At 38.7% G+C, this 247648-nt stretch overlaps 14 protein-coding genes, 2 long non-coding RNA genes and 1 pseudogene across 20 annotated transcripts; 7 read left to right on the plus strand and 10 right to left on the minus strand.

Annotated features, from left to right (window-relative positions):
- Window positions 1-3297: 3297 nt before the first annotated feature.
- LOC148875290 (uncharacterized) lies at window positions 3298-10439 on the minus strand. The gene is made up of 3 exons (XM_088964412.1): window positions 9956-10439; window positions 5349-5372; window positions 3298-4072 (listed from the first exon to the last, which is right to left on the minus strand). Exons 1-3 carry the CDS (start codon window positions 10176-10178, stop codon window positions 3747-3749), a joined length of 573 nt encoding a protein of 190 aa, XP_088820538.1. The 5' UTR covers window positions 10179-10439; the 3' UTR covers window positions 3298-3746.
- A 3287-nt stretch (window positions 10440-13726) lies between these two features.
- Window positions 13727-57539, minus strand: LOC148875291 (uncharacterized). 2 transcript variants are annotated; one of them, XM_088964423.1, is made up of 9 exons: window positions 56877-57539; window positions 55264-55335; window positions 54525-54614; window positions 31426-31468; window positions 25471-25577; window positions 25130-25225; window positions 14868-15058; window positions 14655-14724; window positions 13727-14165 (listed from the first exon to the last, which is right to left on the minus strand). In XM_088964423.1, exons 1-9 carry the CDS (start codon window positions 57057-57059, stop codon window positions 14052-14054), a joined length of 966 nt encoding a protein of 321 aa, XP_088820549.1. In that variant the 5' UTR covers window positions 57060-57539; the 3' UTR covers window positions 13727-14051. The 2 variants fall into 2 exon arrangements, with proteins under 2 accessions (XP_088820549.1, XP_088820550.1); XM_088964424.1 differs by lacking the exon at window positions 54525-54614 and having other exon boundaries at window positions 56877-57303.
- LOC148875292 (uncharacterized) lies at window positions 53505-54465 on the minus strand. The gene is made up of 2 exons (XR_016104966.1): window positions 54330-54465; window positions 53505-54248 (listed from the first exon to the last, which is right to left on the minus strand). It is a non-coding gene; the product is annotated as an uncharacterized LOC148875292 (long non-coding RNA).
- Window positions 57540-62557: 5018 nt separating the features above from the next.
- On the minus strand, window positions 62558-87083 carry EMB2729 (Alpha amylase family protein). 2 transcript variants are annotated; one of them, XR_016104967.1, is made up of 22 exons: window positions 86647-87083; window positions 86491-86562; window positions 86184-86248; window positions 85346-86023; window positions 84633-84805; window positions 84455-84544; window positions 82976-83051; window positions 82561-82668; window positions 81655-81745; window positions 80035-80136; window positions 77926-78028; window positions 71481-71618; window positions 71142-71213; window positions 70873-70977; window positions 67390-67467; window positions 67198-67308; window positions 67038-67118; window positions 64288-64392; window positions 63949-64034; window positions 63779-63833; window positions 62980-63279; window positions 62558-62877 (listed from the first exon to the last, which is right to left on the minus strand). XR_016104967.1 is itself a non-coding variant. In XM_088964425.1 (21 exons), the coding sequence occupies exons 1-21, from the start codon at window positions 86913-86915 to the stop codon at window positions 63247-63249; spliced, it is 2691 nt and encodes an 896-aa protein (XP_088820551.1). In that variant the 5' UTR covers window positions 86916-87075; the 3' UTR covers window positions 62558-63246. The 2 variants fall into 2 exon arrangements, 1 of the variants encoding a protein (XP_088820551.1); XM_088964425.1 differs by having other exon boundaries at window positions 62558-63279; window positions 86647-87075.
- A 181-nt stretch (window positions 87084-87264) lies between these two features.
- LOC148875294 (uncharacterized) lies at window positions 87265-101498 on the plus strand. The gene is made up of 7 exons (XM_088964426.1): window positions 87265-87525; window positions 87790-87856; window positions 92820-92866; window positions 93760-93847; window positions 100032-100165; window positions 100263-100361; window positions 101128-101498. Exons 1-7 carry the CDS (start codon window positions 87265-87267, stop codon window positions 101206-101208), a joined length of 777 nt encoding a protein of 258 aa, XP_088820552.1. The 3' UTR covers window positions 101209-101498.
- A 2968-nt stretch (window positions 101499-104466) lies between these two features.
- On the plus strand, window positions 104467-105189 carry LOC148875295 (protein GRIM REAPER-like). The gene has a single exon (XM_088966695.1). It carries the CDS (start codon window positions 104563-104565, stop codon window positions 105055-105057), a length of 495 nt encoding a protein of 164 aa, XP_088822821.1. The 5' UTR covers window positions 104467-104562; the 3' UTR covers window positions 105058-105189.
- A 30720-nt stretch (window positions 105190-135909) lies between these two features.
- On the plus strand, window positions 135910-136626 carry LOC148875296 (uncharacterized). Its single transcript, XM_088966800.1, has one exon. It carries the CDS (start codon window positions 135948-135950, stop codon window positions 136437-136439), a length of 492 nt encoding a protein of 163 aa, XP_088822926.1. The 5' UTR covers window positions 135910-135947; the 3' UTR covers window positions 136440-136626.
- A 5146-nt stretch (window positions 136627-141772) lies between these two features.
- On the plus strand, window positions 141773-142386 carry LOC148875297 (uncharacterized; annotated as a pseudogene).
- A 1778-nt stretch (window positions 142387-144164) lies between these two features.
- Window positions 144165-144599, minus strand: LOC148875298 (stigma-specific STIG1-like protein 1). The gene has a single exon (XM_088964014.1). It carries the CDS (start codon window positions 144597-144599, stop codon window positions 144165-144167), a length of 435 nt encoding a protein of 144 aa, XP_088820140.1.
- Window positions 144600-159489: 14890 nt separating this feature from the next.
- On the minus strand, window positions 159490-164160 carry LOC148875299 (cellulose synthase-like protein H1). The gene is made up of 9 exons (XM_088966941.1): window positions 163747-164160; window positions 163315-163639; window positions 163101-163229; window positions 162883-162999; window positions 162259-162474; window positions 161990-162104; window positions 161718-161890; window positions 161171-161521; window positions 159490-160373 (listed from the first exon to the last, which is right to left on the minus strand). The coding sequence occupies exons 1-9, from the start codon at window positions 164001-164003 to the stop codon at window positions 159825-159827; spliced, it is 2232 nt and encodes a 743-aa protein (XP_088823067.1). The 5' UTR covers window positions 164004-164160; the 3' UTR covers window positions 159490-159824.
- Window positions 164161-166950: 2790 nt separating this feature from the next.
- On the plus strand, window positions 166951-167803 carry LOC148875300 (uncharacterized). The gene is made up of 4 exons (XR_016104083.1): window positions 166951-167082; window positions 167164-167245; window positions 167334-167428; window positions 167530-167803. It is a non-coding gene; the product is annotated as an uncharacterized LOC148875300 (long non-coding RNA).
- A 22106-nt stretch (window positions 167804-189909) lies between these two features.
- On the minus strand, window positions 189910-191895 carry LOC148875301 (Tetratricopeptide repeat (TPR)-like superfamily protein). Its single transcript, XM_088964430.1, has one exon. It carries the CDS (start codon window positions 191557-191559, stop codon window positions 190132-190134), a length of 1428 nt encoding a protein of 475 aa, XP_088820556.1. The 5' UTR covers window positions 191560-191895; the 3' UTR covers window positions 189910-190131.
- A 1666-nt stretch (window positions 191896-193561) lies between these two features.
- LOC148875302 (wall-associated receptor kinase-like 15) lies at window positions 193562-195208 on the minus strand. The gene is made up of 3 exons (XM_088964431.1): window positions 194161-195208; window positions 193940-193984; window positions 193562-193841 (listed from the first exon to the last, which is right to left on the minus strand). The coding sequence occupies exons 1-3, from the start codon at window positions 195005-195007 to the stop codon at window positions 193717-193719; spliced, it is 1017 nt and encodes a 338-aa protein (XP_088820557.1). The 5' UTR covers window positions 195008-195208; the 3' UTR covers window positions 193562-193716.
- A 5675-nt stretch (window positions 195209-200883) lies between these two features.
- On the plus strand, window positions 200884-206923 carry LOC148875303 (SWAP (Suppressor-of-White-APricot)/surp domain-containing protein). 3 transcript variants are annotated; one of them, XM_088964432.1, is made up of 4 exons: window positions 200884-201432; window positions 203104-203270; window positions 203776-204600; window positions 205214-206923. In XM_088964432.1, exons 1-4 carry the CDS (start codon window positions 201162-201164, stop codon window positions 206780-206782), a joined length of 2832 nt encoding a protein of 943 aa, XP_088820558.1. In that variant the 5' UTR covers window positions 200884-201161; the 3' UTR covers window positions 206783-206923. The 3 variants fall into 3 exon arrangements, with proteins under 3 accessions (XP_088820558.1, XP_088820559.1, XP_088820560.1); XM_088964433.1 differs by lacking the exons at window positions 200884-201432; window positions 203104-203270 and adding an exon at window positions 203382-203698; XM_088964434.1 differs by lacking the exons at window positions 200884-201432; window positions 203104-203270 and adding an exon at window positions 203382-203658.
- Window positions 206418-209296, minus strand: LOC148875304 (Tetratricopeptide repeat (TPR)-like superfamily protein). Its single transcript, XM_088964435.1, has one exon. The coding sequence runs from the start codon at window positions 209153-209155 to the stop codon at window positions 206978-206980; it is 2178 nt and encodes a 725-aa protein (XP_088820561.1). The 5' UTR covers window positions 209156-209296; the 3' UTR covers window positions 206418-206977.
- A 13845-nt stretch (window positions 209297-223141) lies between these two features.
- LOC148875305 (putative WRKY transcription factor 31) lies at window positions 223142-225948 on the plus strand. The gene is made up of 6 exons (XM_088981313.1): window positions 223142-223590; window positions 223731-223829; window positions 223959-224120; window positions 224239-224655; window positions 224780-224893; window positions 225010-225948. Exons 1-6 carry the CDS (start codon window positions 223276-223278, stop codon window positions 225739-225741), a joined length of 1839 nt encoding a protein of 612 aa, XP_088837439.1. The 5' UTR covers window positions 223142-223275; the 3' UTR covers window positions 225742-225948.
- Window positions 225949-231105: 5157 nt separating this feature from the next.
- LOC148875306 (uncharacterized) lies at window positions 231106-234941 on the minus strand. The gene is made up of 4 exons (XM_088964040.1): window positions 234648-234941; window positions 232611-233612; window positions 232138-232358; window positions 231106-231583 (listed from the first exon to the last, which is right to left on the minus strand). Exons 1-4 carry the CDS (start codon window positions 234939-234941, stop codon window positions 231106-231108), a joined length of 1995 nt encoding a protein of 664 aa, XP_088820166.1.
- Between the last annotated feature and the right edge of the window lie 12707 nt (window positions 234942-247648).

Here is a 247648-nt window from a genome sequence, read left to right on the forward strand (position 1 = left end):
TTACTCCAAACCCGGTCTTTGATAAAAAACCGTTGAATTAGTCAACGAATTGTTGACCCTGACGGTTTGACCGTTGAACTGTTCGACCCGTAGAACGGCTTGCGGTTTATTAAGTAAGAGCAAGAATGAAAAGAGAAGATCTCTCAGATCTCATATCTGAGATCTATTGGAGAGAGAGAGAGAGATTTGAGACTGAGAGACATCTCATATCTATTTTCACCACCGCTGCTATAGTTCTCTATCGTCGTCATCGTCGCCTCTACACCCTTCAAGTGACCTCCTCCTCCTCCTCCTCCTCTTCCTTCTTCTTCTTCTTCTTCTTCTTCTTCTCTCTCTCTCTCTCTCTCTCTCTCTCTATCTCTATCTCTCTATTCTCTCTCTCCTAAACTCTCTCAACCATCGGCAGTTTCTCACGTCTCTCATTCTCAAATAGTCAAACCCTTTTTCTCTTCTATTTATATGCATCTTACACTAATATTCCAATCTAATGGGTAAGATGACATATCAACAATTACAATATTTAAACCGTTTGAACCGTTTAACCCGGACGGTCGAACCATTAACCCGAAAACCGGTGTCCAGAATGGTTCCATTTCCGAGTAAATTTTTAAAACCTTGACGTAGAATGCAAAACCTTATATTTTGTATGTATCTGCACTGTACATATTTGCATTTATACTCCTTCCAAACTAAGCCTTCAAGTACAAACAGCGTAGAGATAGGGATAAACTAATTGAATTCAACTATTTTGCCTACTTCAACTATAAAATAAATAATATTAACTACTCAACTAATTTGCTGACAACCCAATTAATCAAGTTCTCATCAAATCTTCTTCTTTGACTTGCAATTATTAATAGATTACTACCAATAGGATTAAACACTGTGAATGAAGAAGGCCCAAGAGATCATTTCATCCCAATATGTATTCTTTAATGAGTCTTATTATTACACAGACACTTACTTTCAATTTTGAACAGGAAACTCTGAGGTCTCTTCCTTCCACACCCTGTTAGCTGTTTGGTAAGTTATTTATCCATATAAATAAAATAATGACTATTTTAGTTATAAAAAATCATTATTAGCATAGATAATTTTGTCTTGTGCAATTGTTGGCAACTTTTCCCTTGAGATAGAAAAATTATTTATTCACCTAAGAGATAAGTATCATTTATTCAGGTAAGTGATATCTAAGGAAAATAAATTTTCTATAAATCCTACATAAATATGAAAAAAGAATATACATATCTTGATCAATGAAAAAAACCGCATGACCAGCTTTACCCCTCTCAAAATAAAAATAAAAAAATAAAAAACGAACATACCCCAAGTTTCACCCATCTCCCTGTCGTTCTAGAGCCTAAAAGCAGCTTCAGGTTTCAAACTTGCCCATTCACCATTCCACGGGTCTCTCCGTTCCTGAGTTGTATTTGCCTGCCTCCTTTCGGTATACTGATATCTATATTCTTATCTGCTTAGCCTCTAAGAAATGCGTGTAGGTGTAGCCGTGTAGGGACGCTTTTGGATATCAGTAGGATGAAGGATTACACTCAAGAATTGAATGCACATCCAGAGAACTTAGCGAAGCTTAAGGGGTATAATTAGGGCTGCAACTTGGGCTGGGTTGGCCCAAACCCAACCCGAAAAAGTCGGGTTGGGTTGGGCCTGGTTGATGATTGGGTTAGGGTTAGGACTGACCCCTCGGGCAACCCAACCCAACCCAAACCTGACCCCCTATAGTACTAGACTATTAATCTACTAGTTTAGTAGATTTGTTTAGATGCACAACCCAACCCAACCCAACTCTACTATATATATACACTGATTTGTTTAGATGCATGATAGTTATATAGCCCCCCTACAAATTATCATGCCTTTCTTTAGTTTAAGTTCTTCACAGGTACTTGACTACTTGTCTTTTCCTTTTGTCTTGTAATTTTTATGTGACCTATCAAATAGATTCAAATTATTTGTTTGATCCTATGAATTGTTATTAGTGATTTTATTTCCATAATTTTATGTTTCATTATTGTTGATTTCATGAATTTATATTTTTGAGAAAAAATCTATCATAAGTCATAACTCATGATAAATAAATACTTATTTTTCTACTAGATTTTAAGGGATGGAAAGGTTGGGTTGGGCCCAACACAAGCCCAACCCAACCCAAAATTGACATCGGGTTGGGTTAGGGTTGAAGGAATTAGTTAGGGTTAGAGTTAGGGTTAGGGTTCAGTAGGTCGGATTGGATTAGGGTTAGGATTGGGGGTTTAGAACATAGGATTAAGCTAAGATTGGCCTCAACCCAACCTAACCCGGCCCGACTTACAGCCCTAGGTATAAGTCTCATTCGCTAAAGAAGAGAAGTACCCCATATGTGATATGTCTCAAGTTATCCACAAGATAAATTGAGCTACATTGGGGTTCTATTCTTTTCCAAGCCCAGGGTTGGTTGCAAAGGACCCAGCAGGCTTGAGGTCTTCTATCTAAGCAAATGAGTCCAAGCTGGACAGACCTACCATGGACCTTAGGTCTGGCGGAGGTCCAATCGACCATTAAAATACTTTGAAACATTATACCGAGATGCTTGATAGTTGATATACCCTTCCACCGTATCATGCGCTTGTAAAATATACTTTGAAACGAATAAAATTATGACACATGATCGCAGCACCAAAAAAAAAAAACAAATGAATGACACATGGCAAAGTTGGTTGGGGTTTCGGAGAGAAGCCTAGAACTAGAATTGTAAATTTGGTGGTGCTGCCGGCGGCCCGGTACGACGGACTACAGATCATGCCAGACCCGGCATGACACGATTGAACAGGTGGTGCCGCCTGTAGTCCGGCCCATATAAAATATATATAATTTTATTATATTATTACATATATAAATAATTAAATACATCAAAATTTATATAAAATAAATTTTTAAGATTTTTTTAAATTTATGTTAAAGTTTTCATTTTTATTTCAAAATTTTTAAAAAACATGACTTAACTCGAACTGCAGCCTAACTTAAGACTCGGCCCATGAACTAGCTCAACCCATGGCACGGTCTAAGCCCACATGGATTTGGGCCATAGGCCATACCAGACACTCCCAAAATATCCCAAGGGAAAGAAACACTGTGCCGGCCCGCACTTTGTAGAGTGCAACCCTTACAAAGAGATGGGTGGACTAAATATAAATAGGGAAGTATTATACATTTATACTCTTTTATAATGAGAAAAAGAGACCATACTCAGCCAACCCCTCCCAAGACCCCAGAGAGCTGGACAAACATTAGATGATGACCTTTTTATAATGGGAAAAGAGTGATTATATTCAGTCTCAATAAAGAAATCTCGTATTTTGTTTTCAATTTAGCCAAGTCGACACCTTTGAATGACAACTACACAGCTTAAAAAAAATAAAATTACTTGTAAGCTTAAACTAGGAAATGCAGTAAAGAATTTAGAAGCCTCAGCTCTTACATATAACTATATAAGCTGCTTTCCAGAAGCCAAGTAACTTTATGCCAACTGGAAATAGCACTAAGACTGAACCAATTTATCAGATATCATTTCATCAAATCAAACACAGTAGAGCCGAACCTCTTCCATGTTAGTCCCCAACAAATCATCACCATTGATGTGCAACAAGAATTTTGTCGTAAGCTATCAATAATAGACTGTGGATGAACAAGTTTGAGAGCATCTTGGTATGTTTCCATTGAAGAGCTTATTCCATTGCCTTGACATCTACTCAAGACTCGGCATGAAATTTTGTACCCTCTTCCTTCCACCCTTTTTGTCTTGCTCTAAGCTCCCACATTGTAGTCAATTTTTTCTGCGCTGCTAATGCTGCTTCAGCCTTTTCCCTTGCCTCTTCACAGGTTTCCATCCCTGAGTTGCACTTATCTGCTTCCTTTTGATACTGAGATGCTATCTTCTTAGCCTCAAGCAATGCCATGTCTGCACGCCGTTGGTTTTCCAAAGCTTCAGCTTCCCGCAGCTTCAATTCCTCTGACAATAGCTCAGCAAAGTTCTTCTCCATGTCTTCACTGACCTCTGGATCATGCTTTGCACAATCTGTGTACAAGTTAATCAATAGAATGATGAACAATGGCTACAGTTTAGTTGACTGCACATCCAAAGAACTTACAAAACCAATATGTCTGGTTATATTATCATTCAGATGACAGGGAAAAACCGCCGCTTGGTGAAATTTCTACTAACAGTATAATTCCCTGTAATGAGAAGTTAGTTCTCCAAGCTTGTAATCGCTGTAACTCTGTAGGAAATAAGTTTCCCATATATGACAGCTAGCCATCTATTCAACAAAGAAAATACTGTCATGGAGATAAATTGTGTGGTTTTGTAAGGGAAAAGATGGATGATGAAGCATGTGAAAATTTCTTTAGGTTTAGGCAAAGTGATTTTGCAACAAGGGGAGAGGATGCTTAAGGATCCATGAGAAGCAGAGGAATGGGTAGATGACACATCTAGACATGCCATTGCTTGGGAAGTAGAGTCACTCTTTAAGTTGAGGAGAGAAGTTGTTAAGGGAGGAGTAGTTGCACATCTTCAAGAGTAAGAGTAAGAGAACACAGAAGCAACCATTCAGATGCTTGAAGTTGAGTTGATTGAAGACCTCAGAACTAATTGTGGTCTGGTCGGTTTGCTTCAGGCATGGGTGGCTCCTTCGAAGAACATAGACACACTAGAGGTTTTCTCACATTCGATTGGTACTGGAAATTCAATCAATGCTGAGGTCTTGGCTTTGCTTCAAGGCTTGAAACTGGCAAGATAACTAGAACACAGAAATATGATTGTCAAAGGAGATTCAGAGTCAGTCATTTACTGGATGATGGATGGAAGTGCAGGGCCCTGGCAATTGAGACACCTAAACATAAAATCTGTATGTCTAGCCAATTCCATTTGTGCAGCTTTTTCCTGGGTTATGTGATCGGCTAACTCTTTAGCAGGCTCACTAGCTGGAAGGAGTATTATAAATTGTTCTAATCTTTTTGTTTTTATTCTTTTTCTTTTTGGATAAGCAACAATAACCTAAGATGTAGTTAATAACATGAAATTCTCCTAATTAAAAAAGCAAATGTATAGTGCTTTGTTTTACTACTCATATTTGTGGCCAAAATGCATATATAATTATGGAATTTCAGAATTAAATATATAATATGAAAGAATAAAAACTAATGAAAAAATACCACCAATATGTCTAATATTACTTGCATTTGCAGTTATACAAACAGCTAACCTGGTTAACTAATAAAAGTAAGCATTGTTTCCTATATCACATTAATCCATTTTACCTCCTTTGGGCCTAGTTTTTAGAAGGAACACAAACCTGTAAATGAGGAGTTGCTCAATCCTGCAGAAAGCACATGAAAAAAAACAAAAAACAAAATAAGAACATTTTGGCAAAGTGAAAAAAATATATATATATAAGGCATAAAAAGGATAAAAAAAAGAGATACATATTCAGAAATGCATTTGGGTTTGGCATAAGTATAAGAGCATAAATCAATAATGGTTACTTATCATCATCTAAGTCTTGTCCCATCTATATAGGGTAGGCTACATGAATCCTAATTTTCCATTCTGTAACAGTTCGGTCAATATGTTACTTATCAAAAGAAAGTGTAAAGGGAAGCACCCCAGGCTCTGCATCAATTTCTATAAGGCCCACCAAACATATGACAAAAATATAATCTACATACTGATCGAAAAAGAAAAAAAAAATACATAGTTTCAAAACATGTTGTCCATGTTTGGAACTATTAGTCCCCAGACATGTCAAAATGGATGTCATTCATTCATGGTATCAGTTTATTTGGTTTGAATGGTTGCTGAAAATTCAGCAAGCAACTTTTTCTAGGATAATCCAACTATATGGAATACATGCACGATTCTATATCATCACCATAATCATCCAAGCCTTATCCCAAGCCCCAACTATATGGTGTGGGCTACATGTATGGTTCTATATAGATGATTTAAATTAGGTGACTATTGGGCCACCTCAACCCTACTGGCCAAACACAAGCTGAAAAACTCAGCCCCTGAATTGGATTTGAGATGGTAAAATCTGATATGTACAAGGACAGATTATGCACACATCTGAAAAATTACAAAGAACAATATTTTTTTTTTGATGAATAACAAATACTTTTATTAAGAGATATTAATATAGAAAAATACATAGGGAGGGGTAAAAACACTTAACCCTCCCAAGAAAACATTTCAGATTACAATGTTGCCCAGAACAAATTTTCTTTTCCCACCCCTTGTTTAGCCAATAAGTCTGCCAAGGAATTGGCACACCTCTTAGTCCACTGAAATTTGACTTCCATATTTTGTATGAGATATCTAATTTTCTTCTTTTCATTCAGAAACTTCCACAAACTCGAATCATCTTTCATTAACCATTTGATAGTCAAATTAGAATCACCTTCCACTATCAGGTTTCTGATATTTAATTCTCGAGCTCTTTTTAACCCTTCCATAACAGACAATATTTCAGCTCTAAGAGAGTCCCCCCAGCCAATAGGACCCGAATACAATGCGATAATTCAACCTTCATCATCCCTGAAAGCTCCCCCTATACCCCACAGACCTAGATTTCCTTTGCTACTTCCATCAAAGTTTAATGTAGTGAACCCTGAAGCTGGTGGGGACCAAACTGGGTGAATTACATTCTTCCTTGGAACTGACCAAGCCACTTCTTTCCACTTCCTGATGATATCTCCTTCTGAATAGTTTTCAAAAATGTTCAAAGTCTTAGCCCACTGAATCACCCTTATGGAAATTAATTCAGTAATTACACCTTTATTTCTTTCTTTCCCAAGAAAGGTCCATTGGTTCCTTTCCTCCCAAACTGTCCAACATACAGTTGCTCTTACACATCTCCATAGAATTTTCCCTCTCTTCTACAAAGAACAACAATATTAGTTTAATGGCATGAGTATTGGTCCAAATCTGAATAGCAATGATGTCTGATCAATCGTTTTATCCTCCCTAGACAATGCAGTTGCTAGTTGGTGCACAACCACAAAAGTAAACATGTTATCAATTGAAAATATTGATGCTACCTCATATACAAGTCCATGTAAGCTTAAATATCCACACTAAAAGAAATGATATAGAACATCTACTATATATTTTTCATTTTACAAACATAAAATAGAAGGCCGGATGAGCTGAGAAAAGGAGCGACAGTCATTATTGTTCAAAGGTAGAGTGCAATCTGGAGCATCAGATAAGATCACCTGTTTATCAAAACTCCATACCATGGTTCAAAGTATTGAAATGATGGATATGCAAACCAGAATTTTCAACCTACAAAACTCCTTTTTTATTTAATTTTTTCAGTTCGATGAGTTTACAAATAAATATATTAAGATGGACGTTAATGTTTGAACCTATTAAAAGGTCTGAAACCTTAGTATTTAGCATTGCAACCCTAAAAAGCAATACATATTGTACGATATGGTACAATATGAATTGATACTTAAAACCTTGTTGATTCTCTTAGGGCCGAGGTCATGGCGGAACTGGAAGGGGTTAAGAAGGCAAAGGAGATGAACATTCAGAAGCTAATTATAGAAGGAGACTTGAAATTGGTGATAGGATGGCTGCAAGAGGAGAATAGTAACCTCTGGAAGCTTGCTAATGAAAAAAGAGCTTTTGAATGGGTAACTCAGGGAATAGAGATTCAGCTTCATTGGGTGAAAAGAACTGCTAATTCCTTTGCAGATACTCTGGCCAAACAAGGAATGGAAGGGAACAATTGTTCTGGGCAGTGTTGTAATTGTTTTTTCTGTCTCTTGGGGAGGGTTAAGAGATTTTCTCTCTTAATGAATGACATAGGGAGATGTTCCCAATGTGCAGCTTCAGTGGCCGGTTGGGAATGTTGGGAGCGTCTGGTTAGTAGCAGATCTGAACTCTTATTTTATGCCTAGCCTCTATCATGACACACTTGCCCAACCATGTGCTCAAATGATCATAGCAATTATCATGCATATGACAGAACAAACACATATTTCGTATGTAATATTATTTTAATTAGTCAGAGATAAATGGAAACAAATTAAACTTTAAAATAACTTTGTCATTCACAAGGTCAACTAGGCTAACTAGCCACTAGTTGATGCTTAGTCCTCCAAGGTGACCGCACCACGAGTATCAAACTACAAGTTCATGACGCAGTCAGCAAGGCCCTTAGCTGACTAGTTGGTCAACTAGTTATTAGTCGATGCTTTGATAACACTAATGAAGACCTACAAATTGGAACCCAATACCTCTCATTTTAGCTTTCTTCTAACCCAGGTGATATTGTTATCCAAGTCTAACCCAATATGGATACAATTTGACATTGTTAAATTAGGCTTTTATAAATATCATTATTAAAAACAAACAAAAGAAGACCTGAAGACTGTATATTATTAATAAAATAAAGTAGAACTATTATTTATAAAAAAAAAAAGTAAAGTAGAAATATTATTAAAAATACAATACTTGCATGGGGCTTGAACCAACAAGCCTTCACCGGAAAAATAAATCCATACTTAAACCAACTTCTCTAAGAAATATGTTAGCTTAACATAATATGTATATATGCACTTATATGGTAGTAATATCTGATAAATCTTGAATGCATCACATTGGGATGGATCCACATTGAAGACAATAAAAAATCTCTGATATTCGGGATCTATATCAGGCTTATCTCAATGGGTTTTCATATGCTAACTTGGGAGCCAATGCCAAATGGCTATTCCTCCCCTCACACACCCTAGATGAAAAAAATTGAATTATATCTTCTGAAATGTTTGAAGTTAAAGCCCTTGAAATCCTCCAAAATTGAAGGGGCTGATCTTTTTTTTTTCAAACATTAGAGAATTACACTCTTCCCATTCACTCCCGTCAGTGGGAAAAAGGTAGAAAATCCCATAATATGTGCCCCCACATACTAGAAACCCTGCACCAGCCAAGAAGAATGCAGCAATTATGCTTTAAAAGTGGTAAATAATCAGGTGGGTCAAATAATCTCTGGTATCATGACTTTCTGGATCATAGATAATAAGTATCATCAAGTATTCCTGTATTGATTTCCCTGCAGATGTTGCCTTCCAATTACTTCTTAAAGTATTTCAACTATTAATTGGCTTTATTTATCACCTTTCCACTTTGTTCCCATGAAATTGAAACAGGGAGAAGCACTTTCTTCAGGAAAGAAAGTGAAAGTATCATTTATCATTAAGATCAGTTAATAGATGTATTTTATACTCGTGAGAAAGGGAGGAAAAATCTCTATGTGCTTTCTATACTTTTGACCTTTCAGTAATCGTAATCAATACTTTACTATCTCAAAAGAAAAAACAATGGAAAAGAAAAGAAAGGAAAAATGTCTAAATGCTTCCAATTACTAAGTTCTAAGTTCTTCAGTATACCCAGTTTTGATTGTTACATAGTGTCTCAGGCTATTAACTTGGATCAACCATTACATTTGTCTCAATAACATAGAACAAATATAGTACATAGTTAGAAAACAACATCCAGAGTCATAAATCTTTCAAACAGGCACGCGGGGGAAACTCATAAGGAAAAAACCACTTATATAAGAAGCACACCGTCTGCGAGAGTAGCTTAGGTCTACATATTTCATAAACAATCTAGGAAATTAAAGTGACTATCAAGACAAATTGGAAACTAGATGCCACCCTTTGGTTAAGACTCTGAAATATAGTGGTGAGGCTTCCCTTATAGGAATTAAAATTTAGTGTCTCCAAATCAAAATTTATTAACACCAAAAAGATTCAATATGAGACTGGGACACACAAGCATATGGTCAATTTAGAATCGAATTGAAGCAATTTAGTAGAGGATCTAAACAGATTTGAAGATTAAACAAATAAGAATACTTATAACAGATCTCGTGGGTGGCTACGTTACCTTCGGGCAAGGAGAGAAGGGACTGAGAAGCGCAATCGCAATCGCAAGGAGGGCAAGAAACGGAAGAAGAAGAAGAAGAGGTGTGGGTAACAGCGGCCAAGCCTTCGGTGAAGTGCCAATACAGTGGCGGACCTACAATGTATCCGGCCAAGCACATAGCCATTACAGTCAAACCCGCCTTAAACACACCGGGGCTACACAGGCGCTGCTGATTCACAGCCATCTCTCTCTCTCTCTCTCTCTCTCTCTCTCTCTCTCTCCTATGGAAAGTGAAGAGGATCTTGACTAGAAAAATCTCTTTCAATAAGAACACACTCCGCACCACCGATCTACGAACTCAAGAAATAAACCACCGACGGCATCGGCAGAGAAGCTCTTCTGCGCTTTTTTCTTTTTTAACGCCATTCGACGACTTCACTGCCGTAACTCTGTGGGCCTCTATGGTCCTCTGCCCTCTCTCTCTGTAACTGTCGAGGAGTAAGTCAGAGTGAAGACCCTCGACGCGCTTGATTGGGTACGTCTGTTTCTAGAGTTAATGCACCATGGAATTTCGTTGCTTTCCGGACTCTGGAGCGTCTTATCGATGGACGTAAGTGGGACACTTGGGTCCACCAACGAACAGGATCAACCTTAGATTAGGTTCACGAGGAATTTGAATCTATACGATCACGATTAGAGGCCATGATCCGATTAAAAGAGAAAGGGGCCCACAGAATAAAGATGCAATACATACAACTATTACGGGGTGCAATAGTAGCAATGGCAGTGAGGTGGAAGCGCGTACCGACAGCGACAATGTGCGTTTTGTCTGGAATGCTAAGGCGACGTTTAAGTAATAAACTCATTCGCCTCACATGCATCTTATACGGTCGATCTGGAATATCATGTGAGATGAACATTGCTTATAAGGAGGTGTTTGAGATCGACGATGATTACTCTCACGAAATTTTTCATGAACCACTTATCTTTTCTATAGAAATCAGAGAAATTGTTTGTTTGGTACCGTTATCGCTATGTCATCCGATTCCTATGATAAGATAAATCACTAATTTTTCAGAAATTACAGAAATCGTTTGTTAGTAGTACCATTATTGCCAAGAATGAATTTGGTGAGATCGGCTTCCCTCATGGCAAATCCGTACTCATACTGTTTCAATAGCCTTTTGCAATGTAACATTGGGAATATCTCCCCATCAAATAAAATACATAAGTTCAGTTTGGACTCCGGTTCTTTGCCCACAAGAATGTTCATGCCTACTCACAATATACTATCCCCCATCAATTGGGAATATCTTTCCCTAAATGATACTATGTTGAGGATGAGATGTTCTCTATGTATGACTGCGATAAGTGTGAATAAGATTCTCATTGACGGAAGATCCAGACTCTTCCATTTGTTTATAATACAAATGCTGAATCGAGGTGTTTATATATTATGATTTGTATTTGCCCTCTCCGAATATTCTTAATGCAAGGCACTAAAAGTTGCTTGAATGGACTTTGCCATTACCAAAGCCAAACTCGAATTTGGTTGGTAGTGATCTTTTTATGGGAACTATCTTCTCTATCCATGTCAATGCTATATCATCCCAAAAAAATCAGAGTTGTCTATGAGTTTGTTCAATTTCATCTTTTCGACTCAATTTTAATCACTGTTTTTATTCTATCATTGAACAAGCTGGTTGAATCGTTCAAACCGTAACCTTGCCAAGATTCCATATTTAGTACAATCAAGATTTGTTAGACGGTAAAAAACCATTGACTTGGTCAAGAACTGTTCGACCCAATCAGTTCAACCATTAACGCATTCGACCCAGCCAATTCAACCATTAACTCGTTCGACCCGATCACCAGGTTGCGGGTTGCACCTTCAATGTATACACTTTTGAAGGCCATAACTTTGCACTCTGATGTCCAATTGGGGTGACTTTTTTTTGGCTAACTTTTGAGATCTATGCGTCCCAAGGGGCCGTAGGGCTTGCCCCACTGTCTGAACCGTTCAGTCTGGCCTATCGAACTAGTTACTCACAACTCAGAGGCAAAAACAATTCAACCTCCGGGTAAGTTTTTAAAACATTATTTTAATAATTGATTTTTGAACACCTCTTTTGGTAGTTGTGTGGTACGTGCATTGTATGTGCAAAATGAGAGATAGAAGGGGTAGTTAAAACGATATACAAGGATAAGAGGGAATTGAATAAAGCTGGGGCAATGTTTCCAAACATATCATTGACCTAAGTGATTGAACCATTCAACCCGGGAACTGATCACCTTTCTGGGTCCTTTCGACAGCTAGTTTGTTATATTGTAAAAAACCGTTGATTTATTGGTCAAGTGAACCAAGGGGGAGCCAGGAAATTTTTATCAAGGAGGGAGAATAAACATGGATGGACAATTGGAGTGGGGGAAAAATATACATGGAGGAGGGTATTATAAGTAGGATTTCTTGGCTATAGAGGGGCCATGCCTCACCTGAAACCCCCTTGGCTCCACCCCTAAAGTGAACTATTAACCCTAATGGTCTAATCATCAAACAATTCAACCTAGATAATGGTTTGCAGGCTGATAATTATTTTTTTATATTTTAAATATTTTATTATGTTTGTGGTGATGTCATGAGTCAACCCGTTTGAATTAGACGATTAAATTAATAACCTAGAACTTGGTAGGTTCTTCGATTCATCAAAGTAGAGACCTGGGATTAATAACCTAGAACTTGGTAGGTTCTTTGACTCGTCAAAGTAGAGACCTGGGATCAAATCCCACTACCACCAGGGAGGGGGATGGGCTACCCCCATTGTGTATCCCCATGAAGCAAGAACCTAGAGGCAAAAACAATTTCTGTTTTCAGGTCACACTCTCCATCTCATGAAAAGAATTTTTTTTAGTGGTTGCAAGAATCGAATCTGTCTATATTAGAGCGAACCAATTAACATACCAACTGAGCCACCCCACTTGGCCATAGAAGAGTGGCAGGAATATGGGATAGTGTAAGTAATTATTTACTCAAATAATTATTATATGGTCATAGATGGGGAATTGTATAAAGTAAATGGGTATCATAGGTATTATAAGATTATAATTATTATATGGTCATAGATGCATGGCAAGAAAAATGGAGTTGGGGTCTTCTGTTCCAACCCTCTACCAATTTAATCTAACACTGCACATCTCACTATGAGACTGGGACCCGCCATGTATGAGATGTGATCAAGACTCAGAAAAATAGGATAACGTTGGTCAATATTTAATAAAATCTATAAGAATAAGATGGGGAATTGTGCAAGTAAAAGGGATATCATAGGTTATAAAAGTTCCCAAAGTTGGGCATGAAACTCTTTTTTTATTTATTTGTTGTAACCAATCAGATGGTTATTTATCAATTGGTAAAACCTATAAGACCAAAAAGACATAGTACCCGAGGATCTTTGACCAATCAAAGCACCCCAAGAATTTTGATGAATACCTTCTGAGTGATCATCTCTTTTATGATAATAATTGATTGGCTGTTAAGTCTTTTCGGTATGGATTCCACTATGATATGGAAAAGATATGATATCCCAAAAACATCTGACCAATCAAGTGGAACCAGGTGTTATTTATCAATACTTTGAACCATTTGCTACCTACTACATTCCAGCTCTGTAAGGTTGTGTGAATTTTCTTTTTACAAGAGGAGCAGCTATTATTGCCATCGAAAATCATAAAAACTATCTGTTTGAGTATCCGACTTCAGATCCATACAACTCGTAACAAGCAAATGGAAAGAGATTGCAAGGAAGGGCTGGTACTGACATTACAGACAGGAACTACCCAATGAATGACAGAGAAATCAATAAAAACAATCTGTTTTGAGTATCTATCTTAAGATCCGTAGAATTTACAACCAGCATATACTGGATTACATGAGATGAGAGCATCAAACTTGTGATTACGGCCCTTATGCCAATTTGAGGAAAAGCATACAACAGATAAATTTATCTATATAAAGAGAGATAAATACCGGGTCTCTTCAGTGGTAATTCTTTGTCTGTATAGATAAAAGAATTCAGTTCTGTTAATGCAGTTGCAATTTGAAAATTGTTGATAACCTTGTCTAATTTCCTAGCATGTGCTCTAGTCCTCCCCCAGCTTGATATGCTGCTGCTCGGTTTCCTCCTGCTACATTATTAATCAGCTGTTGCAGCCACCTTTTAGTAGTTGGATCTTCCTATAAAACATACATAAATCAAAAGAAAGAAATGAAACATAAAAATAATAAGAATAGGCTTGGTATACTCATGCTTTTGGCTTTAGGGTGATGACATTCCAGTCCAGAAAAAAGCACTGGAATAGAAGCTAATGGTTTCTAAATTGCATACGTTAAAAAAAAATTTTCTAGGTTCCTACTTCCTAGTAATAACTAGTATGTTGTGCAAGGCTAGAAATGTTTTATTCTATAAGTCTACTACTAAATTACATGAATAAAATCCTGCTAAATTTCTTACGAGGATGATCTTATCATAACCAGCAATGCAAATTTGCAAAGAAGCACATGGAGAAAAAGGCTCTGTCTAAGCAACACTTTATGGATAACAGTAAGCAACAAGAAGCATATATATGACAATGATAAAAAGTATCTGTGTAAACATGGAACAATGTCGAGAATGCTAAGCAAGACAATAAACAGACAGTCATATGTTTCTCAAGTAACACTTACACGAAGGCAACTACTGAATGTTGCATCTCTTAACATTTCAGGAAGGCAATTTCTTAATGCTTCACAAGCCCTGTATCATGAAAGTTAAAGATTACATCCACATTGTTAGATGCTGCATATAAACGCAAATAAGGTATTAAAAGAAACAAAGGAAAAGGAGAAAAAAGGATAGCACCAATATAACTTGGGCAACAAATGACTCCACCAACAAACCTTGGATTATCGGACAATCTGAGGTAACAACGAATGATATGTTTTAGAAGCCGAGATGAGGGTTGCTCGGCAAGTGAATTAACCATGGTACCCAGCACACGACCTACTGCAAAAAAGCGCTCAGCTGTAGCACAAATGTAACGCAGCCCCACATCATCCAGTAGTATTTTTTGAACGATAAACGTAGCTACCTGTGTAAGCACACAAGTTAACAAAGGCATATGCCTATGTAGAAAGAATGTATATATCTAAACCACTCACTTTCCCACAGACATTGTAATATGAAACACTAGTAACTTAGTAAGTAATGGTAACAGGATAAACTAATATGAGCTTATTTTCTCAAGCTCAATCATCAAATCATCATTCCCCAGGCAGAGCTTTGTACACTTAGCTGCCCACAATGCAAAATATTTAAATAGAGGAACTAACTAATGTATTGATATAAGATGGAAATTACAGAGATTGGAAACAGTATTCCTGAAATGCAAAATGTCACCATGAACCACTGTGATGAGGGCGGATTTGGCCCTCTAATAACCTCATGACACATGGCATCCCGAAACAGCTGGACGACACCCAAATGCCACCTAAGCAATGAATTGGAGTCCCATATCGTAGTTCTATCGCTGACCTGGCAACCTCGACCACAACTTAGGTCGGCTTGCAGCACCTCATCCAGGGACAACCTATAGCACCTCGCCACCAACCGAAGTGACCTCGACCACAACTTAGGTTGGCTTGCAGCACCTCGTCCAAGGACGACCTATAGCACCTCATCACCGACCAAAGTGACCTCGACGCGAGGCGTTACCTCTCTCGAGGGCTTGCTGACCTAATTGAGGACCAGGCGGTGACCTGCGAGATGTGCTCGCTGACAAATTCGACATGCATACCCCGACACTCCTAGGTTTCTCTGAAGTTGGCCCGTGTACTAAATGTTCCGGAGAATGGTCAACGTGCATAGCGGTTACCTCCGAGGATTTCGGACCGGTAAGGCACGACCTCTCGGAAATCTCAGATGCAGTGCGTGAAGCCTATGCCAAACAATGCCTATATAAAGGCATCAACCCCAATGACACAGGGTACGCGCGATTATTTGCTCACTAGCTTACTAGCATACAAACTTTTAGCTCGCACAACCCAGTACTGACTTAAGCATCGAAGCAACCTTGCTGGGTTAACCACCCCGGGTTCTCTAATCCTTTGTCTTGCAGCTTGGTCCAGCACGCTGCACAACTAAGGTCCAGGTCATCTTCCAGCTAGGAGCTTCCAGATCATGCATCATCAATTGGTGCCGTCTGTGGGAAACGCTAAAAGAAGCTAAGTTCTCACCTTCTAAAAAGCTAAGTCCTCATCTTCCAGAAAGCTAAGATATCGCCTTTTAAAAATTTAAGTTTTCACTCTCCAATTTCCATTTTTTATGAACTAAAAAGCATTTTTGAGCAGCACCAACATCCAGAATGAATATCAATTACTAGGGAGCAAGAACATCTGTGATGAACCTTGAGAACTCCTCTGTGACAATTAGATAAATTTAGGCTGAACCCAGCATTCCCAGTGCCCCAGATAAATATACCGCTACTGCATGTGAACGCCTCTCTCTCCGTGGTAGAGCTATCAGCGGTTCCCGCCGGAATTGAAGCATGGAAATTCTATGAGATGAAGCATGAATTTCCAGATTTGAGCATGGGAGAAGCCCAATGTAAATAGCAGCAAAACGACCTCAACTCATCCTCAATAACAATCAGCTAGGATGAGGCCTCACCAGCCCCATTTTACGAGGTCGCCTTTACAAGTCGAGCTCTTCGTTGCTCCCACAGGAGTCAACGGCCAACGGATTGCATGGACGCCCTTGTAGGTCGAGCCTTCCAAGGCTCCCATGCAAGATGACGACCTAAAGTTAGTAGTGCTGCCCTCGTAGGTCGAGCTCCCAGTGGCTTCTTGTAGGAGTGGATGACTGGCATCACTACGAGGCTGATGTAGTGTAGCCGTGGCCTCGAACTGCCGACTCACACCAACAACTTTATGTATCAACAACCCTCACAAGGGGGGGGGGCAGAACATGTACGTTGTGGTCTCGCAAGCACTCACCCAGGAAGATAATCCCATGGGATGACGTAGAAGCAACCATATGAGAAGTTACTACAGAATGACCACCCGCTTAGGTGGAGAGGTCAGGCCGCATGTCGGCTAAATAATATTATGGGGAGTGGACTATGAGTCGCTCCCAGAGCCCAAGGGCCACGATGCCGAACAAATAGTGATCTCGGTGCCAAACATGAATAAGACCCAGTCGCCTCTTCGGCATGGGCAACTTAAGACCCAATCGTCTCTTCGACATGGGCAACATAAGACCCAGTCGCCTCTTCGGCATGGGCGGAATTAAAAAGCAGTTCGCGTTCAGCCCCATCGGTGTGCAGACAGGCCGGGTACATACCATTCCGCCTCAGCCTCATCGGTGTGAAGAAGAAGAAAGAGAAAAAGAAGAGAAGGAAGGAAGACTAATTCAGCACAAGAAAAAGAAACAAAGGAAAGACTAGACCATGACAGACGCAAACTTGGTCGATCTCTTCACAATAGATCTCCACCTCAGTTTCAGGCTCCGCATCGAACTCGCTGGCTACTCTTTTGAGAACCAGCTTGAGGGAGACTGTGTCGAAGTCTACCTAGGTGGAGCAACCTAATAAAGCATTCACACAGAACCCCTTCTTGAGGATGGCATGATGAGCTTTGCTCTTGAGGTACTTAGTCGGATTGCAAAACCCCTTGATGGTTGCATCCCTAATAAGGTAGATATCCTCGGGGTACTGGTTCCCCCTCTCCTTGAGCGAATGAATTTGCTCTTGTGCCCCAAAAATCAAGACTGCGAGGTCTTGCGTAAGGCTACAAACACTTGGACTCTTCCGACCTGAGGAGCAAATTGGATTGATGCCAATGACTACGAACTCATCAAACAGTCATTCCGGGCCAAATGAACAATCTACTCCCTTCGCCGAGCTGCCCTCAACTCGGGAGTGGGGGGCAATTGATGAGGGTGGATTTGGCCCTCTAATAACCTCATGACACATGGCATCCCGAAACTGTTGGACAACGCCCAAATGCCACCTAAGCGATGATTTGGAGTCCCAAATCGTAGTTCGTCTTCGCCCCGGCCTGGCGACCTACCTTTATCGCTGACCTTGTGACCTCGACCACAACTTAGGTCGGCTTGCAGCACCTTGTCCAGGGACGACCTATAGCACCTCGTCACCGGCTGAAGTGACTTCGACGCGAGGCGAGACCTCTCTCGAGAGCTTGCTGACCTAACTAAGGACCAAGTGTTGACCTGCGAGATGTGCTCACCGACAAATTCGACATGCATACCTCGACACTCCCAGGTTTCTCTGAAGTTGGCCCGCATATTGAATGTTCCGGAAGATGGTCAACGTGCATAGCGGTTACCTCCGAGGATTTCAGACCGGTATGGCACGACCTCTCGGGAATCTCGGATGCGGTGCGTGAAGCCTATGCCAAACAATGCCTATATAAAGGCACCAACCCTAATGACACAAGGTACACGCGATTATTTGCTCACTAGCTTACTAGCATACAAACTTTTAGCTCGCACAACCCAGTACTGACTTAAGCATCGGAATGACCTTGTTGGGTTAGCCACCCTGGGTTCTCTAATCCTCTGTCTTGCAGCTTGGTCCATCTCGCTACACGACTAAGGTCCAGGTCATCTTCTAACTAGGAGCTTCCAGTAAGACAAAAGAAACACAACCTCGCCCCAGAACGTTGGAGGGTAGGGAAGCTCCTCGCGGCAGACTTCATCAAGGAAGTCCATTACCCAAGCTGGGTGGCCAACCCAATTCTGGTGAAGAAAGCCAATGGCAAGTGGCGCATGTGCCTCGACTACACCGACCAGAACAGAGCCTGCCCGAAAGACTGCTTCCTGCTGCCCAAGATCGACCGCCTAGTGGACACGACCTCAGGGCATGAGTTGCTGAGTTTTTTAGACGCCTATTCCAGTTACAACCAGATTAGGATGGATCCCACTGACGAAGACAAGACCACTTTCATAATTGAGCTCGGGCTATATTGTTACAAGGTCATGCCCTTTGGATTGAAAAATGCTGGGGCAACATTCCAGTGCCTTGTAAACAAAGTTTTTGAGCCATTGATCGGCAATAAAGTAGAATGTTATGTTGATGACACGGTCGTGAAGACCCAGTCTTCACTCTTTGTTGAAAGATCTAAATGATGCTTTTCAAATTTTAAGAAGATATAACATGAAATTAAATCCGAATAAATGCGTCTTCAGAGTCACTTCGGGTAAATTCCTAGGCTATATAGTCAACTGAAGAGGCATCGAGGCCAACCCAGAAAAAATAAAGGCAATCCTAGATATGAGACCTCCCCAGAAAATAAAAGAAGTCAAGAGGCTGACTTGCCGGATAGCTGCCCTGAGCCGCTTCATGTCTAAATCGGTAGACCGATTCCTACCCTTTTTTAAAGCTATAAAAAAGAACAAAAACTTCGAATGGACCGAAGAGTGCCAGCTCGCTTTTGACGAGCTGAAAAGGTACTTAAGTACCGCTCCGGTTTTAACCCGACCTGAAGAAGGGGACGTGTTAAAACTCTACCTCTCCACAAGCGACGAAGTAGTTAGTTTGGTACTGATCAAAGACCCATCTACTATGTTAGCAAAGTTTTGCAGGATGTAGAGACTAGGTATCCGGAGATCAAAAAATTAGCGTATGCGTTGGTCATAACAGCCCGGAAACTTCACCCATACTTCCAGGCCCACACTATCGTTGTTCTCACCAACAAACCCTTGAAGCAAATTCTGCTTAAGCCCGAGGTATCTGGAAGATTAACGAAGTGGTCCATCGAGGTGAGCGAATATGATATCCAGTATGAGCCACGACCATCAGTCAAAGCCCAGGTCTTGGCGGACTTCGTAGCAGAGTGCACGTTCGACACAGCGACCCCCGAATTGACCGAGCTCGTTCACACGACGGGAGAGTCAACAAGCGGTGCACCAAGCCCAATCAGAGCAATAGCAACCTGGGACGAGGAGCCCTGGATCCTCCACGTTGACGGCTCATCCAACTAGCGGGGAAGTGGTGCAGGACTGGTACTGTATAGCCCAAGCGAGGTGAAGCTGAAGTATGCTCTCCGGTTCGGATTTGAGGCATCGAATGAGGCAGAGTATGAAGCGTTGATCGTTGGGCTGACCTTAGCAAGGGAAATGAAAGCAAGGCACCTCATCGTATGTAGCAATTCACAACTAGTGGTCAACCAAGTCACTGGCGAGTACGGAGCCCGCGACCTAACTATGGCAGCTTACCTGACCAAAGTCAGAGAGATCCTGCATAGCTTAATCTCTTGCTTTATCAAGCAAATTTTGAGGTCCGAGAACGTTGAGGCCGATGCCTTGTCACGTCTAGCAAGCACGAGCAACAACACTATGCGAACTGTGTACATAAAGGACTTACCTCGGCCCAGCATTCTCGAGGGGGGGAGGGGGCAGAAGAGGTCACTCCTGTGTCGCAAGCAGAATCGAGCTGGAACGACCCGTTCGCTAGTTATCTGCTCCACGGGACCCTACCTGTAGAACGCAATGAAACTCGGAGGGTAGAGCGTCAGTTAGCCAAGTACGTCCTCATAGATGGATAGTTGTACAGAAGATCCTTCATGCTCCCTTACCTGCATTGCTTGCGACCCTCAAAAGCTGAGCATGTACTTCGTGACACCCATGAAGGATTGTGTGGTGGATACTTGGAGGATAGAGCCCTTGCACAGAAAATGTTAAGGCAAGGCTATTATTGGCCCACAATGAAGGCAGATGCACTCGAGCTCGTCAAAAAGTGTGGCAAATGTCAAAGGCATGCCAATATCCACCACCAACCTGCTACTGATTTGAAATACCTCACTAGCCCGTGGCCCTTCGTGTAGTGGGGAATCAACATCCTTGGTCCTTTCCCGCCAGCAACAGGGTAGAGGAGGTTCTTGGTTGTAGCAGTAGATTATTTTACGAAGTGGGTAGAAGTCGAACCCTTGGTAACAATCACAGCCCATAACATACAGAATTTCTTCTATAAAAGCATAGTATGCCGCTTCGAACTACCCGGGTGCTGATGTCCGACAATGGGAAGCAATTCAAAGATGTTAAATTTCAAAACTAGTGTGCCAAGATGAGGATTCAGCAAAACTTCACCTCAGTGGCACACCCCCAAGCGAATGGACAAGCAGAAGTAACTAACAGGGCGATACTTCGTGGATTGAAAGCCCTGGATCCTCCACGTTGATGGCTCATCCAACTAGCGGGGAAGTGGTGCAGGACTGATACTATATAGCCCAAGCGAGGTGAAGCTGAAGTATGCTCTCCGGTTCGGATTTGAGGCATCGAACGAGGCAGAGTATGAAGCGTTGATCGTTGGGCTGACCTTAGCAAGGGAAATGAAAGCAAGGCACCTCATCGTATGTAGCGATTCACAACTAGTGGTCAACCAAGTCACTGGCGAGTACGGAGCCCGAGACCTAACTATGGCAGCTTACCTGACCAAAGTCAAAGAGATCCTGCATAGCTTAATCTCTTGCTTTATCAAGCAAATTTTGAGATACGAGAACGCTGAGGCCGATGCCTTGTCACGTCTAGCAAGCACAAGCAACAACACTATGCGAACTGCGTACATAGAGGACTTACCTCGGCTCAGCATTCTCGAGGGGGGGGGCAGAAGAGGTCACTCCCGTGTCGCAAGAAGAACCGAGCTGGATCGACCCGTTTGCTAGTTATTTGCTCCACGGGACCCTACCTGCAAAACGCAATGCAACTCGGAGGGTAGAGCGTCAGTCAACCAAGTATGTCCTCATAGATGGACAGTTGTATAGAAAATCCTTCATGCTCCCTTACCTGCGTTGCTTGCGACCCTCGAAAGCTGAGCACGTACTTCGTGACACCCATGAAGGATTGTGCGGTGGATACTTGGAGGGCAGAGCCCTTGCACAAAAAATGTTAAGGCAAGGCTATTATTGGCCCACAATGAAGGCAGATGCACTCGAGCTTGTCAAAAAGTGTGACAAATGTCAAAGGCATGCCAATATCCACCACCAACCTGCTGCTGATTTGAAATACCTCACCAACCCGTGGCCCTTTGCGTAGTGGGTAATCAACATCCTTGGTCCTTTCCCGCCAGCAACAGGGTAGAGGAGGTTCTTGGTTGTAGCAGTACATTATTTTACGAAGTGGGTAGAAGCCAAACCCCTGGTAACAATCACAGCCCATAACATACAGAATTTCTTCTGGAAAAGCATAGTATGCCGCTTCGGACTACCCTGGGTGTTGATATTCGACAATGGGAAGCAGTTCGAAGATGTTAAATTTCAAAACTGGTGTGCCAAGATGGGGATTCAGCAAAACTTCACCTCAGTGGCACACCCCCAAGCAAACGAACAAGCAGAAGTAACTAATAGGGCGATACTTCGTGGATTGAAAGCTAGCTTAGCTTGAGCAAAGGGATTGTGGGTGGACAAACTGCCCAGTGTCCTTTGGCCCTACTGAACTACTATCAAGACTGCGACAGGTGAGACCCCCTTTAACCTCACGTATGGCATAGAGGCGGTGATCCCAGTAAAGATCGAGGTACCCACATTGCGATTTGAGGCTTATGATAGGAAGCAAACGATGACAAGCTCCATACCAACCTAGACCTGGTAGAGGAGGTGCGAGACCTGACTTACATTCGGACCACAACCTACTAGTAGAGAGTATAACACTCGGGTCAAGAAACGACAGTTCCATGTCGGCGACCTAGTTCTCTAGAAAGTTATGGTACCTGAGCCCGACATAGGTAAGCTCGGACCGAACTGGGAAGGTCCGTACCATGTAAGGTGGGTGTTCAGGAAAGGCACATATGAGCTCGAGACTTTGGAAGGGAAGTAGGTACCTCGAGCATGGAACATTGATAACCTAAGAAGGTACTACTTATGAGCCCATGACTCCAAGGTAAAATTCCTCTAAGTCTATGGAACCACCGAACTGGTCAAAAAAGGCGACGGACTGGAGAGAGGACTCTGAGTCACTCTCAGAAGCCTAAGGGCTACGGTGTCGATCTAACAAAAGACCTTGGCACTACAATAAGTCTTAGTCGCCTCCTCGGCATAGGCAGACAAGTCCTAGTCGCCTCTTCGGCATGGGCATAAAAGTCCTAGTCGTCTCCTCGGCATAGGCGTAGCGATTCCCAATCGCCTCTTCGGCTTGGGCAAGTAGCCCGTGCATAGACAGGTCAAGTGTATACCCTACAGTGTCTATCCACCTCAGCATACAACAACACAAGGTTATTCCTACCTGGAGTCCAGCTCGCTAGCTTGGCACTTTGGGATAACCGACACTTAAAAAAATTTTTTACTTAGAAAGATTTTTGCACAAGATTTTTTGCACATACATAAGACTTTTGAATCATTATGCTTCATTAACAAAAAGTTCCGAGTACATGGCAACTATTACTATAACTGAGCTCGGAGGCCCATACACTACATATGGGGGGGGGGGAGGTTCAAGAAAAGAGACATGTTCAAACATCAGATTTTCCAGAACGTCCTCCAACAGGTAGGTCGATCTCCATGTCGTCTCAACCTGCATCTTTTGGCGGTCTCGCTTCTAGAAGTTCGTCATCACTTTCTCCCTCGGAGGAGTCAGGTTTCTCGTCAGCCTCCTTTGCCATCCCCGGGTCTTTTGATCTATTATTTCATAGCTTGGTCCAGCTCGCCACGCAATTGGTGTTCGGAGCTAGGAGTATCTAGATCACACTCCATCACACTATAGAATCAGGGATTGGGGGTGTTTTCAGGGATGAGAACGGGATCATTTCTGCCATGTTCTTAGGTCCAATTGGAGTGGGGGATTCTCTTAGAGCTGTGATATTGGCAGTTATGGAAGGAATTCAGAAAGCTAAGGAGATGGATTTCAAAAAACTCATAATTGAAGGGGACTTGGAGGTGGTGATAGGGTGGCTGAGGAAAGACAAGTGTGGATTATGGAAATACAGCAATGAGAGGAGAAAATTCAAGTGGCTGGTGAGGGAAATGGAAATCAGGATGAGTTGGGTTAAAAGAACAGCTAACTCTATAGCTGATGGGCTAGCCAAACAGGGGATAGAAAGGGATGTAATGTTTTGGGATAAGTTGTAACTAAATTTCTTCTTTTCCTTTTCTTTCTTTGAGGCCTTAGTTGTTTTTGGAAGATAAGAGTGTTTGTCTTCCTTGCTGTAATTATTCTTGTGATATTTTAATAAAATTGCTGAAATTGTTATTGATCAAAAAAAAAATGTCACCATGAACACCATCTTTGGCTGATGAACAAAATAGATGGCCCAACTGGTTTCCAGATGTAATTACTCCATGTCATTATATTACTTTTTCTCCTGACTAACAAAATAGATAATTTCAAGAACATAAAATATAGTACTGCTGAAAATTTTGAGTAATGTTCTGCCTGTCTGCAACCTGAGAAAAAAAAATCATACTAGTGACTCAAGCTTCCAAATCTTCTAGAGTAATCATAATGGCCCAACCACACCGCCTGTGGGCATTTTATACATTTGAGTCATCTTCTACTTTCAGTGGCTCAAGCCCCTTTTCTTAGAATGTTCATAGGCCTAAAGCAAGATCACAATTTCAACTCCACTCAATTCTGTGGTTCCAACTGCTCCTAGTGCCATTGCTCCCTTAATATCATGAGACACTAATGCCTTCCCATTTTTCTCAACCTTTGAAAGATCTCCCATTTCTTCCATCAAACATTTAAAAACAGAGCCCTTATTACTAATCAAAATAAGTCCATAAATAAAGAAGCAACAGTGAAAAAATAGATCTAGAAGTAGGAATAGCTAATCAAGATACTTGAAAATGTAGATGGGAACAATAATACCTCTAACAAAGTGAACAAAGAACCAGAAATGCAAACCAATAGACTAGCATTTGAATGAAGACTACCTACTGCACCAGTAAGAAAATTGACAGTTGATTCCTATAGAGATGCTAAGGGAAAGTCAAAAAGGAAAGGGATTGAGGTAGTTGATAGAGGAATAATAAAGAAGTGTTCTAATAGCAGGCCCCATATGGCTGGTATAAGGCTTCGTTGAGTTGATTTGAGAATACAATAATGGACAACAAAGTATTTACTGATGCTACATTTGAAGCATATTGTAGTTGAATAAATAACATGAGAAGCAGATGATAGGAACACAGTGGAACAGGTAAAGCAAGTCGCTTACTGTTTTTGAAAGTTCACTCCCCATCTCCATGGTGCGCAGACATAAAGGAATTATCTCAGTTGATAGAAGGAAACTAATAACTTCTGTATCGTCAACCTAAGTATATTTCAAATTTAGATTCATTAATAACTGAATATCTTGTGGGAAGAATTACTGCAAACAGACAGATAAAATTTTAGTTACTAGACATGAAAATTATATCTGTTGGGTATGAGAAAACTAAGTATATGTCACTGCTTGACTGCTTGTGCTTGTCTAGAAGCAATCATTGAGAATGTGATGATCAAAGTAGACAAGAATCAAAGCAAGACTATGTAAAACAAATCTGAAATACAAAATACCTTCACAAGTGCTCCAATAACACCCAAGCTTGTAAGCCTCAAGTATTCAAATGGTCTTGTCTTGCTTGTAGTGTTGAGAAAAGGGTAAAGATACAAAGGAATATGTGCTGCAAAAGAATTAAACTTTCTTTATATTTATAATAACTTTTAAACCAAATTAACTACATCATTCATGCATATTTGTGAATGAAAGCACGGAGCAATCTATAACAATATTTTTTTATAGGCAACATAAATTGCTAAACACAGTAACCCAACCAAAGTCATTTAATTTAAAAGCAGATTGATACTATGAATTGATCACTTCCACCTACTGCACATATCATGAAAAGTTTTTAAAACATCATTGACAAGGAGAAAATGCAATTCCTGTTATGCATTAGAATGCTAATAGGAAAGCATTTCAATAACCATTCAAGCCTCGGGTTAAAAAAGCCAAAAAAAAGGAAAAAAAAAATCCACGTTGCTAATTCAAGAAACAAAGTATTTCTCAAAGAAATTGAAAAGCCACAGCTAATTTAAAAGTTAAAATTGCGCATTAAGCCATAGTTTGAAAGTTATATTGATTTATTTCCCTAATAAAAAGACCCAAAACATTTTTTTTTTGAAAGACCCAAAATATTGATGTCATATATGGAATGTGATATGGCACTGAAAGATGAAATTGGAAATTTCAACCAAAACTAGGCTGGACTATTGGACATGAGATTTAAGGCTAACTAGAATTTAGAGTCTGAGATTTAATTGAATTAGGATTAAATCCAATGAGCTACAATTCAAGAAGGCAAGGAAAGAACTGAAATTTTAATACTGGGGGAATTTGAGGAAATTAATAGTGGGATTTAATGAATTCAAATGTATAAAAAAGTGTTGGCTACATGGATATTTGCTTTCTAACATTTTGAAATAAGGAGCTTAGTTACATAGTTTATAAATTGGGAGAGAAACCATAACGGGTAACTGAAGTTATTAAAACATAACGTGGATGTATCATTCAAAAAAGCATAACCATCTCCAACTAACAAGTCTAGAATAAAAATAAAAGTAAACAACCTGGTGACATAAAGAGTGCAAGACAAGCCTACAACCACACTAGGATTCATTAGGTCCACCAAAATAGGGACTTCAACAATTAGAGTTACTCAGGTACCTAACATACCTGAATTTAGTATACAGTCTGGGTTCACAAACATTGAGCCCAAAATTATCAGGTTTATTGGTTGGCTTGAACTCCAGTAATATGAACATGCAAGTCTTAAATTTTATAGAAGTATATCCACTTTTTTCCTTTTTGTGCTACATGTTTGCAAAAATAATGTTTGAACTTTAGGGTTTCCCTATTAGAAATTGTCAATGTTCATACACTTGATTGTACTAGTTGTTATGGTTCAGCTTGAATACCCATCTATTAAATCAACTATATAACTCCTGCTCAGCAAGTAAAATAAACTATCATGACAATTAAATATATGATTGTAATATTGAAAACTTATAAAATTCGAAAAAGATACCTAGAATACAAAAAAATATATATATATGATGAGATGAGCTGATAGGCCAATTTTCTCCAAGGTTTGACAGAGTCAACTCAGGAACCTTGATGATTTGCAACAACTATTTATTAACCAAGGGTCAAAATTTTGCTACAATATGCCCTGTATTGGGAGTAGCATATCGTATCAGGGGCTGTCTGAAACCTCAAATAAGGGGTGTTTCAGACTTTGACCACTTTCGGGGGGTAGGCATGCTTAAAACCGACCCCGTGATGCAATTTTGAAAAAAAAACTAAAAAAAATGTTATTAAGTAGTGAAACACATGATACTTTAAACCTTGTTATTAACTTGACACTGAATTCCACCTGGTCAATACAGCTATATGTTGATTCATGGATTTCTATAACAATGTCATAGAGTCATGTTTGGCCTCGAAATAAAGAGAAGATGAAGGAACATGAATCCACCTTCCTACCCTCTTTTCTTCTTTTTTTCTTATATGGCCAACAAAGGGAGGCACATGTTTCACCATCCTTCCACCTCAAGAAGGATAAGCATCACAAGGAAGAAGCATTAGCATTTGTTTGCATGATTGAAGCCTAGGCTCCAAGGTAGTTTGGTTGTTATGCCTTGAGATAAATACCTTCTAAAATCATTTTTTTTCTTATTGAGTTCTTTGTTCTTTTCCTTTTACTTTTGATCTTCCAAAATATGGGTCTGATGATTTATCTAACCAACCTACCTTTCTTCAGAAGAACTCACCCTTGAGTTTGTATCAAGGATGAAGTCGAAATTTAAAATATTTTATTTTTTGCGAAAATTTAACCAAGAGAAATTTAAGATATCTTGGACCTCTTGCAGACTCTATAACTATTGTACCTTAATTAGGGGTTTGATTTCTTTCTATTTCTCACACTTCATTTAGATAATCCAATCTGGAAGTCCTCGGAATTTATTGGCTTTCAATACCATTTGATGGGTCTACATTGCTTTTATTGCACATTCACCAACTTTATTTTTCCTAGAATTCTTTGATATCAAAAAGGGATTTCACAAGATCAACAAGATTGATCCACCACTATGTTTCCAATTCGAAGCCTTGTTAATTACCTTTTAATACATCTTTACTTAATCATCAAAAATAGAACCGGATTTAGTTGAAATTCTCTTCTTATTATCTCATGAGAATTCCTCACCATCTCAAATGATTGAACAACCTATGAAAAAGGGTGAAAGGTCTTCTAGTTGAATGCAACATCTTGACCAAAAAACAAAAAATCAAAGTAAAAATTATTCAAGTATCCTTCAGCCAATTAAGAAAGATTTAAACACCCTCAATTACATGAAAATCTCCTTAGAGAGGCGTGAGATGCTGCCTCTCCATACAGAAAACACAAAAACTACATCAAAAAGTGCATGACTGTTACAAAAGACACAAATTATAGTTGCGCCCATAACAATGTTTCCCTGTTTGTCCCTTGTTTTGCCAAGACATCAGCAAATGCATTAGCTGATCTCCCAACCCACTGTACTGTTACAGATATATTCCTTGTCAGCCATTTGAATTTCTTCATCTCATTCTTGTAGTCCCACGTGACATTCTCCGGATTATTTAACCAGTTCACCACTGTCTTTGAGTCCCCTTCAACCAGAAGCTGCTCCACACCCATTTCTTTTCTTTTGCAAGAATTATTCCTTGTATTGCAACTAACAGTTCTGCCCGAATAGAGTTACCAATACCTAATGGACCAGAGTATAGTAAGACAGCTTCTCCAGCCTCATTACTCAGTACACCTCCCAAACCAGAGGGACCTGTGTTGCCCTGGCTACTTCCATTAAAATTCAGCTTCAAAGAACCGTGAGGGGGGGACCCAGCTTGTCATTACCTTTATCTTTGAGGAGGAACAACTTGCTACTGATAACCAATCCCTCCAACAATCAGTAATGGAGAAATGATCAAACAAATCCAAAGTCTTTAACCAATGTATTGCCCTATACAAAATGCAATCCTTCAAGGCTTGGCTGCTTCTCCCCTTTTCCTGGAAGATCCTGGCATTCATTTCTTCCCAAACTGTCCATAACAAGGCTGCTTGTGCACACCTCCACATTTTCCTTCCTCTTTTATGGGGCCAATAGAACATAGAAGGGTTAAAGATTACTTCTGTTGGCATATCCCATCTACACCCAAACAATGATAGAAGCCAAACCCAGAGCTCTACAATAACATTACAAGATAAAAATAAATGATAACAGTCCTCACCACGAGATCTGCAAAGAGTACACCAGTTTGGAGAAATATATAGGAAGGGTCTTCTCTTTTATAGGTTATCCATCGTGCTTACTTTACAATGCCACACTTCCCAGCACAAAGCCATAACCTTGGGGGGAACCAGTCTACACTAGACTTCTTTGGAAGGGAAACATTGTTGAGAGGAGGTTTGGCACATGAAATTAAAAAAGGAACCACAAGAAAAAGACTCATTAGGGTGAATGGCCCAAATCCTCTTATCAAGCTTCAAAGGATCCAACCAAACCTTATTGAGGAGACCAAGAAGAGCAGACAAACAATCAACTTCTTCCTCCCTTAACCCTCTACAGAAAGCAAAGTCCCAAGACAAAGACGACAAATTTAAAATTGAGGGAAGGAATTTTGAAATCACCTCTTTTTTTATACAAAGGAATAGAATACAAGGACGGAAAAAGGTCTTTTAGGGGAAGATCTCTAGCCCAAATGTCCTAAAACCGAATAGAGTTACTAGATCAAGCATCATACCTTATACAATTGAGGAACTGTGGAAGAATTTTGTGAATTGCTTTCCAAGGTGTTGCTAGGTTAGCCCTCCTTGAAGCACTAGCTTCCAATCCACTCTCTGAGCATCCATGAATACTCTTCACCACTTCATGCCACAACCTATCTCGCTTCATAGGCCACCTCCACAACCACTTCCCTAACAAAGCTAAATTCTTCTTAAGCGCATTCTCAAGCCCTAATCCTCCTTCCTCTTTACTTCTACCCACAACCTCCCAATTGATTAAGTGGTCTTTTTTACCTTCTCCTGGTTCCCAAAGAAAATCTCTCATTAATTTTTCCAGTTTCTTCACTTCCCTAGATGGTATCCTAAAGACACAGAGAGGTAGTAAGTAGGTAGGTTCGCAAGGGTAGCTCTTATCAAGGTGATCCTCTCACCCAAAGAGATGTAATTTTTCTTCCACAGCTGATCTCTTTTCAAACTTCTATATAACTGGGGTCCAAAACCTACTGTCCCTAGGGTTTTCCCTTAACGGCAGCCCTAAATAGGACAAAGGCCAAGTAGAAATGGAGCACTGAAGACAATTTCCAATATCCTCAACCTCCTCAATTGATTTTCAAGTAGAAATGGAGGTCTTTTCTAAATTGATTTTCAAATTGAACACTCCTTCAAAGGCTTTAATCAATTCTTTCAAGTTTCCCACCTTCTCACTAAAACCACCACCACAGAAGATCATCAAGTCATCCGCAAACTGCAAATGAGTTACTAGAATTTGGTTTGTGCCTATTCTCCATCCCTTTATCACATCTTTCTTATCATCCCTTGTGATAATTCGACTGAACACATCAACTACCAAGGTAAAGAGAAAAGGTGAAAGTGGATCCCCTTGTCTAATACCCCTACTAGCTGGAGAAAAATCCCTTACCACCCCATTTACTAAGATGGAGTAGTGACAAGAGCTGACACAACCAAACATCCAACCACACCATCTTTCCCCAAACCCACACTTCCTCAAAACCTCTACTAGAAACTGTCAGTCCACCAAATCATAGGCTTTCTCAAGATCGAGCTTACATACAAAGACTCTTTGCTTAGACCTCTTCATCTCTTCCACACATTCGTTGGCAACTAGGATATGATCAATTATTTGCGTCCTTGGATGAATGCCCCTTGGGCCTGACTAATAATGGAGGGAAGGATTTCTTTAATCCTCAAAGACAGCACCATCTTTCTCCTTGGGCCTGATTATTGTAGAATTTTTCAACCAATAATTCATCCAGATATAGATGTGCTTTAATCATCAAATGAAACTTTCATTATACACTGCTGTTGCTATGAATACCAATGCTTGACCTCAGGTTTCTTATGGAACAACTTAAAATTGGTTCCACCAAGGAAGGGATGAGAATGGTAAACTTTCATTATACTCTAATAGTTAAGAAATGCAAGAACTCTTCATGAAATAAATGAAGTTCATTTTTTCATACAACATATCCCAACTACATGGATTGGAAATAGATGCAAATGGGTTAACCTACCAAAGATCCCAGATTGAAAGAGATCAGTGCATTAATCCATGAAAAAGCAAACACAAAATAAACAATGAATAATAAACCTCTAAAACATTGCCATGCAACCTGAAAATGATATTTAAGATGCATCGCATTCACAACAAAAGAATATCTTCCCTTTTATAATTAAGAAAAATTACCATTCAAGAATAGGGTCCTTGTATCTGGATGAGAAGCCACACACTGCAAATAAATAAATATGCATAAATTTCATTGGTAAAATGAACAGGACAGGAAAATAACAACGTCCATAAAACCATTTCAAAGATTCTAAGGAATCAATTCAAACTGAAATTAGGATTAACTTGAAAATTTGCACAAACATCAAATATAAACACAATAGACCTAGTAACCATGCAAAATCCTTGTATACAGGGCTTCAGCACTTTATTTTTTCTGATCGTAAGGTCAGATATGTTGTATGGAGCAGACGTTGGGAAGGTAAGAAACAGCGTGCCTAAAAAATGAGTGTGGAAGAAATGTGAATGCTTAGATGGCTGAGTGGTAAAACTAGAAAGGACAGGGTTAAACCGGAAGTCATATAAATGAACCCAGAAGTAGGTTCAATAGGTGAAAAGCGAGAGAAAGTAGATTGAGATAGTTTGATCATGTGCATAGGAGACCATCTACAACACTTGTTAGGAAAAATGATCTGTTATAAGTTGAAGGGAGTAGAAGAGCTAGGGGAAAATGATCTGGCCAGTTACTGTTACATGTGCAAATCTGAAGAGGAAACTGCTTTCCACCTATTTGTCTCTTGTCAACTAGCAAACTTTATTTGGAGATTTTATTTCTTCCTGTTTGGGGTGTACCCATCTTCCAACCTTCCTCAGCAGCTGAAATCTTCTCAGGTTGGCCAAAATTCAGAGGAAACAAGAGAGCAAAAATTATTTGGAGCTGTATCCCCTTTGCAGTGTGCTGATCTCTGTGGGGGGAGAGGAACAGGAGGCTATTTGAAGGAAAAGAAAGAAACACCGAAGTGCTTGTGGCTTCAGTTGGCAAACTCATAACTAATTGGGTTCTTCCCCTTCAAGAGTTTGAGCATTTTAGCTATTCAGATTTTGCAGAGAATTTTTGAGACATTCTTGAGATTCGAGCTTGTAATGTGCATCAGTTTAGTCTTGTCTGAAGTGTTTTGTTGTTTGCTTGTATTGGGGCTTATGGATGCTAGCTTGTAATGGGGTGTCATCTTAACACCCAAACAGTTTGTACCCATTTTTATTTCAATAATTTTTTTCTTATTTACCTTTCAAAAAGAAAAAGAGCTAGGGGCAAACCAAAAAGGATTTGTGTGGAAGTTATAAGAAATGATGTAAACACCCATAATTTAACAATTGATAATGGCACTGAACAAAAAAGGATGGTGAAACAGGATTCATGTAGCCAATCCCATATAGTTGGGACAAGGCTTAGATGATGATGATGATGAAGGTCCAATTCTGCCCAAAATCAAGGCTTCCTTTTTTTGGTTGGGAAAGAAAGTGGTGAAACTATCTCTCACTTATTAATCTCCTACCCCAAGTGTCCCTACACTTCTAGCATTTTTTTGGTGGAATACACTTCTAGCATTTGGGGACATATTTTTTCCCTCTTTGGCTGCAGGTGGGTATCACCTGGGAACGTGGTTTTGTCATTTGAAGCATCCCTCTTCAACCTCCTAGAAGAAGGGTAAAGATTTTTATGGAAATGAATTAGAGTTGCAACATTGTGGGCTGTTTAGGCCAAAATGCAAAACAAGGTTTAAGGAAGAATACAACACAAAAGAGGCTCTAATCGAAAATAGCATGGTAAGGGTGGTATACATTGGGTGAAGACCTTGACATTTTTTACTCGTAGGGCCTATTCGTTTCCACTTAACTCTTATCTCTTAAGAGGAATCTTACAACTTTAAGAGGAAAATGGGTTTTCGTTTCCTCTTATCTCGTATCTCTTAAAGAGGAAGATTACAACTTTTTGTTTTCCAATGATACCCCCAAAACACAAACAAAAATTCTCATATATGGGGTTGAAATGAACATTTAACAATTTTCAGAACTCAGAATTCAGAACAACATTCTTTGCATTCAGAGCTCAAAGGAAAGAAAAGTTCACCAATACCAATATACCTCTTAATGTAATTATTGCACTTTCAGATGTCAGACATCAGAGCAAACAAACATGCCCTTTGTTACAGAAGAAAAACAGTCCTCTGAAATTAACAGACAAATTAATAACACTCTAAAAGATGATTGAGAACAGCAGAAACAAGAAACAAGAAAAGAGAAGAAGAAGAAGAAGAAGGTGGCGGCTGATAGGGTTCAGAGAGATTTTCGAATGTTATCTCCTCTTACACCCTAATTCCCTTTCATTAATCTTAATTTTTCAGTAATTACAGAGAGGCCCCTTAACTGGGTGAATAAGCTTAAGTAAACATAACATAATTAAGGCCCAACCTGAGGCCCATTATCAGCATAGAACATAAATAAAAGAATATTATTCTCTCTACAGTTACGATCCATTTGTTCAACATTGGTAGTATGGGATGCTAATGTGAGAGATCCCACATCGGCAGTATGGGATGCAGATGTGGGGTATATATGTGCCTGGGTTCCCTCCCTATAACAGGTAGCTTTTAGGGCGAGTTCTCCTAAAGCACATATCACCCTTACACTACAAATGATATTTTGAGAGATTGATCCATGGTAGCAAATTCTATAACAAGGATGCCAATCATCCTCTTTGGACACTTCCAAATGCATCATAATCCAAGAAGATCAGGTATAGCAGGGGTTTTCAAGGATCACAATGGCAGATTTTGGCACTATACTCATGAACAAGTGGTCAAGGAAACAAGGAGTGAATAGAAATAATTTGTTTTGGGCTCAATGTTAGTTGGGTGCAGGAGCGGAGCCAAGTATATTGGTGGGGGGTCCTTGCCCCCCCCCCCCAAACTTTTTGTTAAAACTGTTATTTATATATGGTTATTAAGAGGAGGTTGGATCAAAACATAATAAAGTGGGTCTTTGGACCCCCAAAACTTGAACTAAAATGTAATGGATCACTCTCTAACGCTCCTCCAACTCTCAAAATAAAAATAAATAAAAAAAGATGTTTATTTTCTCTTTAAAAAAACATGCAATAGACCCAAACCTTCTCAGTCCATTTTTCCCCAAACCCTACTTCTTCTACTCCCTATCTCATTTTCTTGTTTAACTTCCCCCTACCCCCAAAAGAAAACTCCTGGCTCCGCCACTGGTTGGGTGGTGGGATTCTTTGTTGTAATGGGTGTTATTCCTAACAACTTCTTGTTGTACTTCTCTCTTTTTAAGATTTAATAAAATTCTTTGAGTTGCTTATCAAAAAAAAAAAGAAAGAAGGAAACTCAGTTAGAACATTACTGTCATCCCCAAACCAACGTCTAAAGCTGGGAAAATTATTGAGCTACAAGGGCATAACATTGGAGGGAGATTTTCAAATTACTGCTAGCTGCCTAACTATAACAACCAGGGATCCTGGCAGTATATACACATTTTGAGGGTGGTGAAACAGCTTGTTCAAGAACTAAGAGCTGAGTTGCAACGGATACAAAGAACACCAAATACTATGGAAGTTATCTTGGAAAGAAAGGGGTTTCCAGGGAGGAGCTGTATTGAGGAGTTACCAGTAGAAATTTTTGAGTTTGGGTCTGTATAAAGGAATGTACCAGACTATAATATAAATCAGGATATCTAAGATCTTTGGGGGTGCTTGGCATATTTCCCCTGTACATACATATTCTTTATTAACAACTAATATGGAAAAGGTCGAATACACAAACATCCATTGTACAACCTTTTTAAGGTCATAATAAGAAGCATCATAACAGAGATTGTTTTAGAATTGTGACCAAAACATGCCTTCTGAGTCTTGTTCTTGTGAGAACTTCAATGTGCTTGGTTATTGATCAAAAAATAGAAAAGAATGTTTCTGTGTTTTTATGGAAGTCATCAGATGTCTTCACGTTTGTTCTACTCCACTTAATGGTATTCTTATATCAGTAAAAAGGAAAGGAAAGGAGACTACCAAACTCTGGAAATTCAACAACATTAGACTAGATTTTCCCCATCACATTAAAGGTATTTTCTCATGAAAGGTGACAGATTTTATTACAAAAAGTATGCAAGAAGTATATATAAAAGAAAAGAAAAAATAAGAAAGAGAAACCAAAGAAGAAAACAGAAGCCCTGATGAATGGGGCACCAGACTTCTATACAACATATGCAATCAGCCTGATGAACAAAAATAACAACCCCAACCATAATTATGAAAAATAATGCACAGAAACAAAAACAGCATGCTACCAGCTAAAGGTGCATCATGGACTGGGTTAGCCCAAACCAACCCCATCCAAAGGTCGATGATGAGGCAAGAAAAAAATGAAAAAAGAAAGAAAAAAAAAGAAAAATAGATGCGTGGATGTATTCTGTTTTGCATGTTTTTCTTGTAGTAGGATCCCAAATTGTTGTTTTGGGTAGCTTTTTTGATAGTTTTGAACCAGGGGTATTTTCGTCATTTATAAGTCAGACTTTTTGTCAAGGGCTGTTGGGTGCATATCTGTTGGGTTTTGGTCTCTTGGGTCTCTTTGTAACAAAAGTTATCTTTTGAGGGCTCATTTGAAGTTAGTTTTGTTCTTAAGGAGTTGCTTGTGAGAGGGAAACATCCTAGGGGCTTGTGTGTAAATATTTTAACTAGCTTGTCCAGCAAGCCAATGGGTCTTATAAAAGAAAAGGGGGCTGTTTCCATAGGGGTCTTTTTTGGTTCTTTCTCTCTTGTTTGAGCTGTTGCTCAGCCCCAGCTAGGGTTTCCAAGCATTGGGAGTGTTGACAGATGTTGTTGTACCTAGGTTTAGTACCACAAGGGTACTGTTGTAATTTTCTCCTTTGTGTTGTACGACTAGACTAGTATAAATAATAACTTATGCACTCGCCTACAGTGTTCTGTAGGAGCTTTCGGTCCTCTCGACTCTCCTCTCCTCTCTCCCTCTCTTCTCTCCTCTCTTCTCTTCTCTTCTCTTGCTCTTGCTCAACATGGTATCAGAGCAAGTCGTCCAGGCCTGAAGGGTGGTGTCAAGCAAACCTGTTGTTCAATGTCGAGCAGATAGTCTCTTCATCTCCCAGAGCTGTATCCACCGAACTGCTAATCAGTTGTATTCAGCGACCCAGAAGTTATAGAGACTTTTCATCTCCCAAAGCCATATCCATCGAACTACTAATCTATTGTATTCAGTTCGACCTAGAAGTTATACAGACTTTTCATCTTCCAGCCCAGAAGTTGTATGCATTGTCTGTTCGACTATAGAGACGCTATCATCTGAGGTTCGTAGAGGGAGTTCTGATTTACAGAGAGGCTATCATCTGAAGTTAAAAGAGGTACTGTTCATATACTGTTCAGCTACCCTACTGATTGACTGTTTATTGATTGACGGTTCAGCCGATTGATGGACTGTTGATGGACTGTATTTCTTTAACAAAGCAGCTGTATTCAACTGAATCTTTTTTGTATTTCTTTACCCCTTTGATGGACTGTTGATGCCCTGAAGCAGATGTTGTATTGATCTCAGTCATTGACTGTTCGGCTACCAGGCCTGCCGATTAGGGGTGTGGTGAATTTCACCCTGTATTTTCCATTCTGTTGGGGGGTCATATGACCTCTGTACAATCGTAGGTCATACAGACCTAGTTATGTACTGCAACTGCAGTGTTGTTTTTTGGATTCCTACAAGACCGTAGGTCATACAGACCTGTTCCAGTACTGCAACAGCAGTGTTCAGTCTTTGCTCCCAATGAAACCGTAGGTCAGAAGGACCTATTTCTGTAATAGCCCTGTACGGCAGTACCCCTTTGGTTGCTGTTTTTTTCTTAAACCCGAAATCATGAGTAGTGAAGATTCAGCCACATCTGGAGTTTCCTCAATGCTGAATGGAATGGGTGGGGGTGACCTATCCTTTCCTATGGCTGCTGTCCCTCTTGATGGTTTAAATTACCTAGAGTGGTCAAGAGGGATCAAGTTATACATCACTGCAAGGGGGAAGATAGGTATATTAATGGGAGAATCAAAGAACCATCCTCTGGGAATGCTGAATATGATAGATGGAATCAGGAGTATGGTTATGTCTTGGCTCTTGGTTTCCATGTGTTTGGACTACTGCTACAGTAATCCGAACCAGCAAGAGGAGGAAGAAGAAGAAGAAAGAAAAGAAGGGACTGTCGAATCTGATAGATAAACCCTATCAGTCGACCCCTTAATAGTTATTAGTCTCTAATCACATTTACAAAGACTAAACTGCCCTTACTTAAGTGTGGGGCAGAGTGTCTTTAATAAGACTGCCACATAAGCAAACAACTTAACAAAGATAAGATGACTAAACTACCCTTATTCGGCTCACTTTAACACCATGCAACCTCAAATAAGGAAGAATTTCATGTGGGCTGAAACTGCAAATGAAATCTGGGAAGAAGCAAAATCTACATATTCAGAATTGCGACACTATGCCAAGATTTATCAACTGCAGGCAGCATCATCTACTTGTAGACAGGGGAGAGATGTTTATCAGTATATTACTCTGACTTGACCTTTGTCTAGAAGGAGTTGGACCATTACCAGAGTGTGGATTGGAAGTGTGATGAGGATGCCAAAATGTACAAGAAACTTGTCTCCCAGCAAAGGGTGTTTGCCTTCTTACATGGTCTGAATCCTATGTATGAATCTATCAGAGTACAGATTCTCAGCTCTAAGGATCTCCCATCAGTTCAGGAAGTCTATGCTCTTGTACAATCTGAAGAGAGCAGAAGAAATCTGATAAACAGCCCTGGTGGGGATGCAGTTGTGTTGGCAGCAAAAGGGGGTGTCTTTACTAGTGTGGGATCTTCTTCCAAGAAAGGAGATCTCCAGAAAAAAACAGAAGATAAGGACAAATTGTGGTGCACTCATTGCCAGAAACCCCGACACACCAAAGATACCTATTGGGATCTTCATGGGAAACCAAAATGGGCTCAAGATCTAACTAAGAAGCAAGGTTCAGACGTGAATAAGAGGTCTAGACAGCAAGGTACGAAGAAACACCACATGGCCAACATGGTTACTCGGGAGAATCAGCCCCCCATTTCTACTGTGACTCAGACACATCTCACTAGATCTGACCTGAGGGAGGATATTATGAATTCCTTCCATGACCATTTAGAGCTCTATGGTAGAGCAATTCGTCAAATGGATGCTCCTCCCTCAACCTCATTTGCATCTACACCAGGTAACCCTACCACAACTTTCCATGTTGTTTCTCATACCCCTGACTCTCCATGGATCATTGATTCTGGAGCGTCAAAACACATGACTGGTACGTCCTCTTACTTTCAAACCTATCACCTTCTTTCTAGAAGAGACAAGGTAAGACTAGCCGATGAATCATACACTTCCATAGCTGGTCAAGGTACCCTCTCTCTTCCTCTTGGTCTTACCCTTTTTAACGTCCTTCATGTTCCAAAATTTCCCATTAATTTGTTCTCTGTTAGTAGTGTTACTAATTCCTTGAATTGCTCAGTGACTTTTTTCCCTTCTCATTGTGTGATTCAAGATCTGGCCTCGGGGAGGACGATTGGTAGGGGACGTATGGTTGATGATCTTTACATGCTAGAGAATAAGGCTGGTCTTCATGTCACAGAGTCTCTAAGTCAGTCCTGTAAGAGTAAAGTCTATATATGGCATTGTCGTCTTGGTCATTTGTCTTTTGAGTCTTTGAAAGTTGTATTCCCAAATCTGTTTAAGTCAATGTCTGTTTCTGATTTTTCTTGTCAAACGTGTCAGTTAAGTAAACATTGTAGAACTCATTTTCTTCAAAAAAATAGTAAATCTGAATCTCCTTTTCACATTGTTCATTCTAATGTATGGGGCCCTGTTACTTTACAATCTGAGAGTGGCTATAAGTATTTCATTACCCTCATTGATAATTATTCTAGATATACTTGGGTATATCCGATGCGAACCAGGGAAGAAGTACCAAAAATCATTCAAGATTTCCAACGGATGGTCTTCACTCAATTTCATACTGAAATTTAAATTTTTCAGTCAGGCAATGCAAAAGAAATTTTTCATAGTGACCTCAAGGAATTCTTTGCTTCGCGTGGTTCGCTTCACTGGAGCTCTTGTGCCTGCACACCACAACAAAATGGTGTGGCCGAATGGAAGAACCGACATCTCCTTGAAGTGTCTCAGGGTTTACTACTTCATATGAACGTCCCCAAACGTTTTTGGCTTGAAGCTGTTCTTTGTTCTACTTACCTTATAAACCGTATGCCCTCTCGTTGGTTAGAGTACAAAGCCCCGCATCAGCTTCTCTTTCCTAAGGCTCCCCTTCTTTCTATTCCTCCTCGTGTATTTGGTTGTCAGTGTTTTGTCCAAAATCTGTCTCCCACCCGTGGGAAATTGGATTCTCGTGCTATCCCTTGCATATTTCTTGGTTACTCCTTCACTCAAAAGGGGTACCGTTGTTTTGATCCTGTTTCTCGGAAATTCTATGTCTCTATGGATGTTTCTTTCTTTGAAGATGAGCCTTTTTTTCCTGTTTCTCCTCAGGGGGAGTGTAGGCATGAGGAGAAACTAGTTCAGCTCCCTTCTCTTCCTGATCCTTTGCCTTTTCGTGTTTTTTCTCGTCGTCGCAAAGGCCAACCAAATTCAAGAGCTGTGGAGAATCCGGAAGCTGTACCTCCAATGCCACCAGACTCCTCGGGGGAGGATCATACTCACTCAGGTAACTTGGCTCCCAATGGTGTTTCTGATTCTATTGAAAATGATTCCTCTGTTGCTAATGACCTTGATCGTCCTATTGCTCACAGGAAAGGTGTTAGATTGTGCACCACTAAACATCCCATTTCCAACCTTGTTTCCTATGAGAACATTTCACCCTCATTCCGTGCTTTCCTTACCTCTATTGACAATGTCCCTATCCCCAAGAATGTGGCAGAAGCTCTTTTAGTTCCTGAATGGACAAATGCCTTGAAGAAGAAATTAATGCCCTTCATAAAAACGGCACATGGGAACTTGTTGATCTTTCTAAAGGAAAGGTTCCAGTTGGATGTAAATGGGTGTTCACTGTCAAGCATAGGGCTGATGGAACAGTGGAGAGGTATAAAGTTCGCTTAGTGGCAAAGGGGTTTACTCAAGTGTATGGAGTTGATTATGCAGAAACTTTTGCCCCTGTTTCCAAGATGAACTCCATTAGAGTTCTTTTCTCTCTTGCTGTTAATCTGGATTGGGATCTACAACAGCTTCACATCAAGAATGCATTCTTGAATGGTGACCTTGAAGAGGAAGTTTACGTGATTCAACCCCCTAGTTTTCTGGCTCAAGGCAATGAACAAAAAGTGTGCAAGTTGAAGAAGTCCTTATACGGGCTGAAACAATCACCAAGAGCTTGGTTCAGCAGATTCCATGCTGCAGTTTAGCAGAAAGGATACAAGCAATGTCAATCAGATCACACACTGTTTGTGAAAAGAGGATAAGGTAAAAGTGCTGCCCTAATTGTATATGTGGATGACATAATTGTTACCGGTGACTGGGAGGATGAAATTCAGAGGTTGAAGTTTTTCTTGCCACACAGTTTGAAGTGAAGGATCTAGGACCTGCCAGATACTTCCTTGGAATTGAAGTTGCCCGATCAAAGAGGGGTATCTTCATTGCTCAAAGGAAATATGTCCTAGATTTACTTCAGGACACTGGGAAGATGGGGGTGAAGCCAATTGACTCTCCCATTGACCCCAACCATAAATTAGGTGACAGCCAAGGTGAACCTCTCAAGGATGTGAAACAGTTTCAGAGGCTTGTAGAGAGATTGTTATACCTTTCTATGACTCGCCCAGACATTGCATATGTTGTTGGTGTCCTCAGTCAATTCATGCATGCTCCTAGGTCCTCTCATCTTGACGCAACAGAGAGAATCCTCTGATATCTAAAGAAGTTTCCTGGTGCTGGCCTGTTATTTCAAAAGCACGGGCATTTAAAAGTTGAAGTTTATACAGATGCAGATTGGGCTGGATCCCAAAGTGACAGAAAGTCTACTAGTGGCTATTGCACCTTTGTAGGAGGGAACCTTGTTACATGGAGGAGTAAAAAGCAAAATGTGGTGGCTAAATCCAGTGTTGAAGCTGAATATCATGCTATGGCCCATGGGGTAGCTGAAGGCATGTGGATAAAGAACTTGTTGAGTGAGTTGGGTTTCCTAGTGGACAAACCTATGACTCTATTATGTGATAACAAAGCAACTATAAGCATTGTTGCCAATCCAGTGCTACATAATAGAACAAAACACATCGAAGTTGACAAGCATTTTATCAGTGAGAAAGTCATCACAGGCGAAGTGTATACTCCCTATGTCAACTCTAAGAACCAACTTGCAGACATCTTTACAAAGGGTCTAAATCATTCCAGACATCATGATCTTTGTGACAAGTTGGGCATGATTGATATCTATGCTCCAACTTGAGGGGGAGTGTTGACAGATGTTGTTGTACCCAGGTTTAGTACCGCAAGGGTACTATTGTAATTTTCTCCTTCTTTATGTTGTACGACTAGACTAGTATAAATAATAACTTATGCACTCGCCTATAGCGTTCTGTAGGGGCTTTCAGTCCTCTCGACTCTCCTCTCCTCTCTCCCTCTCTTCTCTCCTCTCCTCTTCTCTTCTCTTGCTTTTGCTCAACAGGGAGCTTGGGTTTTGAGGAGTCGACCTATTTTGACACCTTCCAATCCCTCCATCACTGCGTGCCCACGCGGGAGGCCAGTTTGCTGCCATTGTTACTGTAACGGAACTGTTCCAGGAGGAGTTTTACTTCAGGTTCAGGTCTGAAATCCCTAAAATCCAACCTATTTTATTGTTTTCAGCTTGGTATTTTTGTGCTTATTACAATATACTTGAGGCACAGCATGTAATTGGCCTTTTTGTTCACATCAAGTGGTATCAGAGCAAGTTCTTTCCTTGGGTTTGCTTCAAAGTTCATCTCCTTCTTGAGTTTTTCTATATTATCATGGCTGCAAGGGGTGAGCGTGGTAGGGGTGGTAGAAGACCACAACATGTTATTGTAGAGGTTTTCCAAGAGGCTATAAGAGAACTGCAAGAACAGATTGAACATCTTGCTCAACTTGTAGCTCAAAATGCTGCTAGGGATGGTGACATAGCAAATGATTTGGGGCTAGGAAGAAGAAGACAAGCTCCTAGAGTTGATGAACAACTCACTGACATTATTAGTGAAGAATCGAGTGAAGACATTGAGCAACCTGAAGGTGATCAGCATGGAAGGAATAACAACTAGCGGTGGGAAGACCGAATAGTGCAAGCTTTACAATCCAATCAAGGACATGGTGTTCAACTTCATATTTCCGAGTTTGATGGTGAGTTGGAACTTGAAGAGCTTCTAGATTGGTTGGACAACATTGAAAATTATTTTGATTGCAAAGAAATGAATGAAGAAAGAAAATTGAAGCTTGTAATAGCAAAGATGCATGAGATAGCCTTAGAATGGTGGAAAAATTACCAAAGGGACAGAGAAAGGAAGGGGAAAAGAAAGGTTAGTTCCTGGGGAAGAATGAAAGAGAAGCTGAAATCCCAATTTTTACCACCAGACTATGAGCAAACTCTATACGAAAGGGTGTAGAATTTAAGGCAACGGAAAAAGAGTGTGAAGAAGTACACAAAAGAGTTTAATAGATTAACTCTTTGGAGTAATATGTCAGAAACTGAACAGCAAAAAGTTAGTAGATATATCAATGGTTTGAGGTTGCCAATAGAAGATCAAGTTAGCCTACATTGCCCGTATAAGGTAAAGGATGCATATCAGCTAGCTCTAAAGGTTGAAGCTCAATTGAGTCAGAGCTCATGGCAGAGGCTAAGTGCTGTCCAAGGTACATCTTCATCAGTAGGTCGAAGTGTTGGGGCTGGTAGGGGTTGTGTAATCAACCAAACACAACCTACAGTCCAAGGGACTTCAAATGCAAAAACAAGTAGTCAAGGGCAGCCTACTATTAAATGTTTTAAGTGAATGGAGTTGGGACATCGTTCAAATGGATGTCCTAAGAGAAGGATTGAAGGGCAAACACACTTGGTTAATGAAGTCACTGATGAACAACAAGATAATATAAGCCAAGTTGAGGATGGGCAAGCGGCTGAAACTACTGAAGCAAATGCTTTAGAGGAAGAAAACTTGGATGGGGGATATTGGGGGTGAAGCTCTAGTGATACGACACTCTATGGTTGTACCTCAAGAACCACTACCAGGGGACTGGTTGAGAAAGAATATCTTTAGAACACGTTGTACAACTGGTGGGAAGTTGTGTAACCTGATTATTGATAGTGGGAGTAGTGAGAATCTTGTTTCTCAAGAGATGGTGGATAAATTACAGCTCAAGACTATTTAACACCCCTGGCCATATCGTATTTTGTGGTTCAACAAAGGAAATGAGGTAAGAGTTTCTTCTAAATGCCAAGTTAAATTTTCTATTGGTAATACATTTGAAGAATCGATATGGTGTGATATCCCAATGGATGCATGCCATTTCTCTTGGGTCGCCCATGGCAATATGACTGTAAGACCATTCATTATGGGGACAAGAACACATACAGCTTTGTGAAAGACAATAAGAAGATAACTCTTAAACCAATGCAACTTGATTCATTTCCAAAGAAGGAAACAAAGCCAATCACTACTCTTTTCACCTCAAATAAATTGGCTCAAGAAGATGGGAATTTGGATGTTCTTTACATGCTGATTACAAAAGAAGTTAGCAAACAAACACCTGTTCCAGAGTTGGTGAAGAAACTACTTCATGAGTATGCTGATGTGATGCCTAAAGAATTACCCGATGGCCTTCCTCCTCTAAGAGATGTACAACATCATTTAGATTTAATGCCAGGATCAGCATTGCCTAACCTACCCCACTATAGAATGAGCCCTAAGGAGCATGAGGAGCTCCAAAGACAAGTAACAGAGTTGTTGAAGGGGCTGATCCGTGAGAGCTTAAGCCCATGTGTTGTACCAGCTTTGCTCACACCAAAGAAAGATGGTAGTTGGCATATGTGTGTTGACAGTCGTGGCATTAACAAGATTACAGTTAAATACAGGTTTCCCATACCCTGCCTTGATGACATGTTAGACACATTGGCTGGCTCACAAGTCTTTTCAAAGATAGATCTGAAGTAGTTGGCGTATGTACATTATGAATTTATTGTAAGCGAATAAAAGTAGATATTTGATTCATGTTCCTGTGGTTGTTTCTATGTAATACCCTTAAATAGGACACTTATGAGACTCGTGTTAGTTTAGAATGTTCACAGTCGTTGGATAAGTCTGGGGAGATTTATCCTGCCAAGATTGACACTGGTGTGCTGCCAAATGTTGGGGTGGCCTGTCTCAGCCTCCAGAGTGAGACCTAAGGCACATGTAGTGTAGGATTAATTGAATCTTTGAATCGGACCAGATTTCCAGTATTGCCCTGGACCTTGGAGATTGATGGGCAAAACTGGAAAGTTACACCTGACCCCTAGACTCGATTATGATACTGCACTAGGTGTCGGATTGGGATGTCTTTGATATGCCAATCAGTGAGATCCTTAGCGGGGGATGTCTTTGATATGCCAATCAGTGAGATCCTTAGCGGGGGTCAAAACCTGGGTATGTTGGGACAGTCTGAGAATTCATCTGAGTGGGTGATCATAGTGACAGGATTAGCCCCTTTGTCGGACAAAGGTAATGATCGGGGATGCACTCTCTCTAATGGAAACCAAGACTGTCGGCAACTGATTTCAATTGTTGAGATATATTTTGCAAAATATATTTTATATAAGATATAAAAGTATATATATTATGGTTTCCAAACGTTTGCAAAAGGTTTTAATTCCCGGGATCCATGTGAGTAGAAAGTGCAGCACTGTTCCTTGCAGCCGAGGGAGAGGTCCTCTCTTGTCGGGCAGTGTTTGATCATTATGGGCTGAGAGGTTAAGTGTAAGACCATTGAGGGTAATACCTTATGGGATAATCTTGCATCTGCCCACAGTCCCTGGGTGTTACAAGGTGGCTTGGCCCAGGGACCACTTAGGGTAAGTGTTGGGCCCATAGAGCCCATGTGATGGGTTTCAGAGGGTGCACTGTCCATAACAGTGTATTCGGTCAGGCCTTGTAACAAAGGCTGGGCTGAACCCATGTGGCTGATGTGTAGATCAATGTTTGGGTCCCATGCCATACAAGGAAGCCCAACTGGGCAGTAGTTTGGAATGCTAAGTGAGCACATAACCTTAATGGCCCTAAAGCCCATTTCGAACTGGGCTGATTTGATCAGTTAAATAAGGGGCGAATTCTGGGATTGGATTAGCAGATAGGATAGGGTCTTAACCCTATCCACTCAGAGAGTCCAGATCTAAATGTGATTCAGATTTGGAAACCTCCTAATGAGATTAAGAGAAGGCTGATCTAATCTACAGATAAGATAAGGGTCTACCCTTATCACTTAAAGGGAATTCTGATCCAAATATGATTTGGATCAGCAACTCCTAATGGGATTAGGAACTGATCCCTTTAAGGTTATAAAAGGAGGAGGGGGCGGCAGCCTTTAGATACACAAGATCACCACCTATCTTCAGAGCTGAAATCACAGAAGAGAGAATTCAGCACATCTGCGAAAATTCTCTCTTGCTGCCTCCTTCCTGCCGCCGCCTCACCTGCCAGTTCGATCTCCAGTTAAGTGGGAGAAATCAAGATTGGATCTTGATATCAGTTCCTTGTGAAGGGACTGATAGGAAGCTGTGCTCACGTACCATTCTGCTAATTCTTGCGAAGGATTAGGTTCTTGGGAAGAACACTGCTGATTCTGCTCCATCCTGCACTGCGCCATCTTCAGTGGGAGCAATCTTTGGATCCTTCCTTGGGCATGAACACCTTCGTTGGGAGATATTATTTCTCCGTATCAGGTATATCCCTCTCCTACTGCTTTTGTTCAGATCTGGTTCGGTTCTTGGTTCAAGATTGATCATTGAAAAATATGATTTTTTAAAATAGGGAATACGATTCCTAGTAGGACGCAGAGAAATTTTTGAAATTCGCCCATTCTATTCTGCAAGATTCGGGTGTCCATACGATGGATATCTCATCCCTTCATGGATACCATCAAATTCGTATCTGAGAGGGGGATGAGTGGAAGACTACATTCAAGACTAAGGAAGGTCTTTATGAAGCTTCTAGCACCTTTGGGTTGCCAAGTGGTGCTAAGGCTCCTAGTACCTTTATGAGGTTCACGAGCCAAGTTTTAAGGCCATTCATGGGGAAGCTTGTGGTAGGTTATTTTGATGGCATACTCATCCACAACAAAGATCATGACAGCCACTTAGAACACTTGAGAGCAATCCTAGAAGTCTTGAGACAAAATCAGCTATATATAAATTTGAAGAAGTGTAATTTTATGACAGGTCGATTGGTGTTTTTGGGGTATGTTGTTTCAGCCAAGGGGATTGAGGTGGATCAAGAAAAAGTTCAAGCTATTCAAGAGTGGCCAACACCAAAGACCTTAACTGAAATTTGTAGTTTCCATGGGTTAGCAACATTTTATCTTCAATTTATAAAGAATTTCAGCACTATTGTGGCACCCATTACTGAATGCTTGAAAGGAGGTGAGTTTACTTGGACTCCGCAACTGAGAAAAGCTTCCAAGAGCTAAAGATGAGGATGACGAAGGCTCCGGTATTGGCTTTATCTGATTTTAACAAGCTCTTTGAAGTTGAATGTGATGTAACCCATGTTGGGATTGGAGCTGTCCTTAGCCAAGAAGGCCATCCAGTTGCTTACTTTAGTGAGAAACTCAATGATGCTAGAAGGAGGTATTCCACTTATGATGTTGAGTTTTATGCCATTGTGCAAGCGTTGAAGTTTTGGAGGCATTATCTTATCCAACGGGAGTTCGTGTTGTATTCAAACCATGAAGCATTGAAACACCTTAACTCCCAACAAAAGATAAAGGGAAGACATGCTAAATGGGTTGACTTTCTACAAGAATATAATTTTGTTTTGAAGCAAAAGGTTGGACAGCAAAACCGGGTAGTTGATACTCTTAGTAGGAGAGTTCACTTGGTGTCAACAATGTCTACTAATGTTGTGGGATTCAGCTCCATCAAAGACCAATGCCAAGATTACCCTTATGTTGGCTGTATTTGTAGAAGCTATGCAGCAGGTGACAAGGATATTCGAGCCAAGTTTGTGTGGAATGATGGTTACTTATTCATAGGCAATAGGTTATGCATTCCATCAGTATCTTTGAGGGTATTACTCATTGCTGATTTGCATTGCAAGGGATATTTTGGTTGCAAGAAGACACTTGAAATGGTCTCCAAAAGGTACTTTTGGCCAAGGCTATGTGTTCTATTATGTTGATAGATGTCACAAGTGCCAAACATCTAAAGGGCAACATCAAAATACAGGTTTGTATCTTCCCTTACCCGTACCAGAATCACTATGGACTGATATTACTATGGATTTTGTGTTGGGGTTGCCAAGAACAGCTAGGGGTAATGACTATTTTTGTTGTGGTTGATCGTTTCTCTAAAATGACCCACTTTATTGGTTGCCAAAAGACTTTTGATGCTTCTCATGTAGCTAACTTGTTTTTCAAAGAAGTTGTTCGGTTGCATGAAAGATCTATCACATCAGATCATGACACAAGATTCCTTAGCCACTTCTGGAGAACTTTATGGAAGTGTATGGTTACTACCTTACAATATAGCAGTACATTTCACCCACAAACAGATGGACAAACTGAAGTGGTTAACCGAAGCCTAGGCAACTTGTTGAGGAGCCTAGTTGGAGGCTACTTAAAGCAATGGGATCTCATCCTACCACAAGCTGAATTTGCCTTCAATAATTCAGTTAATAGATCTACAAGGAAGACTCCTTTTGAGGTTGTGTACGGTTGGTCACCTAAAAGTGTTGTTGATCTAGCTCCTATAATAAGGTTGCGGCAAGTGAGTGATGATGCTGAAGCTTTAGCTAAATCCATTCAAGAGATTCAAGGGAATGTATAGCAGAAGCTGAAAGAAAGCAACCAAAGGTAATTAAGAAGCTAAGGATAAGCATCGCCGGATGAAAGAGTTTCATGAGGGCTATCTAGTCATGGTTTATTTGCAGCCTAAGAGGTTTCCTGTTGGGATCTACCATAAGGTGAAGCAGAAAAAGATTGGTCCATGTCATGTGCTAAGACAGTTTGGTGACGATGCATATGAAATTGAGCTACTAGCTGATTTGTCCATTTCACCCATTTTTAATGTAGCGGACCTCTTTGATTACCATGGGGACCTAGAACTAACAACAAAGGATGGGCAAGGACAAGCACAAAGGACTAGTAGTTCTAATGAGTTTGAACAAGTAGAGGGTGTAGAAGATGTCCAAGTCACCAACACTCGAAATGGGGCCTATTTTAGGCTTTTGGTCAAGTGGAAAGGGAAACCATCAATTGAGAATTCTTGGATTAGTGAAGAGGAGTTTATGAAGCTAGATGGAAACATGTGCAAGGCTACTAAAATTGCTGCTCGCACAAGGTCGAGCTCTTTTTAACCCGACAGGAATGACGAGACAAGAAAAAAAAAAAGAAAAAATGTGTGAATGTATTCTGTTTTGCATGTTTTCTTGTTGTAGGATCCCAAATTGTTGTTTTTGGGTAGCTTTGTTGACAGTTTGGAACAAGGGTTTTTTTGGTCATTTTATAAGTCGAGAGTTTTGGCCAAGGGCAGTTGGGTGCATATCTGTTGGGTTTTGGTCTCTTGGGTCTCTTTGTAACAAAAGTTATCTTTTGAGGGCTCATTTGAAGTTAGTTTTGTTCTTATGGAGTTGCTTGTGAGAGGGAAAACATCCTAGGGGCTTATGTGTACATATTTTAACTAGCTTGTCCAACAAGCTAGTGGGTCTTATAAAAGAGAAGGGGGATGTTTTATAGGGGTCTTTTTTGGTTCTTTCTCTCTTGTTTGAGCTATAGCTCAGCCCCAGGTAGGGTTTTCAAGCATTGGGAGCTTGGGTTTTGAGGAGTCAACCCATTTTGGCACCTTCCAATCCCTCCATCGCTGTGTGTCCACGTGGGAGGCCAGTTTTCTGCCATTGTTACTATAGTGGAACTGTTCCAAGAGGAGTTTTACTTCAGGTCCAGGTCTGAAATCCTTAAAAATCCAACTTATTGGTTGTTTTCAGCTTGGTATTTTTTGTGCTTATTGTTGTATACTTGAGGTGCTGCATGTAATTTGCCTTTCTGTTCACATCAGTCGAGTTGGGTTGAAGGTTGGGTAAAGGTTCAGAAATATGAACCTGACTTCAACATGCATGTAAATATGCATGTTTTCATGCAAACATGCATGTATATATGTATATGTATCAATAATTTTGAGTTTTAAGGAAAAGATTTTTGGTGTAACACAAGTATAGCACTCCTAAAGCATCAACATATATAGTTAACCTTAATTGGCCAATTCTATGTTTAAGTAGTGATAGCATTTTTCTATAACAAAAAGAAGTAAAAAAATTAGTCTAACCTGAACCCAACCCAAGTTTAGGGTTGGGGGTTCAACAACTTGGGTTGGGTCAGGATTGACCTCAATCCGACCTAAACTAAGTGGACTTGCACCCCTACTACCAGCCAAGCTCAAGCAAGCACCGGCACAAAACTATAGCACTAAGGGCCCGTTTAGGAGGGCTGAATCATTGGTTCAGTGTTTTCATTGAGCTGCTTTGGCGGAGCCGCTAAGGGCTGTTTTATCGGACTGAATCTTTGATTAAGCTGCTTTAGAGAAGCCACTAAAAGAAACTTTAGCGGAAAGCCATATTTTGGACTATAACATAGCTATTCTGGATTTTATGGGTTTCTTACCAAACATTGCTTATACACTATCCAAGCGGGGCCCACCTTGTAAAGCTAGAAGCTACTATATCAAAGCCCTTCCAAACAGACACTAAAGGAAGCTTCAATGGAAAGCCTTTTTTTTTGTTGAAAGAAAGCTGATTTGGGCTTTCCAGGTATTTCACCAAACAATGCTTATAGGCTGTCCAGGTGGGCCCACCTTGCAAAGCCAAATGCCACTATGTGAAAGCCCTCCAAAAATGGGCACTAAACCATCAGCTTGCTCAAACTCATCACTTTGAATAAAACGTCTGCAAACAAGGGCCGTGATATTCCTAGCCTAGCCTGCCTGCAAATTTCAAGCCCTGGGCTTAGATTCTGTCTTAGCCCAACCTGGCCCAAGCCTGCATGATATAAGAGATAGAGAGCGATTCACTCAGGTGCCCAACCCAGGTCCTCGTGGGCCAAGGCTTACAAGAAGCCACTTATACCAGGACCACCACCACCCCATGATCATGCCTACTGTATAGAGCATCAAATAATAGAAGTTATAACTACTAAGAAGCACAAGTTACTCTCTTTCCTCTGGCCCTAATGATTGCATGTTTAGTTGTTTACCCCTGGTGATATCTCTTCTGCCTTGTTCTTTTTGCCTTATTTAGATTCCTCATCAACCCCAAATTCCTATTCCCAGGAAATCACCTCCCTAGTCGCCTCATTCAGCAGCATCTTCAACTTCAAATACCAATTCCTCTCTCCTAACTTCACCAATGCTCTGTCTCCTTTTCAGCAGATCCATCCATTGGCCTTATTAGTAAAAAGATTTTATTAAATAGTGATAGAAAGGGTCCTCAATTCAACAGCATTGAAATGAAGAAAAATACAAGAACAGTTTAAAGGTGACCAAATCAAAGAAAAACAGATGTAAAAAGATAACAACAGATCATCAAGTACCAAGATATTCCATGTATGACCTCAGTGCTCCCCATTCTAGGGCATTTATGTGAAGTGATGAGAGATCCATCATATGAATAGCTGAACCTTGCAAGAAGGTTGGGCGAATTTTCAAAAAATTCTCTCTCCCACATGGGAATCACATTCCCTATTTTAGAAAACCGCATTTTCAAAGATCAATCTTGAACCCAAACCAGACCAAATCTGAAACCAAAAGGTAGTGGAGGGATATACCTGATCCAAAGTAACAATAACCTCAATGAAGGTGTTCACGCCCAAGGAAAGATCCAAAGACTACTTCCACCGAAAATGACACGGTGCAGGATGAAGCAGAATCAGCAGGATGGCTCTTCAGCAAGAATCTGATGGAGGGCTAGTGAGCACGACTTCTGATTACCTTTTCTACCAAAAGGTAATATCAAGAACACTTCTTGATCACTCCCACAGGTGGAGATTGAACTGGTATGGCGGCAAGAGTAGGAGAGAATGATACAGTGCAGTCTAACTGTGTTGTTTCTCTCTGAGTTCAGCAGTCAGATTGGTTTTTGTTGTGTACTGAGGGTTTGCCCTGCTCTCCTATTTATATCCTTAAAGAGAAGTTCTCCTAATCCCATTAGGAGTTTCCTAATCCAAATCTTGTATTTGGATCTGGACTTTCTTTAAGAGATAAGGATAATCCCTTATCTTATCTACAGATAAAGATCAGTCCTCCTAATCTAATTAGGAGTCTCCCAATCCAAATCTCTATTTGGATCTGGACTCTCTAAGTGGATAGGGACAATCCCTTATCCTATCTGCTGATCTAAATCCCAAAACCACCCTCCTTTATATAATTTCATTAAGCCAGTTTGAATTGGGATTTAGGCCCATTAAGTCCATTTGCTCACTTACCCTCCAAATTGTTGCCCAGTTGGATATCCTTATATGGCATGGGACCCAAACATTGATCTATACATCAACCACATGGGTTCAGCCCAGCCTCTGTTACAAGGCCTGGCCAAATTCACTGTAGGAGACAGTGAACCCCTAAATCCATCACCATGGGCTCTTAATGGACCCAACATTTCAATAAATGGTCCTTGGGTCAAGCCACCTTATAAAAACCCAAGGAATGTGGGCAGATGCAAGATTAGCCCATCAGGTATTACCCTCAATGGTCTTACACTTAACCTCTCAGCCCATAATGATCAAACATTGCCCGACAAGAGAGGACCTCTCCCTCGGCTACAAGGTACATTATTGCACTCTCTACTCACATGGATCCTGGGAATTTAAATATTTTTGCAAACATTTTGAAACCATAATATATATATGTATATCTCTATATAAATATATTTTGCAAAACAAATTTCAATGGTTAAAATCGACTGTCGATAGTTTTGGTTTCCATCAAAAAGAGTGCATCCCCGATTATTCACTTTGTCTGACAAAGGGGCTGATGTTGTCACTATGATCACCCATTCAGATGAATTCTCGGACTGTCCCAACATACCCAAATTTTGACCCCCTCTAAGGATTTCACTAATTGGCATATCAAAGATAGTCCAATCCAACACCTAGTGAAGTATCATAATCGAGTCTAGGGGTCACGTGTAATATTCTAGTTTTGTCCATCTATCTCCAAGGTCCAGAGCAATACTGGAATTCTGGTCCGGTTCAGGGTTTCAAGAAAACCCACACTACATGCACCTCAGGTCTCACCCTGACAGCTGAGACAAGTCACCCCAACCAACTTGGCGACACATTAGTGTCAGCCTTGGTAGGATAAATCTCCCCAGATCTATCCAATGGCTGTGAAGATTGTAAACTAACACGAGTCTCATATATGTCCAGTTTAAGGGTATTACACAGAAACACACCATGATAACATGAATCAAGTATGTACTTTATTCATTTACATTAAATGTCATAATGTACATCATTCTGATTGGATCTAAGGGCATACACTGTCTAACATTATGTGGGCCCCCATCCTTTCCAAAGGGTCTTCAATGTTGTTGGCTGCTCTGGGAACCCATGTAACAAGCAATTTAAATGAGTCACCAAATTCATTGCTTCCCTTACCATGTACCATAGAGATCATTGCCCCTCTACTCTCAAGGACAACCACCCAGCTACCACCTAATTGTCCCCTTCTGTGATTATATCTGTCCATCCTGCTGAAGATGCCAATTTGGGTCCTTGCAAAAGAGCCATCACCCCAGATCTCAATAAAATGTCTTTACCCGCTAGTCCACAGTAAATCATTATGAGATTTCCAGCTTCATTTCTTACCACCCCTCCAATCCTTGACAGCCCAATTCCCCCTCATTTCCACCCTGATACAAAGCTTGACAGCAAGTTTAACTTTGAAGACCATAATCAGATACAATAATGAGTAAAACTCATCAGCATATTACCATTTCCAAACAAAAAAAAAAGTATTGATTTTGTATTAATTTATTATAGAGAGCAAAATACACCAACCCATGTACAATGAGAGCTTGTAAATCAGGAATACACAAAACAAAGCAAAGTCATCCAACAAAATCCAACTTGCAAAAAAAGATGAGCTGGACACCCTGAAATTTTCTTTGTACACCCAGCCAAGAACAAAACAAACCTATTAGATTACTTCTGACTTCCACCAAGGCAGAAAATTTGTTGTCAAAAATACAATTGTTCCTTTCCTTCCATAGTGTCCAGATGATGGCAGCCAGGAAAGTATTCCATAACAATTTGCCCCTTCTATTCAAACCTTTAATAGTTAATCCTTGCAGCAGCTGAAGTAATGATTCTGGCAAGCAGAAGTCAATCCCAAAGCAGGGCAAAGCCATAATTCATAGCTAACGAGAAAAGCTACAATGCATGAAAAGATAATTTGGTGACTCTGGGGCTTCATTTGCAAGGAGCAAAGAGAATTAGGAAGAGGCATTCCTCTTCTTAGCAGCTGATCTGTACTCTGTAGTTAGGCATCTATTGTGGACTGCAGTCCATACCAGGAAAGCTATTTTAGAAGGCACATGAGGGCACCAGATTCTAGCTCAGAGGAAAGCATTATCCTGTCTGAGGGAGAGAGAGCCATAGAAGGACTGAACTGAGAAATTGCCTGATTCTCCCAAGATCAAACCCTTTCATCTTCCAGCTGGGGGTTAGGATTTATGCCCTGGATAAGGTTTAATAGATCAGCCAACAGGCCAACTTCACAGTCATTGAGATTTCTCCTAAAGGTAGGGCCCCAACTTACCCTGTCATTCACCTGATCAAAGCACTCTTCCACCACAGTTTCCCTGTTTTGGGCTATATCAAAGAGTGAGGAGAATCTTTCTTTTAACGTAAGGATTTCCAGGAATGAAGATTCAATAATGATAAATAAAAATGGAATAGATGATAAATAATTGACAAGAATAACTGGAATACCAAAAGATAAAAAGATAAGAACCTGGAGAAGAGCAAGTGCGTTGCAAACTCGATTTGATGCAACTGGAGTAAGGGTTGGTGGTGACAAAACAGGATATATGGACACTATCTCCTGCACATGTTAACAAGGTCATTTTCAAAGATAAGTTTTCAAGGATTTTCTGGTCCTTAACATGGTCTTGAAGCAGCATAAGAGCTAGAATTCCATGTCATTGCTTTGAAATCAAAGATGACCATTAGAACAGCTAAATGTTTTCTTAATGATAGTAGGTTTAAAATATAAGAAGAATGTTTTCAATCTTATTTTGGGAATTGGGACTGCTAAGCAAATGATAATTGTTAGAGAGGAGGAAACAAAAAAAAAAAAAAGACTTGATGCTTTTCTTTCCTCTCATGATCTCACCAAAGAATATAGAAAAGCTTACTAATCACAAATCAGGGGTAAAGTTGCAAAGCAGTCCAAAGACAAAAATTACCAAATAATGTCACTTTCAGAATTACCAGAGGACCTACTAGAGACAAATTTTGGGCAGAGAAAAATTTACAAAAATACTTCTATTAGATCTCCTTATTTGGTAAGAAACTTGAAAAAATATATTAATAACTTTCAGAAAAATAAAAAATATTCTATTCAAAGTGACTGATAAGTGGCTCCAAAAGATTTTGCTTCAGCTCGACAACTAACAAAACATTGTCCACAATTCCACATAATAGAAACCATCTATATCACAACCAGAATTAGTGAAAGCATAAAGGCCTACCTGTAAGAGTGCAGCTATAGTACCAAAAGAGTTCCACAATAATGGAGCCAAATCTTGAAATATTTCCCTTTTCTAAAAATTGAAAAAGATAATCAGTTACTATCAACAAAGATAACAAGAAAAAGGAGAAAAAATGCATTGATAATTATTCTACATAAATAGTAAAGACTCAAAACACTTATGATGGCACTATAAGCATTAAAAAACAATGATGGAAAAACAGTGCCATAAACTTTAAGATATTAAAAACAAAAGGACAAGCTTTAAACAAGAGATTGTGCAGATTCATAAGCTACAGTAATTTCTTCTTTGTAGCATTTGCCATTTTGTGATTAAGACATATCATGTATCTTATGGCACCATACCACTAGAACTGTTCAACATTAATAAATTCCACATTTTATTTGATTCCTAACTTATACAATGAAGCATTTGCTTCATGCACCTGGTTCAAAATATTTCTAGCATAAAAAATAATAAAAGAAGAAAGAATAAGAATAAGAAGTATTTAATTTTAATGTCTGAACTTTCAATCCCATATACCAATCTGGTCTTTGCTGTTAAAACATGACACATCGTCACATTGCTCTGTATGATAGCACCATATGTATTTTATTCCAAGATAACAAATTTCTTAAAATTGGTCATATGAACATGTACACAAGATGCCTGCCTGATACTCATATAAGGTTGGATCTGATTTATCATAACAAAATAACAGGTTTGTTTCTTATCAAGTACTAAAACCTAATTTGATAATCCTATACAGTTCTATATACCACTTAAAATACAGATCTTAGATTGAAAAAAGCTACCATTGCTCTTTTCATTTTTTCATGCACGCAACATTAATGTTATGAGACTCACTATGGCTTATCAATTACGGCCCCTTCCTCTTAACATTTGTCAGAATATGTCCATACAAAACAATAATTTCACGCATTTCGTCCCATTGAATGAAAAAAATCAACAAGAAAACAATTATTTGCCAACCGTTTTAGCATGAATAATGTCATTGTCTGTCTCAATGACTATAGGCATCCATCATTAAGGTCCCTGTAATAATTAATAGAGAGGACAATCTCTACTACCCAAAAATAAATAAATAAATAAATAAAATTCTCTACAATCTCAATGTCAATATGCATCTGCTAGTTACTTGCCAACTCCACCCCCCCTGGTTCAATTTTTCTCTTGTGATTCAAGGTCTACTGTGATACTAATATAGAGGACAGTCTTTTTGTGATTCAAAAGCCCCCAAGACACAAGCATTGTTCTTATTGAATAGAAACCGTTACATATTTACTGTTTTTTTCTAAACCTTGCAATCAGTTAATTATCAATTTTAGCAATCTAATGCTTTTCTATGGGTATAGAACCCAAAGAAACAGAAAAATCATCCCAACTAATCATTATCCATAAAAAGAAAAAAAAATAAGCATATGCTGAGCCATTCGATCATCATAAAATTCGAAATTAAATCCCATACATGATGATTAAAAAAACTATAAAGCAAAGCAATACAAAAATGAAAACTGCTCCTTTTTCTTCCATAATCAAAACAGAAAAGATCAACGGACGGAAAATCAACAAAACCAATAAAGTTGGCATGCCTTTGAGAGATCAAGGAGTGCATTTTCTCTGAGATCAGGGTTGCTGAGCTCGAGTACCAACTGTTCGGCCGAGACCATTCTACGGTCTTTGCTGGCCTGAACAGCGTTGGCGTTAGCAGAAGAAGCGGTTGGACCACCAAAAGGAGGATTGAGCGAGAGCGATTGAGGCAGATTCGCCATCATCGGACGTGTAACGTGTCTGACACTCGTGTTTCTTCTCAGAGGAGAAGAAAGAAAGAAGAGCTAACGACAGCTCTTTTTATTCTCTTCATTTTTTCATTTTTTATGAAGAGAAATAAAAGACTACGATGTGGATTGTGGAGTTAGTTAAAAAAGGGTGCCGAGAGCTCTCTGTCCTTCGCTTCGCTGCTTCTCCAATCTCCAGCCCAGGTTGATGGATTATTTTCCGAGGCAAGGCGGGGTGGGGAGTAGGGAGTAATTAAGGCTATGTTTGGTTTAAATTTTGCTCCAAAGAGTTGCTATAATGAGTTTTAAGGGGAAAAAAGTTTCTTAATTACACATTTTAACTTCAAAGAAATCACTAATTAGTAATTATCGAAAGAGCTTCATGTTTATACTTTAGACCATCATGTGGATGATCCAATCCATTTATTTCTCTCCTTCCCCTTTTATTCATCTTTCTCTCTTTCTTTCTTTCTGTCTGTTTTGAGGAAAGAAAATCATCAATCTGATATACATCTGTTCATGGGCTGGACCAGGCCGCCAGTCTTTGCCTCTCTATTAACATACACCTAAGCTCGAGCCCAGCCATCGTATAAAGTCTGTAGCCCGGCTTAGAAATGGGCAAGGAGATTAAACAACCTTAAAACCCAACAATATCAAAGAAAATAAATATATTATATTTTTTATTATATAAAACATTGTCAGGTTAGACTCATGTTCAAATCGATTTTTTTTTCTTTGAGAAAGTCCAAGCCTGACCCGTAAAAAATTTGTCCTTGTGTTTTGGGCCTGAACCTGAGCCAGCAGACCTAAAATTATGTTCAAACCCGACAAAAAACCAGGCAGGCCGGTTGAATCATCTGGCCCATGAACAAGTCTATTCCAATGTAATGTGGATTGTGGAAAAGCTACTCTTCTACGGGTTTAATCCCCTTGGACCATATATTCATTAGCAGAAATGGGTGAAAAGTGAAAATTGAAAACCTTTCACTTGGTGAGAATAAGCTATTCTTTTCTGGTTTATGTGAATTGGATGATAGAATAGAAAGCTCTATACTTGACCTGATTGAAGAATCTTTTTCTTAACTTTAAAATTTTAATCAACATTGGCATTTAATTTCCTTGGAAAAAAAAAAGAGGGACAGGGTGAAATGGCCCACTAGAGGCCATGACACATTGAGGTAGTCCTGAATTGAGAGGCATTGGACCCATTGTAGGTTTCATCTTTCATGCCTGTTTGGCCTAGAACTGTGCTCAATGTCAACCATGATTATGACCAAGGGGCCAAACTTAAATGATAATAGAATCCCTCATTGGCTTAAAAAAAGAAATGAAAAAAAAATCCCTCCTTCACCCTATGTATCTTGCAGAGTGGAAAGATTTTTACTGGAATTGTCTCTGAGTTTTAATAATAAATTAAAAGACTAAATTGTAGGGAGTAGCTATCGGAGACATATATATTGTTGTCAGGTGAAAATAATCCATAAATGAATAAATAGAGCTCTGTCATGTTTCTTGGATAGAAAATAATTAAAAAGTTCAGACCAGAAAGAAAACCTATAAACAAAAAAAAACTACAAAACAAAGAAGAATAAGGAAAAGGAAGAAGAGATGAACGGTGAGCTCAAGAACGTCAAGGTATGGATATCATTTTGCAGCCCTATCCGTCATAATAGATTTCTTGATGTTTCCATCATCTTCCCATCCCATGCAAGTAATCAGTTGCAATCAAGGATCAAAGTATTGGTATCGAGTATCGTATGAATAAGGTATAAACACATGAGAAATGCACAATTTAATAGGTTATATGAAGAGAAATATTACAATCAACAGTGTTGGGGCTCTAGAATATTTATACATCATTTAATAACTTTCAATTTATTTCAATTTTTATTAATTTTTGGGAAATTTTATTAATTTAGTATTTTTACAAATAATAACTCTTTTTTAAATAATAAATATGCTTTTCATTTTTAACGTATAACCATGGTTCAAAGTATCGATACACCTTTGTGTATTGGCAAAGATGTATTGGCACTTTGAACGGTAATCCCCCTATTTTTTTTTATATTTTTTAATTTTAGTTTTAAATTATTTAAAAAAGTGGGTTCCCAAAAACAATTGGTGTATTAGGGACCAAAAGATACGATATGATATGCCCAATATTGGGAATACTGTATCAAAATTTTGATCCTTGTGTATAATTATGTGTAAAATAAAATAAATAAATCATTTAAGGTAGATAAAATATATTTACTTTTATAATATTTAGTTTTTATTAATTTTTTAAATTAAATCTTAAATTATTTATTTCAGTTTTTATAATTATGTTTTTTAACTTTTATTAAAGATGAAAAAACAATCCAAAACTATGCATGGATATGCTTTTGTATTAGTGCGTATCGAACCGCAACCACCTATACACTTCCCATTTATGGAAGGAAGATATTCCCAAGGTTTAAAGTATTAATAAGATACTCCCAATATGGAAGCATATTGTGTCAATACACATGATTCATAGGATACATTCCTAGTCATGGTGTATCCCATATTCATGACCATAGATAAAGATACGATATGCCCCGTATCAGGAGTATTGTATTGATACTTTAAATCTTGGTTATTGCAATATGTGCTAAATATGGTGGCCATATCCAATTAAATCAACCATGGTGGTCACATATCAGATTAACGTTGTTTTGATACCATTGTCATTTGTTTTAAGTTGGTAAATACAAATTTTATGAGTATATATTTTTTATACCATTAATGCTTCAAGTTATGAATACAATATTGGGCACCATTGTCTATATTTTTTTATGAAAGTGATTATCTAATGTGATGTGACAAAACAAATTCTCAAAAATTTGTATTGACCAACACAAAATGTTTGCAAATAGAAGTGACAGTGGTACCAAACACAACCTAAATCAGACGTAGTGTGCCTAATCAAATTAAATCAACCGTGGTGGTGTGCCCATATCAAATTAGATCAAATGTGGCGTGGGTGGCATCTTTATCCTTTAGTGGTTGTGGATTTCCAATTCCATGGTTAAGCATCAGATCCCCCACTTTCTAACTTTATAGGTTGTTTTATTTGACCACAAAATCATTAGAATCTTCAACAATAAAAATCATGCTATATTCCTTTTCTACAATTTTATTTGATCCTTATTCATTGCAAATTTTGCATTTTTTTTTGAGAATTATAACATAATAGCTTTTCTATTAATTTTGCAATGGCCCTTACTATTTTAGAAGGAATTTTATCAGTTCTAGGGACACAAGACCACCACTAGTTGCGGTCGAAGGCCCAAGCAACTTACTAGATGGCAGATGTTCAAATGATCAGAACCAACTACCACAGATGGTCACTTATCGAGAATTACTATAGATGGGTGCAATGATTCTACCAAAAAATCAAATCCAGATTTGCTTCCAATGTGGATGGGTGTAAGAGTCTCAATTGGACCGGTTTTGGGTTGGACAATGTCCAAATCAAAATCAATTTGGACCGATTGAACAGAGCAATAAGACATTAAATTGGACCAGCCCAATCTTAATGGTCCAAAGCATTTATTGGATTGGATTGGACCTGGTTCATCCGTAATGGATTTTTATTGGATCGGGTCAGATTGAACTAATATCTGGTCCATAGATAGAATATAAAAATATAGGTGTTAATGGACCAGGTTTGGATTGGAACATATCTAAATTAAAACCAATTTGAACAGATTGGAGGGTCCAGACATTAAATTGAATTGGTCCAAAATGGACCAAAGAATTCATTGGATTGAATTAAACCTGGTCCATTTGTAATGGACTCATATTGGACCAAACCCAATCCAACTGATTCTTGAAGATCATTGAAATCAGAAACACTAAGGGCCGGTTTCATGGAATCATACTGATGAGGGCAGATTTGGCTCTCCAGTAGAATTGTGACACTTGGCACGAGCCAACTAAGTATGGCCTCCAGGCAGCTCGCCATAAGCAGCTTGCCACAGGCAGCTTGCCATGGGCAGCTTGCCATAGTTAGCTTTTCCATAGGCAACTCGCCACAAACAACTCGCCACAGGCAGCTTGCCACAGGCATAGGCAGCTCACCACAGGCAGCTCGCCATAGGCAGCTTGCCATAGGCATCTCGCCATAGGCAACTCGCCATAGGTAACTCGCCACAGGCAACTACCAGGGCTTGCCACAGGCAGCTCGCCATAAGCAGCTCGCCCTAGGTAGCTCGTCACTTTTTAGAGAAGCTCGGTACAGGAGTAGTTTGGCGTATCGCAGGAAGATCTCATGCCTGATGACCTGGCCCAGACACTGACCCGCCGACTGACACGGGCGCCGACCTGACAACCTGGCCCAGACACCGACCCGCCGACTAACGCAGGCGCCGCCTTGACAACTTGGCCTAGGCGCCGACCTGGCAGCCTAACACAAGCGCCAGCCTGACGACCTCGAGGAGTTCACCACCGTACCCTGGTTCTGACGGGATGTGACGAGTCTTACCATTTGGAAGCTTTTCACCCACCTAACCCGCGAGGACTCTGGTATATAAAGACCTCACCCCCAAAGGGGAGGGCATGATGAAAAAAGGGAAGTAACCCCTGCTCTCTAGCTCTCTCGTTTCTCCAATATTATCTTCAAAGCTCTCTACAATCAGAGTGCTAACTTAAGCGTCGAAGAGCCCCGTCGAGAAAATACCCCCGGGACCTCTGTTTCAATTCTCGCAAGTCCCTCAGCTCCCGTCGCCTATAAAGAGGAAGAAAAGATGGAGTTCTCGCAAGTCCCTCAGCTCCCGCCATCCACAAAGAGGAGGAAAAGATGGATTTCTCTCAAGTCCCTCAACTCCCACTGCTTACAAAGGAAAGAATACCACCTCATGCTGAGGGTAATCGGATTGCGCCGCACCAGGGAGCTCCACCATTTTCTAAGTCACCGACCGCCTAGTAGGGAGTTCGCCACCAGGTAGCTCTCCGCCAGGCAGTTCGCCACCGAGCAGCTCACCACCGGGCAGTTCGCCACCAGGCAATTCGCCACCAGGGAGCTCGCCACCAGACAGTTCGCCACCAGGCAGTTCGCCACCAAACAGTTCGCCACCAGGCAGTTCGCCACCAGACAGTTTGCCACCGGGCAGTTCGCCACCAGGCAGTTCTCCACCAAGCAGTTCGCCAGTAGGCAGTTCACCACCAAGTAGCTCATCACTAAGGCACGCCACCACCGGGTCAAATGACAAGATACTTGGCCAAAAAATTTTACATCACAAAACATTGGTACGTAGCCAAAAACGGTTACATCACATACCACAATGCACAATCCATTTACATTGGGCCATTGGCGAACACCCTTTTACTTGGTTTGTCCATACAATGAATCAAGGATAATTTGGTTGTCTACAAAGACGTATGTGATTACTGATTACTGAATATAAAGGGGTTTAAGCACCCCCCGTTTGACCTGCGCTTGTGCCCTATGTTTTGGCAAATTTACCCAGATGTAACAATCCAAAAGTTCTGTTATCACCGAGAAAAGAACACGACGTAGATACGTCTTCATAATTCAGATACAAAACAAATATACTTATTTACTCAGGTAGAACAAGAAAACTGCATATTATCTATGACAAAAAAAAAAAAAAAAAAGAAATCTGAAGACTTCCAATAAGAGGAACCCTGCCATTCTCGAGATGAAAGGAAACCCCATCTCATTTTACGTTGCACAAGCATCTTCCTAGTTGGGGGCCTAGACCCATCATCATTAGCATCATCATCTCTGTCTGTCTGTCTGTCTCTCTCTCTCTCAAACACAGTAATAAACCTGTTGAAGCATTTTATGCCAAAATGCCTCATCAAAATACTGTACCCATCAGCCAGCATCCACAAAAAAGGGTGAAAACTGTGGGGAGAAGCAATTGATTACCAGTGGAACTAGCCATGCATAAAAAGTCTTAGATCATGGTTGAAGGAGTGATGAAGTATAACCAATTTACATTTCACTTGAGAGCTTTTGACTGAAATAATCTCATGGTTTCTCTCTCCAATTTTGACTGAAACATCTCCACTGTATCTGTTTCTTATGCTTTGGAAGGAGAACATCCTACAAAAATGGTAGATGCTCACTGAATGAGCATGAGAGCACTTGTGTTCCCAAAAGATCATTGTGAATCTCAGTTGACTGCAGAATGAATCATATTCGCAAAATCCGAGTTAACTTGTAGACCTGCAATAATGCGATATCAATATTTTTTCACATTGAATTGTTCATATCGGACAAGATTAAATTATTCATGACATGAGATTTTACATAGGCTGAGGTTTTGTTAAAAGATGAAATCATTTTTTTATTTTTCTTTTTATCAAAGAAAGATGAAATATGTTTCCCAAGTTCTATTTTCTTTTTCTTTTTTTTTCTTTGTTTGTTTTTTATTTGATCAGCAATTTTCTTTCTTTGTTTGGTTTTGGTCTCACCCAATCCCTGCATGTGCAGATTGTTAGGTAATGTCTTTCTCCAAACAGCCTAAAACTGCCCAGGTGTGTGAAAGATCATTTTATTTGGAAGATTGTAGAGTAGAACTAGGAGTTCTACAGCATGGGGCCAAAGTACTGTAGTAGGCCAAGGTGTTCAATAGCAGGGACAACGATATAACTAATGTGGTATTCTCCCTAAACACAAAGAGGGGGAAAAGCACAACTGACACAATAATAAAAGAGATATCAACCTGGGCACTTCTGCTAGGCAGTGGCACCTCTAAACAGTTTCTGAGCCCATCTTCTCTGCAATACAACAATGTAAAGTTCAGAAGCAATAGAGATTTAACAAAATCACATGGTACAGAAATAAAGAAAAGGGAATAGGGAAAGGAAAGTTTCAAGAAATACACTGAAATACCTTCTACCAATGGTTCTTTGAAAATATTGATCATCCTTGATGTGTCCTTCTCCACCATACTTGGTTTCATCAGTATTTAGTATAATCTGTACAATGGAAACCAATCAGTAACTGTTGACCCATTGTTCAATTCAGACAAGAATGATTGGTAATGTGTACAGGCTTTTTGATGAAATTCTTTTCTTTTCAATTTGGATAAAGAATAATCCAGTTAATTTTAGGAGAAAAGAAATAAAATTTATAATTGTTTCCAACAAGACAATGTACATCAATTTGTTAAGTAGACCTTATAAGTAGCATATTCAACCCATATAAGATTTTTACAATGTTTCAACTTACTTGATACTCCCCAGCTTCTTCTACACCTACACTGTATCTTTCATAGGAACTACTAGGATGAAAGTTGAATACAAGAAGAAAGGGACCTCTTGTGTAAGAAACCACCTGTGACATGAACAAAGAAGCATACTCAATACATGTTGGTTCCAAGACATGATATACATACAATATTTGTCAGTAGATGCTTATTTATTTATTTATTTTGGGTAGTGGTGGTGGTTTGCTAGTTAAATTGTTAGACAACCCTATTTTACAAGCCAAAAGGCAGAAGTTTGCCTATCAAACCCTTTGTCAGGAATGAATTTGAGCTTAAAAACCCTTCAGTCCAAAAGAAGCCCTTTTCTGTGGGCATTTTAAACTGAAAAGTTTAAACATTGGATAGCCATCTTCAGGGAAACACTAATACAGAGTCAGTTATAGGGTTGAGTGGACTAGAGAATTGAACAAATGGCCAAACAGAGGATCCCATATTCTGGTTTGGACTTTGGGTTGACCACATACCTCCAATATTGCATAAATAGCATAAATCATGTAGAAGTATGCATGTAGTTCTGACATCTTTTCCACACAAATTATATATTACATTTCTATTCTTCAACCAACTTCATCCAAGACAACTTCAAGTGACCTAGGAATCTTTCACATGGTAATACGGTTTCAGGACAAAAGGATCCCACATCTTAACCTTTTCACCTTCTATTCATGGATGAATTCTATCTTGAAAGCCTTAGTCATGTGTACAATTTCAAATCTAAAAGTTGAAACATCAGATAACTAATACAAATAAAGGATAACGTGAATACAATGTGGGATATAGGGGTGATGTAGACTGAATGTAACACATGGTCAATCCAGAGGATCAACTATCTGATGGTCTGTTCAGATTGGTCACATCTTTTCTCTTGTGGCAGAAAATGGGGTAGGTCATGTAGGGAAAAACTCTAGTTGACCTGATTAGAAAACCTTTTTCCTAAAGAACTAATAAAACCACTCAACATAATTCTGTTTCCCACATACACACACATGCATGAAGAAAACGATGTAAGATAAAATCAGTTGACTAAGCAGTTGATGCCAGATAAAAGTTTGTACATGAGAAAAATATCCCAGAGTAAATAAACTAAATTGTGTAACTCATTTATATCATTTGCAAAATTGCTGTCATATCCACACAGGTTTACCGAGGAAAATGATGCTATGCTTCATAGAATACCTTACCAGGCTTGGCAGAATGAGCTGCTACCAATACAGCTTCCAACATGATCTATAACCAAATATCTCAAAAATGTTTTGTACTTGTATGTTGTCATTGATAGGGTCATACTTTTGAGATGGCAATCATGTATGAGATGTGCAGCTATAGATCTTGTTGGAAGCTGTTTTGGTAGCAACTTGTTGGTAGCAGATCCAGACTCTGGCAGAACAGGAAGAAGGTGGAAGATCAAATTCAGGAAGTTAGGAACACAAAAGCTTACTTAAGCATATTGAAAGGCTGTAAAACAGTGGCATTGAATCTAAATGGATGTATCATATTACAAGCTTAAGGTCATTTATTGATGAAGAGCAACAGGTTTTCTGAAGACAGGTATAAATTGGTGTGCCACTGAAAGGAGATAAAGTGTTTCTCTTTTCTCTGCTTATCTATTTTCAGAAATTAAAGGCCAGAATTTTGTAACCTTTTTTTGGCTTGAGATCTGAGATGCCATAGTTCATGCTATGGACTCAAACATTCATTTATTTGTTTTGGTTTATTTTCCCTTTTTTGATTGTGCAATGATTTTATTAAGAGGGAAAAGGAAAAACAAGAAACACCATTAGCTAAGCTTTACCGTTCTCAAGAGAAAAAAAGTCAGAGAGAAAACTAAAATAACATGAACGAGATCGGCTTCAGTTAGTGCAACATCCGTTCCAACAGCCTTTACAGCCTTGCATTGGGAATATCTCTGTACTTATGTGCTTTATTTCATGGGGAGATATTCCCAATGCAAGGCTGCAAGAGGCTGTTCGAACGGTGTGAGCATGGACTTGCACTGACTGAAGCCAAACTCAACACGAAGCACCTGCCTCTAAGACATTCCCTCCCCCTAAAAGATAATGTCATTGACTAGGTCCTTAGCAAAGACATTAGATGAATGATCCAAGAAAATGAGATGCTTGAGGAGGAAGCAATGTGGTCATCTCTCTACTAGATTTTCCTTTTGAAGGGTTGAACATTTATACTATATATGTTCTACAAGAAAGTAGAGACATTGCCAAAAAAAAAAAAAAGAAAAACAAAAACAAAAAGAGCAAGTAGAGGGATTGTAAACAGGGTTGCAACTTGGGCAGGTTTGGACTGAGTTGCATGGGCCTGGCCAAGGACCTGGGTCCAGTGCACTGTAAATTCTTCAAGTTGAGTACTAGACTTGCACCCCTGATTGTATAAGGCTGCTGCCTCTTTGCCTTAAAAGCTAGTGTCCAAGGAGAAAGAAAGAAATAAGTTCAGAGATCACTATGATAACGTTAAAGAGATTAAACACATGTAACTTAAAGAACATTGATGGATGTCTGTTAAGTAGAGCAACTTATAAGAGAAAGCTTCAATTTGACCAATAGATATCGATCATAACAGAGTGGAAGGTGAAACCAGGATTTATGTAGCCTACCCTATATAGCTGGGATAAGACTCTTTTGAATTAAGTTACTAGTTCAACACTAATGCATATTCTTTTGTCTTGCAATTAAATGAACGGATGAACTATTAACCATACCATAGCAGTGTCATTTACATGGTGAACTTTAGGTAGACCTCTTGAAAGTATCTTTTCCTTGTCATCCAACTTCATCATATCCTATGAAGCAATACTACATTTAGAATCATAGGAAGTAGAGAAATGCTAATATAATTAAAACAAGTGATGGAAAAGATACCTTATCGAACTGAAATAGACTGTTATGCAAACCTTTATCCATAAGTAAACCCCATTGGCGGTTGGCAAGGGAAAATGAGAAGTTGTTGCTTGGCATAGGAAACTCAACCCTCTAATACAAGATGAAATAATATATCACAAAATGTTTCTATAGCACAAGTTTCTATAGATATTTAAAGGAAGAAAACCTCACCTTTGGATGCCCGAATTCATTACCCATGAAGTTCAGGTAAGCACGACCACCTATGGTAAATGTAATTAATTTGATCATCTGATTCAAGTCAAAGATTCAAATGTTTAGGAAAGGACTGAAAGAAAAGCTAATATATATTGTTGAAGGCGTTTTTTAATCCAAATAATATTTAATAACTTAATAACCCAAATAAATGGGTTGGGTAGTCTACTAGCCAAATCATCAAAACTATAAAAAAGTATCCCGTATGGGAGTTCCCTCTCTTTTAGTGGGAGGGACAGGTGTCCTTCACCTAGGAGGAGAAAGTAGTTACATAACTACCTCACTCCCTATTTAAGATCCTTAAGGGGAAGCTAGAGAAGGACACACTCTTCGGGGAAAATTATCTCGAGAGATTCTTAAGAAAAGCAAAGATAAAGAGAGAACAAAAGAGAAGTGCTCAAGGGAAGGCAGGGATGGAAAAGAAGTCTCATTGATACAGGTAGGAAAAGGGAAGTCATCTTCGTGAATTGATGTGGACAAAAAAACAAATTACAAGCAACACTTCAAGTATACAACAATAAACACAAGAAACACCAAGCTGAAAACAACAAAACAAGTTGAATTTTTAGGGATTTTAGACCTAAACCTGAAGTAAAACTCCTCCTGGAACAGTTCTGCTATAGTAACAATGGCAGCAAGCTGGCCTCCCGCGCAGACATGCAGTGATGGAGGGATTGGAAGGTGCCAAAATGGTTGACTCCTCAAAACCCAAGCCCCCAATACTTGAAAACCCTATCTGGAGCTGAGCTACAGCTCAAACAAGAGAGGAAGAACCAAAAGATCCCTCCAAAAACAAACCCCTTCTCTTTTAGCAGCCTTGCACATGTCTCCATCTAGCCTCGTAAACTTCTCTTCACTAATCCAAGAGTTCTCAATTGATGGCTTCCCTTTCCACTTGACCAAGAACCTAAAATAGGGCCCATTTCAAATGTTGGTGACTCGAACGCCTTCTACACACTCTACTTGTTCAAAGCCCTGGAGAAGCCAATTAAAATATTTATGCATAAACCCCTAGAATGTTTCCCTCTCACAAGCAACTCCTTAAGAACAAAACTAACTTCAAATGAACCCCCAAAAGATAACTTTTGTTACAAAAATACCCAAGAGGCCAAAACCCAACAGATATGCACCCAACTGCCCCTCTCCAGAATCTGGCTTATAAAATGACGAAAATACCCCTGGTCCCAAACTATTAACAAAGCTACCCAAAAACAACAATTTGGAATCCTACTACAAAAATCATGCAAAACATAATACATTCACATTTTCTTTTTCATTTTTTTTTTTGCCTCGTCATGAATACTTCCTATATATGTCTTTTGCTATATATTTCTCTCTCTCTCTCTCTCTCTCTCTCTCCCTTTCTCTCTTATTTTCACTTTTGAGAAAGGAAATAGTAGGAAATAAACCATCTACAACCAGGTGCCTCTTCTTGGTTGATTATGGTCCCTCTTTCAAGACAAAGTTAGGGATTAAACCATCTATAGTCTAATTCTCAAGGGCTGATTATGGTTGCCTTCAAATGAAAATGAAGAACAGAGGGATAATAACCCTCTACAATCAAATATTCAATTTGATTGACTACGATTCCCTTTTTGTATGCAAAAATCCAAGGATTAAGGCTATCTACAGTCAAAACTTCATCTGATTGACTACAACTTATTGTGAAGAAAGGAGTGAGAAGGAAACTTTCTTTGTATCAAAATGAAAAGAGAGAAATGTATTGTTGTATAGTTTCTCAATTGTATTTTCTTTTTCTTTCTTTTCATTCTTGTACACTTGATGTAAAAGAAACTCAAATGAAAAGTTCTTTTTTAAGTACCCTATTGTTCTTTTCTTTTGTTCTATGCTCCAAGTCAAAATCAAAAGGTGTTCTCTACTTTTTTGTGGAGATATAATTAAAGGGAACAATTTGTATGATTCTCTGAATGGGCCTTACCTAAAATAATAAAAACTCAATCACTTGATTGAGTGAATTATGTATATATATATATATATATATATATAATATATATATATACTTGTAGTTAGAAGAATGTCGCTGCTTGAAATCCAAGAAGTCTTAAATTCTAACACTAATACTATTCAGGTGCTTGTCATCATTTCATCTGAATGTGTTTTCCTTGCAAACATGATTAGGTTATTCCCTTTTTGCATCATGTTTTCATGGGCATAGTTTTCAAGGTGCCAAGGCGAGGCTAGGTGACAGGGGGGCGCCTTGTCGCCTAGTCGTCACCTAGGCAATGGATTTTTTTATGTAGAAAACATAGATCCTAGGGATGTTACCTAGGTACCATAACCATATTTCCTTAATAATAATTCATAATTTTCATAAGAAAAGTATAGGGTTCATGTTAAAGTAGAGAAAATCAACATATTCATGACAATAAAAAGAAGAAGGAAAAGAAAATTAAAAAAATATAAGGGCTGAACCCTTATTTTTGTTATAGGAAAAGAAGAAAAGAAAATGTGTTGATTAGAATTTTAGTTTAATAGTAGTATTATAATTAGTATTTTAGTTTAATAGTGCCTATTTTATAATTATAATGTAAAAAAATAAAGAATAAAAAAGTATTTTAGAATACATAGTACAAAACTGTTTGGTGATTAGGCGAGGTGAGCCTCAAAGGGCGCCTTGTTGCCTAGGCATCGCCTTGACAACTATGTTTATGGGAGGATACTTGTTTAAAGATGTTACAAGTGATGCATTGTAGAGTGGTCAGATTCACATAGTGGACCGATTTATACACAGCAAAGTGTTGAAATTTAAGATTAAGTAAAATTGAAATGGAGAGAGAATAATGGAAGATGAAATATAGCTCGCTAGACTGTATGGTAGTTAATGTATTAGATAGAACACAGCAAACTAATAGAGAAGGAAAGACACAGAATTACCAGAAAGAGATGAGATACCAAGACCGAGCTCGTAGACAATAAAACTCACCAACTAAATTCAGACTAAAAACCTGCTATAAAACAAAACCGGAGTGCACGAAGGCCAAAGCAAACCCATATATTACCCATATGAACACTTAAATATGGAACTGACTCACAAAACAACTCTGAATATTCATTACTAATAGACAGGAAAGGCTCAACACCAATCCTCCTAAAATTAGATAAAAAAGGCTCCAATATATACCAAGAAGGCAGACATCCCATCACTAACCAACATCATGTCAATAAAATGGCCATAACTTTTCAAAATACGTAAGATTCATAAAACATGGTTTTGCTAGACAGGTAATTGAATAGCAACAGAAAAATCAGGTAAAACATATAAACTCATCTTCTGCATCATTTCGTACTTTCCTTAATATATAAAAAACCTTTCTATATATCTTTCAAAAAGAAAAGTGAAAATAATAACAAAGGTACTGGAAAGAAATCCAAAATTGAATTTTTAACATTGTTATAACATAAAGTTTCCATGTTACATACTTTGTACAACGAAGACCCTCTAAGCAATGGATTTTCTAAGTTAGAAGGACACTCCTTAGTTTCACCAAACAAAATTTCTGCAAATGATCGCCCTCCTGATATGGACTGTCATAAAAATTGTTAGGATGAATCATTAGGTGTGACAAATACTGAACTAAAAAAATAGAAAAAAAATGAAAAAGAAAATACAGGAGTTAACTAGTTAATGATTTTAGAAATTCTAATTAGATATTGCATGCATATGGACACGGTTGAGGTCGGATTCTAACCTGATTGTGGTTCTCGGCATATACCAGCATCTTCTCTGGACTTTGTTTATTGCCTATTAGTGTGTTCACAATCTGCATTATAAATATACTTCTATAACTATGGAAATACTAGATGGAAGCTCATATATATGAGTATTCAATGATACAAATAAGAGAAATATCAAATCAAATGCATGCCCAAAGAGGTCATGGAAGCCCCAAGGGCTATTGGACTAAGAAGGTTTAAGAAATGTGATCTCTCAACTATAAATATAATGCACAAAAAACTCAGTATTTATTCAATGATATGAAACCCCATTTAACTGCAGATTATTAACTGTATTAATCAAATGATGGAACCTTATTCATGCTCCATTCATGGTCAGGAACATTCTCGAGGAACCACGACCACATCTCTGATACAGAAAGATTGACATAGTAATCGAATCCCAATCCACCTTGAGAAATTGGTTCACATATTCCAGGATAAAGTGTAGCCTGCATAACATAGCAAACGATACTTCATAAACTGGTAAGGCAAACATATGCTAATATCAGAGTCTGAAATAATAGAACAGTAATGGTAGTTCTTGATGCTAATGCTCTAATAAGAATAAAAACCAGGCACCATGGGGAGACTGATGATAACTACTAGCTGGAACCAACATTGGGTAATAGCCTTTTTTAGCCATGTGACATGTGCAACCATAGATAGATAGATGGAGGTGGGATTGACAAATACATGTTAGGACACAATTAAAATGTCAATGGTTTGAGCAATTTGGTTTTCTGGAATAAAGGAACAGCTCTCAAATTGAGCTAACCAGGTTTGATGCTCAAATTAACTTATGTATATAAAGCTAAACTACACAAGTATATACTACATTCCTGAAATTTGACCATGTTAGACATGATCCCTATCCCATATTAATGTGCAGCACAGATTTCAACATTTTTGTTAGTGTAGGGGTATTTCTGTCTTTATACTTATGTTGAGGTTGCTGATTTGTAATATTATATTAGAACTAGTGTCCCTCACTTAAATAAGAGCACATGTGTCTTTTCCATTATATTAATAATATAAAAACATGTCTGGCCGAATGGAAGAGGAACTTTTTCTCTAATTCGAACCAGACTTTTCTTCTCTCTTTTTCTCCTCTTTTCTCTCTCTCTTTCTTCCCTCTTTCTTCCTCTTTCTTCTTGGCTGTTATCAGACTAACAGAACTCAAAGGCGGGCCAAATTATAACATGGTATCAGAGCTCAACTAAGCAACTCGGATCTGCCCAGATTTCTGTTCTCTGCGCACTCAATCTATGGTTTTCCCTTGATTTCTCTGCCATCGATTGGAGATAAGGGAAAGGGCTGAAAAGGAGTGGTCGCCCTCTTCCCTTGGAGGTTTCTAAGAAGCCCTCCCCTAATCGATGAAGAGAAGAGGGCTGATTCGTGTGGTGCAGTGGGTGTCTTGTGTGGACTGATTTTCTTCTCATGTGGTTTGTCTTTTAAGTGATGAGGTAAGAGATTTCTATGCATATTTTCTGTTATGAATCAAATAGGAATTATGCTTCAGATCGTATGATGGAATTTCAGACTGTAGTGTGCTAGGGTTTATGCTGTTTTTTTTTGTGTGATTCGAAGGAGTGGTGCTCATATAGTGGTGAGATTTCAGGTAGTCGTAGGGTAGGGGTTGTGGTGTAAAGAGTGCAATCTTCAGCAATAACAAGTGCTGAAACCAGTGTGATCAAACAGTGTGCAGTGTGCCAAATTCAGTGATAACAGAATTCAGCAATGGGAGATAACAGTGATAGCAAATCTAATTTGATGATACCTACTGACTACCTAAATGTTCAAATGACCTCCATTAAACTGAATGGAGAGAATTATGTACCTTGGGCTAAATCTGTAGAAGTTTTTCTGAAGGCAAAGAAGAAGGTGAAGCACATAAGGGAGGAGAAACCCTCTACTGATTCTCATGAGTATGAAGACTGGGAACAAGAGGATGCACAGATTATCACGTGGTTATGGAATAGTATGGAACCCAAGATTAGTGTAAATTTTATGTTTCCTGACACTGCCAAAGATGTGTGGGACCATGCTAAGAAGTTGTATTCTGGTCAAGACAATACAACCAGAGTATATCAGCTGTATCAGGAATACTTTAATCTACAACAGGGCAATCAAAGTCTTGAGGAGTACTATGCTAGTATGAGAAACATCCGTAATGAGTTGAATGTTTATCACCCCCTCACTTCTAATGTCAAAATTCAACAACAACAAAGAGAACAACTTGACGTGACTCGATTTTTGGTGGGGCTGAAATCTGAGTATGAACCAGTACGGGCTCAGATACTAGGAGGGTCAGCTCTCCCTTCTTTAGAAGAGGTGCTTGCTCGACTTTGGAGGACTTCTATTGGATCTACTGAGAACTCTAATGTCTCAGATAGATCAACCTTTGCAGTGTCAAGGGGCCGTGGTGTTAGAGGTGGAGCTCAAGGAGCTCAGTCTGGCCGTGGTGGTAGCAGTGGTCTGGTATATGGCCGGAGTGGTGGTGGTGGACCTACATATAACCGTGGTGGTGGTCGTACTGGAGATAGAGATTCAAGGGGAGCCTGTGGTAGAGGACGTGGCTCAGGTTTGAGGAGGTGTACTCATTGTGGTATGGATGGACATACCATTAATTATTGCTATGACTTGCATGGTCCACCCTCAACCTGGGCCAATCATGCCATGACTAGTGACACCAGTTCCAGTTTCAATTAGGAGAATCGTTCAGCTGATCATATGCCTCCAACATCCACAGATGGTTCTGGGAAGGAGATGGTGAGTGTTCCCTGTGATGAGTATGAGAGGTTTGTCCAATCCACATCTTAGCAGAACACGGCTACTTTCGCACACTCAGGTATGGCTTGTTTGGCATCCACACCTAATCCCTGGATTATTGACTCTGGAGCCTCCGATCACATGACTGGAACTCCAGGTGTGTTTTCTTCCCTCTCTCATTGCTCAACATCACAATCTGTTACCCTTGCTAATGGTTCAACATCCTCCATTTGTGGTGTTGGAAATGTTGACCTGGACCCTGTATCCTTATCCTCAGTTTTGTATATCCCTAAATTTCCGTATAACCTTATGTCTATTAGTAAACTGACCAAGTCACTTAATTGTTCCATTACCTTTTACCCTTCTATGTGTGTTTTTTAGGATCTCAAGACAGGGATGAAGATTGGTGGAGGGCATGAAGCTGGTGGATCGTATTATCTTGATGGTGGTGGAAGAACATCAACAACTCTCCAGTCATCTCTCTCTCCTCTCTAGTGGCACTGTCGATTTGGTCATCCTTCGCTGAAAGTTTTGAAATCTTTGGTTCCTTCATTGAGTCAACTTTTTGTTTTAGATTGTGAGTCGTGCCAGTTTGGGAAACACCACCGTGTTCCCTTTATTTCTAGGATTGATAACCGTGTGTTGAGTCATTTTTCTTTGATTCACTCGAATGTTTGGGGTCCTTATAAAGTGATGTCATACAATGGATATAGATATTTTGTCATTTTTGTTGATGATTTTTCAAGGATGGCGTGGCTCTATTTAATGAAGGAAAGAAGTGAATTGTTTACCATCTTCCAGAAATTTTATGCTGAGATTCGCAATCAATTTGGTGTTCACATTAAAATTTTTCGTTCTGATAATGGTCGTGAATATTTATCTTCATCATTTCAAGAATACTTGGACCAACATGGCATTATACATCAGACCTCATGTCCCTACACCCCACAACAAAATGGGGTGGCTGAGAAAAAGAATCGTCATTGGAAACAACGTGATCCCTCATGCATCACATGAATGTTCCCAAACCCTTTTGGAGTGATGCGGTGCTTACTTCTTGCTTCTTGATTAATCGGATGCCCACGTCTATCCTTGATGGTCATTCCCCATTTACTACCTTGTTTCCCACCTTGTCTCCGTTTCCTCTTTCTCAGGTATTTGGGTGTGTCTGCTTCATCCATAATCTGGGCCTCGGAAACGACAAGTTAGATGCACGATCCCTTCAGTGCATCTTCCTTGGCTATTCTCGGACCCAGAAAGGGTATAAGTGTTACCATCCTAGTTCTCGACGTTCCTTTGTGTGTGCTGATGTTACCTTCTTTGAGTCTACTCCATTTTTCTTGGGGTTCGGTGATGCTTCGTTCTTCTCATCACCTCCCCCTCTTCCACTTCCAGTTGCCAATTCTGTTCCCCTTGTTCCAGCCGTGACCAAGTCTTTGCCTCCAATGCCACCATCTGTTGAACGCCCACCTATCCATCAAGTGTATACACATCGCCCATGTGTACCGGTTGCTACTCCTCCGGCTCCATCATCGTCGACAGATCCGATAGTTGTCTCCACACCAGCCCCGAACCCAGTATCTGATCTTGATTTTCCCATTGCCTTGCAGAAAGGTAAACGCACTTGCACCCTTCATCCTATTTCTAATCACGTTTCACTCACTCACCTTTCCGCCTCCCATCGCCAACTTCTCTCTTTGTTATCCTTAGTTGTTGTTCCTAAGGATGTCCAAGAAGCCCTTGCCTCTCTAGGGTGGTGTCGTGCAATGGAAAAAGAGCTCTTAGCTCTACTTCATAATCATACTTGGGACCTCACCGCTCTTCCTCCTAGGAAACAGGCTGTCGGTTGTAAGTGGGTTTATACTGTTAAATATTTGCCTGATGGTAGTGTTGAACACTTGAAAGCTTGGTTGGTTGCAAAAGGGTACTCCCAAACCTATGGTATTGACTATACAGAGACCTCCCCAGTTGCTAAGATAGGGTCAGTTCGTGTTGTGATCTCTCTTGCAGCTATGTATGATTAGCCCCTATATCAGCTTGATATCAAGAATGCCTTTTTTGCATGGTGATTTGCTTGAGGAGGTCTACATGGAGCAACCACCAGGGTTTGTTGCTCAGGGGGAGGATGGTAAGGTCTGCAGACTAAAGAAGGCTATATATGGGTTTAAACAGTCTCCTCGAGCATGGTTTGATAGGTTCAGCAAGGTGGTAAAGAAGTTTGGTATGAAACAGTGCCAAGTTGATCATTCCGTCTTCAGTCACGACTCTCCGACAGGAAAAATACCATTGGTGGTGTATGTAGATAATATTGTTATTACCAGGAATGATAAAATGGGCATTGATAGATTGAAGACTTTTCTACAGGAACATTTTCAAACAAAGGACCTTGGAAAATTGAAATATTTCTTGGGAATAGAAGTAGCAAGGTCTAAGCACGGTATTAATTTGTGTCAGAGGAAATATGTGCTTGATTTGCTGGAGGAAACGAGTTTGTTAGGTGCTAAACCAGCTGAAACACCTATGGAAACAAATACTAAGCTGAGCAGTGATATAGGTGAAGTGTTTGAAGACCCTGGCAGATACCGACGACTTGTAGGTAAACTAAACTACCTAACCATTTCTCAGCCAGATATTTCATTTGCAGTTAGTAAGGTAAGTCAGTTCATGCAGAAACCTCTAGTTCCTCATTGGAATGTGGTTCTAAGAATTGTGAGGTATTTAAAAGGGGCCCCTGGTCGTGGTTTGATATACAAAAGTGGTGGAACACTTGAAATAGAAGGGTATACTGATGCTGACTGGGCTGGTTCTATGTCTGATAGGCAGTCTACCACAGGTTATTGTACTTTTCTGGGGGGTAATCTGGTGATATGGAAAAGTAAGAAGCAGACAGTCGTGGCAAGAAGCAGTGTAGAGGCAGAATATAGAGCTATGACACATACTGCTTGTGAATTAGTGTGGCTAAGGAACCTTCTACAGGAGATAGGATACAACATTAATACTCCAATGAAGCTCTATTGTGACAATCAGGCTGCAATTCATATTTCTTCTAATCTGTTAATACAGGGAACCAGTGGGCAGACTTATTTACAAAAGGGTTGAGTCGAGGAAGAGTGGACTACATATGTAACAAGCTGGGATTATATGATACATACTCACCAGCTTGAGGGGGAGTTAGTATAGGGGTATTTCTGTCTTTATACTAATGTTGAGGTTGCTGATTTGTAATATTATATTAAAACTAGTGTCCCACTTAAATAAGGGCACATGTGTCTTTTCCATTATATTAATAATATAAAAACATGTCTGGCCGAATGGGAGAGGGAATTTTTCCCTAATTCAAACCAGACTTTTCTTCTCTCTTTTTCTCCTCCTTTGTCTCTCTCTTTCTTCCCTCTTTCTTCCTCTTTCTTCTTGGCTATTATCAGACTAACAGAACTCAAAGGCAAGCCGAATTATAACAATTTTTATATGGAGAATCTTTATCTGTTGTATAAATCTTGTCATCATTTTGTGTTTATTTATTTTATTTATAGACTGTTTATAAATAAAATAAGTAGTCTATAAATAAAATATCGGATTGATGCTCAAATAAACTTTTTTTATATAAAGCTAATCTACACAAGGAGACACCATTTCTTGAAATTTGACCATTTCATGTGTGGTACAGATTTCAACCTTTTTATATGGAGAATCTTAATGTCATATAAATCTTGTTATCATTTATTGTTGCTGCTTTTATTGTTTAGACATGATGTTAAATACACACTTATATCTTGAAATTGCAGCTTATATATTGTTGTCTTAAAACAAACCAATTTGTATATGCAAAATACTTTTTGTCTCTTGGGTATGCTGAAGTTTCAGATTTGTTCTGCTATTCTTTTGTCCTTTTGGCTCAGCAAACCCTTCATATCTTTGTCCCAAAGTTGATATCATTAGAAAGGAAGAAAAGACCATTAAGCAAGTAATAAACTTAAAGTTACTTACATCATCTGCAATTGTTATTATGCCAGGATGAAGCTCATGTAGGATTTCATTTGCCAAGATTAGGTATATTAGTGCATCTTTGTCAACATATTGATTACAGTACCTGGATTCAACATTAACAATAAAATAGATAGTTTCTTAATTAGCAGAAAGCATGAGGAAGAAGGAAAATAAATAAATAAACTTCTCTCAAACATACTAACTGTCACGCTCCAAGGAAAAGGAAAAAGGAAAAACGAAAAAGAAAACCCACAGAACTGTTTACATGCATTTACTACTCATTATCATAGTTGTTAAGGTGACACCTAGGATGCCTAGGAGACAAGGTGCCTATGAAGGGTTGCCTCACTTAAATACCTAGATATTTTGTGCACAGTGCTATGAAAATTTATTATATTCTTTATCTTTTGAGATTATAATAATAAAATACATATTATTAAACTAAACTACTCATTTTGTGAATTTATATACTAGTTTATATTTATAATTTTGTAATTTGTTAGGATTCAATCAACGCATGTGTTGGTGTACGCTCTCTTGAACCCTTGGGGACTTCAAAACCTGAACCAATACACAAGGAAGAACTTAAAATTTGGTCTAATCAACACATTCTTCTTCTTTTTCTTCTTGAGAAATGGTAACTTTTCGTTCAAACAAAAAGAAGTTGCGCCTCAGGGGATGTGAAATGTAAACAGAGCTCAATGGCAAAAACACAAAAAGAGTCCAATCAGAACTCAGGTAAACAATCTGTCCTATACAAAGAGATCCTCTCTAAGCCATATTTAGCTAAAGTGTCAGCCTTTTGGTTCAGTTCTCTAGGGATCCATCTGTAGCTACAGCCAAGAAGAGAAGGAAGAAAATTCATTGATTTCAAGAAGGAAATAATCTATCCTCCAAGGACCAGCTGCAGACTTGTTGGCCCATCCAGCAACATTCCTGGGATCCCCCTCAACCAGCAAAGGGAATGCCTACAAGGTTTTGGCAAATCAGAGACTGGCAAGAAGGGACTTAACTTCAGCTTCTGAGGCATCCATTGCAGCAACAGGTCTACCCTCTCTTTTCTTCTTTTCATAGGACAAAAAAGGAGTCAGCCCCTATATTTTCTGCATTTTCTTTTCTTTTCTTCTTTTTATTCTCATGAATATATTGATTTTTCTATGTTTTAATATGAAATTTATACTTTTTTTTTGTTGAAGATTATAGGCACGTACTAGTGAAAGATGGCTGCTGAGAGCTATGGGAATCTAGGGAATTAAGCTGCTATTCTTGTCTTTTTATCTAAGAAAATCCATTTCCTAGGCAACTAGGCAACAAGGTGCCCCCTGTCACCTAGCCTCACCTCAGTACCTTGAAAACTATAATTACTGTGCAAGGACGACTATATAGACATGCATACATAAAGATGCATATATGGTTCCTCCATCGGATATGAAACATAACACTTGGCACTGGAATGCATTTTACCAGTTCACATAATCCCTGCACCCTATCATTTACATCTTTCCACTGGAATGGTGACATTAAAGATTAAAAGATTAATTTTTTTATAGTTTGAGAAATGCTCAAAGAAAGATCTTAGTTTAGCCAGATGGAAGAGGCTTTTGGTATCACTAGTTCACTACAAATAAAGTGTGTAGAAGGAATATGTGCATCCCTTTCTGCTGATATAAAAAATTTGCATCCCTTTTGGCACCCTAACTATGTCACTTCATGTAAGATTACTGGTACTATTTAGATCTCTTCTCTGAATAACTTCATCTATATATGCTTGGCATGTTTGTTGTAATTTATTCTTTTATCTCATAATCAATAAAATTCACGATTAAAAACTTGGTATACATCCATGCTCAAAAATTGAAGAGTTCCAAAATTGACACTCCAAATATTTGGTTCCATTTCATGCTCCCACCCTGTGGTATAATCCAGTCACTGAGGCCAAAGCAGTGATAATTTGTCACTTGTCATGTTAAACTAAATATCAAGTACAAGCTATCAATATTGTCAACATAAACACATTAGCACCTGATGATGATGAAACTCTTGTAATAAGAGAATTGTTGAAACCACATTAAATAGTTGATTGATGAACAAAATAAGTCAGTTACTTACTCCTCCATGTCACCAGTAAAAGAAGCAAAACCATTGTGTGTATACATCATGGATGAGAGTGAATGGAACTGGAAACCATCGATCATATACTCCACAATCCACCTGTTCAAATGACAAATTATAAACAATTCTAAGTGAAATCCCCATCATTGACAACAATGCAAAAAAAATGAAAATAAAAAAAAGGACCAAAGTGGTTGTCAAATAATTTAATGGCCTCTCTAATGAGATTGACAGTTACTCCATTATCCATTAAGGTAGTTAACATTGTGAAGGGAAATACATTTAAATGAAGGAAGCAATGTGCTGACACTTGTAACCATTTGTAAATTACAGATAAGGTTGAACAAATACAATCATGAATTGTATCATAAATTGTAGGGTGATCTCTGATTTCCAAAAATTGTAACTGTGTGCATGATGTCTTTGATATGATTTATCTCTGATACATAGTTCCAATTTAGGGTTGTAAATTTAGGATTTGTAGGTTAGAAAAGAAGAGAAAGAGTAAGAAAAAAAACAAACGAAAGGGATATCATGCTAACCGCTAGATGAGAAAAAAAACAAAGGAAAGGGATATCATGCTAACCGCTAGATGAGCCCTCAAAATTTTATTATTTTGTATCCATAACAACAATAAAGATAAACTGCTCCTTCAAAAACATGTAAAACACTATGTATAATTTAATCAATACCCATGTATTTCCACATCAAAGTCCATAGCAGGAACATGTCTTTTTACTCAGAACACAAGGAAGGTTAACCATCTCAATAGGGCAAATCCAGATTGGATTTGTTGGGCATATGTTCAAGAACCAAATTCCATCAATATTGGTGATCACCATTTTAGGGCCCAATTCTTGTGGTCTTGGATCTGATAGGCACCAGAGTAAATCCTGTCTTACAAGGTCATAAGCTTGATCTGATATTTAACATGTTGGAACTTGTGTTTGAAAGATACTTAATAATGGTGATTAACTGGATCATAAGAAGAACTCATAAAGAGAGTCTCATTCCTCAGTAAAACTGTTCTTGACTATGATACCTAGATAACTGTACATAAGTACTGTGTCATGTCAGATACTTCAATTTTTAGAACAAGATTCTGTCCAAGTTCAACACTATGTCAAGTTATGTTCTTGCCATATTTGGGTAAAATAGATTTTTTGGTTAGCGTACTCCTAAAATATATTGGTTTCTGGAGTCATTACTTTACTAATGAGATGATAGACTCCCTAGTCAATGTTATGTTGAATATGATTACTCATTACTTCTTTTCCTCTTTGGGGACTTGATCTTCCAAGGTAATTCTATTGCATCTTCTCCTTCAATCATTCCATTTGGCATCCCATTATTTTTTCTCTATTCTCTATCAATAATGAGACTGAGAGTTGTACTTGCCCTTCCTTCATAGATGACCTACTGTTTCTTAATTATTATATACTTGTATTAATTAAAAATTATAAGTATTGCTGGCCCCATTTTCTGGGATGAGGCTGATGACAATGATGAATTAGTAAACATATATTCATGTCATAGAGAGGAAAAAAAAAACAAATAGACTGATTTTGCACAAATGAAAGAGTAAAATAAGATGATATATTGATGGTTCATAAGTACCACTTCAGATTTGACAGAAGATAGTGGAGCACATCAAGATCACCATACTTAAACATTCTGGTACCCCAATATTTGTGATGCCCTCGCTTACCTATTCAAGAGAAAAGTTTACACATCACTTGTGAAGGTTTTAGCGAAAGAACAAATGATAACCATGCAGCTTATGAGTCTCTTCTATTGGCATTTACTCTTCCATTAACATCGCTGAGAAATCTACAAGGGTTGCAATAATGGAAGCAAATAGGCAAGGCACTTGATTGGTACAGACAAGAGAAGCATCTCCAAGGTAAGAAAACTATTGGCATATGGTTCTTCATCATACATATTCTTGCAAGAAGTAACTCATAATGTTTTGTTATATTCATGTAAAAATGCCTTAGGAGATTTATACATCTTAGCAAATAACTCAAGACATAATCAAAAGATGGGTTTCAAACTATTCGCCTATAGGCATCTCAATAAAATGGAAAATCTATATTTCTTGAACCAGGTTTTAGAAGTTTTCTCATCAGGTTTCCATGTATACAAGATAAAAGTTCATTAAACAAATAGATATGGAAAGAAGGTTCTATTGCATACAAAAACAAAGAAGCAAACTTCTGACAGGTAAAAGGGAAGTGAAACTAAAGAAACAAGTTCTACTTATACAAGTAGATTGCCAAGGAGTTAAGTTTATATATCCACATCACTTGGAACAATTTTGCATATTAGAACAGTAAGAGAGAAATACTGATTTGTGTATTGGATTGTTACACTAGATACATTAATAGGAAAAAGAAGGTTGTTAGTTTTAGGAACAGCAACTTCCCTGGATGCAATGATTGGAAAAAGGAAAACAATGAAATAATTGCTAGGGAATCCAGTAAACAGTCAAGATGAAATTTGAATTCATGTGTTACCACTTACCAGTATGAAAGTAGCAGTCATTTGATCCATCAAAAAGGGACAAACCAACCATTTCATCTGCTGCTGAGTAAGAGTGGACAATATCTAAGAAGACTAACAATCCGAGCCCTGTAAAGAGAAATTATACATTAAGTGCAACATAGTTAGGCCAATTGCCAAAAACGGGAAAAAGGAGGGAACAATAAAAGAGCCAGCTCAAGAATAGAAACTTTTGTTGCTCATCAGAGCACAAGAAAAAAATTATTTTCCATTTTCTAAAAAAGTTATTCTACATTATGTAAGCATTGGCCCTTTTGACTGAAAACTCAAGAATATAAATTAAGAATTCAATTTGCAGATTGAAAGATGACTATGTGCTTCAATTTAAGTAATGATTTACAAAATGAATGTCATCAGAGAAGTCTATGAAGATGACCATGTGCTTCATCAACCAAACGTTTGAATTCATCGGGAGTGCCAAAACGACTGCTAACAGCAAAGAGATTTGTGACCTGCATTGTATTTGGGGAATGACATTGTATTCATTGGATATTTAAGTAACCAATAAAGCATTTCTTGTAAATGAAGCTAAAAAGGGAATATTTGATGTATGAAAAGAGAATCATCCAGATTGACTTTTCTATTACTCCACAATAAATGAAGCTAAAAACATACAAGTGTTTTTTTATCATAAACAAGTTAGAAAGAATTTTATTATTAGAAATAGTAATAACACATAGTAGAGAGACTCAAGGAGAGTCACTAGTACCCCTTAATGGAAGGTCCCATGTACAAGTCATTTTTATTTACCTCTTCCCTTTCAAGGGTGTCAGCCAGAAAATTTGCTGATCTTCTAATCTACATGAACCAGTTAATCAGTTTTCTAGCAAGAAGCCTAACTTGACAAAATGTTTGAACCACCAAATTACCTCTCCTGATCCATTCATCCATCCAATTACTACTTTACCCTCCACTTCTAGACTTAGCATGTTTACCAATGAGCAAATCTTGGTGTTGAAGTACCGAGAAAAGTTAAACCTAATTTAGTTACCTATATCAATTGGGTCTAGTACATAAAAATGACTCAATTATGGCGGTCCATTATCAGTAGTTCCTAAATTTCTTTGATTGCCACAGAAGTGGCCATCAAAGTTTGATTTCAGAGTTCCTTCTAGTGGTAAATGCCAGTCCACTCAAAGGCAAGGAGGGCACTTTTTGCCAAATTTTGATGATATCATCTCTAGAAAAAATATGATTTTCTTGATTTTACATTTTTTTGAAAGTAAAGTATAATGAGCAGATCTAAAAGGATGAGATGAACCAAAGCCTCCTATATTCTCTTGTTTTTTAAAATTCAAGCATTCCTCTCATCCCAAATGGTCCATAGAGTAGTGGCTCTCATACTTCTTCTGTACATGATCTTTCCCCTCTCGACGTTTGGGAGAAGAACTGTCTTAAATTTTATTCCACCTCCATTGGTTGCTCCCCCCTTGCACCAAAAAGAGTAAAGAATCATTTCTAAATACCAAAAACAAACTTGCAAGAGATTGGTTGCTCCCCTCATCTCCTACTTTGGATGATCTCATAGTCACAGTCACAAGTATTAATAATTTTCAACTAGAAAACTTTCCAGCAAAAAACATGTGTTTTCAATGGAATTAGATCACTATATCTTTTCAATCAGAAATACAACTTGAGGATCAGTAGGAGATGTCACAGCTTTGAAGAAGAGGAATAAAAGAAAAGACCACTAGAATCAATGGACCAAATTCTACCACCTCACCATTAAGGTCAAAGAACTACCAAAAAGACGAATGCTTTCAGCTATCAAAAGCACAAAAAAGAACCATACACACATATTTAATGAGTTTCTGTAGTTTTCAAGTGCAAATAAAAGGAAGAATCTTCAACTCACTCTATAACCAACAGTAAAATAATCTTTATGCTCAATGACTCCAATCAACTGAATTACATTGTATCCAGCTTCCTTTACATGTGGAAGGACCTGGAAGGAGAAAGAGATACAGAAAAGGAGAAAAATGCAATTATATGTTATAACTGAAGCAGAGAAAAACTACAACTGCAGGAGTTACCATTTCAGTAAATTCATTAAAAGAGGAGACTTTTGGTTCTGATCCACTTATTCCAACATGGCATTCATATATTCGAAGAGACTTTGGCACTTCTGGACGTGGATTTTTCCATTTGAATGCACTTTCAGGAGGTGGTTCCCAATGCACTGCAAATGATTGCTTTCCATCTACACCTGCTTATAATCACAAGACTTCAGAACAAGCAAAAGGTATGCAGAAAAGAAGATATGTTTCCAATGTTTTACCAATAAAACCACTAATGAGACCATAAACAAACAACAAAATGGCGCAAATTGTTAGAGGGGATTATTCCAAAAGGACTTAGATACAGCATCTGGATGAAATAAAAGCTGCTTCACATACTTTAGGTACTGACTCAATCTAATTAGCTGACAAGGTGCAGAAGATTCAACCTTGGACTGAAACCAAGATTTCAGTTTCTACCATATTTTCAGAAGAAAATTATTGCACAAATAAGAAACACAACCTTGTGAGGTAGAATTGAGCAATGGTACTGCTAATCATTCCTTGAAAAAAGTTTGCTTTCCATGGCCATTTTACATACAGTTGAACACTATAAAATAACATTCTTCATGGAAGTTGTTCATTTTCCTTCATTTTACATGTAACCTAATCAAGTCCAAAATAAAAAGAGCTTTGATGAGAAAAAAAGAGTAAAGCAATACAGATACTCTGTCAATAAGTAAGCTCACCTGGAAGCACATAAGTTGCCCAAGCAGGAATTCGCTCCAAAGGACCATTTGGAGTGTTGAGATAAACCCTGTATCTACTTCCATGAGGTATCCCTGGACTATACTTCTTTAACCAAGCTTTCCTTCCCTTTCGCATCTCTAACCAGTAAGCTAGAGGAGGCTTTTTGGCACGAAATTTTGCTCGCCATACAGGATCATCCACAACGCTGTAAATATCATATTCTTTTCCATTATCAATCACATCATAAGGAGGTAAGTTCGAAGGTGGATCATCTTTATGTTTTTCTTTCCACTCCTTATATCTTGTTTCAGCATCTGGTATTTCCTCCAGTTCCTCTTCAGTTTGGGGCCCGTTAGGTCCAAATATCTGCTCATATAACTTTGCAGCTACTTCAAAACGTGATTTAACAAACCGGTCCTCTCCGGGTTCCCAATATTCGTCATCCATTTTGTTGAATAGTTCTTCAATGGTAACACCACTGTCACCTTTATCATAGTCATCCACATAGTTATACTGCTGAAAGAAGAATTCATCCGGTTTCTCTCCCTCCCTGAGCTTATCTTCAACAATGATCAACCAATAACCATAATCATCACGGCCAAGGTGACCCTCTCTTGCACTGTTTTCCGTTGGTGACCACCCATTAAAATCACCAACTAATGCACAGTAACGAGCACCTGTGTAAACATGTTACAGGCCCATGAAGTACTACCAAGCATATGTAAAGACAGTTGAAGCAACGCTAGATAAACAAAATTCAACAAAATGGCTATACACTCAATTGGCATTGCGGGACACTGCGAGTCTGGACATATATTTTTAAGAAATAGGCAATACCTGGAGCCCACTCCATGAAATCCACCCGATGTTGTACATTGCGATGCAAACCCAATATCTCGTATCTGGAGAAATCAATTCGAAACCGTTTTCAAAATCAATCAATTACGTAACAAGAACAATTTATTGAGAATTTCAGAAAATACATAGAAACTGATTTTCCGGCCATATCCAACACCATCCGTTCGGGAGAGTTTTCTCGAAATTGCAACAATTCAGCATAAAAGCCAAAAGAACAAGAATACGAGATAGAAACCCAGAAACTGAAAAAGGATGCTGAAAACGATGGAAGGGGGACAAAACCCACCCAGATGCCATCTCCATGAGACTAGCGTAACGAGTTGACAACTGAACTTTAAGGTCCTTCATCGATTTATGCCTGAAAATGTTAGTTAATTGATTAATAAAAACGCAACCTTGAGACACCAAAGGAAAAGACAAGTTGATATGCTGTCGGCAGTGCCTCTCACGCAGGAATTGGGCGAATGCTTTATGAGAAATGCCAAACTTGGTGAGGAAGCCAACTGGGTCCACCCCTTTATCTTCACCGGTGGTATTTTTCTTCTTCGAAGCTCGTCCGGATTTCATCGGCCGCGGTTGCTCTGCTGCAGAACATCTCCATCTGCTGCGGTAAGCGATAGTTGCTCGTCCTCTTTTATGTGATTGATAAGAGAAAGAATGGCTGCTAAAAGGAAGAGATGGCAGGGTGGGCAGCGCAACTGTAGTAGCCATTTTGAAAGCTTCAGAGCTCTACCTGCTGACTGCTGTTGTTGCAGAGTGCAGAGAGCTTGCTCGTTCACTCTCGTTTTGTCTGATGATAAGAGGCGGGTAGTCGTTCTTTCTTTCAAAAGCGAAGAATCCCTACGGAGCTTCGCTTTACATGTGCAACAAAAGAATATCTAGCATGAGCAGGCCCATCAATCCATCATGGACTGATTGAGGCCTTCTGGGTCCCACCGCCGTGTGCATTTCCTGTCCATGAAAAATATAAGAAGGGGAAAATAAGCGAAAGGGGCTTGCCACATAAAATTTCCGGTCGCCGCTCCTCACAGACAGTATTATTTACAAGTGGCTCCCTGAGATGAGCAATCAAGGAGAGAGTGAAGAAGAGAGGCAGCAGATGGCCGCTCCAGCCATGGAGGGTGTGGCAGTGACTGCTCTACGTTCGGTTATGTTCCGAGTCCAACAGGCTGCCGAGAGGTCTGGCCGTAGGTCCGATCAGGTTAGAGTGATTGCCGTCAGCAAGACCAAACCGGTGTCTCTCATTCGCCAGGTCTACGACGCTGGTCACCGCTGCTTCGGTGAAAACTACGTTCAAGAGATCATCGAAAAAGCACCTCAGGTCTTCTTCCTCTACATTTCATCTGTCCTTAGCAGGACCTTCGAGTTTATTTGCAAAGGTTGCTGTTCAAGCAATTTAACCTTGAAATTAAATGGCCTTCCAAAAAAAAACCTTGAAATTAAATGGTTACTATCTGAGTGGTGACTTTACCCCTAAAAGGAACCGGTTATTAATTAATTGACGATTTATTTATTTATTCATTCATTCATTTAACAACACGCTGAAGGAAATCGTTGAACTTGGTAACTGTTCGACTTGGTGCAGCTTCCAGACGATATCGAATGGCATTTTATTGGACACATGCAGAGCAACAAAGTAAAATCGCTTCTTGGTATGTTTCAAATTATCTTTTTTTTTTTTTTTCCTTCTTTTTCTTAATTGATGGGTTTATTTGATTTCTTTGTGTGAATGATCGCCAAGCGCCTTGTCTTGTGTTGTAATCCCGCTGTGCTAGCTGCAAAATCCGATCCTTCAAGTGGCAGATTGATTCAAATACCATGTTTTGCAAATTTCATGTGTCTTTCTTATAAGCTGTTGGATACGTTGCAATCTCATCGTAGTGGATGTTGAATTATTATTATTATATATATATCATTTAATTAAATGAGAATAAAAGGTGTATATGGGAGGATGTAAAACATTGAGGAGTAAGCTATCACTATAAATAAAAGATCCTCCCGCTCCCGTCCTGGCAAGGTCGTCAACTAATACTGACTTTTCCTCTCCCAGAAACCGCCTCAGTGTAGATTGGAAAGGGTTCAGGTTGTGTCTGACCTTGTTGAGGTAATATGTTAATCCCCACGAGTCTGATAGACCAGAGGTAACGATGGCTGCATCATTTTAGCTATCCTTGACCTGGTTAGCGAGGCCATGACTTCTGCTTCAGACGGTATTACCTAAAGAACAGCTGTCAAAATAGAGAGTAATGAGTAATCTGATCCTAGTGGGACCAAAGTTCTAAAGGGCGTATCGGCCTGTGTCGGTACAATTTTTTTTGTTTTATTTATTTTTTTTCAAAACCGGTTCAGAGGGGTCAGTTTAAGGCCTGGCTGCCCTCTGAACCGGTGGCTGACCCGATACAACCCCTGGAGGGGCGTATCGGTAAGCCATTGGCGCAATACATATCGGCCGATACAGGCTGATACATATCGATACTTTGAACCTTAAGTGGGACTGATATTGGAGGATCAGATTAATGGATTGCCTTTGGAGAGGAGTGGAGAACCTACACCAAGTTTCTTTGCATAATATTGATAACTTCCTTGAAAATGAGGATCCAGAGTGGTCTATATTTAGGAATCAGCTTCGAAAGCACTTAAAAAGATGCCATCTTGAATCCAAAAATCCAGTTGTTTCTCTCCTCCCAACCTTTCCACTCTCCAAGGGTAAGATTCCATGTGTAATGGCCAATAAAGTTTCACCCTAGAACCCACTGCAACTGATCTCTACTGATAGAGGTCTTTGATGCTTCCTGGAGTTAACAATTCCAACTCTATCGGATCAAGGAAGAAGTGCCAACTGCCAAATCATACTGGTTTCTCAGCTGTGAACTAAGAGATGTGGAGATGTCTCATTGCTCTGGGGCACATATCCTAACTTATAGCCTTATAGGGAGATGGGAAATGCTGATGGTATATTCTTACTCTTACACAATCAATCACAGGTATCGATTTTCTTTCTAGTGTCCTCCCAGATGAAAGTGCACTCTTAGTGGAACAAAAGTGAGCTAAAGCCTTGGAGAGTTGGAGTATGAAAATCTTGAATATTGGGATTAGATACTAGTGAAGCGAAGGAAGACTTAATTGTAAAGCTACCATATGAGTGTGATGTTCAAATTTCAGAATCAGCTTTGAATGGGTAAGTTAAACCTCCTTAAGGATACCAGGGAAGCAATGCACTTCTTCAATCTCAGTGGTTCTTGAGAAAGTGGACACCAGCTACGGTCCCCCCTTTCCTGGTAGAGCAGATAACTGGAAAATACAAAGGGATGGAAGAGCATAAAGGTTAGCTCTCCAGTGGTCAACCCAAAATCTAATTTTTTAACCATAACTCAAACCAAACCAAATAATCTGAACAAATGTAAGTTTTGAGAATGCCTTCCAAGGGCTAAGCAGAGGAAATTGATGCAAGTTAAGGTTTATGTCCCACCCATCTATCTGAGTCAGCTGTCCAATATTTACTTCAGATACTGGTTATGCATATGCTTGACTGCTCACTTGGAGATTTACATGTTAAAACTGCACTATTTCAAATACATGGTTGAGGCCCAAACCCCCTTCTTTGGTTTTCCAACTTCTTTCAGTTGAATAGATTGTTAGGTTTCTCCCCTCCCTCTCAAAGAGAAAGTTTCTCTGAATTTGCTTTGTGAGCTCCTTCACCTCTGCTAGAAACTGGAACTCTGAAAGGACATGCACTAGGAGATTGGCTGGTGCAGCTGTAACCAATGTAAAACACCGTCCTTTAGAAATGTTGTTTACTTTCCAGGTTGCAAATCTTTTCTCTCACTTATTGATAACCAAATCCCAAAAAGAAAAGTTTCCATCCAATGGCATTTGGCATGCTTAACAACCTATACTGACACTACATGGGAACACCAAAATCTCTGATCTTATAAAACCGCTCACTTGCTATCCTGCCTTTGAATGTGTCAATCAACCTTCCGGTGTATTTTCTGCCTACCTTTAAGCTTCCTGCCAAGGTTGCCAATAAGTTAGAAAAGCTCATGAGAGATTTCCTGTGGGAACCGGGTGACTCTAAAATGGACCTTTAGCGAAGTGAAGTAGTTTCTAGGAAAAAGGAAGCGGGGGGTCTAGGCATTGGCAATATCAGATTAAGAAATGTAGTTTTGTTAGTAAAGTGGTTGTGGAGATTTCCTTTAGAGCAGGACAGTTTGTGGCACTTGGTGGTGAAAAGTATTCATGGGATGACAGCTAATGGATGGAATGCTGGCGTCAACCTTAGGGCTTCTCATTTCTCCCCTTGGAAAACAATTGCTGGAGTCTTGCCTTCCTTTCAGCCTTTCGTCAGATTTGATGTGTGCTCAAGTAATAAAATTCTGTTCTGGAGGACCTTTGGCTTGGGAACACCCCCCTTAAGGATAGATTCCCGGTAATGTATTCTCTTTCCCTAAATAAATTCAAAACCATCTCCTCACTTCATGTGTTTGAGGGGACTTGGGATTTGGGTTTGAGAAGAGGATTGAGGGATTCAGACTTGGCTTCTGCAGATGAGTTATTCACTGTGTTGAATTCAGTTTTCCTAGATCTTTCCTGCCCAGATAGTAGAATTTGGAAAGAGTCCTCTTCAAGGGCTTTCTCTTGTTCATCTTTTTTCAACGCCTTAGTTCAGTCTTCTTTTGTTTCTATCTTTTTTCAACACCTTACTTCAAAGAAAAAGGCCAGACTGGAGCCTTTCCCCACATGTCTGTTACCTTTGCTTAAGAAATGGTGAGGCAGCGACTTATCTTTTGATTTCTTGTCCTTTTGCTTATTATTTGTGGGATTGGTTCTCTTCTTTGTTTGGTTACAGATGGAACCCCCCCGGGTGTGCTAAGCCTTTTTGACTCTAGCTTCTTCCGACAATCAAGGAAAAGGGGCAGGGTAATGTGGAAAATAACAAGAGCAGCAATCCTATGATCAATTTGGGAAGAGAGTAAGGTTCAAAGTATCGATAGGTGTTGGGCTATCGGCCCATATCGGCCGATACGTATCATGCCGATGTCTTACCGATATGCCCTTCCAGGGGTTGTATCGGGTCAGCCACTGGTTCAGAGGGTAGCCAGGCCTTAAATCGACCCCTTTGAACCGGTTTCGAAAAAAATGAATAAAACTAAAAAAATGTATCGATACAGGCCAATACGCTGGTAGGGCATATCGGCCCGTGTCGATATTTAGAACCTTGGAAGAGAGAAACAATAGGATCTTCCTAGGGCAAGAAAAATCCAAGGAAGCACTTGTGGAGGTTGTCACCATCAAGGTTATGCACTGGCTGAACATACATCATCTCTTCAAGGACTTCTCCTCAATTGACTTAATTAGAAATTGGAGTGCTATGGCTGTATCCTTGCCTTCCTCCCCTGTGGTACAAGAATGTTGGGTACTACTGCCTCAGTTCAGGGTGAAGCTAAACTTTGATGGAAGCTCCTTGGGTAATCCAGGTCAGTCGGGAGTTAGGGGTGTGTACAGAAATGAGGAAGGAAAAGTCTTGGCCCTTTCCTCGGGCCTAATTGGGGTGGGAGATTCATTAAGGGCAGAAGTGATGGCCTTACTTCAAGGTTTGAAACTAGTGAAACAATGGGGAATGCAGCAATTAGAAGTGGAAGGAGACTCCAATCTGGTAATAGGGTGGATGCAAGCTGGAAACCTGGGAGTGCGGTCTCTTAGACAACCTCTAATAGAGATTATTAGGTTAGCAAGGGAGATTGGGGTGCATTTTAAATGGGTAAGAAGGTTAGCAAATGGAATGGCTTAAGGTTCAAAGTATCGATATGTATCGGCCGATACGTATCATGCCGATGGCTTACCGATACGCCCTTCCAGGGGTTGTATCGGGTCAGCCACCAGTTCAGAGGGTGACCTTAAACTGACCCCTCTGAACCAGTTTCGAAAAAAAAAAAACACTAAAAGAAAATGTACCGACACAGGCCGATACGTTGGTAGGGCGTATCGGCCCATGTCGATGTTTAGAACCTTGGAATGGCTGACACTTTAGCTAAGCATGGAGTTACTAGGGAGGCTTTGTTTTGGGCCTGTTTGTAAGTTTTTGATTTTCTTTTTCCATCCATTTTGTGGATGGTAAGCCTGTAATATTTTCAATTCTCTAATGAAAGTTACCATTTCCTATAAAAAAAAAAAGTTTCAATCAACCTTTTAGCCTATTTTATTGATGACATTGGACATCATATTCATTCATATTCTGAGAAGAGTAAGAATGAATTGGCTCATATACACACATTTTGCAGGGAGGGGCATGATAATGGTTACATGAATGCATGTCAGAATTCAACATTCTTACTCTGAGATGCTTTCTTGGCTATCCTTTTACCTCTGCACCATTTTTTCCTTAAAATTATTTGGCTATATGTTTCTCATGTGTGTTATGAATCAGAAATGCCCGAGTTGCATCAGAGTGATTCATAAATCATTTATTTATGTTTCCCTTGTTTTGGGATAACTATTTTATGGAGCCTGTTCTGTCTATCTTGTTTTGCCTCATATCGTCCTTGTAATTGAGTGAGGATTATGACGAATATGAAGGCTTCACTTACTATAATTTTTATTGTTATTATTATGCAGCCGGTGTTCCAAATCTTACCATGGTTGAGAGTGTGGATGATGAGAAGGTAAATACCTATTTCAGTATCTTGTATATTTATATTTCTATAAAAGCTATAGTATGTTGGGCTTTTCAGAAAGTCAGCATTAGAGGATTCTTCCAGAGGTACCATGTCACTGCTTGGGTCTGAGGAACATTTAGAATATTTCCCCTTTTATGGACAAGGAAATTAGGTAACTATATTCCATAATTGCTTAATCTGGAAGGGATGGATGATTGAAATTTATGGTCTGTCAATTGGTAAGGGGCCTTTGAGAAGACATTAATTATAATTTAGAATATAAAGGTACTCTGCTATTGAAACAAGATAAGAGTACTAAAAAGCTATGATGATTTTAAAGGGTCAAATATTCTTTTGATTTTTTTTTTTTTTTTTGATAAAATGGCCATCCCATTTTCTCATGTAAAAAATGGGAAAGCTTTTAAAAGAACTTCCATCAAAGCTATTATTATTAGAAGAATTTAGAGAAATCTGGTTTCATGCCCCACAATCTTGACAGAACTTTAAGGTTTGAAAGTGCCAGTGGGGAAAGTCATTTTCTTCAATTTTTCTTTTGATGTATAACAAATATACCACCTTGTAGTTTTATACCTTTATATGGATATGCATGGTTTATTCTCATTAGCCGGGTAAAGAAGTTGATGTTTGAGCATTTTTCCCTTCTTTTTCTGAAATATATTGATGCAATACCTTATCATTTATTAAAACAAAGGTATTTCAAATTTTCAGTGAGCTAGCAACACCATCCTCAACCCAATAGGTGCTGATTTGCAAGTTAAATCACCTTACCACAGAAAGAGTGATAGAATGACCTTGTATATATGCATAGGAGTTTTCTTCATTCATTCACCATCAGGTTCATCACTCACTACCAGATGTTACTCCTCTTTGTTCTGTAGATTGCTAATCATCTTGATCGTGTGGTAGCAAGCATTGGAAGAAAGCCTCTCAAGGTTTTGGTTCAAGTCAATACCAGTGGGGAAGCATGTGAGTTAAAAGGAAAACCTCACCATTGATTCCAGATAGATGTTCACTTAGGCTAAAGAATGATAACTATTGTTGGTCATAATAAAAAGTTGGATAACATTCTTATTTTTATCTATTTTGTTTGTGCTATACAATGATGTTTAGCCCTAATTAAGCAGTTGTTAACATGAAGTCATGAACATATTCAATAATGAGTACTGTCTTTTTATTTTGATAAAATGTTTTGTTGATATGTTCCTTTTTTTATCTTTTTTGCCTTTCACTTGCTTTGGTTCTAACATTCACAAAGTAAGCATGAACTATGTCGTATTTTTTCTCGAAAGAAGGTAAAGTATGATTATATTAATAACTGGTCCTGTGTACAATGAGAAACTGTACAAAAAAGGACCTGATGGCATCTTTGAAACCAGTATGTATTGACATCCATCTCCTAATGGCATCTATGGCTGAATTGATGACCTCGGCTTCAGAAGTGGCTTTCTGATCAAACAATCTTCTGTTTCTTTCTGACCATACAGCCCAGAGTACTGCTGGAGGAACAGAAGCCCAGCAAAGTCTCCCTTTTTTGGAAAGTCCAGAAATCTGCCATTCTTCCAAAAGAGCTTTAACCGATGCTGGTATGCACCAATTCAAATTCAGAGATTTCAAGAAGTGGCTCCATACTGCAGCACTAAACTTAGAGTAAAGGAAACTATGTCCAACAAACTCCACCTCCTCATTGCATAAACACCACCTGAGATCTGGAATGTACATTCCTTTTTTTATCAACATTTCCTTAGACAAGCATCTCCCCAAATCTGCAACCCAAACAAAGAACTTAATTTTTGAAGGAGCTAGATTCCCCCAAATGGCTTGACTAGGAAAAGGAGCTTCACTCCTCCCCACTAGCTTATAATAGAATGATTTAACTGTGAAGACTCCAGTTTTGGTCCCTTTCCAGAATTTTGAATCTTGGTAGTGGAGATTTAGATGCTGGCTTTGTAACAGAGAGAAGATCAGCAACCTTCTGAATTTCCCAGCCACTGAAGCTCCTTCTAAAGGAAGGAGTCCAACACATGCTATTCTCCTGAAGCCTGAATAATCTGTTGCTAAGGCTTCTTTCGTCTGAGGCCACATTGTATAAGTCGAACTTTTGAAGTTTCCTTTTACTGATCCATTTAGTAATATTAAAAACCTTGGAGTGGAGATGCAGACTTCCATTTTGAACCAAAATGCATCCTTTCCAACAAATAGTCCAAGAATGCCCAGTTAACATGATCGTAGGCTTTTTCTAAGTCAATTTTTCAAATCAGACCATTCCTCCCACTTCTTAACCTGGAATTGATTAGTTCATTTGCAATAAGAACTCCATCATGTATTTGTTTATTATGTACAAAAGCACTTTGGTGTGGTGAAATCAGAGAGTCCATCACAGCTGTTAGCCTAGTTGCCAGAACTTTGGCTAAGATTTTGTATACACTACCAATCAAGCTTAATGGCCTAAAGTCCTTCATCTCTTTAGCTCCACTTTTCTTAGGGATTAGAGATGGGAAAGTAGCATTCAGACTGCTCTCTAAAGCAGCCAATTCATGAAACTCCTCCAATACTTTCAACAATTCTGTTTTGATTAGTTCCCAGAATTTCTTGTAGAAAAGGATAGTAAATCCATCTGGTCCAGGGGCCTTTTCCCCTTCCAAACTGTCAATAGCCTCCTTAACTTCTCTTTCCAAAAATGGGTTTTCTAAATCCATGGCCTGCTGAGAATGTCAAACTGTATACCATTCAGCTTAGGTCTTCGGTTGCAAGGTTTACTGAAAATATTTTTGAGAAGGATTCACAAGCTTCAGCAATATCTTTTTCTTGAGACAGTCTTATCTCCCACCTCCAGTTGATTTATGGAATTTAGCCTTCTTCTAGCATTAGCTAGCTTATGAAAGAAAGCTGAATTGCTGTCTCCTGCTTTTAGCCACATAGCCCTTGACCTTTGACTCCATTTAATTTCGTTTTGGTAAGCTAAGGATTCATAATCCTTCTTTGCCCCTGCCATTCTCCTTCTCTTGTCCTCATTCAAAGGTCCGGTTTCCTCCTCTGCGTCCAAATCAGCAATTAATTTCAAACAAAAGTCCTTTTTCTCCTCATCTTTCCATGACTTTTCTTTCTGCCACTGTTTTAGTTTAGTTTTCAGCCACTGTAGTTTTTTGAAAAAGACATGGCTAGCTGTGCCTTCAAAAGATCTTTCAGCCCATCACTGCTGAATATTTGAAACCAGCTCCTCTGAGTCCAGCCAGCAATGTTCAACTCTAAAGGGGGGTGAAACTTTCCTCAAACCACCTGTGTCTAGTAGAAGTGGAATATGGTCAAAGACAAACCTTGGAAGGGCTTCCTGTTTTGAATTGGGGAAGGCATCTTCCCATTCCGTAGAGATCAAGAATCTGTCTAGCCTTACTAATGAAGGCCTTTCTTGATTATTGATTCAGGTGTACCTAGCTCCAGAGAGGGGCAAACTAATTAGCTCCCAATTTTGAATAAAATCCTTAAAATGTCTCATGCCTTTATTTCTCCTTTTACAACCTTTCTTGTCTTCTGGGTCAACTATGGCATTGAAATCCCCCCCGATCACCCAAGGGTCTCCCCAATCTCTTCTAATTGAGTTCAGTTCTTCCCAGAAAGCTTCTTTCAGTCTAGAATCCACCAGCCCATGAACCCCTGTTACCAATAACTGAAAGTTCTTTACTTCCCACAAAAGTTTGACTGAGATGGAAAACAAACCAATCCTCTTGTGCGAGAGTTTAAAGGCACTATTATTCCACATTAAGGCTACTCCACCAGTAGTATTCACCACTGGAAGTTCAACCCAATCAACTGGGTCAAAACCCCAAACACTCCTCACCTCTCTGAAAGTCAATTTCTGTAACTTAGTTTCCTGCAAAAGTAGGATATCATGCTTTCTGTCTTTTATAAAACCCCCAATAACCATCCTTCGTCTGCCTGAGCACAGGCCTCTAACATTCCAAGATAGGATTTTAATTCTCTCCATTTGATATTTTTATAATTTCCTATTATGTGTCGCACTTCCTGCAGATTCATTTAAGCCCCAGGCTAGTCTCAACTATTCTTTTGACTGCCTCCTGTTCTTTTTTCCTTTTTCCAACAAAAATCTGTTTTCAATAGCAACCAGCAGCACTTTCATTTCCTCTTCTAGTCCTTTGAAAGAAACCCCCAGAAATCCCCAAAACTCAGAAACTTAGAAAGAACCCAATTTGAAATTTCATTTTCTTCTGCATACCTTAGGTTTACTGGTTGAGGTTGGATCTGAAAGCAATCCTCAGCCGGTAGGAGCACTGCGAGAGGTTCTGGATCGTGCTGCATTTGTGGTTGAACTAATGGTGGAAAGGCTTCTTTTTCTCCAAAGTCTACCACGGTTGTAGCTACAATCGCCAATCTATTTTGTTCTTCCAGACTCAACATCATGCCCTTTTCCTTCTCTTCTTAACCTCTGACTGCATCTAAGAAAGACTTGGCTTGAACAGGATCTTTCAGAATAATTGAGCTTTCCCTTGCCTTTTCTAGTGGAACCTACTTCTTCACCAGCATCGCCCGAACCTGAGAGGGTGTTCTCAGACATTGTATTGCAGATTCTCTCACTGTCGCATTGATAAGCTGCGTTCCATTTCTTCTGATAGCTTGAGCCTTCTCCATCAAAAACAGTACCTTCAGACTCTGAGGAGGATGAAGCCGAATCATCATTTTGGGCTATCCCTTTTCTTTTGGGCCAGGGTTAAAAGAAGGGGCGGGCTTGTTCTTACTCCTGAAATCGCGGGTTTCAAAGCCCCCCTGCTGTGTAGTTTTTTAGCCGGTCCGCAACTGTGTCTGCTAGCTTATCTACTAAGGCCATGTCGGCAGATTTCAAATTAAAGGGATTTGAAATTTGAAATCGGCCCGGCATTGTCCTTTTTTCTTTGTCAGGCACGCGAAAATCCTGACCATAGGATCTGTTTGATGGTCTACGGCTAGGATTTTGTCTTCCTCCTAACCTCTGGCGAGTTCTGAGATTTGCTGGTTACCAGTAGTGCAGACTGGAATAGTCTCCATGTCTTCCTTCTCCGAGCATTCCATGACTGACTGTACTTCTTCCTCAGCTGATTTCCCTGTTAAAATCTGAGCAATGTTTTAAAACGTGGAGGCATGACGCGAAGCATTCCACTACCTAGTGGTGTGAGGCGTAGTTCAGAACACAAGAGGCATAAGCCTCCCTAAGAGGAGGGGGGTTAGGAGGAGGATGAAGAGGAAGGGGGGATCTCTTTTTTTCTTTATTTTTAATAAAAATCTTTTATATTAAGAAGAATAAAGATGCATAACATTAGTTGAAAGGGGGCGGGGGGTTCGCCCCCCAGCCGAAGGGGCAGGGGGCAAACCACTTTCTTTCCCCTTATCTTTTCTTCCCTTCCCTTTCCTTTCCTTTTTTCTTTTTTTCTTCTCTTTCTTTTTCTTTCCCTTCCCTTTCTTTTCCTTTCCTTTCCTTTCCTTTTTTTTTCTTTTTTCTTTTTTTTTTTTGTCTTTTTATATCAGATGTGCACGAGGCGTACACCTCTAGCATGCCTCATGAAAAAAGCGCAAGAGGCGTACGCCTCAGAGGTGTCAGCGCCTCTGGCATACGCCTCAGGGCGTTTTGGGAGCGCCTCAACTGGAGGTGCGCCTCCAGGCGTACGCCACCCACGCCTTTTAAAATACTGAATCTGAGAGATGAAGTCCATGCCTATTGAGACTGCACCTTTGTAATCCGTTCTGGGCTATCATTTTTTCAGCTTTGATTTCAGGCCAGATCATAACTACATACATCGTCTCACCAACCACTATGTTAACTGTTTGTGGAGGCAGCCCCATCCATCAAACCTTTATTCTCATACATTCGAAAGATTCCCTGAAAACCTTTGAGTCAACCACTACCATAAAACCCCCACACAGATCTCTGATCTTCCGTCCAATTTCGTTATTCCACAAATGTACCGGGAGACCGAAGACTCTAATTCATAAGTGGCCTTGCATATCCTCTTTTTTCTGCCAAACCCCGATGGACTCTTTCCAGGGCTCTAAGTGTAAAAGTGCTCCCTCGAAACACCTTGCACCAGTATTCAAAATTCTTCGAGCTTCTTCCTTAGAGGTCAGAAAGAACAACCATTTTCTCCATCCAGACACCTCACATTGAAACCCTGATTACAATTCCACACTCTTGAAGACCAGGATCGTACTTCCTCTAGATCAAGGTCTTTCCAGTTGAAACTTCCTACCAGGCAAGATTGCAAAATGTCCGATCGTTCCAATGTGCTTTTACTATCCAGATCCAAGAAAAAGGGTCCGAAGCTGGTTTTGATTAGCACTTCCCCCTGGGAAGGCCAAAGCTGTAGCATCGAAGGCCTTCTCAGTCCTTGAAATCCTCTTTCTCACTGAGGGTTTCTTAGCAAACAACAGTGACCCCACTGATTATGCCTTTTTTGGCCAAAGCACAACGAGGCCCGGGGGCCCCGTTGACTCCGTTTAACTGCTGCGATTCCAGTCACATCAGTAAAGTTATCTGTTACTTCTTGCCTCTACCTCTCCTGTTACTTCTTCATGTTACTTCTCACAGTAAGCTCTCTCTGCCAATGGATGTATTTCATGGAATTCCATGAATAATTAGTTTGAAAATGGAAATGGAGTAAACTGTAATACCATATATGACAATGTATTCATCCATTTATTTATCATTGTCCACATCATTGATAGGCCATGGCCAGAAAACCATACAGGTTGTTTAGCAATCTGACTTTCATTTCTTTGTCAGATTGTTAAATACCTATCAATGATGTGTTATAAATGGAGGTTGTCCTGATTTTTTTTAGACAACAAAGTTCTATCTGTGATTTGACCCTAAGGTCGTTCAGTGCCAGCCAACTGATTGGATCAACTTCACTTTTCTGTCTGCCTATGAAGACAGAAATCTTGTTTGCATGTATTTATTAATTGTGAATATGTTTGTGTTTTACTTTTCTATGTAGCTGAACAAGGGAGAGTAACCCTTAGCTTTTCTATTCTGAGGAAACCAGTTTTCTAGTCTTTAATCTTTGGCTCTAAGCACTGAAGGTTATTCTGTTTTTCTCCGTTTACCTTGCTTGCATAAAAAATGCATGAATCAATCAATCAATTGATCAGCAACATTATACTGCAGCAAAATCCGGTGTTGAACCATCAAGTTGTGTAGAACTTGCAAAACATGTTAAGCTTGGTTGCCCAAATCTCGAATTTTCAGGCCTAATGACAATAGGAATGCCAGACTACACATCAACACCAGAAAACTTTAGGGTAATAATTCTGGAATCTGCATTTTACTCAGTTTTAATACATTATTGATATTTTAATTTTGTTAGTCTAATTGCTTGTTTATGTGGCGGTGAGACAGACATTGTCAAACTGCAGGATTGAGGTATGCAAAGCACTTGGAATAGAAGAGGAGCAATGTGAGTTGTCAATGGGAATGTCTGGTGACTTTGAGCAAGCAGTAAGAAATATCAATTTTAATTTTGAAACTTAAATACCAGCTAGTGGTTATAGCTTCTGATTTTCTACCACTTTGTCAAACATAAAGGAAGATATTAATTAAAACATGAATTTGAAAACAGATACTATCCTTACAGATCAGTTGCAATAGGTCTTGCTTTCTCAATATTAACATAATGTGATATTTTTATTACAAAGAGAAAGCACCAAAAGTATGAAATCTGAGATGTATAAAAAGAATATATGGATAAATTGTTAACTAGTCCCTGTCATTCTCTCTCTACCCTTTAGTTTCCCATGGACTGCATGCTTGTATCATGATCTTTTTCCGTAATATTAGTAAAGCTTATCCTATTTGATCAGGGGGAAAAGGATCAGTTGTATAACATACTTTAATAGCTTCCTGAGGATTTTGACCCTCATTGAGTTAGATTGTTTCAATGTAAGCACTTTTGTCAACTATACCTGAATCAACAATTAGATTAATTATTATTGAGCTAGAATAGAGTGAGCACTTGTGCAAACAAAACCATTTGACACGACCATCAAATATGTTTGAGATTGGGGTTTGGTGTTAGCTGGTCTCCACTGAGGGTATATGGAAGGTGGGTCTGGGTGTTATTAGAGTTGAAAATGATCTAGTCTTCTAGTGTGTGTCATGGACATGTGATTTGGTTCAATGCTGATGCCATTTTAACTGTATGGTTTTCTCAATGAATATCAGTCAGGGGCTAAGGATTGGCACTTTTTTTTATCTATTTTTGCAGATTGAAATGGGAAGTACCAATGTGAGAATAGGATCAACCATATTTGGACCACGGGAGTACCCAAAGAAACAGGCAAACTAAGCATGTTAGAAGTCTGATGCTCATCCCCAAAGAGTTACAGCATCTTCTTATCATTTTCTAGTTACTTTTCCTTTTGATAGCTCAAAATAATTTTCTAGTTACTTATGCAGGAAGAGCATAGACCTCCAATATGACACATCAGTCCGTATTCCAGCATGTTTCAATCATATATATTTGTTGATGTCTTCTTTGCTTTTAGTTTTCATTTGCAAGGTTGATATAGGAAATGGCATGTATTTTGTATTCTGATGAAAATCCTTTAATCCCAATATTCCTTATCTTTTTCCAAATGCTATATACTCTATGCATACTTTTGAAAAATTAGGTTCGCTTGTGAGTGATGAAATAGCCCCATACTATTTGGTTTAAGGTTACAACTATTCAATTAGTGAATGGGGGAGACTTTCTTTTCAGAAATCACTGGTGACAACATTACTCAGCTTGAAGAGAATTTGAAATGTGAAGTTTCCAAAGAGCTTTTAGAAAATTGAGACTTTATTCTTTCTTTTTGATTATGACATCTCAGGATTCGATGCATGTATTTAACACCATCCCTTGTTTGGTTCTTTTGTCCAAATAAAAACCATCAGTTTGAAATTTATGAACCACAATACCATAAGAGAAAAAAAAAATTATAAATCAAGCGGTTGTTAGGTAGAGTTCGGTTCATTGCCAAACATGAAGAGATGGTTCAGAAATCAAGACAGCCCTTCACATGGGGGACTATCTGGATTAACCATGTTGTACACTTAAAATTTCCAGTCTTAGTTTTTGTACCAAACATTCATTGGACTAGGGGTGTCAATTGGGCCGTATTTGGTCCAATCCAATCTGGCCCAATGAGTCCATTATAAATGGACCGGGTCTGATTCAATCCAATGAACACTTTGGGCCATTTTGGACGGGTATAATTCAATGTCTGGACCATCCAATCTATTTAAATTGGATTTACTTTAGATTTATACCAATCCAAACCTAGTCAATTGACACCTGTATTACTTTGGATCCATTATAGATGGACCAGTTCAAATCCAATCCAATAGTTACTTTGGATCATTAAGTTTGGACTAGTCCAATTCATTATGCCTCTTTAGTTCATCCAATTGTCCAAATTGATCTTGATTTAGCCATTTAGTGTGTCATCTTGTGCGTTTTAAAAACAAATGAAAACCATCTGGTTTGATAACAAATTAGTTTTCAAAACAGAAAACAGAAAATTGAAAACATATTTTTGGCTGTACGTGTTTTTTTATTGTGTGTTCCAAAAGTGAAACCAAAATTGTGTTTAAAGAGAACACGTTTTCATCTAGTGATCTGATGTTATGTTTTATGAATCATGTAATATTATTACTCCAAATTTTGTTTTTTAAAAACTTTTATTTTGATGGTCTTAGAAACATGATTTTGTTTTTGAAACAAAACCGATTTGTTTATGCAAAAGTAAAATTTTTAATAAATTTTGCAACTGAAATAAAATAAAATAAAAACTTGTTATTGTGGGAATCGGAAATCACAACAATACAAGTTTTTAAGCGTTTTGAAAATCCCAGATAAATACTATTAATTTAAAACCCGTTAAAAACAAAATTTGTCAACTGAACTGAAGCCTCTGCTATTTCAGAATATTTAAATATTAGCAAAAATAATTACTTTAAGGATTCATCTCGGCGAAATCACAGGTGCAGAAAGAAAGGAGAAATTTCTGAGAAGATAGAGAATTTGAAATGAAGGTGGAAATAAGGTTGGAGAGATTTGAACTGGAGGGAATCTGATCAACTTGCATAGAGCTAAAGCCAAAGGACTTGGGCCAAGTGCCTAACCCTGTGTTGCTCAAAAAGTCTAACAAAGTTGGGCACTCCGCGGTCTTTTCATATTTCAAACCTGTTACCATCACCAAATTGCGTATCTCGCAAAAGTTGGGCAGCTTGTCTGTCAATCGCTTGCTGAAATTCAAACCCTTTTTTAATCGACTCAGTTCTTACTATTTGTTGAATCCTTATCACCATCTGTCTTTCCATCACCGGTCACCAATGTTAGGACTAGGAGGAGCTTCTGAGTTCTGACCACTCGTGGTCGTAATAGCTTTAATCTTTTCCATGCATTGTTTGAAATAAGATCACAAAACTTGACAAATAATAGAATAGATTATAACATATTTGGTGGTTTTGACCACCCTCACCCTGACCAATGTTTTAAATATCAGTAATCATACATATATATATATATAATTATATGTAATATATGTAGTAATTTAATTAATCTTTTTAATTTTATTTTAAATATTTTATTTGTAAAGAATATTAAAATTTGCAATTTGAAGCTAAAATAGAGTTGTTTGGAGAAAATACTGGGGCAAGACACCTACACATAAATTTTGAAAGTAATCTAAAATAAAAAAACACCTCAATCAGATATTGGAGTGTAAAGTTATGGCCTTCCTTGCATACACATTTAGTGTGCAACCTGTGACCTACTCACTGGGTCAAATGGATCAACGGTTTAAACATCCAGGTCGAATAGTTTCAACCAAGTCAACGGTTTTTACCATCCTCCGGGATTTACTAAAACTGGACTCGAAATCTTAACCGGATGACGGTTTGAGCGGTTCAACCGGATAGGTCAACGATAGTTTGAAAATACTACCCATGACCCAACATAGATTCTCTAAGGAGGTAGAACCCCGGTTCATTGATTTTATGAACCGGCCCCAGATTGGACAGCCATGGATCCATCCATCTTCTTAAAACTAAAGGGCTTGGTTTGTTCATGTTTCATTTTTCAACGCTTGTGTTTGAATCTCTTCAAAGGGTCTAATATGTATAGACTTGGACCCGATTTTGGAGTGTAAGTTTCAAACTTATTAATTTAGATACATGACAGCTTGATATAGTGCTAAGAGGGCACCTCTGCATCTCTTCTCTTATCAAACTAAACCTGAAACCCTTAGATCTCCTGTTGCCTCCTCCGTTTGTTTCTATATTTGAAATTAATATAATATTGAACCTTTGAACTTGAGAGCTGGTATGCCTAACTCGCGTTTACTCTGAAAGACTGAATCAATCTAGTTATTCTTTTCATCAGAAAAATTCAACCTAGTTATTCTTTGAATTATTTATTTATTTATTTAGTAAACGTTGAATTGGACTACCCCACTACGAGCTGAACGTGTACCCCGACCCAATGTCAACCATATATCCCACCAATTCCCCTATAAAACCCTATCACCTCCTCTCCCCTCGCCCCCATCCTCATCCATCGTCTCCTCTCTTGTATGATTGTACCATTACAACTCCAGCAAGGCTTCATCACCATTCCTCTGTCCATTTTCCTCTAATCTTAACTCGCATTATCACCATGAAATTGATAAAAGTTTTCTTCATTCTGTCGGTGGCCATGGCTTTAATCATGGGTGTCACAGCTACTTCGAACCATAAAGAAGATGAAGTACTACTCATTGAAGCTGATCAAGTCGATACTGTTTCTGAGGGCCCCTTGGCTGAGAACCAAGATGTACTTTCTTCTTCTCCTCCTCCTCCCCCTCCTCGAGGAATAGGTCGGCTTTTAAGGCAGAAGAAGAAAGCACAGAAACGCCGATTGACCTGCAACAAATACCCGTGGATATGTCACGCCAAAGGGAGCCCAGGGCCAGACTGTTGCAAGAAGAAATGTGTGAACGTATTGACGGACCGCCTCAACTGTGGGATGTGTGGGAGGAAATGCAAGTACACCGAAATATGCTGCAAAGGCAAATGCATCAACCCATCCTTCAACAGGAGGCATTGCGGTGGATGCAACAACAGGTGCAAAACTGGGGAGTTCTGTGCATTCGGATTATGCAACTATGCCTAGATAATACAGAGCACTAGCTTCCACCTCGAAATTCAGACTCTTCTCTTCAACTCTAAACCATAAAAATGCAAGCCTTACATAGAATTAATTTTGTTCTTAATTCTTATATATAAATGTAGATGATCGATGTAACAGCACTCAAATTTCTGTCAAATAATGTAACGTCGATTTCTTCATTCTAGTTTGACGTCTGTTCTTACACCTGTTGGCTGTTTACTCCAAGGAATATGTTTAACAACCGAGATCCATGCACGTTGTTTGTGCAATGAGAGGACAGTAGGAAACTGCACTGAATTTGACCTTTTATACGTTATTGGCTTATTGCATTGATGATTGGTCGATCGAGCCGGTCGACTTCGTGGATAGAACCCAGCAGGCAGCAGAATATTAAGCTAAACCACGCCTACCAACTCAGTGATCAGCCGGTCCATATGGGCCGATATGTATCGCACCTGGACCCCTCCGATATACCCTTACAGTGTGTATATTGGGGATTGACCGGTTCAGGGGGTGGAGGAATTCTAAACTGATTCTCTTAAATCGAATTCGAAAAAAATAATAATAATAAAAAAAAAAAGGGTATCGATTTGCCTAATACGCCCTGCTTCAAAGAACTGACTTGGCCACTTGGCCTCAGACCCTTAACCACTGTTAGGATCACTTTATTTAATTTTACTTATTCATATATATAAAATAAGTAGTGGGATCACACAATAATGAAAAATAAGAATCTATTCATGTTTGACAAAAATGCTTGAAGAAAAAGCAACCTTGGGCCAGTTTATTCAATTTTTGTGGGACAAAATTGTCCCCATAAACTATTCAAATTTCCATATTGAATGTTCCTAATACAGAGAAGACAATAGAAATCCTATCATATATCTTCTCCATTTGCTCGTGAAGAAGACCTTTTAGAGGTAGTGGACGTGGGCCTTTTACGAATAATCAGGACGGTATCAGAAGTATAGAGGAACAGAAGAAAAACTTGCATCCATGGAAATTACATCCTCTTATTCCTCGATCGATTTCTTCTCTCCTGCTGCTACTTCTAGTCTCTCTCAATCTCCGATGGCAATATTTCCATGCCAAGCGAGCCCTTGCCACTAAAGTAGCTCCTCTCCTCTCCTCCTTCACTAACTCCTCTAAGCATCTTTTGGTGGTCCGCTACTGCCACCACCACCACTTCACCTGAGACGATGGGGCGAAGTCTCACCATTCCCTGATGGTTAGAGCTGCTAGAAGAAAGAAGCCTTAACCATGGTAGGACCATTCTCACCGCTGCCTTAACCATGGCCTTGGACGTTGCTCGTAACAGTTCTGAGTTCTCCCAAGAAATACGATGAAATTGACACTGCTCTAGAAGAGAGAGCTAGAGGTATCACCATTAACACTGTTTGTTCATTTCAAGGACGAGACTAAGAAGTGCAAGTGTGCCGCTACGCACACGTCGACTACTCTCGTCACACCAATTATGTCAAGAACATGATTTATATTATTTCTCTATGGATGGCCATTAATTATATCATCATCATTATCATTAACTGTTGTTATTATAATTATTATTATTATTATGATTGTTAATATTATTAATATTAAATTACAAGAATTTTTTTGGTTATTTATTGTATTTTCTTAAATAAAATAAGGGGTAAAATATAAAAACATCCCCTTTAGTTTCATTTTAACAAATATGTCTCTGAACTTTTAAAAAATTTGACAAAAACCTCCCTTATGTCACTGGTCCAGATGGAAAACGCAATGCATCAGTTTTTCTTTTTTTTCAAATGCCTATTATACCCTTTTATAAATTACTTTACATACAATTTTACAAAAATAACCTTATTTACAACTCAACAAAAAACCTCCCTTCCATCTCTTTGTCGTCTTTCACTTTCACTCTCTCATTCGGAATTCCATCGATTCAAGGAGAACTCTGTTTGAAACTTCACCATCTAAAAAGGAGTGGAATCCTGAAACTCCATCGTCCAGCTTCTCACAGTGGGACCCATGATGACCATACAAATTGCAGAATGCTTGCCGCATAAAAACTTGCCTAGGCCTAGCCTTTCACCTGTTTCATGGGCTCTGGCAGCTCAATCCTAGATTTTACTGTTGGTTTTGTTGCCACTACAACAACAAACAGTGTTTTGGTCTTCAAAGAGCCAAAACTACCAGCTAAATCTGGGGTTAGGGTTTGAGAGCATCATGCGAACCGGGCGAAGTTTTGTTCAAGAGAACAGTTCAGGTTATATAAACCATTTGACCCACATATTATATAAATCGTTGAAGGCTCAAAACTTTCTTCTAGTTTAGCATCGATAGTAGGGCATCCGAAACTTACAAGTAGAAACAAGGAAGGAAGAAATAGACAAATATGTTGACATTGGGTGTAGAAAAGCCTTTGAAATGGAAAAAAAAATTGCTAACAAGGATACTCATACAAAATATAAAGGCATCAAAAATGAGAAGAAGGATAAGGATAAGGTTTCGAAGAGCAAGGTAGAGTAGAAAAAGAAGAAATGGTTTTGCATCGATAGTTGCTGCTGGTTGATTGGTTGCATTTGCTCAATTGGGTGGTTTCTACTCTTTCTCTATAATGCTATGCCGATGTCCTTCCCTAGTATGACTTAGAGATATAGCAACACAATAGAAAATATATATGCGAATGGTTTGATGGTGAGAGGATCAAACCCTCATGTATTTATAATAGTCCAAGCAATTATAGTTTGAGTGAAATGCAAATATTGAGGTATTTGGATTAGAGTACAACACAACTAACTCTAGATAAGATACAAGAGAGATAAGTTTAAGATGAGAAGAGAGCGAGGATAACAAGAGAAGATAACAGGTCGTGTTAAGACTGTCAATCATTATCCAATATGCCCCCTCAAGTGAAATGTTTGGGAAGGACATGAAGCTTGGATTGTAGATTAGCAAAGCGAGCACCACTATTCAATTTGGTTAGAAGGTCGATGACCTGATCTCCAAAGGAAATAAATTGCATAGAGAGAGAGAGAGAGAGAGGGAGAGCATTTGAGTACCAAATCCCGTAAGAAGTGAAAGTTGACCTCAACATGTCGAGTATGTGCACGAAAGGCTGGATGAGCGGCAAGATACGTGGCACCAATATTATCACACCAAATGACGGGCACATGAGGTAATGAATGACCCAAATCTTCCAATAGGGACTGAACCTAAAAATCCTCAATGGCGGCATTAGCACAAGCCCAAAATTCAGATTCGGTACTTGACCAGGCAATAGTGGGTTGCTTCTTAGAACTCCAAGCAATCAAATTATGTCCCAAGTAAATGAGAAAAGCACTAGTAGACCGTCAGTCATCAGGGCAACCGGCCCAAATAGCATCCAAAAAAGCCTGAAGAGAGAGAGAGGAGCTAAGGTGGAGTAGAAATAAAGACCATGATTTGTCGTATGTTTGAGATATCGTAAAATACATTTAACAACCACCTAGTGATCAGATGTAGAAGAGTGAAGAAATCGGCATGCTTTATTGATAAAAAAAGGAGATATCGGGGTGAGAAATAGTAAGATATTGTAAATCTCCAACAATGCTCCGATATTCCAAGGGATCTAAGAGAGCAACACCACTGAACTCAAAGATTTTAGAGTTCACAACCATAGGAGAAGTGAGAGGTTTGGCTCCGGCCATGTTGGCACGCTATAAGAGATATAAGATATACCTCCATTAAGTGAGAATAATCCCATTTGGTTGTGTCATGATCTCCATTCCAAGAAAGAAATTCGTTGGACCAAGATCTTTCTGAGAGAAAGTACGTTCCAAAGTAGAGACCAAATCATTAATTGTAGATGGAGAGGAACTAGTAAGAAGAAATATCATGACATAGATTGACATATATAAGGTCACCATTCCCTTGGTGTATATAAATAATGATGGATTGGTTGAAGACATCCGAAAACCTAAGCAAAGGAGCTAAGAGCTAAGACATGAATACCATGCACACGGAGATTGCCGGAGGCTGTACAAGGCCTTAATAAGTTTACAGACATGACTAGGAGCAGAAGGATCCTCAAAACCCTTAGGTTGTCGCACATAAATATCCTTAGAAATATACCCATTTAAAAGTGCATTATCAAAGTCAAGTTGCCGAAGAGGCCATCCAAGAGCAGTAGAAAGGGCTAGAATGGTTCACATGGTAACCAATTTGACCACTAGGCTGAAGGTTTTAGTGAAATCAACCCTGAGAACCTGACTAAACCCTTGTGCGACTAGAAGTGCTTTACATCGATTAATTGACCCGTCAGTACACCATTTTACTTTGTATACCATTTGGTTTCTGTTAGACAGTTGTATGCCCTTAGCTCTAATTAGAATGATGTACATTATGAATTTATTGTAAATTAATAAAGTACATATTTGATTCATGTTCTTGTGGTGTGCTTCTATGTAATACCCTTAAACTGGACACTTATGAGACTGGGCTGAACCCATGTGGCTGATGTGTAGATCAATGTTTGGGTCCCATGCCATACAAGGAAGCCCAACTGGGCAGTAGTTTGGAAGACTAAGTGAGCACATAATTTTATTGGGCCTAAAGCCCATTTCGAACTGGGCTGATTTGATCAGTTAAATGAGGGGCGAATTCTGAGATTAGATTAGCAGATAGGATTGGGTCTTAACCTATCCACTCAGAAAGTCCAAATCTGAATGTGATTTAGATATGAAAACTGAAATTCACCCACCCATTCCACAACCTTTATGGCGTCCATTAGATGGATCCTACCATTCTTTCAGTGGTATCAGAGCCATAGGTTCGAATCTTGAACCAAAAGAAAATCAGATCTGACCCTGCACAGATGGATAGAAGGTGTTCTTTCAGGTTTTGCGCAGATTGTTTTTTTTATTTCAAGAAATTGTTTCTTGTTAAGGGCGATTGATCTGAAATTAATTTTATTAAATCCAAAATTTATTTAGAATTGTTCTTTATTTATTTTGATTTAATGGACTGTTCGAACCTGGAGATCACAGTGCAGATTTGGCGCAGATAGTCTGCGCACCCTTTTTCTTTCTATTTATTTATATTCGGTTTGTAAATTTTTTTTTTTATTTTAGACTGAATGTATAGGATTTGATCAAGAATGTAATTAATAGAAATAGGATTTCTGTTATTTTTCTTGATTAAAGAAGAAGGAAGAAGAAGGCGACGCTGGAGATTTGCAGTTGGATAAATCGCTTTCTGCGATTTGCAGTTTGTGAAACTGCAACCCTTGTGATTAACCTCTGTTTTGCAGGTGGTGCGAACAGTCCATAGTTTGATTTGTGATTGTTTGAAATCAAAATTATTAATTTCAGATCTTTCATGAATTAATTCTTGAATTGAAAATCAGTTTTGGATCCTCTCGGACTAGATTGGACCAAAACTGTTTGGACCGAATCTGGGGTTCGATAGGGACTGTTTTTCAGTCAGTATTTCTCACACTTGCTGTTCCAAATCTGATGTTCAATTACAGGGATTAATTCGGCCCACCTGTAAAGCCCAGTTTTAAAGGGTTAAAACTGCAAAAGGCCCATTACTGTGAGATAAGTTGTATGGGCCGAGCTGCTATCTGCGATTCAGCCCATACACCTAGTAGACATTAATTGTTAATGACTTGGATTTCAATGGGCTATTCGATGGGCTTTACAGCAGTTAATTGATTGGATCAATTCCTCCATTACATGTGATGTTTGGATGTTTGATGTGCTGCGACCATGGGCCATAAGTACTTGGCCCATGAAGACTCGTTAGTGGCTCTTGCGCACACCATGGCTGAATGCACATCATTGCCATGGTGTCCTTCAAGGTCATTGGATGATCCCTCTTTGTTTGGTGGGCCCCCACAACCCTGAAAAGGGATGCGTACGGAACCCCTAGCCGATTAAGGCCCACCAAAAATCTGACTTTATGAAAGTCAGTGGGAGCCACTCTGGTTCGACCTAAATTAAAACTAGGGCATTTTGTTCCCTCCAGCAAATATGAATGCTTGTGATAGGGAGACCCATATGATGGACTCTCTAAAGGCCTTCCGTCATTAGCACAATGATGGGTCCTTCAGTAATGAGGAAACGCACCATAAAATTGGGCTACCCATTTGCTGTTGGATCTATTAGAGTGTTTCATAAGATGATAGGGGCGTCATAGACCGATGTGGGAGGGGCTTCACCAGAAAATGGGAACTCTCTCACGGTACCTTGGCGTAACCTGAATATGATGGGTAAGCACTCACTGGACAGAAAGGTTTACCTGAAAACGGCTCTGAACCTTGTCTGACAGAGGCCAAAGGGAAACTCATTTGATGAGTGGATATGATCCGTCACAGAAAGGTGGTGAGGTTATGCAGCTGAAACAGTTGGCTTCACGCACCCCATGTGATTTCCCACATTTCCAGAGACATTTCGTTGTCTCCGTCACTGAGAAAGGAGGGAAATCTCAGAGATGAACAAATGGGAATGGAACATAGAATAAAAGCCATATCTATGTAGGTAACATGAATCAAACTAAGGTTGTGGACTAATGATTTTGCTATTTTATCAAAAAATGGCAAACGATCAATTTGCAAAGCTTCTAGACGATAACAAGCTAAAGGGCCCAAACTATACCGACTGGTACAGAAATCTTATGCTGGTCCTAACTTCCGAAAAGTTAGACAAGGTGGTGAAAAATCCTGCACCGGAACGTCCGGGTGATAGGGCTTCTGAGGCCCGTAGGAGGGACTACCAAGAGTGGGAGGATAAGAACTCCCTAGCCCGCTGCTTTGTCATTGCCTCATTAGACAACTCAATACAGAGGCAATTCAATCAGATCGAACTAGCCAAGGACATATTGGACAGTCTAAGAACAATGTATGAAGAGCAGAACCGTTCTACTCGACAGAAGGTCCTGAAATTGTTCATGACCGCGCAGATGACCAAAGGGCAGAAAGTTCATGACCATTGTCTTCGGATGATGGGTTACATTAACGAACTTGAAGCTCTTGGATCCGGGGTAGATCTTGGCACGCAAGTGGATGCCATCCTCAATTCTTTGCCCTCTTCCTTCAATGCATTCACAATGAACTACAATATGAATAAGCTGAATGTCAGCGTCCAGGAACTCAGCAATATGTTGCAGAGAGCTGAGGATCTACTTAAGAAGGATGAGCCTGTGGTTATGCTTGCTGAAGCTAACAAATCGGGCAAGAAAAAGAGAAAGGCAAAGAAGCCTCAGAAGTAGGCTACCAATCCTAAGAAGCAGAAGAAGAACAAGGCATCTGATGTCTGTCACTTCTGCAAGCAGACCGGCCACTGGAAGAGGAATTGTCTTGCCTACCTGGAATCTAAGAAAGGTAACATCGAAACTTGTGTCATAGAAACTAACATGTTAGTTACTTCTGTGTCCTGGTGTGTTGATTCCGGGGCTTCAACTCATGCGTGTAACTCACTGCAGGGGTTCAAAGTTAGCAGAAGGTTGAGTGAAGGTGAAGTGACATTATTCTTGGGAACAACTGCAAGTGTTGCAGCAGCGGCAATAGGAACCGTAGAATTAGTTTTTAAAGAAGGAATGCTTGTACTTAAAGATTGTCTTTATGTACAGAACTTGAGAAGAAATTTAATTTCTGTTTCAAAACTGTGTGCTGATGGATATACTGTTTATTTCAGTAATATGATTACTGTTAAACGGAATAATAAATTCATCGCATGCGGGGAACAAGAGAACGGTCTCTATGTTCTACATCCTTCTCTGTAAACTAGCTTAACCAAAACTACGTCGGTCGAAAATCCCAAGAAAAGGAATCGTGATACAGTAAGTCCCACGTGCCTCTGGCATTACCGACTTGGCCATATCGGTATTGACCGAATCACCAGGTTGGTAAAGGATGGTCCTTTGGATTTTCTAACTGTAGAAAATCTTCCCACTTGTGAACCTTGCCTTCAAGGTAAGATGTCTAAGCGGCCATTTGACGGTAAGCCTGAAAGATCTGAAGGCACACTTGACCTAATACATACTGATGTATGTGGTCCCCTGAGTGTTAGGACACGGAATCAACACGTGTACTTCATCACCTTTACAGATGATTTTTCACGATATGGTTACGTGTACCTAATGAGACATAAGTCTGAAGCATTTGAAAAGTTCAAAGAGTTCAGACAGGAAGTCGAGAAACAGTTAGGGAGAGAAATTAAGGCCCTTCGATCAGATCGAGGTGGCGAGTATCTCTCTGACGAATTCAGGGACTATTTAAAGGCCAATGGGATAGTGTCACAATTAGCTCCTCCTGCTACACCTCAACTCAACGGTGTCTTAGAGAGGAGGAATAGGACCTTGTTAGACATGGTCCGGTCACTTCTCGTACACTCACAATTACCCACATCCTTTTGGGGATACGTATTAGAGACTGCTATCTACGTGCCGAATCGGGTTCCAACCAAATCAGTTCCGAAAACTCCATATGAACTTTGGACCGGAAGGAAGCCAAGTGTAAGACACTTGAAGATTTGGGGTTGTCCTGCACACGTTAAAAGAACAAGTGCGGACAAGTTGGAATCTAAAACCAGTCGTTGCCTGTTTATAGGCTACCCAAAGGATTCGGTGGGTTATCTATTCTATGACCCGAGTGAGCAGAAAGTGTTCTGCAGTCGAAACGCCCAGTTCTTAGAATCCAATTACATCCTGGACACCCATCGTCAGGAAATAGTTCTTGATGAGGAAAGCTCAAGAGCAGTGGGAGATGTGCCACAAATTCCAGGTAATGACCAACCTAGAAGAACCACCCGGGTATCCAAACCACCAGTCCGATATGGTTATGACCATGATAGTTACCTGGTGGAAACCTTGACTAGTGAAGAGGATCCCGTGACTTACGCGGAAGCTATGTTAGACATAGACTCCCAGAAGTGGGTGGAGGCCATGAGAGCTGAAATGGACTCAATGGAGACCAATAGAGTCTGGACTCTAGTGGATCCGCCCCCGGGGTAAAAGCAATTGGTTGCAAATGGATCTACAAGAGGAAGAAGGGCCCCGATGGCAGGATTGAGACCTTTAAAGCTCGCTTGGTGGCGAAAGGGTATACTCAGAAAGAAGGCATCGACTATGAGGAAACCTTTTCGCCCGTGGCCATGCTTAAATCCATCAGGATCCTGCTAGCTGTAGCAGCGTACCATGACTATGAGATTTGACAAATGGATGTCAAAACCGCATTCTTGAATGGAGATCTTAGTGAAGATATCTACATGCAGCAGCTGCAAGGCTTCATTGCTGCTGGTCAAGAACACATGGTATGTAAACTTAATAGATCCATATATGGACTTAAGCAGGCTTCTAGGAGTTGGAACATCCGTTTTGATTCTGTAGTCAAAACGTTTGACTTTGAGCAGAATCCGGATGAGCCCTGTGTTTACAGGAAGTCCAGTGGGGATAAGATCACCTTTTTGGTGTTGTACGTGGACGATATCCTACTCATTGGGAATGATGCAGGAATGTTGACTTCGGTCAAGGTATGGCTATCACAGCAGTTCTCCATGAAAGATCTTGGAGAAGCTTCATACATACTGGGTCTTCGACTCTATAGAGATAGATCAAAGCGGATAATTGGATTATCCCAGGCTGCTTATATTGACAAAATTGTCAAGAGGTACAGCATGGAGAACTCCAAGAAAGGAAACGTTCCTTTCAGGCACGGAGTCACTCTCTCCAAGAAGATGTCTCCCAAGACTTCTGAGGAGATTGAGAGCATGAAAGATGTTCCCTATGCCTCAGTCGTAGGGAGCATCATGTATGCCATGCTGTGCACTCGCCCTGACATTGCTCAGGCGGTGAGTGTGGTAAGCAGATTCCAGGCAAATCCAGGGCAGGAGCATTGGACTGCTGTAAAGAACATACTCAAATACCTTCGAAGGACAAAAGAGTTTTGTCTGGTATTCGATGGTAGTTCACTACAAGTTCTAGGGTATACCGATGCCGATTTCCAGTCGAATCCAGATGATAGAAAGTCTACATCTGGGTATGTTTTCACGATAGGATCGTGTGCTGTTTGCTGGAAAAGCAGCAAACAGGGGTCCACTGCAGACTCCACAACCGAGGCCGAGTACATTGCCGCAAGTGAAGCTGCCAAGGAAGCCGTGTGGATGAAGAAGTTCATACACGAATTGGGAGCGATTCCATCCAGCACATCTCCCATCCCGTTGTTGTGTGACAACAATGGAGCGATCGCACAGGCTAAAGAGCCTCGGGCTCACTCGAAGTCGAAGCACATCGAGAGAAAGTACCATGTACTGCGGGAGATCGTTGGTAGAGGGGACGTCCTGATTCAGAAGGTAGCATCAGCGGATAATGTGGCAGACCCATTGACTAAGCCACTGACACAGAAGGTGTTTGAGAAACACGTGGAAAGTATGGGACTCCGGCTTGTACCAGATTGGACCTAAGTGCAAGTGGGAGCTGTTAGACAGTTTTGTATGCCCTTAGCTTCAATATGATTTGATGTACTTTTGTTATTTAGTGGAAATAAATAAAGTGCATGTTTGATTCATGTTGTTTGGTTTAATTCAGTGTAAAACCCTAAAACTTGACATTTATAGAGACTCATGTTAGTTTTAAATGTTCACGGTTGTTGGATAAGTCTGGGGAGATTTATCCTGCCAAGGCTGATACTGGTGTGCCACCAAGTGTTGGGATGGCCTGTCTCAGCCACCAGGGTAAGACCCGAGGCACATGCAGTATGGGATTACTTGAATCCTTGAACCGGAACAGATTTCCAGTATTGCCCTGGACCTTGGAGATAGATGGGCAAAACTGGAAAATTACACCTGACCCCTAGACTCGATTATGACATTTCACTAGGTGTTGGATCAGGCTGCCTTTGATATGCCAATCAGTGAGATCCTTAGCGGGGATCAAAACCTGTGTATGTTGGGGCAGTTTGAGAATTCATCTGAGTGGGTGATCATAGTGACAGAATCAGCCACTTTGTCGGACAAAGGGTAATGATCGGGAATGCACTCTCTCTGATGGAAACCAAACTGCCGGCAGTTGATTTCAATCGTTGGAATTTTGTTTTGCAAAATTAATATATTTATATATATATATATATGTACGGTTTCGAATTGTTTGCAAATGGTTTTAATTCCCGGGATCCATGTGAGAGGAGAGTGCAGCACTGTTCCTTGCAGCCGAGGGAGAGGTCCTCTCTTGTCGGGCAGTGCTTGATCATTAAGGGCTGAGATGTTAAGTGTAAGACCATTGAGGATAATACCTGATGGGCTAATCTTGCACCTGCCCACAGTCCCTGGGTTTTTATAAGATGGCTTGGCCCAGGGACCACTTAATGTAAGTGTTGGGCCCATAGGGTCCATATGATGGACTCAAGGGGTTCATTGAGTTTTTCAGTGAATTCGGCTGGGCCAAACCCATGTGGCTGGTGTGTAGATCAATGCTTGGGTCCCACGCCATACAAAGAAGCCCAACTGGGCAGCAGATTGGAAAGTAATTAGACACTGAACACTTAATGGGCCAAAAGCCCATTTCGAGGTGGGCTGATATGATCACCCATCCATGGGGTGAATTTGGCCTAAAGCCCATTTCGAATTGGGCTGATTTGATCAGTTAAATGAGGGGCGAATTCTGAGATTAGATTAGCAGATAGGATTGGGTCTTAACCTATCCACTCAGAAAGTCCAGATCTAAATGTGATTTAGATATGGAAACCTCCTAATAGGATTAGGAGGGGGTTGATTTAATCTATAGATAAGATAAGGGTTTACCCTTATCACTTAAAGGGAATTCTGATCCAAATATGATTTGGATAAACAACTCCTAATGGGATTAGGAGCTGATCCCTTTAAGGTTATAAAAGGAGGAGGGGGCGAAAGCTTTTAGAAGATATTCATAATCACATTCTGTTTCAGAGTTGAAATCACAAAAGAGAGAATTCAGCATCACTGCACTAAATCTCTCTTGTTGCCTCCTTCCTGTCGCCGCCATATCTACCAGTTTGATCTCTTCTTGTCAGTAGGAGTGATCAAGATTCGATTTTGATATTAGTCCTTTGTGAAATGGCTGATTGGAAGTAGTGCTCACGTGTCGTCCAGCTGATTCTTTCGAAGGATCTGGTTCTTTTGAAGAACGTTGTTGATTCTACTCCATCTTGCACTACGCCATCTTTAGTGGGAGCAGTCTTTGGTTCCTTCCTTGAGCGTGAACACCTCCATTGGGAGATACTATTTCTCCGTATCAGGTATATTCCTCTCCTACTACTTTTGTTCAGATCTAGTTTGGTTCTTGATTCAAGATTGATCCTTAAAAATATGATTTTTCTAAAATAGGGAATACAATTTCCAGTAGGATGGAGAGAAATTTTTGAAATTCGCCCAATCTATTCCGCAAGATTCGGGCATCCATACGATGGATATCTCATCCCTTTAGTTTCAATAACATGCTTATGAGGTTGGTGAGGTACTAAGGTCCACATGCCATTGGAAACAAGAGCATTAAACTTATGCGACATTGTTTATCACCAACACGGCTTGGTAACGGCTTTAGAGAAACAAGTGGGCTCATGAAGATCATCATGTAGTGTAGCAAGCAATGCTTTAGGAACTGGATAGCATGAAGCGCTATGAGATTGAGCCGAAAGAGAGCCGATGAGAGAATGAGTCTGCATGGGATGAGTGCGAGCAGATGGTACGTGTACCGGCTAAGTAGAGTTGAGTAAATATTGAAGAAGCCAAATACGCCTCGATGGGGAAGAAGTGGAAACACTACTTGAAATAGGACTAGCATCAATCTAAGAGGCTGTAGGCGAAGCCGATGGGTTAGTCAATGGCAATGGCACAGAGACAAGCGGCGAAGGTGCAGAAATTGGTGGTGATAGCGGAATAAATATAGTAACGCCAGTGTAATCATCAGAAGCCAGAGAAAGAGAAGGAATACTCGAAAAACAAGATTCATCGAAGACCACATGTTGAGAAATGTAAACTCATCCAGAAGGAGGGTGGAAGCATCTATACCCCTTGTGAGAGGAGCTATACCCAATGAAGATGCACCATTGGGACCAGAAAGCAAATTTGTTGCAATTGTATGGGCAAAGCAGGGAATAACACGCACATCTAAGATGCGAAGCATAGTGTAATCCAGACAAAGACCAAATAATTCCTCAAAAGGAGACTGTCCATGTAGCACTTTGGTAAGCACCTTGTTAATTAGATAGACCGCAATAGAAGTTGCATCATCCCAAAAGGTGAAAGGAAGGGTTGAGGTAGCCAATAGGGACAAGGTAGACTTGAAGATGTGACGGTGCTTCCATTCATCGATGCCATTTTGCTCATGTGTATGTGGGCATGCAAGGCAATGAGCAACACCTTGTTTGGCCAGAAAAGTCAAGACACATCTATACTCCTCTCCCCAATTAAATTGTAAATATTTAATTTTCTTATCAAATAACACTTCTACATGTTTCTTGAATTTAATAAAAATATCAAAAACATCATATTTTTTCTCATCAAGAACAACCAAGTAAACTTACTAAAATCATCAAGAAAGATTACATAATATCTATAACCATTGCTGGACACAATAGGGGTGGGGCCCCATACATCTGAGTAAATTAACTCTAAGGGAGCACTAGATTGATTGGAAGAGGAAGAAAGATGAAGCCTACGACTTTTTCCTAACTAGCAAGACTTATAGACAGATGAAACATTGCTGGCAAAAGAGGGAAGGTCGAACTGAGAGATGACTTGTTGAACTACATGGAGAGTAGGATGCCTGAGTTGTTGATGCCAACCATGAACTAATGTGCATTCACCTACAAAAGTTCAAGGAGAGTTGTTCTTGATGTCGAGTCTACCCAGGAAACAATAAATCCCGTCTCTATTGAGTCCTTGTAGAATTTGCCTCCCCGTATAATCCTTCAAGACAAAATAGTCATGATGAAACTCAAAAAAAAAAAGATCAATATCGTGAATAAATTTGCTAACAGATAATAAATGCTTGGTGGTGTTAGGAACATGCATCAAATCATTCAACTAAAAAGTATGAGAATTATGAGTAAGAGATGAAGAACCAATATGTGAAATAGGAAAACCTGCACCATTGCTGATTTTGACTTTATTAAAACCACCGTAATCCGAATGATTTTGCAGGTTGTCGATGTCGGGTGTCATATGATGTGCTGCACTAGAGTCGGGATACCATGTGGGATAAAAAATGGAGGCAATTCCTCCATGAATGGCTACTGGTTTAGATTCTTCTGTTCGTAAATTATTAAAGTTAAGATCATACCGTCACCGACACTTGAAAACACCATGTCCAAGAATGTTGCAAACTTGGCATATGATGGAAGAGTGACCACGATCATGGCCTCCATTGGATCGACCATCATAACCTCCACGTCCATGACCGTGGCCATGGTTGTTGGTGTTAGAAGGAGGATGGGGCTGCTGTTGAGACGAGGAAGTCTTATTTTTATATGAAGAAAAAATAGCATATGGTGAGTTGTCCATGGCTAGAGGATTCTGTTGTTCTAACCAAGCCTCATGACTAAGAAGAATTCCCAAGATATCATCAATATCAAGTTCTTCTATATCATATCGGTTGGTGACTGTAGTGACCACCGATTTATATTTCAGACCCAGGCTAGCTAAGACAAATATAATGAGATCAATAGAACTAATAGCATCAGCAACAACAGATAAATTATCTAATAAACATTTAGTTTTATTAATGTATTCAGCAACAGAAAGAGTTCCTTTCTTTAAACTCTGAAGTTGCTTGCGCATTTGAAGAATTAGAGATCGAGAATGAGCAGAAAAGGATTTTTCAAGGACATTCCATACCTCATATGTCGAACAAAGACCTACCACATGAGAGAACACGCTCTCTATGACCGTGGAGATGATCCAACTGAGAACATGTTGATCTTGTTGAAACCATTTGGCATAAGTAGGGTTCAAAATCATGTTGTCGGGATGAGAAGGATCATCGATAACCTCTTTGGGAGGTGCCTTAGTTGTGCCTTCTAGAGTAGATAGTTGTCTCCACCAAGCTTGATAGGGAGATAGTGAGAAGATGCAGAAATCAATGAGGAGATCGACACGTCGGTCAAAGACATACTGGACCAAGAGCCTCGAGAACATTGGACAGATGCAAACCCAGAATCAACATTGGAGGTCATGGCATTTGGCTCTGATACCAACTTAGAGATATAGCAACACAATAAAAAATATGAGAATGGTTCGATGGTGAGAGGATCAAACCCTCGTGTATTTATAATAGTCCAAGCAATTATAGTTTGAGTGAAATACAAATATTGAGGTATTTGGATTAGAGTACAACACAACTAACTCTAGTTAAGATACAAGAGAGATAAGATTAATATGAGGAACGAGAGAGGATAACAAGAGAAGATAACAGATTGTGTTAGGACTGTTAATCATTATCTAATAGTATGTGACTGAAGCCATTTACAGGCCATTGCCCAATCCACCTAGCGTCAAATTGCAGGAAGAGGGTTTGAAAGAAAAGCACCCGGTGGTGTTCATTCTGGGCATCGTCACTAGCGGACTTGAGCTTTGGGAAGAGCACTGGTGTGCTGATAGGTTGTTCAGAAAACGGCTTTCCATCTGTATATTTGGAGAAGTATACAAGAGGATTTTTTCCTTAAACCATTGATTGATGGCAACTTTAACAATGTTTGATCATTGTGGTAGATGACGACATGATTTTCAATTCTTAGCTAAGTTGTTCCAAGTAACGCAAAATGATAGTGGCCATCAATTTTATCTTGCAATTTCCAGTTTGTATCCATTTCACCTTGTTTTTTGGTGCTCTCATGTTAGAAACCAACTAATTACTTGCCAATTAGGAGGATAAAGAGATCGAAGAGAGGTCTTTGTCGAAAAGATTATTTTTGTAAAATTGCATATAAGATCGAAGAGAGGTTTTCGTCGAAGAGATCGAAGGGTATAATGGTATTTGACATAAATTGATGCATCAATCTAATGCTTTCCGTCTAGGTCAATGACGAAAGGGAGGTTTTTGTTGAGTTTCTTAAATTTTCAAGAGAGATATTTATTAAAATAAAAATAAAGAAAAAGTTTTTATGATTGTCAGAAACTTCATGGAGGGTTTTTATATTTTACCCTAAAATAAATTATTTGACAATGGCAGTATGTGACATGTTGGCCCATGTGGGTTAGAATTGTCAGTATTTATTGGTTAAGTGGCTCACGTAACCCACTTATTTGCTAAACATACCCTTAAGAACTATTTAATAAGAACTGATGTTGCTGAACTCGTATTTTTTGGTAATAACTCGTGATGGCAGTAAGTTGCTTTATTTTTTGGTAATAACTCGTCATCATTCTTCCCCTTTCTCCCTTTATTTTACTTTTAAAGTTGAAGCTTGGAGTTATTTTAAGGAGCTTAGCTTTACTTCACTTAGAACCAAATTGGGTTCCTCTTATTGGGACTTGCTTCAATTCTTAAACAGGGGTTGAATCAAGACCACCCCACTAAAAGCAAGACGTATCCCTTCATTTTCAGAAGGTCAACTCTCCCCTCAATTTCCCTATAAATTAGAGTTAATACCGTCACTCATGCTTTCACCTTCATTCATCCCATCACCCATCAACACTTACTCCTCTGCTGCAACAAGTTACAGTCTTCCATTTTGTTACGATGAAGTCGATAAGGCTCTGGATCGTACTCGCAGTGGCAATGGTTTTAATTGTAGCTGCTATTGCAGTGGCAACCGAAGATGATGATGATGATAGTGGCTCGGACGCTACAAACGACTCCAGCCATGAAGCATCGTTATCTGTGTCTGTAGGAGGGATAACAAGCCGTTTCCTCGCAGCGAAAACCCCCAGTAGCAGCCAAATGACTTGCGATAAATTCCCTCGGATTTGTCGCGCAAAAGAGAGTCCAGGGCCTGACTGTTGCAAGAAGAAATGTGTTGATGTGATGACGGATCGCTCTAATTGCTGGATGTGCGGATACAAGTGTAAGTACCCAGAGGTATGCTGCAAAGGAAGCTGCGTGAACACATCTTTCGATAGGAACAACTGTGGCGGGTGCAATAATAAGTGCAAAAAGGGGGAAACCTGTGCTTATGGGCTCTGCAACTACGCTTAATTACAAGTTTTTTATATACTTTTCCCTCTGTTCCTTCTTTCATATAGAGCATTTAAATCTTCAAATGTGGAATTTGTTTTATTTCAATTATTAACAATAATCATTCTTTTCGAAGAATCAACTCTCCTCCCTCCCTGAGAAAAATAAATAAAGAAAGAACACAGCCTGAAGTATGATGTTGTGTTGTTGATGACTTTACCCCTTCAAACTGTGAGTCTGTAAATTGCAAATTGTAACATTAGTTCCTTTCTGGTTCTTACAAGGATAAATGGAATCACATATTTCTAGGTAATTATCAAGTATTTACTTTGAGACACATTGATATCATAGTTTTTTAAGAGGAACATTGATATTATTTTTGTTTCATTTAATTTAGCATTATTTCATTCCCAACCAACCAATTGATTTAAGGCTCTGTTTGGTTCGCAGGAATAGAATTCCAGAATGGGAATCAGAATGAATCATTCATTCCGATTCTGGGTGTTTGGTTGAGTGGAATCGGAATTCGATTCCCATTCTGAGCGGAATGACAATCCCCCTTTTCGTTAATGGCCATTCCCGACCCACCCCCCGGAATGAGAATTTCATTCCCGCACTTTCACATAAAAAACAAATTGACAAAAACACCCTCAAAGTCCTCTCTCTCTCTCTCTCTCTCTCTCTCTCTCTCTCTCTCTCTCTCTCTCTCTCTCTCTCTCTCTCGTTACTCCCTCGTTCAGAACCGAAACCCACCTCATGTTCAGTTCCAAGCGAATGCACTGCGTGTGGTTAGGGGTGTCAATCGGACTGGATTTGGTCCAGTCCAATTCGATTCAATGTTGGCCCATTTACAAATGGATTGGACCAAATCTAATCCAAATCTATACAAACTGAATTGGATCCAATTCAATTAAAATGTAAATGGATTGGATTGAATGAAACCCGATCTAAACTAAATAAAAATTAAAACCCATTTTCTCACCAATTTGTATTGATAAAGGAACCCAAAAAGTTTCAGAGGTAAACGGCAATAGTAACAAACACAACTGAGGATTTCATTTGATATTTTTAAGTTGTTGTAGGTGAGACAAATCAAAAGGATTACAAGATATAATAGAACTTACCTGGTTCGGAATTTTGGCCTGAGGTCGGTCAATGCAACAGGGGAGGCTTCTTTGGTTTCTGTCGGCTCGTCTTGGACCACAATGATGACTGAGGTAGAACGAAAAATTGCTTCACTCCTCTCCCATCTTTGCTACTACGGGCCGAATTTCTTGGATTACGGTTAAGATGGTAAATCATATTGAGGCAAATATTCATCTACAAGCTTCAACAGATGATGACGATGAGAATTCGAACAATCTATGCTACTGCCGATTCGAAATGGAGTGAGAACCAAAAGGGACGTAATAATAGGGTGATTTGGCCCAACCTAATAATAGAGGGACACATGGACATGACCTATCTGACAGGATGATAGCTCATCTCGACATACCCAAGTCTGCGACTGACCGAGCTCGGATAACCAAACCACCTTGAAGCAGGTTCACCTCAGAAGCAAATCCACTTTGGGACAAGTTCGCTTCGGGACACGATTGAATCAAGATCACCTCGGTTACTAGGCACCTCGGCATTCGTAACAGGTCAGACCTGGGGGCACCAGTTCAGGTAATATTGACCGACCTCCACTTGCTGACCCCGAAGATCTCGTCATCGGATTCCATGTTTCACGGATCACGCCTCGTAATAGTTGTTCTTATCTCCTCCGATCGATTCGGACGGTAGCAATAAGCTTTATCGATTGGCAACGTTAACTCCTGCTAATACGGTAACGGCCCTCATCACGGCAAGAATCCCGGAACCACTCCGAAAAAACCCGCGAGGACTCCAGTATATAAAGACCCCTACCCTTTGGGGGCAGAGGTACGCATAATCACTGCTTACTAGCTATCCTACTTTCTGAATTACCTACAGTTCGCACATCACTGACTTAAGCATCAGAGCGACCTCGCCGGGTAAGCACCCCCGGGTTCTCTAATTCTCTCTGTGCAGATCCGCCAAGTCCGTCATCTACTGGAAGCCAGATTGCGTCGCATCATTTGGCGTTGTCTGTGAAAAACGCTTCAAAAAGCCTTTTTCCACTAAGCATTCTAGATTCAGCTTCCATGGCATCTTCCAGCAATACCAGACAGAACGTGGATATGAACGTCTTCGGGGGGCAACTTCAGGTCCCAACAGTCTGCATTGTACAGTCCACCGTACCTCTCTCTATGGATAGGGTCCCCACACTGAACGTGCATTGTACAGTCCACCGTACGGTGGGTGCAACCTTCGCCGAACCTTCTGTTAATCCCCCAGTGGTCGGGCAGACACAACTTGACGACCTGGTACACTGCATTCGAGCTATGCAAGGTCAAATGCAGCAGGTCCAGTAGTTTCAGTTGTACCAGCAGTAAGTTCTGCATCATGTTTACCAACAACAATACCAACAGCAGTTCCCTCCACTACCACAGAATCAGTAGTCGGTTCCACCTCGGCATCCGGCAACACAGCAAGTCAAGCCTCACTACCAGAGCGAACGCCCTCCTCACCGGGGAGAGACCTCCCAGATCCAGAACCCTCTTGGGAGCCAGTTCTCGTCCCGCAGTAGGAGGGAGTGACAAGTTACTCCTCCCGCCTTGCAACAGGTGAATAGGTTGGGAGATACTCAACCCACTAGAGTTGCTTCACCTCAATCTTCCTAGCTCGAAGTTCCGCTTGCAAAAAACTAGTTTAGGGTTGTGGCCGCGGACTCTAGACAAGGTCCCTCAGTCCACAGCTGTCGTCACCAGCACTCTGAGCAGCTCCCTGTAAGAACAGTGCATGACAACATAGAAGCCAGCAGCACTAATGCGAAGCCAGAAAAGAAGCAACAGAAGCAGCGTCGTAAGGCTCATCGAGCCGTAGTTCAAAGTCAGCCCGAACAGCCTTTAGGCAAAGAAGAGGCGAGCTTGGGAACTGTGAAGACCACTCCACTCCACTTCATGTCGTCTTCTCTATCCCTCGAGCTCCTGGCCGTCCCAATGCCCAAAGATTTCAAGGTACCTCCCCTGGACAATACGGTCGTTTGATCCGAATGACCACGTAGATTCATTCCAATCACAAATGCACCTAGCCAGTGCTAATGAACCATGCATGTGTGTTGCTTTCTCCACAACCTTTAAAGGAGTAGCTCCCAAATGGTATAGAAACCTCATGCCCGGCACGATTAAAAGTTGGGTGCAGTTCATGCAGATCTTTACTTTGCACTTCATCACTAGCAAGAGGTGTCGAGGTCCTAGGAAAGCCTTCTCGGCATAGTCCAGAGGGAGGGAGAATCAATCCAGAGCTACATCAAGAGGTTCAATGACGCATGCTTGCAGATCCCCGACCTAGACCCTGCCGTGAGACTCACAACTGCTAAAAGAGGCATCACCCATAAAGAGTTCAAGTGGCACGTGGTTGCCAACAAGCCTAAAGATGTTACTGAGTTCCTCAAGCTCACCGACCAGTTCATCGGAACAGAAGAAGAGATGAACCATAAAAGCTAGAATCCACCAGAGAAGAGGAAGAGAGAAGGCGAAGCCTCAACCAGTGGATAATAAGCGGAAGAAGGACGAACCAACCAGAGGAGGAAGTAAACCGAATCAGCCTTTTCGAACTCCTCCTATTGATAGGGCAAACTGTATGCCCTTGAATGCGAAGCGAGCAGAGATCCTTATGGCGATCTAAATACTAGGAACAGGAATGTATACTACCACTTCCACAGAAACCACGGTCATAGCACCGAGAATTGTAAGAATCTCCACGACGAGATAGAAGAACTCATCCGTCATGGATATCTCAAAAACTTTGTATTAAAAGAAAATAAAAATCAAACAGATCGGTAGGGGGAGCAAGGTAGAGAGAGATACTCCCGAATCCAGCAACAGGCAGAGTGAGTAGCTACAGAGACAATTGCCTGAAGAAAGATCGGTTTGAGGGATAATTCACATGATCACCGGCGGATCAATTGTCGTGGGCTGCACATCAGCCGTAGCGAAGACATCGGCTCGTGAGTTAGAAAGAGAAGAGCATTATCCTCCGAAGCTGCCAAGGTTAGAAGAACCCCTCTTCTTCACTGAAGATGACGTGCGTGGGATCCAGTACCCCCATGATGATGCGGTCATCATAAAAATAAGAATCAACGACTTCGAAGTGAAGCGCGTCCTGGTCGATTCAGGAAGCTCGACAGACATACTGTTCAATGACGTGTTCGACAACTGCAGCTCCCAGAAAGCGAGATCAAGCCCACAAACACTCCTCTGGTAGGCTTCAGCGGAGAGGAAGTCAGGCCCCTGGGACGAATTTCAGTACCTGTAGAGGTCGGTACGTGGCCTAGCATTGCGAGGTTCGACTACACTTTTCTAGTGGTTGTGACTCCCTCCCCGTACAATGCCATTATAGGTCGGCCAATCACCCACGCTCTTTGCGCAGTGGTGTCCACCTATTATTTGGCCATGAAGTTCCCTACGGACTTCAGAGTAGGGGTAGCACGAGGCGACCAACTCGAGTCTCGCAAATGCTATGTTGCCGCCCTCAAAGAGAAAGCCAAGGTAGCAGATGATCTCGAGCTAGAGCAACCTACGGAGTACACTAAGGAGTGAGCTTCACCGATAGAAGAGACAGTCCTTATACCCGTTTCAATAGATGATCCAGCCAGGACTCTCCAAATTGGTGCATCGATTGAGGAGCCTTTACGTTCTCAGATGATAAGTTTCTTACATAAAATTTTAAATATATTTGCATGGTCTGCGACAAAGATGCCCGGCATAGATCCTAAAATAATAACTCACAAGTTGAACACTGATCCTATAGTTAGGCCCGTTAGACAGAAGAAACGCAACTTAGCCCCGGAGCGCTGGAGAGTAGTCGACAAGGAAGTCGGGAAGCTTCTTGCAGCCAATTTTATCAGGGAGGTCCATTACCCGAGCTGGGTGGCTGACCCCGTTCTGGTAAAAAAGGCCAATGGTAAATGGCACATGTGCGTCGACTATACTGACCTAAATCAAACTTGCCCAAAGGACTGCTTCCCAAGATCGACTACCTGGTGGACGCGACCTCAAGGCACGAGTTGCTGAGCTTTTTGGATCCATACTCGGGCTACAACCAAATCAGGATGGACCTTGCCGATGAAGAGAAAATGGCCTTCATAACCGAGCTAGGCCTGTACTGTTACAAGGTCATGCCCTTTGGACTGAAAAACGCCGGAGCAACATTCCAAAGACTTGTAAACCGACTCTTTGAGTCGCTGATCGGCAAAAAAGTAGAATGTTATGTAGATGACATGGTCGTCAAAACTCGGTTTTCAAATGATTTAATAAAAGATTTACATTGTGTTTTTGAAATTTTGCAAAAATTTAACATGAAATTAAATCCTAACAAATGTTTCTTCGGTGTCACTTCAGGTAAATTCCTAGGTTACATCGTTAGCTGACGTGGCATCGAAGCCAACCCTAACAAAGTTAAGGCCATCCTAGATATGAGACTGCCCCGTAAATTGAAGGAGGTTCAGAGGTTGAACGGCCGTATAGCCGCTCTAAGCCGCTTCATGTCTAAGTCAGCAGACCGCTGCCTGCTTTCTTCAAGGCAATTAAAAAGAGCAAAGACTTTGAATGGACTGAAGAGTGACAGCTTGCCTTCGACGAGCTCAAAAAATACCTGACCAGTATCTCGGTTTTAACCCGACCCGAGGAGGGAGGTATTTTGAAGTTGTACCTCTCCGCGAGTGACAAGGTAGTCAGCTCGGTACTGATAAAAGAAGTAGATCGAGTTCAACGACCCATCTACTATGATAGTAAAGTTTTGTATGATGCAGAAACTAGGTATCCAGAGATCGAAAAGTTGGCATACACGCTAGTCACCGCAGCTCGGAAGCTTCAACTGTACTTCCAAGCCCATACTATCATCGTCTTCACCAACAAACCTCTAAGGCAAGTCTTACTCAAGCCCGAGGTCTACGGTAGATTGACGAAGTAGACCATTGAACTCACCGAGTACGACATCCAGTACGAGCCTCGGATAGCAATCAAGGCCCAAGCTTTAGTTGACTTTGTCACAGAATGTACCTTCAGCACTGCAGTCCCTGAATTGATTGAGCTTGAGTACAGAGGGGAAGCTTCAACTAGTGCGGCACCTCCCCTGGTAAGAGCAATGCCAACCTGGGATGAGGATCCCTGGATCCTCCATTTAGATGGCTCATCAAATCAGCAAGGTAGCAGAGCAGGTATCATTCTATACGGGCCAAGCGGGGTGAAACTAGAGTATGTGCTTCGCTTCGAGTTCATCACAACAAATAATGAGGCAGAGTATGAGGCATTGATAGCCGAGCTTGCCCTAGAAAATGAAGTAAGAGCCAAGCACATCATTATCTGCAGCAACTCCCAGTTCATGGTCAACTAGGTCACCGGCAAGTATGAGGCTCATGAGCCAACCATGGCCGCCTACTTAACCAAAGTCAGAGAAGCTCTACGCGGTTTCCAGTCTTACTTCATCAGGCAGATCCCGAGATCCGAGAACGCTGAGTCCGATGCCTTGTCCCGGTTAGCCAGCACAAGCGACAATACCATGAGGGCCGTGTACATAGAGAACCTGCCTCGGCCTAGCATTCTCGAGGGAGCAGAAGAGGTCGCTCCTGTTGCACAAGCAGAGCTGAGATGGATCGACCCACTCGCGAGCTACTTGGTTCATGGGACCTTCCCAGTAGATCACAATGCAACTAGAAGGGTAGAGAGACAGGCAGCCAAGTATGTCATAATAGACAGACGGCTGTACCAAAGATCCTACATGCTCCCCTACTTGCATTGCTTATGACCCTTAGAAGCTGAGCTCATTCTCCGTGACACTCATGAAGGCCTGTGTGGCGGACACTTGGGGGGCAGAGCTCTCACCAAGAAAGCGCTACGACAGGGTTACTACTGGCCAACGGTGAAGGCTGATGTGCTTGAACTCGTCAAAAGATGCGACAAGTGTCAAACGCACGCCAACGCCCACCACCAGCCTACTGCTGACCTGAAGTATCTCACTAGCCCATGTCCCTTCGCGCAGTGGGGAATCGACATCCTTTGACCATTCCCGCCAGCGACCTGACAGAGGAGATTCTTAGTGGTAGTAGTGGACTACTTCACAAAGTGGGTGGAGGTCGAACCTCTCGCGACAATCACAGCACGAAGCGTGCAAAACTTCTTTTGGAGGAGCATAGTGTGCCGCTTCGAACTACCTCGAGTGCTTATCTCTAACAACGACAAGCAATTCGAGGACATCAAATTTCAGAACTAGTGCAGTCAGATGGGGATATAGCAGAATTTCACCTCGGTGGCACATCCCCAGGAAAATGGTCAAGAGGATGTCACGAATAGGGCCATCCTCCGTGGACTGAAAGCACGCCTAGCCCGAGCTAAAGGACTATGGGTAGATGAACTGCCTAGTGTACTATGGGCTTATCGAACCACTGTGAAGACCGCCATGGGTGAAACCCCCTTCAACCTCACCTACGGCACGGAGCTAGTGATCCCATCCGAGATCAAAGTGCCTATGCTACGCCTGGAGGCATACAACGAAGAGGCAAACGATGATGAACTACGCACCAACCTCAACCTAGTTGAAAAGGTACGGGACCTCGCGTACATTCAGACTGCGGCCTACTAGCAGAGAGTGGCTCGGTACTATAACGCCAGAGTCAAGAAGCGGAACTTCCGCATTGGTGACCTGGTGCTTCGTAAAATCATGGTGCCTGAGCCCAATGTTGGCAAGCTTGGACCGAATTAGGAAGGACCCTACCGAGTAAAGCGGGTGTTCGGGGAAGGTACGTATGAGCTCGAAACCTTAGAAGGGAAATAGGTGCCTCGGACGTGGAACGTCAGCAATCTAAGGCGGTACTACATGTGATCATCTAACTGGAGAGCAGACTCTAAGTTACTCCCAAAAGTCTAAGGACTAAAAGTGTCAAGCTGGTAAAAGACCTCGGCATTGTATAAGCCCCAGTTGCCTCTTCGGCATGGGCAGAATCAAGAAGGGTGGACAATAAGTCACCCCCAAGGCCTAAGGGCTAAGGTACCGAATTGACGGGCTCGTCATTATATAAGTCCCAGTTGTCTCCTCGGCATGGACACCCAAGACCCAGTCACCTCTTCGGCATGGGCATATAAGTCCTAGTTGCATCTTCGGCATAGGCAAAATACTTCTAATGCCTAAGGTGTAGACAAATCAGGTATAAACCCTACGATGTCTAGCCCACTTCGGCATATAACAACAGGTTGGACCCGTTAGGGACAACCAACATCTAAATGTGTAGCCCGTGCACGGACAGGTCGGGTATATGCTCTATAATGCCACTCACCTCGGGGTAGATTACATGGAGTTACTCCTACTAGTAGTCTGGGCAAACAATTCGAAGTAATCTTCACTTAGAAAAATTTTTGGTTATCTTTACTTATTGTCCAGCTCAGTAGCTCGACAATTCGGGAAACCTATACATTTGCTGCCCAGATCGGGAGTAACCCACACTTAGAATATTTTTTATGCAAAGATTAGTAAAAAAGAGTATATTTCATTGATGAAGTGATTTTAAGTACAAAGGTTCCATTGTGACTTGAGCTCGATGGCTTCAGGGTATACATCCATGATTCAAAAAGAAACAAAAAGAAGGAAAGACTATCAAGCGGGAGGACTGTCGGCCACGTCCGAGGGGTCCACTACTTCGACCTCGTCATCGCTCTCCACCTCTGACGAGTCAGGTTCCTTGTTTGCTACACTGGCCAGCCCTGGAGCTAAGCCCGCCATCGTAATGGCACTGAGGTCAAGTTCAAGGAACTTCTGTTGAATTAGATATCTGCATAGCTTGAACCTGGAGCGGTAGGAGCTTGAACTATATTGGACCTGAAGATCGCGAAATTCTGAGGACTCCTTGAAGCATTCAACGGCCTTATTTCTCTCTTCAGACCATGCCTCCTCGATGGCGGTCTTGAAGATCTGAGTTCACTCTTGGACCATTGCTTCGAGGTTTTTGATTTCTCGTTGAAGTTGCATCCTCTCCTCGGTCATTGTCGCGACCAGCTCCTCTTGCTTTGCGGCCATTGCAGAAATCTGCTCCTTGTGCTTGGCATTCTCCTCGGTCAGCTGCTTCTGGCACTCAGCTCCCTTCTTTGCTCGAAGTACCTCACCCCGGGCTAAGTCCAGCTCGCAGTGAAGTTTTCGTGCCTCCACCTTGGTGTCCCGAGCCTACTTTGAGTTGATCGCGGACTGACAAGCCAATGCATGAAGGGCGAAGTTGACCTTTCAAAGGAAAATCGAGGTAAGTAAAAAAAGAAAAGGAAAAAAGAAAGAGATAGCGAAGCCGAAGGTGGAGTGCTTACCACCATACAGTGACTGGAGGTTAGTCCCAAGAGCCGCTTCGGAGGCACATTAGCCCATCGCGCAACCTCACTTGGAAAGACGACATCCCGACTCTTGCGCACCGCGTGCACGTGGTTCGTGATGCTCTCTCCCTCGCTAGCAGGGATGAGCTCTGTCTCGGTAGCAGGCTCCTCTGAAGCTGATGCATCCTTCGGTTCCTAAGGATGAACTTCCTCCTCGCAGCCCTCCATCGCAACCACTTCGGGGTCTGCAGGTTGGGCCTCCTCCCTGGGGGGTCAGAGGAGCTCGGCTCCAAGGCCAGGGCCTCGGTTGCTCTAGATGTTGAAGGCTCGACTTCCCGATGAAGTCTCTTTGCAACCTTCTGCTTTGTCCCCTTCCGGGAGCTCATCAGGAGGCTCTATGCTTCAACCTCTGGCATTGTGGCTGCAAAAAACAAACAGTTAGTCAAAAAGCTTAAAGGGTGCTTTGAGAAAGTATCTGAAAGGAAACCTACCAGGAAGGCTCAAACCAGCTCGCACTAGTGCTTCCTTGGCCAAGAAGCTCTTCATCTCAAGGCCGAGGTCCCTCCAAGAGTTAATCACCGCCCTGGTCTCTGCATCCAAGATCACCCGAGGGGCCTGGGTAGCCACCCTCTAGTGGGTTGGAAAAGACCACCCTTCCGGGTTACGGACGATGAGGTGTCGTCTTTTTCGGGTCGAAACCTTGTTCGGGCAGCCGGACAGGATTTTGAATCCAGACCTGGGAGAGATGTAATAGCTCTGTCGTGCGTCCCCATGCAGACATGCTGAGTTTCGCTTGATTGCGCAGATTGAGCTAAAGATATCAAGGGTTAAAGGCTGGTTATAGGCGTGGAACAAAGAAATAGTACCAACTATGTTCCGAATAGAGTTCAGATGAAGCTGGTCAATGGTGATGTTGTAAAATTTAATTACCTCTATCAGGAAGGGGTGGAGTGGAAAGCACAGCCCTACTGCGAGCTGCTCCTCAAAATCGGTGAGCTCATTGTGATCATGAGCCCAAGGGTATTGACCTAGTGGTATGCTGAAGATTAAGCTATTAGGGAGATGATAACGGGACACCAAGTACATCAACCTATCTGAAGACAGTTTCGAAGGCCCGAAGTCATCAGGCTTCCAACCTCGAGAAGAAGTTGGGGCCCCTGACATGGAGGATGGACCCTCCTCCTGGGCTTCGATCTCCCTAAGCTAAGATGGCTCAATTTTGGGGTCAAAGGTTCCCTCCGCAAACCGGTGAGGGGAGGCACCCTTCCGTGGGCTGACTTCCCCGACAAGAACAACGATGCCCTCCACCTTGCTAACACTATCTACAAGCCTATCTATGCTAGAACTCGACATAATTGAAAAACAGGAAAAAGCTAAGGGAGACTCACGGAAAACAAAGAACGAAGTGGGAAACGGAAAGAAAACCGAGCTGGAAGACTCCAATACAACATCGGGAGAGCTCAATCATAGAATTTGTGGCGAGAAATGAGTCGTGGACCCTCCTATTTATAGCTTCTATGTCCGAGAACTAACGGTCGAGATCGAAGCAAACCAACGGCTCCTAGGAAAATCGGCTGTGCGACCCCTTGAGGGTCAAGACCCCTGGCCTAGGGAGTGGGGGGCAATTGATGTAGGGTGATTTGGCCCGACCTAATAATAGAGGGGCACGTGGACATGACCTAGCTGACAGGACGACAGCTCATACCGTTGTACCCAAGTCTGTGATGGACCGAGCTTGGATAACCGAACCACCTCGGGGCAGGTTCACCTCAGAAGCAAATCCACTTCGAGACAAGTTCACTTCGGGCACGATTACACCAAGATCACCTAGGTTACTAGGCACCTTGGTGTTCGTAACAAGTCGGACCCGGGGGCATCAGTTCGGGTAATATTGACCGACCTCCACTTGCTAACCCCGAAGATCTCATCACCGGATTCCACGTTTCACGGATTATGCCTTGTAACAACTGGCCTTATCTCCTCCGACCGATTCGAATGGTAGCGATATGCTTTATCGGCTGGCGACGTTATCCCCTATTAATACAATAACGGGCCTCATCACGGCAAGAATCCCGGAACCACTCTGAAAAACCCGCGAGGACTCCAGTATATAAAGACCCCAACCCTTCGGGGGCAAAGGTACGTGCAATCATTGCTTACTAGCTATCCTACTTTCTGAATTACCTACAGTTCGCACATCACTGACTTAAGCATCGGAGCAACCTCACTGGGTAAGCACCCCCGGCTTCTCTGATTCTCTTTGTGCAGATCCCCCAAGTGCATCGTTTACTGGAAGTTAAATCATCTCCAGTTAGGAGCAGCCAGATTGCGTCGCATCACTACTGCCGACTCGAAATGGAGTGAGAACCAAAAGGGACATTCATCGCTGTAACTCTATTAATGCGCCGATGAGAAGATGATAAGAAATGGTGGCAGAGAAGGATAGAGAGGGAGAGGGAGAAGAGAAAAGAACTAAGGAGAACAAAATGATAGTGATAGAGAGAACGGGTGAGTGGGAGAGAAATAGAGAGAAGAGTGCTGCCGTTACTAGGAGTTGCAGCGATGGTTCATTTCAGACGAAAATAACAAGGGAGAGGAAGCTAGGTCGGTTGGGTCGATAAGATAACGAGAGAAACGGAGAGGAAAAAAGTGGGAAAGCTTCAGTGGATGAAGGTTCGATCTCCTCTATCCACCATCTCTTCGAACCGCCAAAGAGAAGAGCCACGACCACCGGAGAAGAGTTGCCGAATGTTCGAACAGGTTTTTCAGAACTTTGAGCCTTCGAAGGTTTCTTTGAGTTTCGAAGTCGGATGGTTTCGATTTTGGTTTTGATTCAAATCGGTAGTGTTTGGCGAAATGGCGATTGAACTACTGGGTTTTGGTTTTGGACCGATTCAAACCAATATAATACGGGCGATTTTATTTTGGGTTGATATAATTCAATAACTATAATGAATTATCCAAAGCCGATTTGATATGATTTGGATCGGTTTGGATCCAACCCAAAACCGTCCAATTGACAGCTCTACGTGTGGCTACTCATTTTCCAACCATGACTGCTGCATGCCCTTTGGGAATTCTCTGTGTATTAGTGCAGCGATCGACGGTTTGGCTGAAACGGTGTTTGGTTTATTCTCCAAGCATCACAATAGCAGTAAGTACTAAGTAAATGAAGAATCAGATCATTAAGAAATAATGGAAGAAGGTTATTCTCTCTTTCATTTTTTTTTATTTAGTGCCGCTTCTAATTAATCTATTGCATGCCCTAGTGAAGCGGGAACTTTATATTGAAATCTGTTTTATTGTACAAAATGTGAATATTAAGAAACACCGAACAATAGGTCTAAAACAATTATATTGAAATCAAGTAATCAACTACTATACGGTTAGACATATAAATGAAGGTGCGATAAGAAAGAACTGAGTTGTGGGTATACTAATTAATGTACAGGAAACAATGAAATCTATCTAAATTTTCCTAACTAATTTTTACCAGGCCACTTATTAATTTAGAAGGACTCCCAAATCTGATTTATGAAAGCCATTTCCATGGGTCAATAGGTCGATCTGTCAATGGACTCCGAAATCTGATACTCAATTCAACGTCTTATCTAATTAAAAATAAAAATTATATAAATATAACTAATGGACTTTATATTTAATATTTATACACATTTATTAACGTATATTAAAAGCTATTGTTGTTTTAAAACTTTTTTTTTTTTATTTCTTTTGTGATTTTAAGAACAGTTTTGGATCAATCGGATCAGGTACGAATGTTTCTAGATCCGATCCGGGGACACGGGATGTTGGAAGTTGGAACATGGTCCACTTTGCCCGACTAGGATACCTCGGGCATACTCATTTGCCGCCTACAGGCTACAGGGAGGCGCCGCGCCCTGTGCGAGGTTCGACCTTCGACGTTCGCTTTTGTTGCTAAAACGGACGTGGCTTTGTTATCCACCGACAAAAAAGCACAAAAGTTGTTTCTAATTAAAAAAAAAACGCTGACCTACCTTTTGTTTTACGGGGCTGATGACCTCATTTTTTTAGGTCAAGCCCACCTAGCTAGAAGTTTGCCTCATTCTCCCTCAATATAATAATATCAAAGAATCAAGCCATATTATTTCTTCCTTTGCTTGATTTCTCTCTCTAAATTTGAATTTTCCATTGAAGCCTAACTTCCGTCATATATAAATTCTACATCGCAGAGCCGTTGAATTAGACCACCCCACTAACAATACTTCAGTCTCTTCCTGTAAATCCTCCTTATATAAACCCTTCCGCCCAGCTTCATTTTCCATCCCCCGATTTACGTACTATCAAATCTCTCTCTCTCTCTCTCTCTCTGTGTCTGACAGTCTGAGCACCATGAAGTCATTAAAGATGCTCGTGATTATCTTAGCAACGGTGCTGGCTTTAGCAATTCCTCTTGCTGCAACTCCGGCCGAAGAAAATGTACAAATGGTCGGGGTTGATGAAGATGACACAGTTGACGACACTACTTATTCTGATGATGAGCCTGAGGTCCCCATGACGGAGAGCGAGCAACCATCTTCTCTCCGAGGGACTAGCCGATTCCTTGCACAGGTGAAGGATAGGGCTGTAATGACTTGTGATAAATTCCCAAGAGTTTGTCGCGGCAAGGGGAGTCCGGGACCGGATTGCTGCAAGAAGAAGTGTGTGAATGTGTTGACGGACAGGCTCAACTGCGGGATGTGTGGGAGGAAGTGCAAATACTCACAGATATGTTGCAGAGGCGAGTGTGTGAACCCACTGGTTGACAAGAAGCATTGTGGACAGTGCACCAACAAGTGCAAGAAAGGGAGCAAATGCGTATACGGGATGTGCAGCTACGCTTAATAAAAATTTTCACATTACAATCCGGCTGCATATCGGGAACATCTTACGTTATCATTCATGGGGAGATGTTCTTGATATGCGGCTCGATTATCGTGTGAACAGATAGATGTTCATATATACCATTATACGCCCAGCAAATCTGGATTATTAGTTTTCTAGCAAATAGGATTCGTTGTGTATTATTTAATAAGGCCGGGCATCACTTCATTTGATGTCCTTTGTCATATTTTACTGACATTTTGTAAATGTCTAAGTCATTGTTTTAGATTCAATTTTCTTTGTTTGGTAGAAATATTTTAGATTCAATTTGATACATATGTTTGTTGCTGTAAGAAAAACTTCACATTTCAAACTCTATATCACCAAATCCAAAGGGTTCTAAACCCTTTTTCATGAATCATCTCTCTCTCTCTATATATATATATCACAGACACACAAGGCTATGCTTGAATCTTGGAATGAAATAATCTTACAAGCAAAATGGAAAATCGCAACCACGGTCTCAAAGTGAAAAAAAAAATTCCTTACTACTGTTTGGGAGAGCTTTTGCCGTTGTAAGCTGGGCCTCACATGGGAACGCCAGTAACTGTGTTTGGTAAAACTCCAATCTTCTCGGGAACACCAGTGCTCAACCACCTTACCTCAAGTAACACAACGCGCCCCAAAAGCAAAAGCTCTTAGTATGTAAGTAAGGCTGTGTTTGATTGCTATGCAAGGAAATTTACACTGATGCGGCAGTGTGAATGATTTGAAATATAAATTCTGACGTATTTTTGTTTCAATTTTAAACTTATTTTATTTGATTGCAGTACAAATGAAATAAATTAAGACATTAAGTAACACAAAGTAAAACCCAAAACAAAATTAAACAAGAATTTGCATTTTTTATATTTGTACTCTTATGCATTTTTACTAGTATAAATAAATTTGCACTGCAACCAAATACAGCCTAACTTAAAAAATCTAAGCTTTGTTATTTCTTCATCATTTAGCTTGAAACGAGGGTAATAAAAAAATATCGTTGCCCACTCTCAACAGGAATTCATGTTGAAAGTGGATATCCATGTCACACCTGTCTCTTTACACTGTGTTTGGTTTGAAGGAAAAAGTAGGGAAAGTAAGGGAAAGGTAGGGAGTTTGTATGGATTTCCCTAACCTTAATTTCTCACAAAATCAAAACAAGATAATTTGTTTATTAAAATTAATTTTTTTTTAATTTTATGAATTTCAAATATATTTGAAGGTTATAATTTTTGGCCGTCCACTGTCTCTAGTTGCTCTTCGATCGATCCATTCCATATAAAGGTTATTTGAAAGTGTGACAACTTTGGCTCCTATTAAATTGTAGGTAAACCCTGTTTTTCACGGCAGATCGATGTTAATGCCACCTCATTGAGCATTCATACATTAATTTTGACAAAAATGAGGAGGCATAGATTAATCAACCATCATTAATAGTGATCCTTGGCTACCGTTAGAGAATAAAAACCTATTTGGGTACCTCACCTAATAGATTCTTTGTATCAAAGCCTATTTGATCAATTGGTCTAGTGTTGAATCATCACTGCCCTTATTATAATTAATTAATTAAATTTCAAAAAAAAAAATTTGCGCATGAATCTATATTTGTTCACACTTCAAAACTAATGGGCCTTCACACGAGACCGTGTGTTAGAGAATAAAAACCTAGCTGTTTAGGGACCTTACCTAATCAAGGTTTTAAATTTTGATACATGCCAATACATCAGATGGGGTGTATGGGATGGACTGTATCTTTGGGTACTTTTATTTATTTCTCTATTTTTTTGGTTTTTTTTTCAAATATATTCAAGGGTATCAATATAAGGCCTGTCTACCCCCTGAAACAAGTCAATTCCAGAAATCCAACCCAATTTGCTGTATCGCTAAGGAGTACTCCGGATCTCCTGTCCACACAAACCCTGCCCACGTCTACCCACATAACATCACAGCCACATATAGAGAATATCTCATCCTCCTACATAGTATTATGCAGGGGGAGATGTTCTCAATTCAAGGGAATAGTGTGTTGTGGGTAGACATAGACAGAGTTTTTGTGAACAGAAGATCCGAATCATCGATGAGTCACCATCAATACTATACATATAAACCAATGCATTGCAAAATTTCAATTATTTCAGCTAATAATTTAAGCTTTTAGATTGAATTGTTTCTAAAGAACAATTTTTTTTTTTTTTTGAGTTTCATCAATCAGACGTTAAATTGAGGAGACCCTGGACACATGTCAACATGGATATCAATTCTTGGCAAGAATTCTTGTTGAGTGTGGGTGGTGAAATTTTTCCCAACTGTAATTCATCATATATTTTTTGATAAATTCGCATCTGAGAGAAGAAGCCTGATGCATAGCCTTTATTATATATTTTTCCAGTGCTTGTACCCATTAATACCTAGCTTTAATCTTTACCATATGCATTATTAACATTTTTAGCCTTTTGCTACATTAAACTATAAATTAAATCTACACTATATATAAAAGTGTGAATGAGGAGGTATTGGGTTCTGGATTTTTTTCTTTACTAAAATATCCCTCATCTTGAATTTAGTTTATCTCCATTGAAATGAAAGAAAATGTAATTAAAAGAATATTTATTAAATACATTCAATTATCTTTCATTAAGTCCCACATTTAAGTTATTAAATAAATCACATTCTCTCTCATTAAATCTAACATTTATAGTTTTGTTTATACATGATTTACTATCCATGATGAAGGTGGAATACAAGATTTATTTGAATGTGAAAATAAGAATTACTTTCATCGATGATTAAAATGGAATACATGATTTAAAATCAACCAAAAAAATAAAATGTTTTTTCCATCCAAGTGGTGGGTTAATGGTTAAACTATCAATGTCAAATGGATGTTATTGTTAAATAATAAAATACATAAATTCTAGAAAACTTAGAAATTTGTCAATAATTTTGATTACATTCTATAATATTATATATTCATCATATAAAACAAAAGTGTGGTTAATGAGAATTATTTTCATTAATGATAGAAATGGGATAAAAATTAAGATAAAAAATAAAGAGCATTAATGTCTAACATATGACCTGATTAACCATGTCAAATGGTTCAATAATTTAATTAGCTAGTCATCGTAGGCAAGTGGTTTGGTAGGGATGCAAACATATCAGATTAGATTTGAATTAGGGTATATCAAATCTGATCTGATCTAAAGATTCAACCAGATCTCATAAACATTGATTCGAATCCGAATCCAATCAAGATGTTGGATATTTGAATTTGATATGTTCTGATTTAATTTTTTTTAAAAAGTAATAAATTATTAAAAGAAAAAGAAAAATATAATAGTTGAAATAAAAAACAAAAAATATAAGTATTTTCTCAACTATTTTCATCATATAAAAAGTTTACAAAAATGCAATATAAATAATATATTTATAAATAAATAATAAATAGCATATATATTATATATAAATAATATATACTATATATATATATAATTGATTTGACGCAATATTAAAAATCAATGTTCAAACAATATATTGGAATTGCATTTCCTCTTGGTAAATAAGTAATTTTTATTAACTCATAAATTAAATACTAAAAAATAAAAAAATATAATTTTTTATAAATTTTATAAGAAAATTTGAACATACATTAATATTATATATTCTTCATATTAAACAAAAATATGCTTGAAAAAATGAGAATTGTTGTTAGTAAAGATAGAAATGGCTAAAATACAAAGAAAAAAATGAATTAATGTCTTAATCATAGTCAACTTTCCTAGTTAAATAGGTTAACGGTCCAACCAGTAAGGTCCTTTGATTATTAATTATTATCACCATCGTCATTTGATACTGTCACGTGCAAAAATAAGAATTATTTTTATTGATGATGAAAATGTAATACATGATTTAAAATCAACTGAGAAAGAAAAAATGGTTTTTTAATCCAAGTGGTGGGTTAATGGTTTAACTATCCATGTCAAGTGGATCAACACATGATGTTATTATTAAATAATAAAATACATAAAATTATAGAAAAAATATAAAAATATGTAGATAATTTTGGTTACATTCTATAATATTATATATTTATCATATAAAAAAAGTGTGATTAATGACCCCATTAACCATATCAAATGGTTTACTGATTTAATTAGATAGGTCATTGTAGGCAAGTGGTTTGATAGGAATGCAAACAAATTAGATCAGTTTTGAATTAAAATATATTTGAATTAGATTTGATCCTAAGTTTTGATTGAATATCATAAATATTGATTCGAATCTAAATCCGATCAAATGATTATTAATGAAGCTAAATAACTAATTAAACTCCTGAACCGTATATCATTGATCCAACGGTACTCATGACCATCACCATCACAATATTTCACCTTATATATATATATATATATATATACATATATATATTAAGCATTAATTTCAGACGGTCAGCTCAGCCTTTCAGAATGCATGGTTGGCCTGTTTATTACGTGATAGGTCGGTTATTAGTCAAGCTAAAGAACTAATTAAACTAGACTTTTACCAAGGAAGAAAGGAATAAGAGAGAGATATAAGCGCGTCTCTTAACAATTAAATCTTAGAAGAAAAGGAGCTAGCTGATCGCTGCAAGTGCAATTATAACGGTTTTTCTTCTACCAAATTAAACTAATTAAGCTTGCAGAAGAAAGTCTCGATCCTCTGTTCAATCACATGAGCGAGTCTTGCGACGAACGTCGTTGTTTTTCATGGCTACTGACATATGATGTATGAGAGGTTGCTTACAGCAACACGGATGTCTTACATCATGGATGGCGTCGTCTCTCGGTTCTGGCACACTGGGCTAGAGTCCATCTTCAGCGGACAAATTAATCTCAGTTTGGTCAACTTTTAAGCGATCAAATGTTGAATAGACTTTCATTCTCTGAGCTAGCGCCTAGCTGGACCCAAAGTTGACAACTGTCTTTGACAACCCTCTAATTACGTATGGTAAACCCTCAAAGAGAAAATCGGATTTCCAGCCCAGAAAGACGAAAATTTCGTCACACCTATTTGGTGTTTCAATAATATTCCACTTCAGTTTGTTAAGCTTGGAAGAAAGCTTTTCATCATTTTGACATTCTTCCCCCCCCCCCCCCCCCCCTTCAGTTGACGCCCCAGAATTTCTCCGGCAGCCTAACTTTGTTTTACTTGAACCAAATAAGTAGCCGTTGAATTAGACTACCCCTTCCACCGAAATAATTAGATCACCTCACTAATATATACTAACTGCTGGCAACTGCAGGAATCACATACCTTCAGTACCTTCTGTTACCATGAAGTCATTACAAATCTTCCTGATCTTAGCAATGGCGATGGTTTGGCCATTACTCTTGTGGCAGCACCAACAGAAGAAGAACTACTGTAGGTTGAGTCTGTGGTAGAGGAGGATGACACTGTCGACACTTCTACACTCTCCTTGCCTGAAACTGAGCAACCATCTTCTCTCCGGGGGACAAGCCGATTCCTCGCACAAGCTAAGGCCCGGAGGACTGTAATGACATGCAATAAGTTTCCTAGAGTTTGTCGCGCTAAAGGGAATCCAGGGCCTGACTGCTGCAAGAAGAAGTGTGTGAATGTGTTGACAGACAGGCTCAACTGCGGGATGTGTAGTAGGAAGTGCAAATACTCACAGATATGTTGCAAAGGTGAGTCCGTGAACCAATTGATGGACAAGAAGCATTGTGGGCAGTGCAACAACAAGTGCAAGAAGGGAAGCAAGTGTGTGTATGGGATGTGCAGCTATGCTTAATTAACTAATTAATGGCTGATTGCTGATTAATTCTCTAGCAATTTTAATTCGTTAAATATGTAAACAATAAAAGCGGGTCATCGATCTCTCTTCAGAGTTCAGATGACCTCTTCAGCAAGTTGTTGATCTCTTTGCTCTTGTACCTTCTATGTTTAATACTTCAAATTAAATGTCAAAAACATGTATTCTGCTCTGCGCATGCTTCTTGCCACGTGTCTAATACTTTGAACAACCCAACTCACTATCTGATGGGTTCTACGTACAAGCTCAGCTGAGCCAAAAATTAGATTGCGCGCCCAAAAGATTACTGCAGCCTTCTGATGTTACTGCATTTAGCTGGACAGTTTAGAAATTAATTACAATTTCTAAATTGCAGCTTTTCAAATTAATAATGCCCAAATGGAATGGTCAAAACTTATCTAAATTAAATTAAGCTGATTCTTGGCACAGCCGTTGTTTTGGTTGGAATATAATCCGTTCAATGGTGGGTCCCGATTCTTGACACAAGCAACACGTGGTAAGTTAGTTATATGGAGCTCTAGACCGGTGTGCACGTCCTTTGTCCCCTGATCCAAGACATTCCCAGTTGGCAAATTAATATGTGATACATATAAACTTTGAAGACTTAATAATACTGTAGTAGCTGCCTTTCAGTGGTTGAATATATTTTCAAAGTGAGCTACAAACATTGTAGACCCCATGTACACCCTTTAGACCAAACAACCCTAACACCGCCATCAAGTGCAGCTAATCCAAACTCGTATTCTGGTTGGTTGGTTAAGTTCATCCAATTGGATTGATTTTTAGCGTAAGAAATCTTTAGTTCAATCTTCAATATATAGATTACAAACTGAACATGCTGGTTTAGCGAAAAGGTTCATAGATTTTATACTATTATGTGTGGTATTTAAATCATAGTGGTCCAAGGACTGTCTTTTGTATATATGTCCCTAAAGTAACGACCCACGAATGTCACCTTACACCTTAGCAACTAATCTAAATAATTCCACATCATCTATTTATTATTAGTTAATTATTCCTCCATTATGGAGGGCTTTTATCTTTTTTTATTTTTTGAAAATTTATAGTATTTATATGCAATTTCACAGACAAAAATGCAACACAAATTTCTAAGGAGAAATAAATATCATTCTAATAAATGAGATGATATTTAAAATACTATTTACCTTAAGGCCTTGATCGCTTTTAGGTAAGTTATTTATCTAGGTAAGTTTTTCCTGGAAAATACTTAAAAATTTACCCGAGTAGGTTCATTTACCTATGTTCTTTTATTTCTCATGTAAATAACACAATAACCATTTTAACTATAAAAGTTCATTATTAAAAAGAGTATTTTTGTTCCATTTAAGTGTTGACAACTTTTCCCTAAGGTGGGAAAGTTATTTTTTCCCACCTAAGAGAAGGGAATCACTTACACTAGTAAATGATACTTAAGAAAAAAAAAACTTTCCATGATTCCCACATAAATCTGAAAAAAGAACATGGGATTTTTGGTAATGAGAACCAAAATCCCATTGACCATCTTTCCCCCCTAAAGGGCAAATATATAAATAAGGTAATCAAATGTCATAAGGTTACTTATATGTATTACATGGAAAGTAAAACTATTTTATCCATTATTTTATTTCACTACATTAATTTATTAAATTGCATTAATTTGTAGATGCGTATAACAGGAAGAGGAATAATTGGATAAATTATATAAGTGCAATCAATAGATATTATATAATTAATTATCAAAGTTACATGCTTTAATTCTAACATGAGACAATGGCCTAGCCCATCAACTAGGGAAGGCAGTCTCTTATTGTTTACTTATATACATAGTAAATGCAAATAACTAGAAGCCGACCTTACACTACACACTTGACATGAACTGGATACTAATTAGCCAGCTAGCCAGCATAGCTGCAGAACCCATATACACATGAAGTCCCCTTGACACACCGGTTGTTGCACTGCCCGCAATGCTTCTCACTAAAGAAAGGGTTAACACATTCTCCACCACAGCACATCTCACTGTACTTGCACCTCTTTCCACACTTGCCGCAGTTAAACTGGTCGGTCGAAAGATTCACGCATTGCCTCTTGCAACAGTCGGGCCCAAGACTACCCACTGTGCGGCAGATGCTAGGGTATCGGTCACAAGTCATTGCACCCCCGCCGGCGAGGAAGCGGCTGCTCCCCCGTAGAGAAAATGGGAAAGGAAGGTCATCAGAGAGGTTTGTCGGTGGTTTATTATCTTCTCCAGTAGTAGTGGGTGTTGCAGCAAGTGCAATGGCCAAAGCCATGACAACTGCCAACGTCAAGAAGATCTTTACGGACTTCATGGCAAGCTAGCTAGACGGATATATAGGGACAGAAGAAAGATATATAGTAGAGAGAGATGAAGATGTTGATGATGGGATAGAGAGATCAGAGCAGGGTTGTAGGGTTTTTATAGTGAAACTTAGAGAAATAACTCATCAGTTTGTTAATTAGAGCTGTATCATATATGTACGAGAGGAGGGTATGCGTATGAGATAGTACATAATTTTTATAGTGGGATGGTCTAATTCCACGGCTACTTAGAATTTAGAAGGATAAACTTCGAGTGAGCCGATGATACAAGTAAACACAAGTTAGGCACATGATAAAATTAAACCCTCAAATTCTAAAAGAGGGTGAGACCCATAATACCTACGTATTTAGCCCGACTCAACCAACCTTTTTCCAGCGCCTTGTTCAAGTGCAAAAACAACACAGGATTGACAGTTGACAGCAGCTAGCAGCGGTCTCAAGTCTCAACCCACAGTTACTTCTTCAACCCAGCTTCTATCGTGTTAATTTGGAGGTTTAATTAATTAGGTTGTCTGTGTTCTTGCCAGAGGCACGCGTTAACCGTTGTTGTGATTTGACCCTTTCGCTCTAAACCCTGGACTCTATTCAGCAATTCACCCAAGATTTCATGGGGAAAAGTTGGCAGCGCAGAACGTCCAAAAACGGCAGGTCCTGAACCACTCTGCATGTTGCCTTGCCGCTATCGGAGAAATTCAGCTGCCCAGAGTTGGAAATTGGTACATAAAAAGAATTGACAAAGTGTAAACTGAAGAGTTTCTCGATGAGCTGACTAAGGACTAAACAAAAACAGATATTTTTTCTCAACTTATATCTTTCAATTATTTATATGGCGCTGTAATGACCCGATAGAGTCTATAATTTTATATCCACAATTGAATCCATCGGTATTCACAACAATCAGCTCTGCCCCAATGACCCAAAATTGTAATAAATCAACTGAAAATATTATATATAATATTAATTTATTTAATATATTATACATTTAATTTTTTATATATATCAGATTGGAATCAGTTCGAAATTGGGAAGAACCAATTCCTCATTGATAAGAATTGGGACAATATATCAGAAATCAAATCAATCCAATTGGTTTGGATCTGGTCCACAGGATCAGCCTAAAATGGTTCAAAATATTCATTGGATTGGATTCCATTTCATCCATTCATAATTAAATTATATTGGTTTGGGTTGGAATGAGCCAATATCGATCTGATCCATTGATAGAAGATAATAATATTGATGTTAATGGACCAGGTTTGGGTTAGAATTAATCTAAATTAAAACAAATTTAAATAGATTGAATGGTCCAAACATTGAATTGGACCGATCCGAAATAGTCTAAAATATTCACTGGATTGAACCCGGTCCATTTGTGACGGACTCACATTAAACTGGATCGGATTGGACCAAATCCAGTCTAATAGACAACCTACTTCACATTTGCCACAAAGCCAGCAGCTTCCAACTTTGTATGTATAATTTTATATTTCTCTTCTAATTCAATGGTTTAGATTAAACTTACAAGATTATGGCCTATCAAATGTGGCCAACTAATTTGGTCCACATACCTATCAAATTAAAAAAAAATGGTAAAATACAAAAACCTCCCCTGAAGTTTCTGATAATCATAAAAACCTCCCCTATAGTTTCACTTTAACAAAAACCTCCTCTCTATTTTTGAAAAAATCAATAAATACCTCCCTTCCATCAATAACCAAGACGGAAAACATTAAAAAAGTGGTCATTTTTTCAAAATACCTATTTTTCCCTTTTTCAATTAATGTGCATATGTTTTTACTAAAATAGCCCTATCTCAGCAACACTATAATCCCTCGAACATTGTTCATCTTCTTCCTCACGACGCACAACAGTAGAGGAACCATAAGTCTATCCTTGGCTGACACCATCCCTAGATTGAACATATTCACATTATGAGGCTTCCACTTGGTGTGTCCGGAAGCGTGTTGTTAACCACTTCGGAACACCAGTTTAATATTTATAATTTTTTTTTATTCTCAAACAATTACAAATATCGTAAAGGTAATGAGAATGGGTCGTATCCACAGTGAAGCAAGGGAAAAATAATTACGTACTTAGATCGGGAGAGAGAACACAAAGGGGAGTTGCAAAAATATAAAATTAATTAATTAAAGAAAAATGGAATTCATTAAAACCAAATTCGAATAGTACTGAGAATAACAAGTGCATAAAAATAAATAACAAAGACAAATAAATAAAATGAACAAAATAAAAATGTCTGAGAATCTGATCAGAGGTAGCAATCTTCGGATCTCTCCTTTGACCCTCGAATTTCTCGAGCTAGGCTTTCCATCTTACTTGGCCGAATTTCAGATCTACAGAAAAGAAATAAAACACAAATTAAGTCTAATAAAAATAAATTTGCAATAAGGAAAAATTAAACTAAAAATTAAAGAACATAAAGTAATTCTAAAATTGAAAAAAAATGGTTGAGATTCAAATCCAGAGGTGGCAGTAGTGGTGTTGACGAACTGCAAGTAGGAATCCCTCATCTTGCCTGGGCATCCTCCTCTTCCTCTACCCTTGGACTTCTCAAGATCATCCTTCCTTCTTACCTAGGTGAATTGACCAACCCCTTCTACAGGGCCCCTAGGACCCTTTTTATAGAGAAGGGTGGATACAACTGGAAATATGGAGAAAAATGGGGAGCGGCAACTACGATTTAGCAAAGTTAGGGACACCCTAGGGTTGCTAATGGATGGCTAAGATGGTTTTGCGATGATCCTATGGCTGAAAAATAAAAGGAGAGGGCACCCAATATTATGTAGGGCTGAGATTTGGGCGCCTAGAAATGGAGGGTGTAGATTAGAACATTTAGGGTTGAAGGGTTAAGATTAAAAGAATAGGTGGTGCCTTAGATTGAATGGTTGGGATATAAGATGGAGGGAGTGGCTGAGATTTAGAGGTGAGGGGCTGAATGGTGAGGATTAACAGAATAGGTGGTGCCCTAAGGTTTAAAAGCTATAAAGGAGAGCCATAAAATGAGTGGTTGAGATTAAAAGAGGTGGAGGGTGGAGACTAAACACCTAGGGGCGGCTAGGATTTGCTAAGAGTGAAAAGATTAGGTTAAAAAGGCTCCCTAGGGTTTGCTAAGGAGAGGGGAGCATAGTAATACAATAGGATGGGCGCCAACTGGGTTTAGCAAATAGGAGGCACCCTCATGTTCTTAATTCTTTACAAAAACACTCCCTCTCTTAGTTGGTTTTCACACCAGTTTCCATAAAATTGCACTTTAGCATAGAAAACTTCCCAGTTTTCTACATAATTTGCATAGAGACCCTCAGAAGTCACATAATTTATTTTAACTAGGAAAATCATACACTTTGACTATTTTAAGGCAAAAAATACCCCAAAATTTATGCCTTAAAGGCATCAAAATGCAGGGTATCACACCCCCATCTTAAACATTGCTAGTCCCTTAGCAATGCAACCTTAAAATTAAACTGAGTATATAGATCTTTCCTATTGCAAAGTCATCCCTAACAGAATTAACCAAGCATCCTGATTCCAGCATTCTCAAACTCTACATAGATCGGTATTGGGCTTTAGGGGTAAAACTGTCTTATTTTGAATATTATCAAAACATGGCTTAAAAATCTTATTTACCCTTCCATTTGCAAACTATTTTGATAAGATGAGAATGGTTTTAAAATCAAACAGGTATTCTTCTTATTATTTCTAATAACAAATTTCTACCTTTGAACTTATTTTTATTGTTACCTTTCATCGTTTTACGTGAATCTCAACACTTGACTTAGGTGAAGAGACTCGGTTACTAAGTGTTAGGTAAGTGTCTTTGGCATTCCCTTTTCTGTTTGACGTGAATCTCGACACTTGACTAAGGTGAAGAGACCCGATTACTAAGTCTATGGTGTCCATTAACCTTTTATTCTCTCTCTCTCTCTCTCTCTCTCTCTCTCTCTCTCTCTCTCTCTCTCTCTCTCTCTTTTCGCAACACTATTCAGGGTAGTCCACTGTCTCTTAACAATTTGAATAATTTTGTCTAATTTCTCAATCTTTCTCTTCCTATCTAGACAGGGCCAAACTTGGAGGTATATTCTAATTTCTAAATGGTTTCAATAATATTCAAACAAGACCAATTTTTTTACTCCTATCACTTGCTACCAATTTCTATAGAATTCAATATTCTTTTATCAATTTCCTTAATTTTTTTTGTTTGTTACTCACTTTTAATGAAAAAATTTAAAAATATCAATGCAATTTTAATTCGCCATCTTTAAAGGCTTAGCTTCACAATTTTTTTTTCAAATTTTCTCTCTCTTTCCTCACCCCCAACTTAAATGCCATTGTCCCTAATGGCATGACTAGAATGATGCAAAGAATATTTGGGCCAAAGGGAACAACGAGTAGGGTTTTCCTGAGGATTTCAAGGTATGTTGCCTGGTCTTGAATCAAGAAAATAAACAAAAAAACTCTAATCCTAAAAGTAGAAAACTAAAAATTACGTTGGGTTGCCTCCCAATCAGCGCTACTTTAATGTCTTCAGCCGAACATAACTGGATCACCCAGACTAAAAGTCTCAACTCCTCTACTCTCAGATACTCCTTCTATGTATGGTTTAAGCCTTTGGCCATTAACCTTGAATATGGTTCCATTCTTGGGATCAACTATTCTAACCGCACCATGCTCGAACACTTTATCAACAACAAACGACCCATCTCATCTGGATTTTAATTTCCCCGAAAACAACCGTAGCCTAGAATTAAAGAGCCAAACTTTTTTACCAGGTTCAAATGTTTTTCGAGAGATGTTTTTATCATGAAATGCTTTCATTTTGACAAACATAACTGGATAACCCAGACTAAAAGTCTCAACTCCTCTACTCTCAGATACTCCTTCTATGTATGGTTTAAGCCTTTGGCCATTAACCTTGAATATGGTTCCATTCTTGGGATCAACTATTCTAACCTCACCACTTTATAAACAACAAACGACCCATCTCATCTGGATTTTAATTTCCCCGAAAACAATCGTAGCCTAGAATTAAAGAGCCAAACTTTTTGACCAGGCTCAAATGTTTTTCGAGAGATGTTTCTATCATGAAACACTTTCATTTTGACTTTATAAATGCGAGAGTTTTCATAGGCTTCATTGCAAAGTCCTTCCAGCTCACTTAATTGTAGAGCTCGGTGAGGTTTAGCTTGGGTTAGATCGAAGTTGAACTTTTTGATGGCCCAATAGGCACGATGCTCTAATTATATAGGAAGACAACAAGCTTTGCCGAAGACTAGCTTATAAGGAGACATTCCAATGGGAGTTTTATATGCCGCCCATTAAGCCCAAAGTGCATCATCCAATCTATCGGGCCAATTTTTTTAGTTCGGTCTAACAGATTTTTGCAGAATACTCTTAATTTCTCGATTGGAAACTTTCATTTGTCCATTTGTTTGGGGATGGCAAGGGGTTGCGGAGCAAAGCACGGAATTGTACATTAGTGAAATGTGACCCCCCATCGCTAATGATTGCTCGCAGGCACTCAAACCTGGAGAAAATGTTCTTTTGAACAAATTTCATTACAACTTTGTGGTCATTGGTCCGGGTTGCTACCGCCTCAATCCATTTTGACACATAATCAACATCCACCATGATGTATTCGTAACTAGATGATGGTGGAAATGGTCCCATGAAATCAATGCCCCAAACATCGAAGATTTTAAGTGTTAGAGTGGGATTAAGTGGCATCATATCCCTATGGGACATATTCCTGACAACCTAGTATCTTAGGCAATTTTTACTGAAAGCATGGGCATCCTTAAATAAACTTGGCCATTAAAAGCCACTTTGTAGTACTTTGGCCATTGTTTTCTTCCCCGAAAAATGCCCCCCACAAGCAAGAGTGTGACAAAAATTAAGGATACTTTGGTGTTCAGACTCGGGGATGCATCTTCGAATTACTTTATCCGAACAAAGACGAAATAGCTCAGGGTCTTCCCAGAAATAGTATTTGAGCTATGAGAAGAAATTGTCCTTCTCATTCTTGTACCACCCCTCAGGAATTTTACCCACTGCTAAATAGTTTACAATATGAGCAAACCACGAAGGTGTATTGTGGGAGACCGCCAAGAGGTGTTCATCTGGAAAAGAGTAGTCATGTACAAGTTCACTCTTCTCAAATTGGATTCTAGACAGATGATCAACTACTACATTTTTAGAGCCCTTTTTATCCCGAATCTTAAGGTCAAATTCTTGTAGAAGAATGATCCATCTGATGAGCCTAGGTATGGCCTCTTTCTTAGTCAATAAATGTCTTAAGGCTGAGTGATCAGAATAGACAACCACTTCGGTGCCCAATAGGTACGGGCGGAATTTTTCCAGAGCAAACACTACAACTAACAATTCTTTCTCTATGGTGCTATAATTCAATTGGTCTTTTAAGAGGGTACGACTTGCATAATAGATCACCACAGGATGTTTATCCACCCTTTGTCCCAAAACAACTCCAATGGCATGGTCGAAGGCATCACGCATGATTTCAAAGGGCAAAGACCAGTCAGGAGGTTGCAGAATTGAAGCCTTGGTCAGTGCCCCTTTCAAGTACTTGAAGGCCTTAAGACATGCATCATCAAAGCTGAATGAGACATCTTTTGGTAGGAGGTTGCACAATGATCTAGAAATTTGGGAGAAGTCCTTAATAAATCATCGGTAGAATCCAGCATGTCCAAGAAAATAATGGGTTTGCTTGACAGAAGTGGGAGGTGGAAGTTTAGAGATTAGGTCAATTTTTGCTTTGTCTACCTCGATACCCCGTTAAGAAACTATGTGGCCTAAAACAATGCCTTCTTTGACCATAAAATGACTCTTCTCCCAATTGAGGACCAAGTTTGTCTCGATACATTGTTGAAGAATTTTTTGTAAATGTTCAAGACATGATTCGAAGGAGTCCCCAAAGACTGAGAAATCATCCATAAATATTTCTAGGAAATCACCCACCATTTCCGAAAATATTGCCATCATGCACCTCTGAAAGGTTGCCGGTGCATTACATAATCCAAACGGCATTCGTCGAAAGGTGAATGTTCCATAAGGGCAGGTAAAAGTTGTTTTCTCTTAGTTTTCGAGGTAAATGGCCACTTGGTTGTACCCAGAATACCCATCTAAGAAGTAGAAATATTTTTGCTCGGTGAGTTTTTCTAGAATTTGGTCAGTGAAGGGCAAAGGGAAGTGGTCCTTTTTTGTGACTGCATTGAGTTTCCTAAAGTCGATGCACACTCACCATCCCATTCCTCTGTGTAAATATGGTCCATACAAATAGACAGACTAATACCCTTCAGATCAACTACTGACCAACCAATAGCACCCCTATACTCCTTTAATACCTCAATCAGTTTCTCTTCCTGTCTAGGGGTTAAGTTTACGGCTATAATCACCGACAGTTTTTGGTCAGGTCCTAAAAACACATACTTAAGGGAGTCTAGTAAGGGTTTTAGTTCCAATTGTGGGGGAGATTCCAAAGAAGGCACAGGTGGTTCACCCTTTAGTTTTGGTAGAGGTTCAATAGTAGGCCAAGATTGAAATGGGTGAGGAGACTTCATTAAGGCATTAGCTTCCTCCGTCGGGTCATCTATTGTGACCAGATTGGTTTCTCTGGGGTTTCTTTGTACATCTATCGTACAACAATTCTTATTTTTTTCTGTGTAGGCAGAATGAGTTCCAGACTCATACAGGTCTTCACACTTTTCCTCCCTTTGAAAAGCTGAGGTTTCTTTAGCTTTTTCTAATTCTGGGGTATGAAAGGTTGTAGGATCTTGGTATTGGGGAAGACCTAAGGATTCATTTCTAGGGTTTACAACCGGTTGACTAGGCATTGAATCATTTTCCCATTGCAGGTTAGCTTCCCTAAGTTGAATTACTTGGCTCTCTAATTTTAGGATTGATTGTTGCTGAGCTAAGATCAGTTGTTGGAGCTGCCAAAACCTATCATCAAATGAATCGGTTTGATAAGGATGAACCGATTGGGTCCCAGAGTAATCATTATACTCATAGTGAGCCTGGATTGTAGACCATTGAGAGTGCAAATCTGGTAGGGTGGTTTCTTGGGCTTGGGCCCAATAGGCAAAATTGGGTTGATTCTTCCACCCAGGATTATATTGATTAAAGGATGGGTTAACATTGGATTGGAGAAATTTGTTAGCTGCATGTACTTGCTCTGGAATTATTGGTTGACATGGGCTCCTGCAGGGCATTGACTCACATGATGGGTCGGGCTTGAATAGATGGAACATGTTGAGTAGGATGACAAGGTTGGGAATTGTTGACGATATGCAAGGATTTGGTCAAGTCTTTGGGCCATCCCATTGATCTTGTCCAGTAGTTGAGATACAATATTCCACACACTCTGACCATTGCAATTTTTTTTTCTTTCTTCTTTTTTTTTGAAATTTAAATTTTGAATTTTAATTTCAAATTTAGATCTTGAAATTTAAATTCTGAAATTTAAACTCAAATTTGATTTTTTTACTTTTTTTAATTTGAAATTTAAATTCAAATTTTGATTTTGAAATTTAAATTCCTAAAGTTAAAATTCAAATTTGAATTTTTAATTTTTTTAATTTTCTTTTTTTCTTTTTTATTATTTTTTTAAAGGCAAACAAATCAACCACATGACCTAGGGGCTGACCTAGGGTTTCCTAAGCTAGTGGTTCAACCAATGTGAATCCTTTTAGGTTCACTTGGAATTACACCACTTCCTTTGGTTAGCTAGGTAAGAGGTGGGGATGTGGGGATGTAGGAGGCTCCCCTTCCTCTTGCAAGGACCTAATTAAGTAACCACAAAACCCGCTTAGGCTTAGCTATTTAACCTCTTTTCTTAGACACCAACTGTCGGTTATGGAATACAAGCTTTCCTAAAATTCAGCACACCTTTGAACCAAGTGTGAGGCTTCCCTAAAAGATCTTGCTATCCAAATTTTAAATTAGGGTTAGGGTGAACAACACGTGAATGGTGGTGAGTTTTGGGCCAAGGAAGGGTGATGAAATACCCACCTTATCTTATTTAAATTGGATGCCCTTAAATGGATTAACGGAAATGCAAAATAAACACAACAAATGCAACTAATTATAATGTATTAACAAGTATTTCTAATATGCAATTCAGCAATATAACTTAAAATAATAAACCAAGCTAATTAAGCAAAAGGAACAATTAAAATAATAAAAAGAAAACCTAACACATTCACAAATAGCAATGATAATTTAGCAATTAAATAAACCTATATGACGCATGCTCTAAAATATCAAACCCTAAATAATGGAATGAAAATGCAAGAGAATAATTCAATTATATATATACACGTTTTTAATTCAAAATTTAAACTTTTGGGAGTTTAAATTCAAATCCAAATTTTGAGATTTAATTTTTTTTTTTATTTTTTTTCTTTACAAATTTTTTAAATTCAAAATTTTAAATTTTAAATATCAAATTTTGAAATTCAAATTCAAATTCAGATTCGAATTAAAATTTAAATTTAAATTCAGATTTGAAATTTAAATCAAATTCGAAATTTTCAACAATTTCCTAATTAACAATTAATTACTCAATTAAACAACTAAAAGAAAATAAATTAAATAAAGCAACAAATAATAATAGCAAACAGAAAATAAAACAACAATTAATTGTGCTAAATATAATTAACAACTACCAAAAATAAATTCTAACAAACTAATTGCTAATATAAAAATTAAACTGAAAATAAAGTGATCACAAAGAAAATTATGCTAGACATAAATAAAAGAAAATATAAAAAATACAAATCTAAAAAAAAATAAACTGAAAATAAAATAAACAAAAGAAAAAAATATATACTGATCTTTTTTATTTTTTTTCGTTTTTTTTTTTTTGATAAAAGGAAAGCACAAATCTATAAATTAATATGAAAAGAAAAATATTCTGCAAAAATAAATAAAATAAAATAAACGATTTTTTTTGCTTTTATATTGTTTTATTATCTGAAATAAAAGAAAAAAAATGAATCTAAAATTTAAACTGAAAATAAAATAAACAAAAGAATATTATGCTACAAGAAATAAAATAAAAGATTTTTTTTTGTTTTTTGTTTTTTTAATCTCAAATAAAAGAAAAACACAAGCCTAATAAAGCAAAAAAATCGAAAAAGAAATTAAAATAAAGAAAAAACAGATCTAGAAACAAAATGGAAGAAAGATAATACTAAAAATAAATAAATCAGAACTCAAAAAATTAATAAAAAAATTTGAAAATCACTATTCTACCAAAAAAAGGATTTCAAAAAAATAATCAAATTAAAAATAAAATAGAACGACTACACTTGAAACGCAATCCAATTTTTCTTCTCTTCTCTTCTATCCCGTAGTCCCGCAACGCTCTGGTTCCAGAATCAAAGAGAAAAAAGAACTAAACTAAGATAACGGATCAAGTAATAAAACGAAAAAGAAAAAAAATAATGAAATAGATCCAGAAAAAGTAAATAAAATTTGTTCTCCGTGCTTCCCCGACAATGACGTCAAAAACTTGGTGTGTCCGGAAGCCTGTCGTTAACCACTTCAGAACACCAGTTTAATATTTATAATTTTTTTCATTTTTCAAACAATTACAAACATAATAAAAGTAATGAGAACGAGAGTCGTATGCACAGGGAAGCAAGGGAAAAATAATTACATACTTAGATCTGGGAAAAAGAACACAAATAGGAGTTGTAGAAATATAAAATTAATTAATTAAAGAAAAATGGAATTTATTAAAACCAAATTCGAATAGTACCAAGAATAACAAGTGCATAAAAATAAAAAATAGAGACAAATATATAAAAGGAACGAAATAAAAATGTTTGAGAATCCGATCAGAGGTAGCAGTTTCTAGATCTCCCATTTGACCATCGAACTTCTCGAATAGGCCTTCCGTCTGACTTGGCCGAATTTTAGATCTACAGAAAAGAAATAAAACACAAATAAATCTAATAAAAATAAATTTGCAATAAGGAAAAATTAAATTCGAAATTAAAGAATAGAAAGTAATTTTAAAACTGAAGAAAAATGGTTGGGATTCCAATCCAGAGGTGCCAGTAGTGGTGTTGGCGAACTACAAATAGGAACCCCTCCTCTTGCCTGGGCATTCTCCTCTTCCTCTACCCTTGAACTTTTCAAGATCAGCCTTCCTTCTTACCTGGGTGAATTGACCAACCCCTTCTACAGGGCCCATGGGACCATTTTTATAGAGAAGGGTGGACACAACTGGAAATAGGGAGAAAAATGGGGGGCAGCAACTGGGATTTTTCAAAGTTAGGGATGCCTTAGGGTTTTTAATTGATGACTAAGATGGTTTTGCAGTGATCCTATGGCTGAAAAATAAAAGGAGAGGGCGCTCAATATTATGTAGGGCTAAGATTTTCCTAGAAATGGAGGGTGTAGATTAGAACATCTAGGGTTGAAGGGTTGAGATTAAAAGAATAGGTGGTGCCTTAGATTGAATGGTTGGGATATAAGATGGAGGGAGTGGTTGAGATTTGGAGGTGAGGGGCTGAATGGTGAGGATTAGCAGAATAGGTGGTGCCCTAGGGTTTAAAAGCTATAAAGGAGAGCCCTATAATGAGTGGTTGAGATTAAAAGAGGTGGAGGGTGGAGATTAAACACATAGGGGCAGATAGGGTTTGCTGAGAGTGAAAAGTTTAGGTTAAAAAGGCTCCATAGGGTTTGCTAATGAGAGGGGAGCATGGTAATACAATATGATGGGCGCCAACAGGGTTTAGCAGATAGGAGTCGCCCTCTTGTTCTCAATTCTTTACAAAAACACCCCCTCTCTCAACTGGTCTTCACACCAGCTTCCCAAAAACTACACTTCAGCCTAGAAAACTTTACAGTTTTTCACATAATTTGCACAGAGACCCTCAGAGGTCACATAATTGATTTTAACTGGGAAAATTGTACACTTTGAATATTCTAAGGCCGAAAATACCCCTGAATTTATGCCCTTAAGGCATCAGGGTTATCAACACTCTTGTACTTCAACATTTAGATCATTCTCAACCCCTTCAACATCATATTCATTGTTGTTGCTAATAGCGAAAGATCCACTCCCCACTGTTGATGACATAGGAGGGCAACTCTCAGGGTGGAGCTTCTTGGAAAATGCCTCTTCCTGGTTAATGACGGCAAGCCAAGTCACAATCTCCTTCGCTGTCATATTGTCCTATAAGCCAAGGCATGAAGATCGTCGAAGGCTCTACTCACAAGCTTCCCCTTCTCCAGAATGATGCCATAAACGAAACCTTGAGCTTTTATAGAATCTATTATCTCTTACATGTCGCAAGAAATCCAAAGCGGTTCATCAAATTGACCCATGAGCCTATCTTCCACAATGGTCTCCACCAACAGCCGACCCACATCCATCTCCCCCGTCGTTGAATTCAAGGTTGGGGTTCCATCCTCATACCCGTTCCACGTCAACCTCTTCAATCCACTTCCATCCAATCTCACAACGTATAGATCACTGTATGGCTGAAATTGAATCGGCATGGACACTGGCTTCGTCAATACACCGTCCAAACTGGTGAGAACTTGCAAGGCAATCTTCGTTGATACCAATGACTTTGGGGAAGGAGAGAGAGAGAGAGAGAGAGAGAGAGAGATAGAGGGAGAGAGAGCTCACATGATTCAACATTCACATTGCCGAGTAGAAAGAAATAATTAATTTGCACTATAAATAAATCTAATTGTCTTGTTCTGAGACAATGAGAAGGGACAGGAAAAAGGGAATGGAATATCAGATGGGCGACTCTATAATTTCATGCGTTGTAACTAAGCTGGGCGATTTACTCATTCATGAAGCAATTTTGTTGTCCGAAGTGAAAGACCAAGTTGAAGGGCTTCGAACTGAACTGAGGAGGATGCAATGCTTCTTAAAAGATGCAGATACAAATCAAGAAGAAGACCAATGAGTCCATAATTCAAAAGGTTGCTCTCAAGGTGGAGAGTCTGGGGACAACTGTGCTCAACTATATCCAGGCAGTAAAAGTAGCACAACAAAAGAGCTTTGTGAAAATGTGACTTTGCATCATCAAGGAAGGTGTAGATCTCCACAACTTTGGAAAGAATGTTGAAAAAATCCAACGGAAGATGGTTGGATGAGAAGGCTATTAGTTTCCCGTTCGTTGACCAGTTGGACGGATCTCCCAGACCTGAACACTACGAACTTGCCATCAGGTGAACACGATAGAAATGCATTGTTACAAGTTCGAGATGCAAAACGATTGAGTCGTTGTTGAACGCGATCAGGTCACCATTGGGAGAACACGAAGGGGATGATCCGTTAAGCTAGAGCATTCTCAACTCCGTCACCGGAGAAGTTATAGGTTTGAGATGTAGAATGATTGAGTCCCTTGAAGCCGAATCACCTCGGAATCGATGGTATCCAAGAAAACTTGATTTCAGAGAGAAAAAAAGGATTGTAGTGGTGAAATTTTTGGTTTACAATCTCTGTTACCCTGCAAAACGACTCTAGCTCTAGATCAAAGATCTCGATGTCCCTAAAGTTATTCTCTTGCAGCCAAGTCACAACAGCGATTCATTTTCCATCATGCGATGCCACTAGAGTAAATGCATGGAGTCTTGGTGGGGTAACCCGACGAGGAGATTCACATACATCGGAAAGATGGAAAGTTTCTAGAAGATGCTCCACCATCCTAAATTTGTAAAAGGGTATATGAGAAAAAACAAAATTTGTAAAAGGGCAAAATATATTTTTTGAAAAAAATATCATCTCTTTAATGTTTTCCATCTTAATTATTGATAGAAGGAAGGTATTTGTTCAATTTTTCAAAAATAAAGGAGAGGTTTTTGTTAAAATGAAAATACAGGGGAGGTTCTTATGATTGTTAGAAACTTCAGGGGAAGTTTTTGTATTTTACCCAAAAAAAAAGTAAAAGAAAAAATAATTGAAATACAATATCATACAATACAGAAAAAAAAATTATAATAAGTAGGGGCGCAACTTGGATTGAAAATTAATTTGTTAAATTCAATGGGCCCAACCCTAACCAAAGGCCAAAAATGGTTGGGTACTCTCGTCCTATCACCAATATCGCAACCTTCCTACCATTTGTCTTCAATTTTTCAATCAACTTTTACGGCTTATACCCACTTCCGCCAAATTAAGAAAGAGAAAGTCAATTTCGTAATAAGACAATATTGAAGTAATCCTACTTCTGTGGCATCTATTTTTAAGGATGGGAAATTAACTGAAATTGTTCTAGTCCCTTTTATACATGCAAAGAGAAAGATAGTTCATAATAGAATGCCTAGTGTTACGAGTAGAACTGTCGGGATTTAAACTCCGGGCACAAGGATGCATGAGTGTTCATCGAGTATTTGCTAAGATTATTTGAAATTTCAAATGGCTGGCTAGCTATCTCCCCTAGGATTTGAAAATTCCACCAAATTGCACAATTATGGCATCTAGTAACCTTTGAAAATTTTCTGGTATTTTTAAATTTTGACAACAAAAAATCAGAAACATTATATAATAATAAAGGCTTACAGCCCTAAAAATCTGTATTTTATCAAATTCTACTCTATCGTGATAAAATACCCAAACATGTGCAATCTCTACACTGGCGGAATTGGCATCATGATTAATCACTTTATCTCTTAAGAGGAACTTTTTTAACTTTAAAGGAAAATTGGTTGTTCATTTCCTCTTATCTCTTATCTCTTAAAGTGCAATCATATAACTTTTTGTTTTCTAATAGTACTCTCAAAATGAAAAGTAAAAATTCTCATATATGGGGTCAAAATAGATATTTGATCATTTTCAGAATTTAGAATTCAAAATAGCATTCTCTAGATTCAGAATTCAAGGAAATAAAAGTTCACAAATACCAATATACCTCTTAATGTAATTATTGCACTTGATGTCAAAATTCAAACAAACCAACAAGCCCTTAAGACAGCCCAAGACAAACAAAAAAGAAAAGAAAGGATACATATAAATATAAGACATAAATAAAAGGCATGTATCCATAGAGCCGCAGACTATGCCCACATGTAGATTCTCTTGAACTTGAAACCCACAGTCTATAAGTAGATACAACCATAAAAGTAATTAATTCTTCCTTGAGAGTCAATAACCAACGCTAGGCAATTAGAATACAAGTTCAAGTTTCTGAAGCCTAGAAGTAAGATTAGATTCAATTTGATGAAGCCCAGAGAGAGAGGTGCACGAAGAGTGAGGAGAGAGCGACTGATTTATATAGAGTAGAGGAGGGGATTCCATAAACCCCCTTCTTAAAGAGACCTTTCACAAACGGCCAGAAGGAAAGCCCCATCCATATGCTACAACATATCTCCCCTAGCCCAAACCAAGACCCAGCATGGGCCCATGGCTGCAATAATATTCTTAACAAGCCCACTGCAAGTGCAGTCATGTGGAGCAACAGGAGGGTCGTGCCAGGAACAAAAATGGGCGATTTGTCGAAGGTGAATTCACCTGCACTAGTATCCACAGAGCTATCCTGGTCTTTAGGTGTGATTTCAAACACAGTCTCTGATAATCCAAGAAGCTTGAGATTGACAAATAACACACTAAACAACTGCGATGTTGCAGAAATTATCCTTGTCATTCTCTGATTGTTCCACCATGAGCGGATAGAGAGGCCACAGTGAAGGTAGTAGGATAGATTGTAGAGATTGAGGATGACAAAAAGTGCACTGGGAACAAAAATGGCTGGTTCCCACACCTGCATGCAAGTAATAGCTTTTTCTTCTTAATTAGGGGGCCTTATTCGGATTTTGATCAAGAAATTGGTGTTATTTTTTGGTTTCCATTGACCAATAAATCCATGTCAGTTTTTCAGATTTATATAGAGATAAGGGAAAAGTTTTCCTATCCCTAGGTATAACTTAGCCACCGGGGGAAAGTTGTCAGTACTTAACATGGCAAAATTGCCCCTTTAATAATAGTTTTTTATGGTTAAAATAGTCATTATATTATTTATTTGAAAAAAAAAACATGGATAAATACACTTATCCAGAAAAGTATTTCCTGGGAATAGGGATGTCAATTGGTTGGGTTCGGCTTTGGGGTGACCCATCCCACCGGGTCATGATACCTTGCATATATACCAAGTACTCTCGTAATTTTTTGACTTCAAACTTTATAGGCTTGAAATTTATAATTTACTTATATTTGATTTTGATGTTCTTCTTTTTTAAATGAAGAAAATAATACCTTCAAATTTATAAAACTATTTCCTAAGTTAAAATAATATATTTTAGGCCTTCAAAATATATTAAAAAATACATTTGAAATTATATGGGTCAAAATCAGGTTAATCCCTACAGGGTCACGTCTCATGTATTTTAGGCTGAATCGGGTTAGATTCGGGTTGGGTGTTGAAAGGTTGGGTTAGGGGTGAGATAGATACATTAATTATTAATTCTTAATTCTCACACATTAAGCATTACGAGTATAAATTTTCCGAATCATATATTTTCCCACAAAATTAACAAAGACTAATTAAAGAAGGAAATGTACCGTAGGCAGAAAATACGTGGTGGTGAGGATGCAGTAAGGTGGCAGCAGCGCATAGCACAACTCCGGAAGGGCGCGAAGCGGCCATATGACTACGCTCAGATACACCAAGCACTGTCGAATCAGAAGCTTCCCCTTGATAACGCCTAGAATGGGATTATAGTTGCTAACGAGAATCTCGAGAAGGCCGGTGGCCCATCTCTTCTGTTGGGTCAGTATTGCGGGCCCACCCGAGGGTGTCTCGCCTAGGAATGCAGGTGGGTCGGGCGTACAATAACCCGATCTCCAACCTTTTGAATGGATTCTCAGTCCGGTGAGGACGTCTTCAGTTGCCGACCCGTAGACCCAACCAACCTGAAACACAAAAACAGTGAAAAGGATTTTATGATTAGATTTTTTTTTTTTTTTTTAATTTCAAAGGGTGCGTGGCGTACTGGCGTGTTCACAATAAATCACAATTCACTGAGAAAGTTGAATTGTTCTGCGACTGTGGTCGCAGCTGGTAATGTTTTCTCATTAACGCTTATATCAAGATGATGAAGTTGCTCACCCTTTCACCCCACGAGGTGTTGTACTCGTACACACAATTTGCTACTTCATTTGCTGCTTCTTCGGTGCTGGATAGATCTGCAGGTTGGCAGTCTGTCTTGTCTTTGATTCCAGACAATATCTGAGCTACCGATTTCATGAAATGGACTGAATTTCCAAATGTGGTCTCCATTGCTTCGTCAAGTGATTTTCCAGGTTAAGCTTATATATATAATATGATGGTTGGAGAGCGCATTTTCTAATTTCTACCATTTACTAGACAAAGTTCATTACCTCCTTGGATTGTTGCTTCATCCGGTGATAGACCATATATAACTTTTCTTCGATGAAAGCATCCTGTCCCAACATAAAAAGGTCCCTGGATTCCTACTATTCCAGGCATAATACACTGAGACAAACAGAGAAATTTGAATTGAAGCTATCACCACCAGAAATAAAATAGCGATGAAATCATGAGAGAGGAGATGTAAAACTGGATATGTAAATTTCAATTTACATACATTTTCTGTGCCTTTAATCAGGTAAGGCTGAAATTCACTTACTTTCCAGAAGACTATGAATTGATTATTCCCAAATGGATCATCCTTTAAGCTTCTGTAGAATATCTGAGGGAACTGAACAAACCCACTTTCTTTCTCTTGCTCAAAACCAAGCAGTAGGCACATTGCATGAAGAATAGTCTGGGGGTTGTTCACAAACATGTCGCAGTCGACATTGAGAATAAAAGGGGAGTTTGTCATAACTCCTGATACTCTGGTCTGCATGTTCATACAAATTAAGAAAATTAATAAAAAATAAGAAACATTAATTAATAAAGAAATGGATTTCAAGAGAAATCTTGTTTCCTACATGCCAGCAAACACAAGAAGGAAAAATATTTTTCTCCATAGAAACAAACTTCTACAATATGGATTAGTTAATTTTCTGCCCATCCAATTAAACTGAGTGATTAAGATTTCCCTGGTCTGAATTCTGATACTGGGTATTTATTTGTTCTTTTAACTTTTTGTTTCAAATTCAAGGTGTATGACTTCATCTCCAATTGAGAAACAAAAATAAATCCTCTGAGTTTATTATAATCAAAAGCGAGATTTCATTAAAAAGTTTCGATCGACTATACTATTTTGGCTTCTGAACTGGAAGGTCAAACTCTACTTATTTCATACCAAGACATTCATGGCTCCTGCTTTGAAATGATGAGGGTGCACCGGCCGCTTCTCTCGGGACACGTAAATCAGATGCGGCAGCCCATCCGGAAGATTTTCTTTGTTCTCCCACATCACCTAGAAAAGATAAAGCATGTTAATTGATTAAGGGCAGCCACCCATCAAACATTTATAGCACAAAATTTGATTCGATCATCTGAGAACCGGGTTTGAGTTACCTTCACTATACTTGGATGGTTCTTAGGGTCTATTTTTGAGAAAGCTGCAAAGTCTCCCGTTAGATCGCCTGCAATATAATTCTTCTGAACCGCCTCTTCTATTCTTCGTCGCAGTTGTTTGTATTCATTCTGCGCAGATGAAGAGAAACATACATTGTATTAGTTTTTTGTTCTTTCTTTTATTTTTCAGCAGATTAATTTACTAGGTATATACCTTCATCGTCTTCCATTCATCTCGAAAATCCGGTGAGAGATCCAATGATTCATCGAGCTCAGTGGAGAAATAAACAAAAGGGGCTCGAACTCGAATACTGTACTTCTTACAGAAAGGAACCCAAAGTTTGGCAAACTTGGAGGCTTCGACAAGAGAATAGAAGGTGAGAAGAGAAGCGCCATCATCGGACACATAGCAGGCAAGCTTGTGAGCGGGGTAATCAACTGCTAACAAGGAGAGCACAGTGTTTACAGTGATGATAGGCGGTTCGAGTAATGGGTCTGCTGTTGTCACAAACATGTCCACCGAGGGAACCTCGCCAACCCTATATGCAACCAAAAAAAAAACATGAGATTTTGTTTTTCAAACTAATATGAGCGTAGCTTGGTTGGTATATATATATATATATATATATATATATGTATAATATACCTTTGTAAGAGGCGCTCAGGATATGTTCTGTATTCAACAGGATTCCACTTGGAGTTGATGGTGAGGATCCAGCAGAGAGTGAACCATGACTCGCAGGGGAAGGCAAGGAGCCAAGCGACTCCATGGTTGCTGAGCGTTAGGAAACGATAGGAGAGGAGTGAGAGAAAAAGGAAGAAGATTATGATATCTGTGGCTCTCTGTAAAGTGTTGTTACGAGGAATTCTCTCTTGGAGGGGAAGGGAGATAAGTTTGGCCATGATGACAGTCTTTTCTGCCGAGGTTGCTAATTTGGGTCGGTTGACGATTGATATTTACTTGTACTGATAAGGTACGAGCCCATGGGTAAGTAAAGTTATGGGCCCAAGAGATGCTTGGGCTAGATTGTGTTGTGTTATGGGTGAAAAATCGGGGGACGTCCAAACAAGAGTAGTGCTACTGTGCATTAATTTTTTTTTTTTAAAATGAAGACAAAAAAAAAAAAACATATATAAGCGTATGGCAGTGCCACTCGATTATCCTCTGACAGTAGGCCTCAGACGTTGGACAGAGAGACAAATTTGAAACGTTGTCGACAAAAATTTCCAAGGACTAAAGCCTGAAACTCCATGATAGAATTTGTGGAAGTGAGTTGGAAGCCATCGGGATCCTAATTTTGGCCAACTCCCAAACTGAATTAGAGCAGTGAGTACCACTTGAGGGAAATGGTAAAAGAAAAAATGGGTGAAATTGGAAATGTGGGCCACTTTACAAGCCCATAAACTAGCCTTTCATGGACATGTCTCTTTCTCTCTCTTTTGGAGGAATGCAAGCCGATATCATGTGTCATGTAAGCAAGGGTTTTATATTCTCATACACGTATAAAGTGGCGTTTGGTAATGTTGAGTTGGGATATATAGTATCAAAAAAAAAAGCATGATTTTAGACTTCGAACCTGTTTGAGATGCCATCTAAATGTAGATCTAAATCGTTACGTAACTTACGTTAGTGGTCCATCATACAGCGCGGTCAGACGTGTTTCAGGCATGGGCAATTTACAATAACGCCTTTGCTATTTTTAATAAAAGACATCACATACTCCTCATTTAACATGAGAAGGAAGTAAGCTAAGGAACCCTATTTTCTTCTTCCTTTACTCTATTGCTAGAGAACCCCCATTGTTGTTGTTGCCCATCATCGCAGATAGCATACAGCCATACACAGGTGAGTTTTATGCGCCATGTGGGAGTCCATTCTCCATTTGTTTCTTACCATTATTTATCTTTTAATAATGTTTAATGGAACTGCTAATTTTTGGGATGAAATTTGCCACTTGTTATCTTAGGTGGCGTTTGGTAACACTATTCAGACCTCTAAATTTTGAAAATGTTGCTTTTCAGATGCTATTACATTTGGATTAGGTCTGATTAACAGATTTAAAACCCAATTTCAGATCTAAATACAAAAAGAGCCTCCCTAGGTGCTTAATATACTAAGAGGCATTTTAGGCGTGGGGGAAGACAAAACAGCCCCATAGAAATTTGAAATGACCCATAATGCCCTTCATATAAGCCAAAAATTTAGGTCATTTGACTCTTCCTATGGTATGAGAAAGGAGATTTGTTGTTGGGAAGTTCTGCTCTCTTCTTCTTCTTCTTCTTCTTCTTCTTCTTCTTCTTCTTCTTTCCAGCCACTATCACTGTAACTCTCAACAGCGGCGTGTCTTTGATCTCCCCCCCCCCTCTCTCTCAATTTTAATTATTATTAAATATTTTAATAGTTTTAAGATATTAATTTGCTAATTATTAAATTTTTATTGCTTCATGCTCTTTATTATTATTTTCATTATTATTTTAACTTTTAATAATTTGTTTTTAATTTAAAAATTGATATATATTTTTAAATTTTATTCTTATTTAATAAATTATTTTTTATTTTTTATAGTATATTCATATTTTTCAATATTATTTTGAATTTAATCAATTATTTCTATGGAACAATTCAAATTGAACTCAAAATTACCAAATAGTCTATTTTAGAGGTAAAATAGTAAAATCAATTAATTTCGGATGCTAAAGATTTGATCCAACACAAACTACATTCTTTATTCAGAGCTTCTAAAAAGTCAAAAAGCAACTATGTCTCCTTTCAGATTTCAAACACTTTTAATATCTTTTTAACTTTTTAGATTTACCAAATGCCACATTAGTCCCTTGTATTTTTAGACATTTTAAACTAATTTTTGCTATTTTTAATTATTAATTACTACTATTTTTAATAATTTTAAGTAATTATTTATTATCTTTACTAATAATTAACCAACCTGTTAATATTTTTTTATGAAAGTTGTCTCAACTTATCATAGAGCCATGTGTGTTTTTCACACACTTCAAAGTTTTTTGCTATTTTATAATTTATTAATATTATTTTTATATTTTTAAGTAATTATTTATCTTTTCATTCTACTTTAATAATATTTTATGGGCTTATAACTTGTTTTCATAAAAAATGCATAATAGTTTTTTGATTTTCAGAGTTCAGACTTCAGCTTTATCAAGCATAGGGATGGCAATTTTCCCCATCCCCGGTGGGGACCCGATTTCCCCGACCTGATGGGAGCGGGGATGGGGATTGTTTTGGTGGGGCAGGGACGGGGTCGGGGATTAATAGGCATCCCCGGCCCATATATATATGATCCCTGCCCTGTTGCCATTCCTAATCAAGCACCACCGAGGACATGAAACAATAGGACCAACCTCTACTCAGTCAATCTCTCTCTATATATATATATATTAAAATTGGTCCCGTCATGTCAGCATAGCTGTCCTCGTAGAAACCCCCTTCCTAATTTTCCATTTTTTTATTTTTCTTATTTTTTAATCCACGTAATTGTAATCAAACCCAATGAGAGGCGAGAGACGTTTGGACTTTCAAAACGTCTCCCGCTCTCTTACCTTTATGTCTTCTTTCCAGAACGACATAACTGAGTTTGTATCCTTCTTGTTTCTTTTTTATTTTTTTTCGGTTGCTAATCTCTCTCTATGTTCACCTGTAAACTCTAGAGGAGCCTTGAGATCCACGGAGAGTAGAAACAAGAGGATAGTGTAGGTATTTTAGAATTAGGTGACCAAGAAGTTTGAGCATGAACTGATTCAATCCCAAAGGTATGTATGTGTTCATTCTTCTTCTTCTTCTGATTTTCATGCCAAAACAGGGGCTCCGCTCCATTCTTATTCTTATTTTTTTTCCTCTCATTTTGACTCCAAAACAACAAGAGGAGAAACGAAATCCATGGAAAGGCAAACAAAAAGAGGACCCTGAATATTCTTGACAGAGAGGACCCTGATGCAACCAAAACATGTGCGACTCCCCTGAATATTCATTTTCAATCCATTTTTTTCAGCTATTCTTTGCAACCCTGTTTTAATCTATGTTTTGCAGGTTCGAATTGGAGGCATTCTATCTTTACTACCATTGCGTGTTGCTTGGTGGGATGTTGCTTTTCATTTTCTTTTATGACTATGTAAGTTCTTCATATTCTAGATGTCTAATTTAGGTGAGGTTGCAGCTTGGGATATCATAGCCTAACACTTCAACTATCCCCTTTCTAGCCATGTCAACAACTATTGTTAAAGTTGGGTATACATCATACAGGAACAATTATAACTAACTATGCTCTCATTGCTCCAAAGGAATTTGTCCACAGGTTTTTGAACTGCTTCTCTCAATTCTTTTGGACAATTTCTGGGTGGTTGGTAGGTTGTCAAGATTTTTTTATCTTACAAATATTACCATGTTTTGTGTTAGGGTTTCTTCTACTCCTTGGTAGGGGGTGGTACTCACACGATTCATCTCCAGAGGACAACTTGACCATGCCTAATGATACAACACTAAGGTGCAAAGGTAGCCTCACCTCACTATGCCACTGAAAATGCTTTCCCAGTTCAATCAAGTTTAATGTCTCAAAGTGGCAGATTTGGAAGCTACTAATTTAGAAAAATAAATAATAATTACAATGATTTGGAAGCTATTAATTTATTTCACTTTCTTATGTTCTCTTGACAATCAAATGGATCGAGTGTGAAGGCCTAATGTATTGGGTATGAGCCTAGAAATCTTTTTTGCATTCCTCACCTGAGTTACAAATTGGGTCAAATTTCACTTGAGAGGGGGGAATGCAATTTACTGCATTACTATTATTACTCCATGTATTTGGAGGGAAAACATTGCAAAAAGGGCTAATGGACTCAGTTTTGAGTCAAAAAATCTTTTTGCATGCCATATGTATTGTTTATTTTATTTACTTATTTATTATTGACTTTAGGTTAGTTGCCTGGCAAGTGATTCATAGGTTAGGAGACTTAGTTGCCTGGAATTACTTTAATTTAATGAATCACTCCATAAAACAAAAATGCAAAAGAAATAAATATTCAAACTTTTGCAAGAAAATTAACATTTTTCATAAATACAGTATTTTAATTTATTAATTCATTATTACATTATGTATTAATTAACAGTATAAAAATGCTATATTTAATAAAAATATGGTATTTATTAATTAATTAACATTATTAATTACAGTATTTAATTAGAATTATTTATCATTACAATCTTTTTCATAATTTTTAATAATTAACAGTATTTAAAAAAAATACAGTATTTATTAATTAACAGTACTAATTATAGTTTTTTATTTAATTAATAAATACATTATTTTGATAAATACAGTACTTTTAATAAATTCTTAATTTTTAATTAATACAGTATTTCAATAAATATAGAATTTTAATTTATTAATTAATTAATACAGTATTTATTAATTAGAAAAATACAGTATTGGATATAGTGACAAGTGAATGCAGAGTCTGGATCTCTTGCCCACACAAACTCTGCCCACATAACATCACAGCCACACAAGATGTTCCCAATTCACAGGGTAGTGTGTTGTGGGTAGAAGTGGGCAGAGTTCTCGTGGACAGGAGATACGGAGTCGTAAATGTAACATTTGACTAACAGTAATTAATTACAATTATTATCAGAAAATTACAAAAGTCAACTATAATTAACAATAATTATTTTAAAAAACTACATTTAAATAATTAAAGTATTTTTAATAATTATCTGTATTTTAATAAATATAGTACGTAATAATTACAAGTATTAATAATTGCAGTATTTTTCATAATTGCAGTATTTATTAAAAATAATAGTATGTAATTTAATAAATATATTATTTATTAAAAATAATATATTTAATAAATATAGTATGTAATAATTACAAGTATTAATAATTGCAGTATTTATTAAAAATAATATATTTATTAATTAAAAGTAATTTAATAATCACAATATTTTTCATAATTATAGTCCTTTTCTTATTTATTAATTAACAGTATTTTCAAAATTACAGAATCAACTGTAATTAACAGTAATTATTTTTTAAATATTACATTGAATGACATTTAAATAATTACAGTACTTTTAATAATTAACAGTATTTTAACAAATACAGTATTTATTAATTACAAGTATTAACATTACAGTATTTATTAAAAATAATGTATTTATTAATTAACAGTAATTTAATAATTATTTTTTCAGAATTACAGTATTTTTTATAATTTTAATAATTTACATTATTATAAAAAATACGGAATTTAATAATTAACAGTATTTTAAATAAATACAGTATTTATTTAAAAATAATGTATTTGTTAAATAACAGTACTTTCAAAAAGATAACCAAAAACTAAGTAACAAAAATAAACTGTAATTAATAGTAATCATCAGAAAATTAACAGTAATTATTTTTTATAATTAACAGTATTTTTCATAATTTTAATAATTAACATTATTTTAAAAATACAGTATTCATTAATTAACAGTATTGAGTACCGTAATTATTTTGTATATTTAATCGTAATTATCAGAAAATTACATTTAATTTGATTCAAATAATTACAGTATTTATTAATTAACAATAATTATTTATATAATTAACTAAAAATCAACATACGGTTGTTTTAAAATTATCAGAAAATTACATTTAATTACATTGGAATAATTACAGTATTTATGAATTAGAAGTATTAGTAATTACTTTATTTATTAAAACTAATGTATTTATTTTAATAATCAATAAAATACAAGTATTAATAATTAGAGAATTTATTAAGTATAATGTATATATTAATTAACAGTAATTTAATAATTACAATATTTTTCGTAATTACAGTTTTCTCTAATTTTTAATAGTTAACATTATTTTATGAAATACAATATTTCTTAATTAATAGTATTAATTAATTAACAGTATTTTGCTACTTACAGTATTTATTTAAAAATAACGTATTTATTAAATAACAGTATTTTCAAAAAAAAACCAGAAACAACGTAAATATGTTTCTAAAAATATGAAAATATGAAATTATTAGTAATTATCAGAAAATTAACAGTAATTGTTTTTTATAATTAACAGTAATTAACAGTAATTATTTTATAATTAAAAAATCAATATATGGTTATTTTATATTTAACAATAATTATTTTTTAAAAAATACTTTTAATTATATTTAAATAATTACAGTATTTTTAATAATTAGGGATGGCAAAGTACAGAGTACTAATCAGGAATTTTCCCTTATGATAAATACTAAAAGGTAAAAACCCTTCCTCATAAAAGCTCACCCTTACACACATACAAAGAAGTTATTTTCAAGATTTGAACACTTAGATTGCAATGGAACAATCAAACTGTTAGGCCCATCATAAATCTTATAAATAGTACGATAAAAATATCAAGGAAGAAAGAAGGTTCAGCCCAGGGTCAGAATTTGTAGGTCCAAAGTATTGTTGGGGTAGGTGCCAGATCGGAATTGATGCCAATTCATGGGCAAGCGTTGGTGCATAGAGTGTGGATTGTTGACATTTTGAATGTTTATAGCTCTATAGTGGAAATCGGAAATCTGCATCCGAAATATCAAACACTAGGCTTTGTTTACTTTATCAAAAAATGTCAGCATGCTCCATCATCACTTCCCACACTATTCATGCCTTGGCCACTATCACAAATCATAGCAATTGTGGCTGTTACAACATTTAACCAAGGAAATTTATTATTGATACAAGTATACTCAGCCAATCAAAGGAGAAACTAAACTAAAGCCATGTTTGGTTCAACTTTCATTTTTTTTAATTCTTTTCCGATATGAAATTCTAAAATGGACAAGAATGGGTAAAAAGAGAAAATATTGCTATGAACCAAACACTTTTTCCTGAAAAAATGAATTCTTTTCAAATTGATAAGTGCCTTATGTTGCTCATATTCATACTCAAAAAAAGAATTAAACCAAATCCATTTGAAAAGAGAAAATAATGTTTACTAGTAAGGATGTCAATTGGACTAGATCTGGTCCAATCTGGTCCAATCCAATACTAATCCATTTGTAAATGGGTAAAAAGAGAAAATAATGTTTACTAGTAAGGATGTCAATTGGACTAGATTTGGTCCAATCTGGTCCAATCCAATACTAATCCATTTACAAATGGATTGAACCAAATCTATACAAACCAAGTCCAATCTTGTCAAAATAAAATGCAAATGGAGCAGATTGGATTGTTGAATCAAACACCAAAATAACATGAGAAATCCAAAAACTATATAAGAAAACTACAAGACTTGTTACAATCCAACCCTATCCAATTAAAATGCAAATGGACCAAATTGGGTCCAATTCAATCCAAAGTGAATGAACAAAAACACTTTTGTAGAAGAAATTTGGTAAAAGTGTTTTCATAAAAATACTTTGATAAAAATACTTTCATAAAAGTGTTTTGTAAAAGTTCTTTCGTAAAAGTACTTTTATCAAAATACTTCCATAAAGTGCTTTTATAAATTACTTTTGTAGAAGTGATTTTATAAAAGTGCTTTTTGTGTAAAAGTACATTTATAAAAGTACTCTCATAAAAGTACTTTTGTAAAAGTACTTCATAAAAGTACTTTTGTAAAAGTACTTCATAAAAGTACTTTTGTAAAAGTACTTCATAAAAGTGTTTTTATACTGATGGTTTCTAACTACTGGCATAGAGTTTCTTTAAAGAATGAAAATGGGCAAGATGAGGAATGATTATTTTTCATGCTATAAGCTACCTCAATTTTTGTGCTATGGGCTAATTTTTTATTCTAAAAAGAATGAGGCCAATGGCAAGAATTTTGTAACCAAATGCTCTTATGTTATTCATTCTTTCTTATTCTTGCCTATAATGAACAAGAATTAGAAAAATGATGCCCTAAACAGCAAACCAAAAATGACCTAAGGCCCCGCCACTTTTGAGTAAGTTATTTATTAGGGCCTCTTCAATGCCTCTCTTAATGTTGAAGGCCAAAAAGCATTCATGCATTTTCAGAGCCAACAAGAGCCTTCGTTTTCATTTCTCACTTAAACCTTAAACATCATATCAGTCCTTGTTCTCCACTAATTTTATATTTTTGTTATCCAAAACTTACCCCCAAAAGCTTCTTCCTTTCACATATACTACAATTTGAAAAACCTATATAATAATAATAATAATAATAATAATTTGAAAATATATTTTAATTATTATTATTATTGTTAAAATAATTGATTATTTTAATTTATTAAAAATTAGTTAGTAAACATTAATTAATGAATTAATTAATAATTATTTTAATTAAAAAGTAATTAATTAATTATTTTTGTTAATTGTTATTTGATTAATTTATATGATTAATTAATTAAATAACAATTATGTATTTCATAATTAATTAATTAAAATAATAAATTATTAAATAATTATTAAATATTTTATTTAATTAATGCCTAATATCTTAAAATAATTAGATAATTAATTATAAAAATAATTACTAATAGTTCTTATAATAATTAATTAAGTAATTAATATTGGTGTAATTGTTTATTTTAAATATTAATTAATTAATTAATTAATAGTTACTCAATTTTTAAAAATATTTAATTATTTATTATTTTATCAATTCCATTTTTTATATTTTTATATTCATTTTATTAATTGTTAATTAGTTTGCTAAATAACTAAACAAGCTTTCGGTTATCCAAGGTTAAAATGGTCAATTGTCTTTTTTCAGACTTCAACATTCAGATTTCAGAACAACATTCTCTACACTTATACTTCGTATCCAAGAAAAGTTCATAGACTCCAATACACCTCTAAACGTAATTATTATGGTTTTAGAGGCATTTAGAGTTCAGAACTCAATACAAACGAACGGCCCTTAGGGTACCCATGTTCTTTTATTTCCAAATAAATAAGACAATGACCATTTTAGCTATAAAAATATATTATTAAAAATGGTATTTTTGTCCTATCTAATTATTGGCAACTTATCACTTACCTAGAAAAATAAACTTTGTGTGATCTCCACATAAATCTGGAAAAAAAAAAAAAAAGAACAGAGATTTTCTGGTCAATGGAATTGTTTCCCCTCTCTCAAAATCAAAAAAAACAAACACCCCCTAAGAATTAATCCAAAATTGAGAACTAAAAAGCAAATTGAGTTTTGAGAACTCGCTAATGAAATTTAGCTATTTGAGTGGTGATGAGAATGAGATCGAAAAGAGGATGCAGAGGGTGAATGACTCTGGCAATCTCACTCGCACCTCTGTGTCTAATAGAGAATATGTACTGATGCTGCTGCTCTAAGAAATGGAATGGGATCTGCTCCCCACACCGGGGCGCCTCACAGGCCTATCTACCATGCATTGGAAACATTTCTCATGAATAATCACTTACAAGTATGAAAGATGTTCCTAATGTATGATAAGATGTGCATGTGAGGTCGGTGTGAGGCGCCCTGTGTGAAGAGCAGATCCGGTCTCCTCAGAAATAGTGGATGATTGATCCTCCATGGAACTGCAAAGAAGTCTTAGTTATCTTTGCACGGAAAAAACCACTAAGAATTTTGTTTGGTTTCTTCGTGGAACCCATGTAATTAAGAAGTTTGTTTGTATCTTCAAAACCCGCTATGCCTCTGCAACAGTAGGCAGTAGCATTTATGTTTTTAACATCTATCAGAACAAATGGAAAACAAAGGATAATAGATCCTTTTTGAATATTCTTTTATTGTCTACTAAAGAGACCATGGAGGGGCAAAAGAGAGTTTTTATTATTTTTTTTAGCATGATAATTCACAGATAGGCAACTGAACTGAGGATGGGCATCAAGATTTGAAACTATTAAAATGTCCAAACTCTTAGGGTCTGTTTGGTTTGAGGGAATAAGACTTTGGAATCGGAATGATCCATTCTGATTTCGGATGTTTGGTCGACCAGAATGGGAATGCGGAATCAGAATGACCATTTCCAACCCCCTCCCCTAGAATGTGAATCCCATTCCACTATTAGTTTTCATTTTTTTCTTTTTGCACAAAAATACCTCCAATCCAACCTGTGATTGAGTTGCGGTGAGAAGGAAGAATCCCATGTCGTTGTCGTTGTCGTTGCTGTTATTGCTGTCAACCCGGTCTCCAGTGAGGAGGTCGATCTCTTCTCCATTTCCTCTCTTCTTCTTCTTCTTCTTCTTCTTCTTCTTCTTCTTCTTCTTCTCACATTCCCTCCCTCTGTTCTGTCCTTGCTGATGCAATGGTCGTTGTAGTGGCAGATTGGACCGAAATCCCTCTCTTCTGATCTCTCCTCCCCCATTTTCCTTTCTCATTCTCCCATTTCCCCTATTTTTTTCCCTTATTTCCTTTATCATTCACATCACTCTTTCGGTGAGCAAAGCACAACATTTACGGATACTTGCTCATCGTCTTCCCTAATGAGACGACAATCCAGTAACGACACAAAATCCAGTTTTCCTGCATATATTCAGCAATTTTTCGCCGTTTCTGGGTTTACTCTCGTCTACCATCGGTTTCGTCAATTTTCCAAGGACTGCCCTATTATTGTTCTTTGTCATATGTTAAGAAAAACCATCTATAACAAAAATCGCTTGAGAGAATCCATCTTTCTTCCAAATTTCAAGCAGAGTCCACGCTAGTGAGGTTGTCTTCTCCTGTGAATCGCCCCCATCCACATTCCTGATTGTCATTGTGGTTCACAGCAAACAACTTAAGGTGAAAAATCAACTGAAAACTCATCCTTGCTTCATCGATCAAGTCCAGGCCAAATCCCAACTCAAGTAAATACGATTTTCACTGCATTTTACTTTGATTTTTTTTTTTCTGAATTTGCTGGTTTTTTCTGAATTTTGAGTATTTTCATGTTTTTTTCTTAATTTGCTGCAAAATTTTTGTAATTTTTGCATTTTTTTGCAAAACTTTTGCATTTTTGGTATTTTCATGCATTTTCTTTTTTTTTTTTTTATTAGGGGGAAAATTGAAAATCATAGCTGATTCCAATTCCAGCCACTTGATAAACCAAATAGCATCAATCGGAATCCAATTCCGATTCCTGTTTGAACCAAATAGGTAGGGGGAATAAGCCATTCCGATTTCGATTCCAAAGGATTCCCATTCCGATTCCGATCACGAACCAAACGGACCCTCAGTGTTAGTATTTTGTAGTAAAAGGAGTCTCAATCCTAATATTGCAATACGCACGATATAGTGCGATACTTATTTGGAAAGATTACAAATACAAATATGTAGAGTATGCAACCTTATATTTTGTATTATTTTTTATGTATTTATACTATATATAGTTGTATATATACTCTTTCCACACAAACTGAGTCTTAGAAGGAATACAAATACAAATATGTACAATATAAATACATACAAAATGTAAGGCTCAGTTCGAAAGGAGTACAAATACAAAATATGTAAAGTGCAAATCCTGTATTTAATTTTGTATTATTTTATATGTATTTAATGTATTTGCATTTATACACTTTCCAAACAGAGCCTTATAAACAATAGGACACCCGTTCATATTCATATATGTACCTCACAGAGTGCACCTCAAAAATGACCCACATGCACATCTCAGCGTGCATGATGAACATCTCTCATGCTTTCCCAATACACGGCCGGAACGCGCCGTAGAGCATTTTTGGGATGCGCTCTGTGGGGCGCAAATGTAAATTCATAAGACAGGACAGAAATATAGAGACCTTAATAGATAGAAACAAGCCACACACTACTACATTGACTCACCACCTACTACACGAATTCATATTAGCGCCCCACAGTAGGGGATATTAATGAGACATCATTGGGATTGGGAGATGTTTTCAATAGATGATTGGGATGTGCTGTGGGGCGTTGTGGGGGAGATGTGAACTCCTGCTGCTACAAGGTGCGGACATGGTCAGTGGGCTGGGCCACCATTCGGCGTTTTCATTGCACTCACCCCAATCGTAAAAGAATAAAGAGCAATTAGATCAACAAAACCCTGAACTAATTACAGAGGGTCCTAACACAAAAATAAGATAATTTTGAAAAACAAAAAAATAAGTAATTAGGTGAGCACTATACTAGTACTAATCAACAGTTCAACACAGACTTAAGGTAATGTTATCTGGTTAAAGACAAGTCTAGTACAGGATAATACGATCGATTAATACAGAATTCAAGTTTTTGAAGCGTAGAGGTAAGATTAGATTCAATTTGATGAAGCCCAGAGAGAGAGGTGCACGAAGAGTGAGGAGAGAGGGACTGATTTGTATAGAGTAGAGGAGGGGATTCCATAAACCCCCTTCTTAAAGAGACCTTTCACAAACGGCCAGAAGCAAAGCACCATCCATATGGGTCAAAATCAGGTTAATCCCTACAGGGTCAAGTCTCATGTATTTTAGGCTGAATCGGGTTAGATTCGGGTTGGGTGTTGAAGGGTTGGGTTAGGGGTGAGATAGACTCATACAAAACTCAACCCATTGACTTCTCTACCTATTACCCGGATAAATATTTTTATCCGAATAAATGCATTTACCTTAATAAATAATTTAAAATGAAAGGCAAATGAAACATTAATTATTAATTTTACTTGTTCCAAATTCAAAGCCTTCCTGAATTTTGAAATTGATTTCTGCATTTTTCGGGTCCTTTTTAATATCATTAAAGGGAACATCATAACTCAAGGCCCTTTGCTCCATTGCCTCATCAGTACTCTTCTTACAAGAGAATTTTTCTAAAGAAAATCCTTTTTAAACCTAATGCACTGTTTTTCAATTCATATTAACACTAGGTTATGGCAGTTGAGCTCCAAAATTGTACTTGAGTCAAGGATATACCAAACTAAGCACCTACTGTCATCGTTAAACAAAAAGAAACGATTATCTTCACCTTTCAATAAAAAGTATTCCAAAGTTTCAGGTCCTATACACTTGATAATTTGATCAACTTTAGACTTTGAACAGTTCCGCTGTATTATTAAACCATATCTTAGGCTAGCATTCTTTTATTCACTTTTATTTGTCAATCTCTGCAAACTATCCGATTTCTAATTCTTTACTTTGCTTTCTTTTCTGTATAGTTTTAGTTGAGGTCCCATTTCCACCTTTATTTACTAAGAATTTTCTATAATAGCCCAATAAATCACCACTCCACAATACAAGTTGCCAATAGCAACCAAGGCCCAAACGCAAAGGAAGAACAGAGTTGGGGCTCCAAGCTCTCCTGGTAAACAGCACAAAATGGCTCCACCCCAACACGTTTTCTTCCAGCATTGATTCTCTCTGTCAATTTGGTTTAGTTATCATTCTTTTTCATTCTTATTTAAGATGAAATTCTGAAATGAACAACAATGGGTAAAAATTGGCAGAATGAAAAAATATTGCTATGAATCAAACACTTTTTTTCTAAGAATGAATTCTTTTCAGACTGACAAATGTCCTATGTTGCTTATTTCCATTCTTAAAAAAACAAAAAAAAAAAAAAAAACAAAACGATGTCAGCGGTATGCATAAACGGTTAGCCAAGGTCTCCAAAATTGTTGTCATAAATGTTTAACGATGGATGGCCGGTAGTCAATGTTTATCAGTTGGCATAGATGTTTTGAAAAAGTACTTTCATAAAAGTGCTTAGTACTTTTGTAAAAGTACTACCAGAAAAGTGCTTTTATAAAAGTGCTTTAGTAAAAGTACTTTACTATTGCAAAAGTATTTTCTATAAATTTACTTTTATAAAATTGCTTCCATGTAAAAGTGTTTTTATAAAAGTACTTTCATAAAAAGTGCTTTTATGTAAAAGTACTTTTATCAAAGTGCTTTCATAAAAATATTACTTTTGCAAAAGTAAACATACATCTATGAAAGTAGTTTTGTAGGCAGAGTTTCCTTAAAGAATGAAAATGAGTAAGATGGAACATAATTAATTTTCATGCTGCAAGCTACTAAATTTTTGTGCTATGGCACTAATTTTTCATTATAAAAATAATGTGGCCAATGGCAAGAATTTTGTAACCAAACACTCTAATGCTATTCATTCTTGCCTAAAATGAGCAAGAATTAAAAAAATGAAGCCTATAGTGAACCAAATATGGCCTAAAGCTCCCACCCTTTCTACACTACCTAGACCTAGCCTTGGCCCTACATGCTTGAAATCCTGAAAAGAGGGAATCCAAGGGTCATCTCAAATGCTTAGAGCAAAACTCTCATTCATAACCCTGCAGGCCCTTTTTCTAAGGATCCTTTTCCCTTCAAGAAGACTTCTCCACCCCAAAGAGTCCAAAGGTTTTACAGCTAAGGTTGTGTTTGGCCGCGGTGCAATTTTATTTGCATTGATACAAATGTATGGAAGTGCAAATGAAAAAAATGCAAATTCTCATTTAATTTTGTTTTTAATTTTACTTTATTCTACTTCATGTCTTAATTTACTTCATTTATAATGCAATCAAACAAAATAAGTTAAAATTTGAAATAAAAATAGTCAAAATTTACACTCAAATCATTTGCATTGTCACAGCTTCGCATTAGTGCAAATTCATTTGCATTACAACCAAACACAGCCTAAGGTCCAAAAAGTTTTCCTTTTTACATACAAAATATTCAAAACTCTTGCCCAGAGAGAGTTTGGATCAGAGAGAAAATGCCAAGCAAGCTTTGCAAGCAAAACAACATTAATTAGATGAGGATCTCTAAAGACTAGCCCACCGTCCAGCTTATTTCTATTTAATTTTCCACAGCTGACCCAGTTAATTTTCCTATTCCCATTAGCTTCTTCCCACCAAAATCTTCTTTGAATTCTAACAAGGTATTGACAAAGGGAATTTGGAATAAGGAAGCACAACATAGCATACTTGGAGACGGCTGTCACCATAGATTTAATTAGAACTTTAAACTAATGTCTAATGACAGCCCTATAATAGCTTAACTAGCATGGACCCGTGTGGTGCACAGAATTTGTTAAGCGAAAAATAAATAATAGAAATTGTCATTTACTCAAACATCCCTTATAGTTTCATGGATTTACTAAAATTTACCCTATAGTTTGTATTTTACTAAAACACCGTTTATATGCATTTAATCAATCTTCCATTAATCACAGTGGAAAATGACAATGTCGATCCTAATGTTCATTTAAATAAATTTTATCAAAAGAAAATAAAAATAAAAATAAAAATACCATTTTTACCCCTAATAAAAATAAAAATACCACTTTTGGTCAATTGTTTTCTGTACAAAAAAGTGATAAGCGTATTTTTGGAATAAAAAATCATGACCCCAATGGCAGAACAACCACTCCTTACTGAAATGTTGATTAAGTAAATAAGTTGTAAAATACAGGATATGTTTTATTAAAATGAAAATTATAAGGTGGGTTTAAGTAAATATGTAAAATCCTAAGGTTTGTTCTACTAAATGACCCTAATAGAAACACACAAGAGTATACAACTATTTTATATTTTCAAAATTTTAAATAATTAATAATTATTCATATTTTACATACTACCTTTAATAATTTTTTATAATATAAAAATAACAATAATTAATTTTAGTTAGATTTATTCATTAAATTGATGAAACCGACCAATCCAATCAATTTGACCTGACCATATTAGATTAGTTTCGCTTTGGCCATTTGTAAATCGACCAAAATCGAATGGCTTGACCATTGATATATATTAATGTTTTATATTTTAAATATAATTTTAATATGCAAAAGTTGGAAATTTCCCACATTTCTTAGTCTAAAATGTTTTATATCAAAAATTTAATTTTTAAACTTATTTTTTAACAATTGCACTATAACTTTTAAAATTTAAATTTAATTTTCAAGTTTAAATCTTTTGAACCAACTGACCAAACCAAAAAATTAACCCAAACTGATGCAGTGCAATCCGGGCACTCCTAGCTGGCGGACGCTTGGTTCGGTACCGCTTATTCTATCCGGTTTGGGTCATCCAATCAAACTAGTATTCACGCAGCCCGACCCTACCCAGTACAAGCCGATACGGGTCGACCCGACCCAGTACACGGTATGCGCATGCTTTGCCTGGTCTAGATTGTCTGGACAACCAATATCCGCACAAACCGACCCAAATCCGGACCGACCTGGTTTACTTACTGATATTGCGCGATCTGGGCACTCCTAGTTGGCTGAAACATGGCTCCTAACTGGCGATGGAGGGTACCTGAGGAGAAGGATGAGATGAAGAATCCTCGGGGATTTCGCCCGACGGGAACACTTCGATGCTTAAGTTAGGGTTCTATAAGAAAATGGAGAGTATGGAAGAAGCTAAGAATGTAGAAAGCATAGAGATTGAGATTACCCTGGCCCCTTGGGGGCTGTGGACCTTTTATAATGGGCCTCTACCAAATCAGGCGTAACCACCACTGCCAAATTGGGTGCAACCGTCATTGTCCTCCTATGACAGCCGTTGTTTCTGGGGCTGAGGTGGCAGACGCGGACCGTTTCTGCAGGATGCGTACCTGTCGGGTATGAGACATATTTCAGAGCAGGTACAGCGCCGCTTGCCAAGAGGCAGGGGTGCAGCCTCCAGGTTCGGCAGGTGTTGTCAGGGAGATATTTTCTAGACCTTCGGACTATCTTGAGCCAATTTGCATTCTAGCGAGCTTCCTGATGACGAGGTACTGGTGATGGGCCGAGTTGCTATCTACCTAAGGCACATCCCCAACAGAGGAGCCAAGGGCATCGGCTCGTGGTGTCCCTAATTTGGGACACCCAAGTCGGATCAGGGTGTTCCCTTGGGAAAGGCTTAGAGCTCATCGGAAAGAGCTCGGGACCTAGGAGGAACTCTGGCCCTGAGAGGAGTTCGGGCCCTGGGAGGAGCTCGGGATCTCCCACAGTTGGTGGGAGTCAAGGTTGGTCAAGCGCTAGTCCCCGGCAAGTCACTTAACCCGTCGAGCGGCCAATGTTGGACTCGGCGGGTCCCTCCCATCGAGTCACGGTTGTGCTGTTAGGCTGAGCTGTTCATCGAGCCAAGTCATGCGCACGTGTCCTGTGCTACGAGGTCGGGACGAATCACCCTCCATCACTTACGTTGACCCATTTCGGGTCAATCAGTTCGATCCCAAACCCGTGCACAAACTCGATATGGTCCGGTCCAAGTCAATCCACCAATGATTAAACCAGTCTGGCTTGATCCAACCGAACTGATCCAGATCTAAAGAGTTCAACCACCCTTGATGTGATTAGCTCTAAGATAATCCAATTAGATAGTTCAAGTTGGTGTGACCGGTTTGAACCTAAGTGGTTCAGTCAAACCCAAAATCCGAACATAGTCAAATGGTTTTGCCGCTTGTGTAAAAATAACATACATGTAATGTGAACCTTCACCACTTATGTAAATAGTAACTACAATTGCCACTAAGCTATGACCAACGTATTTGTTAAGAGGGAGTTAGTTTGTTTTTTAAGTCCATGAATATAAGATTAATGGGTTTGGGCAAGTTGGATTGGGTTAAAGCAGGTTCGGGTTGAACCCAACCCATTTGATTTTATATAACTGGGTCATTAAGGGGTTGGCGGGTAAGATGGATTAGATTGAAGCTCAACCCAAACCAAACCTAATCCAACCCACCCAATTGCCACCGCTACTACCAAATACCACCTTTTATGATTCTTAAGGAGTATTCGGTTAGACTAGAAAACTTTCTTGTAAGAGACATAAAGGTATAAGCAAGTCTATATAAACTTATAAAGAGTAACTATGCGAAAGCTAGGGAAGTTCTATTTAATTTCTTTTAAGTTTTCAATGAAGAATTCTTCTTCTTCTGAGCTTCTATGAACATGATTTATATTTTTAGGTGAGCATTATACTTGATGAGGGCGGATTTGGCCCTCCAATGATATTGTGACACATGGCACCTCAAAACAACTAGGTGACACCCGGAACCACTTTCGCAACAACTTGTCTTAGCCAAGTTGATGGTGTCCCACCTGGCGGCCTGGCACAGGCGCGACTTGGCAAAGGCGCGAACTGGCCCTGGTGCGACTTGGCATAGGCGCAGCCTGGCATAGGCACGACTTGGCCCTGGCGCGAGCTGGCACAGGCGCGAGCTAACAGCCTGGCACAAGCACGAGCTGGCAGCTTGGCACAGGCACGAGCTGGCAACCTGGCACAGGTGCAACCTGGCCCTGGCACGAGCTGGCAGCCTGGCACAGGTGCAACCTGGCCCTGGCATGAGCTGGCAGCCTGGCACAGGCGTGACCTAGCCCTGGCACGAGTTGGCAGCCTGCCACAGGCACGAGCTGGCAGCCTGGCATAGGCACGAGCTGGCAACCTAGCACATGCACGAGTTGGCAGCCTGGCACAGGTGCGAGTTGGCAGCTTGGCACAGGCGCGATCTGGGAGCCTGGCACAGGTGCGACCTGACCCTGGCACGACCTGACAGCCTAGCACAGGCGCCGACCTAGCGACCTACAAGACATGCTCACTGACAAATTCGGCATGCGTATCCTAACACTCCCACGGTCCTTGGAAGTTGGCCCACATGCCGAATGATCCGAAGGGTAGTCAACATGCATGACGGTTACCTCCAGGAATCTCGAACCACTTAGATGACCTCGCAGAAATCTCGGGTATGGTGTGCGAAGCCCACGCCAAACAATGCCTATATAAAGGCACCAACCCCAAGGGCAAGGGGGGGCGAGCGGGCAAGCAAGTAAGCAAATTCTAGCTCTCATACTTTGTGATTTTTAGCTCGCAGTCTACTATGAGAGTACTGACTTAAGCATCAGAGAAACCTTGCCAGGTTAGCCACCCCGAGTCCTCTTGACATTTGGTTCCTTGTAGGTCTCTAAAGAGCAACGAAGCTCATCAATCCAGTTCGGCACTAGGCAGCTCGCCACCTGGTCAGCTCGGCACCTCCCAGGCAACTCGACACCATGTAGCTCTCCACTAGGCATCTCGCCACCAGGTAGCTCGCCACTAGGCAGCTCGCCACTAGGCAGTTCGCCACCAGAGCTCACCATCAAGCAGCTCATCAAGGTAGTTCGCCACCAAGTAGTTCACCACTAGGGAGCTCACCACCAGAAAGTTCGCCATTAGGTAGCTCACCACCAGACAGCTCGCCAGTAGGGTGCTCCACTTCAGCCTCTGAGTCACAGGCTACTTGGGAGCATACATCACTGACGAGGTACTTAGCACAAAAGATTGATACATGGCAAAAAAATCGATTCATCAATTGGCGCCGTATGTGGGAAACGCTACAAAAAGCTAAGTTCTCCTCCTTTAAAAAGCTAAGTCCTCTTCTTCCAGAAAGCTAAGTCCTCATTTCTTAGAAACTAAAAGCTCTCGCTTTATACTTTCTAGTTTTTATGAACTCAAAGACTATGCAGAGAGCTAACAGACTAAGCAGCTCTACCAACTTTACTTTCAATCTAGATAAAACCTCATTAGTCCTCTTCGTGAGGTCCCCTCTACAAAGATGAGCTCTTCGTGGCTTCTGCGGGAGTTGGCGACCAACAGACTACATGGGTTCCCTTGCTGGTCGAGCCTTCCAAGGCTCCCGTGTGAGCTATCGACCTAAAGTTAGTAGTGCTGCCCCCAAAGGTCGAGCTCCTAGTAGCTTCTTGTAGGGGTGGGTGACCGGCATTATGAGGCTGATGCAGCGCAATCATAGCTCTAAGGCAACCACCTAGCGGCCTGGCAACCTGGCACATGCGACCTGGCACGGGCACCAACCTGGCAGCCTAGCCCAGGTGTGAACTGACGAACTGATAAAAGACTTCCTCACCACATAAGACCCAGTCGCCTCTTCGGCATGGGCAAAATCAAGGAGAATGGACTACGAGTTGCTCCCAAAGCCTAAGGGCTACAAAGCTACATAAGACCCAGTCGCCTCTTCGGCATGGGCAAGATCAAGGAGAGTGGACTACGAGCTGCTCCCAGAGACCTAAGGGACAAAATACCAAACTAGCAGAGTCCTCCTCACCACATAAAACCTAGTTGCCTCTTTGGCATGGGCAAAATCAAGGAGTGGACTGCGAGTCGCTCCCAGAGCCTAAAGAATTAAGTCGACTCTTACGAGCTCATCGAATTATTTATTCCGAGCCAAAAGGAGAAATCTACTCCATTCGTCGAGTTACTTTTGGCTCGGGAGTGGGGGGGCAAATGATGAGGGTGGATTTGGCCCTCCAATGATATTGTGACACATGGCACCTCAGAACAACTAGGTGAAACCCGGAACCACTTTGCCAACAACTTGCCTTAGCCAAGTTGATGGTGTCCCACCTGGTGGCTTAGCACAGGCGCGGCCTGGCCCTAGAACGAGCTAGCTGCCTGGCACAGGCACGAGTTAGCAGCCTGGCACCGGCACGAGCTGGAAGCCTGGTACAGGTGCGACCTAGCCCTGGTAAGAGCTGCCAGCCTGGCACAGGCACGAGCTGCCAGCCTAGCACATGCACGAGCTAGCAGCCTGGCACAGGCACGAGCTGGTAGCCTGGCATAGGCGCAGCCTGGCACAGGCGCGACCTGACCTAGGCACGAGCTGGCAGCCTGGCACAGGCGCCGACCTGGCGACCTGCAAGACGTGCTCACCGACAAATTCGGCATGCATATCCTAACACTCCCACGATCCTTGGAAGTTGGCCCACATGTCGAATGATCTGGAGGGTGGTCAACATGCATGGCGATTACCTCTAGGAATCTTGAACCACTTAGACGACCTCACAGAAATCTCAGGTATGGTGCGTGAAGCCCACGCCAAACAATGCCTATATAAAGGCACCAACCCCAAGGGCAAGAGGGGGCGAGTGGGCAAGCAAGTAAGCAAATTCTAGCTCTCATACTTTGTGATTTTTAGCTCACAGTCTACTATGAGAGTATTGACTTAAGCATCGGAAAGACCTCGTCGGGTTAGCCACCCTGGGTCCTCTGACATTTTGTTCCTTACAGGTCTCTAAAGAGCAACGAAGCTCATCAATCCAGCTCGCCACCGGGCAACTCGGCACCTCATAGGCAGCTCGCCACCTGGTCAGCTCGGCACCATGCAGCTCGCCACTAGGCAGCTCGCCACCAGGCAGCTCGGCACTAGGCAGCTCGCCCCTAAGCAGTTTGCCACCAGATCTCACCACCAAGCAGCTCATCAAGGTAGTTCACCACCAGGCAATTCACCACCAGGGAGTCACCACCAGATAGTTCGCCACTAGGTAGCTCGCCACCAGACAGCTCACCACTAGGGAGCTCCACTTCAGCCTCTGAGTCACAGGCTACTTGGGAGCATACGTCACTGACGAGGTACTTAGCACAAAAGATTGATACATCACAAAAAAAAATGATAAATCAAATACTAATCAACGGTCCCAGTCTGTAAAGGTTAATACGATCGATCGATTAATACAAAGGTGGAGATTAGGTAATTACTAAATCAAAATACAGAAGGCGGACTGTGGTGAATAGAAAACACAAATCTGGACTTGTGAAGGGAGAGCAAAAAAGGCAGGCTATGCCGATAATGAAATCTAGGCCTTTACAGGGTCTGAACCCATTTGAAATCTCAAAGGCTGGAACATACTAAAGATTACTCAACCCGCTTCATTTATCCGACTTTTGCTTCGATTCTCCTGAATAACATGGTAAGCAAGAAATCCATTTGGATTCAGAAAAATAATTCTATTGGCAAAATCCTCGAAACAGATGGTGATATCCCTACTCAAGGTAGGTGATGCGGGTATAAACTACCTTAAGGGGAGTACCCAAGCCAGCCGAAATGTTAGTAGGATGAATCCTTATGAAGAAGGTTTATCAGTATCTAAATATGATGATGAAGAGGGTGATAATGATGAGGCTATGGATAAGGAGTGGGATGGTTAAGAAAATGAGTCTTGGGAGGATCAAGCCATTATCAATATTGAGGCTACGTTGAGCTTCTCAGAGAACATTGAGCCACCTAGGAAGGAGGACGAGCAGGGTCCTAAGGAAACTAAGAATATCAAATGAATATACTTCTATGGAATGTTAGAGGTGCTGGTAGAATCTAGCTTAGAAGGCAAGTTGTTGAACTTTGTAGGTTGTTTAATCCCAATGGAAACTAGAGTTAATCCAAATAGAGCAAAAAAAAAAAAAAGTGTTGCTTCCTTTAAGTTTGAGAAATGCTATATTATTGAATCTATTGGTTTTGCTGGAGGCCTTTGGTTATTATGGGACTCTTCCTCTGTGTCTATTGATTTTATCCTCTCAACTGATCAAATTATTCATACCCTTATTAATGATTTAAATACCAATAAAAACTAGTTTAACACATTTGGTTATGCTCCCCTTGTAAATCTGATCAAGCTAGAGTTTGGGGCTGGATTGAAAACATTGTTGATAATACCCAAGGGGCATGGAGTGTTATAGGAGATTTCAATGCTTTTCGAAGGAGTGAAAATAAGAAAGGTGGCATGAAAGTTTTGCCTTGTCATACCAGAAATTTCAATCAAATGATAGACTATTGTAACCTAATTGAAATGGAAATGGAGGGTTCTCAACATACATGGATTAATAACAATACTAAAGAAAGGATCGATTGGGTTCTGTCAAACTCTGATTAGAGGTGTGAGTTTAATAATTGTAGGCTTTTAAATATGCCTTTTTTGTCATTTGATCACACCCCTTTGATTTTGGATACTAATTCTCTTTCCTCCAATGGCCCTAAACCTTTTAGATTTGAAGCCATGTAGTGTCCGGATACTTCTGTGAATGAAGTGATTAAGAGAGCCTAGGATATTAATGTTAATGGCTCTAGGGCTTTTCAATTTTATAAAAAAAAAGAAATAATCTAGTTAGGGAACTTAAATATTGGAACAAGCACCATTTTGGGAATTTTAGGAAGAAGAAAGAAGAAATCCTTTTGAACCTTAAAATAATTCAAGAGAATTTAGAGGAGGATCCAAATAATAGAAGCATCATTAATCATGAGAAAGCCCTCCATAAGCTCCTCAATAATGTTCTTGCACGCGAGGAGATTTATTGGGCTCAAAACTCGAGGGTCGAATGGCTAAATCATGGGGACAATAATAACAAATAATTTTATACTATAGCAATAATTCGCAGAAATAGAAACAAAATCAAAAGGATTGAGGAGAATGGTAATTGGGTTGAGGAAATTGATGCTATTAAAGAATTATTTTGCAGAAATTTCGAGAAGAGGTTCAAGTATGAGGGTACTATGGATGTTGACAATTTCATTGCGAATATTGAGTATTGTGCATCTGAAGAACTGAATAATAACCTTTGTAGGGAAGTTACAAATGGGGAGATACACAATACCCTTCTATCTATGAAGGATATGAAAGCGCCCGGCCATGATGGTCTTAATGTATTATTCTTTAAGAAGTTTTGGAATATTGTTGGGGATTTTGTATGTAGTACAATCAAAGATTTTTTCTATTCGGGGGAAAATGAATAGTAGTTTGAATAAAACTTTCATTACACTCATCCCTAAAAGCATTAATCCGAAGAGAACTAATGATTTCGGACCCATTAGTCTTTACAATGTGATTTATAAAATCAATTCGAAGATTCTTGTCAATCGAATTAAACCATTCTTGGATAATATTATTTCCCCAGCCTAGAATGCTTTCATCCCCAATAGGCAAATTACAGATAATATTCTTATTGCGCATGAAATGTTACATTCTATGAGGAACTTGAAAGGCAAACAAGGGATGTTGGCTTGTAAAATAGATATGGAAAAAGCATATGATAGGTTGGAATGGGGATTTATTAGAAAGGTTCTTGAGAAATATGGGTTCCATACTAAGTGGATAAATTGGGTGATAGAATGTATTAGCATGGTTTCATTCCAAATCCTTATAAATGGTTCTCCCTCTACATCACTTAGTGCCAACAAAGGCATTAGACAGGGGGATCCCCTTTCTCCGTACATATTTGTGCTTTGTGCTGAAGTCTTAACTGGCAAACTTAGCATGGAGGCTTAGTGTGGTGAAAAAGTCTAAGGTGTAGAGCTTCTAGGAGGGTCCATCCATTCCCATTCTGCAATTTGCGGATGATTGTATTATCTTTGTTAAGGCGTCAATCAAAGTTTGTTTGATAATTAGGGAGATTTTGCACAATTTTGCTAAAGCTTCTGGGCAGCTCCCTAATTACCTTAAGTAGGCCATATGTTTTTCCAAAAATATTCCTAACCGTTTTCAAAAAATCATGGCCAAAATCCTTAAGATTCCCATTGAAAGAAAGAATCCCATTGAAAGAAAGAATAAAACTTATCTTGGAGCTCCAATCATTGATGGTAGAGTTACAAAGGAAACCTTTAAATATATTAAAGAAAAAATGGCCAATAAACTGGCTGGGTGGAAAAAAAATTCTCTTTCTTTGGCTGGGAAATTAATGCTTATTAATTCTGCTGCGTCCATAGTACCTCAGTTTATTATGCAAACCTTTAAAATTCTAAACAATGTAATTGAGGACATTGAAAAAGCCCAAAGGGATTTTCTATGGTCAAATACGAATAGCCAGAACCCCATCCATTTAGTTAACTGGAGTAGAGTTTGCACTCTAAAAATGTGGGGAGGTTTAGGAATAAAGAATTTGAAATGGTCCAACCGGGCTCTTCTTGCTAAGCTAGGCTGGAAAGTTATTAACTGTCAAGATAATCTTTGGGTTAGAGTGGATTCAAGTAAATATCTCAAGAAAAATAACTTTGGGAGGTTAACCCAAAAAAAAAGGTGTTTCTTGGGCCTGGAGGGGGATTTTAGGCTCTAGAGATTTGATTAAAAGGGGATCCACTTGGAGAATAGGAAATGGTAATAATGTCATGGATTTTCCAATTAGTAGGGTGATTGACCACGAAGAAAGGGTTTGGATGGAGGATGTAATTAAAATGATTGCCTCCCCTCGGATTTGGCAATACATTAAACCGATTTTGCTTCCCTAGGATGATATGGAGGATAAGAGAGTGTGGAAATTAAATCCGGATGGAGATTTTTTGGTTAAATCGGCTTATTTAGATGAATGTCATTTTTAATAGGGGAGCCTGTTTGTCAAATAATTATATAAATAATTTTTGGAGTCCCTTGGTTCTTCTGAAAATTAAAACTTCCCTTTTCCTTCTCTTAAATGACAAACTTCCCACTAAAAATAATCTTATTGCGAGGGGTTGTAGAATTGACCCAGCATGTGTTTACTGCGGGGAAGAGGAGAATATTGATCACCTATTTGTTAAGTGTGAATCAGCGAAACAAATTTGGAATAGGTTGGTTGAAGTGTTACCAGTGTTTAGATCCTATGATATTACTTTGAAGCAGTGGTGGTCTAGTTTAGGTAACCAGAATTGGTGTTTCAAGGATAAATTCATAAAAGAGAAAATTGCTTGTTTTTACTGGTTCATATGGAAGAACAGAAATGAAAAATGCTTTGATGTAAGTGCAGTAATTCCCAAATAAGCATTAAGTTATTAGAACGAAATTAAAGAAACCATTTTGAGTTTTGAACCAATATTGGGTAAGTCTTGGAAGCAAGTTGGGTGGGTGGCTCAAACTTAAACCCGACTGCATCAAAATAAACTTTGATGCTACATGTTCTAATACTGGAAGTTGTGCCATTGGATGCATTGCTAGGAATCATCAGGGCAAAGTTCTTAAAACCAAGGCCCTTAGGATTGGATCAACGGTTAACCTTGCTGAAGCGTGGGCGGCTTGAGAAGCTATAAACGTAGAGATCAACTACAAGAACCAATGGATCACCATTGAAGAAGATTCTAAAATTGTCATTGACTGTCTCAATGGTAGATTGGTTCCTCCCTGGGGATTGGGATGCATTATCAAGGAATGTCTCAAGCTTATTGATTCTAAAATCATGCGGTTGATTGGCTTGCCCGAAGGGCTCTAAGGTGTCAAGTTAATAACAGAGATTTTAGGTTTTGTGATCTTAGTTTCATTTGTGATGCTGATTTGAGGGGAAGAGCTACCCCCGCCCCCGCCTGGTGTAGCTCAGTCTTTTCTTCCATAAATATATATGAGAATGAGAGAGAGAGAGAGAGAGAGGGCGGAATCCCGGTGTATTTCTACATGGAGTCTAAGCAGCTATATGCGGGAATCTTCCTAATTCCAGCCTGTACCATGGCTTTCCTCAAATCTGCAGCAGAGCCCCATTCCCCTGCCTCAGCATAAATGTTGGACAATACCACGTATCGCCCGCAATGCCATGGCTGCAGTTCAAGCAACCTCCTCCCCACGTCACTTGCCAAACCAACGGCCCCATGAACCCTGCAAGCACCAAGAAGAGCCCCCAGAACAGTGGCATCCGGCTCGAAAGGCATACCCCTAATAATTTCAGCTGCCTGCTCCAGAAGCCCTGCTCTGCCCAGGAGATCAACCACGCAACCGTAGTGCTCCATTTTAGGATTGACACCAAAATCATGCAGCATCGATCGAAACAATTTCAAACCCATCTCCACCAGTTTGGAACGAGCACAAGCAGCTAACACTGCAACAAAAGTAACCTCGTTTGGCTGCAGGCCTTCCACCCTCATCTCCTCAAACATGTCTAAGGCCTGTTTCTCTCTGCCATTAGAAGCCAACGATGAAATGATTGCGTTCCAAGTGCACACCTCTTTAACAGTCATTTTGTTGAATACTCTAGTCGCGCTCTCCAGACATCCTGTCTTCCCATACATATCTATTAATGCTGTTCCCAGAAACACTGTTATTTCAATCTCGTTCCTCAGAATGTAACCATGGATTTGCCTCCCTTGATACAAAGCTCCTTCGTCCAAGTTAGCGCAGGCAGAGAGGACACTTACCAATGTAGCTTCGTTGGGTATAATTAGACGATCAATTATATCTTCATGAAACATCATCTTCTCAAAAAACCGAATTGCCTCTTGGAAGTGCCCATTCTTCCCAAACCCACTAATGATACTCGTCCATGAAACTATATCTCTCTCGGGCATGCATTCGAAGAGTGCAACAGCTCTACCCATATTCCCATTCTTGCCAAAAGCGTCGAGCATTGAATTGAAAGCGACAATGCATGGGTGGGGAATTTCTTCGAAGACATGACGAGCATGTTCTATGTCACCAATTAGTGAATAAAAGCTAACGAGGGATGTTTGAATAAACGGGTCAAGCGACAATCCTCGTCTAATGAGTTGGGTGTGAATAGGTCTGCCTGCAAGGGAAACCATGGAAGGTAAGGCAGAAGCAGCAGCTTTGATGAGAGAAGGGAAGGTGTAATTGTTGGGTGCGGCTTGGTGAGCAAGCATATGGGTGAAGAGGAGTAAGGCCTTGTGAGGGTCTCCGAGGTTGAGGTGGGCTCTGATCAAAGTGTTGTAAAGAAGGGTGCTTATCCATTTCAGAGCTGAATTCTTGCAAGCGGGTTGGAATTGGAGGTGACCGTTGGTGATGAGGAGGGAATGGATCTGATTGACTTGGTTGCTATGTTTGATGAAGCGCTGAAGAAGTAGTAGTAGACGCTCCGGCGGGTATGTCATGCCAATCCAATCAAGTACTCATGATTTATTTGAGTTGAGGACTAAACTGGGAGACTGTTGCAGCCTTTCAGGGGAGCTCAGCTCAGCTGCTGTTTGCTGCATACATCCTCCATTGTTACCTTCGCTACGTTTGTGTCAATAATTTGCGAATCAATCACCAATGTAGGTTCTAATTGTTTTTGCTGCAAGAAGCCGAGGACCCACCATCACCCTTATATGGTTATGGACCCAAATTGAATTGAGCTCAAGCAGGGGTGCAAATAGCTACTTAGAAGAATTTATACAGAATTTAGCCCATTCAAATTTTAGCAAATTCTCAGCCCAAGTTACAAACCTACGCCCGAATTCTCATGCTACACCCCTTTAAATTTTAGGAAAAGATTTAACTTTAGTACCCTGAAATTTGGGGGTAGTGTCAAGTTTGTATGGAATTTTCAAACGTGTCACTGCAGTACTTAAATTTTCAAAAATTGTCAAGTTGGTCCCTACCGTTAATCGATCGTCAGTTATTTGTTGAAAATATCAAAACTACCCTTCAAAAGAAAGCATTGTTCATTTTCTTCTACCTTTAGATCTGAAATACATTCTTATCTAATTATTTCTTTGCTTTCAGTTGTTTCCCTCTATCATATTTCATTTTTTTTTCTCTTTTTCGTTGAAGATAACCGGTTCTGTTTTAAGGTAGAAGATAATGAATAGTGTCTTCTTTAGAAGGGTAGATTTGGCATTTTCAACAGATAGCTGATAGTCGATTAACGACAGGGACCAACTTGACACTTTAAAAGTTTAGGCACTACAGTGACACATTTGAAAGTTCGGATACTAACTTGACATTACCCTCAAAGTTCAGGGTACTAAAGTGAAAATTTCCCTAAATTTTAAGTTTTCAATAGACGAGTGTAAGAGCATATAACATACTTAGCATAGGACACATTGTGTGCATGTAAACAATAACCATATATTATATATGGTATACAAGGCTAGAAGGATTCTATCTATCTATCTATCTCTATATGGGTTTTACTTTTATGACCTTAACAGCTTTTTTGTGGTTATAAGTTATATGGCCACACAACATATAGGAAATGTTACCTCGTTATTGTGAGAAATAGGGGTGGTTGCGTGAAAAGATCGATTCAACTTAGTCTAAACTGAGTTTCAAGCTAAGCTCGAGCCTAATTGAGTTTTTACACATATGCATATACATACATACATACATATGTATATATAATATTTTTATTATATATATATAATAACTAGTTTTTATAATTCTTAATTTTTATATGTCAAATAAAAAAATAATTGAGTTCAAATTTACAAGCTTTTGACTCAATCCCAATTCAAGCTCAAGTTTCTAGCTCGAATCCAAACACCGTTTTGGTGTTCGAAGCAGTTGTGAGTAATATAGATTCCAAAGTGTTTCCATTTCCTATCATTTCTCACTTAAAATGGTTCAACCAAATTTTTTTACCCTGGAAGTATAATTTCCTACGTGATGCCTACATGGACTTGAAACACCATCTCAAAACCCTTGCAGCGCACATTGGAAACATCCCATACTTTATATTTTATTCATGAGGAGATGTTTCCAATGGACGGTTTGCTGTGAGCACCGATTCTATGAGTAGATCTGAATTCATCTAATTTGCCTTCCATTTCCATATGGTAAAAATCTTGACAGGGACGCTGAGTTTTATATGGGACAGTCAAAAATACATAAAGCAGCAGGGTATTTAAAACAGATACTTTTTCTTGTTTCTTCTCTTCACTGAAAATGCTAGTGGACCGCTTTGGTGTCTGTAAAAACAATCTTCAATTTATAGGCATTTGCCACGATCTCTAAAAATAAGGCTGTCTAACATGCTCAGAAATCAGACAAGGTGCCAATAAGCTGATTGGTAAGGTCTCTTGCTGATGGGCTACCCCGTTGTGTCATGCTCCAAATAATTTACATGTTTTTATGTTTTTTTGGCCATATATATAAGCTGCTCAGTAAAAACTAAAAAGAAATGAGAGAAGGATTTATTAATAATTAATGAATAATAACTAGGAATTTAGGATATGCTTCATATGATATGGTATCAGGCATTGAGATTGAAAACAAGGAAAAGAAAGAGAAGCAAAACAAAAATTTTGGGAATTTGGATCCCAAAAAACTCAGAAGAGCCTATTTTCATTGCTCTGGACTCCACATGCTACTGGTGCTTTAGCTCTCACTCTTTTAAAATACCACACAACAGCTCCAATCCCTACAGCAGCGACGGAAACTGCTGACGTCGTCCCTGCATTGACAAATGACATGGTCACCATGGCCATAACACCATCCAAAAAACCAAAGCAGAACAAAAACACCCCTACATATAATATAAATCTATCTTACCGGCAATTACTCCCACCTTTGCACTATACCCAGAACTGCCATGATCTGTGGATATGGAAAATATGCATTAGTCTTGAGATTATATATCAAAGGCAGAAAGCATTTTCAAGCTACTTTATTTAACGATTCAAACTTCAATTTCCATCAAGCAAACCCAAAATTGAACTTAATACTTCTGTAACAGAGGTTCAGCATTAAATCAATAGCCATGTTTAACATACCTGAACAGAAAGTGGTTACATTTCCTTCCTCACAGAGGCACAAGAAACTCTGCGTCCCAGTATCAAATCCGCATGTCCCTCCACCCCTGGAATTATCCTGACACTGAAGGCAACGGGTGGTCACCGGAATATCAAAATCTATCCGGATTCCATACTCTGGGATTTGATCATAAGGCGGAGCTGCCCCAACAGTTTTCCAATGAACGCTAGTGTAAGATGCACAGTATTGCAACATCAACCTTAAAGATTCCGTAGCCTTTGGGTAGTAAGAACAGCAAGAACTACTCCCACCCAGTGCGGCTGGGCAATCAGGTAAGTGACGGCAGAGATAGCTAGCACTGTCACAGGATGAGTCACAACGCTCGGGGAACCGCTCGCAGAAGCTGGGCTTGGGCTCGATGAGCACATCTTCCTCGCTACAGTTGAAGAAGAGGTATTCATTCTGAGAGGAGAGGGAGAATGGAGTGCTGGTGTCGAGACTGAATTGCCTGGTCGGACGGAAGTTGTCGCCATCTTCGCAGTTCCACATGAATGGATCAGAAAGTAGAATGTGGAAATCAGAATAACTTATGCTCCGAATTGGGTATCTCCCGGAAGGTGTTCGTAGTTCAAGTTTTCCAGACTCTGAGCAGACGAACATATGTCGGTAGTAGGGGCTTCCACAACCATCGTCGATACCAAAAGGGTACTTGATGGGGATATAGCCACAAGAGCTTCTACAGAGGCTTGACTGAGCGAATATGGATTTGAAGAAGGAAAGAGCAAGTAGAGATGTTATAACAAACAAATAAGAACAAGAACAGGACCCAATTTCTGATATCAGTCTATGTCTCAAGAGAGAACCCATTAGTGATACGGATGGTGACAGACAGAAGATATCATGATCTTCTCAGAGTCAGGATTTGTATGATTAAGAAGTCGGTCAGATTATCCAAGTGAAGTCTTTCTTAATACAGAAGATGGGGATTGGAGAATCTCTATCAAGCCTTATTTACTTTTGCTTTTGCTTTTTCTTTAATTTGTTCTCTTTTCTTTTCTTTCTAAGTGCTTTTGCATTCCTGCTTTCAGTTTCAGGAAGAATGCTGAGAGGTGGGGATGTTGGGTTAACAATGGCAGATGATCACACCTAAAACAGCCAATCACAAGCCAACGACTCTTCTAAGGTGGACGGGGTCCACAAAATGTCCCTTTTGACTGAAACCAAGTAACCAACACCAAGCATCTATTGGATTGACAACCAAGTATGCACCCTCCTGGTCAGAAGTTGGGAATGTTGGATAACTTAACAATGCCAACATGTAGCAACTCCTTGTATGATGCCAACGTTTACCAAAGATGATTTTCATTTTGGGTCATTATATTGTTCTTTTTTGGTAAAGAAAGCCATTCATAAAGGCTGTGTTTGGTTGGAAAGAAAAGAAAGGGAAACCTATAGAAGCCTCTGTATGGATTTCCCTACCTGTCCCTTCTTTTCCTGGCTTTTCTTTCAAACCAAACACAGCCTAAGGAAACAAAAACCAGACTGTTTCGGATATACATTTGAGTTGTGGAGTTAAGTGGAGTGAAGAGAACCACATTAGAAAAAAGGATAAAAAGTGCAAGGGGCTTGTATACAAGGATTGACCCACAGCTCATTAGCTTAATCTTTTGGGTTATAAGTGGAGTTCAAATCTTGTGTGCAAGTCCCCAAATTCCACGGTTTTGCTTTGTTTTACTCCTCTATTCTTATTTGGAATGTTTGGAGCTCCGGATCATTGATAAAATTATGAGCTATTGTTGCTGATCAAAAAATCATTTGCTGATTTTAGTTTTTCCTTCGTATTACAAATACAACTGATGTTATTATATTTGTATTTGATTTCTTGATTTGTTACAAGTTGAGAGGGCTAGAAGGGCAATGGGTAGACCAAAAAGGACATGGATAGAAGTAATAAGAAACGATTTAAGTGCCAATAATTTAACAATGGATACAACATTAAACAGAAAACTGGCAAAACAGTGATTGATGTAGTCCACCCCATATAGTTGGGACAAGGCTTGGATGATGATGACGATGTTTGTATCTGATTTTTCATTCTTTTTTCATCAGACATTTGATGGGTCAAAGAAGATGCTCCTGCCATAGTAGTTTTCACCAGAGTAAGACTTATCTTTGTGAAGATATTTGCTTTCTCTTTTACATGATTTTAGTGATGAATCACTATTTATCTATAAAAATTAGAAAGGTGCTGTTAAGGATATATGTGCTTCAGTTAGCTGGCTCAAGGCAAATGGTCCAGAGAAGGTACACTGATGCTTACTTTTATTTGTTGGAGGTGCACTAATACTGTTATGCTTGATCATGTTATAGAAACCTCTAGCCCATCTTCCTATCTTACCAGCCTTTGCAATGATAGAGTTGTTAGAGAGTTCCCTTTTTCTGTTATAACTTATAAATCAAAAGGTGTGAAAGATCAGGTATTTTAACCTAACAACAAACTAAGGAAGAGATTCAATACAAAGGGCTTACTGACTTGGGGTTTGTCATGCATTATGACCTTCAATTAATTTAAAAAGTTAAAACTTAACAGAAAAATGGATAATCCCTTAAAAATTTTCCATTTATCTTATTTGTGAATTAAGTGTATTGTTATGATCATTTATCTTGACAGTGTCATGCATGGAAGTGAGATCCTACATGTAACCAACAGACTTCACACTAATAGGTAGGATAAATTGATGGTACTCTCTCAATTGCATGTGCTGTTTTGATTCCTGAAGTTGATGTTGTTGTTGCTTTCTATGGAGTTCCTCCCTCAGAGCTAGCAGACCCTGCTCAAGCTAAGCCTCCAGTGTAGGCTCACTTTGGGGAGCTTGATAACTTTGTTGGGATTTCAGGTATCATCTGTTACCATTTATCAATTTGTCTGTCAAATGCATGCATTGTTTACTTATCCTTCCAACACTTTCAGTTGCCCTAACTGTTTAAATTACACTTGTAAAATTAAATAATTCATGGAATTGAATCATAGTCCTATTGGATTACAGTTGATAAACATTTTTTGAATTTCAGGTGATGTGCACAAATGCTAGAACTTGTTCTTCCTGGAAACCATGAGAAGTACAATCTTGTCAAAACCCAATATTTCCTTAACCTAGACAAATTTTAACTGCAGCCAGTTCTATAAAAAGCTTTCAAATACACAAGAGTTTGACTGCAAAAGATGAATACTAAGTTCAAATTTCAAGTGAGGTGAAAAAAGGCTCCAGTCTCAAATACTTTTAGGGGGCGTTGTTTTTTTCAGATTTTGAGAGGGGGGAAAGATGGTCAATGGGATTTTGGTTCCCATTGACCAAGAACCCCATATTCTTTTTTCAGATTTATGTGGGGACCAGGGAAAGTTTATTGTCCTGGGTACCAATTACCTGGGTAAGTGATACCCATCTCCTAGGTGAGTAAATAACTTTCCCACCTAGAGGGAAAGTTGCCAACACTTGATTGAGACAAAAATGTCTTTTTAAATAATGGATTTTAATGGCTAAAATGATCATTGCCATATTTACATGAGAAATAAAAAAACATGGGTAAATGCACTTACCCGGGTAAGCGTTTCCCAGGAAAAACTTACCCAGGTAACTACATTTACCCAGTAAGTAACTTACCGAAAAGAAAACAGGTCCTTGGTGTGAACACCTAAGAGGATGTGTATTCTCAGGGAAAAATCTGTCAGGCATGAAGTGTGGACAAGCACAGGACTACCCATTCCTTGTGCTGAAATTTAATTAAATATAATGGGGGGCGATGAAGATTGAACACTAGACCACTTGGTCAAACAGGCTTTTGATAGCATCTCAGGGAACCATTCAACCTAAAAGCTTAAGCTTTTTTAGGTGAGGTCCCTGAATAGGTTTTTATTCTCTAACACATATGATATGTTACTCTGTTACTTAGTAATGATCTCTACAATAACTTCTATCAGAGTCTGAAAATAAAATCAACCTTTTTTTTTGATAATTAAAAATAACATCAACTTAATATGTTAATCAAATAACCAGGACATTGTTGCCTTAGTCAAACCATGGGTGGAATATCTAGGTTTATGAGCCTATTTGCAGATTCATAGGGTGGAATATCTAGCAATTAAAATCGAATTTTGATTTCCAAAATAAAAGAGAATAAGATATCTCCTAAGATCTGCTAAGAAATAAAATGTTCCCAAAGATCTACTAAAACCCCTTAAGTATCTTCTAATCTCTCCTAACTTGAACAGAAAGTACATCTTTTAAGGCTGTGTTTGGTTTGAAGGAAAAAGTAGGGAAAGGTAGGGAAACCTTTACAAACCTTGTATAGGTTTCCCTACCTTTTCCTTCAAACCAAACATAGCATAAGTGTAAAGAAATATTTTTGGCACCATGAAACAACTCTCTTTCTCTTTCTCAGTCTTTAGCCTGCCTTATGTATCTAGATGACTTACTTGGCTGACATTTTGTCTTGATTTTCTGAAGTGATACCATCTCTGCCTTTATTTGTGTACAAGGAGAGGCAGAAAAAAGCTCCCCAACCTTTTGCTTCCTTGTTCTTCCACATGCGGAGTCAGGATTCACTTCTCGTAGAGTTTATTGGTACAAATGAGCATGTCAAGGGACATCCCTTTTCTGCTTGGCCTGTACAGGATGCAAGCTTCCATCATTGGAGATAGATGCTACTGAATTTTTCCATTTGCTTTCTGTTGGGAAATCTGAGAACAAACAACACACTTTTCAAAACAAAAGCATTTTCTTGGAGATTTTTCCAGATAATATCACAGGCATTCTATTCTTTTGCCTTCCCTCTGGAAAAAATTCTGGTTGTATAAACTATCAACATCGTTTGCTTTAGAAATTGATGGATTCTGCACCCCTGTTTTTTGATGTCTAGCTACTTATTTCATAGCTTATCATCCTTTATTTCTTTGGAGGAAAGGAATAGGAAGGACTGATGAAGACAAAGGTGGAGTGGAGCTGGCATGGTATTGCTTCCTGTCCTAGATGAATGGCCACTTGTCTGCATGATGAAAGAGCTACAGTACAGGACTAGCAAGAACAAGAAGTTTTATGAACCTTTGTTATCTGTACCCATGTTCTATTTAGGATCTCTGAAGTCTGATGTAGTGTTCACTCAGATACAATGGAAGCTTTGTTGATGTTGGTTCTTACTGTTGTTTCATTGTGCCCCTATTTGAGTAAGAGATTTCAAAACAATGCATCTACAGATGTAGAATTAAGAAACTGGTAACTGAAGATTGAGTTCAGGGATTTATTCACTCTGTATCATGAAGTTCATATCTTCGGATGTTAATAAAGGAATTGCATTGATGGTTGCCATAGTTTCACTATTGATCATTCTAAGTTAAGAGATTGATCATCCATCTGATGTTCTTCCCCTTCACTAGGAACCAACAACGAAAAGTGATACAGAAGATATCCTTGTTGTAACCACATATCTTTGACTGTGGGCCCAAAGAAATCCTACTTTGAATTGGTAAATCCAATGGTTCAGACTTTGTTTTGGCTTTGTTGAAACAAGGTTTGTAGTTTTTCTTGGGTAAAATATAAGAACTTCCTTGAAGCTTTTGATAATCATAGAAACCTCAATAGAAGAAGAAGATATCCTTGTTAAACCGCATATCTTTGACTATGGGCCCAAATAAATCCTACTTTAAAACGGTAAATCCAATGGTTCAGACCTTGTTTTGGCTTTGTTGAAACAAGGTTTGTAGTTTTTCTTGGGTGAAATATAAAAACCTCCCCTGAAGTTTCTGATAATCATAGAAACCTTTCCTGAGGTTTCACTTTCATAAAAACCTGCAAATGCAATTACCTTCCTTCCATCTTTGTTCTAGCATTGAAGACTTCAAAGTTACAAAATTACCGTTATAATTTATTAGGGAAATTTTCAACAAAATGCCAAATTTGCCCTTCTAAACTTCATTAGATCTAACATTTTTATAGAGTAAAATTATTTTATTCTCTTCAATCTAATTTGGAGATATTTTTTAATTAAAAGTGAAAAATTATTTTGGGGGTATTTTAGTAAGTTTTTATGTAAATTGATAGATGTAAGGGTAAATGGATATTTTTAAAAAATTAATGCAATAGACGAACATTTTATGTCCATGACAATAAAACAAAGGGAGGTAACTGCAGCTTTTCTCAATACAATAAGGGAGGTTTTTGTGAAAATGAAATCATAGGGGAGCCTTTTATGATTGTCAGAAACCTCAGGAGAGGTTTTTATATTTTACCCTTTTTTTCGGATAAAGAACAAGGGTTTGCAGTTTGGTCAGTGTAATTTCCCATCACGTGAAGAAGTCAATCCGAGACTTAAATCACAGTCGTCCAATTGTAATAGTTATTATTCGACGGCTAAGATCGTCCAGATAATTAGTCCCTCACGTTTTTTACAATGATTGTTTAATATTGTAGGTAGGAGGTCAGAACCGCTAAGGTAGCTGCTTAAAGAATTGGAGTGGAGGCTGTTATCAATATCATCGCTCGGTTAAAAGACCGTTAACCTAAAGATTAAGGCTGTGTTTGGTTTTATAGAATTAAGAGAGAAACAGGAAGCTAAGGTAAAGTTTCGACTTTCGAGTCTCTCTTTCCCACAACTGTCTTATTTTCTAACAAACCAAACATAACCTAAGGAGAAAAGTATCTATCCCAGATCCAAACAACGAAACAGAAGACACCCACCAAAAAAATGGAGACAAATTAAAAAGAGAAATTGTATATTTACCGCCTTATTTCAGCCGTCTCTCCGTTTTTGCTTTTTCTCGCCCTCGTCGCTGTGTTTCAGAGAGAAGACGTAGACAGTGATCAACGAGAGGAGGACGCTAAAGTCTAGAGCATCATTCACAGGAGAAGGTGTCTCCGAAGTCCGAAGAAGAGCTACCTCTTATGTTCTCTTTTATCTCCTCCTGTCAGTTTTGGAACAGAAGGCAATCACAGTTTCTAGGGTTCCGACAGAGGTCGATTGATTGATTATGGATCTCGAAGTGGTGGGACGCCATGCCCTTCTTTTCGATGACGACTCTACTGCCGCATTCATCAACTCTTCTGACGCCTTAGTCGAGTGGAATTCGCTCCTCATCGATCGCTACGACGTCCGGCACCTCCTTCAACACCCTCCGCTTCCCATCAAGAGGCGCCGCCATCACCCTTCCTCTCCTTCTTCGTTCGAGGCTGAGCTCGATGAAGAGAGATATCTCGATCTACCACCACCCTCCGATGACCAAGATCAATCATCCCTTCCAGGTCCGTTTTCCTTGTCCTCCATGCTCTGATCTCCTCTCTGTCTTAGTTGTCCTTCATCTTACCTTTTTCTTGTTATTTGAATTAAAAAATGGCCGATTTCTTAGCGCACCTGTTATTTATTTTCTTATCTACTTTTCTGGTGCCAATATATCAGTAAATCTACATGAAATTTTGTTTGGGTGTGACCGCAATTATAGTTAAGCGTTTTGTTCGCCTCTCAAGGATGTTCTTTAATGAACTTAACATGGATTTTAATGAATCCTTTTGATTTTTGCCAAAAAAATAAAAATAGGAGTTTACATGCTTTAATTTCGAATTATTATAAAATCTTACCTGGAATGTTGAAGGAGATATACGAATAAACAACTCAACCTACTGACGAATGCATCTTTATGTGATAACTCGAATTAAAATTATTTCGTTTTCTTTATTGCAGAAAAATTTACATCATCCTTTTGAACAACGAATACAAAATAAAGCAGCATATAGTGGAGGCTAGTTTTATTCTTAGGCTCCGAACCTGTCTAGATGCAATTAATACACCGTATATGGTGTCATTTGGAGCTATTTAAGGCCCTGTATTGGCACTAAGTCCACTCTTTATGGCCAAAATGACACCCTAGGTGGTCTACTAATGTAACCCTTACTGTTATTCTATGGAAAAATTGTAATCTGGGAAGACAGATTTCCTGCCTTGAATTCTTAGCAGGTCGGAGAGGCATTTACTTTTGAAGCATAAGTTTCAGTTGGTTCCCATAAATTGAGCATTACTACAGAGAAATATATTTTCCCTTTTCCTACTACAAGGACCGATAGAAACCAAATATAAGTTGACAGTTGGGGAAAGAAGACACAAACTGATGGAAAATATCTTTCACTATTAGATACGCCAAGCTCCACAATTATGGATGCTGTTCCCAAGCTTCGGAAGTTACCAATTCCGTGGTTATCATTAATGCAATCAAAAGAAACTTATTAATGTACCAAAAGCTATTAGAATGAGTAATAGCAGCAGCAATACAAATGTCAGCTACTCAGCTGCACAAATATAAGAAATTGCAATTGGCTGACAGGTAACCACATCCATTTCAATTTACATGTCAGGTGGCTTGCAGTACCCCTGGCCTGGGAGCATCCCAAACTATCTCCATTTTTGCCCACCCTATCTCTAGCTAAAGTTATATTTCTTAGCAACAGTACTGCCCATTCGTCATTCGGTTCATTGTGGCCAAGGTGCAAGCAACAATACAAACATGCTTACATGGACCTGCCACCCAAGATGCTTGTTTCTGTAACCACAGTAACTGCATTCAATTCGAATTTCCATTGGAGAGCATGTTGTGGGTTGTTCTAGTATTTGGAAACATTTCTAAAATACCAGCACCCCTTAACTTGGGCTCTATATAGAAAGGCATTCTAGTTTCTGTTCTGTATCAGGATAGTGCTTTATTTGCAATACATTTCCAAGTTGCGGGAAGGATTCCTAATTTGCAACATTTACATCTCTCTTGGGGCAAGTAAGAATCGTTTCACCCGACTCCACTATTTCTTATTTTCTTTTTTTCTTCTTAATATCTCTGTAGTGTATTGCTTGATGCATACTCACCAATCTGTTGATACTGAACCTTGCCTGTGCAAACTTGTTTTAAAATTCTACTTTTCATCATTCAGAACCAGACAGTGGAGCAAAACTGGCAGATAAAGGTGCCTACCGTACTGTTGCCTTTTCATATGAAAATTCTGATGCTTCCATTCACCAGAGGAATTCTGATGGTGGTTTGGGATCTTCCAGTTTTCTTCCACCATTCCCGGTGCCTGAATTTCTACTCCAGAGCCTAGTAAGTGCTCTCTTGCATTTTGACTTTATGCCAGATATTTTTTTTTTCTTCATATGCCCTGTATATTATTGTTTGTATGAAGTTATTAATGCTTGTCAATCTGGTCGCTGCTAATTGTCCAAAGTACATATGTTATTCTAAGGGTTACCATGTCTAAGTTTCAGATACTCGGAGCAGTGTGGAGTTCTTGACGTAAGGTTGCCATTCATGGGAACCTTGTTTCCTTTTGATGTTTCATGACCAAGGGACCATGCAGGTGGGATTAGGAAGATAGGTTTTTGTTACTTCATGAGGAAAATAAATCATCAGCAGAACACTTTCAAGCAAATTGGCTGAAACATATTGTTACAAAATTCTCTTTCATGATCTTTATATTTGTCAGATATATGTGAGATTCCATGGTTCTAACTTGGAACTTTTAGTAAGATGTATGTTTTTTCCTAGAGTATTTTTCCGTCATGAATTTCATCATTACTGAGTGGCCTTTTTTCTCTTTCGGTTTCAGCCTCCAACAGAGAAGGTGCATCAAATTATTGCGAGAACTGCTTTATTTGTCTGCAAACATGGAGGACAGTCAGAAATTGTATTGAGGGTGAAACAAGGGGACAACCCAACATTTGGGTTCTTGATGCCTGACCATCATCTTCATGCATATTTCAGATACCTTGTTGACCATCCAGAACTTCTAAAGTCGGAGATGGATGCTAAACCTCAAGAAGATGGTGAGAAAGCAGATAATGAGCAAAATCAGACAGGTGATGTTGCAGCTGGGGCATTATCATTGCTTGGATCTGTATATGGGACTGGGGAGGATGAGGACACTGCACTCCACGCTGCAACAGAATGCAAAGAAAAGGAGCTTGGTGAATCCTTAAAAGCTGCTGATACAACCATTTCGCATGATTCAAAAGAAGCAGAATCTTGTGGTAAATTGATCAGAAAAGAAGAGGAAACTTCCAAATGCCCACTTCCTGCTATTAAGGAGAAGGCCCCCTCATCAAAAAGAAACCGATTGGTGACTACGATAAATGCTGGTACTAGCAGTAGTAGGAAAAAAGAAGGTGATGTATTGGGTTCACATCATGCTGCTGTGTATAAAGCTCAGGCTTCTAATATGCCTAGCACATCCAAGGCTCAATCTTTGATTTTGGAGCCTCCATCTGACTTAAAAAGAATGGTGGATAAAATAGTTGAGTTCATTCTGAAAAATGGGAAAGAATTTGAATCAGTTCTCATAGAGCAGGATAGCCAAACTGGGAGATTTCCATTCCTACTGTCATCCAACCAATATCATCCATATTATCTCAAAGCTCTCCAAAAAGCTCAAGAGGTTAACTTCTTTGGAATTTATTTCTATTTTAGTCACTGTAGTAAAAATAACATCAAATCTATGACCTCTGATTAGTTTAGTTGTCTAGATTGACTGTTGTACTTTGAAGCTTCTATTTATTTAAATGTCAAACTTTTTGTTCTTCAGTTTTTTTCGTGGTAGGGAACGGTTTCAACAGAGTTTTCTTAAACAAAAGGATGGAAGTACAAGAAAAAAATACAAACCTGAAGAAGAAAACCCCAATCTGCCAATTATAGCCTCCCCATACATTTTTCAGAAAAGAAAAATGACTTTGGTACTAGAGCCCCAGTAGAGTCATCCCTGTGGACCTCAAATCTGGCCAACTAGCAGTTCTGATAACTATTATGTTGCAAGTTTAGTGTTCAGACATTTTTTTAAATTAATTTCTTATACCAGTTTTTGAATACATTATTTTTTTAAAGAAATATTTAGGTAACTTATTCTGATTCTAAAATGATCATGAGGTCTAAAGTAGATCCTTTACACAGTTATTGATTTCATAAGCTAGAGAATTTTGATTATCAGTTAGGATATCAAATTAATATTTATTCTATTTGTCCTCTCTTATTAATGCATTTCTGAACTTCCACAGTCAAAATTGCCTGGAAAAAGCCCCTCATCTCAGATGTGCGATTTAAAGGCTGCTTCTAAAGACAAGGATAAGTTGTCAAAGGGATCTTCCAGTCATGATGATATTCCATATGATTTTGAGAGGAAGGAAAAGTTTAAGATGGTAATCGGTGGGCCAAAGAAGGATGTGCAAGACATATCATCCAAACCAACCCTACAGCCAAGTGGAGTGAGTGTGGATGCAGCTGAAGCCATTCTTCTTGCAGCAACAAGAGGCCTGAAAAATGCTAAATTGGATATCCTTGCAAAGTCATCACTTGATTCCAGTCGGGGCCTTGGTGGTGAGTGCAAGCCTGCTTCAAGCTTTGGTAGTCTATCCTCATCCCAAGTTCAGAGCTCTACTCCAAAACCAATTTCCGGTAGGAATGGAGTAAGTGTAGATGCAGCCGAAGCTATTCTTTTGGCTGCAACTAGGGGCCTAAGGAATCCCAAACTAGATATCCTCCCAAAGACATCGGTGGATGATTCTGGTCGGGGCAGTGCTGAGGATGGCCAAGCTTCAAGCCTATGTAGTCTCTCATCCCGAGCTCGGAGCTCTACTCCAAAATCAATCCTAAATGGTGATCCCAGTTTTTCCATGCCTATTGATTCGTCTCAAAAAGTTGACTACTCAGAGAAGGAAGGTAGCAGGACCAGTGATGTATCAGTTGCCAAGGCTATTGCTAAGACAGCAGCCCTTGCAGCTGCAAGTGAGGCTGACTCATCTGAAGCATGTTTAACAAGAGAGCAGAAGCAAAAGGCAGAGAGATTGAAGAGGGCAAAGATGTTTGCTGCAATGATAAAAAGTGGGAAAGCACCTCATTCAAAAGAACTGTTACCCCGTTTATATGCAGAACCACCAGATTCTGCACATTCTGGTTTACTAGGTTCTGGTTGCAAGGGGTCAGTACCAGGTACACAGGTCCCTCTATTTTCAAATCATTCAGGGGAAGAAGGTGATATTGTGGACAGAGAAAGAGAGGGTAGCTCAGTACCATTAGATGCCCACACGTCCAATAAAATGGATGTTTATGAAAAGAAAGAGCCTGATGATGATCATGAGGATCGAAAACTGAGGAAGAAGCAACATTCAAAGTCCAGAAGGCACGAGGAAGATGACAATGATGATGAGGAAAGGGATCATAAGCACAGTAGGAAGAAGCACCGTTCTCATCATTCTTCCCATAGGGAAGAGCGCAAACATAGAAAGAGACATTCATCTCCTAGTTGTAAGGAATCTCGTCACCGGCACAAGCACCATAGCTCATCTGAAGATGAGCATCGGCATCGGAGTCGGAATCATAAGCATAGGGGGAGATCCCACTCAGAAAGAACAGCAGAATCTGAGGATGATGAGATTAGTGCAAGTGTCTCAGCTGATTCAAATACAGTGAAGATTGGTGGTAATGCTACTAGGGAGACATCTCTGGGTTTATCAACGGATCCTCCTCCCACGGGAGAAACCCCATCAAACGCTAGGCCATCTGACACTACAGAGGTGCCTGATGAGCTGAGGGCAAAGGTTAGGGCCATGTTGCTGGCGACCATGTGATCATCATACGTTTTTGCACTTCTATCATTAGCTCTTATTGTAATATTCTTGATTCTAGGCCTTGTTCTCATGGTCGAAGTCCAGCATGTATTCCTTCCGGTTCCATTCCATCTCAAGGATCAAAATGGTTATCTTTTCAAAGATATTTGGGTTATGTGTTGCTTTTCAGTTTCCAAGGCTATTTTCTGATAATAACTAGCAGTTAAGTTTTCTCATGTCTCTTATTTCTGTAGTCAACATATTCAACGTCAACATCATCTCTTCATGCTTGGAATGTGAACTGTGATGTACAAAGAACGTTGTGATGGTACCATGTAGTTCAATTGAGCTCCAACCAGGCACCTTTTTCAAGCCCAACGATCTCATCTTCATCCATATTTCTCCCACTCCATCCCATCGTTTAATTGAAGCATAACTATGTGCTAATTGGACATAATTGCTAGCATTATTAGGCTTCAACATGAGGATTTCTCTGGCGACAATTTCTCCAAGATCTGTATTTCTATGCAAGCGACAACCATCAAGGAGTATACCAAGAACATCAATAGGAGGCAGCACGAACATCTTTTTGATGAAGTTGTATGCCTCTTCTAGTTGCCCAGCTCGGCCAAGGAGATCAACAATGCAGGCACAATGCTCAAGTTTTGGCTCAACCCCAAAATCTTTTATCATAGACTGGAAAATGTGCAACCCCTGGGCAACAAGTCCTGCATGACTACATGCGGAGAGCACAGAGAGGAATGTGACGTGGTTTGGCTCAATTCCCGTGCTGAGAAATTTTGCGTACATGTTCAAAGCAATCTCGCCCTTGCCATGAGCACCAAATCCTGCGATTATTGTGCTCCATGACACCACATCATGCTTTACTATCCTGTTAAAGCATATCTCTGCAATCCTTATGTCCCCACATTTTGAGTACATGTCGATCAGAGCAGTGTCAACTGAGATGGAAGGCCGAATATTATTTCTTATCACAAAAGTGTGGATCCACTTCCCTTGATGAAGTGCCCCGAGGGAAGCACAGGCTTGTAGAAGGGATACAACTGTAATGGAGTCGGGTCTTTGGTGGGCGATTCTCATTTCATTAAAGAGGAGCATGGCCTTGTCTAAATGGCCATTCTGAGCATAACCAGAGACTATGGCATTCCACGAAACCACATCTCTATTGCACATTCCGTCAAACACAACTTGGCTTTGCTTCACCCTACCACACTTGGCATACATGGAGAGAAGTGAATTCTGGACGGCTATGTCTAGTTGCATTCTCTGTCTTATGATGTAGCCATGAATGGAGATTCCATGAGCAAATGAACCAAATTGTGCGCAAGCTGCAAGGACACTAGCTATGGTTGCAGTACAAGGCATTACCATTGACTGTAACATCCATTGGAAGACATGGAGTGCCTCATCCGATCGATCATTCTGCACAAGACCTGAAATCATCGCTGTCCACGAAATGACATCCTTACTTGCAATCTGATTAAATATCTGAAACGAATCTTCAGATTTTCCGCATTTTAAATACATGACAACAAGGGTTGTCTCTATGTGTGCATCCGATTCAAACCCAGTCTTGACAATCTGTCCATGGACCAACTTGCCCAATTTAAGTGCACTGTCATTTGCAACAACAGACACCACAGACCCAAAAGTCTGCTCGTCGGGTGATATTCCCTCAATCTTCATTCTATTCAAAAGCTCCAAAGATTCGTTCAAGTTATCATTCTGGGAGTAACCGGCAATGAGAGAATTCCATGAAACAATGTCCTTGTGATCCATCAATTCGAACAGATGCCGAGCATTATCTACCATTCCACATCTAGCATACACATTCAACAAAGAATTCAAAACTACAATATCAGACACAAAACCACATCGAATTACGGAAGCATGCAGACATTGCAAATGGGCGAGCTGTGAAACACCAGAGAGCAAGCCCAACATGGTAACCGAATTGGGTTGAACATATTCTTCTCGCATCTGATTATACATAGAGAAAGCCAAATCAACGTGACCCATACGTGAATAACAGCCGATAATGGCTGTCCAAGGAACAACATTTCTTTCATGCATCGTGTCGAAAACCTTACGCGCGAGGTGAATGTCTCCAAATTTAGAATACATGTGGACGAGAGAGGAGGCAATGTAGGCATCAGACGAGTACCCATAAACGATGATGCGATGATGGAATGAAAGGCCATGGGAAGATAAGCCCAGAGAAGTGCAAGCTTTGAGCAAACAGGGGAATGTGTAAGCGTCGGGAGCAACGTTGTCTTTGAGCATAGAGAAGAAGGTGAGGAGGACATCTTGGTAAGCTCCTGCCGTCGAGAGACGATTGATTAGTTCGTTAACCGACTTGGTGACGCTACGCATAGGTGGCTCGTGGCTGCAGCGGTGGTGGTGGTTTGACGATTGCGAGCGCTAAGCCAAAGAGGTAAGTTTAGCACCTCCATTCCATAGAAGCTAAAACAAGGATTAATAATAGGGAAAATTCTCAATGAGTATCCATTATTTGGTTCAAGTGAAAATTGGGTTTCTAAATTTTAAAATGTGATAATTTAATACCTGAACTTTTAAAATATAATAATTCAATATCCATATTTTTAAAATATAATAATTCAATATCTGTATTTTCAAAATGTGACAATCTAGTACTTGTCGTTAACCAGTCATTTAATCAGCCTTTAAATGACATTTGAAAAGTCAAAAATGCCTTAAGAATGTAATCTAATTCTCTTTATCAAGCATCCAAACATTGACAATCAAATGAACAGTCCAAAATTTTAGATTCTTCTAAATAGTCGCCAACCTTTTTGAATAGAAGATGTTAGGATTTGGGACTCTTGAGTTTTTTGTCAATGTTTGGATGGTTCATAAAGAGAATTAGATGTCATTTGAAGGGCATGTTTGACTTTTCAAATGTCACTTAACGGCTGATTAACGGACTAGTTAACGACAGGTACTGGATTGTCACATTTTGAAAATTCGAGTACTAGATTATCGTATTTTAAAGTTTGAGGATCAAATTGTCACTCGAGCCAAAGTATAGGGTACTGATCGGGAATTTTCCCTTAATAATAATTTGTGTTTGTAGAATTTATACCACAACTGACCCGACAACATGTTTGGGCCCCCATATGCTATCGGGCCATGCGAACTGGGTCAACTTATAGACCTTAGGCTGTGTTTGTTTTGATAGGAAATAATAGAAAAACAGAAAATTGAGGGAATGGAAAGACATTCCCCCAATTTATACTTTTTCTCTCTTATTTTCTATCAAACCAAACATAAATACATAACCCAAGTAACCAGTGATGAGTAGCGAGATTTCAGTAAGGAATCCTTGACAATTGACATAGAACTTGGCATACTTTGAACTTTGCCCTTGCTCCATCTACCTTCCTTGTTGTATTGATATATGTTTTAGGCAAACAAATAGTATTTGGTCAATAAGAAACAGATATTTTTGTTAGAAACCACTAAAACAGAACCAGTGTGAATCTTTTCAAAATTTCGAAGCTTAATCTGACAAGTTAATGGTTTGAATTATCAGGTCCCAATACAAAATTTTAGCTATATCTGTCTGTTTCAACTTTCAATCAGACTTCTATTGCAAGTCTCGTCTAGAAACTGACGAGAGGACTTAGAATATAATTTTTCTTTTATCCTTTTTGTCTGTTGGGCTAGCTCCCCAGCCATTTTGGACTAGAAACTGACATATCTTTGTTTCTCTACTTTCCGTTCTCAGTATATTTTCCATGAAAATGTGAGAAATTACCAAACATTCAACGTTCCAAGATTGATTAATTATTCGGCAGCCCCATAAAGTCTTCTTCCATGGAGGATTATGTTTGCTTTTCCTTCATGCAGCTGGAGAAAGTCCTACAGAACCTCTCAAAGCATTCTTCCCCACTTTATTCTGTGAAAGTATTCTGTTGGGATTTGTAGTTAATTAGACTTCTTTTAATAATTTATTTAATATCTATTTGCTGGGTCAATATTCCTTTCCCTAAATGTTCATATTGATTTCAGCAACAGGAGAAGAAAAATCAATATAAAGAAAAGAAAAGAATAGGTTTGTCTTTGAGCCGGTTTAGGATGCCAAAATTGAATATCGACATGACCCATTAAAGTTGGTCGTTCACACATCAAATGGTCCGACTGTTGGATCTAAGTAGGCATTTTAGAGCAGTTAATACACATAAATAATACTTATCAAGTCAATTATTAAAGGAATCAGTCGATGACCAACTTTACAGCCCATGTGGGAGGGTTTCAGCGTTAATTGAGCTGCTGCATTCACTGAACTGTTTCTGAGTTGTCGGAAAGAACTTCAGCAGCAGAAAGTCAATTTCTCAGCTCATGCAAATTTATTTTTCGCTTTTCGGGTTTTCAGCAATCACAGCTTCATGGCTTTCTGTGTGGAGCCTATATATCTTATGGTTGGTAAGGTTTCCTGCTTGTTCATCTAAATTTAAAATAATATTGCAACATTAATGTAATTAATTAAGGGTACTTATTATGAGAAATATATTCGTCTTTGAACCAACAAAAAAAAGCCAAATATTTATAGTAGGGGGTTTTTCTTTATAAATATTCAAACCCCTCCCAACATGTCTATCATGAAAATCTCAGGTTGAAAAAATTATTTAAAAAAAATATAGAATCTTAATTATTAGCTCTTTGAATCATGCGATATATACACATGTTTGCGTCTTGGGTGTGAGTGTGTGACCCCTTAATGATGTACCTAATTAAATATATATATATATATATATATATATATATATATATATATATATATATATATATATATATATATATATATATATATATATATATTGTTGGCCTTACTGAGAGCATCACCAATAACCCTACTTATCAGTTATATGTCACTGATCAATCTAATAATCACCTTTGAAAATCCATGTTTCCATTAAACCAAGCAATGATCTACAAGTAGTCACTGATCATCGGTTAATTAGGATGACACATCAGTGGTGTCCAATACTGTTGATCTTAATTATTTAGAGGCCTTAATTATGTCAGTTGAATTCTCTCTTGGTCTTGGAGGCTTCTCCAGTATATTGTGATCATCGATCCAGACCTAGGCACCCAAAATATATATCTCTCATTAATCTATAGCCTCTAATTTCTCTAATTTAAAATCATCGTCTGTGGCTGTCCATTTATGACTTATGGAGCTTTTCATGAGGTAGCTTGAAGGGAGCGTTTTGTGATTTTCTAGCTAATGTCCCTGTAGCCTGTAGCCTGTTGCTGTAGGTAATGATGATAAGAGTCAAGAGGGTGTCCATGAGGAAGATCAGAAGACAAGCAGACGTGGAATGAATATCCCCAACTCCACTTCACTACCACAACCTACGTAAATCCCACTAGTGCTTGCCACGTTTGCAAGTTATCAGATAAGATTGTGAACTTGCCAAATACCCCTTCTTCAAAGTTTGAAACTCTATTGATGATGAATCAGCATCCAGCACCTGTCACTTTAATTAGATTAGATGCATGGGTCACCCCCTGCCGCCCAACTTGGATTAATTAGTAGTAGGATAATGATGGTAGATAACACCAAATGTTTCCTTTTCAGTGCCATCTTATTCTTACAATTAATTTATTAGGTCCGTCATGCATGATGACTAATGAGTAATAGGTACAAGTAGAACTAGTGCTTTGATGATAAAATTAGCCTCTAAATTAATTCAAATCTAATCTCTTATTTTGTTTGTGATCTTTTTGGCGAAAATTTGGAATTCTGACTTGTCACATGAAATTAAGAATAATATCAGTCAGTAGTGTATATAGTCGAAGGTTTTAACAATATTACATGCATATAATATTATGTTGTCTGTCTTCAAGCACTAATCTTCCCTTATTAATCGAACATGCATCAAAATTCTCAAGCATGAAATCTTTTGATTAAAGAAATAAGAAAAAAGCGCATGCCCAATACTCAAATCCAAGTGCTGCACGTAGGGTGGATTCGAGTCGAGTCGAATATTTGGTTATTCGAGTTCGGCTCGTTGATATAGTCTTTGAGCTCGAGTTAGAGACTTGAGATTGAGCTAGAGTTTGATTCGAGCTAGAGATTTAAGCTCGAGATTGGTTCAAAGGTTACAAATTTGAGCTCGGCTTGGCTCGAGTTTGATTACAAGCCAAAATTTTTCTTAAAAAATAAAAATTATATATATATATATATTCATATTTTTTTTTATTTTACATACAACAAAATAAGTATTTATTATTATATATATAATAAAAAATATACATATAAAAATTGTTTTTATTTTACATACAAAAAATACGAATTATACAAATTATTTATTTTATATATATTTATATATGTATGTATGTATGTATATAATAAAAACTTATTTATTTATTTATTATATTAGGCTCGCGAGCTTCACAAGTTGACCTTCGCTGGGCTCAAACTCGGCTCAACTAGCAAACGAGCCTATGTATCAGGCTCGAGCTTAACTCGAAGCTCGATTTAAACCAAGTCGAGCCAAACTTGAATAACTCATGAGAAGCATGACTTGTGACCACCCCTAGCTGCATGGAGGACTGTTTAGGAAAACCATTCTGTCATATAAAGTAACCTTGAAGTCATCACTAATTTCATATCTCAATATTCAAGGGCTATATACATGCATACTTATTATATACATACATATATATATAATTCAAACACTCAATGGCATTCTAGGTTAATTTTTTTAATACATGCAACTTTTTATATACATAACATATCCATATTTCTAGATAAAAGTCATATTTAGTTAAATGACTCAATTTCTCAAATTGAGAACAAAAATTAATCTAAAGATCTATTTGGTTTAGGGGTCTGAATCAGTATTGAAATGGCCCGATTCCAAATATTTGATTGAATGGGATCAGGATCTGATTTCCATTAATTCTTGATGGAATGGCATTCTCCTATTTCAGGGAATGACTCCCCTCCATTGAGAATTAATGAGAATTCTATTCCAACTGATTTCTGTTCCGATTCCGATTACGAGTCAGACAGACCTTAATTAATTAGTAGAAAGATGGGGTAACTTCTCCTTGCCTCTCTTTGTTGATTGAATATGGCATTGTGCAACATAAATAATACAACAGTCCCCAATCACATAGATTTTCCCCAAATGAGAATGCTTGAATAATCTAATACTAATATTTAGGAAAGCGGGAAGAAGAAGACAACTTGTAAGACAAAAACACATAGATGGCTTAAATCTATCTTATGTATGTAAAAGCAAGCATATTAAATATTAATGAATGAGCAAGTGATTTGGTTCAACTGCAGAAGGCTTGCCTTCAAAAAGAAAAAAAAAAAAAAAAAAACTACAGAAGGCTTAACCAGTTACCACTATCATCAATGACGTAAGGTAAATTTTCAATTTTACAGCAGAGCAAAAAGATAAAAGAATATATTGAATGATTGAATCTATAGCAAATTTTGTAATAATAATGTTAGAAGCAATATCTTAGAACTTCAACTAAGCAGTAGGACTGAATATGACCTAAGAACTACATCTTAAAAGCAATAATAATGTTAGAAGTTATTATGATAATTTTGATTTTGTTTTCAAAAACAAAACCATACACATTGGCAAACATGCACCCCTTTAGTCATCCAAACAGTAACTAAGCTAATTAAATACAATAAGGTGAATCAATCACGGTATATAGTGTTTCATTAAATTAATTTTTTCGAATCTCTAATATATCTTGATGAGCAAGCAGATGAATTTTTGGCCATCCAATGCAGTCAAATAATCATCCTATCAGATGAGGTTTCTTCTTGTAAAAGGCATTTTAATAAAACAAACTTTAGGGGGATTTCTTCCTTTTGTTGTCTACGATGGCATTTAACTTATAGCTAGGCGTTATAGCTTTTGGTAAAAGCCAATAAAATTGGTGAATTATATAAGAATGACAAGAGGGTGAGTTCGGAAAGGATTTTGTAAATTCTAAACTTTATTTGTCTTTATTTGCCCTAAAATCCATAGCGGGTTGAATTTTGAGAATGCAAACTTCTCTCCCACATGAAAATGCAAAATCCTTCCTAACCCTACCCTCCTCTCATTAGATGGGTTGGGTTTAGAATCCACATCTAATTTCTTATATTCATTATTATATATAAGCAATAAATTTTTTCCGCTATCCACCCCAAAACCCATAGCAGGTTGGAATTTGAGAATACAAATGCTTCCCACACATGAAAATGCAAAACCCTTCTTGGCCCTACTTTTAGGGAAGTCAGATATTCAGATCTGATATGATCCGATTTGTTTTCTTTAAAAATTAATAAATTATTAAAAGAAAAATTAAATATACTAATTAAAATAAAGAAAAACAAAAAATACAAATATTTTTTAATTATTTTCATAGTATATACATGTTTTTTATAAAAGAAATAAATAATATAACAAATTTGCAAAAATACAATGTCGATAATATATTTATAAATAAATAAATAACATATATATAATTATATACATATGTATATAAATAAATATATAGCACACATATCGGATTGAATCTTTTCGGGTTCTAATTTTTTATCGGATCCTATTATTTGATCTAATCCAATATGAAGATTTGAACTGGGGAGATCCAAATTCGATCAAATAGGATCAGATTAACCCCTACCTACCCTCCCGCATTCAAGGGTAAGGACAGGTTGGTTTATATTCCACATCTAATTTCCTACTATTTCTTGTTATATATATACAATAAACACTATCCGTTTGTATCCACCCCAAAATCCATATGGATTGGATTTTAAAAATCCAAACCCTTTCCACACATGAAAATGCAAAACCCTTTCTAATCCTACCCTCCCCACATTCAAAGGTAGGGACGCAATTAGATTTAAAATCCACATCTAATTACCTATTATTTCTTATTATACATAATCTACAAATAAGTAAAATTATACAAATAAACAACAAACTAAAGCTTACGAGCAGGTAAATTAAACAATGGCTTGCTGTGACAGTTGAGTTTAGTATGAACGAGGAAATGGATATCTGCGGGCAGTGTGGGCGTGTGAAGAAGTAGGTGACTGTATCAACCCAATTACCTAAACCTGCATTAATTTCGTCTGCCTCACTCTATGTCATTCGCCATGGGATCCAATTTGGTCCCGCTTTGTTGGGGTCTTGGGGATAGGGCTCTTCATAACAACACCTAAATCGATTAATCCGGTCTAATCCAATTCGAGTTGGTTGATTTTTCTTCAGTACCGATTGATTTCAGGTTACAAAAACATAAACCGATAGTTTGATTCGGTTTCGATTTTCACACATGAAAATCGAAGCCGAACCGATCCAAACTGAATTAGATATATTATATATATATATTTCAGCTTTATTTGATTATTTTAGAAATATACATATTATATATATAATTTCTGATATATAAAATATCAGTTTTAGTCCATCAAATCATTTTTAATTTTCAGGCATCCAACCTTTGCTTTCTTAGACTTGAATCTTTTACCATTCACACCAAGAGAATTATTCACAAAACTGACCCAAACCGACCCAACCCAATTTAAATCAATTAGGTCGGTTTTACTTAGTACTAGATCAGTTTCAGTTTCATTTTTAGGTAAGCCAATCAAATCGAGTCGGTTGAAAAAATGCCAATAAATCAACCCAACCCAACCTATGAACAGCCTTAATTGGGGATTATATATATATATTTGTTCCAAGTGCGCTGAATGTTTCCAATACATCCATTTTCTATGTACGAACGGGACCAGTGACAGATGAACTCCCAATCGGCTACTCCAGTTCAAGAACACTAACCAGGGGTTGAGGTTTTAAATTTGGCCTTTTTACGGCCCTCGGTGAATTGAGAATCTCCCACCCCCTTTCTTTAACCCTCATCCAAACTGTACAATCGCATTATGAATTCTGAGGTGGATTGACTCTAAATTTTGGCCATTATTTCTGAAAAATAATCCCTCGAAAATTTGGATTAAATTTTGTTAATAAACTAATTTATTTATTGTTGGGTTTATATTATTTTATTAATGTCATGGAGTTTCAGGCGAAACAAAATGACTGAGACCCAATATCTCAAACGAAATTCCAAAGGTTTTGGTTGGATGAGATGAGATGAAACCAAATTTGGTTGGAGGCCCTCCGACTCAGAGAACCTCCCCGGTTTTATAATTTCTTTCATGATGAAACCAAAATTTCGCAAATTTTGTTGTACTTGCGTCGAAGATGAGAGTCACTGATGTACTAAAGAAGATCCGAAAATGATAAAAAAAAACAAAGGGGGTCCAGTTTCATCTTGGAGGGAGACCCATAATTGGTATCACCACTAGACTCGGAGTCGGACTCGGAGGGCCTCTTTCTTTCTAGTTATGAAGAATTATGAAAGCAAAATCGGTGTTGATGCAAAAATCGAGCAATTTGAGAGGGGGTTGAGACTTGAGAACGACCACCCAACCAATTCAATGCTTTGGGCGTAAAAGGGCTATTACTTTTTTTGGGGCCCAGCTCATTAAATGAATCACCGTCAAATGGGCCAACATCTTTGAAGCCTTTATCAACGTTTCTTATCAGAGTGGACCAACAAGTAGCACTAGAGAACAAGATGGTTGGCCACGGCAAGTCTCCTTTAGGCCTCATCACAAGAGCAAAACAACAAAGAGTGAGGGATTAGCCGATAAGAGATAAAAAGCAATGTAAAGTAGGTAATCAAGGACAAAACGAAAAAACGATTTTTCTTTTGTATGGTTTCACATATTTCACATGTCTCTCCCCTTTGAGAGATATTTGTATATTTATCTAATTGATCAAATCCTAATTAAACAAAAGCAAACGTCCCCCCGTTGAGGGTTGAGATGTGTCAGTTCCGTGTGTGGCAGTAGTAGTACTCGGCTCTGTGATTTTTTCTCCTACACTAGCAACCAGGAATAAGACATTTAAGCTTAGGTTAGATATGCTATTTCATCCATGGGTTGAATCTGAACCATACACTAAACTAACGGCCCACCTTCATGCATATATCCAGCGGATACAAATCATGTAGGCCCTACCTTAACTAAACTAAGGTTAGGAGATAAGGAAAAACAACAAATAAAATCAGAGTTGTAGACTTGTAGTTAACCTGATCGATCCATTGATCATCGGTTCCTCCTTCACTAATCACTATCAAAACCTTGGTCGTGAGGTTGTCATTGAATTGCAATTTGGTTAAGCCCACTTGCTTATAAGTCCTTAATCTATAGTTCTATACTGCCAGAAAACATGATACTGGAAGAGTTTAGATCAATCAAATTAAAATCCATGAATTAACCACAAGGCAATAAAAACTTGACCCGACAACCCTCCTGGATTGATCAACTCCTTAGTCCATTCCAAGTTTCAGGTTAGCAATCGGATCTCAATATAACCCGACAACCTGGTTTGCCTATCACCAGTCCTTTTGAAATTGGAAGGCAAATCAAGGACTCGTTTGTTTGTTTGTTTGTCTGTTCACTAAAAGGAGGGAGAAAAAAGGGAAGATACACCGACAGTTTTGGGTGTCGTCCGCAGGGATGAGGACTTAGGAGTGTTGGGTCTAGGCATTCGTTGGAAAAGATAATGAGCTTTTTAAGTTAAGTTCATGAGATGGGAGGCTGGGAGCTGGGTTGATTATTTATTTATTAAAGTCAGGTCATGGCTCGTGAAGAGAGCTTTGAAAAGTAGAGGAATTTGTTTGAACGTTGAAATTCGGGACTGATGACTGCTCCTTCGATTTCTTCCTAATCACTGTCTATGGATTAGGTCAAGGTTTTTGAAGAATCCATGATAGGGAAGGAAATTAAAGCAAGCAAGGATCATTAGAAAGGGCATATCATAATTTTAGTTTTAGGGCCTTTTTGTTTCCTCTTAATTCTTATCTCTTAAGAGAATCAATTAACTTAAAGAGAAAAATAGTTGTTCGTTTCTTTTTACCTCTTATCTCTTAAAATATAATTATATAACTTTTTTATTTTTTAATAATACGTTAAAAAAGACAAATAAAAACTCTCATATATAGGATTAAAATAGATCTTTGATTATTTTCAAAATTAAGAATAATATTCTTTGCATTCAAAGTTTAGATGAAAAAAAAGTCACTAATATTAATATACCTCTTAATATAATTATTACACTTTCAGATGTATCTTTTAGTATATCTTTCTTATATTCCAACTGTACATACATAAGTTGCAATAAAGAAGAAGAAGTTTTATTTGAAAAATAAATCTTTATTAAGTATTATATCTTTTCATACTATATATAAAATTTATGAGTGAATTTTGATTGGTTAAAACTCTTTTCATACTATATCTATAAGATAAAAAAATATTTATTTTAAGTAACAGTAATATAAATATCTTGAGAATGATGTAGGAGGCCAAGAGAAGCTAAAAAAATAAACACTACTTGGGCTGGATTTTAGTTTTCACTTTTCAGAATAAAGAAAAGAAAAGGTACAAACTCCACCGTCATGGGTGGGAGAAATAGGTGGCTCTAAAGTCCAAGGCTTGTCGGTTTGTGTGTATTTAATCTTGACCATCCGACTTAATTTCCGTATTTTCACGTTTGTAGGTTGCAGTACGATCATCACCACCACGTGGGCGTACTTCGTCGTCAACCTCATCCCCTAGTTCAAATGTATTATGAGACTTCTTTGATTATAAGGAAGTAAGGACTAACGAGGAGGAGACATTTTAAGCAGACCTATTCACATACACGGCGAGAGAAATTAATATAAGAAAAAGAAACTTATTAGTTTAAATAATCAATCAAACCTGATAAATAAATGGAATTGAATGATGGTACGTCGGCATGGATTGGATGCATGGATATATTGTGGATTTAATATGATAGCCCTATATGACCAATGTGATATCGATAGCTTCACTGATCTATACAGCCTAAAGGGGTGTCTCCATGACCCATGCATCCACCTACATTAGATGATGAGCGTCTGCAGAGACAGTCTGTACTGATATCAGATAACGATATTTTTCAACAAGCAGGTTTAAGAAACTGGACCGATAATGAAACTGTTTTGGTCACCGCATTCTGGGTCAAATAGATGTTTCGTTCTAATTTAAAAAAAAAAATTATAATAATTAAAATAAAAAATAACAAAAAACCATTATCTTCAAATGGTCAAGTAAATGTTGTTGATCAAATTAATGATTTTTGGCCCAAAAATGATTTTAAGGTGAAACGGAATCAGTTGCCTAATCGATTCCTAGGTCAACCGAGCCAGACTGATTTTCAAAACCATGCTTTTCGATGTTTATATTGAGATATTATGATTAAACCCTTCTAATTCCTTTTTAGCTTCCTTAAATTATCCTTTCTTTTTTATTATTCACTTGGAAACAGAAAATGGTAATTTTCAAAAAATATCAATTATCATTTTATAATATAGAGGTCGACGCCATAATTTGTCCCCACATAGTTTGAATTCATCCAAATCCAACTTGTCTTTAGCTTGCATTTGTTTTCCAAATGATGACGACCAAAGTTTTGCTTGAGGGGGCACGCGGTTCTAACTCATGCCTCTAAGTTGTATTCAATTGCGTAAGGTTAATTATTTAATTACATAAAATAAAAATAAAGATAAATTAGATGGGAGTAGGAACCGCAACCAATAGGCAATAGCTAGCGTTTTCAAAAGAAGATTGATGGATGAAGAATATATAGAAGCCAGATTTAATTGAACCACGTTTTAATCATGACTCAACTCGTGAACACAAGCTCTAACTTTTTCTGTAATCTGTGGATGAATTCTTCCCCTCCTTTTGAACCATTGCACTCTCTTTTCTCTGGATGACCATCATGTTAATTACTACCTTTCGCCTTAATTTCTCCGTGGGGCGCCATTAGTTTCACGTTTCAACCTTCTTAGATTTTATTTTTATGGTTGGTACGTAGCTGGCTTGGCTAACATGTATCAACAGCTATATATGCTAACATCTTTTTCCACTCTACTTACCACATGGAGAAGGATAATATATAAGATGACCGCCCGATTTCGCAGAGTCAAAGATGGGCTGAGAAGGGTTTGGGCCCACCTCAACGAAAGTGAACATAACAGAGCTTGAGCTCGACAAGTTTTCGTGATTGGGAAGTTTCTCGGAGAAAGCCCATAAAGAAATTGAAAAGATGTTGGCCCACGTAAAAGAAAAGCAGCTGAAGGCCTGAAGTCTGAAGCCTGAAGAGGCGAATGGTAAAGACTAAAGTAATAGTAGTAGTGGTGTTGCAACCGACTGAATTAAAAAGGAGCCTTAACTCGTTTCCTCCATGTTAGTTGGGGGTGCTAAATCACTTTACACTTACGAATGAATTCTCTCAAATCATCATCAATTTTCCATTCAACCCTACCCTACCCCTTATTATTATTAATGGTGTCCAAAATTTTACTTTTTCATTTTGTGATTGATGGAAAACTCGTGAAAGCAAGAAAGGAGCAGAGAGTCAAGCCGAAGAAAACGAGAAAGAGAATTGTAAGTGAGAAGAAGAAGAAGAAGAAGAAAAGAAAAACTCAAAAAAAGGTAGATAGATCTAAACGTGAAGTTGAGAAGGAACGTGACCGATGAAACTAAATAAAGAAAAGAAGAGAACTGGCGCAGCACATGACTTATTAACAAGCCAATGGAAATATGGAATGGGCATGGGGGGGTTGTCGTACCCATTTCTCCAGTCTCTTCTTTCTCCTCTTTATTGGTTTGACATTTTACGTTCTAATAATGCGGCCGTTTTTCTATTTTCTATTTTTATGTGAGGCGTGCATGGTTTTTATTATTTATTAATTACCCACATATACGTAACTAACTAATATCATTATCATTTAATTTAATTAAAAAAAATGTTACCTGATATTGTGAGGAGTGAGGGAGTGGGGACCACTGTCCACTCTTCTAATAAAGTTGCTTACGCGTTTCAAACACCGGTCATCCTGGGTAAATGAAATGAACGCCCTACCTTCCCATGCTCGAACGTCGTGTGTCCATACCATCACCGCTCATCTCGTCTACATCCCACGTCATCATGGTTTTATTCTATTTCTAGTTTTCTACACTATACAATTATATCGAATAATTAAATAATAAATGCAGAATTCTGAATTTCATCCACCCTTTACGATTAGCCCTCTCCTCCTATAAACCACATATTTGACATCAATTCACCGTCAGGATATATTCTACATATTTGACATCAATTCACGGTCAGGATATATTCTCCCTGTACTTTGTGGCTGAGTTGGGTTAATCCGTATTTCTCCCAATTTTTTTTCTATTTTTTCAGCTTCTCGCGTGTATCGAGTGCGTCACTCACCCATACATACTGTCTTTGGCTCTTTGCACCCAAAAATCAATCTCAACTGCACATTTGATTTGATGTCCAACAAACACGTGCCTGATGCCTCCTTATATTTTTGCCAGCCGGACACACCCTCAATAGCCTCTAGTCTACTGTGGAGTTGAAGTAATGATTTGTGATTCATCAGTCATACGGTCAGAGTCTTGGGTCCATCTAATTTTTGTATTTTTCTCCAGTTAGATAATAAGTTTATATGGTACGAGAGGATGCATCTTATCTTTAATTTTTCATCTTCTAACAAAGAAAAATAAAACTATTGTTAATACAAAAGAATTTGTTTAAAAATTTCCAGGCCGGCCAACTAATAGAGGGAACGGGATCTGCTCCTCACACTTGAGCGCCTCCCATGCACATCCACCGAGCATTGTGAACATCTCCAGTAAAAATTAATTTATAAATACGAAAAATGTTCCTAATGGATGGTAGGATGTGCGTGCGAAGCGCGTGTGAAGCGCCCTAAGTGAGGAGCAGATCCGGTTTCGTAATAGAGAGAAGAGCATAGAAAATGCAATGAATAGCTCCAAAAGTTTAAGCAAGCGACTCGGTCCCACCAGTACGAGCCGAAAGAGTCAACTTCCTATCCGGTCGATCTGAAACGTGGCTTCCTACGTGGCGTCAGTCAAAAGGCCGTGGGCCCAACCCAGTCGTCACAGAGCCTGGCCGTCAAATTCGTTGACTTGGCTCCCCTCACTTCTCTGCCCTTCCTCACGTGGAACGCGCCGGGCCAATCGGGGCGGTGGATTTGTGGAACCAGTCAAACCAAGATTTGACCAAATGTAGACGAAACCATCTCTCTCTCTCTCTCGATCTCGATCTCGAGCCAACACCTCCCGCTTCTTCTCTTCTTTCGTGGTCCCCACTGCCAGCTGTCCGATCTGACGCACCACCTGTCGTCACCTCTCAAATTCCACTCCATTTTCTCTCCCCCTTCTCAAAATCTACTACCACTTTGGTCTTCGTCCGAACCCTTTTTATTGCCGAGCCCATTGCACCGGTAAAAGACTTCAGACTTCATCTCATCTTCTCTCTCTCTCTCTCTCTCTCTCTCTCTCTCTCTCTCTCTTATTCCTTAATTGATTTATGGACAAAGGAGGTGGACTCACTATTGATTCTTCTGAAATTGGATTCTTCGTGACTAAGCCCACTGCCAAGTCGTCGTTCCTAACATCCAATCATCCAAAGTGGAAGCACGATCTCATGGATTTTCCGGTTAACCTTAACTGCAGAGACGAGACTGCTTCTCCAGTGCCGTCGGACGAGAAGCGAATCGATGAAATGGATTTCTTTTCGGATAAGAGTCGATTGAAGGATTTTGATGCCAAAGCATCGACTATCGATATCAAGAAGGAGGATTCTAATGGAAGGGTGGCTCCAAGACTCAATTTAGATGTAAATGTAAGCAGCCCGAGCTAATTAAAATTATGTAAACTGTGTTGCATAAATTATTTTTATTCTATCAAGCCTCCTATATAAACTGAATTATCACTATTACTACTCTTAACAGTTTAATTTGATCTTGTTTTACTTATTTGTAGACTGGTTTACACCTTCTCACTGCAAACAACGGCAGCGATCAATCAACGGTGGACGACGGAGTATCACCAAACTCCGGTGACAAGAAAGCCAAGAGTGAGGTAAGAAGGAGGATATGTTGTGGAATTCAATCTTGAAACTTTTATTGTCTAGTTCATAATCTCATGCCTAATAATTGATAATATTCTAACTCGAAAGATTACCAACTTATAGAATATCGCATGTTTCAGTTGGCCGCTCTTCAATCCGAGCTTGACCGGATGAACGAAGAGAACCAACGCTTGAAAGCGATGCTTAGTCAGGTTAGCAACAACTACAACGCACTACAGATGCATCTTGTAACATTGATGCAGCAACAGAATCGCAAGGTCGAAAACACCCAAGAACACGAGGTACGTATTTAATCGATCTTGTGTTTTCACTTATTAGTTTAGACTTTAGATTCCATTTCAAAATTTCAGTTATGGTACGAATCAGTAATTAACTTGGTCTCTTAATGGGCGTGTTTAGATTTCAGATGGGAAGCTGGAAGGCAAGAAACAGGATGCCGGTGGAGGACCCATGGTGCCGAGACAATTCATGGATTTAGGCCCGGCTGCGACAGCTGATACCGATGAGCCTTCTCAGTCATCATCTGAGGGTCGAAGCCGTGATCGCTCTGGATCTCCTCATAATAATGCAGTAGAAGTGGTGTCAAAGGAATATAGGCAGCAGAAGAATAACAGCAGCAACGAGATTGTTCCATTTGATCAGGACAAGGGCGATTTTGGAGAGGGTAGAGGGATTGGAAGGGAAGAGAGCCCGGACCAAGGCTGGGCTGCTAACAAGATCCCCAAATTGAACCCCTCCAAGAATGCTGACCAGTCCACGGAAGCCACCATGAGGAAAGCTCGGGTCTCAGTTCGAGCACGATCGGAGGCTCCCATGGTAATTAACAAACCAGTTATTAACTCGACTGATTTTTTTTTTCTTTCGAAAAAACAAGAGAAAAACCCATTAAAATTACCGAAGTTAGAATTTAATTAATCCAATTAAACTTGATGGGTTTCAGATCACCGATGGATGTCAATGGCGAAAGTATGGGCAAAAGATGGCAAAAGGGAATCCTTGCCCTCGAGCTTATTACCGTTGTACCATGGCTGCTGGTTGTCCTGTTCGAAAGCAAGTATGTTCACTTCTATATTTCGATGGTTTCCTTTCCTCTGAGAGTGTACATGGGGCTTACAATTATTAATAACAATATCCAGCATGTGATATTAATCCGAATTATGGTGCCTACAGGTTCAAAGATGTGCAGAAGATCGATCTATCCTCATAACGACTTATGAGGGAAACCATAATCATCCACTCCCTCCGGCAGCCATGGCGATGGCATCAACCACCTCAGCGGCAGCTTGTATGCTACTCTCCGGTTCAATGTCCAGTGCCGATGGGTTAATAAACTCAAACTTCCTGGCAAGGACTCTTCTTCCTTGCTCATCAAGTATGGCAACAATCTCGGCTTCAGCCCCGTTTCCGACCGTCACATTGGACCTTACTCACAATCCCAACCCTTTGCAGTTCCAAAGGCCACCCACCCAATTCCATGTTCCATTCCCCAACCAACCCCAGACCTTCCCCTCCCAGTCAGCTCCCCCACTGGCTCAAGTTTTCGGCCAAACTCTCTACAATCAATCAAAATTCTCTGGACTTCAGATCTCTCAGGATGTAGAACCTGCTCAATTCGTCAACCAACCGCCCCCGCCACAACTGCATCAGGCACAGCAGACTTCATTCGCTGATACCGTTAGTGCTGCAACAGCCGCTATTACTGCTGATCCAAACTTCACCGCAGCTCTTGCTGCTGCCATTACCTCTATTATCGGCGGTGGAGTTCGTCCGACCAACAACAGCAACGGCAATGACAACAGTAACAACAACAACGCAACAAACAATAGCAGTGGCAACACCACCACAAACAACAACAACAGCACTAACAACAAACTCAGCAGTTCGAATTTTGCAGGGAATTAGATAGAAACACAGTTCTTCTTCATTTGTTATTTTTTTTACAAGTTTTTTTCCTTGTTTAGTAGTGGGAAAAAAGAAAAAGGACGAGATTACTATATATACAGATTTTTTTTTCTGGTCGGAGGGAAAGAGTAGATTAGAATTTCATTCTTTCTTATATTTTGTTTAAAGTTCAATAATTGGATCCAAAATATCTGTGAATATTGCATATTTTTTACTTGTGTTCATGCATATATAGTAGTTAGTTTTTACTTTGGAAGAAAGCGGTTTTCTTTGTTTCTTGTTTTGTTGAATTTGTCTGCAATTCAACCCCAAGAAAAGAAAGAAGGAAGAAAGGATAAAGGATAAAGAAAGAGAGAGAGCTGGCAGCCGTAGCCAGTCAAGAAAACCGTCTTTCAAGTAAGCTAGAAAGATGTAAGGACGAGGTCAAAGACCGGCTACGTTGGTAAACATCTAGAGCAAGGACACGGCAAAGAGATTACAGTCTGATTTCTTTTGTGTTGTTAATTTAATGGCGCTTTCATTCGTTTGTACTTTGTAGTAGTTGATGGTCCCAATTAATTTGCGATTTGCGATTTCGAGGAAACTACTACAGCAACGACGACTGTATCCCAATTGAATGTGAGCAAAACTGAATCGATCGACTGAGATTCGTGTATTGACTTCCGTGCAACTAATCGACGTCACGCCCATGAAGACATTTCAGGGGGAAGATGACCGGTAGGTTTAACTGTGTATCTCGTCTGCCGTACAATGACGTCTCTCTGCCTCTCTGGTAGGGTGGAAGCTCTTGATCATTTGATCAGTAGCAAGTAGTGAGAGAGACGAAAAGATTTGTATGGTTTCATTAGATTTTCTTTCGAGTTCTTTTTATCGATTATGATACGAAAAAAGATATGAAACGTGGTGGCGAATAAGGTGTTATTTGTGAAAATTTATGGGTGGGTTTTGACCAGTGAAAACTCTTTTTCGTATCATATCTTTGCCGTATTATAGATTTTTTCGTTTAAATTAAAAGCTTTTTCGAAATTAAAGTTTTTAAAAAAAGTCAAAAACAAGAATTAAAACTTTCTTCCCATCTTTGGCTTTTTAAGCTTCCATCCTATAATCGATATTTTAAAAGAAACCTAAAAATGGATTTACATTTTCGATTGCGGGGTGATCAATAGTTCAATTATCTGTATCAAATGGGTCAATTTATGATATAATGAATTAAATAATAAAAATAAAATAGATAAATTTGTAAAAAAAGTACAAAAAATGATAATTATAAAAAGTATGCATGAATTAATATTAAATATCCATCGTATTAAACAAAAATTAATATGATAAATGAGAATTATTATTATTATTATTATTATTATTATATTGACGGAAATGAGTAGAAACAAGATAAAATTGAAAGCGAGAATTGACTATTGACCCACTGATCGGGTCAAATGGTTCAGTGGTTCAAGCACACACAGTAAAAATATTGCTATAACTAACCCATAAATCTTACTTGTTTGAATTAGTCACACAAAATGTTAGGTTTGGACCAGATATAAACCAATTTTTTGTCATTGGGTCATAGATCAAGCGATACAACCATCTAATTGAATTGTCTAACTCGCTGATTTACACATGTATCTAAGGTAGGTTCTATCATGTCAACGTTGTTAAGAACCAAACAACCTAAAAATCATTTTGGTTAGTACTGACTCCATTTTTATGATATGATCATCTGGTCTGGTCCATGTCCAATAACATTGAAGAACACTTATTAGTATTTCACCATTGTTGTAAAGTGAAAAGAAATTATTTGGAGAGAATGTTAGTATGTTACCAAATGAGCTTTCAAAGTTTTATCTTCATCTTCAAGCCCAAAAGATGTTTTGAACTTTTACGCCAACTCAGTTATCTTGATCTCTTGTATAGAAATTTGATACTTTCAATTGTCGTTGCTCATGAATCATGACTTTGGCTAAACTACTGAGTTTAGTTTGAAATTTGAAACACAATATAATAAAATGGATGCATTTTATCGGTACTATGGATCATTGACTTAAATATGCTGTATAAAACTGCACTTGGCCAAGAATCAAGTTAGAATCTTTATCTTCATCTTTTTGATAATTAAAAAGTATTGTAGCCTTTCAAGTTTGTTAAACTTGATATATTCAAAGCCAATCTGGACCACTTAATGACAAGTCCATAATTTATTAGTTTGATTCTGGCCCTAGAATCTCAGATTATTTTGACCAAAATGTTATAAAATTAATTTTCTGGCTAATGAATCTTGTATATAACCACCATATTAATCACCAAACAGTTGGCTTCTTTCATGTAGTCATCCAGGAAACTCATGCCGGTGAATTGATGATCTTTAATTTCTTGGTAGGTACAAGTTAGGAATGAAGATGCTGGTCCAACCTTTCTTACATGGTTTTCACTTTTAACATGATCTAGAGGCCTAATGGGCCAGGCTCGAGGCTCGAGCCTACTTGTCTTTCAAAATTCTTGGCCTAGGTTGAGCCCAAATAATAGTTTTAGCCCAAGATACTTCAGGTCCTTTGCAAATGCAAAAAAGAACACGAGGAGACAGAGACCACACTCTTTCTTCGGTAGGCAAGCAAGAAGTCAAGAACACAACCCTTATTCAATAAGGCAATATATGACTCCTACCACAGTACCACGTAGGAGGATGTGTCCTATCATTCTAGGGTCCGTTTGGTTTATAGTTAGAGTCGGAATTGGAATCGGAATCAAAATCCTTCAGAATTGGAATCGGAATGGTCTATTCCCATAGTCTGTTTGGTTCAGACAGGAATGGGAAGGAGAATTAAAATCAGCAGGAACGGGATTTCATTCCCAAGGGAAGGGAAGGGAATGATTATTCCCTCAAATGGGAGAATGCCATTCCTGTAGGAATAGGAATGGGATTCCAATTCCGTCCAACCAAACAGTTTCCAGACCTCTCTTCCTGCGAACCAAACAGGGACTAATTTCTACATTCCTAAGCCCTTAAACCCTGAACCCTAACCCTAAAATTTAAGAGAGAAACAAAAAGTTGAGGAAAAGTTGCCTCTTTTCTTAGGGATTGATCGAGTAATATTCTTGAGAATAAATACATCCTCTCCTTTATTTCGTGTTTAATTCTCTCCTTGTGGTAGAATCTAATTGAGAACTAAAGTAATGTTAGAAAGCATTAGCAGGCTGTAGAAGAATCAAAGTCTGGAGTTACCAACGTGACGTTGAGGAAGATTCCTCTCTGTAGTTGTAAAGTAGACGAATCTGTTGTCCCTACTTTAAACAGCTCAGATTCAAAGCTTCCAAATATGTATTCCGTAGTTTATACAACCACCCTAATGTACTACTACAACAATTATCTTCCTTATTCCCCTTTTTATACAAATTCTGGTTCATTTTTGCTTCAGGTTTTATTCTACTTTGTTTTAAGCTTTACCAGAATTCTCTATCAACTTAGACTTACGTTCTAATTTTGCACCACTGCAAATGAAATTGCATTGCAAACTAATTAAGCATTTATATAATCAATTTATAGGACAAGAATAGCAAATGTTTCTACATCAGCTTTGTCTATTTTGTTTTAACAGAGAGTTAAAGTTTTAGCTAACCAATGAAACACGGTGGCAGAATTGCATTCGTGACACAAATTTCAGGACTTCCTGTCCATGAGGAGTCAATGGTCTAGCTACTAGTGAGCTAAACCAACGAGGGTAAGATTGGCCTGTCAGCTCTAATATCTAAATCTGTTGCCTTCCTCTCTCCGGCGAGAAGAGGCTCGGGAACGTCCTCGAGCTATAGTGAAATATTCACCGCTCCAGAGGTTAATTCAAGAAACCATGGTTTTTAAAAATGAACTGGTGATTGAACCGGTCAGGGGTCTAGTTATCGGTTTGAACAGTTTGACTGTTTGACCTGAATGGTCACTCCATTCTAATTAAAAAATAAAAAAATTAGAAAACAATCAAAACAGTTCAAACGGTTAATCGGCCGATTCAGCGATTTATTAACCAAAATCAACGGTTTTGGAGAAAAACAGAACCGATTCCTGGTTTTTCCAATCCGACCGTCCAGTCCGGTCCGGTTTTGAAAACAGTGCAAGAAACACTCAAATTATTTCATTCATATCCTTGTGATGAAGAGGTCCATTACATTTATAGGCGAGCTGGTTGTAACCAATCTGCCACGTGGCTCGAATAGTCCCTCATTCACACTTTCTACATTGGTTCTAACAAAATGGGAAATACTGAAGGAGCTGGCGGTTATGACGTGCAAGATCCGCCGTGCATGTCTTGCATGGGACATTCGCTGGGTTCTACGTCATGCATGGGCTACATGGGCTGCATGTGGTTATCCTCCGTTTCTGGATGTTCGATGAAGATGGGCTAGGCCGTGGGCTCCTTGGGTATCTGTATCACTCCCTCCCCCTTATCAAAAGCCTTGTCCGCGAGGCGTGCTCAGCAGTTCCCAATCCTCCCAGGTGGCATCCGATGTAGTAGTCCCCTCCCATTGTATTAACATTTCTACTCCGGCATGGTTTCCCTTTTTTATCATTCTTCGGTCCAGTATAGCCACAGGTTGAGGTACTGAAGTACCATTGGAGTTGAGAGGGGGTAGTGTCTGTAGGGACTAGCAGTGGACTCCTATCATCTTTTTGAGCCAGGAGACATGGAAGGTGGGGTGGAGTTTGCATTCTGGGGGTAGTTTTAACCTGTAGGCCGCCTGTCCTATCCTTTCAATCACTTTGTATGGCCCGTAGAAGTGAGTGGCTAACTTCTAAGATTTCCTCAAAGCCAGGCTACTCTGTCGGTATAGCTGAAGTCTCAGATGCACATAGTCCTCCACTTTGAACTCTCTTTCACTTCTGTTCTTATCAGCCATTACCTTCATCCGATTCTTTGCATGTTTGAGATTTTCTTTGAGTTCGGTCAGCACCTTATCTCTCTCCATGAGTACCTCTTCCGCTGCTTGAGTTTTTGCAGTGCCTAGAACATATGTCAAGGGATTCGGAGGGGGTATTCCATATACTGCCTGGAAAGGGCTAAATTTGGAAGCTGAATAGTGGTGTTATACCACCATTCGGCCAGAGCTAACCACTTGGTCCAGCTGTGTGGGTGGGTACCTGCAAAGCACCACAAATATGTTTCTAGTATGCGGTTCAGTACCTCGGTTTGACCGTCGAACTGAGGATGGTAGGCTGAGCTCATGCACAGTTTGGTCCCCTGTAATTTAAAGAATTCCTTCCAAAAATAGCTGGTGAAAGTGGGATCACGGTCACTGACTATAGAAGTGGGTAACCCGTGCAACCTGAAAATCTCCTCCATGAATGTTTTGGCAACGTCTGCAGCTGTAAATGGATGTTTAAGAGCGATGAAATGCCCGTATATCGACAACCACCAGTATGGTAGTTCGCCCTTGAGATGGTGGTAATCCCTCCATAAAATCCATGCTAATATCAACCCAAATTCTTTCCAGTGTTGGCAGTGGTTGTAACAGTCCGGGAGTGTGTACGTTCTCAGTCTTGTTCCTCTGGCACACATCACATTGCTGAATCCACTTCCTTACTTCCAGCCGGTACCCTTGCCAATAGCAAAATTGCTTGAAGCGATGAACAGTATTTTGGTACCCGGAATGGCCCCTGGTGGGTGAGTCATGGGCTTCTTCGAAGGCTATTCTTCTCAGGTCAGGTGTTGGACTCAGCACTATCCTCCCCTTTCTCAGAAGAAGTCCGTTTCGGTACTCAAATCTATTTGGGCCGCTCTGGTTCTGATTCAGGCCCATTATAGTCTGCTGCAGAAGAGGGTCAGCTGTTGTCTCCTTCTTCACCGACTCCATCCAGCTGGGAATGGGCATAGATAATTAGATATTGCTAATAATTCTTCTTCGGCTTTCTAGGACAGTGCATCAGCCGCAATGTTGTCTCTCCCATTCTTGGTGATTATTTCATAATCATACCCCAATAATTTGGCAAGTAACCTCTGCTGAGTGGGTGTGTGGATTCTTTGTTTCATAACAAACCCTAAGCTTCGGTGATCCGTCATTATTTTAAACCTGGACCCAAGTAGATAATGCCGCCATTTTTCAACTGCCGAGACCACAGCCAACAATTCTTTTTGATATGTTGAAAGGCCCAGATTCCTTCCTTGGAGGGCTTTGTTGAAATAGGCTAGGGGCCTATCTTCCTGTGAGAGAACAACACCCAGGCCCGTAGCACTTGCATCTGTTTCTACTGTGAATGGTTTGGAGAAATCGGGAACCGCTAATACCGAGGATGAAACCATAGCTTGTTTTAAGTTTTGGAAAGCTGAAGTTGCTTGTTCTGCCCATTTCCATTCCCCTTTCTTCAATTATTGGGTCAGCGGCTGCGCTACGGTGCCATATCCTCTTACAAACCTGCGGTAATACCCAGTTAGGCCAAGAAATCCCCTCAATTCTTTAATAGATTTGGGGCTAGGCCAATTGGTGATTCCCTTGACTTTTTCTAAGTCCATCTCAACTCCCTGGGCTGAAATGATGTGGCCCAAGTATTCTATCCGGGCCACCCCAAACCTGCATTTGCTGAACTTTGCAAATAGATGATGCTGCCTGAGAGTCTCCAGGGCAATCTTTAGATGCTAGATATGGGTTTCAAATGAGTTGTTGTAGATGAGGATATCATCAAAGAAGATGAGAATAAATTTCCTCAGATGATCTTTGAGTATACTGTTCATCAAAGCCCGAAATGTGGATGGAGCGTTGGTGAGCCCAAAAGGCATTGCGAGAAATTCGTAATGGCCCTCATGAGTTCTAAAGGCTGTTTTTGGCACATCATCATCTCTGATTCTTATTTGACGATACCTTGACTAGAGGTCCAGATTTGAGAATACCTTAGCCCCACATAATTCATCCAATAATTCGTCTATGACGAGCATAGGAAATTTCTCCTTTATTATGGCACTATTAAGGGCCCGATAGTCAATACACATACGCCACCCACTGTCTTTCTTTTTCACTAAAAATACTGGAGCTGAGAAAGAGCTGATACTGGGTCTTACTATACCCGATTTGATCATCTCTCTTACATGGGTCTCAATCTCTTCTTTCTGTACATGAGGGTGTCTATAGGGTCTAAGTGCAATGGGTTTGGTACCCTCCAGGAGAGGAATGGTATGATCTTGGGCTCTAGGAGAGGGTAGGCCCATTGGTTCAGCAAATACATCTGGGTAGAGGTCCAGTAATTTATTGATCTGAAGGTCCATCACAGTTATCTTTTCTTTCGGCCCATCATTAACCTTCTGTACCCAAAGCACTTCATGGGCCCTTTCTATTGTTTTCTTAGCCTGGCCCGCTTCCATTATCTTTGTTTTGGGTGGTTTAACCCCTTTAAGCTCATGGGCTCCCTCCTTGTTAAAAAATCTCAGCCTTAAGGCGCTAAAATCCCACAGCACCGGGCCTAAGGTCTTCAGCCATTGCATTCCCAGGATGGTATCGTATACGGGAAGAGGCAATAAGTAAAAATCAGCCTTAATGTCAACTCCTTGGCTTTTGATAGGTACCTGGTTGCATTTACCAGAACCCTGTAACTTCTGTCCGCTAGCAACCATAACCTCGAAGGTCTGGTCAGAAGTGGGTAAGACCCTAGCCTTCTCAGCTATTCTTCGGTCCAAAAAATTTTGAGTCGAACCATTATCAATCAAAATTAACAGAGGTTTGTTGTAGAGTGTCCCATATATTCGCATTGCTTGTGAAGAATTTGTACCAGAGATGGCATGTAGTGAAATCTCTGGTGGTGGCTCCATCTGAGTTACTGCATCAGCCTGCTCTACCGTTGCATTGTATATCTCCTCAGTGTCTTCCTCTGGTCCGACAATCCAGAACAGTTTCTGGGCCTTGCACCGGTGTTGCGGTGTGTATAACTCATCACAGTTATAACAGAGCCCCTTGGCTCTTCTCTCCCAAGCCTCTGCGGGTGTTAGTCGCTTGACCTCGGGGATCCAGCTTCCTGTCTCGGCAGTCAGATTCGGAGTCGTCTTGGGTTTCAGACCCGTTGTAGATTTCCTTCTGGCATTTCATTCTTCTTCCTCTAGTTGAGCTAGCCGAATGGCTCTGGTGATAGTCATCGGCTCAAACTTCTCCACTCCTGCCCGAATCTCTGGTTTCAGTCCAGCCACAAAGCAGCCAACTAAGTCATTAGGATTTAAACTCTGAATTACCAATTAATTAGTATGGCAAACAAGAAAATAATTAAGAAATATGTGAATTATATAAAGCAAATAATAAGAGCAAAAAAAAGGTAAATATGGCACCAGATTTACATGGTTCAGTCAAAGAGACCTACATTCACGGGAGAAGAAAGAAAACTTGTTTATTCATGTCCTTGATGAGAAAACTACAAACTGACCACCTTACTAGTGCCGAAATGCCTTTAACAAAGCCTTGAAGCACACTCAAAAGTATAGATGACTGCTTTGATCTGGTGTGAAAGAACCCTTAATGGCAGCAGTGAAGAAGGAAAACGATCCCAAACATAATAGAAGCAGATCTTGCCGAAAGATGACTATGGAGTTCTCCCAAACTCCTTAGCTTTCTAATGCTCTCTCTCCATGCACACACTACCCCCAGGAGGCACCCCTTTTATAGAAGAAAAAAGGGAACATGCCCCCAGGAATTCTAGCAGAAAGATGGAGAGGCAGAATTTGAGGAGTCGAATTAAATGGGCAGTTTTGGTGGAGTCGAAATGGTAAAGCATTTATTATGGCTATTGAAATCTCAGCAGCCACACCAAACGATGTCATTTATTGTGGCTGTTGAATTTTGCAACCACACCAAACGTCAACAATCTCCACCTTGGCAAGAATTCAAACAGCAAATCTTCCTCTCCAAAAGCCCCAAGGGCATCAAACATCAAATGAGACAAGACCCACCAAGTCGATGCAAGCATCGAACTTGGATGATGATAATGGCTTTGTCAACATATCTACAGGATTCTCAGTGGAAGCTATTTTGTTGACCAAAACACGACCATTCTCAACAATATCACGAACAAAGTGATAACGCACATCAATGTGCTTGGTTCTTTCTTGAAACATCTGGTCATGAGTCAGATGTATGGCACTCTGACTGTCACAATAGATCATTGTAGCCTCCTGTCTACCTGTGAGTTCACTAACCAGATTTTGTAACCATAAAGCTTCCTTAGCGTCATCAGCCACCGCCATATACTCTGCTTCAGTCGTAGACAAGGCAACAATCGACTGAAGTGAAGTTTTCTAGCTAACTGAGGTACTACCCAAAGTGAAACAATAGCTAGTGAGAAATCTCCTCTGATCAAGATCTCCAGCATAATCAGAATCACAATAACCGACAAGTTTCTCTATGGATCTTCCAAACTCAAGGTAGAAATCAGATGTACCTCTCAAATACCTAAGTATCCACTTTACGACTTCCCAATGTGCCTTCCCCGGATAGGACATATAACGGCTCACAACACTAACTGCCTGAGCAATATCTGGATGCAAACATACCATAGCATACATGATGCTACCAACAGCACTAGAGTAAGGCACACGAGCCATATATACATTTTCCTCATTAGACTTCGATGACTGATTCGCCAACAACTTGAAGTGTGTTGCAAGAGGAGTGGAGACAGGTTTGGCATCTGACATGCCAAAACGATCAAGAACTTTCTCAATATAGTTCTGCTGACTGAGAAACAGTTTCCCGTGCTCACGATCACAAATAATCTCCATACCTAGATTTTTCTTCGCTAGACTCAGATTCTTCATCTCAAACTCACTGTTCAAAAGAGACTTCAACTTCACAATTTCAGACTTATTCTTAGAGGCAATGAACATGTCGTCAACATATAATAACAGATAAATGAAGGAATCATTAGAGAGCTTCCAAAAATAAACGCAACTGTCAAAGGCACTACTGGATTAACCACTAGAAGTCATAAATGCGTCAAAGCGCTTATACCACTGTCTTGGAGACTGCTTAAGTCCATATAGAGACTTCTTCAACAAGCAAACATGGTCTTCCTTTCCTTCCACAACAAAACCATCTGGTTGTTTCATATAAATCTTCTATTTCAAATCACCATGCAATAATGCAGTTTTAACATCTAACTGCTCTAATTCCATGTCATGCATAGCTACTAAAGCAAGCAATGTACGAATAGAAGAATGTTTAACAACAGGGGAGAAGACTTCGGTATAGTCAATACCTACAACTTGACTGAAACCCTATGCCACTAACATTGCTTTGTGTTGAGCATCCTCAATACCAGGAATACCCTCCTTAGTCTTGTAGGCCCACTTGCACCCAACAATTTTCTTCTTTGGTGGTGGTGATACAAGCTCCCATGTGCCATTCTTTTCGAGAGATGCAATCTCCTCTTCCATGGCAACTAACCACTTACCAATGTCTGGACTAGATATGGCTTCATCGTAAGTGGTCGGATTGTTAGTGCTATCTACCTCACAAGCGACGATCAATGCATAAGACACACAATCATCAAATCTGCTTGGTGGTCTTATCTGTCGTCTCAGTCTATCTTTGGCAATAATATGCGACTCCTGACTGGGCTAACATCATCCGATGTGATTGGCTCATCTGAAATAGACTGAGAAGGCTGTGAAGATGGACTAGGCTCCACCTCCACCTGCATCCGGTCATCCTGTGATGTACCTGAATCACCAACAACAGAATCCTCCTTCCTTGGAGATAACATGTGTGATTCATCAAATATAACATTACGACTAATAATAATTTTTTTTCTCGAAGGGCAATACAATTTGTAACCCTTTACACCGAATCCATAGCCCACAAAAAGTACATTTCTTGGCCCTAGGTTCTAACTTTCCATCGTTAACATGAGTATAAACAGGACAACAAAAAATTCTTAAAGATGAATAGTCAACAGGAGTACCTGACAAAATCTCAAATGGAGTCTTAGCCTCGAGAGCTGAATGCGGAGATCGATTCACCAAATAGGCTGTCGTGGAAACTGCCTCGGCCCAAAAGGACTTATCCAAACTTGCATTAGACAACATGCAACGAGCCCTTTCCAAGAGTGTGCGGTTCATCCGCTCTGCCACACCGTTCTATTGTGGTCGACCAACACAGGTGTGGTGTCTAACGATACCTTCCTTCAAACAATAATTTGTAAAGTCAAACTCACAAAACTCGAGCCCATTATCAGTCATCAACCTTTTAATCTGCCTTCATGTCTGCTTCTCGATCATAGTTTTTCATTGCAAGAAGACTTCAAACACATCATTTTTATTTTTGAGAAAATACACCCATAACTTTCTGGAGAAATCATCGATGAATGTCAGAAGATAATTTGCTCCACCCTTCGAAGAAACACAAGAAGAGCCTCATAAATCTGAATGGATGTAATCAAGTGTACCTTTGGTCCTATGTATCCCTTTTGCAAAGCTAACCTTTTTGTGTTTACCAAACATACAATGTTCAAAGAATTCAAGAGTACCTGTGACATGCCCACAAAGTAAGCCCCGCGCTCAAAGAAGTCATCCCTTTCTCGCTCATATGTCTGAGCCTCATATGCCACATCTTTGTAAGATCTTCCTCGGACATGGATGAAGATACCAAAGCAGAAGATTCTATCACAGTACTTCCCTGCAATACATATAATCTACCAACCTTGTTAACTTTCATAACTACCAAAGCACCTTTGGCTACCTTAAGAACTCCACTTTCAGCTGAATATCTGCAACCCCTAGAGTCGAGTGTACCCAAAGAAATTAGATTCTTCTTCAGATCAGGAACATGACGGACTTCATTTAATGTCCTCACAATACCATCATGCATACGCACCTGGACGGTCCCTTTACCGGCAACCTTGCAAGTTGCGTTGTTGCCCATCAAAACAACTCTACCATCAAATTTCTCATATGTGGAGAATGCACTTTTGTCAGGACACGTGTAGTAAGAACATCCTGAGTCCATAATCCATTCTGAACTTTTCCTTGCAACTGCATCTGCAATTAGCAGAAGATCATTCTCTGACTCATCCGCCGCAACACTTGTTTCGGCTTGAGGATCTTTCTTTGTGTCACCACTTGCCTGATGTTTCTGCTTATTTTGCAACTTAAAACATTCAACCTTAACATGACCTTTCTTTTTGTAGTAGTTGCAAGTCAAATTACGATGCTTTGACTTAGACTGACCCTTTGACTTACTGTTGCCACTTCTTTCAAATGGCCTACCACGAACAATGAGACCCTCGGCTATAGAGTTACTTGGGTTATTGGTAAGTTGATTATCAATCAGTTCGCGTTGTAACAATGCATTCTTTACATCTTCAACTGTAATCTCCTCACGCCCATACAATAAGGTCTCTCTAAAATGCTTATATGATGTGGGTAAAGAACATAAAACAGTGATAGCCAGATCTTCATCATCAATTACAACATAAATATTTTGTAGATTCATGACAATCGAGAAAAATTCATCAACGTGGGTTTTAATCGAGTTACCTTCTCGAAGACGAAGGTCCTTAAGTTTGCTTTTCAGCAGAAGCCGATTGGTCACTTTCTTTGTCATATAGAGTGACTCCAACTTGAGCCACAATTGTTGTAGATGTTTCTTTAGCAACTTCACGAAGAACCTCGTTCGATAAGCACAAATGAATAGCCGACATGGCTTTCATATCAATCTCCTCCCACTTTTCATCAGACATGGATTCAAGCCTTTCCTTTTGCCCCGCTAAGGCTTTCTCCAAGCCGTTCTGAATCAAAATCGCTCTCATCTTGACCTTCCATAGACCAAAATTCGCAGATCTATCAAATTTCTCAATGTCAAACTTCATTAATGCCATTAGTAGCAAAATTAGTCGATAAATAATCCCAAAACCTGGCTCTGATACCAGTTTGTTAGGATTTAAACTCTGAATTACCGATTAATTAGTATGGCAAACAAGAAAATAATTGAAAAATATGTGAATTATAAAAGGAATAATAAGAGCAAAATAAAGGTAAATATGGCACCAGATTTACATGGTTCAGTCAAAGAGACCTACATCCACGGGAGAAGAAAGAAAATTTGTTTATTCATGTCCTTGATGAGAAAACTACAAACTGACCACCTTACTAGTGCCGAAATGCCTTTAACAAAGCCTTGAAGCACTCAAAAGCATAGATGATTGCTTTGATCTGGTGTGAGAAAACCCTTAATGGCAACAGTGAAGAAGGAAAATGATTCCAAACAGAATAGAAGCAGATCTTGCCGGAAGATGACGGTGGAGTTCTCCCAAACTCATTGGCTTTCTAATGTTCTCTCTCCATTCACACATTACCCCCGGGAGGCACCCTTTTTATAGGGAACATGCCCCATAGAATTCTGGCGGAAAGATGAAGAGGCAGAATTTGAGGAATAGAAATAAATGGACAATTTAGCAGTCACACCAAACGACGTCATATTGAATTTCGCAGCCACACCAAACGTCAACATAAGTACTCCTCCGGTAAACCCTTCAGCAGTGTTGACAGTCTCTGAAATTCTTCAATGTACAGCGTCACATTCGCCGTTTGAGTGATTTTGGCCAGCTCCCCTGCCAAGTTACTGCTCTGAGCACCATTAAATCTGCTACCCAAGGTGACGACGAACTGTCTCCATGTCGGGTTTGCCTGATAGCCTTTAAACCAGCAATACTATTCTATTGCTCGTTCTTCAAACCCCATGCTTGCAATAGTGATCCATTGCTCCTCTGGAACTCCTTGGAGTTCGAAATACTGCCTAATCAGCATCAGCCACCCATCCATGTTCGAGCCGCTGGAACGTGGGATGTCCATCTTCAACCTTCGCTGGAACTCCCCGCCGGTATTTTGAGATCCCTCTTCGGTGTTCGATCTCCCTTGGGCTGGATCTGCAGGTGTTTGTCGACTGGTGCCTTCTAAAGGGGTAAGGCCGTCTAGTCTGTTAAACATCTCCTCCATTCACTGGTCTAAGCGTTCCAGATGACGCTCAGTTCCAGCTAGTCTATGCTCCAGGCCCTCCATGCTCACGCTTGGGATCTGGTGCTCTGATACCAGATTGTTGCCTCCTCTCTCCTCTGGCGAGAAGAGGCTCGGGAACGTCCTCGAGCTATAGTGAAATATTCATCGCTCTAGAGGTTAACTCAAGAAACACTCAAATTATTTCATTCATATCCTTGTGATGAAGAGGTCCATTACATTTATAGGCGAGTTGGTTGTAACCAATCTGCCATGTGGCTCGAATATTCCCTCATTCACACTTTCTACATTGGTTCTAATAAAATGAGAAATACTGTAGGAGCTGGCGGTTATGACGTGCGAGACCTGTCGTGCATGTCTTGCATGGGTCATTTGCTGGGTTCTGCGTCATGCATGGGCTGCATGCGGTTATCCTCCGTTTCTAGATGTTCGATGAAGATGGGCTGGGCCGTGGGCTCCTCTGGTATCTGTATCAAAATCCATCAAAAACAAAAGAAAAAAAGGGGATAATGATCTTTAAATTAAACCCTGTAATCTGAATCGGGTCAGTTTAATTTCTGTTTAAATTTCGAGTTTGTGGCTTTTAAAAAATAAGAACTGTACATTTACTATTCAGTCGTTTGCTGTGTTTAATGTCTGATAATACTTTGACTTTTATTTATTTTTTCCAGTTTTGTAGTTTTATAGTTATTTGTAGAAGGACTAAGTTTCTTCCCTTTAATATCATGTTAGGTTTACTCTTTCAGAGAGTTATGAGGATTATAAATACAAGAATTCAGAAAAGTTAAAAAATAATTATTGTTATTTGTTGTATGATGCATTGTTACAGAATACTATTTTTTAATAAATAGTCACTGATAAATAATACTGTTTTTTAATCAATATTGTTACTTATTTAAAAATATATTATTTTTACAAATAGTAATGTCTTTAAATAAAAATAATAATTATTGTTAATTGTTCTATGTTTCAATGTTAATTAATTTTAATTAAATGAATTTTTCTGCTAATTACAAAATAATTACTGTAAATTGTTGTATTAATTTTAAATAAATGAAATTTTCTGGTAATTATAAAATAATTACTATAAATTTCTGTATGATTAACTGTTAAATAATAAATGATATTTACCTAATTTATTTGCAATGCTAACCATTTTTTTCTATTATTCAGATTTCCAAAAGATAAAAAGATAAATTAATGATACTTACCTATTTTTATCGAATTATGTATTTATCGAGTTGTTGTAATTGATGATGATGATGATGAGTTGACTTTTTGAAAGAGAGGGGCACTAATAATAATTAATGACTTCTAATTAATTAATTTCAGCTATTAATTACTAATAATAATAACTGATAATAATTACTACTAATACTTAATTACTGATAATATTTTTCATTATTAATCTGGAATGATAATTAAAAATTATTTTCATAACGGTAATTAATACTTTCAAAATAACCATTTTATATTTATATTAACTCATATTAATTATTTTGAAAACAAATATTTAATGTTTATTATTTATATTAGAATCATTATCAAAAATTATAATTCAAACATTTATATGAAATAATTAATTATATTATTATTATCAATAATTATAATTAATTATTACTAATAATAATGACGATTTCTAATAAATATTAATTACTGACTATAATTACTTACTGAAAATTAATTCCTTAATTACAACAATGATAATTATTACTTCAGAATGTTAATTAACTAATGGTAATTAATAAGTATTTTAATAATGTTAATTATTAATTGGGATATAATCATTTTATATTTATATTAACTCATATTAATTATTTTATAAATATATAACTAGTGTTACTCGTTTGCATCATCATCATCATCATCATCATAATCATCATCATCATCATCATTATTATTATTATTATTATAAGTACCTATAATTAATACTATTATTATTCTCCGATAAATATTTCATTTAGTGAAATGTTAAATTATAAACTTTCAATTATTCATTATTGTTAAACTAAAAGAATTATAAAAGTAATTACAATTTCAGGAATTAACTAAAAACCGTAATTATAACAAATTAATTACTTCATAATAATAATAATAATTTAATACTACTTATTTCAAAATCAATACACACATAATAAGAATATAATATCAGTAAATAATAGTAATAGTAATATACTTATTATTATTACTGATTCTATAATTATTAAAATATTATTTATCTATATTACTCAATAAAGACATGGAATAAAAAAAATATTCAAATTACCACTAAATGAAGGAACTAAAAATCTATGAGTATTCTAATTGACTTGAATTTGACACCTCAGCATGCCCAAAATTATAATTTCAACCTACATTTCCTATTTCTATCTCCCAATTCCCATAATTCAAATATACCATTTGGTTATGCACAGGTTTCTCTACCTTTTTCCTAAAGATAAATTCTAGCCAGTCTATGTGCGTTGTGGGGAGTTTAAACTTAAATCCATAACCATGATTGACCAAACCACCTAACTTGGATGTGACTTCCATACTCAGGATGGTTCCATTATTCTCCTTTCTTTCATGTTTCCTCTATTGGATGGGCTTTAGAGTCCCGATTATATTATTAGTTGATTGTATCCATACATGATGATTTGATTGTAGTCATATATTTTTCATCTCTTACTTCAAAGGATGGATGCATCTGCAAATGTTGTTTGGCATTAATTGTTTTTCTTAGCAGCTCTTTGAATGATTTCCTTCCTTCTTTGCCTCTTTGAATGGACTTCATTTACATGCTTTTTATCCATTCATATGTCCCTAAATATTAAGCATTATTGGTGATATTGTTGTAAACATCCATCTAATTTTACTATTTTATAAGTAGATAAATGATTTCAAAGTTATTGATACTTTTTTGGGGTGGGTTGCTCAATAGGACATTGATTTTTTATTGTTAAATAGTAAATTTCAAATTAAATGATACTGTAATTGCCCCTTACTTACTATGGGGTCATTGTCTAGATAAAACATGGTAAGTCTCTTAAATCAAATAAAGAGCCTAGCCTAAATGTCTATTATAAATAATTAAAAAATGAAATAATTCAAATTAAATCAAATAATTAATAATAATAACAATAAACTATTTATAGAAATAATTAATAATAATAGCAATCATCAAGTACTTAATTAAGTAAATAATAAAAAACGAAATAACAATCATTAGTTATCATTAATGTTTATTCAAAGCATGCCCCATAATAATTACCGAATACAATAATTAAACCATAAATAAGAATCAATATTTATTAACAGTCATTAAAATTGTTAAGCCAAATCATTAATGTTTATTCTCAAATGCAAAATATGAATTAACAAATCTATTACATAATAATTATACTGGTTTGGAAAATTTTATTTTAAGTAAATATTTAAATAATTACAAATTTAGTATTTATTAAATAAATACTAAAATAAATTAATAATAATAATAATGGTTAAATTAATGTAATAAACGGTTCAATTTGAATTTAATGACCTATATACTTTTACGGGTTTGACATATAAGGGTCAATTTATGTGGACCCGTAGAATGTATGAATGTCTTAAAAACTGGCAATTTATAAATAGTAATAAAAATGGTAATAAAAATCATTAATGTTTATATATATATATATATATAATTAATTAACTTCCCCGTACTTAGTATGGGGTCATTCACTAGTTAAAAGTTCAAAGGCAAACAACTTAAGCAACATCTCAACCCTGATCTACCAGCCCAAGCACGACGAGCCCTAACCTAGTGGACTAGAATTTATCTTCAGTAGGGCTTGGGCTTTGCCTCAGGTTTAGCCAAGGCTACGGGCTTGTGGACCAAATGTCTCGGTTTAGGCTGAAAGTCAAATCGTAGATGAGACATCCTTGTATGATGTGTGTCTAAAGCTTCTCAAAGAATATAGGGGTTTTTATAGTTTAATCCACCCCTAGGGTGAAGTTAAGATTTTTAGGGGTGGACTGAATTTGACCATGCTTTGATGCTAAATCCATGGGCATGATGCGGTTTATAGGGTAGGATGTGGTTTATATGAGATCATTTAAGTTGTAGGCTTGTAGTTTGGATCAAATTGATAATTTAAAAAACAAAATTATGGATATATTGACGGTTGGAATCAGGCATTGGTTTTTGACAGTTCATAAACCATCTAAAATATCTGACCGTGGAGATGGCCTCTAACTTTATATATAAGAAAAATCTATGGCGCCAGTTGCTAGAAAGACATAATGGAATAACCTTGATCATTTGATCATTCAAACCCCATCCCGGTGCTAACTATAAAATTGCTATGTGTGGCGAGTAGAGAGTAGTTGGTAGGAATTTTGGTTTGGTTACATAATTTACAGCCACACATTGAGAACATATATATACTATTTCATTTTTTATAAATAACACCTGATTGGTTATCATGTTTATGATTTCAGTTAATTGGTCAAACAATACCATAACTTTTCTATATCATAGTCAAACTCATTGCCAATGGAAAAATCTATAATGCAGGAAATACATGGCACCGAAAGAGTTTTGACCAATCAAAAGCAACCGATGAATTTTGATAAATAACACCTGATTGGCTATCACGTTTATGGTTCTAGTTAATTGGTCAAATGATATCATAGCTTTTCCATATGATAGTCGAACCCATTTTGATAAATAACACCTGATTGGCTACTACGTTTATGAATCCATTTAATTGGTCAAACAATATCATAACTTTTCCATATCATAGTCGAACCCTATTGCCAATATGTGGCTATGGTGTTATGCATATACAAACATGTCCAGCGGTTTGTGATTGGCATATCCACCTTCATCAAACCCCTGATGAATTGTAACAATAAAATTGTTCAGGGTACATGTTTCTCAATAACTATCAACGGTCCTTTCCACAAGTATGGATATGAGAGATAAGATAGAGTTTACTTGGTTATAAGGATGGGTTGTTATATTATCAATCTTTGGTACATAAGGCTACATTTGGCATTCTTCATCTTAAGGACTTATCTCTTTTTTGCAATTAAAAACTCAGTGTTTATAGAGACATTTTAACAGTAAAAAGGAGATAAGTCTTTAAAATAAGGAATGCCAAATGCAACCTAAGCCACTAAACAATGGGAGAAATGAAACTAGTAAGCTCTGCAACCAAGTAAGTCTTATAGAGATCACATCTCTGCAACACAAGGGGCAGCCCTACAACGCCCCATAGCATATCCCTGTCATGTATTGGGAACATCTCTCAATGATGACATCATTGGTTCTAGTACTATCATCAAGAGATGTTCCCAATACACGATGGGGGTGTGCTATGGGGCGGAGATGTGAACTCAGTCTTATATGCCATGAAAGATTAAGCATTTGTTTGGCATCGATGTTGTTGCTCTAGAAAATGGTGACATATCAGCGCCACGTCGGAAAATACGATGCTCTAGGAAACACCTACTTGTTTGAAACCATTTTCCATAAAGAACAGTGCTCCAAGCCACGCCTTGGAAATCGAGAAGGTGTGGTTTGGAACAACACCAAGTTTGGCATTTTCTCAGATTGCAGCTCGTTGCTACCAACGAGGACGTGATGTGACAGTGACATGGACTTCCTATAATGGATATCAATGCTGAAAACAGACATGGAGCATTGGTACCAAATAGAAAGTGTTGTTGTTGCCCAGGAAATGTCCTACCTGGCAGAAACATTTCATTGTTTCCAAACAAAAAAAAAAAAAGACATTGTTTTCTCAAAAAATGGTGCTTCCGACCCACATCATCAGCAACATACCTACAACATCGATACCAAACATATATTAAGGTGGTGTTTGATAAATCTAAAATTTGAAGTCTGAAAAGTTAAAAAGATATTAAGTGTTTGAAATCTGAAAAGAGGCATAGATGCTTTTCTACTTTTTAGATGCTTTGAATACTCAAGCTTGTTTGTATTGGACCAAACCTTTAACATCTAAAATTCTCTAATTTTACTATTTTACCCCTAGAATAGACTATTTGGTAATTTTGAGCTCAATTTGTACTATTTCATATAAAATAATTTATCGAATTCAAAATAATATTTAATAATTAATAATAAATAAAAAATTAATAATTAAAAATCTAATAATTAATAATTACTAAAAATAACTAATAGTTAAGAAAAATTATTAATACTTAATAAAAAACACAAACAAAAATTAATAAAAATAATTAATAACTAATAAAAATTGAAATAATTAACACCAATAAAGATTGAAATAATTAGTAAAAAATTAATGAAATTAATAATTAATAATTAAAAATTAAAATTAAACAAAATAGTTCACAACTAATAAAAATATTAAAATAAATAACGCTAATAATTACTAATCAATATTTTCAATCATCAATAATTAACAATTAATAAAAATACATGATATTAAAATAATTAAAACAAAATAAAGATGAAAGTAATTAATAAAATCAATAACTAATAATTAATAATAAAAACAAATAATTAAATAATAAATATGTAACTAATATATAATAAAAATATTAAATTAATCAACAATAATAAAAATTAAAATAATTTATAATTAATACAAAAAACTCATAAAAACTAAAAATAATTTGTTCAATCCAAAATAATATTGATTAAAAATAAAAAAATAATATATTCAATTCAAATAATTGATTAAAATACATTATTCAATTTAAAATATAATTTATTTAGAAAATTATATCGTTCCCTAACTCGTCGTCTCGCCCTCGCCTGAAACGTTCCACATCTTTAATGCATCAATCGTCATAAAGCATAGACCATGCCTATTAGTGGTTTCAGGGGTGTGCCCTTGGGACAGTGAACGTGATGTGGCATGGTGACCGGATTAACAACTCGAAGCCCTTGTGGGTCACCATGGCGGTGTGCCCCTAGGACTCACCGCTCACGAAAGCCAACAAATTTCAAGCCTTCTGCATCGGGAGGAAGCTCCGTGACAAGCTTGATTTCTCGATTCATAGTGTTTGTTTCTCCTTTCCTCCACTGCATCCAAACCGCTTCATAGGTCGTCTCCACAGGTTGTGTAGTGCTACCCCTAAAAGTTGAAGAATACAGCAAGAAGATGCAATGTCAGATGCAGTTTGTTCGATGCAAAGGTTTGCAGCCATGAAATCTAGAGCAATCTTCAGACGCACAAGTTTGTTCGAGAGAGAAACTTGGAGAGAAATCAGATGTAGGCGGCGATCTTCCTTCTCGTTCATTCGAGAGAGAATACAAATGAATTAGGTTTCTTAGGTTTGGGGTTAAACAGGGGTAATTCGTGCCATTTCAAAATTTCTTGAAGGGCATTTTTGACTTTGTGTTGGCTCTGAAATGCGTCTGAGTGCGTTAAGTGCCAAGCTACGAAATTAAAATTTCAAATCTAAAAACAAAATTCAGATTGATTTTCAGACGCAACACCAAACAAATCTGGTGTTTGAAAAGCAAGTTTTTCAAACACCAGAACTCTCAAAAGTGTTATCAAACACCACCTAAGAGGTTCCTCCAGCAAAGTTTTGATCACCACTAACACATTTCCCTCAACCAAACTCTCATGATACCCAACTCCAATGTAGAAAACTTCAATCTCTATAAACACCATCGCCTCGTTTTCAGAATCCTGGTTTCGGCATCCTTACAAATTTGACCGCACACCGTTCTCACAATATTTTCTAACATGCATTCAGAACATCTTCCCACAAATGAAAGTATGTGAAGTGGAGATATTCTCTTTACACATCTGCAAATATTGTAATGATGGTGTGAGGACTGAGGGCCAATTTTGTGTTCCCGTTCTAAGGCTCGGTGAGAAGCGAGCCATATATGGGAACATCTTCCATACTACACGTTAGTAATATATGGTGGATGATGTGATTAACGCTCTGTGAGGAGAAGATCCCCTATAGATCAT

This window comes from Nelumbo lutea, chromosome 1 (genome assembly GCF_056320005.1).
Source record: "Nelumbo lutea isolate HS-2025 chromosome 1, American lotus-T2T, whole genome shotgun sequence".
NCBI classification, from domain to species: domain Eukaryota; kingdom Viridiplantae; phylum Streptophyta; class Magnoliopsida; order Proteales; family Nelumbonaceae; genus Nelumbo; species Nelumbo lutea.

What these genes read in the sequence shown, in the direction of transcription:
- LOC148875295 (XM_088966695.1), top strand. Translation starts at nt 104,563, where the DNA reads ATGAAATTGATAAAAGTTTTCTTCATTCTGTCGGTGGCCATGGCTTTA.
- LOC148875306 (XM_088964040.1), bottom strand. Translation starts at nt 234,941, where the DNA reads ATGGCGGTGGCTGATGACGCTAAGGAAGCTTTATGGTTACAAAATCTG. An exon ending in TCGATGCTTGCATCGACTTG is followed by an intron (nt 233,613 to 234,647) that starts GTGGGTCTTGTC and finishes CACCGGTGCAAG; the next exon opens with GCCCAGAAACTGTTCTGGAT. An exon ending in CTAACTGGGTATTACCGCAG is followed by an intron (nt 231,584 to 232,137) that starts GTTTGTAAGAGG and finishes GCCCATTCCCAG; the next exon opens with CTGGATGGAGTCGGTGAAGA.
- LOC148875296 (XM_088966800.1), top strand. Translation starts at nt 135,948, where the DNA reads ATGAAGTCATTAAAGATGCTCGTGATTATCTTAGCAACGGTGCTGGCT.
- LOC148875290 (XM_088964412.1), bottom strand. Translation starts at nt 10,178, where the DNA reads ATGGCTGTGAATCAGCAGCGCCTGTGTAGCCCCGGTGTGTTTAAGGCG. An exon ending in CCTTCTCTCCTTGCCCGAAG is followed by an intron (nt 5,373 to 9,955) that starts GTAACGTAGCCA and finishes TGCTTTCTGCAG; the next exon opens with GATTGAGCAACTCCTCATTT. An exon ending in GAGCAACTCCTCATTTACAG is followed by an intron (nt 4,073 to 5,348) that starts GTTTGTGTTCCT and finishes ACTTGTACACAG; the next exon opens with ATTGTGCAAAGCATGATCCA.
- LOC148875298 (XM_088964014.1), bottom strand. Translation starts at nt 144,599, where the DNA reads ATGAAGTCCGTAAAGATCTTCTTGACGTTGGCAGTTGTCATGGCTTTG.
- LOC148875303 (XM_088964432.1), top strand. Translation starts at nt 201,162, where the DNA reads ATGGATCTCGAAGTGGTGGGACGCCATGCCCTTCTTTTCGATGACGAC. An exon ending in AGATCAATCATCCCTTCCAG is followed by an intron (nt 201,433 to 203,103) that starts GTCCGTTTTCCT and finishes TTCATCATTCAG; the next exon opens with AACCAGACAGTGGAGCAAAA. An exon ending in AATTTCTACTCCAGAGCCTA is followed by an intron (nt 203,271 to 203,775) that starts GTAAGTGCTCTC and finishes TTTCGGTTTCAG; the next exon opens with CCTCCAACAGAGAAGGTGCA.
- LOC148875305 (XM_088981313.1), top strand. Translation starts at nt 223,276, where the DNA reads ATGGACAAAGGAGGTGGACTCACTATTGATTCTTCTGAAATTGGATTC. An exon ending in GACTCAATTTAGATGTAAAT is followed by an intron (nt 223,591 to 223,730) that starts GTAAGCAGCCCG and finishes ACTTATTTGTAG; the next exon opens with ACTGGTTTACACCTTCTCAC. An exon ending in ACAAGAAAGCCAAGAGTGAG is followed by an intron (nt 223,830 to 223,958) that starts GTAAGAAGGAGG and finishes CGCATGTTTCAG; the next exon opens with TTGGCCGCTCTTCAATCCGA.
- EMB2729 (XM_088964425.1), bottom strand. Translation starts at nt 86,915, where the DNA reads ATGGCTACTACAGTTGCGCTGCCCACCCTGCCATCTCTTCCTTTTAGC. An exon ending in TTAATGAATTTACTGAAATG is followed by an intron (nt 84,545 to 84,632) that starts GTAACTCCTGCA and finishes TTCTCCTTCCAG; the next exon opens with GTCCTTCCACATGTAAAGGA. An exon ending in TTTACTGGTGACATGGAGGA is followed by an intron (nt 78,029 to 80,034) that starts GTAAGTAACTGA and finishes TGTTGAATCCAG; the next exon opens with GTACTGTAATCAATATGTTG.
- LOC148875299 (XM_088966941.1), bottom strand. Translation starts at nt 164,003, where the DNA reads ATGGCCAAACTTATCTCCCTTCCCCTCCAAGAGAGAATTCCTCGTAAC. An exon ending in ACCATCCAAGTATAGTGAAG is followed by an intron (nt 163,000 to 163,100) that starts GTAACTCAAACC and finishes TATCTTTTCTAG; the next exon opens with GTGATGTGGGAGAACAAAGA. An exon ending in TGAAGCAACAATCCAAGGAG is followed by an intron (nt 161,891 to 161,989) that starts GTAATGAACTTT and finishes CACTTGACGAAG; the next exon opens with CAATGGAGACCACATTTGGA.
- LOC148875301 (XM_088964430.1), bottom strand. Translation starts at nt 191,559, where the DNA reads ATGACATACCCGCCGGAGCGTCTACTACTACTTCTTCAGCGCTTCATC.
- LOC148875304 (XM_088964435.1), bottom strand. Translation starts at nt 209,155, where the DNA reads ATGCGTAGCGTCACCAAGTCGGTTAACGAACTAATCAATCGTCTCTCG.
- LOC148875302 (XM_088964431.1), bottom strand. Translation starts at nt 195,007, where the DNA reads ATGGGTTCTCTCTTGAGACATAGACTGATATCAGAAATTGGGTCCTGT. An exon ending in TGTAACCACTTTCTGTTCAG is followed by an intron (nt 193,985 to 194,160) that starts GTATGTTAAACA and finishes CCATATCCACAG; the next exon opens with ATCATGGCAGTTCTGGGTAT. An exon ending in AAAGGTGGGAGTAATTGCCG is followed by an intron (nt 193,842 to 193,939) that starts GTAAGATAGATT and finishes TTGTCAATGCAG; the next exon opens with GGACGACGTCAGCAGTTTCC.
- LOC148875294 (XM_088964426.1), top strand. Translation starts at nt 87,265, where the DNA reads ATGAGCAATCAAGGAGAGAGTGAAGAAGAGAGGCAGCAGATGGCCGCT. An exon ending in CAAAGTAAAATCGCTTCTTG is followed by an intron (nt 87,857 to 92,819) that starts GTATGTTTCAAA and finishes ATTATTATGCAG; the next exon opens with CCGGTGTTCCAAATCTTACC. An exon ending in AGAGTGTGGATGATGAGAAG is followed by an intron (nt 92,867 to 93,759) that starts GTAAATACCTAT and finishes TTTGTTCTGTAG; the next exon opens with ATTGCTAATCATCTTGATCG.
- LOC148875291 (XM_088964423.1), bottom strand. Translation starts at nt 57,059, where the DNA reads ATGATGGCGAATCTGCCTCAATCGCTCTCGCTCAATCCTCCTTTTGGT. An exon ending in CTATAGCTGCACTCTTACAG is followed by an intron (nt 54,615 to 55,263) that starts GTAGGCCTTTAT and finishes TAACATGTGCAG; the next exon opens with GAGATAGTGTCCATATATCC. An exon ending in TTATTGGAGCACTTGTGAAG is followed by an intron (nt 25,226 to 25,470) that starts GTATTTTGTATT and finishes AAATATACTTAG; the next exon opens with GTTGACGATACAGAAGTTAT.